The sequence below is a fragment of the Balaenoptera ricei genome, chromosome 21 (assembly GCF_028023285.1).
Source record: "Balaenoptera ricei isolate mBalRic1 chromosome 21, mBalRic1.hap2, whole genome shotgun sequence".
Lineage (NCBI taxonomy): Eukaryota > Metazoa > Chordata > Mammalia > Artiodactyla > Balaenopteridae > Balaenoptera > Balaenoptera ricei.
Genome location: NC_082659.1, coordinates 13,094,346 through 13,382,703, shown reverse-complemented (window position 1 = coordinate 13,382,703; position 288,358 = coordinate 13,094,346). Strand labels below are relative to the sequence as shown.

Sequence of the window (288,358 nt, the reverse complement as noted above, 5' to 3'; positions counted from 1 at the left end):
GGGGTGTAGAGCTTGTGGGGCACAGTAGCAGGAGATGGGGCTGGAAAAGAAGTTTGGTGCCAGATTATAATGGGCTTTTTATGTCTTGTCAAATAATATGGACTTTATTCTGAAGGCTGTGGAGAGATTTTTGAGGGGTGGAGTTTGGATTGGAATTGTGCTTCACCTGAAGTTGATTTTCTGCTTAACTTGGCTGTTAACCTGGATGAGCCCGAGTTAAGAAGCCCAGTTCTGAGGCCACTGCCATAGCTGAATAAAGGCGATGCAAAGGGGATGGAGGAGGGGCCAGGCCCAGAGAGATTTGGGGTCAGCATCAACAGGTCAGTAGGATACTACTGATTGGATGTGTGTTGGGGGGAAGGAAAACATTAAGGACTACTGGGTTTTTAACTTGGGCCCATGGGTGGTAAAGAGTGACAACTGTCCTACAGAGTTTGTATACAGTTACTCTAATCACCTATAATAGTCATTGCTTTATGAAATAAGAAAGTGACTGGCTGGGTCAAATAGTATTCTATGAGGGGATAAGAAATAATGGTGCATGGGAAATCTATTTTTGAGACCACGGCCACAAAACAGAAGCCTAAACCCTCAGCTGTCTCCTCACCAAAAGCATTGAGATACTTTTCTTTTTCCAGTCCATAGAACTCAATACTTCTGTGACAAAGAGGGTGTTGGAGCTATGTTTTTAGAAAAGTGTTTACATATATGTAGCTCTGGCCTCTCAGGAAGGGACTTTCTGTGTCGGGGAGAGAAGTTTGGGAGAAGGCCAATGAAACTGCATGTGGGGGAAGAAACAGGTATAACCAGGTGAGAATCTATACTTTAAAACAAGGGACCCCAAAAACGGCAGGTCCCAAGTGAACTGTATCAGTTTGAGCTAACACACCTTGAAGGTGACAGGTGCTGCCCCTGTATTCTTGCATTCTCTCACTCATCCCCATTTCAAGGCATTGAATACTGAGGCGTTAGGTTAAGCAACTTGACTGGAGATGCCCAGCTAGTAAGTTAAAGAGGCCAAATTTGAACCTAGCTGCATGTACTACAGTATAAAACCCCTCTCCTGGACCAGCCACATTAAGACATCTTTCAGGAAAATTAGCTCTCACCCTTGCCCATCTCATCCTGCAGGGAGGGAACTTCTGTTGCACACTCAGTCTGGGAGGACGCTGCTGGTGACTTACTAGGGGAAGGCCTTCCTTTTCGCCCCCAGACGGAGCTCCAGGCGGTGTCCCTGATGACAGCTGCCCTTCAAATGGTTACACACTCAGCTACTGATAAGGGTTCAAATAAAGTTAAGGATGCGTTACTTGGCCCAGTTATTGCACTAGTATCCAAGTAATGCTCCCTTGTCAGTTAATTGCTCCTCGTGTTCCTTGGAAGTGGGCAGTGTTACAAAGTGAATTTTTATTCACTCAGAAAACAGGCTCTAAACACCGCTGCCACCTGCCCCACCAACTGCATGGCAAGAGCTTTGCCTCCCCGACACGCCCTCTTCCTCCCTCCTTCCCTACCTTCAGGTGACCCTTAGGATGGAGAGTCAGGTAGGTACCTGCTGTCCCCTCCTACCGCCGCCAGCTTACGGCCGGAACCCAAGCTCGCGCCCAGTACCCCACCCCCCGGACCCCCACTCGAGTGTGAGCGCCCGGGTGTGCGAGCAGCAGACTCACGCGCAGCCGCTTGTTGCTCCCGCTGCCGCGACGTGGGGAAGTGAAAATGAAATTGACTTTTCTGAGAAATGATGAAAGCGGCGCTGCCTGCCAATGAACAGCGGCGGCGAACTTCCGCACCTCCAGGCCGGGCAGCTCGCGCCCTCCCTCCGCCTCCACCTCCCAGTTGCACAAGCTTGAAACAAACACTGGGGAGGAAGGGCGGAGGGAGGAGGGCGGAGGGGGGAGCGAGCGAGGGACGGAGGGAGGGAGGGAGGGAGCGAGGCACCAGGAGGGCGGGGGGTGGGGGGATTTCCAGCCTCAGCGCTTCGCAGTTTCCTCTCCTTGTTTTGCTTTCGATCTGGACTGTTCTCAGGCAAGCCGGGGAGTAACTTTTAGTTTTGTTCCTGCGATTATTCAACTGACGGGCTTTCATTTCCATTTCACACATCCTAGCAACACTTAAGCCTTGCGGAATTGTATTGATAGCGTGAAAAAGCACACTGAGAGGTAACATTTTTCAAATAATAGTTGTGACTGTGCGTGTGTGTTTTTCTCGAGGGCATGTTTATGAGGACTGGAGGGGATACGTGTGTGCGCGCGTCCTGATGGTTTGACACGATGTTTTGCAGACGGAAAATGCTGAGGTTCATAAATATTAATACTGATTTTTGGAGGAACAGTCGGCGCTGTTATGGATCATCTGATTTTAGGGGAAGCAGGTTCTGCTGCTGTTGCTGCTGCCACTGGGGCTGCTGAGGCTGCGAGGAGGAGGAGGAGGAGGAGGAGGAGGAGGAGGAGGAGGTTGGTGGAGGTTTAATTTCACTTTTGGATTTGCAGATGCGGAGAGGTGGCTCCGTGGACACAGACCTGCTCTGTGTGATTCTGCGCCCCAGGTGGTTGGGGGGGGGTGCAGGTCCGCTGGAGTCGGGCCTCCTTTTAAAACAAAATTCTCGCGTGCATGTGTGTGCGTGTGTATGTTTACGGAGGCCGTCGCCACCAGGTCCGAAGGAGGGGAGCGGGTCCTTCTCCTTGCCCGGCGGCGGTGCCTCTCTCCAGGCAGCCTCTGGCGTAAATAGGCAGGAACCCGCAGTCCACCCTCAGCCTGCGCCCCGCGCCCGGGCCGGGAGAGGAGCCTCCCGCCGCGGCCAAAGGAAACTTGATGGGGCGCCCGGCGGCGGTCCCGGGGCTCGCCCGCCCGCCGGGCTCGGGGAAGAGTCGCGGGCGTCGGGTGCCAGCGGCCGGGGCCGGCGGGCGGGCTCGGAGCGGGGCTGCGCGCGGGGCCTGGCCGGCGCGCCCGGCTTCCTGGGGGCTGGGCCGCTGCCGCCACCGCCCGGGAGGGACGCCGCGTCCTCCTTCCCGCCGGCCAGCGCCCGGCCTGGCCCTGGGGCTTTGTCACTGCACTTGTCCCGGCGCGCGGGGGGCTCGGGCGGCGCGTCTCGGGAGGGCGCCGCGCCCAGGGGTCAGCGGCCCGGCCGCGGCCTAGCGCCGGGCGCCTCCGGGTCCCCGCGGGCGCCCCCGGGCCGTACTCGCGCGCTGGGCCTGACCCGCCTTGGCTACGGAGCGGGCGAGGTGGGGGCGGGGAGCCTCCGGGGACCGAGCGGCGCCCTGCTGGCAGGCCCGGGGCCGGCGTCCCCTGAGGGTCCCGGGGCGCCGGCGGCGGCGGGGTGGGGACGGGAGTGCCCGCCCCGCGCCCTCCGACCCCGCTCGGGGCGCCGAGTGGCATTCGCCCGCCGGCCGAACGTGGTTGGTGCAAAGCCGCGGCAGCCACTTCCTTTCCGCCTCGCGGGCCGGGCTCGCCCACCGAGCGATGCCAGCCGTGGCCGATCGTGGCGCCCGCCCGCTCGGGGTGCTACGGCCTGGAAGCCGGCCCCGAGAGGGCTCGGGCAGCCTTCCCAAGTTCAGAGGGTTTCAGGATGCAGCTCATCCCCCCCCCTGGGACGCGCCGGCATCTCTGTTTGGGCCCCAGGTGTGGCTGCGTGGGCCGCCCTCACCCCCTTACCCCTTTAGAGGGGGAGAAGCGGGAAGGAGGCTGGCAGCCCGAGCCGGGCGCAGGAACAGCCTTCTGGGCACCAGGCGAGGCGCTGAGGTCAGTCGGTGTAGGCAGGACCGCTGGTCATCGCTGTGAATGTGACCCCTGGCACTAGCAGTCGAGGTTGCCACATGCGAGCGGCGCGGCTTTCAGTCGTTTTTGCCCCCAGAGTATAGTGTTTGGAACTTGGGGACATTTTACCTGCTCCCTCCCTCTGCAGCCTCCTGCCTGCAGTGTGGGCAACGGGTAGTGCGCCCTGTCCTTGGTTAAGAAAACGCAGAAGCTTCCTACTTGAGGAAAAGTGCTGGCATTTGCCTTCTGCCACCGGCCTCCCAGTTGCTGTGACTCGGTCTGCTTTTGATGAATGGCGAGGGAGGGTGGAGGATAGTTACATTTCCTGTTGTGGATTTTCAGGAATCACCAAGGTTGCTGTCAAGCCTGCATTCATTTATTAGTTTCAGACCGACTGCAGATAACATTGGGATTTAGCAGCCTGCGCTTTTTGGTGCTTAGGGGCAGGTGCAGACAGGGGCCTGGTGACAGACTGAATGGGAAAGGTGGATGGTCTTGATGTTAGGCAGATGCACGCTCCTTGCCACGACCTGGAGGGGGACGCCTGTTTAACTTCATGCGCACAGATTCAGGATTTTCTAGTTTTCTCACCCGCCCCCCCCCCCCATCATTCCTTCCTTGGAGAGGGAAAGGGTGAAATTCTGGAAAAACTTGTGTTTTCTAAGGAAAGTTCAGCAGATGGAATATTTAGGACTTAACCTGGTAATTTTAAGGGGTAACCTTGAAAAATCTATTGATTGATGGGGCAGAGTCCAGAATTTCACTGTAATTAGTGAATGATTATAATTTATAACTTAGCCTGTTGTGTAAGAAGTTAGATTTTGGCCTCTTAGATCCGGGTTCTTGTCTGTTATGATTCATAATTGAGTCTTAATATTAAACATTTACATACTTTATTCTCAATGAGTTGGGTTTTTTTTTCTTTTGACATTCAAAAGTTAGAGATAACTCTGCATATTTCAGACTTACTTACCTGTAAAAATGTCGTCATAATCAAAAGTAAGCGTTTGTGGTTAAATTGGAAGCCAATTATGGCAAACAAAAGTCCTGACAGCTCAGTGAACCATGACCGAACTTTTCTCTTCCTCTACTTTCCCGCTTTATTAGGCCAATATTTAGTATACCAAAGCTAGTTAAACATGTTTAAACCTAGTAGTGGAAAATTTGAAACTTTGGATGTTTAACATTTGGATGTTTGACATGCATCGATTTTCTCATGTTTCCAAGGACACTGTACTTTTATTCTTAGTATTATGGCGTATAAGCTTCCTTGTTTTTAGAGCATTTTTGCACAGTTTCCTTTTGATAGAGAACAGACCACTGAACTCTAAATGGGGTATCTGGGACATGGTTCTATTATGTTCTTTATACCAAAAAAGGCTTAAAGCAGATAAGGGAGTTTATTCATTTAATAACTATTCCTAGAACATTCACTATGCCCCAGACACAGTGCTACGTTCTGTGGGTTCAACTGGGAACAGGAAGACAGTTTCTTTACCCTCTGGGGAGATTGCATTCTAGTTGGTGAGCTGACAATACCCAGCTAAAAAATAAAGACAGTAATTACCTTTAGGGGTGAGTGCTACGGAAGGTGATAATACTTAACTGTATATCTGATAAGGTTGCTTTTGGGAACAAATGAGATACTGTTATGAAAGAAGGTTGCGTAAGTTATAGCAATCTACAAATGTGTAAGGCATTCACTTTCAGAATTTTATCAGGTTATTCTTAACTTGAAAAGCCAGGGAATCATGACTGTGGATTAAGCACTGACTTTCTCTTATAGAATTTTCAGCAAGGAGGGATTTTACTTGTTCTGAGAGAAAATAATAATGGTAAGAAATTAAACACAGCATAACTATTTTATGTAAAGCATTAAAGTATTTAACAGTGACATATGATATTGTCAGTGAGTTTTTTTTCTGTCAGAAGAGAAGTTAGATGGTGTCCATGGAGACCAAATGATATGGAAATAAAAATGATTGGACCAATGTATTTTCCCTCTTCATATCAAGAAAAAACCTTCCCAAGCTCACTTTGCTGTAGTCTGAATTTTCTTCATCATTGCTGAAGACTCTTCAGTTCATTATGTTATTAATTGTATGCCCTTAACTGATTTTAGTTTTTGCTGTAACATCTTTAAAGGGACTCAGTGAACTTGCATGTATTGAATGCTTACTATGTACCTAACACTATATATGTGAAAATGATAATGTGACAGCATATGTGAAAATAAATAGATAGTATTTATTTACAATAGATATAAAATACATAAAGTGGTATATAAAAATAACATAAATTGCTGTGAAATAGTCATTGTTAACAATAAAATCAGTTCTTCTTTTGGTCTGTATGGGACACAGTGTTCCTTCTCACACAGGGGTAGGAAGTCAGGGCTTTCTGTCCCTGTTGGCCCCATTCGCGCCCTACTTTTGGCCTGAGTGTGATCAGTATTTGGTTGTGATGTCTGCCCAAGGCAGGGTCAAGCAGTGGCCCTCACGGTGCAGGGGTGCTGGTGGGCTTGGGAGTGACGAGATTTGATTAAATGTTGATTTTTTTCAGCAAAGAATGGTAAGTTATCTATAGGGTCCAGATTTAAACCTGAAGTCAGTATTATATATATATGATACCAAGGGAAATACACAGGCAGGAAGTCACGTCCACAGGCACCTGAGGCTGGGCTCTGACCCGTCCAGAGGACCCACAGTCACCAGCGTTTTGCCTTGAGAGAGCCTTTTAAAATGATTTCCCCTCTCCCCAGCTCCATCTTTTGACAAATGGTCTCTGAAACAGATTGTGTGTAGTTAGGAAGACTTCATATGGCCATTTTTATTACTCAGAAACACGTTAGACTTGCAGTCAGAACTCCCGGTTGGCTTGAGAGAACCAGCATCAGCAAATCTAGTTGATCTAATTCCAGCCCAAAATAGAGAACCTCGACGTTGTCGGCAGCCTGGGCAGCCGTTTCTCAGATAAGCTGTTAGACCTGTCGGGCCTTCTGAGGTCCTAAAACTAGTTACGACCTACCCACTCCCATCAGTAACTTTGAGTTCTACTGGGGGTCCAGGGACCCCATGATATGAACCATTGCAGTAACTCAGGCGATTATTTTGTTCAATGAACGCAAACACTGAGTCCTTATTTCATTTATTTATTAAATATTTGTTGACAGACAAATATGTACAAGGCTCTGGGTAGTGGAAGGTGCATGAACTCAAGAGTCCAGAGGCCCAGAGTTGACTCAGCTCTTTCATTAACTCTCCAATCCCTTCTCCTTTCTGGACCTTAGTTTTCACATCTATAAAATGGGGCTGCATGGTTCTGTCATCTTCGAGGGACGGGACTTATGTGTGTATCAGAATCATGGAGAGGAGGGGGCTTTTAGAAACCACACAGAACCTTCAGACTTGAGACTGTCTGCAGCCCCCTCTTCTCTTTGTCTCTCCCGACCTTAGAACCCCTCCTCCCGCTCCATACTAAGCCTCTCACGTTCACCAGTGTATCCTGGATCCCTGTCACTCAGGTACGTGGGCCAGAGCAAAGGCAGAGAACCACTGAATCAAGGATCTCTTCCCAGGGCCAAACCTTTTCATTGTTTCATTGAGGCCAGGCTATGCAGGAAAGCAAGCAGATGGAACTTGTTACCCACCTTTTAGGCAGTGCTTTGATTAGGGAATCTGTGGTCCCTCCCTGTTGGCTCTGCCCATGTTGACCTTGCTTGTCATACAAAAATGGGATTCGTGGTACAGTTGTGATACTTTGAATTTTCCATTCTGAACAAGCAAGAAGGACTTTGTTTCACGAGTATGTCTCTCTCTAGGAAGGACACAGACAGAGTCATGGGTTTGTTTTTTGTTTGTTTCTGTTTTGGCTTATAGTCCCTTTTATCAATTTAGTATTCAGCTTCGATAAGCAAGAAAGAACCAGAGGCAAGCGAAAAATGTCTCCGTATGTCCCATGCCCTGTGTGCATGCCTTGTAGCCCCATGTTTATGAGAAACAGAAGGCTGTGCTGTTCTTTCTGGTGATGGATTCTAAGCATTTTTATATCAAGGGCAAGACCAATTTAGTTCAACAAAATATCTTACTTTAGGGTTTTGTGTGATAAAAGCCTATCCAGTTTTTTTTTTTCATGTCTTTATTGGAGTATAATTGCTTTAAAATGTTGTGTTAGTTTCTGCTGTACAACAAAGTGAATCAGCTATATGTATACATATATCTCCCTATCCCCTCCCTCTTGCATCTCCCTCCCACCCTCCCCATCCCACCCCTCTAGGTGGTCACAAAGCACCGAGCTGATCTCCCTGTGCTATGCCTTCCCACTAGCTATCTATTTTACATTTGGTAGTGTATATATGTCCATACCACTCTCTCACTTCGTCCCAGCTTCCCCTTCCTCTCCTGTGTCCTCAAGTCCGTTCTCTACGTCTGCATCTTTATTCCTGCCCTGCCACTAGGTTAATCGGTACCGTTTTTTTAGATTCCATATATATGCGTTAGCATATGATATTTGTTTTTCTCTTTCTGGCTTACTTCACTCTGTATGACAGACTCTATAGATCCATCCACCTCACTATAAATAACTCAATTTCGTTTCTCTTTATGGCTGAGTAATAGTCCATTGTCTATATGTGCCACATCTTCTTTATCCATTCGTCTGTCAATGGGCATTTAGGTTGCTTCCATGACCTGGCTATTGTAAATAGAGCTGCAATGAACATTGTGGTGCATGTGTCTTTTTGAATTACGGTTTTCTCAGGATATATGCCCAGTAGTGGGATTGCTGGGTCATATGGTAGTTCTATTTTTAGTTTTTTAAGGAACCTCCATACTGCTCTCCATAGTGGCTGTATCAGTTTACATTCCCACCAACAGTGCAGGAGGGTTCCCTTTTCTCCACACCCTCTCCAGCATTTATTGTTTGTAGATTTCTTGATGATGGCCATTCTGACTGGTGTGAGGTGATAGCTCATTGTAGTTTTCATTTGCATTTCTCTAATGATTAGTGATGTTGAGCATCCTTTCATGTGTTTGTTGGCAATCTGTGTGTCTTCTTTGGAGAAATGTCTATTTAGGTCTTCCGCCCATTTGATTAAACATTTTTGAGAGTTAACTACTTGCTCTGTCATTTTCATAAATAATTTCCTATCCAGCGTCCTTAGCAATCTGTTGCTATCTGTGTAAGAGCATTTGATACTCACACACCTAATGTGATCAAAGGAAAGATGAGCTTCCTGTTTAATTTGTTCTTTTTGAGCTTATGGATGTCAGGTTTTTGTAGGAGCCAAAGAAATACCTTCTAGATAGAAGACACTGTCCTGGCCCCGTAAGCTTAAAATCCAACTGATTTTCCCATCTCATGAGGTTGACATTTTGAGTGAGAAGAAAGTGCATACAAATAACTTTGTTTCAAGTAATATCTAACGTGTTATTTTTGAAGAGAGCTTTTCCTGTTCTCCTTACCCTACAATCTTTGAAGATGATGAGAAAAGTTACAGTGGTGGACCAGAGTGTCCTGGCACGTGGTTAGGATGTTAGTGGGTGTGTGGGGTGGTAGAATATGAGTGGGGAGGGTGTTGGAAGGTGACAGTTGGGAGAATGAGGTGATGAAAAAAGAGACTAAGGTGGAGAGTAGAATAATGCCTCCTGAATTCCTGAGTGGGAGACCCGAGGGAGTCAGGCAGGTAGACCCTGTGTCTGCCACAAATGTCATTGAAGGCGTCTTGAGGTAGAGGGGACAGATTGGTAGTTAATTGATAGTGACTGCAGGACAAGTTGAAATGAAATGCCGGAGGACCCTCCATTTCTGACTTTGAAGTTTGGCCCTTTTATCTGGGGGGGCAAATTGCTAGGCATCGGCCAACTTTAGACAAGTAAACAGGAGGCTGTGAGTGGTCACCACTTGGGCATGGTTGAAGCCACGTTAGAGGCAGTGTTGGAGCCGGAGAGGATGGAGGAATTGGTGCCCTGACCTGAGGCCTCAGACTCAGTCTAAATTGCCTTTGGAGGCAACCGTGGTCCCCTCGAGGAAGATGCATGTTGATGAAATGGATTAGCAATACTGTCATAGCTCTTAGGCTGTCCTCCCTCCCCCATGCTGGTCCTCCTTGCTGCTGTTTTATTTTTACCAGGCTGCAGGAGGTAAATAGGGAGTCAGGAAAATAGAATCGGCCGATACCGTGTTTCCCTAAAGGATAGAAGGCACAGGTTAAGACTGAACCATGGATGGCATCGCTGGTACTGCAGGCCACTGGGTTTTGAAACTAAGCGCTTCATACTGTAGTTGGGGCATTGTACTTTGAAATAAACTTTCTGGAATTCAGTTTGGCAGTGTTACACTTAATGTCTTAAAATGTTGAACTCTCTGCTCCCGTAATTCCACTTCTAGGAACCTACATATGTGAGCTAACGAGAGGTGGAGCGAAGATTTATGTACAAGGATGTTTACTGTTAGCTTCTGTAATAGTGAAAACTCGGAAACACCCTAAACACCCAACAGTAGGAGCACGTTTAAATGAGTTACGGCGCAGTCCACACACTGAGTATAGATAGCCGATGAAATTCCTGTGTTTGTATTTAATGGTGGGAAGATGTTTGTGGAATATGCTGAGTGGAAAGAAGAGGATGTTCAGTTGTGACCCTAATTTTATTTTTAAAACGTGTGTGTGTATCTGTATACACATCATTAAGAAAAAACTGGGAGGAAGCATTTCGATGGTGTGATTATGGATGTTTGGCTCTTTTTTTCCCCTTGAAACACTTGTATTTTCCAAATTTAATACAACAGCACAGTTACTTTTATAACCAGAAAAATATTCTCAAGACAGCTCTGCAGTGTTCCCTCTGACCTCACGCCTGGTAAACGTAGGCGGAGGACAAGTAAGTTGGATGTTGCTCAGGGGGATGGTGCGCGTGAACTTGGCGCTTCCTGGGCCCCTTGTGCCTTGATGTGCAGAGCCAGGCTCTAGAATCAGGGCTTTCCCAGCCAGTGCGGAGAGATGCCCTTGTCCCTGTTCATCTCTTACTACTTGAAGACACTGAGCTTGATGGCTCTGTGGTGAGACTGGGACACACTGTTTTCTCAAGAACTGTGGAGGGTCTGAGATGTTACCCCACTTCACAGATATGTCTTCTATGTATGTGAATACTGCAGACGCCCCAGGCATGGGGGTTGGAGGAAAGAGTTCTTTACTGAGCTTTACAACCGGGTCAGCGGCCAGAGAGATGTTGCAGTGTTGGTCCCCCATACCTAGTCCCTGAAGTGATAAGTGATGCCATGAAAGCTGATGGAATGTGGGTGTGGTAAGGTCAGAGCAACCATCCCCCTCCTCTGCCAAAGGAGGGGGCACGGGGTTGGGGGGAGGGGAGAGAGAGAGAGAGAGCGAGAGAGCGCACGAGCAAGCAAGCGCCTTTGCTCCTTTGAGTCAGGGTGGAAAGGATCCAGGGTTTTCATCCTAACCTTTCGGAAGGTCTGGGCTAAGGTCTGGGCTTCATCCCTTTTGAAATGTACATGCTTAGAGACATAGGTCTTCCTGGAACCCTGCAAACTTAACCCAGGGACCTAGTCAAGGCTGTAACCATTTGGCCCTCTTGAGGAGATAAGAGAAGTTTGATTATCCTTCTGGATCAGAGTAATTAATTTAGACAAATGGCTACACATCCAATTCTCATGGTAGGTGAAGAGTAAAATGTTTCCAGGGGAAGTGAATGCAAACATTCACTATCTTTTATTCACTATCTTTATGTTGTGTTCATTCCTGTGTCTCAGGTGGCTCAGCTGTTTTACAGGAGCACTGAGGAATCCAGGGAAGTTTTATTTTCCCCACACAGCAACCTTTACAAGTCCCCACGGGAGAATGACTTCGTGTGATTCAATCCGAGTGTGACTTCTGAGTTTCCATAACTGAAGAAGCTTACAAATCCTGAATTTGTGTCTGGAAAAAAATTTAGAATAGTTTTGATCCCTTTATAGATACGGGAGACGTTTTTTGCATTTATTATGAAACTAGGGTTGGGCGTAACCGTAAGGAGTTCAGAGGCAGAATGCCAAAGCACAGCGGAGAAGAATGAGTATTGATTAGGACAATACTGTCCAATACAAATAGAATGTGAGCCACAGGTATCATTTTTAATTTTCTAGTAGCCACGTTAGAAAAGTAAAAAGAAGTAGGTGAAGTTAATTTTAATACTATTTTATTTAGCCCAGTGTGTCCAAAATATTATCATTTCAACATAAAACGGCTGTAGAAGTATTAATGAGATTAGTTACGTTCTTTTTTTCATACTGAATCTGCAAAATCCAGTGTATCTTTTACACCTTCAACACATCTTAATTCAATCTGGTCACGTTTCAAGTGTGCAGTAGTCATGTGGCTCGTGGCTACCATATTGGATGGTGCAGGGTTAGGAAATGAAGCAAGCTGTGAAGAGAAATACAGGGAAACATTGTAATACAAGGCTAAACCTAAAAAAACCAGAGGAAAGCAGAGTTAGGTAGTTTGGTTATAACTGCATCTCACTGTGCCTCCCTCCACAAACCTTACCCGATCTCATCAGCTTGAAATAATAAGATGCTCTGAATCTCTTCAGAAGCAACACACTGTGTGTGCCATTCCTTTGGCGATTAGTCACAAACATCTTGAATCTTTTCCACCCTTTGAACTATTGTGAAAAAGGTCGATTCCTTGGATTTTCCCATTTGCAACACCTCCATGGGCAGGTTATCTGAGAGCTGGCATTGTGTCGTATTTCCTCGCATTCTCCACTAGTGCTTGATATACAGTAAGCACTAGATAAATATTTGTTGATTTGATTTTCAGCCCTAAAGCAAAGGTTAGCTTCAAAGGCTGAATTCCAGCTTGGGACCTATGGCCTAGATCTCCTTTGTGTTAGAAACCTAATGGTATATGTATTGAGCACATAAACATTGGGATTTGTCACTTTGCAATAGGATTTGTCACTTTGTATTAGGCGTTCAACATCCAGAAGGTGAAAAAATTGTTCGGTTTTCTCCTTTTTACCGAGGCCTTAACAAAAGTCTTATCAGTCTATTCCTTTGACATTTATGTCCCAATGCTGATAGTAATACCTTCCTGTACATGTAAATAAGCTGTATTTGCTGATAAACCGGAGGTATACATTTGGGAGCTGCTACTTTCTTGGTGGGTTAATTATTAACAATAACTTTGTTATTAACAAACACTCAGCCTATAACTTATGTGCAGGGAAGTTCTTTTGAAATCAAGCACCGGTATCTTACAGTTGCCTTCATTTGTTCTCTTTGACTGTAATTGTTGGGTAGAAGCAACAGACTTATCCACAGAGCCCAGGCAATTTATTTTTACTGAAGCCTACCTAAGAACTGCTTAGGTAGCTTTTCTGTATAAGATTAAATACGACCTTCACTGAATCATGTTAGCAGGGCCAGCAGCTAGAAAAATAAAGACTAAACCAAACCTTCAGCAAAGAAATTCCCAGCTGCTCAGCAGGTCAGAGCTTTCGTGATTGCTTTCTTCCAATGAAAACACTGTAGATTAGTTTTAAGTGAATTCTAGTAGGTTTGGGGATTTGCAACTGACAGAAGAACAGGAAAGTGTAATCTCACTTTAAAATCGTAATCCTGAAGGTAAATCTTTATTGACTCTTTGTGGGGATGTTGGGATTTTGTTTGTATGGGAAAACTTAACTCATGTGCACTGTTGAGCTGACCTGGAAAGTTAAGGTCCTCAGGGATGAGGGACAGAGAAGTGAGACAAGAAGCTGGTGCCCCCAGAGGGTGCCCTGGGCACGTGGGGTGCTCTAGTTGGCTCCGGAAGACCAACCCAGATGGTCCCCTTTCTTCTATCCATTACAAAAGCAAAGTCCAAAGGCCCCAGGAGGGAATGTGGATGAACTGCTATTTCCACTTTCGGGTGTGGCTCTGCTGGTGATTCAGGAAGTCTGGGTGAGTTAAAAATATTATAGGAGAGGATTTATTTATTTGCCTCTCTTACAGGTGCTTTGAATGCATCAAGACTTTTTTTTTTTTTTTTTTTTTTTTGCTTTTTGCTTTTTTTTTTTTCAAAGTCAGGGTGCAATTTGGGCTGCAGTCTGGGCCCTGAAAGGAAACAGTGGACAACTCTGGTCATTCATCCAGTCGTCGCTTACTTAACAGGTGTGTACTCAGCTCCATGTGGAGGGAGTAGGTCTAAAAAGGTAGCGAAGTCCTCAGCTTGGAATTGAGTGAGCTCGGTAGATGACCTGCGCTCCCCGCAGCGAGGAGCCTTCGTCTGGGCGGCTGAGACCTCAGTTCCGGCAGTGATTTGTGTCTGAGCATCCCTTTTAGAGGTCTTCTTCCACCCATCAATGGGCCGCACGGGGTTGTCTCAGATTGTAGGGGAGGTGACAGTGCTAACGTGGCACGTTTTTGGGCCAACTGTGTACATTTTATTTTCTAAGGGACAGAGTCTTCGTAAATCATGTAATAGGCATGAAACAGCATCTTGTTTTGTTGTTCTGGCTGTTTCTCTGCCGTTTCTCCCCCCCCCCCCCCTCAGTTTGGCATGTCGCATTCAGCTGGCTGGCTGTAGTCTGGTGTCTTTTGTCACGAAGTGGCTGATTCCTTGATAGTTATCTCCACTTTCTACTTCCCTTTCCCTGAGGGGAGATGGCAACTGGCAGCGCTGCTGATAACAGACGGCTCTGAAGCCCTCCCTGCAGGTTTGTGCTGGGAGAACCTCTCTCTTCACGTACCATCCAGGAGAGGCTTTTCCCTCACACGGCTTGAGATGGCATCACCATGAAGGGGAAGTGGGCCCTTATTTAATTTTGAAAATCCGTCCTCTCTCTCCCTCTGTCTCCCTCTCTCTCTGTGTGTGTCTGGAGGGGAGGGGTCAGTAAGTTACCTTCAAGTTACCTGGAAGTAAAGAATGACTTGTCCACGGTAGGACTCAAAGAAACAGTGACAGCAAGTAGTGAATTCATAAATGCGTGTTTGTCATTCTTTTTTTTATTATTATGGTAAAAGTTACCTAACAAAATTTGCTTTTATAATCATCTTATTTTATTTTATTTTATTTATTTATTTATTTATATTTTTGGCTGTGTTGGGCCTTCGTTTCTGTGCGAGGGCTTTCTCTAGTTGCGGCGAGCGGGGGCCACTCTTCATCGCGGTGCGCGGGCCTCTCACTATCGCGGCCTCTCTTGTTGCGGAGCACAGGCTCCAGACGCGCAGGCTCAGTAGTTGTGGCTCACGGGCCTAGTTGCTCCGCGGCATGTGGGATCTTCCCAGACCAGGGCTCGAACCCGTGTCCCCTGCATTGGCAGGCAGATTCTCAACCACTGCGCCACCAGGGAAGCCCCTAAAATCATCTTTAAGTATAAAGTCCAATGGCAAGAAGTTCATTTACAGTGTTTGCAGCTGTCAGCACTATCCTCTAGAAGTTTTTTTCATCGTCTCAAACAGAAACTCTGTACCCATTAAGCTAGAACCCCACCCCCCTCTGCCTGGGCCATTTTACTCTCTGTCTCTATGAACTTGACTCCTCTAGGTGCTTCATCTAAGTGGCAGCAGACAGTATTTGTCCTTTTGTGTCTGGCTTATTTCACTTAGCAGAGTGTTTTCCAGGTTCATCCCTGTTGGAGCATGTGTCAGAATGTCCTTCCTTTTAAAGACTAATATTCCTACATTTTGTTTCTCCATTCATCTGTTGATGGGCACTTAGGTTGTCATTACCATTGGCTATTGTGAATCTTGCTGGTTTGAACACTGCCGTAAAAGTATCTGTTTTGAGTCCCTGCTTTCAGTTCTTTCAATCCAGTGGATCATACGGCAATTCTTGGTTTAACCTTCTGAGAAACCATTTTCCACAGCGGTTGCGCCATTTTACATTACCATCAATAATGCACAAAGGTTTCAGTTTCTCCATATCCTTGCCAAAAATTCTTTTCTTTAATTTTTTTGTTTGTTTGTTTTGATAATAGCCATCCTAATTGGTGTGTGGTGGTCTCTCATTGTGGTTTTGATTTGCATTTCCCTAATGGTTGGTGATGTTGAGCATCTTTCCATGTGCTTCTTGGCCATTTGTATATCTCTTTGGAGAAATGTTTATTCCATTTCTTTGCGCATTTTTTTTTTAACATCTTTATTGGAGTATAATTGCTTTACGTTGTTAGGTTAGTTGCTGCTGTATAACAAAGTGAATCAGCTATACATATACATATATCCCCATATCCCCTCCCTCTTGCATCTCCCTCTCACCCTCCCTATGCGCATTTTTGAATTGGTTATTTGTTTTTTTCTTGTTGAGTTGTAGGATTGAGTCATTCTTTTTGTGGGTTCCAAAGTGACATACAAGTATGGTCTGAAAACTCAAAAGATTCTCCATCATTACTGTATGTGTAGCATGTGGCACAAAACCATTTTTCAAATTTTGAGATGTTATAGAGCTGATAAAGCACCTATTGAGGAATTAAATTATACTGAATAAAACACATCAGAGTGGAGTGGGAAATGGGGAATCAGCTAAAAGTACTTAACCTTCTCATAGAGTACTAGAATTGGAAGTTTTCCTAGGGATTATAGTCTGCTCCTTCATTTTTACAGCTGAAGAAATCAAGCAACCTGCCCAGGGTCATGTGGCTGGATTAAGTACTTAGTACATTTTGTTGAACTCTGTAGTAAAGAGTTAATTTTTTTCTGTTATATTTTGAATCATAAAATTTCTGGTGAGAGGAAAAACATAGCAGTGCTTGAATATGGTAGTGAATTAATCGTAGCAGCCTCTCATATGGTACCTTCAATACTTGGGGCTCATCAAAAACCCTAGTATTGCGGTATTTCAGGATAAAAGTGAGTAAAAGCAGCCTCCGGATAACATTTGGGGGCATGAGAATTTAAACATAATACATTCAGTAATGGTTCAATACTACTACTTGAGTGGATGAAAAAAAATATTGCTGTAATAACAGATCTCTTAGGAAAAATGAATAAAAGCATTTGTGTATTTATTGTGAGTAATCAACAGAATGAGAAGCCATTTATTTGTCCTTATAAGAGCTATAGTAGATGAAAAAATGCAGTGAAATATCAACTTTACAGTAGCAAATTTATTGTTGGTTTACTTTTATGCTCTGCTCAAATTTTTCACTTCACTCAATTCTTTTGAGAAGTTGGTCTTTATTGAATAAGGTAGCCTGACAAGATAACATACAGATTATACCTAGGAGTCAGTTGTAAATAATTGGGAAGCAGATAGATAACTGCAAAAATTTGTATTCCCTTCAGGCTTGGGGCCAAAGCTTTTATTTTATTTTTTAAAATAAATTTATTTATTTTTGGCTGCGTTGGGTCTTCGTTGCTGCGCACGGGCTTTCTCTAGTTGCAGAGAGCCGGGGCTACTCTTCATTTCGGTGCGCGGGCTTCTCATTGTGGTGGCTTCTCTTGTTGCGGAGCACGGGCTTTAGGCGCTTGGGCTTCAGCAGTTGTGGCGCAAAGGCTTAGTTGTTCCGTGGCATGTGGGATCTTCCTGGACCAGTGATCGAACCCGTGTCCCCTGCATTGGCAGGCGGATTCCTAACAACTGCGCCACCAGGGAAGTCCCCCAAGGCTTTTAAAAAGTCTGTAAAATTAGCCTCAAGTAATATGAAAAGAAATGTGATGATGAAGTTAAGTTGAAGATTCCTTTCAGCAAACAAGTATTTTAAATACAACTCTCAGAAGAGTTAATTCCTTCAAACAGATGTTTTTGGACTGCTGGTGTGACGCCTGGTGCGGGGAGATGCAAACTTGACAATTTCATGTTCTCACAGAGCTTATCATTTACTTAGAGAGACAGGCAGGGAAATAACCATCTATAGGAACAAAAAGAATGAAATATGTGCTTAATAGAAGCACAGCAGCAAAAGGCTACGGGAGGGAAGAGGAAGGAGCTCTATCTTTGACCAGGGATGAGCTTCACCATGAGCTCCCACCTGCGGTAGGAGGAGGGCAGGGTCAACCGGTGGCCCATGGGTGCTCAGGGCATCTTTGGTCGAAAGCGCAGTAAGAGCGAAACCATGAAGGGTTGGAGATTCCTTACACTCTTGGAGGATGGAGAGTTCTCTGGTCTGATGGGAACAGGCAGGTCAAGGGAGTGTCAGGGACCGTTCCTGGTGGCCACGAAAAGTTCCTTCAGTGCATGTGTTCCTGTGTTTTCTAGCAAGGAAAGGCTTTATTCTGAGCATAGAGCAAGCTTTTGGGAGGAAGGGTTATTGAGGATTTGGAACATCTACCTCCCTTACATTTTAGAAGATGGTAACGTAATGACTCTTGGCAGTTGGATGTGGCAGAGCTGTGAGCCTGCCACACTTAAGAGGAGCTATGAGAAGGTGTAAGAATGACGCATGCATTTCACTCATAGACACATGGGCATTGCAGGAAGGACCAGACTGTGCTCTTGATAATAACCAGACCTGTCTTTGAGATGCTTTCATACCTTTGTAAGCGGAAATGATACACAGGTACAAAAATATTTTTTGTACCCTCTTTTGTTTGTTTTGATTTAGTTTATAAAGAGAGGGAAGTTATTATGAATAGGTTTACAATACTTATGTGCGGGGGAGATAGAGTCGGCTGCCGTTAATACAGATGAGAAACCCAAGTTAGAGAACCAAGATGATGGCAAGGTGCCCCCAAACAACAGCTTCGCACAGCGGAAGTGTTTGGGACAAGGCATCCCTGTGGCTCCGAGAGTGATTAGATCTGGCTGTCATCTCAGCAGTGAGACTGGCATTTGCGGTAGGACATGCAGTGTGCTTGGCCATGTTCTCTGAGAGACACCGTGGAAGACCCTGGAAGGGCTGGCTCATGGAACCTTAGAGTCAAGCCTCAACTGCAGGGACTTAGGAAGCCTGGAGGGAGCCGGGAGTATTGGTACACCAGGTGGGGCTTCTTCCCATCTGCATCCCCACAGCATGACCAGGTGACAGTGGCACCACCATCCGGTATGAAGGCCATAACTTGGTTGATGGCTGCATTGATGGCATTTATTGGATATATGCTGGGCTCTTCACTTAGGTTTGAAGATTTTATTCAAAGTCCCAAGATATTTCTGTGTCATATTTCAATATATCATGCTCTACATTTATTATCAACGACTGCCTTGTTGACCTGATTATAAACTTTGGAGTGCCGTTATGTGAGGGCTCAGCAAAATGACTTGCATCTACCCGGTACTCAAGAAATGTTGGATGAATTAAATCGTAATGATTGACCTAGTTCTGCATTCGTAATTTCCTCTCCAGACAGACTCCTTGGTAGGACCTTAGAGCTAATGGGGCTCATGTGCTGGGTTTTCTAGTGAGAAAGGAGGACCAGACAGCAGGTGGGAGGCACCTTAGCCACGTGTGCATGTGCCCTGGGGTGTACCAGGGTGTTTCCCCTCATCAGTCGGCAGGGACCCTTGTTAAGGTGTAAGGACAAATGTCTCTCTGTTAACTAGCCAGGCTTAGTGAGCCTTCCAGCTGTTTCTCTACCATATCCGCCCAGTTTTCCTGGGGCACAGCTTTTCCGTATTGCTAATGGTTCAAACCTGCTATCACGCTTCCTCCCTCTTGCCTTTGTTGTTATTCTTCCTTTTGTTTGGAATGTTTTTCCTTCCTTTCCGCCTGAGAATCCCCTGCCTTTCCAGGCCCACTTCAGACGCCCCCTCTTCTTTGAAGCCTTCCAGTGTTCTCTCTTCCGGGCTTTGGCATAATATAGTAAAATTCCCCCAAAATGCCTTCCAAAAAACTCACCTATATAAAATGCAGGGTCCTTGGATTGGGAGGTTAATGAAATGACTTGGGTGAGTCCGATGCAGAGAATGAACCAAGAAACAGTTGTGTTGAAAGCTTGAGTTCAAGGATCGGGGTGAGGGGCTTCCCTGGTGGCGCGGTGGTTAAGAATCTGCCTGCCAATGCAGGGGACACGGGTTCGAGCCCTGGTCTGGGAAGAGCCCACATGCCGCGGAGCAACTAGGCCTGTGAGCCACAACTACTGAGCCTGCGCGTCTGGAGCCTGTGCTCCGCAACAAGAGAGGCCGCGATAGTGACAGGCCCATGCACCGCGATGAAGAGTGGCCCCCGCTTGCCGCAACTAGAGAAAGCCCTCGCACAGAAACGAAGACCCAACACAGCCAAAAATAAATTAATTAATTAATAAAAAAAAGAATCAGGGTGTATTGTAGCATCAGCCACATCCTGGAAAGTTTTATCATCTGTGGTTTGTTTCTCTAGTATCACCTTCAGGACATGGTGCCTAGTTTTCGAGCTGGTTGTTTATGTTCCAGCCTCCATCATTACCACGTAAACTTTTTGAGGACGGAGATCATGTCCCCGTCATCTGGGTAAGCTCCGTAAGGTTTTTTGAATGAAATGCTAAATAAATGTAATTCAAAAGTTGTTAACATACTTAACTCGATTCACCTGGAAAATGTCATAAAAATAGTGAAATTATTCTTCTTTGGGTTGCATGCTTTTTTATAGTCATTTTTCCCCTGCTGGTTTATTACTTGTTCATAGTGAGTTTTATCCATCACAACATGTAGTTCATGTCATCTGCCTTTTCCTCCCCATTCCCTGCCCCCAGAGGGTTCTCCAGGAGGGATTCATCCACTTTCTTATCAGTAAATAATTACTACATATCATTATATGCAAGGAGCTGTACCTGATATGTTGGGAGTTCTGAAGATGAGTAAGATGTGATTCCTGCTCACAAGGACTTTAGCCAGAGCTATGCCTATTTTCAAGTACATGAAGCTGTGAGCTTTGGTTGAGTTTGGAAGGTGGAGGAATTGGTGGGATAAGAAGTCAGAAAGGTGGGACGGGGCTGAGTTATGGTGGCTGCGAGTCCAGACTTTATTCAGTGGGCATTGTGGAGCCACTGAAGGGTTTTGAGTCAGGTGATAAGATGTTTGGGAAGATTGATCTGGCCAACACTGTGCAGGGTGGAGATGATGCTAATATTCCAGAACATGGACCCTGGGTACCCTCCTGCTTCTTGTGAGAGATTCTGGCTGGGTCCACTCTGCTATGAGGTGAGGCACTGGCTCTACTCTTCGGAATTTCTTTGGGGAAGTCCTAGCGGAGACTAAAGCAGTCATCCCGTACTTTTCCTTTTACTAGAAGCTGCCTTTTTATCTATTTCTTCCTCACAGTAGTTCTGCCAAGTTGCTATTATGGTCTGTGTTTATAGATGAAGAAACTAAGATTCGGAGAGGTTGCAGGTTGTGAGCGGTGAGGTTCCCGTCAGGTGTGCTTGACACCAAACCTGAGCCCTCTGCAAGCACCGTCTGCTTCTGCAAGGAGGGGGAAGGAAACCAGTGTGGTCCTGGGAGGGGTTGGCAGAGAGGGAGAAATGGTAACAATACAGTGGATGCCAAATCCAATTTTCAGGTACCATTTGGAACTTGTTTAGTGGCAGTAAGTATCTTTTAAAAATATTTGAAGACGTTTATGCAGCTTGTAGAGGAGAGGTGTGTTCTTGATTCAGAGGTCTTATTGTATTTAGGGTGGCTAGCCATGCCGGCTCTCATTTCCAGTTGGAATTCATTGGTGATCAGGATGCCTTATTGTAGGAATAGAATCATTAGTGTGTACGGTTATAGTTTGTGTGTTGGCTCTCAACCTGATTTGAACAAAAAGAGCTGATTGAATGGCTCTATAATATTATATAATAATAAGTAGTAGTACAAGTGTAATAACAAGTAGTAGTAGAAGAAGAAGAAGAAGAGGGAGAAGAAGGAGAAGAAGAAAGGGGAAGAGGAGAAGAAGGAGAAAAAGAAGAAGCAACAGTAGTAACCTTTACTGAGAGTTTACTGGCTGAGGGGACAACTCAGAGGAAATCCCCAGAGGAAAAGTGGCAGCAAGAAGGAAGCTGTCAGGGACCCTGTGGATGTGGAATGAGGGAGGGAGTCATTTACTCTTATCCAGGGGAAGAGATAGACATTGCCCTTCAGTGCCAACCTTTTTCAGAGCAAATTATTTTCAGGCAACTGTCTTAGGGGAAGCATCGGTTTTCAACATCATCGGCCAGTAATGGATTTGAAATCAGATGGTAGCAAATAATTTTGCCATTTTATGCAAATAGGTTTTCTTAGAAGTTTCCAGTATGCTGGCCTTTCTAAGAATCCCTGTTATTTGACTTTCCAAACTTAAGTAATGAAAGCATTGCCATCTCCTTTTTCCTCACGTCCCCTTGTCTTTCCTGTGTTCCCTGTGGGCCAAAACATTCCCATCGTAGGTCATAGAGAATCATCCGGCAGTGGCAGGTGGTATGCAGTGACTTGGGGGATATAAACAGCTCAGAGAATTTAGGTCCTGCCCATTTCCTGCCACGTTCCTCCTTCCCAAGCTACTTTGTGTGTCTCAACGATCCACTCTGTGGTCCATAGTTTTTTCACATGCACCATCTTATTTAACTTTTCCTGTACTTTCCCCGTGAACTTGAGGACCAAGATGTCTTTTCCAGGCTTTTGTATTGCTGGCTTAGCTGGATGGCTCCAGGTTCACCCATCTATTCATGGAAGGAGGGACAGTCTGAAATGATTCCCCACTTAACTGCCAAAAGGAGAAGTCGTGCCTTTCAGACTTTGCTTTACTGCAAAGGCAGTGCTCAGAGGACATGCTGATTAAGGGAAAAATAGGGTCGCTTCTTTTCCCATTTTCCATATGGAAAGAAGGTTTGAACATGCAGTATGAGCCTGAGTCCATATGCTTTGAAATCTGTCCATGATTCTTGCTTTGCTGAATTGCAGAATCTGATGCCATCTAGGTACTTGGGTCTGGGGCCAAACACACCCAATGGTCCCAGCATGATTTCAGATTTATGAAATATTTTTTAAAAATCAGTCTACCCTTTTAGGTCCTTACTGCCTTCCATGAGTTCTTCTAGAAAATATTCTTTTAAAAGGTGATGGATTTTTTAAAAATGCTCTTAGAGTTTCATAATTTAGTTGTATCTGGAAAGTAATTTATCTGTGTGACTTCACACAGCTTTCTCATCTTATTTTTTTTACAAGAAAGAATATTACATTTGTATATGTAACATACATATAGATTTAGATCATTGTAGTGTTTTTTTGTTTGTTTTTTTGTTTATTTTTTTAGAAAACATGTTTCACACATGGTTAAATCGCCTAGGAAACATTTGATCCATGGCTGGGTCAAAAGGTATCCTTTAAAATTTTTGATACCTATGGCCAAGCTACTGTCTGGAAAATTTGTACCTATTTGTACTCCAACCCATAGTACATATGAGATGTAAAGTACTATTCTAGATGTGTTACAGGGTTCCTTATCTAATCCTTGCAAAGCCCTTTGGGAACAGATAGGCTTGATAACCTGCCTAAGGTCACACAGCTAATAAGTGATAGAGCTGGGATTTAGAACCATGCTGGAGTTCACACTGTTGCCTTTTCTGCTCTGTTACTGCCATGGCAGCCCTTGTGAGGAAATTAACCAAGGGATGCTGTGAAGAGACTCTTTCTTCCTTCTGTGAGTCCCTGGGTGTGGAGAGAAGCTCTTCTTTAACCCTTATTCTGGATGCATCAGATAAGAGAGGTGCAGAATGATTTTCCTGAGGCAAAAACTTTGGTCTTTACATTCTTTCAGAAACTGTACGATTCAGACAGTGTTCTCAAAGAGAGATCTTTTGAAATCCAGCCCCTTTCCTCAGCTCTTTCTTGCTCCCTTGTTCTGCTGGCTGCAGGCTTAGACAGTCAGGAGACTGTTAAAATCTTACCCTTATGACCCTTTTTCCTGCCTCCTTCTCCCTCACGGAGGTGTTGGTAGGACCCATCATGGATGCCTGTTGGGAGGCTCGAGTGGTTGCCAGCATTCCCCGGGGGGCATGTCAAATAGAGGTGGGAAAGTTTTGCAGAGTTTTGCTCGGGGACTTCAGCTTTTAAACCCTTGCTTCTCTTTGCTGCTGGATCTGGTGAGACGGATCATGCGCGCGCACGTGTGCGCACACACACACACACACACACACACACACACACACAGTATTTTCACCAGTGCAGCCCTGGAGTCATACAAGGTCAAAAGACTTCCTCTTTTAGGAAAAGCCCCAGACAGCTCACTGTCTTCTTGTTCCATCCTTGTTTGTGGGTGATTTGTATTCTTAGTTGCTCTGCCCTCGGAACGGAGACCCAACAAAACAGAAAGTGTAGGGAAATGCCACCACGACTCGGCTCTGTGTTTTCTTTCTGGATCTGTAGGCCCGCAGGACTTAAACGCTCATGTTCCTGAAATGTTCCTGACGTGAGGAAGCAACTGTCAGAACTAGCATGGTGTCCAAGATAAGCTTGGGAAACACACCCGTTTTCTAGTGTGTATGTTTGAGAACCCAAAGGGCACGTGTAGATGAATCCTGTCCACTCAAGGCTGAAGCCTGTCTTGGACGCTGGGGTCTCATGATAAAGGAGCTCAGCGATGGAGAAGCGGCTTTGGCAGGGGTTAAGCCACAGCTGCCTCCTCTGAAAATGGAAATAATAATAGTACCTACCTCATAGGGTTATTGTGAGGGTTAAAGGGGATAATATAGAAAGAGCGTAGAGTTTAATACCAGGTACATATCATAGTCGTTGCCATCATCATGCCACCATCATCTTTACCTGCTGAGGAATCAGGAGAGCATTTTTTTGGAGGCAAGTTCGACTTTTTCAATGCATATATTTATAAGCAATTCAATTCAGTGCATGTAAATGTAATCTCTGGCGAGTGCCTTGGCCGTTTTGGTAGGAGGTCTCTGGGGCTCCTTCACCTTGACCGTCGTTAGCCTTGCTATGTTTTCTTTCTTCACACTGCCTGGAGGAAGTGTGTGTGCAAGGATCTCTGAATTGAATCTCTACCCAAGTCCCGCAGAACCGAAGCAGTTCAGCGTACATTAGACGTCTCACGTGGCAATGATATACCTGTGCTTTCATTCAAAATTATTTTAATTGTAAGAGTTAAACTTTCCAGACAATTCCTTGAGTGAATTTACATTTGTGCCACTTGGAGTATTTAGTCTTCTTGTTTCACATGATGGTTTCCACAGAGCAGTAGGGCTTATAAGAAGTGGGAGGGTGGTTCACGCACCGGTCTCAACAGATGATGCAGTTCTCACGCTGCATAAACTATAATGAACAGCAGCAAATAAACGTGATTTAACTTGATACCCATGAAAGTATTCTTTGTAATAAATCTAATTTTTGAAATGAAATATTTAAAATGTAGGAAGAGGAATGATGTCATTACAAACATTATTGTAAGGGAACCCTAGGGAGGATATTTTAAAGAAATTTTGAATCTTATTTAAAGCTTTTCTTATAAGTAAGTCTTTTTTGTATTAGATTGGTAAAGAAAAATGTATACATATTGCTAGGTAGAACTACTGTAAAGGCAGTAATAATTTTTAAATGGCTACCTCAGATGTCAAATTAAAAAAAATATTCAGCAAAAGTATTTCCTAACTTTTTAATATGCAAAAGCAGTTTGCATCAAAGTTTTCCATTTCAGGACTAAAAATGTGCCGTTATTCACTAACTCAAGCACAGTGCATGCCAGATTAATTTATAATGTAAGTACAATTTAAGGAAGAAGATGCTGATTTTCTTGTATAACATGGGAACAATAATATATTCCAAGGATAGAAATAACTTGAAATTAATTACAGATCCCAAATCCCTTCTTTGCGATCCAAAAAGCTCTGAAAACTGAAAGTTTTTATCATGACTCACTTGTCAGTGGAGTCTGCCTCGAATTGGCATGAAGCTATTTATAGCTTTTACTAATCCCAATCAGTGTGAATGCTCACGTTTTACTGCAGAAATATTACTGTGTTAGATTAAGGGGTTCTGCTCTGGAGATTGCTGGGGGTGTTATGTTCTATATGGTATCGGCACCATATTATCTCTCTAAAATCCCCAGGCTGCTGAATTCTGGAACATATCTGGTCCAAGGATTTTGAATAAAAGAGCAGTTATCTCCCGTGACTTGAACATCCCCTCATCCTGGTTTTTCCAGGGACAGTTTCTCTTTACATCTGTTTAGAGGAAAGGTATAATTATTAATAAGGCCCCATTCACGCTCAAAAGTGTTCCACTTTGGACAATAAATGATGGGTCACCATACTGACCATCTATGCATTCTGGGTAACGGAATGCTGATGGGCATCAATAAGTTTCTTGTGAATTTCCATATGTACAACTTTGAAATAAATAAGCTTCCAGATTATATCTTGAAAGCCTAAAATAATGTAAAGCAGTGTTTATAAGAAATAATTTTTAAAATGTAAAAATACATATCCACTGCTTTCTTAGACGAATTCTCCATAGTATTTATATATATACTTTTTTTTTTTTTAAGGGCAAATCATCGTTTTCCTTATCATAACTGCTTGTGTACCAGCCTTCTTTTTACTAGGCTGCAAGCCCCCTCTCTGTTCCCCTTCACATTACCTTTGATGCCTGGCATTCACCGTCAGGTCATAGTTTATTAACTTAGCATCAGTCTTTGCCATACTCTTAGGCCCTGGGAACAGAGTGGTGAGTAGACAGAATTGGTCTTGGGCCTTATGGAGATTCTTGTCTAGGAAGGCAGACAGATTTGAGGCCTGGCCTGGCCTGCCAGTGACGTGCTTTTGAAGCTAAGACTTGAACAGTGTGAGTCAGCCAGTGAAAGGGAATGCCCTTGAGGATGGCAGGTACAGAGGCCTTGGGCTGCCCTGCTGGCCGGAGGGTCAGGGAGTAAGGCCAGCAGAGGGAGGGGAAGCTGGAGCCAGTGTGGGTGACAACAGTGGGCTTTCAGCAGATCATGTTTATGCTTTTACGAGAGCATTCTGGCTTCCTGGCAGATTAGCAGACCGGGGTTGGGAGGTGGTGGGGGGCCGTCAGAACGGCTGCTTGGTGCCGGCTTTGCTGAAGGAAGGAATTGTTCTGGACCCGCTGGTTTCACTCTCTATTCTTACAGTGTTATAGTTACTCTCTTGGGAAACAGTAAATACGTGCTCTGCTTGTTACTTGGAGGCCAGAGCAGTTACTGAAATGATCAGCCAAGTGAGAGCAAGTAGAACTGCAGGTTATTCAGGCTTCCGTTTTCCCCAAGTTGAGGAAGAGTTGTAAATAAGAAACAAAAAGCAATAAAATAAAATTCAAAAATTCAAAAAACAAAACAAAACCAAAAAAAAGCATGTACCACAATACTCATTGCAGCACTATTTACAATAGCCAGGACATGGAAGCAACCTAAATGTCCATCGACAGATGATTGGATAAAGATGTGGTGCATATATACAATGGAGTATTACTCAGCCATAAAAAGAAACGAAATTGAGTTATTTGTAGTGAGGTGGATGGACCTCATACAGAGTGAAGTTAAGTCAGAAAGAGAAAAACCAATACTGTATGCTAACGCATATATATGGACTCTAAAAAAAAAATAAAAATGGTACTGATGAACCTAGTTGCAGGGCAGGAATAAAGATGTAGACATTGAGAATGGACTTGAGGACACGGGGTGGGAGGGGGAAGCTGGGGTGAAGTGAGAGTAGCATCGACATATATACACTACCGAATGTAAAATAGCTAGTGGGAAGCAGCAGCGTAACACAGGGAGATCAGCTCGGTGCTTTGCAATGACCTAGAGGGGTGGGATAGGGAGGATGAGAGGGAGGGGATATGGGGACATATGTATGCATATGGCTGATTCACTTTGTTGTACAACAGAAATTAACACAGTATTGTGAAGCAATTATATGCCAATAAAGATCTGTTAAAAAAAAAAAAAAGAAAGAAAGGAAAAAAAAAAAAAGAAACAAAAAGCAAAACCCTTACTCATGGTGGGCTTTTCTTGAGCCAAGTGGTGGAAAAGCTGTGGGATCCGGAACTATTGTCATGAAAGAAAATGAAACTATGCCAGGAATGCCAGCTTCGGGGGCTCTGGTGACAACTCAGACTGGCCTGAAATGCCCTACAGAGAATCCTGTGGCTGGGGCCTCTGAGGACTGAATATCTAAACTCTGCGTCACTGGCAGCCCAGGGACCGGTGCTTATGACTTCTTTCTTCCACTGCTAACTTAACCTACAAGGTGAAGCAGTGTCACTTGGAAGCCAACCTCATGTTTTAGAATCTAAATAACTTCATGTAAATATTAGTTCAGAAGTTTAACTGGAGGTAAATCTTTGATGCTGAAATCTGAGAGCCTTCTCTAAAATATGCAGGCGGGGGACTTCCCTGGTGGCGCAGTGGTTAAGGATCCGCCTGCCAATGCAGGGGACGCGGGTTTCAGCCCTGGTCCGGGAAGATCCCACATGCCGCGGGGCAACTAAGCCCGTGAGCCACAACTACTGAAGCCCGCGCACCTAGAGCCCGTGCTCCGCAACAAGAGAAGCCACCGCAATGAGAAGCCCGCGCACCGCAACGAAGAGTAGCCCCCGCTCGCAGCAACTAGAGAAAGCCCGCGCCCAGCAACAAAGACCCCATGCGGCCAAAAATAAATGATTTATTTTAAAAAGTAAAATAAAATATGCAGGTGGGCTTTTGGGTCATCTCACTTTTTGTTTTCTACACACCCGACACTTTAAATGACTTGTGGACCATCTTCCCCAGGAAATGAAGCTTCGAGGTTCCTTGTTCAGGTCATTGTCGTTTGATTGCACGGCCCCTTACGGATGGACGCATGAAGTGATTGATGCGTGTACTTAATACAGTCGCCGTGCCTGGATTAAGAAAAAACTATCAACAGTTTAATTTAAGCACCACAGGGGGAATTTGCTAGAGTTTGTCGTATTTGCAGAAATGCTGTCGTTTCTCCCTCCGGACTGTAAATCACTTGAATGCCTCACTATTGTCTTTTGTGCCAGGTCTTTTTCTTTGCAACTAGTTTAAGACTTCTACGAAAGTTGCAAAAATATTTGTAAAGAATTTTTTTTTTTGCTGAACCTCTGGAGAGTAACTCGCCAACCTGAAGTCCCATCACTCCTGAATCCTTGAGCGTGTCTGTCCTGCAGACAAGGGCACACTCCACGTGACCGTCAGAATCAGGCAATTGACATGAGGACCATCTAACCCACAGACCCCATTCAGGTTTGCCAGTTGTCTCAATAATGTCCCTCTTAGCAAAAAAAAAAATTCCATCCAGGCTGAGGTGTCGTGCCGTTGTCACCTTTCCTTAACGTCCATGAATTTGACATTTTTGATGATTATAAGCCAGTTATCTCATAGAATGTCTTTCAGTTTGAGTTTGTTGGTGGTTTCCTCATGGTTAGATTCAGATTATGCATTTTCTGCAAGGATATTTCAGACGTGATGCTCTGTTCTTTTTGTTGCCTCCTCTCAGGTGGTGTATTTCTTTGACTTGTTCCTCTATTGGTGATGTTCATTTGATCGTTTGAGTACAGAGGTATCTGTCAGGCTTCTCCGTTGTAAAGTTACTCTTTTCCCCTTTGTAATAAAAAATATTTTGTGGGAGGTGCTTTGAGACTATGTAGGTGTCCCCTTCTCATCAACGTTTTCACCCACTGGTTTTAACATCCGTGATGTTTCTTTTTTTTTTTTTTTTTTAAATAAATTTATTTATTTATTTTTGGCTGCGTTGGGTCTTCGTTGCTGCACGAGGGCTTTCCCTAGTTTCAGCGAGTGGGGGCTACTCTTGGTTGCGGTGTGCTGGCTTCTCATTGCAGTGGCTTCTCTTGTTGTGGGGCATGGGCTCGAGGCACGTGGGCTTCAGTAGTTGTGGCACACGGGCTCAGTAGTTGTGGCTCGCGGGCTCGAGAGCGCAGGTTCATTAGTTGTGGCGCACGGGCTTAGTTGCTCCGCGGCATGTGGGATCTTCCCGGACCAGGGCTCGAACCCGTGTCCCCTGCCTTGGCAGGCGGATTCTTAACCACTGAGCCACCAGGGAAGCCCCCCCCCCCCCCCCGTGATGTTTCTTAACTGAATAATTACTACTTGGATCGCTGCCAGGTGGTGATCTTCTAGTTCCAGCATCTTTCCATGGCAGGCACTGCACCTTGTGGAAAAGCTTCCTCTCCTCCCTATTTAGTTTTTCCGTAGATCCCTACTTCGTTCAATGGGCTATAACACAATTTTATCATTATTTCGATGCTCAGATTGTCTCACATTTGGCCAGTGGGAGCCCCTTCAGGTTGGCTGCTATGTTCTTTTGATGTGTTCCCAGGGTTCTTTGATCACTTCCTTACTTTCTGGCCCCCAAGATGCTTCAGGCTCATCTTTTGCTTTCCCTGCTCTAGCCCTGGAATCAGCCATTTTCCCAAGAAGCCCTGATTCCTTTCAGTGGAGAATGGTATTTAGAAACAAAGACTTGGGCATTACATGTGCTCATCACCATTGGTGTATTGCTGTCCCCAGACCCTGTTAATGGAGCGCGTGAGGGAATATTTGTACTGTTTATATGTATACTTACACATACACTTACTATTTACATCTATATTTATTTCTGTATTTATGGAGATATATGAAAAACCGTGAATTCAGTCCTATTCTAATGCAACACCCAGGGTTAGTCTCATTTTCTTTCTGTATTTGAACTTCCTTCTCCCATAGTGAGAAACCTGGGTCCCATTATCCTTAATGTATTAGTTGATCTACTCAACTGCCTGAATGTTTCTGATCTCATGTTCCCACGGCTGCCCCACCTCACTTCACTCTGTGGGTTCCTACACTTTGGGCTAGACTGCTGCCCTCCTGTACAGGAGACCCTTCCTTCTGCTTGGGCCCTGAACCCCGCTCTGGGCTGCTTCTCCCTCCTGCATCCATCCTCACCGCCACACGTGGGCTTCAGCCCCCCAGGCCTCCTCCCACCCACCTCTTTGTGCCAGTACTCCACACTGGGATGCTTCTGCCCTGCTTCCCTAGTGTCTGCCATATCAAGTCTGTTAGGGCAGCCATAAGTACCAACAAACTGGGTGGCTTAAACAACAGGAGTTTATTGTCTCACAGTTCTGTAGGCCAGAAGTCCTAAGACAAGGTGTCAGCAGGATTTGGTTCTTTCTGGGGCTCTAAGCACAAATCTGCTCCATGGGGAGAAGTTTCTCCTTGACTCTGGTGGTTGCTGGCAATCCTTGACTTGTAGACGCATCACTCCAATCTTCAATCAGTCCAATCTCTATCTCTGTCTTCATATCACTTCTCCTCTGTCTGTGGGCCTTTGTCCGAATTTCCCTCTTCTGGTAAGGACATCGGTCATATTGGATTTAGGGCCTGTCCTAAGGCAGTATGACCTCATTGTAACTTGATTACATCTACAGAGACCCTATTTCCAAATAAGGTCACATTCACAGTTTCCAGGTGGACATAAATTTGGGGGAACACCGTTCAATCCATTGCCTCTGCTTTGCTCAGTTCCATCTAATGTGCTTTTGGACTATATCGTTCATAAAGGGAGGGAGGGAGGAAAGAAGGGTAGAAGGAACTCTCTTAGTAGTTTCGAGAAGAATGTTCTCTGTTGCCATATTCTTATTTTCTAAGCTAAAATTAGGGTGCTCTGCTGACATCAGGACTCTTGGAAAATGCAGGACTTGGAGAGAGCACAGGATGGCACTCATTGTCATGTCGTGGGACTTTACAAGTCCCCACGGGGACTGCACCCCTCAAGATACCTTTGCTGGAAAGCATCGCAGCCTGTTACTCTAACTGTTCAGGAAACTTGATATGGTGCTGCCTGGGGTTGGGGTGCCCCCTCCCCGACCCCCCGTCCCCTAGCTGCCCAGTTCCAAACAACAGTGTCTTGGTGCCCCTTGTCAGTCCCGTAGTAGGCGGTGCTGCCAGCTGTCTCTGAAGAATCGCTGGAGCACTTGGGAAGGGTGAGCCCTGACTGTCATCAGCACTGGCCGAGAAGGGAGCACTGTCCGTGCTGGGACCCAGCAGCCTGGGGAAGCCACCACCGCCCAGCTTGCCCTAGAAGTTGACTGCCCCGATGCCTGAAAACCGACCCCACTCACTGCTTCTTTTCACTTATTACCTTGTATTATATTCTGAGCTATATTAACTTATATATTACTTGTATAGAATATATAAAAATACATACATAGAATATATAATTATGTTTATTAACTATATCAACATATATATTCTGAGCATTTTCCCATGCCAATGAAATATTCTTCCATAGTTACAATATTCCATTATTTGAGTCTACCACATTTTATTTAACCATCTTCCTACTGTCTGATATTTGGGTCAACTTAAAATTTTTGCTACTGTAAATAATGCTCCATCAAACATCCTTGACCTTAAATTTGTGTCTGCAGAAACTATTATTAAATACCCACTATTTTTTTTTAAACATCTTTATTGGAGTATAATTGCTTTACAATGGTGTGTTCGTTTCTGCTTTACAACAAAGTGAATCAGCTATACATATACATATATCCCCATATCTCCTCCCTCTTGCATCTCCATCCCTCCCACCCTCCCTATCCCAACCCTCTAGGTGGACACAAAGCACGGAGCTGATCTCCCTGTGCTATGCGGCTGCTTCCCACTAGCTATCTATTTTACATTTGGTAGTGTATATTAGTCCATGCCACTCTCTCACTTCATCCCAGCTTACCCTTCCCCCTCCCCGTGTCCTCAAGTCCATTCTCTACATCTGCGTCATTATTCCTGTCCTGCCCCTAGGACATAACCTTTTTTTTTTTTTTTAGATTCCATATATATGTGTTAGCATATACGGTATTTGTTTCTCTCTTTCTGACTTACTTCACTCTGTATGACAGACTCTAAGTCCATCCACCTCACTACAAATAACTCAATTTCGTTTCTTTTTATGGCTGAGTAATATTCCATTGTATATATGTGCCACATCTTCTTTATCCATTCATCCAGTGATGGACACTTAGATTGCTTCCATGTCCTGGCTATTGTAAATAGAGCTGCAATGAACATTGTGGTACATGACTCTTTTTGAATTATGGTTTTCTCAGGATATATGCCCAGTAGTAGGATTGCTGGGTCGTATGGTAGTTCTATTTCTAGTTTTTTAAGGAACCTCCATACTGTTCTCCATAGTGGCTGTATCAATTTACATTCCCACCAACAGTGCAAGAGGGTTCCCTTTTCTCCACACCCTCTCCAGCATTTATCGTTTGTAGATTTTTTGATGATGGCCATTCTGACTGGTGTGAGGTGATAGCTCATTGTAGTTTCGATTTGCATTTCTCTAATGATTAGTGATGTTGAGTATCCTTTCACGTGTTTGTTGGCAATCTGTATACCTTCTTTGGAGAAATGTCTATTTAGGTCTTCTGCCCATTTTTGGATTAGGTTGTTTGTTTTTTTGATATTGAGCTGCATGAGCTGCTTGTAAATTTTGGAGATTAGTCCTTTGTCAGTTGCTTCATTTGCAAATATTTTCTCCCATTCTGAGGGCGAGATAGTAGACTGGGCACTTTGCATGTCTTATTTAAGCATTGCCACAAACCCTAAGGCAATTATCCCCATTTTACAGATGAGAAAACCAAGGCATAAGGATCTTGGGTTCTGCTACCCTCTGCATTTGGTTCCTGAAGCATTGCCCTGGGGAGTGGCCTTAGTTACCAATGGAGATACTCCCAGACCTGGACGGCTCCTACAGGAGTGGAGATAGTGGCAGAGACTAAGGAATTTCTGAAGTTTTAGGGGAATAGCACATCGATTTCTCATTTAAGGGCACAACTACCCAGTCCTCGTCTCACATAAGGTATGGTGATAAAGCAGTGGCAGTAGCCACAGACTCACTCCTTGCCCAGCTGTGGTAGGCACAGGAGCTGCCGAGGTCATCCCTAGTCTCCACCTACCTGTGGATGACCTGCTGTCCCAGAGTCACAGTGGCAGTCAGACCTCCAATGATGTCCTGCATCTTGGCCACCAAGTTAAATAAGGACAGTGCTAGGCCCTGTGGAGATCTAATCACTTATTCAGAAGTTCCAGGTCAAATTAATTAGCTGAGTCAGACAAGATCGATTATCATTAATATGTAGATATTTCTTGGGGCTGTCATATCAGTGTGAACAAAATGATCCTTGTGGTAATAGTTGAATCTGCATTGGTCAGGGAAAGCTTTTTTGGAAGGGTAGATTTAAAACTGGCCCCTGAATTCCAAGAGAGAAGGGAGCTGGTATAGAGCGTGTAGGACACAGTGGCGCTGAGAGATTGAAGCTGGTTGGAGTGGAATTTGTGGACTGGGGGTTTGGCACTTTTCAGAGGTCCTGACACTAAAAATGAGGGAGAAGAAAAAGGCCTCACAGGCAAGCGATTGCTCTTCATACACACGGAAGGGTGTGGAAATTGACAAATACCCATAATGCCTAGCACTTTATTGGTTTTCAGTACCTTACAAGAGTGTTCCTGTGAAATTAACTCTGAGATGGTAGACCATGGCTTCCATGGGGTTTATTTGTGTTCCTGAAATACTTCTCCAGGTTAATCAGTAATAGGCAGAGCCGGGCAGGGTGCACTTTCCTCCTTGCCTGGTTTCATAAGACCCCTCTAGGACCCAGGTGGCCAGTGCTGGGGCCAGGTGACTCTGTTTTATGGCAGAGGCAGAGACTAAAATGAAACAACTGGAGAATACACCCAGTGACTCAAGTTTTAAAAAAAAAACTCTAATTCTTTCCTGTTGCTTCCTAAAGAGGGGATGGAGGTAAAGGGGTGGAGAGTGGAAAAATATTTTTATTTTGGAGTATGGGAGTAGAGAAATACTGTTTTCCTAGTACCAATTACAAAAATAAAGCTCCAGCTGGACAGGATATGCAGTGCGTCTTGCTGATTTCCACCAGCCAGGAAGGTACTAAAAGGGGCAGGAAGTGTGCATTGAAGGGGGTGGACTGGGTAACCAGGTTGGGACGCTGCTTTCTATTCTTTAGGCCCGGCGAGTGCAGCCTGAGCAGTGCTCCCGCCGGCAGGGCTCCTAGGGCGGGTGCCGGGTCAGACTGGGAGGCACTGGGCTCTCAATGCCCCTTTATGTGGTCCCCAGTTTGGCCTCAATAGTCCACAGGCTAAGTAAGGGCCTAAGACTCCTGTTTAAATCTGAGCTCTACCACCTTCTGTGAGCTTGGACAAGTTGCTTAGCTTTATGTGCCTCAGTTTCTTCATCTATCAAATGGGGATTTTAGTAGTACCTACCTTACAAGGTTGCTGTGAATCAAGTGAAGTAATACCCCTGACCAGCTTAGAACTTGCCTGACACTTCATCCTTGTTAGTGTCACTAGTGTTAGTGTCACGGTGGTGTGGCGTGGGATACTCTGGGCAATCCCTGTTTTCCAGGGCTCGCAGGTCTAGGCGGGAATAAGGATGTCTCACACAGAAGCTCCTCCACTTAACATCAGGCTGGCTTCCCAAAGTTAATTCAGCTTGCCGAGGGTGAGTCAGGCCTTTTCAAACTGGCCTGACTAAAAACTCAGAAGAGTGCAGTTTCAGGTGGGTAACTTGCCTTTTCAGGAACCCCACAGGGGTGTCTTCTGAAGATACTTTGTTTTTACCTAACACTGGACCACTCACTGTGATTTGGAAAGACTAGAACCGGCCTTGAAACTGTGTGTCTATCTTTGGGAACAAATGGTTCCCCATTCACACCAGCCACATCTCGGGTGTTGGGTAGCAGTGTGTGGCCAGTGGCTACCTTGCTGAGCTGTGTGCATACAGAACATGTCCAGTATCGCCGGATGGGGCTGGTCTGCATTTATTGGCTACCTGCTGGGTGCATAGTGCAAGGCTGACTAGTTCTACATGTTAACATATGTAGTAGCAATGTTAACAGGTTTGTTTCAGTGGAGAAAGGCACATAAAATTGCAGCAAGGAATATAAGGCAGCATAAGATGTATGTTAGAGGCAGTGTGTTTTTTTTTTTTTTTTTTTTTTTTTTTTTTTTTTTTTTTATAGCTAACATTTTTTTTTTTTTTAGTACATTTATTTTTATTTATTTATTTATTTTTGGCTGTGTTGGGTCTTCGTTTCTGTGCGAGGGCTTTCTCCAGTTGTGGCGAGCGGGGGCCACTCTTCATCGCGGTGCGCGGGCCTCTCACTGTCGTGGCCTCTCTTGTTGCGGAGCACAGGCTCCAGACGCGCAGGCTCAGCAGTTGTGGCTCACGGGCCTAGTTGCTCCGCGGCATGTGGGATCTTCCCAGACCAGGGCTCGAACCCGTGTCCCCTGCATTGGCAGGCGGACTCTCAACCACTGCGCCACCAGGGAAGCCCTGAGGCAGTGTGTTTTATGGATTCAAGGGCAGTTGTGAATTGGCCAGGGTGGGCTTTGTGGAAGAGATGGCATTTGAACAGTCTGTAAAGGGGTGCCTGACTATTTCCAGGCAAGACCTTTCTCCTGAGCTTCTGGCCTCAGATATCTAATTGCCCATCCAACGTCTCTTGGGCTATCCCAAAGACATCTCAAATTCAGAAGACCTGAAACCAATCTCAGTATTTCTCCTCTCTTTTTTTGAAAATTGAAGTATAGTTGGTTTACAATATCATGTTAGTTTCAGGTGTACAGCAAAGTGATTCAGCTTATATATATATATATATATACTTAAAAAAATTCTTTTCCATTATAGGTTATTACAAGATATTGAATATAGTTCCTTGTGCTATACAGGAAATCCTTGTTGTTTATCTGTTTTACATACAGCGGTGTGTATATGTTAATCCCAAACTCCCAATTTATCTCCCCTCACCCCACTATCCCTTTGGTAACCATAAGTTTCTTTTCTGTGTCTGTGAGTCTATTTATGATTTGTAAATAAGTTCATGTGTATCATTTTTTTAGATCCAATATAAGTGATATCATATGATATTTGTGTTTCTCTGTCTGACTTACTTCGCTCAGTATGAGCATCTCTAGGCCACTTGCAGCAACATGGATGGACCCAAAGATGATCATACAAAGTATTTCTCCTCTTAAACCTTCCACATTCCCTGTTGCGGAGTGGCCTGAAGAAGGGCAAAAGGAGGTCACAGATAAGTTTGAAGAAGGAAGGGAGTCAGACATTCAGAAAAAAGAGTGGTGGCCCACCTCTGTTTTTTTCTCTGGAGCTAGAGGCAAGATCATTTGCTGGGATTGATGAGTGTGGAAGTGAGGTTGGAAAAATCTGAAAAGTGCTCCCATGGGGAACAGGAAGCACTGATGAGAGAGAAGCAAAAAAAAAAAAAAAAAGACCTGCAGAGACTTTTTGAAAGCTCCGGTGAGGTGATAAACCGTAAATCTATAATGGTATTATTATTATTATGACTGGGTACTATTCAGCCCAGTCCAGAATTTTTGCCACCGGAGCAAACAAGAGGGAGAGACCCATATGTAGTAAAGTGGTTGGGCAGCTGTGTTTGGGAAGAGTGGGACCAGAGAGTGGACATACTAGGGAGAGGAAGCGGGGAAGTGGAGCCTGAAGGGCAGGGATGATCCTCTCTTGGAAAAGTGCACATGTGCACAGATGCAATGTGTGCCATATATTTCTAAGGCTTACTCCCTGGGTGGAGAACTTCTGTTCTCTTTAGGCTGCGTTGAGAACTGTTTTCTAGAATGACCGTTGGCTCACCTGCAGTACTGAAAGCCAGAGATATTTTGGTGTCTTTCGAGCACATGTGTGGAGGCCATAAGTCAATTTCTCTGTCAGCTTATGGTTGTGATTCAGAGTCTAAATCATACTCTTTCAGGTACCAGGGTAGATTGTGGTCAGAGGCAGGGAAATTTTTGTAAAGGAGCTATGGTAATGTCTTCTAAAAGGGTATAGAAAACATGCCTAATAAGAAAATTGTGGGTAGAATGGCAAATATGCAAAATCTATAGTTTGGATGATTCTCAGTATGGGAAACTGTTTCTTGGTATTTAGAAGTATTTAGACTTTTAATTTCGTATGCATTTATATTCCATTCATGATGAAATCTATTCCCCATTGGCCTCCCTGTTTTCCCATGACTCAACTGGAGATATTTATGAAACATACGAGACCTGGAAGGCCATTGGCTAATGGTACTAAATAGCAGCGATACCTACACTTAGCTGCATAACAATTATCCGAGGATAATAAAAAAATAACTGATTCTTAAGCCCTGGAGATTCTTATTCAGTAGTTCTAGGATGGGGCCAGGGAACCTTTTTTTTTTTTTTTTTTTTGATTCCCGAGGTAATAACGTTGCACAGGCAGTTTTGGGATGCTGGTATAGGTGGAAAGAAAGTATAGCAAAGTATGCTTATGATATACTGAGCCATACTGGGTTATGATGTATTGAGCTATTTATAGCAACCCTGCCACATCATTCAAGGTTGGATTCCTGAAAAATCTATATAATAGGAGAATTCATGGTTGAATTGCTTAAAACCTGAGAAACACTGGGCTAGAGACTAAAATACTTAAATGAATCTATGACATGTGTCTTTTTAACGTTCAATAAAGTAAAACAGTAAATGCATGAAATTATATCCGTGATAGAATGGATAGCATACAATTGATTTCCATTGCTTACTAGCTCTCCTGAAGTTTCACAAAACTTTAAAATTGGTTTTGCATTGGTGTGGATAATATTATGCTGAGAGGCAAGCTTTTTTCTGTGTCGAGCGCTCCATCCAAATGTTGAATGTCTTTCTGATTTCCTGACTGCTAATTGTTGACTTGGCCCTACGGTCCCACCAGAGTATGTAGAGTGATTTGAATATTGTAGGCAGAGAAGTATTAAGTATAGCCAAATGGGTAAGTCTCAAACCCCCTCCATAATGCACAGAGTCCTTTCACCTTAGCTCTGAACATGGTATTTTCTTGCCAAGCACATGCTGTTGAACTTCTCTTGTACATTTCACTTCTGTCTCCTGGGAGTCAGTTATCGCTGTAAGGGTTTGCCGCTGCTTCTCTTCTGTATCCTTCTCTTCCGTTTTCTACTTTCCACCATGACCTCTGCCTCCCCCACCATCCACATGCTCACACACATCTGTACACACAGCTGGGAACCAGTCTAGCACAGTACGATGCTTTTTATACTTTTTTGGGCACAGTACCAATATAATAATATAAAATTGAAACAAAAGTTTAATGAAACAATGCTTATGCTTATTTGGGGAGCTCTCATAGTTTCTATTCTGTATTCTCATACATTAAAGCTAAAGTGCTGATCTTCATTCTGTAATTCGGATCTTAATCCAATAAATTGATTTCCTGACCCTCTAATGGGTGGCTACTGGATGTTTGGAAAAAAAACTGTTTTAGAGGTTTCTGGCGTATTCTTCCAGTCAGGAAGATCTGGATTTGAATCTTAGCTTTACCACTTGACAGCTCTGCATCTTGGGAAGTAGCTTCATTTCCTCATCTGTAGAGGTGGAGATAAGATACTATACCTCATATAGATTGTTTGAAGATGGAATGAAATAATGCATGAAAAGCATTGGTATCTCATTCTTAGTAAGGGCCTGAGCCAATGTGACAGGGATAAAGAGAATGATGATGATAATGATAATGGTGGTGGTGGTGATATTCAGTTTTCAACTACAGCTTCCTCTCAATTCACATAATTTTGAACTGAAATTCTTATTTTTCCAAAAAGGTACACAAAAGTCAGTGTGGGGAGTGTAGGATGTTATGTAAGAGGAACTTATATTTTGGGAAGGATTACTGCATATTCAGGAAAAATCACCACTAAAAATTGCTATTATATTCCTACAAACGTTATTGCCACTTGTGTGTGTGTTTTTCTTTTCCTGTGTGTTCCCATAGCCACCATCCTGGACAGAGCTGTAGCTCTGGCTACTGGCTTCCTTGCCTCCACGTGTTCCTGTATAGAGTGCTGTTTGGTTCATGAGGAAACGAGGCCATTCAGAACTTTTTAGTAGCCCCTGTAAACAAGCTGAGTGTCTAGCTGGGCATTGGAGACCCTCCAGAAAGACCTGGGCTCAAATCTTGGTTCCCCATCTGGGGGCTTGTGTGACTTGGGCACTTTTTTCTTTTTTTTTTTCAAGTTAACCTTTTCAATCTATACTTTTCCTCATCTCTAGAATGAGGATAATAATATTTAACTGAGTAGGGCTGTTGTGAGGGTTAGTGATGATGTGTGTGAACTACCCAGTCCGTGCTTCTCACACGCTGGCTGGCTCTTATGAAGCTTCCCCCATGGTGGTACATACATCAGTTGCTCTGCCCACATCAGCAAAGACATCTTCCTCCGTTCTGCTTCGGCCATTAATACCAACCTTTACCTTGTCTGACTTGACTTGCAGCCTTTTCTCTGCCTAAGTGATTCCTCCCTACCTTATAAGCTCTTCCTTTACCGTAAAGCTTTCGCTTACGAACCCATCTCATAATGATTTATGAACGAGTTCACCTAGTTGGCAATTAATCATATACTGCCTTCGGATCTCTATTGCAGTCTTTTATTATTATAATTATAGTATTATTAGTTAGCTTTATATGATTTATGTCTCATGCCCCCAGGTAATTTATTAATTCCTTGAGGGTAGCGATCCTGTCTTACACGTCTTTGAATCCTCCACAGCACTTAGCACGGTTCCTTGAAATAACATGTATTTAATAAATATTTGTTGGTACACTGGATGACTGGATACTGCAGACAGCACATCCACAGGAGGATAGGGTCCAGTGGTTAGAGTTGTGAGAGAAGGTTTAATGGATGAAAATAGACTTGAGCTGGCTTTTGTTGGGAGGGTAACATTTATGTAGGTTGATAAGAGGGGTGGCGCATGGCTATGTGGGGAGAACTATTAGGGGACAGGAGCCTGCACAGGCATGTTTAAAACAAATGATGCAGCTGCAGAGGAGATGGCACTGAGCACTGCTCTGATTGGCTTCTGTGACACAGCCTCAAAGTTAGGCCCTGTGCTTAGCAACTTAGCTCCCATCCCTTTGCTTTCCCTCTTGCCCGGTTGTGGCTTAGCTCCTGTGACGCTGTAACTGGGAACTGGTGCGCTGTGGGGCTTCTGGTAGAAATTCTCTACGTTTTCCTCTGAGTGAAGATGCCTTTATTTCCTCTTTGTTCCCGAAGGAAATTTTCACTGTATATAACATTTTAAAATAGCAGTTATTTTTCTTTGGGTGCTTTAAAGGCATCTTTCCATTGTCTTCTGTTTTCCATTGTTTCTGTTGAGTAGTCACTGTAAGCCTTCTGGGTTTTGTGGTTTTTGGTTTTTGAAGGTCATGAGCCTGTTTTTCCTCTGGCTTTTTTAAAGATTTTTCTCTATATTTTTGGTTTTCATCAAGTGTACTACAGTATGCCTAGGTGTGGTTTTATTTATAGTTGTCAGTTTGGGGTCTGTAGTGAGTATTAAACCTGTGGTTAGATGGTCATTGATCACTGTCTCTTCAAATTTTGCTCCTGCCTCATTCTTTCTCTTGTCTTTGTGGAACTTCCAACTACCCATGTTTAGACCTTTTTAGGTCTAAAATCCAGTCTATGGATTTTATGGATTTTAGGTCTGTTTTTACATGTTCCACTTTTTTGCCTCAGTGCTTCATTCTGTCTGTTTCGTTCTGACCTGTCTTCTGGTTCACTATTTTTTCCCCTAGTGATATCTAATCTATTGGTAAACCCATCCATCGAGTTCTTAATTTTAATTATTTATACTTTAGTTGTAGAATTTATAGTTTATAAATTCTGTAGTTTCCAGTTCTCTGAAAAAATTTTCCATCTTGTCTTTTATTTCCTTGAATGTATTAGGTATAGCTGTTTTAAAGATTATGTCTGGAAACATTTGGTATGTGTATATTTGTTATATCTGTTTAAAATCTGTGTATGTATCCCTGTTGGTCCATTTCTATTGTTCATTACTTCCCTTGGTTTTCTATTTTGTTGTCTTTTAGCCTCGTATTCTTAGCTGTATTGATTGAATGCTGGCCATTGTATCTGAAAAACAGCAGAGAGAATATGAATCTTAGGATAATGTTATCTTTCCTCAAGATATGATTTAAATTAACTTCTGGTAGTTCCAGATCATTTTAATTTGGTCAAGGATTGAGATTAATCAAAGCTGGGCTTTAGTCTTTGAGGTTAGTCTATTTCCATTTAGTTTTATCCATTACAAAGCTTGCGTGTTTGGAAAGGGGGAGGTTTCCAGGACTCCCTTTTCCTAGCTGGGTCTTTATCTTAAATTCTTATCCCTCTAGTCACTGAGTGTGTCAACAGCTCTGCTCAGCTTTGATGCCCTAAAGCCTCCTCTTCTGGATTCAGCAGATTCCCCTAGGCTAGGAGAAGAGCTGCCCCAAACATCAGGCTTACCATCCTGGGTTTCTTTCTTCTCCCAGATCTTGCCCTCCTAATTCTTTACTACCATCTTAGTTCTCTGATGTTTCTAAACATATTTTTAAAAACACACTTTGTGGGACTTCCCTGGTGGCGCAGTGGTTAAGAATCCGCCTGCCAATGCAGGGGACACGGGTTCGATCCCTGGTCCAGGAAGATCCCACATGCCGCGGAGCAGCTAAGCCCATGTGCCACAACTACTGAGCCTGCGCTCTGGAGCCCACGAGCCGCAACTAATGAGCCCATGTGCCACAACTACTGAAGCCCACACACCTAGAGCCCGTGCTCTGCAACGAGAGAAGCCACCGCGAGGAGAAGCCCGCACACCACAGTGAAGAGTAGCCCCCGCTCGCCTCAACTAGACAAAGCCCACGCACAGCAACAAAGACCCAATGCAGCTAAAAAAAACAAAACAAAAAACACACACTTTGTTTAGGTTTCTTAGTTATTCACCAGGAGAGTTAGGTCTGAATTACCTACCATGCCATTACCAGAAGCAGCGCCCTGTCAGCCAAGGATTTTATTATCTAAAATCTAGCAGAGATGTTTAGAAGTCTGTAAGACAGAACACTAACATGATTTAAGTGGTATTTTAGGATGATTGATATGTCAGTGGTATGCAAAACAGAGAGGAGTTGGGAATATCTCCATAAGTAGAACAGTTAAAAGACCATCATAACTGAATACTTTCTGAAGTGAGAGGAAGGCAGGCATTATGGTTTCTGAGCCTGGGGATTGCAGACAGACCTGAACGAGAGTCTGGGCTCCCCTACTGACCAGCAGGTTGCCTTTGGGCAGTTCCCCAACCTATCCCCTCATTTGAAATGTGGGGTAATAAAGTCCCTACCTCCTAGGGTTAAAAGGGAAGTGAGAAACTCACAGAAAACCCTGGTTTTCATGCCTGGCATATAGGAAGTGCTCAGTAAGTAGTAGCCATTGCTGTTACTATTCCAAGACACAAACCTCAATTATCTAAGTTAGAATTCAAGATCACTGTTAATAACACTAATCAGGACCATAGTTAGCATTGTCAGCTTCATGGGGGATGCGATTTATGTCCTCTGTGTCACAGTGAACAGCTCGTGCCTTTATGCAGCAGCCCTGGTGCCAGTAATACTCTAAATACTTGCCATGTACTGAATTGATTTGTAGCCAATGCCATGGTTTTGAAGATGATCCCAACCCGAAATCTCAAAGATGTAAGGATAGCTGATTTTCCAAAGTCAGGCTTGAGGGTAGAAGCTTCATATTTTAGGTTTATAGAACCATAAATTTAAGCATTTCACTTTTAAAAACAGCACAGTGTACAAGAAATGACGCTTACAAAAAAGATAAATCAGATTATGAGCCTTCATATTACAAACGGATTCCTAGAATCACAGATAACCTCAGAAATTATCTTTGTGAAACCTCTCCTTTTTCTAGATGATCAAAGTATCCACCAGAGAGATTGAGTGACTGGCCCAAGGACACACAGTGGTAATGACAAAGCCAGGACTGGAACACGAGCGTCCCAATTTCTGGTGTATTTTGGTCCTCTTGGCAAAAATAGCACCTCTTTGTCTTCTCTACCGAGTTCCATGCCTTCTTCAGGTCTGTTCAGGCAACACTGGCCTGGGTGTTGCTGCCCATGGGAAACTTGCCTTAAAGAAGGAAGACCAGTCTATCATCTTGAATTTCACTGATAGAAGCTAGAAAACACATGCCACATAGGCATGAGTTTCTGGTGCTAGCTGCATGTAGAATTCTACCTTTCCTTTCTTTCACCAGAGGATGCATACTCGACCTCTGATAGTCATGAGAAATCTATGTCAAATGGCAACCTTTTTATTCTGGGTTGTGTGGCAAGACCACTGGTAATTCATTACCTGTTCAGTGTGTTTGTGGCAGGGGGTGGGGGAGCAGGCTATAAAATCAAGTAAGACAGAGGAAGTGCCTCCAGGTAAAAGGGTTACCTTTCATTGTGTGTCATCGGGGATGTCCTAGCTGTTAAAAACAGCAACACCATAGAACCTGAAATAAGTGAAGCCCTTGATAAAAGAATTTTCCCTACTTGGATCAGATATTTGCTATATTTGCTATATTTGCTTTTCCTAAAAATCTGCTTGTAATTAATGACAGCCCTGATGACTGACTTAGAACAGTTTTTACACGTGTGATTTCCATAGTGTTTTGGCTAGGTGAGCGATAAATGTTGAGGTTTGGCTGAGCTGCATCCTTGTTAGAAACACACAGGATGTAAATAGGGGCTGGGCCAACGGGTAGATGATGCAGCAGAACCTGCCACACTGAGACCAGTAGAGGAGGCCTGTCTGCCAGGATGACCAGACTTTGTAGCGAGTCGCGGAAGAGCCAGGTGAGTCTGGAGCCTTGCTCCGCAGTGTGGTCCAAGGACCTAGGAGCTTGTTAGAAATAGAGAATCCCAGGGCTCACCAAACCCTGCTGAACTGAGATTTGTATGTGCGTTAACGTTGGTGAAGCACTGGTCTAGGTTTTGTAATCAGCTCTTATCTTTGCTATTAACAACACTGATCATACAACACTGATCATTGGTATAAATCTCCAGTTTTCTCTTTAGTCTTGGGTTGATGACCAAAATCCTAGACATGGTTTCCCAGGCCTGCAGGGTCAGCCTGTCTCTGGCATCATCCCTATTGCTGGTTGCCTTCTGCAGCTGGTCCTCCTGCCCCAGGACCTTTGCACTGCCTACCCTCCTCACCTTCCTTTACCTGTAGATGGGGTAGGAGCCCTATTTTCTGACTCAGAGTATCTTACCTTCTATAGTGGTTTCCTAGGGCGGTCATAGCAAAGTACCGAAAACTGTGTGGCTTCAAACAACAGAAATGTATTTTCTAACAGTTCTGGAAGCTGGAAGCACCAAATTGAAGTATAGGGCTGTTCTCCCTCTCAGATCTCTAGGGGAGGATCGTTCCTTGCCTCTTCCAGCTTCTGGTGGTTTCAGGCAGTCCTTGGCTTGTGGCTGCATCACTCTGGTCTCTGCCTCTGTCTTCACATGGCCATCTGCCCTGTGTCTTTTGTCTGCATATGATGTTCTCTCTGTGTGTGTCTGTGTCCAAATTTCCCTCTTCTTCTAAAGACATTAGGCTCCTGTGAGCCTTTGGTCACAACATTTTCATCAACCCATTGCTACATAATCTTGTTTTATGTGTGTCTCTGTTTAAAGGCTCCATATTTAATACGTATTGTAGATTCAGTAACGTTGCACTCAAAGCCAACAAACCGGAACTCATGGCTGAAGGAAGTTTATCTCACAGACATATTTTCTCCATAAGGCACATCACAGCTTGGAATGCTAGATCGCGTTTCAGACGGACCACTCTCTGGGCCATTTTAAATGGCAAAATCACCAACAAACAGCAGGAAAATGTGAAAAATGTTGCACTAGATAGACTGTGAAAAGGATGCATATTTATAGTGTGAGAGCTGAAATAAGAAGGCAGAATGTCACCTGTTTGACCTTAATTGGGAGCGTGTGCATTGAATGACTCAAGTTTTTCACCTCTCTGTGCATGTCTGTGAAGGGCCAGGAAAACACCCTGAGGATTGATTTGGGTGTTATAAATATATTTAGTGAGTAGGTACATTTGCAAAGATGGAGTCCTCGAATAATGAAAATTGAGTGTATCTCCCCACATAGGCTTTAGTTTTAAAGACAGAAGGCTTTTTGAACTATTTCAGGCGACCGTTTTTTCCAAATGGGTTGTCTGTGGAAAACATAGGGGAGGGATATGTTATTATGATGACGGATCGGAAGCAGGCGTGTTTCCGTGTTGCTGAGCTTAGGCGGGGCCGCAGGGTCCTGAGCCACTGCGGTTCTGCTTGTCACCTTGTCCCCTCAGAGGCACGTGTCACTACGTACCTACTGTAACTTCTGCTCCTCCTTTACCCTCCTTACTGCCCTGACTTAGCTGCGCCCTTTCTGTGTCTTAAGATCTTCTCAAGAAGGAGGATCTGACCGGTTGACTGGGCAGGGCCCTTGCAGGGCTCACTCACCCAGTGGATCTAATGTGGACGGCCTTTCCTGATGTTCCCAGAACTCTCCATAACTCCTTATCATCCTGGGCACAGGATGCTCCGTGGGCTGTGGGAATTATCTGCTCCCCTGTCTCCCGCTAGACTGGGAGTCCCTAGACGGCAGGGACTGTCTTCTTTCTTCCTATTCCTGGAACATCGCTCTTGACATATGATCTTTGGGTGGATGAAAGAGTGAGTGAGTGGAACCACTTGAGACCCACTCAGAGCAGCTGTGTCGGGGGCTCCCTGTGGCCGTTCCATGTCCTTTTGGACTGTCCCTGCAGTTCCTGTCACTCCTGAAGCCACCAGATGAGTGCACGGGGCCAGCCTGCAGTGGTGACCGCACCTTGGCTGATCTTCAGAACTGGCCTGGTCCTTGTATTGCACGTCTCGCGGTGGGGGGACGGGACGGCCGCATTTAGGCTTTGTAGGATTATCCAGAGACCTAGAAGAGGTAGAGTTCCTACTCCCAGCGAATTTACACTTTGGTTAGGAAGAGAGGCTGAGCACAGCTGAAAAGTTTACATTTAAGATAAGAGCTGGATAAGAATAAAGACAACATTGGAATAGCTGCCCTGAAGCAATGTTTGACTTTCAAATGAGCAGTACAGGATCCGTGGGTATTGTGGGGCATGGAGGAGGGATTCCTTCAGCTGGAGCGTCTGGGGAGGCCTTGTGGTGGAGGAGGGCGGAGGCTGCGTCTTGGAGGACGGCTGGGGATTGGCAAGGCCCGGAAAGAGGAGGAGAGAGGCAGGAGCAGGCCGTGTCTGAGACGGCGAGTCGGTCAGAAGTGGGGGAGAGGTCCAAGGGAAAGGCAGGGGCTAGAATTTAGTTCTAGAATTGAATTAGGCTCTACAGGCAGAGGGCGGGGCCCCAGGTGACTCGCTAGTGGCACTTGCCCTCTGGTGCGAGCTGCAGGCAGCACGTAGAGGAGACGGGAAGGCCTCTGTGAGCTGGAGGAGAAGGTTACTGAGACTTTGACCATCTCAGCCTGAAGTCATCTGAGTAGAATATTCAGAGCTCGTTTTTGGAGGAGAAAATGGATAAAGGAAAGATGAGGCAGCCAGGGGTTGAAAAGAGGATCATGTCCCACTGTGCACGAAGTCCTGTGGAATGGATGCTTGGTCGCCATTGTCTCTGCTTTTGAGTCCTGCACCGAATTTAAACTTCCGTGTAAACAGGCTGAAGACGAGTGGTAGACAGCACTGTGTTAGTGATCCCGCTCTGGGTATATTTAGGTGGACAAGGGAAGGACTGTCTAGAAATGCAGCTGGAAGGAGGGGAGAGAGGTGTTATGTGGGCTGGTGGAGGAAAGGTGACCCCAGGTCGGAGGAGGCGGATGGCAGTGAGGCAAGACCCTTGAGGGAACCCTCCAAATAAGAGATGCTTTCACGTCAAAGCGATGCTGAAGCCAGAGCTAGAGGCTGGTGCACTCTGCAGGGAGACAGACCACATCAGGAGGGGTGGCCAGTGGGTGAAAGCCTTGGAACCGCGTGAATTGATTCCGTAAGCGCTTGGAAGTGCCCATGCCGGGGCTTCAACGCATGTCTGTAACCCAGATACCCTCAAGGAATGACTTGGTTACTCTGTCCACCCTTGGCTCTTGGAAGGATAATACCCAAAGGTATCTGTCAGACCCTGGTCCTCTGAAGGTACCTGCCGTAAACACAGCCTAGCGTTAGGTGTCCGGGCCCTGTGACTGGCTGAGTTTCTGCGTCATGGGACCCTCTCAGCTGAGAGCAGGGGTGACCTGCACCACCGCCCCACCGAGACGGCCCCTGGGGAATGAGCAGCGCACGCAAGCGGGGGCAGGGGGCTGTAGGGCAAAGCCCCTGATACGCTCTCAGAGCCCCCCAGCCCCCATGTACACATAAGCTGTGCGGTTTTGAGGAAGAGGAAAACAGAAGAGGGTCAGGCAGGGGTGTCAGACTTCACGGTGCAGACATGACAGTGAGTAGCAGAAATGCCTGATGTCGTGCTTCTCTTCTGCAGAAGGGCACCATGCCGGTGGAGAGGATGCGCATGCGCCCGTGGCTGGAAGAACAGATCAACTCAAACACGATACCAGGGCTAAAGTGGCTTAACAAGGTAAGTGCGTGTGTGCGCGTGTCTGCTTGTATGAGCATGCGTGTGTGTATCTGTGTGAGAGAGATCCTTACTAAGCCGGCGCCTGTGGATCACCGCAAGTGAAACTGTTCTTCGTGTTCAAAATATTATGCTTATTATTTACAAAAAACAACCAAGCAAAAAGGATCGTGAAAATATGAAATTACCATACAAAGAAGACTTATCATCCTCTCAGACTGTAGCCTCGACCCCGAGGTAAGGCTCTGGTCTCGTGGATGACTGTTGATGGGAAGCTTCTTGCTGTATTTCTGTTCAGTAATTCTCACCCTTTTCCTTCTCTAAATTTCTTTCTTGCTTCTGGTTTTCGAGGATTAGAGGACATGGAACCTATAGGGCTTTCTGTTGGGAATGGAGCATATTGATATTCTTTTCAGTATTCTTTATGTAAAGAAAAGTTTTGTTTTTGTCTTAAAAAATGGTTTTATTTTTATCATGAAATCCTGTTTGTGTGCCTACGTGTCCTAAAAAAGCAGTATTCCATCATTTACACCCCCTATCTATACATAAATACTTCCTTACTTTTATCAACCTGAAAACTCTCAGTTTAGTTGATCCTGCCTCTCATGGGGGGAATCAGGAAGACCTTGGATGTAAAATAAAGACCACCTGAAAACATTTAGTTATAATCTAGAAAAGCAACGAATACATCATGCTTTCTTTAAGATGGCCCAAGAGAGAGATTGCTCTCCCACTACCAGGAATATTGCAGTTCTTCTGAGCAAATGTCTTTTTCCTCTTCTACCTCCGCCCTGCCTTTTTAATCTTAAGGACACGATGAATAATTTAGCAGGTCAGCCTTTACCTTTGTATCACGTGCTCCAGAGCTTAGAGCCAGATTGTGGCCGTTCCTAACAAGTGTACAAAATATTGCAGCATAATTTTTTTTTACTAATATTACTCCTTGCTTCATTTTATTTTTTCAGATATCTCTCAAATCTTATTTCTTTTTGTTCTTTTCCCCTCATTTACCTATTTTTTCACTTATTTTAAGTGTAACAGTGTATTGTATTTGAACGTATCTGAGTCCCTTCTGAAACAAGATGGGGTAGAAGTAAACAGAAATACTTTTAAGTTAAGCATATGCTCACTTCACGTGACCTGTCATATATTTTAAGGTCTAATGGCAAACAATGTATTTTTCTAGGCTTGCAATGTCTATAGTGTTTTAGGTTTATATCCTGGAGGGGCTTTGTAATTAGCCTGTTCCAAAGAAACAAACAAGAAATCAGGTTGCCCCTTGTCCTGCTAGGTTAGCAGGGGTGCATGTAGAGGTGTCAGTAAAGGGGAGATGATAGTCAAAGGAGAGTTGAAGAGACATAGGGTCCTCAAGAACAAGAATAACGATAGTGATAATGATCATAATAAAACTAATTTATGAAGTGCAGGCACTCCTCTACACAAGGTCGTGCATTCACTCCCATAATCCCCACTATGGGGTAGATGCTGTTATTTTTTCCATTTTGCAGACAAGGAAACCAAGGCTTGTAGGTTTCGTAGGATTCTATTTTGAAGAACAAAGTAACTTTGCCTATTATTGATTTAGGGTGTGAAATTAAAGCAGATGTTGCTGATTTCTGAAGAGAAGTAGGTTTGGTTTTGCTTTTTCTTTTTTTAAAACTCACCCACCCGTTTTGGCTGGCTTGATGCAGTGGCGCACTTACAGTGTCACTGCATCTCCTGCACCAGGTGGGTGCTTGATGTGCTACAGTTTGTTGTTCTCTGTAGTAGGTTGAATGGTGGCCCCCTCAAAAGATAGGTCTACATCCCGACCCCCAGAACTTGTGGATGTGAACTTATTTGGAAAAAAGAGTCTTGGCAGGTGTAATTAATGTAAGGATTTGCAGATGAGATCATCCTGGATTATCCCGCTGGGCCAATCCAATGACAGGGGTCCTTACAAGACACAGAAGAGGAGACACACATCCACGGAAGAGGAGGCGGAGACTGGAGTGATGCAGCCACAAGCCAAGAACACCTGGAACCACCGGAAGCCGGAAGAGGCAAGGGAGGATTCTCCTCAGAGCCTCTGAAGGGACCGCAGCCCTGCTGACTTCTTGGTTTTGGATTGCTGGCCTCCAGAACTGTGATAGAATCCGTTTCCGTGGTGGTAAGCCACCCAGTGGGTGGCAGTTTGTTACGACGGCTGTAGGAAACTTACACATCCTCGCAGGGTAGCTTCCTCACGGGTACTCTCCACTGAGACACCTTTTCCTCCGGCCACTGTGCCCGTGTTTTTCGGATAGAGGACCAGAAAGTGAATGCATGCCTCTTGGTGCAAGTGAGCACTTGGCCCCTCTCCGGCGGCCCTTCCTGCTGAGCCTCACTCACCTGGCTCTTGGCTCGTGAGTTCCCTTCCCTGGTACAAAGGGACAGGAGAGCGTCCCCTTGTCCTCTGCTGGGCCGGTGTGGGCCAGGCTGAAGGAAGGAGGGTGCGCTGTGGCTACAGCACACGGCACCTCTCAGGACGGCGCTGTCCCAGGAGCTTGTGGGCTGCCTGAGCGCCCAATGCGGACAGAGCCGTCCCTGTCCCTGTAGACCTCAGCTGGCCTCAGGGCATTTCCTCTCCGTACCCACCCCTCCCCAGGGCATCTATTTATAGGTTTCTGCCAACTTAGGCTGGATGGCATTCGTCTGTCCACATAAATATTTCACTCAGACCCTACTGTTATTTCCTGCCCATTCATAAGCCTAAGAATCCCTGTTCGTATTTTGAGTGGTTTGAGGCCATTCCAAATTCTCTTCTCCCACTGAAGCCTATTATGACTCCTGGAACACCTGTGCTGTCTGCAGCGCTTTGTCATTCACTTGTGCCTTAGCTGTGTTCTGAGTGTCGGTCCTCACGGTGAGGCACTCCAGGCTGGCCATGCCAGAGGGCGGGCACCAGGGCTGTCTTGATTGTTGCCGCAAGCTCAGTGCCAGGCCTCGTGCCCGACACTCAGGAGGTAACGTCGTGCTGAGAGTGAATGGATGAATGATGGGCACTTGAAGGGGAGAAACATCAGTGACTCTGCTTTTGTTCTGTTAAGATAATTAGACTTAAGAACACTGGGTTGGCAGCTGTCACGTGTCTCTCAAATGGGGACACCGTCAAACCCAGTGCATTCTTAGTAAGAGACAAATAGGTGGTTAATTAATGCCTTAAATGTGTTTCCGCCTCCTCCTTTCAGTACATGAAGGGTGGAGGGTGATGGAACGGGTCCTCTGGGTTCCTCTGGAGGAGCGGTGAGGAAGTTTGGCAAAGCAATATTATAACTAGTTCTTGAAAGGGGTTGTGGCTTGGGCCAGTTACATTTTATTATGAATATTTGCAAATAGACATAGTGTGCTTGAACGATCTAATGACTAGGAAGAATAGCGCAGTAAATTCCCATCTAGATTTAAAACTCACATCTAGATTGAACAATCATTAACATTTAAAAAGGATCTGTGCGGTGTGTGGTAAAGCAGCTCCCTGACACTGTACATCTATAAGATCCAAGAACGTTTCTTATAGAGCCACAATACCACTATCAATTAGGTAATCGTAAATTAATCGTAAGTAATCGTCATTTAAAATGTCATTACTGCCCTGTTCATATTCAGAATGCCTTGAGTATTCCCCAGATATCTTTTTACAATTGATTTGTTCAATCAGAATCCAAAGAATGCCCACAGGTTGTGTTTGGTTCCTGACCATGAGCAGTACACGCTCCCTTTTTTCCGTCTCTCCATTGGCTTGTTGAAGAGACCAGGTCAGTTCTGGATTTGTCCTCATGCTTGCTTGTGGTTTCCCTGGGCTGTTTCTTGAGGAAGGAAGGAGGCGGCAGTATTCAGGTTCACCATTTTTCTCGTCGCTCCGATTGATTCCCACCCTGGGTTTTTTTGTCTTGTTTTGTTTTGTTTAATTTATTTATTTTTGGCTGCGTTGGGTCTTTGTTGCTGCACACGGGCTTTCTCTAGTTGCGGCGAGCAGGGGCTACTCTTCGTTGAGGTGCACGGGCTTCTCATTACGGTGGCTTCTCTTGTTGTGGAGCACAGGCTCTAAGCGCACAGGCTTCAGTAGTTGTGGTGTGTGGGCTTCAGTAGTTGTGGCACACGGACTCAGTAGTTGCAGCTCACGGGCTTAGTTGCTCCACAGCATGTGGGATCTTCCCGGACCAGGGCTGCATGTCCCCTGCATTGGCAGGTGGATTCTTAACCACTGTGCCACCAGTGAAGTCCCCCAACCTTGGTTATTGACGTTCTTATTTCTCACTGGAGATCTGCCTGGACCGGGCACCAAGGCCCCTCCCCAAGCCTGGGAGATCATCAGGTAGCTCCCGACCTTTTCCTGCTCTGCACTTTGAGAGCAGGCTTGTGCTTGTGTAAATATCAGGCCATTTCGGAACAAAGTAAGAAGTCCAAACAAAAATAGCAAACGACATTGGAACATCGTCTAAATATTGGAGGAGTGAAGAGGCACAGGGAGATAAGAGGACTAGTTTCCCTTTGGGGCCAAGGTATGTTTGCTCTGCTTTGCTCAAGATTATCTCGTCTTCTCAACTCGAGCTGGCCTTCTCTCTCCTGCCTGCAGGTGGGCAGAGGTCTCTATGTATCTAAACGTGAGTAGCTCCGCTACTGCATTTAGTCCTTCCGTACACGCTGTGTGTAGACACCACGGGTGGGGACCTGGCGCTTGGGATTCTGATGGCACATCCTGATGTCACAGAGTCTACACAGAGCAATGCCCTCCCTGTCCCATAGAACCAGAATGTTTACTGGTCAGAATCTCTTTCAGGTTTAAAATGAGTTTTGCCATCTTTATCTTTCAACATAGTTTTGCAACTTGAAAAACTAGTTAAAAGTTACATGTAGTTTTTTTTTTTAATTTACCATTTTAAAATGTGCAATTCAGTGGCATTCAGTACATTCACAATATTATGCAGCCATCACCACCAGAACTTTTTCATCACCTCAGAAGGAAGCGCTGTACCATGAAGTAGTCACGCCCCACTCTCCTTTCCCTGGTTCGTGGCCACCACCGGTCTGCCGTCTGTCTCTTTGGATTTGCCTTTTCTGGATATTTCATATAAATGGACTCATTCAACATGTGGCCTTTGGTGGAAGGCGTCTTTCCCTTAGCACAGTGCTTTAAAGGTTCATCCCTGTTGTAGCACGTATCAGACTGCGTTCCTTTTTGTGGCTGAATAATATTCCATTTTATGCATGTATAACACGTTCTTTATCTATTCTATCAGTGGGTGGACATTTGGGTTGTTTCAGTCTTTTGACTACTGTGAGTAGTGCTGCTATGAACATTCATGTATAAATGTTTGCATGGACAGCTGTTTGTAATTCTTTGAGTGAAATTACTGGATCATGTGGTAATTTGTGTTTAATTTTTTGAGGAACAGCCAAGCTGACTTCCAGAATGGCTGCGCCATTTTACATCCCCACCAGCAATGTGTGAGGGTTCCAGTTTCTCCACATCCTCACCAGCACTTACTATTTTCTGTTTATTTTTTTAAAAAATTCTAGCCATCCTAGAGGATATGAAATGGTTTCTTATTGCTGTTTTGACTTGCATTTGCCTGATGATTAGTGATGTTGAGCATCTTTTCATGTGCTCATTGGCCATTTATTTATCTTCTTTGGAAAAAGGTCTATTCACGTCCTTTGCCCATTTAAAGGGGATCCATGGTGGATAATTGCTAGGTTCAGTCATTACTTTTGTGGTTTCATGGTTTGAGCATGGTTTCTGGGAGACTAGTTTTGGGAGGTGTGTGTGTGTGTGTGTGCCTGCAAACACGCAAATGCTTGAAAAGATCTACTTATAAAATCAATTTTGTGTCTTAGGAGATAGATTTCAGATTGTGTCACCCCAAGTCTCCTTTGTCCTAGAACAATGTACAACAGCAGATTCTTTAAGGATCTATATCTTTAAGCATAAACCTTTAGATTCTGATTGTGTAGTTCAGGAAAAAAATCTTTCACCGAGATAAATTCATTTGCATGTTTTTCGCTTTCATGTCAATGTCAGAAACTGCATTAAGTGATTTTGCCCTCTTATTTTCATCTACAGTAAGAAATAAAGTTTCACTCAGCCCTCTTCTGACCACTGCCCTTTTTGAATCTGGCCAACCTGGAACCCTGCCCTCTCTCGGTGGATGATACAGCATGAACAAGGAGGGATTTATGAAAAATCTCTCGCTTTCAGTTCTTCTTTACTAAGTTTTAAATACATAGAATTTTCCCTTTTAACAGTTCTGGGGAGATCTCAAATGTTCTGACATATTTTTAGTTCAGGCTTTGCAATATGTTCTATGGGGAGGGCCAAGTCCCTTTTGGGTCGGTGGGGACCGTTTGTATCTTTCATTGTGTGAGACTAAAGTTGTGGAAAATCCCTACTGACATTTTCTTTCCTGCTCCAGTGTATTGTGCAGAGATCTGCATACCTAGAAATTATCAGACCTACCTTGAGAGCTTAAAAAAATACGGTTTTCCTGGGTTTTAATCTCCATGGAGTCCAAGTCACCAGATCTGTTGTAGGACAGGAAATCTAAATCTAAACCCTGGGAGACAATGGGTGTTATGAGTAAGTGACTGAATATGGGATTACACGACCTCGGTTTCGAATTTAGATACTTACTACTATAAGTTCCTTGGCTAGAAAATTTAATTCTGTTTCTCAGTTTCCTCAACTGTAAAGCGGAAAAAATAACATACACGCAGCTCGTTAGGGTGTTGCAAAAACCAAAACTGAGACCATGTGAACATGCCAAGTGAACCAAGTTTCACATAAGTAGTTTTACTGCAAGTGTGACTTTGTTTCCAAAGCACTGGTTTCTAATCATATGTTTGCCAGGATTGATTTAAGCAATTTTGAGTTACTTCTTGGGATATAAGAGAGATGGAGAGGGCCTGCTATAAGAAGAACTGTACTTGAGGGACTTTTCTCCAGAAAAGGAGTATCATCTTCATATAATTGGTACATCTTTGTTTGTATTTATTGCTATTTCATACAGGGTAGTAGACACATAGGGATTAGAACAAAATCTTTTATTTCTGTTGGCTGCGTGAGCAGATTGAGATAATTAGTCTCTGTGACAAATTAGTCTCTGTGATGGCCGCAGACACCCCCAACTTCCCTTTAGCAGCAAAATGAGTGTTCATTTGGAGAGTTGCCTAATTTTTAATTTACCTAAGGCAGAAGGAGTTCCTCTTTACCAAGTGATGGGAGTAGATCATAAGACTAAGCATTAGAAATTTCATTAAGTGGCCAGTTACCTGTGTTCCTATAAAGGAAAGGAGGCACATTGGCATTTCCCAGATCATCACCGTTGACCTTGGAATTTATTTTTATCCTACCAGACTCCACTTGCCTCTCAATCTCACCTGGTAGACTGTCAAGGTTTGGGGCCCAGTGGGGAAGTGGGTTTGGTTTACAGTAGATACTCAGCAAACCCAGTGATACTTAGCAGGGAATCTTACTAGCTAGAACTAGCTATAATCCTCTGCAATGGTGGCCTGAAACCCAGGGCTGCAGTGCTTATTTACTTTTTTTTTTTTTTCAGGAAAAGAAGATTTTTCAGATCCCCTGGATGCATGCAGCTAGACACGGGTGGGATGTGGAAAAAGATGCACCGCTCTTTAGAAACTGGGCCATCCATACAGGTATTAACCCCGCATTGTTTATAGAGCCCAGCACTGTTGCTTTTTTTGTGGTTGTTTTCATGCCTTTAGGTATAAGTGACAAATTAAATTGCAGAATATTTAAAGTGTACATTGTTTTTTGGTGACAATGTTTAAGTTCTACTCTCTTGGCAAATTTCAGTTATACAGTAGACTGTTAGCTATCGTTTATTTTTATTTTTACTACATATATAAAATCTCCTGGCTTATGACTTCATGAAAATAGCTCTGATAAACCTGGGACTTGTTCCCAGGCACATCTAGGACACGTGGGGTACAGCCTGCATCACTCAGAAGTGATGCTCGGGCTTCCCTGGTGGCACAGTGGTTAAGAATCCGCCTGCTAATGCAGGGGACACGGGTTCGAGCCCTGGTCCGGGAAGATCCCACACGCCGCGGAGCAGCTAAGCCCGTGCACCACAACTACTGAGCCTGCGCCCTAGAGCCCGTGAGCCACAACTACTGAAGCCTGCACGCCTAGAGCCCGTGCTCTGCAACAAGAGAAGACAGCGCAATGAGAAGCCTGTGCACCACTATGAAGAGTAGCCCCCGCTCGCCGCAACTAGAGAAAGCCCGCGCACAGCAACGAAGACCCAACGCAGCCATACATACATACATAAATAAATAAATAAATAAATAAATAAATAAATTTATTTTTAAAAAAAGGAGTGATGCTTAACCCATTCCATAGAAAATGTAGTCCTTAAATTTCCTGTAAATGTGGTTTTCTGATGAGGTTCCCCAGGTGTGTACCAGGGGAATATAGAACTTATTTGTTTTGCATCGTATAAACTTGGGTCAAATTTATCTCCCCCAAAGGTAGTCAAGATTATATTTATTTGTAACAAAATTTAACTAGCGAGCTATTTGCAGGAACGGACTTTTACTTAATGTTTGAGAATCAGATGAAAAAGAGACCTTCCAGTTGCCTGTGCTTGTCGGTCTACTGGCCTCCTAGCTTTGTCTTTTCCTTACCTTGATTGTCCGTTCTTCTACCATTATAATTTTCTCTCAAGCTATTTCATAGAGCCAGGGTGACCAGTTTGTCCCAGTTTGCCTGGAACTGTCGGGTTTTAAAACAAAAATTCCTGCATCCCAAGGACCTTCTCAGCCCCAAATAAACCAGGAGGTTTGCTCACTGTAGGTGTGGCCTAGAATTAAAAGGGTTCTCTGTACTATCTGCCAGCAATCCTGTTTCCAGAAATTTTTACTCTAGAAATAATTTTTCCCCTCTTTTTCTTAACCTTAATTCTTTCAACTATTTTGTTAGGAAAGCATCAACCAGGAGTAGATAAACCTGATCCAAAAACATGGAAGGCGAATTTTCGATGTGCCATGAACTCTTTGCCTGACATTGAAGAAGTCAAGGATAAAAGCATAAAGAAAGGAAACAATGCCTTCAGAGTCTACCGAATGTTGCCTTTATCTGAACGACCTTCTAAGAAAGGTAGATAAAGATATTTACTGACTAAAACAACGATCGCTTAATATACCTTATAGTACCTTTGTGATTTCTTTATTTCCACATCTGTAGTCACAGCAAGGATACAACCCTTGTTCCCACTGTGGATGATAATTCTGCCCTTACCTGGCTGGGGAAAATGACCCTCAGGGCCCCCAAAAGCAGTAAAAGAAGCATTTGGGATCTTGGCCATGTACAGATTAAAGCAATAAATTCATTGAGAGTTTCAGAAAGAATTTAACTTAGGGAAAATGTCTCTCTGTTCTTCATGAATTAATCCAGAACTATTTTTGTTGCCACAGGAAAGAAACCAAAGACAGAAAAAGAAGACAGAGTGAAGCACATCAAGGTAATCTTTGTTCGGAGAGGAGGCCAAAGTTGTGATCAGACTAATGATTCATATTCTGTCTCATAAAAATAAGTGATGTGATCTCTGTGAAGTATTTAATCTTGCTTCTTTTGCTGTTGTGTTTCATGTGCTTTACACGTCTCCTCTTTGGCATGTACCCACGTGTAGACTCAAGTACACACATCCCCTGCTTCATCCAACTTCCCTGAGCAATTTATGAATGAACTCACAAATCCATGCTGAGCTTGACAGTCTCAAGCCTCCATCTGGTCCCTGCAACTGTTGCCAGCATGTCACTTAGTTCCAGCTAAGCTCCAGCAACCAGCTACTATCTGATAATATTAAGTATATTTTCAGGCCATTAAATATTTTTAAAAGTATGTTAAATAGTATATACTTATATTAGAATGTATTACCTATATTTATGTATATGTATTGTGTTGGCCAACTTTTTGGCCAACCCAGTATGTATGTATGTATGTATGTATGTATGTATGTATGCAGATATTCCATGACAAGCCATTAGTTTGGGGACACAGATTTCTGTTCAAGCCCTCTATTCGTGTGGATCTCAATAGTTTTTTTCCTGCTCCACTATAGAACCAGCTTTCATAACTTCCAAAAGTTTTCCGTAGGGATGCGTTTGTGTGTGTGAGCTTTTCAGTGGGCTGTGTAGTCTGAAATCCACTACAGTGTGAGGGTCTTTGTGTGTAGATTAGGTGGCCCTTGTTCAATAGCCAGAGAACTGCCAAATATCCCATGCAAAATCGAGGGTGAGCTCTAGTTGCTAAGCAAAGAGCAGACACTACAGTCCAGACTGATAGACCATCAGAGAGAAGATTGTCTGTTTCACCGTGCCCTGTTTGCAGATGTAGAAACAGAGGCTCAAGAGAGTTGAGTGACATGGACCCAAGGGCAGTGGGACATGTGGCCAAGTTCACACAGTTATTTAGAACTGAACTTAAAAGAGATGCCAAGTATTCTGGTTTCTACTCTAGAATAACTCTTGAAGGAAAAACCAAATTGCCCAGACAGCACAATGTTTAAAAGCAAGCCACTTAGTCAAAATAATCGGAAAAAATACACTTCAGTTTGACTTGTGAAGGTAGAGGGAAAACTTAGGTAAATTGTTAAAGTTTCAGACACATTTACTCCTGCAATGGAAAATAAATTTTTTAGCTAGAGTGTTTTAGCAGTGAGACCTCCAGTTTCCACTTCCAGTATTTTTAGTTGGTGACTTATTTTAAATATAGCATAGTATAGGCCTCATTTTGTTATAACTTTTTATTATGGAAAAACTTGATACACAGGAAGGAGGCAAGTGAGTCAAACGTACTTCGTAGACCATCACCCCGATTTCAGCATTAATCAGCTCGTGGCCATTTTATTTCATTAGTACTTCCCTCCACTTCCATACATCTAATATGAAACTGCAGATGTTCAACCATTTTTGACTTACAAAAACAATTTCATATGGTTCAGCCCAAAATTTTAAAGCAGATTCCAAACATCTTATTTCTTTCATGACTATGTCAGTATATATCTTTAAAAGATAGACACTCTTTAGAAATAACACAGTATCGTTATTGCATCTGAAAAAATTAACAGTAGTTCCTCAAAAACATCAAATATCCACTCAGTGTTCAAATTTCCAATTTGTCTCATAAGTGTCATAATTTTGATACAGTCTGTTTACTTGAGTCAAGATCCGTATAAGGTCCACATGTTGTGATTTTTGGATATGTCTCAAGTTTTTGTAACCTATGGGTTTCCCCTAAATTACTTTAAAAAAATTTATTTTTTTCTTGCAATGAAAAAACCCTGTTATTTGTTGTATCAAGTTCCCCACAGTTTGGATTTTTTTAGGGTCTACATTCTGATTATTGTTGTTTAGTCAGAAAAGTGTAACTTCCACAAATATGTGATTTTGAAGAATCTGCTATAATCTTAAGTACAGCTATATCATATTTGCTACTAGTTTCACAGCATCTAGCTCAGTGTCTGGTACAGAACAGATAATTAATACATATTTGATCACTGAATAGATGAATGAGTATTTGTTGACTAAATAGATGCATAAATAAATGTAATATATGGGGAGGAGGGAGTGGGGGGGTTAGAATGCAGATTTAATTTCACAATCTCAGTTCATGGAGAAATGAAAATGGAGTAACAGATGTTCACTTTTCAGCCAGCTTTGCTCAAACATAACCACCAGACTTCACTGAATATCAGATGCCAGCGATTGGAAGATGCACCATTATTTTATGTTATCTGTAAGCAAGAAAAAACTGCTTGCAGTGAAATCATGACACAGAATTGATTAGAAGGCACATCCCATTTCAGGGGTGTGGAAATGTGAGGGACGTGCACCTTAGAATTGATGACACTTGGTGTTCTTGTAAGTAAAGGACATCTGCAGTCATATCACCAATGGCAGTGTCTTCCACATGGCCAGGCCCCGCACTGACCCAGGGAAGCAAGTGAGAGATTTCCTCTCAGGTGCCGCCACGTGGGTCCCAGCAGAGAGTACAGTGAGAAATCCTCCTGTGATGTAGATATGGTCAGTATCCGAAACATGGCCCTCATAGAGACATTGTTCCTTCAGCAGAAGGCAGGTGATTCGTCGGAAATAAGAGCAGCCTAACTTTTGAATTTAAACGTACTCGCATCTGTCCTATGACGAAGCCTCGGAACGTGGATAAGGCGAGTGGGATCCCCAAGTTCTGTGGTTCGTGACTGCATAGTGTGAATGTTTCTGTGGAGTGGTCCAAAGTTAATTCTCTAGGTTGTCTGGAATTATATATATACAGGACCTTATCCTTACTGAGCTATTAATACATTACTTTTTATTGTCTGTCAAACACCTAAGCTCTGAGTTTTCTGTTCTGTGTATATATATATATATATATATATATATATATATATATATATATATATGCAACTGGATAGACTAGGTTGGTTTCTTCCACAGAGAAAATTTGTCTTGTATGTAGTAACTAGGTATGAAAATTTGCTGTTAAAACAAGCTCTTCCCAATCTTCCTTTAATTCAAGTTGAATTTTTTTAAGATACCTGAAGAAATCCTAATCTTTTTTTTAATTAATTTTTTTTTATTGGAGTAGAGTTGATCAAGTTGAAGTTTTAACTAGCAAAGGACGTTTAGAGCATGCAGGCCCACTGTCAGAACATTTCTTGGGCTATTCAGGCAATTTATCTCCGTGCTCTTTGTTTCCTCCCTAAATAGCTTCCCTGAGACCCAAGGCTCATTGACCATGTAATATGTGCAGAAATGCTGCCCCTGTATCCCCTGATGTTCTCTTTGGGAGTATTTGCTGTGCACTCAGTGAGCCATCTTTTACTTGAACTAAGCCCTGCCTGCGTGGAGGTAACTGGCTATCTAAGGAAATAAGAGTAAGAAACACAGTAGTGAGCGGTACGAGATGGGACATCATCAGGGCATATTGGTGTTTCAGAAAATGTCACAAGGCTGAGATCAGTAAGGAAAGAGGTGGATAAAGCCGCGAGGTGGTAGCTGACATTTTGGAGCCCCTACCCAGTTCTCAGCTCTGATTATTATCTCATTTAGTTCTTCCTGTGATGGGCAGGTTTTCTCTCTTGCATATGTGGGAATGGAGGCACAAAGACTTTGAGTAATTTTCCCAGAGTTGCTCCACTTTTCCACTTTATGGAATTGGAATTTGATTCCAGGTTAGTCCAACCTCAGAACCTGTGCTCTTTCACGGCCCTCAGTGCCTCTCAGCCTCTCGGAAGCTGTGGGCTCTGATCCAGGCCTTGGGGGACTCTCCAGTATATTGGTGGGCATTTCCCAGCTCCAGATCATACTTGAAGCCCTGGAGATCAGAGCTGCTGTTTGGTCTTTGCTGGATGAGTCAGGACACCGGCTTCATTAGAGCCGGAGCCTGAGTGAGGGTACAAGGGGAAACAGAGGCATGTAGGTAGGGAGGATTCGGAATTAATACTTCCTGCCTCAGAGGATTGTTTGCAGAGGACATATGCATGCTTCGAAACTGTGAAGTGCTTCCAGATTAAAACATTGGTGTGATGATGGAAAACATAATCAGGGACTGTCTCTACTGTCACTTGGTAAAGACTAGGACTGGTCTGTATTAGTTCTGAGTGCAGGCCTCTGGGTGGAAGTTACAGAAAAGCAGGTATTGGCTGAGCAGAACTTTCTAATAGAGCTCTCACCGCCAACAGTGACTTGAGCTGGATACGAAACAATATGCTCCCTGCCACTGTCCAAAGACAGGCTGAATGACCGACCACCCGTCAGGGCCGATACTGGAGTGATCCTTCCATGGGTTGCAAGGGGTCTTCAGTTTTTCAGCCTCACGCCGGCAACCCACCTGAACTTTCAAGAGATGAAATCAGAGCTGCCCTGGAGGGGGCAGGTGAGGGGCCTGCCCTGCCCGCTCTGGTGGCTCCCTTGTCCTCCTGGTGGCTCTTGAGAGGACTGCTCAGAGCACAGTCTGCAAACTGGTTGGCTGAATAACCTCCGTGGATGCTTTTGTGAGATAAGGCACAGCTGAGCTCCCTGGGGAGGATCTGGAGCATGGAGGAGTTGATATTTAAGGGAGGCTTTTCTCACCGTGATGGGAAGCAGCAGATGGGGGGAGAGACTGCGGTAGAGAGTTTAGATGAAGATGGTGGCAGTTGGAATGGAGAGGAGGAGACATTTCTCTGGAAGAGGAGGTGGAGGAGGAAGCCAGGTGTGGATCCAAGAGGTGGCCCTGACTTCTCAAGCTTCCTGGAGGGGATGTTGGGAGCGGAGCATGTTTTGTGGAGAAGAGGGTGAGTTTCACTGTGGACTTGATGGGCTAGAAAGGGCAGAGGGCCCTCTAAAGCAGACACCAGGTGGACAGTTGGATCTGACAGGCACCGAGCTCGGGTGAGTGTTGGAGGCCAGGTGTGTGGTCATTTGCCCAAGAACGATGTTGGAGGCCGTGGGAACAGATGCCTTCTCCAAGAGGGAAGCTACATGAGATGAACACGGAGACCCAAGGAGAAGACGAGGAGAAAAGCCAGCCAAAGAAAGAAGTCTAAGGGGAAGTTGCAGTGGGAGCAGCGAGGAAGAGAATGAAGACGGCCTAGTTCCAAGGGAGGAAGGTGTTCCCAGGGCTAGGCAGGAGGCCGCAGCCTGCTTCAGTCGCACTCCTGCTCTTAGTGGCCTCGGGGCCTCCGAGGTATAGAGTGTGCAGTTCCCCGGGCCGACTTTGACTTTCATGAAGCCCAGCTGTCAGCCTGAGATTTTTGTTGGTAGAGAGACCTAGAGATGCCCTTAAATATTTGGCTTTGAGGAGACTGGCTTTGCACAGATGAAGTAGGGCATTTCTGGAGGTTGGGGATGGGAAATGGTCTCACGGCTATTATATTTGGCCTCAAAGGAGGGAACATCTAGACAAGGGCTGTGGCACAAGGATGAGACAGAATGAGTGGCCCTGGTTGTCCTCCGTTCGGCCCACCCCCAAACCCCTCCAGCAAGCATGGCTTTGAGACCAACCAGAGGAATGTTATTTTCTCGGTCTGAGGAAGGCCGCCCCTGCCTCCGCCCCTGAGCGCTCTCTGGTGCTGGTTTGCTTCCGCCTAAAGCCCCGTAAACTGTAGAACGAACCTTGGATTCTATCATGAGAAGAAGGGTTCTTGGGCATAAATATTTGGCGGAGTTAATAGATCATGGAGCGGTCCGAACCCAAGCACAATCTGTTTTTTGGTTTTCTTTGGGGCAAGGTGATTTACAGGAGAGCCTATATCTAAAGTAAGAAAGGGAACAGAAAGAGGAGGCTAGTTCAGGATTCACCAGGCCAGGTCATGGTACAGCCAGACAGGGGACAGGGCAGGAGTGTGCATCACAGAGGAGGAGGAGATGCTGTGGGCAAAAAGGCCGTGTGTGACCTGCAGGATCTCTGTACATGTTCCGTAGAGAAACGTTCACCCATTTTCTTAATTTGGGTTCCTTGCTTTTTTTAAAAAAAAATACATAGTTTAGGTTTCGATCTTCTTATTCTAGTCATTTCAAAAATTTCAGCGGAGTGTAGTGAAGATCCCTGTTTTCCTGCACCCTGGAGGGAGACCTTTCAGGGAGGTGGTGGCTGCATTTCACTATACAGTCTGCTGTATTGTCCTTCTGAGACCAGTGAGAAGGTTGGCACCGAAGACTTGGAGATCGGCAGGTTATTTTGGAAGTGGGGATGGGAGGAAGTAAAACAATGTTCAGAGTAGTCCAACCCAGTCTCCATTGGTAGAGTATTCTGTTTCGTTACAGAAGGAGCGCAAGAGGCAAGGTGGGGATCTGGGGAGTAGAACAATGTTGAAAATAGTTCAGTCTCAATCTCCATTGGAATTAGTACAGGATCCAGGGGTTTATTAAGACAGAAACTACTGGAATTGGACCATGTTGCCTGACCAAAGATGTGAGTTCAGTTCCTGTATCTCCTCAGAGTAAAAGCAGTGTGATCTTGGAAAACTGATTTCATCTGTGAGTCGTAGTTTTCTCAAGTGTAGTGTGATAGAAGTATCACTTGCCACTAATTACACTGTAGATCATGTGAAACTCTTTGAAGTCTCCAACTGAGAAATCAGAATAATTTAGGTTTTTAAATATATGCAAGTCTGACTGCCTCATTACCTTTATAAGAAGCCTAGAGGCAGAATGAGTGAATAATAACTTGGCAACAAAAGAAACCCATGAAAACGAGCAGTTCTTTCCATAATTCCTTAAAATGTTCTTAGTTCCTTTTGGGGAATTGAAGAGGTGGAAGGGGAAGAAGATGACACGTGGGGCATGATGGTGGGGAGGTGGGAAGGGGGCCATTGAGGAAGCCAGGGAGAAGGATGCCATCAGAAAGGTGGAGAAACAGATAGATTTTGTTGCCAAGGGGGGAGAGTACAGGCCTTCCTGTTGGATGTCAGAGTGTGGGGTTGAGGGAAAGAGACTTGCGGAAAGGTCACTGGATTTGGGATAGTAGAGTTTTATTGGTGACCTTAGATAATAGTGAGTGCTTATTTAATAATAGGTGCCAGGTGCATATTTATCTCATTTAATCTTCCCATTATCCCTATGACGTGGGTCCTATTACTGTCCTCAGTTTACAGCTGTCCACAGCATCCTAAGAGACCGCTAAAGAGGCTGAAGTCCTATAACTAGAGGAAGACTTGGACCCCAGGCTCATGTGATTCCAAAGCCAGGCTGTCTCACCACCCCTACCCCAGAAGCTGGGAGTTTGATTCCACAAGTGGAGTGGCAGCCAGACTGCAGGCTTCACGGTGGTGCAGTGAGGAGGTGATGGTGGGAAGGCAGGTGCACAGTCAGGAGTTTGCCTCTAAAGGAAGAGAAAAGTGGTGACTCAAGTCACAGGCAAGGGAGTTTCTTCCCAGAAAGGATAAACTCTTTGGAATTTGTAAAAGAGATGCTGCAGGAGAAAGGGATCAACATTCTGCCCAGTGGGGCTGTCCTGGGCCCTTCCTGGATTCAACCTTTGGTACATCTGGTCAACCCTGCCATGTGTGATTTTTTTGTTTGTTTGTTTGTTTTTTTGAGAACTGAGCTATACAGTGAGGTGATGTCTTTGAAGCCATGGTTATCATGGCAGGAATTTGCCAGGTGGGATTGGGAGGGAGGGGGTAGTTTCCCCCTCCTTCCCTAGGTGGCTTCCCTAAGATTTGGGGGGGGGGGTTCATCATTGGTTCCAAGCAGCACATAAATTGATAAGAACACCCTGCATGACTTGGAGCATCCACTCTAAATTGTTCAAAGCACAGCCATATCCACCTCACATGATCTTCGCTCCTGTCTTCTATTCTTCCCACCCCTCCACCCTCCTCTCCAGTTTGGTCTCCCCAGGAGTTGTCACGTGTGGCTTTTTTTGTCTGATTCTGTTGCTGTCATAGACGCCAGTGTAATCTCCCCTTGAGGAGAAGCTCTCTCATCAAAACGCTGGAAGTCAGTCTGTACTCCAGCGCTGGCTCTCCCAGAGCTGTTGGCGCGTTCAGAGGTTGGAGGGCTCTGGTGCACTTGAATAAAGCAGAATTGAGAGCCAAGCTTAGGGAGAGGAGTTTGTTCTCCTAGTTTCATTAATATGAATGTGTAGCCTCTTGGGCTGCATGGGCATTCGGAAGGCATGCCTGTGGAGCCGTGGGTGTGGGCTGTTTCACTGGACTCCACGGGATGGCAGAGGCTTTGGCTATGAGTCTGGCCCGTGTGACCGGCCACCTGCCCCCCGACCCTGGAGCAGGATGCTCAAGTGGCCAGAATCCAGAGCAAACCCTATCCAAGAAGAATTCATCCACCATGTCCTCTGGATTTCGTCCTTGGGCTGATAGTTGAGGCAGAGCTTTTCCTCTGAATTTATAAAAGAGGTGGCAGGATTCCTCCCTTAGAGAGAAAGCCAGGAGCTAGAGTCTTACACGCACCCCTCCCTCAGAGAAGGATGAGTTGGGATCTCGGCAGCAAAGTGCTTTACCTAGGTGGTAACACAGCTCCGCTTAACCCTAGGGCTACCTTGTGCAGGGGTAAGCATTTCAGGAGGGCAAGCCAGGTGCACGGATACCGTCTCCTCCAAGGAAAAGGAAAGAAAGGGAACCCTTGGCGAGACACTCTACGCAGAAATGTGCTTCTTAAGCTCCAGGCTGATTTAAAACACGTAGGGAATGCGTTTGGGAGACGAACATGACCTTGGCATTAAAGAAAGTGGACAGAGGGTAGAATTTAAGCTAAGCACAGGGAGGGAAAAGGAAGTGTTCTCAATTCTTTTTTCTTTTCTTCTTCCTAGCAAGAACCAGTTGAGTCATCTTTGGGGCTTAGTAATGGAGTAAGTGATCTTTCTCCTGAGTATGCGGCCCTGACTTCAGCTATAAAAAATGAAGTGGATAGTACGGTGAACATCATAGGTAAACTGTTTTGACATCTCATTTTTTTATACACACGAGTAGCTCCCTGGGGTCGAGAATTTGTAAAACGTGATTTGAAATAACATAGTCAGCGGGAGGAGGTCTTGGAACCATTTCAAAATGCAAGTTCAGGCCCCCAGATTTCAGGGCTGAAGAATAAAGGCCTTTGAGGATCAGATAAAGGAACTGAGGCAGGTCCGCCTCAAAAAAATAGGTAGATGAGATGGGGATGTTCCCCCCAGCGGCTAAGGATTAGCGGTTCTCAATCTTTCAATAATTGGTCACGTGGGCAAAAGTGTGACTTACTTAACCTGGGAACAAGGAGGGGGGGAGACTGTCCCCATGAGTCCTTTCAGCATCTGCTCCGTGATGGGCCTGCCACAGAGGTGGTGCTCATCTCACAGATGGGGAAACAGAGGCCCGTGGCCAGAGGGCACACTGTGATCCCACAAAGAGTGTTGAGTGCCTTCTGTATACCAGACGTAGCGCTGTGAGCCAGAAATAGGTTGGGGAGCAAGGCGGGCCCAATCCCTAGTTTCATGGAAGAAGACACATAATAAACAAATAAAAACTGCACGTAACAACAGCATTACCGTCTGTGATAAATGTGCCAGAGGAAAAGAGTGGAGAGATGAGACGCCGCCAGTGGGTGAGGACCTGCAGCGTGGGTCCCGACGCAAGAGCGCGCTTGGAGGACTAGAGGGAAGGCCAGTGCTCCTGGGGAGGGCGCGTGAGGCCCCTCGGAAGGGAGGCGGTGCGGGCTCACGGGGACCTTTGAAGACCCCGGGAAGGAGGTTGGGTTTTATCCCCAGACTGCTGGAGGGTGTGGGTTTTGTTTTGGTTTTTTTTTAAAGTTTTTAAAAATTGAAGTATAGCAGATAGTAAAGTGCCCAAATGTTTTACATACACACGCCATGGAAGCACCACCCCTGGAGGCTTTTCAGCAGGAGCAGGTGGGTGACAAGTGTGAATTACATCTCACTAAAGTCCCGCTGGGGTGCTGCCAGCACGGATGGTAGGGACTCTGCAAGAGTGGAGGAGGCCCAGGCCTGACCTTGTGTTCTGACTCCAGCCCTGGAATCCAGAACCTCAGTACCTTTTGGTTCATTACATTTTGTTCCATTTTGTAAACAATTAGGGCTTCTGATGCTGGTAAGAACAGGAAACATCCTGTTGCAAGAGCGGGCCTCACATCTGACGACCTCCGTGTGCGGGTTCTCAGCTGAGCAGGGACAGGAGGCCATGGCCGCTGCCCCTTCCCCTGGGCTTTGTCTGGAGTTTGGAAGTCGAATCACACGTGCAGGGTCTCCCTTGCACGTTGAGGTCTCCAGCAGCGTGCAGCGTGAAGAAGGAACGAAGCCTGGGTTGAGACTCAGCACGTGCTGTATCTCATGTCGGGATGGCCTTGCCTTCCTCGCTGGGCTCACGTCTGAATGGGGCACTTTTGCATAGAGACAGATGGCCCCACAGTCATCTTGAGCCGCGTGAACTCTCGGAGAGAGAGAGCATCTTTCTCACTTCCCCTCTGGAGTGAGGCCGCTCGCCTGACCGGAAGCCCAGCTCTCCTCCCTCCTGGGCCCTTTTTTCCACGGCTGAGAGCTGCTTCCCCAGCACTTGGGTTTTTTGTCATCCCTTTCTCAGCAGGCTGTCCTCAGAAAGCCTCTGCCCACTGAGCCCTTTTTAAAAAGGAAGATATTTGCCAATCTCCCAGGCACGCTTTCTTAAGATTCAGCTTATTTCGAGGCAGCTGGTTGGCTTTTGGAGCTCCCCTTCATTAAGGAGGTGAATTCAGCCTCAGATAAAGTGCCAAACAAAAGCCAGAATTGGACCAGTTTTCTTTACCTTTTTTTTTTTTTTTTTTTTTTAACATTTTGGTTGAGCCTTCAGTATGTAAATTCTCTGCCAGGTCAATTGTTCATTGCCCTTATGGTATGATTGGTGCTACACGGTGTTGGTACTAATTTAATGAGTCACTATCCTGGGGCAAAGACGAAGGCCAGGTTTGGTTAGAGAGTCACCTACTGGATTAAATGATTCTCTTCCTAACAATAAAATCATAATGGATGCCAGTAAAATGAGTTTGAATATCTCTTTGTAATTAGTCAGTGACCCTTGTGAAGGTATGTAATGATAAATGAAGTAGATCCATGCAAGTATTTTAAAGAAGTGGGTAATTTGTGATTATTGCTGACAGTAGCACTATCTCAGATTTTAAACCCTTCGCAGAGCTTTGTCTACACTCTCCCAAGTGACCAGTAATTAGCAATCCAAGCCTCTGCGATGTGTGGACCGAGATGAGAAGCACAGGGGTTCTGATTCCAAGGCCGCTGTGGCATTTGAGAGATTCTCTTTCGGGCTCTCTTTACTTTTTAAAAAATGCTTTATTTAAAAACGAAACCGTTTCTTGCTTTCCATTCATTTGTCTCTAAACCCAGAGTTCCGGCCAGTTTTGTATCCAGGCACCAACATGAAAACCTCAAGATGTTTTCATTCTACTCTTATAAGCCCATGTTTATAAGATTAAAAATGGGAGCTGAAACGAGTCCTTACTATGAGAGCATTTTTCTCGTTGTCAGTAGGCTCTGTCACTAGGGAGACAGATTGAAAATCAATATCTTAATCCCGTGGAGGCCAGCCACCTAGTACATTTTTATTCTGGAGGGAGGGGTGCTGTTTGGTAAGTGAATCCAGTAAGGGGGTAAAGCACGAAATGTACTGTTACCCTGACAGCTGAACTCCTGCTGGATTGCTGCTGTGTTTTACTTTTATTTCTGCGGCAGATCATGGCAGGAAAACACACACACACACGCACGAGTGTGCACACGCTCATGGTCAGTGGGCAGTGTCCTGCTCTTGCCTTCTTGTCCGGAACGGCTGAATGTACATCCAGATTTAGCAGTCTGTGCACTCCAAGCAGGAGGGCAGCATCTCACTACTTAAACCAGGTCTTTTCACGTTTCATCTCTCCCTCCTGTTTAAATGCACAGGTCAGCACCTCCAAAGATCTTTCCTGCTATCCCTTTAAGGGGAGGGAGAAAAAGACTCATTTTTATTTTTACTTTTCTTTCACATCGAATTATTTTGTGTGTGCGGCAACTTCTGTTTTTAGGAAGCGGAAGAAGCCAGCAACATGTTGGATGGTTCTGATAATACCCTGCTGGCCTCTTGCCCAGGTCAGCAGGGCCTCTGCTGAGCTGTACTGAAATCACCTCCAGGCCAGTGTGAGAAGTTAGCAGGTGCGGACATTCTTTCTCCCTGGCCTAGGCGGAGCTTCATAACTCCATTGTGTTTCTTGATAAAAGGTAACCCCACCCTTCAAGAAAACAAAGATTGCTGTGAAATGAGGGAGGCTATTCATGACCCTGAAGTAAATCAAGCTGGCCTTAGGTGACTAGACATAGACAATTAGGAAATAATGTAATTTGAATTCTGTCGATTTTGGTGGCCCAAAATGCACCTTCTAGGGTGTACCTTTTTTTGGTAGTTGCTTCCAAATTTGACCAACTTTATCTAAAGTAAACCTTGAGTAGCTTTTTTTCAGCCAAGCTTAGAAACTTGAATATCGACAGGAGCAGAACAACAACAAAAAAGTTAAAAAAAAAAAGGGGGGGGGGGCAAAACAGATTCACAACTAAGAGACCAAACTTAGGGTGCCCCCAGGGCCTCACGGTTATAACTCAAGCCTGGCAGCCTCTGGTACCAGAATTCATAATGACTTGAGGATGGCCAAAGGTGACGCCAGGCTGTAGAACTGTCTTCAACTTTTCCAGATCCTTTGTTCCCTGTTTTGTTTGTTTGCTTTTGTTTTTTGCCATTTTCTCTGGTGCTTAAGATATGAAAATTTCCATCTACAAGATAAAAAGTAGATTTGGGGTGGTTCTTTAGATGGAAGGCACCCCTCTTGAGAAGGAGCGAGTGAAGGCTTTCCATGCTGGTTCATCCCTCAGGAGCGGGGGCCAGCGACAAGGCATCCGGTTTTATCAGGACCCCTAGAAAACTCTTAGCAATAGGAAAGTCCGTGTGAGGTGTGAACCCAGGTCTCACAGTAAACCCAGACACAACCGATAATACATCTTGTTTTTCTTCAGTGAACTGGACCTTGGAAAAGCCAAGGTCACAGAGTTGAGGCTGCATGGGATGTGCCCTCGGTCACCACGTGCACCGGCAACCCAGGGCAGTGGACATGGAGGTTTTTTTCAACCTTTAGGGAGTTTTTATTTACCCAGGAAAGCTGCCGACTTTTTACGAGGCTGTATATATTTTTCCGCCTTGACACCTCCACCTTATTTATAATTAACTATCGAATCCTGGCTTCCCCCGTCCTATTCCTCAGATCCGTCCCCTTCTTTCTATTTCAGATGCGACTCCCAGTCCCCTTCGTGCTTGCCTCAGCTCTGCTTCCTTGCTGCCCCTTCTCCACACACAGTCATTTGTTAAAAAATGCCAGTCTTACCATGTCACCATTGCCCCCAACCCCCCAGAACAAAGACCCGCATGTCCCCAGGGTCCTGGTGACCTGGCCCCTGTCCACCTCTTTTATACTTGTTTTTGAACTCGAATTCCTCTGAACAGCTGGACTTCCATGTGCCTATCCAGCGAGAAAGAGAGGTTTGGGTTGTGGGTTTTGTTACTGTGGGGTGGACGCTATAGCTCTGTCAACCCAGCAGAGTAAGGAAGGGGCGTTAGGCGGGTCCATCGGGAAAGGTGTGCTGCCAGCCCATGAGGTCTTAGCCAGGTTTCTGCTGCCAGACCACTGACCCTTGAGACACGGTGATGAACTCAGCTGAGTTTTCACTAGAACATATTATTTGCCCCCCTTTACAGCAGGCAGCATGTGATGCGGTTTCCTCGCGGAAATGCAGAGTGTGTACCACACCCTGCGCCCATGTCGACCTGTCACTGCTGAGGCAGTCTGGCCCCTTCTCTGAAAGTACTAACCCCGTAGAGACTTGTGTCTCCCAGCGTCGCCCTTGGAGCCTAAACCGAATCATGGCCAGAGTTTATTAAAAAAAAGAAAACAAAAAGAGCACCAGATTAGAAGTTAAAAGACTGGGGTTCTAGACCTAGTTCTGCAGGTTTTTATTTATCACGTGATCCTAGGCAAACTCCGTCACCTCTGAGACTCAATTTCCTCGTTATCTAAAGTGGAAACGAGGGGACTTCCCTGGCGGTCCAGTGCTTGAGACTTAGCCTTCCAATGCAGGGGATGCAGTTTCAGTCCCCGGTCGGGGAGCTAGGATCCCGCATGCCTCACGGCCAAGGGACCAAGGCATAGAGCAGAAGCGGTGTGGTAACAAATTCATGAAAGACTTTGAAAATGGTCCACATCAATGGTCCATTTTTTTAAATTTTTTAAAAAATATTAAATACAGTGGAAATGATAAAACTGATCCCAGGATTGTTGTGAGGACCAAATGGGTGTAACAGAAAACTCACTGTGTGGTTAGAAGGTGGTAAAATTAATATTATGATTGTGGTATTATCAAATCATATTAAAATATAGTTGATTAAGAGACATTGCCTCCATCTGTGCTGCGTCATCAGGGGTGGTATTCACAGTTTAAATTCTCAAAGTTTCAGATCAGGGCAAGAAGAAATTTCTCTCCATGGCAGCATGCAGATGGCCGGCTTTTATACGCTTTTATCTTGACCCTGCAGCTGCCTGAGTGACCTTGGCAATTTACCCAACCTCCCTGGGTTTCAGCTTTTTTCAGCTGCAAAGTGATAGGACCAACCCACCTTCACAGAACCTTCCCGTTCCTAATAGTCTACTTTTAAGAACTTTCTCTGAGGCATGGGGGCAACTACTTTCTCAGGTGGAGCCCTGCGTTGTCAACAATTGTTAATAAGGTAAGAATGACCTTTTAAGGAATCAAACCGGTTCATCAGTAACCAGCCATGAATAATATTGTTGTAAGTCTCAGCACCGAGGCCCAGATAAAATTACATGCCTGCAGGGGACTCTTTTCCTGATGCGCTGACCTTCATAATCTGGAGAAGCTTAGTGGATTTCTAGTTCCCTAACCGTTCAGGAATTTCCTTGGCACCCAATATAGAACTGTTGAAAAGCAATTTCACTATTGGTTATGAGCCCAGAGTCTTATTAAGGTGAGATTTGAAAGGTTTTATCCTAAGAGGGGCTTAGAAAGCCCGGGAAACTCAGTTTGAACTTCCTAACTCTTTCTTTCAGGGAGACGGTGCTGTTGAGAGGGAAAGCTGAATTGCCTCCTGAGGCTGCCACTTTCCGGCTGTCTGACCTTGAATTAGTCATTGAACTCTTCGTTAGTTGTTTAACTCTCCACGATGCTTTTCCTCCTGTCTAAAATGGGGTGATAGCTGTGTCTTCCCCGTGGAGTTGTGAGGTCTGGCAGGTGATAGGTCAAGGTGAGAAAGACAAAGTTCAGGGCCCAGGAAATGCTAGGTTTTGTTATTATCGGTTATCAGTCATGATACTGTAGCACCTAGAGGGCTCCCACTTCTGACCTAATGTGCTGTAGCAGTTTGCTAAGCTTGCTATTCTTGTGACTTTTCATTTGTTAGGAGTCAGTGGCACTGTCTGTGTTGTCCCTTAGGGCAAAGTTTGGTGGTTCAGGGGAAATCAGCTCTCATCCATCTCCATAGATGGATAAAGAGAGAGATACGGATTAGGGCTGGTGCGTAAAGCCCTTCCACAGAGCATCTCACATGGATGGATTTCCCAGCTTCTCTCTTGGACTTGGCGACTTACGAGTTCAGAAGTTTCTAAAGTGCCCTCAGTCGTGTTCAGATGGAGAGCAGTGGTCGTCCCAGGCACAAAGCCACATACTCCTAGGGCAATGCCTGGCTTTAGAGACCATGTAATCTTATTAACTGGGTATCCAGATGTAGCCCAGAAAACTAAAACTTATTTTTCTATCCTGGTCACCAGCATTCAGGATACACTTAAAATTTGAATAGAGATGCTTATCTACTTTTTGTCTTAAGGCATGTGTGTTAAGTGAAATACCTTAAAACTAACCCCCTTTAGGCGTGCAGGTTTATGAATTTTGACAGACATCCTCAGTTGTGTGACTACCACTACATTTAAGACATAGGACATTTTCCTCACCCCCAAATGTTTCCTCTCCCTCCTTCCAGCCCCTGGCAGCTATGGCCTGCTATGTCTTTATCCCTTCACCTAGGTTTTAAAAAGCCCGCTTGCCAGGAGTCTTGAAATTTTCTAGAAAACATTCGTCGTTCCATTCGGTATTCACAAATGGTCCTGAACTCCTGCGGGCCTCTGGCTGCAGTCTGGGAGCCTTGCTCTGTTTATTCATCTCTTTACTCAGCAAATATTCACTGAGCTGCTCTCCGGTACAAGCCGTGAACGTGTGCTGTGACTCGAGACAAAAAGTTCTAATGCAGGGTCTCAACTCTCTCGGGAGCCACAGTGTGGCTGGGAGACGACACGTACAAATAAAAAGTTAAATAAAGGGACACTGCGTTAACTGGGCACGCGAGGCCGAAAGTGAAGGCACATCACAAGGTCGTGTCATGCTGTCGTTTTGGCCAAGCCATGGGGACAGCAAGCGAGGGCCCCGCAGGAAGGAGAGGGCAGTCTGTTCTGGGGGGTCAGGAAGAGGCCCCCCGAAAGCAGAGGCATCTGACTCCTGCCTGGCACTCACCCTCCCCTTCCGCCCAGCGCGCTGCCGCCTCACCGAAGCCTTTGATTTCCTGGAACTGGAAAAAAAAATATCCCACTTCCTGAACTTTCATCACGGGCCCTCCCCCCTCCCCCGTCCCCCCTTTTCCTTTTCACTACTGTCCTCAGTTTATTCTCTAGATCATTGTGGGCTGGCCTCCAGTCCTACTGGACTTCTTACCAACCAGATCCTGGACTAGATTACACTTCCTCTACCCTTCCTACCTGACAACAGTGCCTTGTACAAAGAGGATGCTCGAGAAATCTCTGTTAGTTGAATGGCTGAGTTGAGACTTATGGGGGAAAACACTGAGGGAGAGAATTCCTGGTCAGAACAAAGGGACATAATTAGGAAGATGCTGGAATGGCTGCCGTAGTTTATACTCCCAGGAATGACAGTGCAAGGGAGAAATGAATTTTGGAGGACTGGAAGTTAAAGGGGCCTTGATTTAAATCAAATCTATGTAAGATCGTAATTTTCTTAGTATGTAAGGTATCAGTTTTATCCACCCCCTCCTCAAACACACACACACGCGCGCGCGTACACACACACACACACACACACACACACACACACACACACACGTCCCGTTTGGTTTCTGTCTCCACCCACCAATTTGGGAAAGGACAGGACCCATCTTGTTTTCCTGCCGTCTTATTTTACTTGGGAGAGGAGGCAGAAGAAACTTGAGAGAGGTCAGTGTCAGCGCTCAGTCTGTGTCTGGTGAGCTGCATAATTGATGCTCTCGGGCTCAAGTAGTATAGTCCAAAGGATAAAATAAGAATTTGGGAGTCTGCCTGCCATATTTAGCCTGCCTTCCTTTTCTTTAATTTTATCCCCTCCAGGAAAACCCACACGGCATCCAGTTTCCCTTCCATTCTGTATGCTGTGGCTTTGTGGAGTCTTTTATCACATCCCCAAATCTCCTTTCCCAGCCTCTTCAGTGCTTTTCTTTTCTTTGCTAGAAAATCCATGAATTCTCACTGCCTTCTAAAACCTTACCTGAGTAGAAATCAGGTAATGTTCTCCCTGCCTTAATGCTTAGTCACTTCATCACCCCCCTTCAAGTAATTAAAACAGAAACCCACGTATAAGCAGAAATACTTGAGTAATCAAAATATTATACTTTGAGCAGTGAAAACAGGAACTGGCCCATGATGCTAACTTCTCAAGGAGACTGGAATGTGGCCGCCTTCCCGCCTAATCTGAACATTTTACAGGTGGCTGGGGACGTAGAGCACTGCCCATGATCCACGCTGTGTGACTTTGGACAAGCGACTGTACTCCTCTGTGCCTGACACTCTTCATTTATAACAGGATAATGATGCTTTCCCTGTCATTCTCATGTGTTGAAATGTTAAAATAACTTATACAGGCATGAGTAAAACATTGATTATGAGGGCAAAGTGCTTTGAGAGAGGCCCTTGGGAAAACATTGTTGGTCCCATTTGTTTATGGGTGCCAGTTTTCAGAGATATTCCATCCAATCAGTTGTCAACAGAAGTATAAGGTCAGCTCTGTTTGAAAGTAGGACAGGGCATTAGGGGCATTCAAATTAAAACAAAGATGAGGTATCACCACACATCTATCAGAATGACTTAAAGTCAAAAAGCAGTGACAACACCAAAAGCTGGCTAAAATGTGCATAAATTAGCTTGTCCATACATTGCTGGTAGGAATGTAATATGGTATAGCCACTCTGGACACTCGTTTAGCAGTTTCTTGTAAAACTAAACATATAATTACCATGTGATCCAGCAATTACACTCTTGGGCATTTGTCCCAGAGAAATGGAAACTTATGTTCAGATAAAACCTGTGCATGAATGTTCATAGCAGCCTTATTTGTAATAGCCAAAGAATGGAAAGGAACCTACAATTCCTTCAATGGGTGAATTGAATTGGGTTCCTCCAATTGAAGGAACCTACAGTTCCTACTGATACACACAAAAACTTGGGTGAATCTCCAGGGAATTCTGCTGAGCGAAAACAGCCCATCTCAAAGGGTTACTGTGAGTCCATTTATGAAGCATCCTTGAAATGACAAAAATTATAGAAATGGGAAACAGATGAGTGGTTGTCAGGGGTTAGAGACCAGGGGAGGAGGCTGCAGGAAGGTGGATACAGTTACAGAAGATGCTTGTGCTCATGAGACTGGTGTTTTGACTGCGGAGGTGGGTACGTGAAACCACGTATGTGATGAAATTGCACAGAACTAAGTACACGCACAAACACACACACACAAAGGAGTACAAGTGAAACGGAGGAAATCTGAACAAGATGCATCGATGGTCAATGTCAATATTCCTGATACTGTATGATAGTTTTGCACATGGGTAAAGGGCACGCGGGATCTGTGTATTATTTCTTACAACTGCGCATGAATCTACAATGATCTCAGACTGAAAAGTTTAATTAAAAAAAAGTTGAGTCAGGATTCAGAGGCAGGGTGGCCAGAATTCATATTATCAGCGTTTTGAGGAATTGATGCTCCGAAGGTGTGTTAGAATTGGGAAAGCCTTCTTTTGCATTGTTTTGATATGACATCCATTGTCTGCAGAGGAGGAGGAGGGCTGGGAGTATGAAAGGAGCATCCCACGGCTAGAAATGACACAATAGGGTGGATTTTGGTGGTCCTTCCTCATCATGAAGGTTTGGTGATGTCTCTCTGGACCCCAGGACCCAGAAACTAGCACAGCACCTTCCTTTAGAGCAAGAGCAGAGAACAGAAATGGGTCAGGTTCAAAGCGCTGTTTATCTCTCTGGCCCTGGGGCTAGGTCTGGATGCAGCTCTCGTCCTGCAGCCTTGGCTGTGGCCGGGTTGAGTTTGGGATGTTGCCACATGTAAGCACCATTGGCAGGCACACTGGAAATAGCCCTGGCGAGCCAGGTTATTGGCAAGTTGCTTCTCCAGGGACATTAGCCCAAAGCTAAGGCTTGTTCCTGTTTCGTGGCAGATGACATTTGGTGACCAGGAAACTGACCCTTGGCCTCTCTGGGGGGAGATTTCCTTTCTCGAGAGTGTGTGCTAGGATTGTGAAGGCAGGTGATGCTGGTGCATGATGGCGGTCTTTTCTTTGAAGTCGTAGGACAGTCTCATCTGGGCAGCAATATTGAGGATCAAGAGATTGTCACTAATCCACCAGACATCTGCCAAGTTGTGGAAGTGACCACCGAAAGTGATGAGCAGCCGGTCAGCATGAGCGAGCTCTACCCCCTGCAGATCTCCCCCGTGTCTTCCTACGCAGGTAAGCGGGGTGGGGGGGGGGGGGTCGGGAACTCTGGAACTGAGCAAGGAACCAGGGAGGGCGGTCCTTTAGTCTAGGGTCACTGGTTTCACCAACATAGCAGAGAACCTCTCCTGTGTCCTAAGGATTATTCTGTCTGGAACTAGTCTTGCTTTAATGTTCTCAACCAACAGCTTCTTGGATATTTTTGTTCTCAATTCAAAGACTCAGTCACAGCATTTTACTTCATCACCCATAACATGTTCGTGCATGACTAACGAATAAGAAGATTTCTTTGGGGAAGTAGTTCATCTGAGTCTATTTTATTTGCGCAAGTTATCAGAAATTCGGAAGGATGTTTTTAATGGAATCTGAGTTTGACCCAGCTGGATAGGACCGTAGGGATCACCTCTTCCGGTTCCTTCGTTGGAATAGAAGGGATTCCTCCAGGCCACACGGCCAGTAAGTGTTTGGGTCAGGACTCGAACTAAACCTTCAGACCCCAAGTTCCATTCTGTCGTTCACCAAGTTTACTTGGCACTTCCACGTATTTTCCTCTTCTTTTTCAATTTCATACAGCTTCTAGCTGGGCCAGGGACTGAGCCCACTGCAAATTCCCCAGGGAATGGCCACAGAATGGCAGGAATTGGCCCCGACAGTCACAGGCTTAGCACCAGGTTCAGTGGGTTCTTCCATCCTTACAGGATAAAGTGACGGCTCCTTTTCCCCACCAACATTAATTACATCACCTCATACACTCCTTCTGATGATCTCCACTTAACTTTTGGTGACTCAATTATAATTATGAAATATAAGTTCTGAGTCAGGGTTCTTGCTTGCAGATATTACAGATAAAAAGCAGAGGCCCTATCATGGGTAACCAGAGTCTCTCTAATAAGTAGTTCAGGAATTCTTGCCAGTGTCCTTTATGTGTTGCCAAATAGCGTGTCCTTCAGTCAGGACGCCACCCCAGTGAGTGGCACAGAGTCAGCGTTAGAATTAGGTTGATTCAAATGACAAGTTGTTTGTGAATTATCCGCCCCTAAATTAACCTCATATTTCCTGAACCCCAACTTTCTTTCATTTTAACTTATTTTTTTCAATTGTGGTAAAATATCCACAACATAACATTTACCACTTTTAGCCATTTTTAGGTGCACATTGCAGCAGCATTAAGTGACTTAACATCGCTGTGCAACTAGCACCACCCTCCGTCTCCAGAACTTTCTCATCTCGCACAACTGAAACTCTGTGCCCATTATACAATAACTCCCCCTCCCCCTCCCCCCAGCCCCTTGGCCAGCCCCCTTTTACTTTCTGTCTCTCTGAGTTTGGCTACTCTAGGTACCTCGTATAAGCGGAATCCTACAATATTCGTTCGTTTGTGACTGGCTTATTTTACTTCGCAGAATGTCCTCAAGGTCCTGACTTTCTTTCGTGCTGGGAACATAAAAGGAAAGTGAGAACGAACCTTGGCTACAAGAAGCCTATAATCTGTCAGACGGGATAAGCTTGTCATCAGTTATTTATTCATGAAACGTATTTTGAACTCCTCCGTGTGCCAGGCCCTCTTGGATATCTGCCAGTCCTCGTAATAATTACTATTTGTTGCGTGTTTGTTGTACCCAGGGTACCGTGCTAAGTGCTTGAAATCGATTGGCTTATTTGATTATCATGAGAATAATCCCGTCAGCCTGGGTACTGTCATTATTCTCTCTTTAAAAGTTAGGTATCTGAGGTCAGCGGGGTGAAGCAGCGTGTCCAGAAACGGACAACCCGTAGCACAGTCAGACCCACACGTGGTTGATGCCAAAGGCCTGCTCTTAGCCCTTGGACTGCGCCGCTGCCCCGCAGGACCGTATGGGGCTCTGCCGTTCAGAACAGCCCACCTCCCAGGATCTCAAGGACCAGCCAAAGGAGGCAGAGCAGGATGTTTATGCCCTAATTTTACAGTTGAGATAACTGAAACTTGCAACACTAAGCCACTGTGCTTACATTTCCCTGACGATGGCTGAAAATGTGTGACTTTCCTCTGTATCATGCTGCTGCAGGCATTATTACACCCCAAGTGTTTTGATTTTTTCTTTTTTCTTAAGGGCTTGGAGCTTTAGAATAGACTTTTCTATTTATCTATTGAGTTAGACTTTTCTGAAGTCTTCTTGAGGATTCTGGAAAGGCCTCTTCTTGCTGTTCTGCCAGCACTGGCATTTTGCTTTAGCAGAAGAATCCCAAGAACAGCTGATTCATGCAGAGAGAAATGAAAATTTCATTACCCTTTTCAGGACATTTGCAAGATTTGAAAAGAAGGATTTTAGTGCCAGGCTGGCAGGCAGTGCGGGTTTGGTTGGAGCCTGGTGTTTCAGCCTGGCCTTTAGTTCTTTCGATTGTTTTCACTGTCTGAATTTTCTAGAAACCTGTGGAGGGAAGCTTCCTGGATAGAGTCAAGACAAGTCATCGCTGCTACTTTTCTAGAGCCTATGACACATAAGAAACTTATCTGTTACTGACCATGGGTAGCTAAAATCTTTCAGTCAGGGATTCCATAGCTTGCTACCAGGAAAGGCAGCTCTTTGGTGGTGTTCACTTTCTAACTTTACGTTCCCCGCGAGAATAGGCTGTTTGCCTGTTTTTCATGACAGGGGCCCTTTGTGTGGACTACTGAACTGAATTTCAGCCTCCTCAAACCACTTCATTCACTTAGAAATCGGTATTTGGAAGCGGCTGTTGGCTATTTCCCCCCCACCACCACTGATCACTGAAATATAATCCCAGTAGTATTACAAAAACCACATTCATTTTTGCAAGTCTGTCTTCTCCATGGTCTAAATATTACGGTGAGCAAGAAAAGGGACAGTTCCTTTGAGTGGACGTACTTGCGTTGGATTGTTTTAAGACAACATGAAATTCTAGTTGGATTCATAAAACTATGTCCTGGGGAGGGATGTCCCAAAGCCCAACCTTGGGAAACTCTAGAGACGAGTCATTTTTATTTTTAAAGATCTACCGCAAAGTGGCCTCTTGCCTGCTGTGTGGCACCAGGATTTTATTAGGTTGTGGGTGGTTTAGTGAAAGAAAGCCACAGTAGTATTTTGGGGAAGGCTGAACGAGAGTATGGAGAAGAAAGTATAAGACGAAGGATTGATTGGTGATAACTGAGAGAAGGGAGATTTCCTTCTGACCAGTGACCAGCGGGAAAGACTTTGGGTCCTTCTGGAAACTGTAGCAGGCTTGCATTTTGTTGGGTGCGGCAAAGATAAAAGTGCTGTAAGAGGACTCTGATTTGAACCTCTTCATTGAGCCTTCTAGGGAAAGTAATTAAGGAAATGATTGAGGGAAAGGAATCCTTGTCAATCTTCTTAATAAAACTTGTTGAACAAGAGCCTTCCAGAAAATGTACCAGGATGTCGTAGCGCAAAAAGGCTGTGACAAAAGACGTCTCCCTCCCCGTCATGTTCCTGAGATGGTCTGACGATAAAAAACTGGGCTGAGTGGAGTGTGAACCTGAGACTAGCATCATTGCAAAACTGCAGCTCTGGAAGAAGCATCTTCGGGCTCCTCTAATCCAAACCTCTTCCTTCCCCCTCACCCCAGTCGCTTTCCGGGAAATGGAGATGAGAAAGATGAAACAAACTGCTTAGGTACCTGTTATTACTCTGTAAACACTTGCAACTTACTCAGACCGTGCTCGGGAAGCAACTCCAAAAAATTGTTTTTAATTCCATTCTACTCAAAGCAAAGACGAAACCAAATCCAAAGTATCAGAAGGAAAAATGAAACAACTAATGTTGCTGTGTCGGTGGTAACATTGATCTGGAAGCAGGAGCTGCCATGAATTCATTTGTTCTATAAGAACCGATCTTGAAAATGGCAATGGTGGAGTAAAACCAAGAAAACAAGAGGAAAATGGGCATGAGTGCCCCCGACAAAGCGCTCTGAGCCAGTGACCCAGGGGGAGCCGGGGGCACCACTGTTACTCTAGAGAGAAGCGTTTGGGGTCCTCAGGCTAGAGCTTCAAGCATCTCCTGCTCCTAGGCTGAAGGCGCTCAAGGCCATTCTTTTAAACAATGAAAATGAGAACTCCCAGTTTGCTAATATGGAGAGTCTTCAGAACTACTTCAGAGGCAGTTGATCTTCCTTTAGAAACGATGCTCTTCAGCTAACGTTTGTGTCAGCTGAAAACAGAAGTTCAGAGCGTGTGCACTTGTCTTGTCTCCGACTATCTCCCTGAAGTTGAAAACTGGGTGCTTACAGGCGATTAACATTCTGATTCTGTTCATGGTTCGTGCCAGGCCTTATTACCAAGGAGTCTTCCCCAGGGTCTGCCTTCCCACCCCTCCCGCAACTGTGACTCGGGCCGTGGAATCCCAGAACCTTGGTCTAACCTGCTCGTGTTTGCCTATTTCCAGCGCCCAGAGCAAGCCTGGTGGCATCTTGTTTTTATGTGAAGGGGAGAGGAACAGAAGATGATGGTGTTTATGGAGGGTCATTAGGAGTGGAGGGGCCTAGACCTACAGGAAGGGAAGAGGAACCTGGGCTTCAGAGCACTAAGAAAGCTAACCATAAAAATGGAAAGGGGATCTTGAAGTTTCACCAGAGGCTGGGGCAGCAGGAGAGCTTCAGCGCCCGGGGCCCTGGAATCAGAAGCTTGCTTTGTTTTCCCTCCTCTGTGCTGACTCAGTCCACGACGACTTTGGCTGGTTTCTCAACGTCTCTGTTCCGCATTTTTCTTGGGAGTGGCAGCACTGATTCCTGCCTTCTCGGGGTGCTGGGCTAGCCTGAAGTTTGAGTGAGGAGGGGCATTTTCCCTTGCTGTTGTGTATAATTCGTTTTTGTGTGGAAACCTCTCTTGTGCCCAGCGTTGCCAGTTTGCCCTGACAACTAGGATTGGGCCTTCTCCGGGCTTCTGCTGCCCCCGCTGGGGATGCCTCGGGAAGTCTGCTGAGTCTGAGGAGTGGACGGGCCCGCCTTCTAGTTGCTGGGGGTCAGCGCTCGGCAATCGCTTGTGCCCGGGTGAAGTCACTGGAGGAGAACAGTGGCCGAGAAACGTGCAAAGAGGCCCCAGGGTGGGCCCCGTGTAGTAACTTTCGGTTTCTTTGTTCGAGGAATGAATCTGTGCCTCAGTTTGTCCGTTTGTTCCTTAGCCTTTAATTCACGGAGGGCCTGGCCTGGGCCTGGTGCCCTGGGTGGTCAGAAGGACTCTATCTGGGCTGGGAGCCACCTGGCCACAGCTGTGCCACCAGCAAGACGTGAGGCTGGAGGCCAGTCCCTCTGTAGGTTTGGGGTGGAAGGGGTAGAAGGCACAAGAACACACAAGGTCTTCTGCACAATCAAGGGGTGACAGGACCTGCTCCCTGACTTAGGGTCCTTGAGAGACTGAACAAGACCTGCGTGCAGAGCACCGGCCCACGTGCCCCAAAAACGTTCACTAATACAGCTTCCCTTCAGGCCATGTCTGCGAAGTGAATGACCCAGACTCAGGGCTCTCTAAGGGTCCGTGTATTTTGGAAGTTCTACCCGCTGTGCTTTCATTTTCTCAATGCTCTGAACCCTGAAAAACTGCACACCATCAATTTTGTACTTAAAACAATTAACATTTTTCTACTTAAAAAAAAAAAATTAGTTTGCTTTTAAAAAAATCAAATTTTTTTTTACTTAAAAGAATCTTAAAAAAAAAAAAAGAATCTTGTATTCTATGTACAGGTGATGTGTAATCACTAGCTAGTGACTGTGACCCTGTCACCCTAGCGTGTGGTGCAGGTCCCCTGTTGAATGAGGCTCAGGACAAAGGCGCACCAACATTTACTGGGTGTGAGCTGTGTTCCAGGCCCCGTACTAGGCCTTTCCCTCACTCATTATGTAATCCTCTTTGGAAGGTGTTTATACTCCCATTTTACAGATAGGGAAACTGTGCCTCAGTGAAGTTAAGTAATTTGCTCTGTGTCTCACAGGCGGCAGGATGAATCAGGATGGTAAGTGAGTTATCTACTGCTGCGTGACCCTATAACCACAAACTTAGTGCCTTAAAACAACACACATTTATTATCCCACAGTTTCTGAGGGTCAGGAGAGCAGACATGGCTTGGCTGGGTCCTCTGCTCAGGACATTCTCTGCATAGACCAGCAGTCGAGGTCTGGTCCAGGGCTGCTGTTTCATTTGAGGATGGGATCGGGGAGGATCTGCTCCCAGGCTCACATGGTTTGGGGCAGAATGTAGTTCCTGGCAGGTTGTCAAACCGAGGGCCTCAGTTTCTTGTTGGGCTGTTGGCTGGAAGCGGTCCTTAGTTGTCTGTCATGTGAGCCTCCCCGCCATGGCTGCTGGCTTCCTCAAAGCCAGCAAGGGAGATGGTCTCCTCATTAGACAGGTTGCAGGCTTACATAACGTAATCACGTGCATCCCATCGCCTCCACTGCGTTCTGTTGGTTCAGAGCAAGTCACAGGCGCCGCCTGCCCTCCAGAGGATGGAACCCCACAAGAGGGTAAACGCCAGGAGCTGAGGCTCACGGGAGCCACCCTAGAATCTGTGCACCCACAGTAACCCAGGGGGAAGATGCCACTTCATTAATCCAGGATATAAGTACTGAAGGGCCGTGAGGGAAAGGAGGGATCTGAGGAGAATGGGGCTCATCTGGGGAGGCTGGGCTGGGACTTAAATGAACCAACTGCCGTGAATGGGAAAAGAAGACCAGCGAGCGGCTTGTGACGGAGCAGCTGTGAGGAAAGGGCCCGACGTGGAGCCAGCAGAGGGCCGGGGGGCAGGGGTGGGCAGAACGCAGATGGGCAGCCCGGGGCCCAGCACCGCATCCTGGGAAGAGAGGCCATAAATAAACACAGCCTGGCCCTGGGAAAACGAGCCACCGTTCAACTCTATAAATTCTGCCCTAGCATCTCCCAGGCACACGCGTTTGACCTGACACAAGGGGACGGAGGTTATGAGTTTAGTGATGCATTTCTCTTTTGAAGAAAGACGTGCTGATGTATTTTTTTAAACACTGCCTGAGCCTCGAAACAGTTTGAGTGGCAGGAATGATGGGCCTGTGTTTTTCTCTCTGTGAACAGAAAGCGAAACTACCGATAGTGTGCCCAGTGATGAAGAGAGCTCGGAGGTAAGCATGGTGGCACCGGGGCAAAGCCTTCCCAACTGGCACGTCGGTTTCCCTGCTGCTAGTGAAGTTTCTTTTCTTTTGATCATGAGTTTCACTTTTGGATTTTTTTTTGGTGGTGGTGGTAAAATATACATCACATAAAATTTACAGTGCTTTTGGATTTTGACTTACAAAATGAAGCTTTGGGAAGTAAACGGGAGGGAAGGGAGTAAGATGTTACTGTAAGAAAGGAGGCTAGGACGGCAGGAAAAGGCCAAGAAACACTGCTATGCTTACCGCCATAAACATCCTAATTCACAAGCAGAAACAGAAGGTCCAAGTGGCCCAAGGCAACGATAAGAAGTCAGTGTCAGAAAGTGCTAAGCAAAAGTAGCTCCCCAGATACTGGAGTGTCCCCTCCCCCCGGCCCGCCCTGTGATCCCTGCCCACGGGCCAGGTATGTGTTCAGTCCGGATTCCAGGGGCTTTGCTTCTGATCTCCCTCTTCTTGGCTGGGCTCAGACAATGGCAGGAAATGGCTGTAACTGTGAGGGGAAGCATTCCTGCGAAGCCTGCTTTGTGTCTGTGTTTGAGTGAGTGAGTGAGAGACAGACAGACAGACTGACTGACTAGTGGTTGTCTGAATTAGTCATTTCCCAATGTACTAAATACTTTAAAGGATAGTCCAGGAATTCTGAAAAGACAGTAGGTGTAGATGCGCACATACATTCGGAACCTGTTTCTTCAAGGTCAGAATTCTAGCTCCTTCTCTGAATGCTTCAAGGTCAGAATTCTAGCTCCTTCTCTGAATGACGCCACCCTTGAAGCCAGCTATTTGCAGGCACTCTGGAGCTCTAAGCTGTACCCGATTGAAAGCAATCCAGGGGCGTTCCCTGTCTTTTATTGGGTTCCTCGCTTCCCGCACTCTGAAAATGCAGCTTGACTCAAAGATCAGATCGGGCCATCTGTGAGGACTTAGTCGCCCTGACACACCAGCCATCTTGGCCCAAAGCTACCTAACCATGAGGCTGGGCAGCCGGAGTAGAGGGGAACCAGAAACCAAGTTGCTGCCTTGTTTTCCTGCCTTCATAGGACAGTCTTGGCTAGATTTCTGGAAGGTAGCCAATGGGCATGGATAAAAAGGGAAGAGAAACTGTGCTTGGGGCATGCATGGCTGGGAATGGATTTTAGTTCAGGGGTGTGGAGTCGCTAAGGTTCTCGTTTATTCCATGCCTCTTAAGAAATTCAGACACCAACACATGGGAAGAGTGGCACATTTTTTAAAAAGCCATTCAAGAGAAGGCAAAGGAAATGTATATCATAATTATTTTCTTTGAAAGGGCCGACCACACTGGCGGAAGAGGAACATTGAAGGCAAACAGTACCTCAGCAACATGGGGACCCGAAGCACGTACCTGCTACCCAGCATGGCGACCTTCGTCACTTCCAACAAGCCCGACCTCCAGGTCACCATCAAAGAGGAGAGCTGTCCCGTGCCTTACAACAGCTCCTGGCCCCCGTTCCCAGACCTCCCCCTCGCCCCCTCCGTGACCCCAGCGCCCAGCAGCAGCCGGCCAGACCGGGAGACCCGGGCCAGCGTCATCAAGAAGACCTCCGACATCACCCAGGCCCGCGTCAAGAGCTGTTAAGCCTTCGACTTCCCCTGGTGGTTGTTGGGATTTCTTGGCTTTGTTTTATTGTTTGTTTGTATTATATTTTTCTTTCTGACACCTATTTTAGACGAATCTTAAGGGAAAAAGCCTTGACAATAGAACTTTGATTGCTGTGTCCAACTCCAGTACTGGAGCTTCTTTTTAACTCAGGACTCCAGCCCCTTGGTAGACGCATATCTCTAGAGCCTGCTGGATCTCCCAGGGCTGCTCCCTCAAGTTCAAGGACGTCATAGGACCAACACCCACACGGGCGGTGAGGTGCTGCATTGCCTGCGGTCAAGGCCAGCAAGGTGGAACGGATGCCTCTGAATGGAGGAGAAAATGTGAACTAGCTGGAATTTTTTATTCTTGTGAATATGTACATAGGGCAGTACTAGCGACGTTGCAGTCTGCTTCTGCACCTTATCTTAAAGCACTTACAGATAGACCTTCTCGTGATCCTGCTCTGTTTCATAGCACAGTCAGCACCTCTCTTCCCTGCTCCCCTCCCCTCCCAGCCCCTCCCTTCCCATCTCCTCTCCCTTTGCATCCCCTCCCCTCCCAGCCCCTCCCTTCCCATCTCCTCTCCCTTTGCATCCCCTCCGCTCCCAGCCCCTCCCTTCCCATCTCCTCTCCCTTTGCATCCCCTCCCCTCCCAGCCCCTCCCTTCCCATCTCCTCTCCCTTTGCATCCCCTCCCCTCCCAGCCCCTCCCTTCCCATCTCCTCTCCCTTTGCATCCCCTCCCCTCCCAGCCCCTCCCTTCCCATCTCCTCTCCCTTTGCATCCCCTCCCCTCCCAGCCCCTCCCTTCCCATCTCCTCTCCCTTTGCATCCCCTCCCCTCCCACCCCTCCCCTCGCTTGCCTCCCCTTCATCCCACCCCCTCCCCTCCCCTGCCCTCCTATCCCCTTCATTTTCTTTCCTCCTTTTCCTCCCCTCAAAGGCTGTGTTCCACGTCCCTGAGGAGGAGAAGAAAATGAACTTCTCCACAGATGTCCCATTTTAAAAGACTGCTTTAAAAAACAAAACAAAAAAAAAAAAAAAGGAAAAAAATCTTTCTAATCTGCTATGCTTGAATGCCACGCGGTACAAAGGAAAACTATCATGGAGAGATTATGCAAATTCCCAGATTTGAAGAGAAAAATACTCTAATTCTAACCAGAGCAAGCTTTTTTATTTTTTATACCGGGGAATATTTTATTCAAGGTAAAATTCTAAAGAAAATATAATTGTTTTTTATCTTTTCTACAGCAAATTTATAATTTTAAGATTCCTTTTCTTGTTTATCGGCAGTTGTTATTACATCCTTGTGGCACATTTTTTTTTTTTTAATTTTGTAAAGGTGAAAAAGCTTTTATGAGCTCATGTAGCAATCAAATTATCCTGTGGATTGATAATAAATGAATATGATATATAGTTAAATTTTTAATGGGCATCATGCCTGGCTTTGTGTGTGTCCCTTAGAGCACAGTCACGGGATTGGACTGGTGCGATATCGTTTCTTCTGGTGGACCAGAACTTTCCCCCTTTCGACCCTGGAGGTTTCTGTTGTGAGATGGCTTCCTCTGTTAGGTGCTCGCCCGGAGCTGGACGTTGTGCTGCGTGTCTTACATGATGATTTCACTTGTTCACTCATCCAGGTTGTGCACAGGATAGAGATTTATCTCCGTTTCACAGGGAGGAGATGGAGACTTAAAAGGAAAATGCCTTTACTCAAGGTCACATAGGTAGTCAGAATCCAAGGCTGGTGTGACTCTGGAGGAGTCTTTTTCCACCCACATCTGTGTTTTTCTTGTTCTTAAACATAGGACTAAAATTCTGTGTTTATGTCACATACCAGGCTCACAGATAAGACCTTTTTGAGAACAGGAAACATTTGTTGGGTTCCTCGTCAGAGTCGGTCTTCTTTCTAAGACCTGGGGCCTCAGACCTAGGCCCTGCCCTCAGAACTTAAGGCATGTCTTTTCTAGTGACAAATGTGAATTCCAGAACCCCAGACTTCACCCACCACCCAGTCTCTGACCTTGGGAAAGAAGGCCGCGGCGCTCACCCCTCATGCTTCCACGATGTCCAAAAAATCAGCCTACGAAGACTTAGCCGCCACCCTACTACCTCTCGGGGGCTTCTGGAGGAGATTGCTAGGTTAATATTTGAAAAGGTTCCTTCAGTGAAAGGACAAAGGGCTAATTTTAATGCCTCTCTCTGTGGGTGGCTGCAGATATAATTAGTGGCCATAAAATTATCCAGCCCTGAACAAAAATTAACTGAAGCATTTTACTAGTTGCTGTGCTGTGGTTGAAATGCCAGGGTTGATGGTTGGCTGCTTCCGCGAGGAGCGCCCTGGTGACTCTGGGTCTCCCCGCGCTTCACGGAAAGCCTCGCTTTCTGTGCTCGTCACTGGAGACCTACCCTTCTCCCAGATCCTGAGTAAACAGGTCCAGTTCTTTGCGACTTGTATCTAAATGCTTCTACTGAATCATCCTGGTTTAGAATAAATTAGAAACCAATAACGGAAGGGGGCGCTCAATCACATGGCCTGGAGATCAAAGGGTTAAGGCCAGCTCCTGGTCCCTGTGCCCCTTCCCTCTTCCAAACGCAGAGGGAACCCGCAGCTCACTTCCTGACCCCTGTCAGCAGCTCTGCGGGGCCCAGACGCCACCTCACGTGCTTCCTCCTACACGGTTATGACCGGAAGTACAGCATCTTACCAGGTGAGAGAAGATGGGGGATCTGGAAATGCACCACTGAGGGACTAAAGGTGACCATCCATTGCCAAGCAGGCCACGGAAAACAGAATCATGTTTAAATTATTTCTGAGAAAGGCTGTTGTGTTTCTGTGTTACTTGCCAGGAGTGTAGGAAAGGACGCTAGTCAGCCCATGCCTAGGGTTGGCCTGAGGAAGAAAAACAAATGAGATGGGGCAACTCGGGGACTGCAGCCTCAGACCTCATTGCTCATTGTCCGTTACAGGAAGTGCTGGGGACACGTGCTGCTTTCGTCTGGCGTCTGTGTGAGCTGATATGCTTTTATGATGGGCGTGTGTGTGTGTGTGTGTGTGTGTGTGTGAGTGTGTGTGTGTCTGTGTTTGTGAGTGTGTGTGTGTCTGTGTGTGTGTGTGTGTGTGTGTGTGTGTGTGTAGCTAGCAAGCTCAGCGGCTTACTTTGCAGCCAGCACCTAGGTCACCCCTTGGTAAGAAGGAGCCGGTACAGATGTGAACTGTGAATCCAGTGACAGGAACTTCCGCCCACTCAGAAGGTTGAGAGAACCCAGCACATCCTGAACCACAAAGGGCTTCCAGAACGCCGTTTGCAAGTCTCCAAATAAATCCATGCTCAACCATAACATTTTTTCCATGTTTTGATGAAGTAACTGCCAAAGGAGGTGTTTAGTCTATTTAAATGTATTTATAGAGAACAAGAAATACACATGGAAAAGAAATGCACACAAATCCATTGGCCATCAGAACCCCAAAATAGTCTCCTTTTTTTTCCCCTCCCAAATCTAAAGTGTACTAAACTATCAGTAACCACTACTGAGATCAAAATTTTAGGAATGAGGAAGGTGCGCGATTGGGTTTCAGGGTTCTGAGTTTACAAATTTGAGCTTTTGGAAGTATTTTGCATGTGAATGAAAATGATGTTAAGCCCCAAATGGCCTCCTGCCCTAATGGAACATTAGACATTCCATTTGCTTGAGGCCATTCTTTGAAGATTGAATTCATTCGGTTTTAAAAGCCCCCCTGTTATTCTAGCTATGGACAAACAGACCCAGATAAAAGGTGAGAATAAGAAGCCCGCTATTCTGCCGAATCTCTACTGAGGCAAGACAGAAAAAGCACACTAGGAAGAAGTTTGCAAGCAGGTAGCCAAGATGGGTCCTGGCGTGCAGTGTCAGGTACCCTGCGTCTCAGTAGCAGTTTTGGTTTACGGAGAGAAAGGAGGCAGAAACTGGTTTTTACCTGATGGTGTTCAGCTACCTCATCTTGAAACGCCACACCCTGGCGCCTCCAGGGCCAGGATGGTCAGAGCCAGTGGGACCTGAACCTGAGCAGCCAAGGGGGCTGGGAACCAGCTCTCCATCTGTTCCCAGGCTGCAGTAGACCCCTCCCTGAGGGGACCCCAGTCCGTGGGACTGGGAGCTTCTCGAGGTTGTGTGCGAGTCACATTTGCATCCCACATGTGGAAGTTAGGCAGTCACCCCCGGGATCTCCTCCTCCTCCCCTGGGATCCACATACCAGTGTCAAAAGAACAGGGCCAGGCCCTTGGGCTGTCCCCCTTTGGAGCGTGGCCAGCCACAGACCTGGAGAGGAGCGCCCCAGGTTGTGCCAAACTTTGGGTCAGGGGACACAAGAAGATGGTGGGTGAGATGTTCGCTCCTGAGGCTGCCGGCCCTCTGGACCCTGGCACCATCCCCTGCCTTGGCTTGGGCAGCGCTGGCCCTGCTGGGTGGACAGACAAGGGTTTCTGAGGTTTCCTTCTGTGGCCACACTGACAACAGGTGCAGGGGCTCTGCTACCGAAAATAGTGCCTGGAAGGAAGGAAGTGGCCAGCCTAATAGCCGGTGTGAGCAAAAATGTGAAGTCTGTCCAAGAACTTGAGTCATACCGTGGAAGGATTGGAAGGATCGAGAAGTAGGACATGGCAGAGTTCACACAGTCAGAAAAGAGCATTTTCTGGAGTCCTTCAGGCAATTTCTTAAGAAGAAAAGCAGCATGGGTGCTTCGGCTCCTCTGAGCACGCTGCCCTTGGGAGACTTGGTCAGTTTCTCTGTATCTGCTTTGTAAACACGTTCAGACAGAGCTTGCTGGCTCTGAGGAATGCATTGTGCTGGATTGTGCAACTCTGGCTCCGTTAACCCCTCACACACACGGCCAGAGAAACGCCACCGTCATGTGCAACAGTTGATTTTAGTAACACAAATGTTTTTGCATGTGCAAAACAAACTCCAGGGTGATTGCATCACTAAGTTTTGGTTTTGGTTGAGAAGAATATTTTAAAATCTAAACATCCAAACATTCAACACCGTGAATCATCAGGGAAAAAGAATCTCCAAGATGATCCATCTACCGGAAGCTTGGGTCGTAGATCTGAAAATGCTCATATTCTCCAGTTCTCTCTAATGCACCAGATCAAAGACATTGTTTTCAATCCACAAATTATACTTGAATGCGCTGTCTGAAGTTTCAGGATAATGTTAGCGCTAGAGAGTGTGAGTTCTTTATGGTTCGTGATAGCTAAGCCTTTATTCATCCCTAGAATTAATGAGATTATAAACAGATTTCTCTTGCCTTCCCTGAAGGCTATAGCTTTTCTCTGGGAAGCTCCTGTATCATGTTTTTTAATTTAATTATGAAATATGCTATTAATTATATTTCACATGCTGAGCTGTAGCATATTCAACATATAGCCAAACAGGAATATTAGTAAAAGTGTAGAATGCAGGCCAAGGCCATTGCTCTGATTTCACCCTGAGGGCTTCAGGGATCATTTGCAAGACAGCTGTGACATGGGAAGGACGCCACAGGCTGGTTTAAAAGATTTGTGTTTGCAAACTTTATTTGCAAGATTGATTTAAAATAATATAATTCCAAATGCCTTTCTTTAGCATCTCATGAAGTTAACTAAGGAAACTAATTGTCTTCATCTGCCCAGGATTGATGGGGTTCCCAGGATGTGGGATTTTCGTGCTAAAACTGGGAAAGTCTCCGGCTAACCAGAAGGAGTTGGTCACCCTAAATTTAATGCTGAGGTCCAGAGAACGCATATCATTTTGTGTTCGTTGAGGATTTTCTGAACCCAGGTGAAAGCCTCATGAGGAAGCGTTATTGAGGGTATATTGTTGATGACTCTATTACTAACGTATTAATTTGGTAGTAGTGTTCTGTTAAGAAAAGTAGACTCATTCATTCAACACTATTTATTTATTCCCACTGTTTGTTAATAATGTTCTAAGTGTTAGAGGGCTGTACAGAAGTGAATAAAACAAAGTCTTTGTTTGAATAGAGATTAAATTCTAGTAGGGGTGTGCATCCAACCAATAAATAACCTTTCAGAGACAATAAATAGTCTGGAGAAAAATAAAGCTGGGTAAGGGAGACAGGGAGTGATGGAGATATTCAAAGCTCTTATTTTAGAGCTTAAAGGATCCATTGAAGGGTTGACAGTTGCAAAGGCCAGCAGTTAGTGGGAAAGATGGGGAACAGTGTGTATCCGCAGGGTTCAGTTGCAGGAAACAGAACCCACTCTGGCTCTTTTCAGCAGAGAGGCATTGGCCAGGGAGAAGCAGGTGTCTGCGTGGTTGGAAAGGCTGGAGGGGCCGACCTCAGGGCTGCCTCCCCCTCTGCCAACCGTGAAGGTCGGAAATCGGGAGGCTGGCACTGGAGGCACTGATCGTGAGGACGTGCTGCCTTAGCTGAGATCCGAGAGCCAGGAAGTCCCTGTCAGCCCCCCACCCCCCCAACTATCTCTCAACACCCGTTAAATTAGTGACTGAGCCTTGAGGATGCAGCTTTAGAAAGTACCAGTGTCGCACAGTGACTTTGGCCTGTGGTTACAGGTGAATCCGCGGGAAGGTGGCTTCTGCTTCCATCCTGACTCCTAGTCTCACGCAAGCGCAGATAACTAGGGGAACCTAATTCACAGTTAGAAGCCCCGGGCAAGAAAGACCAGGAAATGTGGCCCTCGATTTCCAGCTTTGGCCTTAGAGGAAGCCAGATGAGAAAAAGATGGGCATGGGGACTGCTGAGTGCCTATTTGGGACATGCATGCATCTCAAGGAATCCACTCTGCCAATAACAACAAAGGAAGTAAAAACTCCAAAGTAAGAACATCCAGAGAACAGAATCTTCATCCTGTACTCCCTAGTGTATATGGGAAGGCAACATGGTATAGTGGAAAGAGGTGAGGTTTTTTGTTGGTTTTTAAAAAATTTATTTATTTACTTATGGCTGTGTTGGGTCTTCGTTTCTGTGCGAGGGCTTTCTCTAGTTGCGGCGAGCGGGGGCCAGTCTTCATCGCGGTGCGCGGGCCTCTCACTGTCGCGCCCTCTCTTGTTGCGGAGCACAGGCTCCAGATGCGCAGGCTCAGTAGTTGTGGCTCACGGGCCCAGTTGCCCCGCGGCATGTGGGATCTTCCCAGACCAGGGCTCGAACCCATGTCCCCTGCATTGGCAGGCAGATTCTCAACCACTGCGCCACCAGGGAAGCCCAGAGATGAGGTTTTTGAAATCAGATGAACCTGGGTTTAGTTCTCACTTGCTGATGACTTTTGGGAAATCTCTTAATATCTATAAGAAGCAGGGGTTTTGTATATAAAATAGGGTATTAACATCTTATTTGCAAGAATACTGTAAGAAATAAGATCATGCTATTAGAGTCTGGGCTGTGTTGTATGCACTCAGTTTTATCAAGCATGTAATCTGGATATAAAATAGCTAGGATCCATATTATAGAGCGCTGCTTCCAAATTACCCAGCCACTCCCAGACTTACATTAATTCAAGAATTTATCACTGAGGATCTCAGAGCTCAGACATGTGACCCCAATTTCTTTCTTTTTTTAATGAGTTTTATTTTAATAAATTTATTTTAGTTATTTATTTTTGGCTGTGTTGGGTCTTCATTGCTGCATGCGGGCTTTCTCTAGTTGAGGCGAGCGGGGGCTACTCTTTGTTGCGGTGCGCGGGCTTCTCATTGCGGTGGCTTCTCTTGTTGCAGAGCACGGGCTCTAGGCTCCCGGGCTTCAGGAGTTGTAGCACGTGGGCTCAGTAGTTGACGCTGGCGGGCTCTAGAGCGCAGGCTCAGTAGTTGTGGTGCAGGGCCTTAGTTGCTCCGCGGCACGTGGGATCTTCCCGGACCAGGGCTCAAACCCTTGTCCCCTGCATTGGCAGGCAGATTCTTAACCACTGCGCCACCAGGAAAGTCCGACCCCAATTTCTATGTAGCTAAAATTAGTGGGTCTTTTTTTCACCCCTAGATCCTCGGCCATTCTTTATTGGGCAAAGCTAATTTTATTATTGAGTGGGCTTAGAAGGAGCTAAGAAAATATTCCTTCCTGGTAGAAGTTGAAGGAGAACAGAATCTGCTGGTAGTGACTTTTATTTTTAACAACATGGACTCAAACACATTTTTAAAATGCCTTCTAAAACCACCAGGTGGAATTTAATTAACTTTTGATTATCGAGGTGATCCTAATTTGCTTCGTTCTGGGTCAGCAATATAATTTTCATCATAGGCCAGCTGGCACGGTAATTCCCACCAGATTCATGGGATGCATGACATTTTGACTCAGCGATTTTGAAACTAGGTGCATTTCAACATACTTATAAATCAGACAAACAAACTATTAGGCGTTTGTGTTTCTTGTTATACTCCTACCCTATCCTAGAATGTTATTTTAGGTCATGCACAGGATGAGGGAGCTTGTGTGGCAGATGCTTTGATAGAGGCTAGACATAGACCAGATGTGAGGGCAGGAGAACTCCCTTCCAGGGCATGTGTTTGCCGCAATTGATTAACACTGGAGCTGAGAAGCCTCCTGGGAAAAGAGCAAGAAGAGTGTGTCAGACACTAGATTCAGGGAGGACAATCTAGCCTGAGGATGTGATCAGTAAGATGCCGAAGATGGTGGGCGCTGTTCTCAGTAGTGTTCTGACTGCTGCTTGAGCCCATCACCCTTGGAGTGTAAAGACACTCCATCACCCCTGAGGGGTGGGTAGCCTGAGGAGAGAATGGCTGAGGGTACGTAAGCTGTCATCTCAGGACCCACACCCCTTTTTACGCGGAGGTTTATTTCCTACTTCCCTAGCTCTTTCTTAGTGGTTGGATAGCAGTGGCCTTAGCCTGGGGAGCAGATCCAGTAGAATGATGGGAACCACCCTGGAGAGGGCAGAGGCAGGTCATCTGAAAAAATAAAGGTATAAGAAATAGCACACACTGCTGTATTTAAAATGGATAACCAACAAGGACCTTCTGTATAGCACAGGGAAACTCTGCTCAATATTATGTAACAACCTAAATGGGAAAATAATTTGAAAAAGAATAGATACATGTGTATGTATAACTGAATCACTTTGCTGTACACCTGAAATTAACACAGCATTGTTAATCAACTATACTCCAATATAAAATAAAAAATTTTAAAAAATTTTTAAAAAGAAATAGCAAAGAAAATGTGCCAAATAAAGAAGGAAATACAGTAAACATAACATGCAGTGATTATAACATAAAATAATATGACAGCCTTGAGACTAAACATGAGTCATATCAATAAATGGAACAGGCTTTACTGGTTTCTTCTCTTTTCTTGTTGTAGTGACAAATGAGCCAATTATCAAATTAACTTACAAGGCAATGTTATATTTAAGAGGCACACCTCAATCACAGTGATTCAAAAGACCAAAAATAAAGAAACAGGCAAAGTTATACCAGAAAAATAAAAACAATAAGAAAGAAGGGTGATGATTCTTATATTAGACAAAGTGAATTCAGGCCAAAAAGCTTTAAATGAGAGAAAAAAGGATGCTATTAATATATAAACCTGAAAAATCACAGTTCACAATGAAGATAAATTACAAACATCTATGCACCAAATAATACAGCAACCACCAGTATAAAGCAGAAATTATGTGAAATGAGAATAGCAATAGATGAAAACACATTAGTAAAAGGAGACTTCAACACACCACACTCAGCATGGCAGTTCTAGTGGAAAGAAAATAAAGATGTAAGTGTTTTAAACAATTTAATAAATAATGAGGTAGATCTTATGCATGTATATTCAACACTATGCCCTAATAATAAAGATTGTCTTCTTTTCAAATGCAATGAACATGGATCATTTTGAAAAATTGATCATATATTCCTTTTGTGGTCTCAGTAAATTAGCCCTCTGGGTGAGGGGGGCACCGAGCCCTCCCAAGGAGACCCTTTCTCCCAGAGCTTTGTGTAAATTCCTTCCAGGCACCTGCATCTTGGCCTGGTTTGACTTTGTCCTCCTGTACGTTCTTGTCACCTATTTCCAGACTGAGAGACTTATTCTTTCTTTTAAAGCTAAGAAGTTTTTCAGAGGCAATAAAGCAAAGCCCTTAATTGCTAAGCAGGAAGGGAGGGGATTTGCTGTGTGAGCGCTTGTAACCACCATGAAAAGTTTGTTTGCTTTATAACTTTATTAAAAAAAAAAGAATCAAAGAACACCCAAAGCAAAAATAACCACACACATGGACACGCAAAACTGCAAAATACTTTTATAGGAATTATTCTTAATTTCTATATCAGATAGGAGTTGGTCTTTCGCAATAGCCATGTGTTCGTACTCATTCAAATGACGCTGGAGGCGCTGGGAAAAGGAGGCTTCGTGTCTTAGCACAGCCATGAAAAGACACATTTGCTCATGAGCCCTCAGGAAATGAAGTCTGATAGAGAAGAAATTAGCCTAATGGTGGTTCAGGCAGGAAGCTTAAAATAAGCATAACCATTGTCTTCTTCCTTTTTAGATTGGTTTTCCCTCCACGCTGTGATCTGAACTCTGTGATCTCCAGGGTTGAGGCTGGAGGGGGAGTTGGGATGACAGAAAGGGTAGAGGTAGACACAACTTTTGAGCTGGTGGACATAGCTCCAGCTCTGAAGAATTCTCAAGGCCTTGTAATTTTTGGACACTGCCCTATTTTCTCCAGTTTAACACTCACTTTATTTTCCCATATGTTAACATTTATGAACTTAGGAGCTGTAACGCATGCCCTGTCAAAATGGTTTGCCTGCTGCTGGGCAGAGGAGTGAGGTGCCAACATGGTTGGCACTGCCTATGGCCACAAGCTTTGCCAGTGTAGAAGTATCTCTTCCTCCACTTTGCCACTTCTGTTTCATTATTTGCATTGGTGGCACCACACACTGTTAACTTTGATTTGTGTCCCTAACGGTCACAGAAAATGTCTTCACAAAGCTTACACTGCTTTACTGTACTGAAGCAAAAGCATTACAAATTGCCCCATCACACAGGGTAAATTATGAAAATTTTCAAAGCCAGGGAAAATTGGTGTGACCACTTCATGCATCATGAAAAAACTCTTATTTAGGCTTCAAAATCTTTCAAAAGTTCCTAGTGACTTTCAATAGAAGCTGCATAACGTTTAACTTTAAAAAAGGAAAAACAGAATTATGTTTAAACAAAGAGGAAATGCCAACAAACCCCTAGGGTTCTCTGTGATGCCTTCAAATTACATTGTCAACCTTGAGTGTGCCAAGCTCTTTAGCATGACTCAGGGCAGCGTCTCCTAAGGCTGTGAATAACTGTACGTGTCCAAAATGACTTGGAAAAATATTTAGTCTCTGATTATGAAATAAACTACAGCTAAACTCTGGTAATAAAATCAGCATATAATTGTGAAGGGTGGAAGGTGTGTATCTAGAATCTTTTTTTTTTTTTTTTTTGCATGTGCAGTTGTCCCAGTACCATTTGTTTAAAAGACTATCTTTTCTCCATTGTGTTTCCTTTGCTCCTTTGTCAAAGATCAGTTTGCTATATTTATTAGGGTGTGTTTCTGTGTTCTCTATTCTGTTCCATTGATCCATTTGTCTATTTTTTTGCCAATACCACACTGTCTTGATTATCATATCTTTGTAGTTAGTCTTGAAACTAGGTAGTGTCAGTCCTCCAACTTTGTTCTTCTTTTTCAATATTGTGTTGGCTATTCTGGATCGTTTGCCTGTCCATATAAACTTCAGAATCAGTTTATCAATATCCACAAAATAGCATGCTGGAATTTTTATTGGGATTGCACTGAATCTACAGATCAAGTTAGGAAGAACTGACATCTTGACAATATCGAGTCTTCCTATCAATGTGTTGTACATGGAATAATCTCTCCATTTATTTAGTTCTTCCCTGATATCTTTCATTGGAGTTTTGTAGTTTTCTTTGTATAAATCTTTACATATTTTGTTAGACTTATACCTAAGTAGTTCATTTTGGGGGATGCTAATGTAAACAATATTGTGTTTTTAATTTCAAATTCCACTGTTCATTGCTGGTGTATAGGAAAGCAATGGCAGCATATAATTGCATAGGTAAATGAATACTAAAGTTATTTAAGACTATGCATAGTAAATTCAGCCACTCTCTCTCTCTCTTTTCCCCTCCTTCTTTCTTTCTAACTTCTCTTATTTCTTTCTCCCACTGAAAGGCTTCTAGTCATTGATAGAGCATCTTACAATCAATGGCATCTTAGAATTGGGGAAATACGATGTCTTTTAGGCTGCTCAAGTGAACCATTAAGGGATGAAGGGCTAGGGATGATTTCAAACAAATGAGATTACTGGGTGTTCTTAGAGAAGATGCTGAAAAAAATGGAATCACCATAGAGAGTCAAGGGCAGATAAATATAAGCAAAGACTGGGTTCTTCCAACGTATTTGGAGTGGAAAGAGTGGGTTTGTGAGCACGGCAAGTCAGTCAGATGGGAAGATCAGCAAGTTGCAGTCTCAAAAGAAGGGAAGTCAGAGAAGTTTGACATTTAGAATCCAAGACTTGAGTGGAAGAGATCTTGGTCACATCCTTGATGGATGCTTTCATTTAACAGATAAGGAAAATGGGCTCATGTGGCAGAAAAAATCTGCAGAGCTGAGACTAGCTCCTAGGTGACCAAGACCCTGTTCCAGGGATTTTCTGTGGGATGAATAAATAAATAATGGATTCTGGCGTGATTGTCTGAATGCTTCATCTATGATTTCAAACCCTAACACAAACTATGTTCCAAGTAAAAACAGTTCCATGGGATGTGAATAGGCATTTATTTATTACTTGTTTGGCATTCATTTTGTGCCATATTTTTTCTCTTGTCCTCACTTAAAAAAATGGTTGCGATATAACTTACATGAAGCAGATGTATTCAGTTCTGTGAGTTTTGACAAATGCACAGCCACATAGCCATCACTACAATTAAAATATTTCCTTCATTCCAAAAACTTCCCTCTTGCCCTTTTGTAGTCATCGCCTCTCCTACTCCTAGACTTTGGCAGCCACCTATCAGCTTTCTGTTCTAGAAGTTTTACCTATTTCAGGATGTCATATGAATGACATGATACAACACGTAGCCTTCTGAGTCTGGCTTCTTTCCTTCACATAATGTATTTGCTATTCAACCATGTCCTTGCATGTTTCAGTAGTTCATTCTTCTTTGTTACAGAGTAGTATTCCATTGTACACATCACAGGTTGTTCATCTATTTAAGATATAGGGGAGGAAAAATCTTTTTCCTCTACCCTGTTAGGTTCATTGAGTGGAGCACTGAAAATTAAACAGACAAAAAAGATTAACAGGAAAAAAAAGGAGGAGAGGAAGTTGTATCCTTTCATCTCAACCCAGGGTCTTTATTTCCTGCCCCAGAAATGATCTCTTGCCAGAATGATTGGCAGCTGGAATGTTACAACCTTCAGGAGGACCGCACCTCCACCTGCAAGAGGATGGTCCGGCTACAACAAGATAATCATATAAAAAGTGATATCAATCTATTTTCCCAAGTTTGGTTTCAAAAAGGCTAAGGATACAGGTTCACTCATGGGCCTTTGATGGCAAATACTTAACAGAGATTTTAGTGAAGCAGTGCTTTAAATTATCAATGTGCCATCATTGTTGTCTCTCTTGACAGAACCATGTGGACTGAGCTAGAGGAAGGCAAGATGACAATGAGTTCTTAGACCTTACAGAAGCCTGTTAAAACAAGTTATCTTGGGTGCTGGAACAAGGGAGGTACCACTTCCTTCCTGTTTTAAAACCACCTCATGCATCCATGCCATGTGCAGCATCTCAAGTCACGCTTGGAGGATGGCCCTGCCTCTTTTAGCTGGGTCTCCACAGGACTGTGCAGAGTAGAGCTTTGCCTTTCTTTGCCAGTGTCAACTGGACACTACATGAGTGAGAAATAAATTTCATAAATACAATTTTATATTTCATATAAATAAATAATAGTATTTTGCCACTGACGTTTGGGGGTTTATGTGTGATAGCAACTAGCACTATCTTAACTAATACAAGATGCTTTATGATGGACTTTCCCTAGAATGTCAGCCCAGGTTTGCTGGAGATTTGGCTACGCGGTGACCAGGTACTTGAGGGTGTCTTGGTAGGTGATTACACTAAGACCAATGTACCTTAAACCAATATTCACTGCATGTGTACACCTTTCTGAACAAGAAGAAGGAAGGCTGATATTTAACATATAAGTCTGGATCCTTGAATGTTGAGTAGATTTCCAATACACAGTAAGTACCAGCTTATATAGAAGGAAACATCCATTTACTGCAGATTTTTTAAAGTTCTTTCTTGGATTTCTATATCCAAATGAACAGTTTTCGAATTACCTGTTCAGTAATTATTTATTGATGAATTAATTTAATTGGAGAAGAAAATACAAGAACTTTATATGCCCATCCAGGTTTGCGCAAAATTGTTCAGATATCTTAAACAAACAAATAGTCCAAATAATAATCACTTGAGTTCTTAAATGTCTTAACAATATCTATAGACGACTACTTAACCACCAAGATAATATTACAAAATCTACTGTGTTTTGTTTTTCATTTCAAGCCTTCCCCCTATAAGGAAGGATCCCATGTTAGGACAGCTCACTTTCACTTCAGTAACTGGTGGGGCTTAGTCTCCTTCCTTTATCAGTCTGTCACAGGGGCTTCTTGGACTGGGAAGTTTGCCAAGTTCCTCACATTTCAGCCACAGAAAGCAAAACTCACTGGAAGAATACACTTCCCTTCTCTTCCCAGCAATAACTGCTTTATCCAATCACCAGGAAGTCCTGTCCCCTGTCAGCAGTACAGTGTGTTTATGTGTGTGTGTGTATGTGTGTCTTACCCACAATGTGGCATTAAAAAGACATAAATATTGGGACTTCCTTGGTGGTGCAGTGGTTAAGAGTCTGCCTGCCAATGCAGGGGACACGGGTTCAAGCCCTGGTCCAGGAAGATCCCACATGCCGCGGAGCAACTAAGCCCGTGTGCCACAACTACTGAGCCTGCGCTCTAGAGCCCGCGAGCCACAACTCTGAGCCCACGTGCCACAACTACTGAAGCCTATGTGCCTGGAGCCCGTGCTCCACAACAAGAGAAGCCACTGCAATGAGAAGCCTGCGCACCGCAGCGAAGAGTAGCCCCCGCTCACCTCAACTAGAGAAAGCCTGCGTGCAGCAACGAAGACCCAACACAGGCAAAAATAAAACTAAAAAAAAAAAGATACAATATGTAAAAAAAGACATAAATATTAAGATGCAACAGAAAAGGGCTTTTCCCATGACTCCCTGGAAATCCCTAATCTGTCTGATAGGCTTCATTTGCTGCTTTCCTCCTGCAGGGACCACTCCTGCCTATGTTGGATGGTGATCTTTCCTATACCTGCCAGGCAGTTCACCCTGGGGGATCCTGGGGGGTGGGTGGGCAGTTGTGCCTATTTGCATTGGTCTCTAGGCACCCAAATTGTGCTCACTTTTCTCTTCTAGAAAAGTGATTTACTCCCCCCCAAATATTTCTTCTTTCTGATAACATATGGCTATAATGATAACTCTGATTCAGGAACATTCCTGGACAGTAAATTTAGTGAAAATATGTATACTGCTCATACCTGGTGCCCCAGTTACTGTTGCTGCATAAGAAATTATGCCTAAAATTCAGCAGCTTCAAACAACCAGCTCATGGATTCTATGGGTTTGGAATTTAGACAGCAGGGATGGCTTGCCTCTGTTCCATGATATCTGGGACTTAGACAGCTGGGGGTGTCACAGCCTTTGGGGGATAAAATCATCTGAAGACTCCTTCATTTGCACGTCTGGTGCCTGGCCTGGGAGCACTTGAAGATGAGCACTGTGGACTGGAGAACCCATCCAGTGCCTCTCCACGTGAATGCTTCCTCACAGCATGGCGGCCCCAGGGTAGCTGCACTTCTGGTGTGGAAGCTCAGGGCTCCAAGTGCAAGTGCCTCAGCAAGCAAGACAGAAGCTCCACGGCCTCTTATGACCTGGAAGTCACAGAGCATTATTTCCACTGGCTTCTACTGGTTACAGTCGAGTCGCAGCCTGCCCAGATTCAAAGGAATGGGAATTGGACCCTACATCTGGATAGTTAGTGGTAAGGTTCTAGAAGAGCCTGGATACTCTTGTAACCTTTCCAGCTTTGGAAAATACAATTAGCCGTGCCAGATTCTGCTTTTAGAGGTTGTAAGCGGATTTGTGTTGCAGAATTTGAAACCACACATGGTCGGTGCTTGTGCTTTGCAAACAAAGCGCTCTGGGGGTCCAGGAGGGGCAAAATCTTTCCTCACTGAGATGAATCTGGTTGCATTTGAGCTAAACCTGGCAAGATGGGGGAGGCAAGAGGGAACACTAGGCCGGAGGAGACTGCACTTTTAAATACAGGGAGGTAGGGAAGTATGGGGTAATGTGACTACATCATTGTACCTACAGAGTTGGAGGGGGTACGCCGGGGTGGAGGGAGAGAAGCTTGAAATGTACACGGAGCCAGAATTTGTGTGAGCATTTGACTGACAAAGCAAAAGCCCAGGAAAGCTGTTTATATCTGCCCCTCCTGCCTTCTCCCTCCCCCCCATTAGTCTATATACATTTAAAATATTTTATTGTGTCACTTGAAATAAAGTGAGCACTCCTTTGTTCTTCTGATACATTTAGGCATAAACATATTTTGCTGCCTTCTGGGCTCTCATTTTTATACCGTTAACTTCTTTGCACACCATCTTGGCCCCTCACGACCACTTCGATTTTCTGAGATCTTATTCAAAATGTAGAGAGAATGGACCCACTCGGACTCACTTTTCCCTGGCTGTCTCCTCCATTCCTTCCAGCTCTCTCCTTGCTCCGTCAAACTGCGCCTGATTCGGTCTCACACTTATTTTTACCTTTAGTTGTGTGTGTTATTCATGCCTGAAGCAGCCTGCCCCCTGGATACAGGCCAGTCATCCTGAACATTTTGCAAGGCAAATTTATTGGAAGTTGGGTCCATATTTAATCATCACTGTATCCCTAATGCCTAGCAAGAAGGTAAGGTACCGTGGTTGGCTCAGCCCAGCCCATACCTGGATGTTATTCAAAGTAGAATCAGGAAGGAAAGTTAATTTAAAAATACCCTCTGAGGATCAATTAGGAGTTTGGGATTAGCAGATACGAACAACTATATATAAAATAGATAAACAAGGTCCTACTGTATAGCACAGGGAACTATATTCAATATCTTATAATAACCTATCATGAAAAAGAACATACGTATAACCGAATCACTTTGCAGTACACCTGAAACTAACACAACGTTGTAACTCAACTATACTTCAATTTTTAAAAAGTGGTAAAAATACCCTCTGAGAATTTGAATCGGGCCATTGCTGTGGGGAATAAAAAGACAAAGAATCAATCCCTCCCTTCAATGAGTTTCCAATCTATTGGGGGTGCCAAAGCATGAACACATGGAAAGATAAATGACAGGGTGGTGGTAGAATAATGGGCCCCCTAAAATATCCACGTCCTAATCCTTGAAAACTGTGAATATGTTACTTTACGTGACAGAAAGAACTTTGCAGATGTGATTAAGTCAAAGCTCTGAGACGGGGAGATTATTCTGGATTATCTAGCTCAGCCCAATGTAATCACACGCGTCCTTGTAAGTGAAAGACAGAGGAAAGTCAGAGTTATACAATATGGGAATGACTTGACTGGCCATTGTTGGCTATGAGCCAAGACATGAAAACAGACTCTAGAAGCTGGAAAAGACAGAAAGGAACACAACCCTGCCTACGACCACCTTGATTTTAGTCCATTAAGACCCATTTTGGAATTCTGATCTGCAGATGGTAAGATAACAAATTGGTGTCGTGTTAAGCCATTATGCGCGTGGTAATTTATTACACCAGCAAAAGGAAACTAATAACAGCAAAGTTAAATGAGACAAAAATCCAGAAAATAGTGTCATAGGTCAATAAACCAGAAATTGCCACATACTGGGGTTTCTACTGAATGTCATATATGCATCATCTTTCCCCGCCCCCCAAAAAACCTGACTTCTAAACATTCAAGCATGAAAAATAATTGGGCTTATGGGAAAAGTAGGGTTGGGGCAGATCATTTAAACGTATGGAACTTACAACCAGAGCATTGATCAAAGTAATAACAGTGCTAATAAAAATATTAGTACAGTTCATCTCAGCTGGCATTGCATCTACCTCAGTGGGTCCATCCTTTGCAGCTTTATACCCTGGGCTTGTTGCTTTCTCCTTGAGAATGGAATGTTCAGAAGGACATTGGTTTCTGAGAGTGACTTGCTTCCTTCATTAAAATTAAAAATATTGTCCTGAGATAGGCTTCTTGATCAATTACTTCTTTTTAAACACAGGGAGAAATGTCTTTGCAAATCCTTCACCTTCACTTACAACTTCCCCAGATGTACGGGAAAGTCCCGTTTCTTGAAGTGATGAAACCGGCTCCTATTTGCATTAATGGAAGACGCTTCTGCAAGAGATTCAGATTTTTTGTCTAAGTTTTCATAGAGCGCTAAAACTTTCTCTTGAATTCTGAAAACGCTTGCTGCTCATATCTGCAAAATGTCGATCGGCTTGGAAAGACTGGGGAAGAGCAGACTGGAATTAGTAGAAGCAGTGAGTGCTGGAGTTCAAACAGTGGCAGTGGGTGGGAAAGGCCTCCTGCTGGCGGTGGTCTGGAGCTGAGCCTTGGGAATGACTAAGACTGTGGAGGGTACACACTACCTTCCAGGCGGCGGGAAGAACCATGGCAGCACCATCAATCTTGGCGTGTCCCTGGTGGGCTGCTTGGCTCGGGTACCTATGGCTGGCTCGGTGGCCAGAGGCTGGAGTCCTCCCATGCACGTGGCTGCTTCTCATGGTATTGGACGGTGGGCATTTAGAAGCTTCTCTCAAAGAGGCAGTGCCAGCCCTACGCTCATACCTTATGCTACGGTTTCCTCACATATCCTTCAAGCTGCCTCACCGCTGTAATTTCCCCTTCAAAACAGCGTCCTGTGATTCTGTGGCATTGGCACTCTTGGAGGAAATAAAAATATAGAAGAGAAAGTTCTAGACGTGCATACTTCCCCAACATTTCCAGCCAAGGTCCTTCAAATGATTGTAATGCCTCTGCCTATCACAGAACGCTTAGAGAAAAGGCCTCACCAACAAAGCAACTATAGGATAGCTGGGCCTTCAAAAGCGTATGCTGCCTCATGGATGTCAGGAGCGCCTGTGTATTAACGTGTACTAGGAACTTATACCCGCCTCTCGGCCTCGGAGCCACTCTTAACCGGTACCTATTCCTCCTCCTCCGTCCCGTGCAGTCTATTCTTTTCCCTCCCCTTCCCTCCTCCCTCCCCTCCCCCTGCTTCTCTCTCCGTGTCTCTTTGTTCCCTTTGCCCGTCAAATCCACCTCTGGATTTGAAGGTGACGCTCCTGGTGGGAAGGGGCTGTGAGCGTCTGTCCAGCCGGAGCTGCGAAGCCCCAGGCGTGGCCTCCAGGCCGCGTGCCCACGGGCAGCTCCCGGGGCCGCGCTCTGCCCTTGCCGTCTGCTGCCCTGTGTACGACGATCTTCCTCCTGGACTCAGGCTTGGCCTCGGCCTTTGTTCCAAAGGGGCCGCACGTTCGTCACGGCGTTTTCAGACTCTCGGCCGCTGCTCATCTGCCCGCCGAGCACTGAAGAGAAACTCAGGGCTGACCGGACGTGCCGGCTCAGGGCAGAAACACGACCTTAAGAGCGCTCCAAGGGGAGCCCCGGAGACGTCGGGGAAACCGAGGCCACACGACGCGGGGAAGAAGGCAGGTGCTGGAGAGCTTGCCAAGGAGGCTCTTCCACAGAGGAGGACTTTCCTTCCGCGCAGCAAGAAGACATAATCAGCATCCCTGGGAAGGAAGTGAGGCAGGAGCGGGGGGTACAAAGGGTGCTGAATCTGTCACCATCACGGAAAGCTCCAGAAAGAGGCCTGGGAATGAGATACGACATGGAACTTTCTTCACTCGCTTAATTCAAGAAATAATAGTGACGGAGGGACAAATTAGGGGTATGGGATTAAGAGACAGAAACTGCTATGTATGAAATAGACAAGCCACCGGGACACACTGTACAGCACAGGGAACTATAGCCATGATCTTGTAATAACCTATAGTGGAGTATAATCTGCAAAAATACTGAATCACTCTGCTGTACACCGGCAACTAACATAATATTGTAAATCAACTATACTCCAGTGAAAAAAATAGTAATGAAAAATGAGTTACACACAATGGATTAGTAAATACCGATAAGGCACAGATTGGATACCTAAGTGAAGTGGACTTAAATTACACAATAAGGAGCTCTGTCCGGGGCAATTATGAACCCTGCGCTGGAAGGCTTTAAAAAGAGGATCCATTAAACTTGGTTTAAACTGGGACTTATTAAGGGCAAGAGGAGGAAAGAGTTAGGTAGGTAACTTTCACTGTGCAGCCCCTGCCCAGGAAGCTGCACCTGCAAGTGTAAATATTTGTTCACCAGTTCGTTCAGCAAATCACTGTGCTGCCACACCCATTGGCTCCCAAGTTCTCTGATTTGAAGCTGGTACGGTGAGAAGGTGAGAGTCATGTTGGCCTTTGTGTTCTAAAGCAGGGACACGAAGTACTGTGGACCTTGACCTTCCGTTAACACCGCAGAGAAATGATCTCCATAATCCCCTGAATTCCCATCATCCCACTGCATTAGCAAAGCTATCAGGTGGTATTTTTCCATGGACCATATTCTAGTGCAATGCCCTGGAGAAAAGCTTGGGAAGTTGGCACTAGTACAATGTAGTACAGGATGGTGGGGATGGGAGGTGGAGAGGAAAGAAAAGGACTTATATGTTTTCGAAAATTGCTGCCAAAAGATAAGGTTGTTTTCTGCAACCTCCAACACGGATGGGGGCAGGGAAGACTCTGTGAAAACAGGACAGAAAGAACTTTAGTCAGCAAATAAATACACGATTCACACTAGCCAGTGGGTGGGGAAAAGGGCTGGGAAAGGACTGAGTCTGTAAATAGTCAGAGACTAATAATTTTTGAAGGCATATCTAGGGCTAGGTGTCTGATTTAATTTCAGTGGTATGGAGTGATGATTTTGAGTTAACATTCAGAAAAACAATTTATCTCATGGAGTACCAGACTACAAATAGAGGTCTCTTAATAGGCCCTGATCGCTGGATTCAAATCATGATGTCCCATGTCCCGGGGGCCAGATGGCTCTGCCACTGGCCTCACGCTGACCTCTGGGTAACAGAGCCTTGCCATGAGGGAAGAGGTGTTGGGCAGGCGTTGAGGCCAGCTGGGGGATTATGAAAGGAGTCAGTCACCTATATGAGTCCTGGCTGTTACCAGGAAGTGATTAAAAAAAAAAAAAGAAAAGAAAAGAAATATGCATATCAGAAGTTGGCACCGATCTTTTACTGAGAGGCTGTTTGGAGAAGTGCATTCACTCCAAGGTATTAAAACCCACGTTCTCTCTGGGTGGAAACACTGAAAGCTCCTCCTGGCTGCTTTGGGCTCTGAGTGTGACCAGATCATGCCTGGGGACCTCTTTCAGGTGGGGCAGGCTCCAGGGGAGGAATAAAAGCAGGGACTTTGATGAAAGTTTCTCAGTGACAAGCTCTTTCATCCATCATTTGTGTCCAGGAGGCAAGTTCCAAAATCCTCCTTAAGCAAAACTTGAAGAGATCCAAGGACGCTGTCTTAAAGCCTGGGGAATTCATCACAAGGCAGACAGACACGGCAGCAGCATAGGGGGTGTGGGTGTGGGACTCAAATCCAGCCACGGGCCAGGTTTTCTCAGCAGAGGGGAAAAAAACTGACTCTGCTGGGATACCTGTCCCAGGAAGATCCCGGCCCAGAGGAGACAGTCTGAGGCGTCTGAATATCCACGTGACTGTTCATGACATTGGGTGGGACACCATGAGACCTCAGATTAAGATTGAAATGTCGGCTGAATGCTTATGTGTGAATTTTATTTTTAAGTTGTGACTTCCTTCCTGTATCTGGTGGCCAATGCATGAGCGGGAGGAGGGAGAGTTGTTATCACTCTGCAAGAGATGTTTCCCCAATTTTCTGGGTGGATTCTTGAGTCAATAGAAACCTGACACTGCTGAGAAGTAATGTAGCCCCCTAATTACAGGCTCATGGGCCCAGAGACAGAATATCATGCATGTCCTTCCATCCATTTCTATTTGGAAACCCCAGAAGGGTGGGAGAAGGTAATTTCTGCAGCAGCGTTTGCTGTTTCACAGCTGAAAGAGGAACTAAAATTGAAGGCAGGAAAGCGACATTTTGAAAATGCCTATGGAATTCACTGAGCATTATAAAGCAATCTGCCTTTAAAACGTCTTAAGAAATCACCACTGGGGATATACTTTTTTCAGACACTTGGGATGATCTGTCTTGTAGTTGTTGTAAAATTGAAGAATTACCATTATTGCTTTTCTGGCCGCCTGCTAAAATATGGTGGACATGAAATTCCAAAAGCAACACCAAATTATTCACCGAGAGGAAACCCCTTGTTAGTTGCTTCCCAGTAATGGGTTTTCATAAAATGGTGTTTAAAACCATTTTTCTATAGATGATATTCACCTAGAATGGAAAATTAAGCTAAAATATTTTATGACCTCAGAACATCTCATTTTCTCTCTCTCTCTCTCTCTCTCTCCTCTCTGAGTTCTGTTTGGCTTAAATGTATAAAGCTTTGGACCATGGAGAGATATTTCACAGAACTAGGTTAGGAGGACAAAGTGTTGAGATAGAAGGAATTTTTAGCCAGCAATTTCCCAGTAGCGCACGATTTCCTTTTTTTTTTTTTCCTTGCTTCTTGTTCTTCTCCAGAGGAGAGCAGGGTGTGTGGGGTGAGGACCCGACTACAAGGCTGCCCAGGCAGGAAATACTGTCTTGTATCATCAGATTTTAAAAGGAAGAGATTTTAGAAAATGGTGTATATTTATGGTTTACTTCTTTCATTTTGTTCAACGCCACGGACTTCTTCATGCTTTGTAGTAGCTCAAAACGTGGCAAATCCCAAAGTGAGCCCATGAAATTAAGTTTAGTGGCCACTCTTTTCCTAAAATGCTGGGGAAATTTTTTTTTTAAAAAAAGCTTCGTGTGTTTTTTCAGTTGGTCAGAAGATATTTATAGACCTCCCCTGGGTGCAGAGTGATGTAATGGGTCCGTAGGGATAGCAACTAAAGAGTAGCCTTGGGCCCTGCCCAGCTGTATTTACAACCTTTTGAAAGAGGAGGCCTTGTGTGTAACGTGAGAAGCTGCCTCGTGGAGCCCAGCAGATTGGGGTGCAGACAGAGGGAGGGGCAACACGGGGGCCCACCGTGGGGGAGGTGAGAAGAAACATTTGGCTGGGACCCCAAATTCAAACTTATACTGGGTTCTGGAAAAAAAATAAAAGCAAGTGGCCCAGGCCTCTCTCAACCTCTGAGAGACACTGGCAGGGAAAAGGGGACACAAGGAGAAAGACAACTGTGACAAGTGGTGGCCGTCCCAGCGCCTCCACTGTTTCTACTCACTTCTGTCCGAACCAGTCATCTGGCTCTTGCAGCCCTTCTCCTGCTCTTTCAATGCTTACATCTTAACTCCCAAAGTAGATTGGGAGGCTGCTGGTGTCATGGAAATAATGTGATTCTGGAGTAAGTTGGACCTGGGTACGAATCCTCTATCTGTACACATTTACAATGTTAGACTTTACGTTCCCAGTCTGAAAAATGGGAGCGCCAATACCTAGCAGTCGGGGTACTTAGGAAGACTAAGGTGGATAATGTGTGCCAGCACACAGCATGGTGCCTGGCACAGGACAGAGGCTCAGTGAAGCTTACTCGTCCTCGGCCCCCTTAGGGGGAACCAGGCATCAGGATTCGCCCATATTGATGTGTGAGTGGACTAGATAGGGCATGGAAACTGGTTGTGCTGCCGACCTGATGTGAGGTCCCCCAGTTCCCCTGTTTCTAAAGAGGCTGGAATGATGCCACTGGTGTTTTGCAAAGTGGAGTGTGACACGCGAGTTTTCACCGGCATGTACATAGTCCCCGCTCACCCTAAGGAAGAAAGGAATAAATGGCCAGGAGGAAGAGCGGTTTGATCATCAGATGGTTAAATGTGGTGAGATAATGTTCTATTAGAGGTTTTAAAACATTCAACGTATGTTCTCTCTGCTTCCAATCGACCTGAGTAGAAAACATCTGGAGATACACACACATCTGTGTGAAATATCTGTGTATAAGTCGAGCCTGGGGCTGGTTCTATGTCTGTAGCCTCTCAGCTCCGTTCCCACTCTCCCTGCCCTTCTCCATGGAGGGCTGGAAGCCTGAAAACTACATTTCCCAGACTCCCCTGCCAGCTGGCTTCCAACTGGGCTCTACCAATGGGAGACACGGCTGCGAGACTGGACGGTAAGTGGAAAGGAGAAGCCAATTTTTAAAAAATTCTGCGGAAGTCTTTGGCAGCGGCGGCAGCAGTGGGTGATGTGGGTTTGTGCTCAGGTAGTGGAATTTCAGCAGGGGAGGCAGAGATGCCCCTGGAGCCTCCACAGCACAGGATTCCTGCACCCTGGCTCTGGCGGCAGCAGGATCAGTGATAGGCACCCGTGGGTGGGAGTTCAGCCTCCTGGGTTCCTGAAAGATGTTCCAACAGTAGCCGTGAAGTAGTGGATGTCCTGGCAACCTCAGCAGCAAAGCAATCGTGGATTCTGGATAACACCATTTTTTTTTTTTCCCTCAACACTATTTTTTCTCTGTTTGGTCAGCCCTAGGATGGTAGCAGCTTTCTGCAGTTACTAATCTCTGAGTGATCTCAGCTTCTCTCTCTCTCTCTCTTTTTTTTCCCCTCCAGCCCTTCAACACATTTGTAGCTGATTTCCTATGCTAACGCTCCTCCATTTGAAAGTCCTACAGTGGTTTCTGTTTTGCTGGCTGGACACTGACCCATACGCACACATATAAACTAAACACAAAAACTGAGGCGAATCAAATTAAAATTTCAATGTGCTTCATCTCCTTCTCCACTTGCATTTTGGAGCTTACAATAAGGAAGGGATAAACAAGACTTTATCCCCCAAATTTGACGACAAAACTCAGTTCCTTGTCATATGTCTTGCAGGGTCTACCAAGAAAAAGAGACAAGTTAACAAGACAAGTGTTGTAGAACAGGAGACTTTCCTTTGAGAGATGCCTCTCTATAAACCTTAGTCCATAACGACCTTAATAATAGATGCCCTTTCACCAGGTGTTTTTTTATATGTAAGGTCTTTCAAAGATGTTATTTCACTTAATTGCCATAATAACCCTAGAAATTAGGTATCGTTCTTATTTCACATATGAGGAAAATAAAATATTTTTAACGGCACTGGTTGATTGTTTAATGGCTACATAGCCCTCCTTTGCTAGAATGCATACTTTTCGCAACGTGGCCCAGCCACGCCTCTTATTCCAGCAGCACAGTCTGTTTCTTCACTCCCTAGAACTTGAGATGACTTTGTGACTTATTCTGGCCTGTAGAATGTGCCAGAAGAGACCTGCGAGTCCCAGAGCCCAGGCTCAAGAGGTCTGGCAGCTTCTGCCTTCCTTCGCTTGGAACATTGCCCTGTAATGTCCCTGAAGGCCGCAGGCTTTGCCTATCGGAGGATGAGAGACCCTGTGGAGAAGAAACATCAGAGCATTTAGAGTTATAGAAAGAAAACGTTAGGGACTTCCCTGGTGGTCCAGTGGTAAAGAATCCACCTTACAATGCAGGGGACTCAGGTTCGATCCCTGGTCAGGGAACTAAGATCCCACATGCATGCCGCAACTAAGCCTGCGTGCCGCCACAGCTAGAGAAGAGAAAACCTGCACGCCACAACTGGAGAGAAGCCCGCGTGCCGCAACTAAGACCTGACGCAGCCAAAAAAAAAAAAAAAAAAAGAAAATGTTAGAGTTCAGACTGATTACTTGAGGCCAAAACATCATTTCCTCAGGCTAATTCCACTGGTGACCCTGGGAAGGAATTGAGCTCTAACTTGGTCACCACCACCTGGTAAATAGGGTTGGTTCAAGGGCACAGGCAAGAGAAAAGAGGCTTCACTGTTGGATACAGGCAGATTCTGACCAAGACTCCAGGCCAGGGGAAAGAAAAGAGAGAGAGCTCTCTTAAGCCCAGAGCCCAGTTGAAGGCCTGGATCTCTTGTTTGAGTTCCGACTAGAAACAATAAAATGTCATAACAAAAGTGCTGTAAAGTCTTCAATTGACATAGGCAGTGTGATATCTGTCTCTATTTAATTGACACCTCAGGAGCAGGTAGTTAATATTGAAGGACCCTCCTCAGGAATGAATACGCCCTCCAGGGGAGGTTTGTGGGAGGATTATTAGGAAGGTCCTACTCTAGGGACAGCTATAGTCACTTCCCCTATCTTCATTCCCAATAAACACCAGCGGCTTGGATATTTAACACAATGGATCTTAGCAGTAATTTTCACTGGTGAAATAAGAGGTGTTTCAAATATGTGAGTTGGTTGAAAGTACTGTATCAGACATTCCTGCCCTTGCTTAAAAAGGGTATTGTCATCTAGAAAGCCTAACTGATAGTTTAGGGCCTTCCCAATGCAGTCTGTCTCTGGCTTAGGATTTGCAACGGGACCTGTATCCACAGCTTGTAGGAACATGGTCGCACCGGACGCTGACTAGATGTGTAGCTAAAGGTGGTGTTAGAATATTGTCACATCTGCCTTAAGTGAATCTGTTATACAAGGAATCTGTCAGAGAGCCAGGAGGATGGAGAACTGATACCTCATTGAGTTTGCAGAACTGGTTATGCAACTTTTTCGTGACTGCTGCCTTCCAAATGTTTATTTTATGGCAGAATTCAGTCTGAGACTTGCTTTCATTGCGATGTACCACCTGGTAATGAAGTTGAGGACAGGAGACCATAGCCCTCCCCTCCCGCTATTGCAGGCACACAGGCCCACCTGGTGCCCACATATGAAGGTTTATGTCCCTTAGTTTGAGAAAGTTCTCAGAAGCTCGAAGCCTGGAATAAAGCATGAATCCCTTGTTAAGGACCTTGGTTGCAGCAGCAGAAGCGTTCTTTATTTCTAGGACCCCTTATATTTCTACATATTGACTTTTCCACCATTAAACGCTTTATAGTAAGCTGCCTCAGTTCTTTTATTAGAAGGACTTATAAGATGAACGAAATGGTACTGAGCTAGGAGAATATTAAATAGGGCACCCTGCTGCTCCAGGAACCATTTTTTTAAATGTGTGTGTTTGTGTTTATAGGGTCAAAAGTTTCAGCTTTTGAAAGACACTTCAGGCAGGGCTGACATCCCTGTAGCCAACAAACCCCCCTAAGGCTACAATTTCTACCCCCTGGCTTGAGTCAAGTGCTCTTCTTAATTTCAAAGCCTCAGAAAACCTGTCCCACTCCAACTTATTTTTGCACTGAGCCAATTACTTTGTTTGTTCTCTTAGTATCTTTCAGTACCACCCCCGGAGGTGGTGTACTTCTTTTTTCTGTGCGGGGATCGCTCATCTCTGTACCACAAATACACCATTGAGTGACTCTTTACTTCTGTGTCAGCCGACTTTGGTTTTGGTAAGTGAGAAAATGCTTACTTTTTGCTACCTGTGGTGTGAAATTCCTTTTGGGAGCCCCACCAATAAAATAAATAAGACCATCAGGAGTCCTCAGACTCGCTAAAATTCCAGACTCTATAAAAACAATATTTCCTGTCTAATCTTAATGTTAACAAAATGATCAGTTGGGAGCCAAAGCGTGGTTGTGGGCTGAGCTATTTTGGACGTTAACTGCCTGATGTTTACAGTAGCCAAGTCACTGTCTGCATTAACTTGCCACCGTGAAACATTCATTTCTCTGATACGCATTTATAAATACCTCATGGTTGTGTATGTGTGTGATGCGTAAGTGTGCACCCCAAATCAGGAGAGAAAGCAGATCGTTTCATCACTACCATAAACATTCATGTTGAAAATCTGTCATCGATTTAACTTTTTTTCACTCTTGGCCTTGAACTGAGCTTTGTGACCACTCTGTGAAAACAAAAGCATCGTAAATGCAGAATCGTCATGGGTTAAATGATTCCACAGAGGTGAGACTGGACAGCAATCAACATTTTCGGAAAGGGCCTTTGCTCTTTGTTAGTGGCAAAAAAGCATGTTTCCTTAGGAGGACGGTTACCTCTTCTTTAAAGGCCAGAGGATGGGAACAGGGGAGAGTGGGATGACTGTCTGATTGGAATTTATGCCAGTGGAATGCAGGCGAGTTGTACTTATAAGGCCTTATGCTCACGCAGCTGGGCGCAGTCCTATTCAGGAAAGCCATGAGATTTTTTTGGATGCATCAAACTACAGTGATCATTCTTTCATAAAAGCTTGGGCTGTTTATCATTAGGTTTGATGTAGTAGAATGGTTCTTGGATGTTTAACCAGAATGGTTAAGGAACTAGGCAGGGGGCTTCTCAGCTCTTTTCCAGAATCCACCTCCTTTCTCCATTTGCCCTGTCATCCCATGAAAACAATTTCTCTGTCAACCCTGGATCCGCTAAACCTGGGTTTAGCAAACAAGTTTTGATTCAATGACTGTCAACCCCTCGCCTATCCACATATTCAATGACTCCAGCATTTGCTGTGTTCCTACTGTGTTCTACTGACTGAATTTTATAGGTGAGCGAATCGAAGCTCAGAGAATATATAACTTCCCTAGGGGCAATAGCTGCTAAAAAGCAGAGCTGGGATTTGAAAGCATTCTTAAAGTTCCTTAGACTTTAAGCCCTATGCTTTTTATTCATCTAATTTCAACATCTAGCAAAAAATTGAAAACTAGTGATAGTTCACCTGTAGTTACGGATCATTTCACTCTTTTTTTTTTTTTTAATTTTATTTATTTATTTATTTACTTATGGCTGCGTTGGGTCTTCGTTTCTGTGCGAGGGCTTTCTCTAGTTGCGGCAAGTGGGGGCCACTCTTCATCGCGGTGCGCGGGCCTCTCACTATCGCGGTCTCTCTTGTTGTGGAGCACAGGCTCCAGACGCGCAGGCTCAGTAGTTGTGGCTCACGGGCCTAGTTGCTCCGTGGCATGTGGGATCTTCCCAGACCAGGGCTCGAACCCGTGTTCCCTGCATTGGCAGGCAGATTCTCAACCACTGCGCCACCAGGGAAGCCCCATTTCACTCTTAAATGGACTTTTCCAGCTATTCTACCCAACTGGCTCTGGGTATTTTTAGTGTTACCTTCCTAAATATCTTTGGCTTTATCTTCTCTAGGTCAATATACAATCAATTCAGGAGGAGAAAAATAGGCTTGAGGTTGGTGATTGGGAATATTGGTTCAGAGTGGGCACAACCTTAATTGCAGGATCTCATATTTTTAATAACACTGTGGGGTAGGAAAAACTTTTCCTCTACCTTCCTACATTCAGTAGCTGAGGGTGCTGTGAATTATATTGACAAAAGACAGAGTAACAAGAGAAAAAAAACAGATTTAATTGATTCATTTTTGCCATATTTATTCAGGATTCTCTAAAAGGCCTCCCACCAGATAGTGCTGATTTGCCAACTGGGCTGATTCTCTTGGCATCCTGAGAAATCAGCCTTTTAATCCTGGAAATGTTGATTGGACTTGGTAGCCATGCTGCAGAGGTACGGAATGAGTGTCTCAGGAGGACGTATATGCCCAATTCACGTGGAAGAAATCACTGTTAAGTCATCTCACAGAAACTCCCGTGCATCCTCTGTGCTAGTTAATAACTGACTTTACATGATAATTTATAATAGGGCTTTTCACCGCCATTGTGTCATTCGATCCTCACATGGGCTAAGTAGAGCAGACAGGCAAGGGAAGTGAGCTGGAAGGAATTTCAGTTGCAAGGAAGGAGCTGAAACTCACATCTTCACCCATAAGCCCTGCCTCTTTCCTTCTTCTCTGATGAGTACTGTTTATCTTACACTGGGGAGTATGGCTTGAGAAGGAGGAGGACACAGGGCTTTGAATGCTTAGCTGAATTAGCTGATGAAAGTTCTTCAGAGGTAAGAAGCCAGTAGCCGATGCTGCCCTCCACTGATAGGAAAGCTTGGATACCCACCCAGTGTGGGCAGAATTGACGCTTCTAAGGGAACAGCAAGGGTCAGCTATCGTGCACATGCATCTCTAGGTCAAATAGCCAGGCACTCTCACTGGTAATGACCTTGCTGTGGGCTGAATATTAATGTTGTGGTCCACATGGGCACGCTTGATCTTCTTTGACATGCGTGGACTTTCCCACTGTGAATTATCGAGAAGTGGCCGGTCCTCGGACAGGAAACCAGAACTCAGAAGGTGGGCCTTCGTCAGGCAAGAGAAGGAATCCTGAGGTTTCTCTGAGTTTCACTTCTTGGGTCTGAAATTTAAGGAACTGAGAAATGCTTTAAAGGATTCTAAGCTTAGGAGGTAAGTATGACCCCAGGGTCTGGAAGGCAGTTTGGGAATCCTACACTGAAGACCAGAATGCTGTATTTTCTAAGCCAGGATATTCAGCATTCCCTGTGTGTTCATGGAGAGTTGCTACCCCATACGTTTAGAAATATTTCAGTTAAATGGCGCAATGTCGTATTAACTGTGTAGCGTGCGGAGGTAGGTTGGGTGAGCCAGTAGGAAGGGAGGATATTAGAAGAAGGGTCATACGCCCACCCTCGGACCATATTGGTAAATAAGGGAGAGGCGCTTCTCCCTACAGCCCACTCTGAATGTCAGTAGACCTCAGGGAGCAGGACCTATGACAGAGATCACCTGCCCTTTTCAGTCAGAGTTGGAGCGGACATGGGATTTCCCAAAGCTGGTATCTTTTTGTGGTTCCTTTAATATTTCCAAGTCAAGCAAGAGAGATACACTGTGCATCTATGCAAAGAGAAGTTAAATCGTTGCTTCTTCTTTCATGGTCTCTTTCACGCTCCGAGTTCGCCAGATGTTCCAGTGCTTTGGGGACCACTCTCTGCCCTGCCATCTTTAACTATCTGGGTCTGAAGTTTTAGTGTTTAGCTGTTATCATGCCCCACCTTGCAGTCTGTCCAAACACCAGAATAGATGATGTGATGTTAATAGGTGCCCAAATCTTAAGGTTTTTTTAAAAAATAATTTTATGGAAAACATTCAGGAAAACTGACCACTTAAATATCTCAAGCAGGTGTTTCCTGAAAGAGATTAAATTTCAGTTTGCCTTGGGGGTAGACTGTTCCCACTTGGCTGGGTCCTCACTGTTAGCCAGATGTAATTGTTTGTACTTGGCTAAGGCTCTGTCTTAGTCACTGTTTTGGTGGCACTGAGGGAAGGTGGCACAAAGGGGGCAGAAATGCTTCCTGGCTTCATACGGACTTAGAATGAGTTGTACCAAAGCCTGCTGTCCAGCCTAGACTGAACCCGGCTGGTTCTTCTCATTGTGAGGTTATGTTCTCTGAGCAGTTGTTCGTACAGGCTGGAAAGTTAAGAGCAGCCTTCCGCAGAAGGACAAGCAGATAGCTCCTCAGCCTGTACCCGCGGAATGAATGTCCCCAGGATGGGCTGTGGCCCAGCTCTCCCCACATCTGACCTCGGGGTCCACCGAGTGAGCACGATTCCACCCACTCAAGTGCCTGCAGGGGCCAGGCAAGTAAGATAAATGACAAAAAGAGACTGGGTGGGATTCAGGCAAATTGGAGAATAAGGCCCCATTTAGAGAGAAGAGCTGCTTCTGAGCTTGAGCTCCTTGCTGGCCGGCAGATATACGGGTGAAGGTTGCTATGTCTTCCCATTGCTCAAGAGAAGATGGAAATCTTGATTTTTTACAAATGTGGATACCTCAATTGGAATATTGATTAACAATTCATAGTTGTTGTTTTTTTAAAACTGCATTGCAAGTGTATTGCACAGAAGTTGAAAGTCTCTTGTCTCAACACACTGTTCTCTTACACTGTCTACAAATTCGTCCTTGACAACAGTAATAAAATTGATCTGTACAGCCCTGATTCTCTTTCTCCCTTCCTTTTACATCTCTCAGGGCTTAGAATACATGACTTTTGAATACATGACTTAGAATGAATTCTTTCAAATGTCCTGATAGGTGGGCGGGGTGAGACTTCAGCAGTTTCTACAGCAGAGAAGACTCCCAGGGCCCAGCGGGCTGGCTGGGTGTGCTGCTTCTCTTCGCTCCTACTCCGCGCCCCTCTGGGTACGGGGTAAACACCTTCCGTTGCTGAAATGCAACCCCTACTAGACTGAAGCAGGACACTGGGTTTCTCTTGCATCGATAATAACGCTGTTTAAAAGTCTAAGAGAGGAAGTAAGAGAAAAGCCCATTAAACCCCGTCCAGCCCAGCAGGGAAATTCCATGTCGTAGGTTCTGCCCATACAGGTGGCAGCCCTGATCTATGGTGACCCCCCGGCTCCGTGTCCCGCAGTGCCTCTGAAGCGCTGACAGAATGATGAACCATCGGGGTGGGCGCTGGGCTGACGGCACGTGCTGATGCAAATGTCAACACCAGCCCCATCGTAATGTCATAATCTGAAGGTCAGCACATGGGTCCCCTGGCATTTGGGGTCTGCAGGGGCAAATGGGCACCGTAACTCCCACAGTGCCCAGACCATGTCCATCCTATTGGCTTCCATGGGGCCTGGGGCCAGGCTGGGCCCTGGAGGCAGTTGGGGTTGGGGGACAGTGTTTGAGGACGCAGAAGCCCCACGGTTGGGTGCGGTGGCGGCCGGGCCTTCAGCGAGGTCTGCCTGGGTACTTTCCTCCCGTCCCCCAGAATGAGTTCTGTTCCCCCAGAATGAGTTCTCTGAGCCTGCTTTCCTTCTGATCTTGAGCACAGCATTCAGGGCAACTACACGTCCTCTGAGAGGTGATAAAAATAAGACCAAGACGACAGGACCAAGATGGGTGTTCTGACTTTGAGCAGAGCCCCTGTGTGTGTCCTGCAGCAGGGGGCCGGCCTCGGATCTGGGAGCCCCTCTTCTGCTTCTGTTTCCTTTGGGGAATGTGTGTCTGGGGCAGCCTCACTCCTTCGGGATCCTGTCTGCCCTCTGATTCCCCCTGTGGTCTTTATAGCTTTGCACGAGTTTGCTTTCCTCTAGCAGAGAAATATGAATGGAAACAGAAGCATCACACAGGTGCCCACAGGCTCCTTCCCTGTGTCACAGAACGACGTGCTCAGAGCCAGCGGTTTTGAGGAATGATGAAAAACATGTGGTTTTACCCCAACTTCCAAGAATTAGAGGCAGATTCTAGGAGAGTGGGGATTGTCTGGACTTAAAAATAGTAGACCAGCACATCCGGTGAGGAGCTATTGCTGCCCATTAAAAGGACAAAATAGGAGTTGGTCTGGGGGGCAGGGCATGTACCTTACAGGCTGTCCCCAGCCACGCCCAGCCCTAGGGATGCTTCCTGCCCTCGAGGTGGAGGGGTGACAACAATTCCCCCACACGCTTCTAATGTCCACAAAGAGCAGTGGGCATCCTGGTGGTGAGTCACACTCCCCTGTAATCGGCCCCCACTTTGCCAGAGAGAAATTTCTAGAACTCAAGCCTGACCAGGCATGTCACTCCCCTGTTTATATTGACTTCCTTTGGTTCCCAGACTCTGCAGGTTATACAAACCCCCTCACCATCAGGCTCCGGCTTCTCTTTATACCAAATTACTCACAGGTAATAGCCCATGTTCTCACTTGCTGTTGGGTTTTGTTTCTCCGTTTGTTCCACTTCTCTTTCTCTGCTTGACTAACTCATACTTCAACATTCAGGCATCAGGACATTTCCGGGGAGGCTGCCCACGTCTGCCCACCCCATCCATGTCTCTGACCTGACCTTAAGCATACACTTTGAATTGTCTTTTTCCTTCTCTGTGTTTTCCATCACATTCATTATCAGATCTTCAAGGGCAGGAACCACCTCTCCCCTTTGTTCTCGGGAGTACAAATGTTTCCTTCAGTAAATATGCATTGAGCTCTTATGCTAAGCTCTGTAAACACAATGGCAAAAGATACAAAAATAAAGCCATGATTGCTGCCTGTATTAGTTTGCTAGGGCTGCCCTAACAAAGCACCACAAACTGGGCAGCTTAAACAACAGAAGTTTATTGTCTTACAGGTATTGGCAACATTGATTCCTTCTGAGGGCTTTGGGGAAGAATCTGTTCCAGGCCTTTCCCCTGGCTTCTCCTGGTTTGCTGGCCATATTTGGTGTTCCTTGGTTTGTAGAAGCATCACCCCAATCTCTGCCTTCACATGGCCTTCTCCCTGTGTGTGTATGTGTCTCCAAATTTCCCTTCTTCTTTTTTTTTTTAACTTAAAAAAAGTTTTTTTTTATTGGAGTATAGTTGATTTACAATGTTGTGTTAGTTTCAGAAGTACAGCAAAGTGAAACAGTTATACATATATGTATATCCACTCTTTTTTAGATTCTTTTCCCATATAGGCCATTACAGAGTATTAAGTAGAGTTCCCTGTGCTACAGTAGGTCCTTATTAGTTATCTACTTCATGTATAGTAGTGTGTGTATGTCAATCCCAATCTTCCAATTTATCCCTCCCCCCCACCCCCTGGTAACCATGTTTGTTTTCTACATCTGTAACTCTGTTTCTGTTTTGTAGATAAGTTCATTTGTACCCTTGTTTTAGATTCCATATATAAGCAATATCATATGATATTTGTCTTTCTCTGTCTGACTTACTTCACTCAGTATGACAATCTCTAGATCCATCCATGTTGCTGCAGATGGCATTATTCCGTTCTTTTTTATGGCTGAGTAATATTCCATTGTATATATATACCACATCTTCTTTATCCATTCCTCTGTTGATGGGCATTTAGGTTGCTTCCATGTCCTGGCTATTGTAAATAGTGCTGCAATGAACACTGGGGTGCATGTGTCTTTTTGAATTATGGTTTTCTCTGGATATATGCCCAGGAATGGGATTGCTGGATCATATGGTAGCTCTATTTTTAGTTTTTGAAGGAAACTCCCAAATTTCCCCTTTTCATAAAGACATAGTTATGTTGGATTAGAGTCTACCTTAATGACCTCATTTCAACTTGGTTAGCTCTGTAAAGACTCTGTCTCCAAATGAGGTCACATTTTGAGGTAACGGAGGGTAGGTCTGCCACATATGAGTTTGGGGAGGGACACAGTTTGATGCGTACACCCACCCTCATGAAGGCTGTGATTTCACTGGGGCTGGAAGCAATGTGGTATGACCAGGACAGGCCCACACGTGGCGTGTGCTCATCCAGGAAGCCAGCCTAATTTTGACATGGTCCCTGGGAACAGGGACTGGCTCTGGAGGCCTGAGGGACCGTCGGAATTCATCAAATGAGGGGAAGAAGAAGAGGGGTTAGAATAGCTGTTGGCAGCAGAGGGAACATCATGGGGGAAGGTTCTGAGGCAACAGGGAATATGGCTCTTTGCAGAAGTGTAGAGAGCATGGAGCCAGAGGAGGGACTGGGGAGGTGAGGCTGAAACAGGAGAAAGGCCAAATTTCCATTCTAAGGAAACCGGGCCTTTGTCCCAAGGGCAGGACAGGGTCGTGGAGGGGTGTTAAGCAGGGGGGTGAGGTGACTAGGTCAGCCCTCCAGAACCCCACGGCCTCGTGGGAGAAACAGACCTGCTAAGCAATCAATCCCACCCCGATAATAACGGCCACGCTGGAAACGCGCAGGTGCAGAGGAAGCAGTAAAGCCAGAGGAATTCCTGCCCTAGGCAGGGGGCTCAGGAGAGAGGGACACAGGTGGTGGGGGGGCCCGTCAGGAAAAGCTGTGGAGTGGATATGGTTAAAGAACTTCTGCCCGAGCGGAGAGGCCCCAGGAAGCTGCCCCTGAAGGTCTTTGCACGCAGGAGTTGGGGGCTGTGTCTACACCTGCCCTGGGCGCACTCTTCGGCAGGTTTTGGTTGAAACAGTGGTGTAGTTGTTGTTGTCATGGGGGTGTGGACGGGGACCGAGCAGAGTTGTGTAATATCGTAATCATACAAGCCAGCCAGTGTTCTCTCGCGCGGGGTACCCCTAGGAGAGGGCGTTTGTTCCCAGACACCAGATTACAAAGTCAACATGTGACTAGAATTAATGGCGGGGTGTCTGAGGAAGGGAGATAGCTGTGGGGCAGCCCAGGAGCGTCACCCCGGGGGGGGGGGGAGGGGTGGGACCAGGTGAGGCCAGAGAGATGCTGAGGACATCTCATCCTTGAATTGATTGCACAGCCCTGAGAGTGAGGGCTCCCTCCCTGCCAGGGGACGGGCACGTTTGCTTTTCCCATCACCAGGTTGGGCTCGGGCGCCAGCTAGAGAAGGGAAGGATTCACCGCTGTGTGGTTGGGAACACCATTCAAAGCTCATTTTCTTACTTCATTTAACCTTCACAACTACTGTATGAGTGTCTGAGGAAGGTGCCTCTATTTGCCCATTTTTACAGACAGAAAAGTGAAGCTTACGTTAAGTAACTTACTCAAGGTCACGCAGTGATGAAGGGATTTGAGCCCAAGTATTTCAATTCAAAAGGATTCTTTTTTCTAATCCCCTGTTTAGCAAACTTTTTCAATGAAGAGCCAGATAGTAAATATTTTAGGTTTCGTGAGCCACACAGTCTCTCTCTCTCTCTCTTTTTTTTTAATTGACATTAGTTGATGTGCATATGATGTTAGTTTCCGGCATTCTACATAGTGACGTGACATTTGCATACAATACGAAATAATCACCACGACAAGTCTAGTAACCATCTGTCCCCATGCAAAGGTATTACAGTATTATTGACCATATTCCTTATGCTGTATATTAAACCCTTGTGGCTTGTTTATTTGATAACTGGAGGTTTGTACCACCATCTCTGTCCAGACTACTCAGCCCTGCTCTTGTACTGTGAAAGCAGCCATAGACGGTAGGTACACAACAGGAGTGACTCTGCACCAGGTGAACTGTATTCCCTTTCTCCAGCCTTGTGTGGTTTCCTCATAGGCAGGCTCTCATCAGTGTTCAGCCAAAGTCTCGAGAGTGAGCCTCTGCAGATCGCTGGTGCCCTGCCCTGCAGATGCTAACTGCCTGGTCCCAGGATCCCATCCCTGTCTGTGCCGTGCACGGTGACCACTGGGCTCGGCCAGGGCTCTCCTCCGTGGGCTGTGCCTCAGAAACTCTCTCCGGGGCAGTGAGCTGGGTCAATCACATGACTCCCTTCTCTCAGGTAGCACTAGCCTGTGATGCTTGATGGTCAATGTCTGAAAACCGTTGTACAAATTTTGTGCAGTTTTTTAGTTGTTTCAGGCAGAAGGGCAAATCTGGTTCCTGTTACTTCATCCTGGTCACAAGAGGATATCTTGGTACATTGATTTTTCAATCATTTTCCAGTTCCATCTCTAAGCTCCATATCTACGTGCTATAGTCTCTGAGTGCTTGCATATCTGCAGATCTCTCTCTTTCACCACAACAGGGAGTGATACCTTGGCTGCATCATTTCTTGGGTTGCAGTTCTTTTCTTTTGGCATTCTGTGATGTTTACCAGTATTCCTGTGATCCCTAGTGTTGCAGAAAAGAAGTAAAATGTCAGCTCATTCTTCCTTTTGTATGTAACTTGTTCTAAATGTCAAGAACTTTGTAATATATTTCTTTTTTGTCCTTGGAACTCAGAATTTTTTAAAACTAGGATATCCCTCTTTTGATCAATCCAGCCTGGAACGTATTAAACTCTTTCTAACTGTAGACTCAGCCTTTCTTTAAGCCAGGGACAATTTTCCTCTACTTCTGTAGTCATTACCTTTCCTTCATGTACACCCTTTTCCTGCTATTGGAAATCATAATATAGGGTCACAATCCCTTATCTAAAGTTTTAAGTTTTTGTTAATTTGTTTTCTAAAAAAATAAATTTCCAGCAAACACCTTTGGTGGAAAAACATAACCTAAACTAATGTGAGGCTATTTTTGGTCATTAAAAAATATTAGTATGAATATTCATATGTTTTGCTGCTGAAAATGTTTGATTTCAGAGTACTTCCCATATCTCCCTGGAGATATTATCGATATATAGTATATACTATAAATATGTAGATATATATAATGTAAAAATATGATATACATAAAATGAATGCATACATAAATAGATAATACATACATATATACATATATATAATATACAGTATTATCTCTAAAAGCTGAAACAATCTGAAGTTCACAATTCTTCTGGCTTCAGTGGTTTCAGATAAGAGATTGTAGATGTGTAATCACATCTTGCTCTCCCGGATCTATCTTCAGTGCTAACCTTTTCCTCATCCTTTGAGTTTTTCTCTAAATTTTCATCTCCTTCACCACTTGACCTTCTGAGCTACTCATCAGGCCTCCATACTTACCACCATCGACTTTAATTTATCTGTGCTTGTCTTAACGACTGAAAATCATGACTTATTTATGGTACAATTAAATCTCTTTTATGCTTTCTCTCTCCCTGTTTTTGATAAAGATGCATGCTTTCTCCAGGAGTTCTATTTTACTAGGAAGCAGTAATAGTAACAGTCCTGTAAAACAAGTTTTGGAATAAGCACTGTAGAAGTAGGGTTTGGTTTGACTGCAAATGACGGCTTCCTTTCCCTCCCGAATAAATAAAAACAGCTACTCAAACAAGATAGATGTTGATTTTCATATGTCGACTCCACAGTTATCAAGGAAACAAGTCTTTCTATTTTGTTGCTTCACCATCCTTAACACTTGGCTTCTGTCTTGTGGTTGGAAGTGGCCATCACATCTGTAATCCAGCCAATAGAATTGAGGTACAAAAAGGAGCCAGGGGCTTCCCTGGTGGTGCAGTGGTTGAGAATCCGCCTGCCAATGCAGGGGACACGGGTTCGGGCCCTGGTCTGGGAAGATCCCACATGCCACGGAGCAACTGGGCCCGTGAGCCACAACTACTGAGCCTGCGCGTCTGGAGCCTGTGCTCCGCAACGGGAGAGGCCGCAATAGTGAGAGGCCCGCGCACCGCGATGAAGAGTGACCCCTGCTCGCCGCAACTAGAGAAAGCCCTCGCACAGAAACGAAGACCCAACACAACCAAAAATAAATAAATAAATAAATAAATTTATTAAAAAAAAAAAAAAAAAAGGAGCCAGGCAGAGAGCTTCCCGCCAAGGACATTTCCTTGAGGTTGTATATGTCAATTCTGTTTCCGTTCCATCGGCCAGAACTTAGTCAATGATCACACCTACCTGCCAGGCTGTCTGAGAAACGTAGTCCATATTTGGGTGGTCATGCGTCCAGGTAAAAACCTTTATAGAATACAGGGAGAATGGACGTTTGGGAGACTCCTGGTGGTCTCTGCCTCTGTCTACTTGAGTGCGTTATTGTCTTTTCCCTACTCGTTAACTCCATTTACCTTTTGTGTTCAGATCAAGTTGTTGGCACAAGTTATATGACACTATACTTGACTGTCTCTTAAGACATACCTCTTCTTGGAAAATGGTAAAAAGAATGGAAGTGTAGTTTTGCCATCCATGGATACAATAACAGGAAAATATTTAAATACAAAGTTTAGGGACTTCCCTGGTGGTGCAGTGGTTAAGATTCTGTGCTCCCAATGCAGAGGGCTTGGGTTCAATCCCTGGTCTGGGAACTAGATCCCACAGGCATGCCACAACTAAGAGTTCGCATGACACAACTAAGGAGACTGCCTGCCACAACTAAGACCCAACGCAACCAACCAAATAAATAAATATTTTTTAAAAAATATAAAAAAACCCCCCAAAGTTTAGAAGCAACAGACTTGATTTAAATGAAAGCAGACTAAAATAGGAACACTGGTGATAATAATCTTCACTTGGCACTTTACAATTTTCATACATTTTTCCACGTTTTTAAAAAAATATTTATTTATTTGGCTGTGCTGGGTCTTAGTTGCAACACGCAGGATCTTTAGTTGTGGCATGTGGACTCTTAGTTGTGGCATGCATGAGGGATCTAGTTCCCTGACCAGGGATCGAACCCGGGCCCCCTGCACTGGGAGTGCAGAGCCTTAGCCACTGGACCACCAGGGAAGTCCCAAACATTTTTCCACATTTTGAATAAACACTATTGTGTTTGATAATGAAAATGACCACCATTTTTAGAAATCTGTCTTAGTTTCCTATTGCTGCTGTGACAAATTGCCACAAACTTAGTAGCTTAAAACAACACAAATTTATTAACTTACAGCTCCGGAGGTCAAAGCCAGAAATAAGTCTCATGGGACTAAAATCAAGGTGTTGGCAGGGTTGGTTCCTTCTGGAGACTCCAGGGGAGAATCCATTCCTTGCCTCTTTCAGCATCTAGAGGACACATCACTTCAGTCTTTGCTTTTGTGGTCACATTGCCTCTACTACTTGTTCTGATGTCCTACCTCTCTCATATAAGTGTCCTTGTAATTACACCAGGCCCACCTGGATAACCTCCTCATTTTAAGATTCTTGATGTGATTACACCTGCAGGTCCCTTTTGCCATACAAGGTAACATTCACAGGTTCCAGAGATGAGGATGTGGACATTTTGAGTGTTCATTATGCAGCCTGCCACAAAAGGCAACCGTATTCCACATACCATGCTCATTGCTTTCCATATACCACCTCGAATCCTCACAAGATCCTGTTAAGTGTGATATTCAATATAGATGTTGTATTCAGTTTGCCGATGAGAAATTTGAAGCTCACAGATTCTAAATAACTAGTAGGTGTCACACAATCTCTAAGGGCTAGAGACAGAATTCAAAGCCAAAACAGTCCAACTAAAGCTCGTTCTCCCTTAATAACTGTCAATAGTCCCATTTCACAGATCATGACCAACTATCATTGAAAACAGCCTTAAATAGGTCAGGGAGCATCAGTGACTTCATGAATTCTTCCCACCCCCCAGCCCATTTCCAAAATTCTTGAAATTAATCTAGAAATCTGGGCCAGTATGAATCATCCAGGTTCACTTCGTGAGTAACAGTGTCCCTCAAATGCTAAGAAAGTAAACACGATGATAGAAGATAGTGAAACTTATGGCAGAGAATCAGCTACAATGTTGAAGACGGGCCCTTTGGGCATATTTTTCTGTGTGGGGAGATATTGATGGAGTTGGGGATGGCTCCTCTCAGGGAGCGGAGATGCGTCTTGTGATTTCCTTGAAGGGCAGGGCTGTGTTTTTCTGCACGTTCTGCAGTCATTCCTGTCTTATAGTCTCAAGGACAAAGCACAGTCATTAGTTAACTACTGGAGCTACTGGCTCCCTTTTCTTTAGTAAACACTGCTGGGAGGTTCCTTCTGCTTCCTCCTCGCAACCATAGTAACCGTTGTTGGGTAATCCGTGGTTGCCAGACTCCTCAACTGAAGTGAGGGTTTTTAAAAAACCTAATGTCATATCCAGGACAAACAAGAAAAGTCCTTTTACTCATGTCAGACTCTTTTTATAGCTACGGTGTTTCCGAAGAATTTATACGTCCCCGTGTGCCCCTTTCTACTACTTTGGAAAGTGTAGTTTACATACAGAGATCTGTCTCTATTCTGAGAATAGATGGAGAAACTGTGATTAGAGATATTGCACAACAAATTCTCTTAGAGCCAGAATCCATAGGTGAACTAATTCAGTTAATCCTCACAACTGCCTTTAAAGCAGGCACTCATATGCTTCCCATTTAACAGATGAGAAAGTTGAGCCCTGTGTCAAAGCTGTGTGTCAGTCAGGGTGGAGCTGGGCTTTGAACCTGCCCTGAATGAATCCAGGCTAGAGTTTGTGTCCTAAAACAATCTTGTTAGTCTGCCTTCAGTTTAGTTTACATACTATCCGTTATGCATGTTTATTTCATTACCAACTAGCTTTCTAGTTCTAGAACCTATTCTTCCCCTTCGTATAGATAATAGACTTTCAAGAAACACGTAAAACCAAGGCAAACTTTCTCTAACTGGGAGAAAGGGAGGATTCCCTGCAAACGAGGGAAGTAAGGAGCTGCCACTGTGGCTCCAGCTTGATGTGGCAGCTGCAGGCTCCAGCCAGTGAGACAGCAGCGGCCGCCCTGGGGCTGCAGCTCTGCCCGCTTCCTGTGAGCTGGTGGGGGGGGGGGGGTAGTCCTGGCTCCTGTGAAGAGTGGCCAGGCATGGGGGACCTACAGTGACCTGGCATAAGTCACTGACCGAACCTTTAGAAGCGAACGGCTGGCATCTAATCACATTCAAGCATTCAAAATCCGCTGCTTTATCATGACACGCTGTCAGGACGCTTTATAAATTAGGAGACAATATGGAAACCAAAGGAAGACAGTTCTTATAAAATCTTTATTTGAGGGGCAGTAGTTCCCCAAGTGGATTTTCCCAGGGACCCTTTCCATGGCAGCATGTTACTACCCTGTAAGGAATTTCTATTATTATTAGGAATATTATTATCTATTATATTATATAATATACTTATGTATTATATTATATATTAATATACTAGGAATAATATATATATTTTTTAATTAATTAATTAATTTATTTATTTATGGCTGTGTTGGGTCTTCGTTTCTGTGCGAGGGCTTTCTCCAGTTGCGGCGAGCGGGGGCCACTCTTCATCGTGGTGCGCGGGCCTCTCACTATCGCGGCCTCTCCGGTTGTGGAGCACGGGCTCCAGACGCGCAGGCTCAGTAGTTGTGGCTCACGGGCCCAGCCGCTCCGCGGCATGTGGGATCTTCCCAGACCAGGGCTCGAACCCGTGTCCCCTGCATTGGCAGGCAGACTCTCAACCACTGCGCCACCAGGGCAGCCCCAGGAATAATATTTTTATTGAACTATCTGGACCTTATTGAACCCTCAGATGTAGGTTAACATTCTTAATGCGTATAAAGAGGTCTTATAGATTCATACAGAAATAAAGACAAAAAAACCCCACACAAAAATGGGAGAAATAAAGAAATAAGCCATTCACAACAAGGAAATATAAACTGCCCTAAATTATAAGAAAGTAGACAATCTTATTCTTAATGAAAACAATTTAAAATAAATGAGATGCTATATAATGAGTTACCCACCAGATTGTCAAAACAACAACAGATTTAAAAGTCAGTGCTGTAGAGAGTATGAAAAAATAGAGTTTATATAGTGAGAGTATACGTTTGGTTCAATTGCAGAAGAGCATTTTGGAAAAAATATAACCTTTAAAGAGATAGATAATAGACAGATACACACATACATATATACTTACAGAAATATAGATGTGCACATACACACACACATTGCATATCTTTTGACCCAGTAATTAAATTTTCAGGAATGTGACCTAAGAAGGCCAGTAAACTCGAAAAGATACTTAGTATTTTAGAAATCAGGGAAACGCAAGTAAAATACCATAAGATCCATTTTTAATCAGAGAGGCAACAATCCAAAATTTGATCATATAAAGCGTGGATGACGTGGCAGTGACACACATACCCTCATTTGTTCGCTGGTGGGAGCCTTCTTGTGCAGCCACTTTGCTGGGCAATTTAGCTCTTGAAATAAAAAATGTGCCTTCTCTATGACCCAGCAATTCTACTTCTCTGAATCTCACCAGAGAAGCATTTGCACATGTGCACAAGGAAAAGATCTAATCCAGCATCGTCTGTCTTAGCAAAAAACTAAAAAGAGCCCAAATACGCAGAAGTAGGGAACTAACTCAATAAACAGTGATTTGTCCTTATTATGGAATCCTACGCAACAGTTACAGAGAGGGTTCCAGATCTTCATGTGCAAACATGGAAACGTCTCCAAGACATGGTGCCTAGTGAATATATATAGCATGTGAGCATCTGTGCACCATTCCCAGACTCACAAATAAAAACTATCCAGCACTATATACTTTATTTAGATACATGAACATATATGTAAACACATTAAAAAAGAGAAGATATGCATTAACCAATAACAATAGTTATTTCTATTTGAATGACAGTGACTAGATTGAAGTTAGTCACTAATGGGAACTTTAGTCATATCTGTAATGTTTTAAGTTTTTACCAAGTGCATGTATTCATTTATTACATATGTATTTTAAAAATATTTGAAAGAATGATTGCAAAGCTTTTGCTACAGTAATACTTATGGAGGCATTATTTAGAGTAGTGAAAATCTGGAAATAACCTGAATGTCCAACAGCAAGAAATACTTTATGGGATATCACATGATGGATTACAACACAACCATCAAAATAATATTTACATGTCTACTGAATAACAGAAGGGAAATGTTCACAGTAATTGTCAAGGGGAGAAAGCAGATTAGCAAACAATGTGTACATTATTAAATACCTGTTAACTGATGGGTCCAAAGCAGAGATGTCAGATGACAAAATGTGAGAGTGCTAGCCAAAAGGATTTTTAAAAGCTTCACTAATACCAAAGTCAACAATATTGGTGACTGAAATGATGATCCCCACTAAGATGACAGCGTAACCAAGGGCTAGAGAAATTGAGGAGGAAAAAAGCTTGGCCAGGCAGCCGAGTGGAGGATGGAAGGGAAGTGCTAATGACGCCACCACCAAGGATGAATCCATCGCAACCTCTCCTTGTTCAGGACCCTTCTGGAGTCCAGGATCAAACTGGAGTCGGCCCAGCTCTACCTAGAAGATCTGCTTCTTCACTGGATATGATCATCCTGGAGGTGGTCTGGTTCCCTCCCTCCACCTGCTTCAGCAGGAACCTGGTCAGGCCAAGGACATATGTCTCCTCCTGCTGGGAGATCTTTTCAGAGTAGAGAGTGTGACACCCGCCCCCCGCCCCGCTTTGCTGGATAGTAACATGCATTCCACGTGCAACTCCATGGAGCACAGAGCCCCATGTCACTTTCTGAGGGCAAAGCTAGGTGGTTAACACCTACAAGCCCCTTTTCTGTGGCTCAGTAAGAAACCGCTCATATTCATCAAATCATGACAAATGTCACACAATACAGTGAGGGCCCCCTTGAAAGTCAAAAATGAATGTTAGAAAATTCCATAGAATTAGTCAGAGAGAAACCTTTCAATGGAATAGATTTTACATTATGGAAAAGGAACAGAAAGAAAGAAGAGAGAACAGAAAAAAAGGGTGGATGGGAAAGAGGAGAGAGAGAGAGAGAGAGACTATGAATCTGGAGGAGAAAAAGACCAGAGAGGTTTCCACATTCACAAATGACGATGCTCTTTATTTCTAACTGCCCAGCTCCAGCAGCACTGGATCTTGAGTGAACTCGTGCCCTCCCATTTGGAGGGTGGGAAGAGCAGCAAGGTAAGACAAGGGGAGGGGATAACGAGTCCAATTTGCAACTGCAGGTGGAAAATAATCTGGGTCCTAAGTGCTAGGCAACTGTGGTTAAAACAATTAAAATAAGCCACCAACCAAACAAACTAATCAAAATCTCAACATGAGTGTGGGAATAGAGAAGAGGAATAATAAGTGTGGGCATGGGGGAAACAAGGAAGACGCATTTCTGATGCAGGAGGTGAATTGCAGGTGCTTGGAATGATTCCAGAAACTGTGAGCTTGTAAGTTCAACTCACTCCTCTCATCGTTCATTTTTCCTCTGCTGTTTTTAAATCTTTTCCCTCTCTCCTACTTTCATACCTGCATGAAGTAGTTACCCTCCGTGAAGGGGACAAACAGTTCAAAGTGTCTCCTTGGTTTTATAACAAGTGGTCCCTTGCATGGAAAGGAAGCTCCCAGAAGGGGCAGATGTGGTGGGAAAGTAGCTGTTTGCCCATGGTCTGCAGACTTGCAGAACTGCAGACTTGCCTTGGTCAGGTGGGAGAACTGGTGAAACCTGCACGCCAGCTTCAGAGATCGGAATAACAATTTGCTTTGTTTCTGTGGTCAAGCTTACAAACATATTTAAAAGCTTTTCTGGGTGATTTGTCAATGGATTTACTTCAACAGTTTACATCCTGACTCTAAGAATAGGTCTGTGCTTTTGAGCAATACTGACACCCAGTGTTTGAATTTTTAGGACTGAGAGGGAGGAAGAAGAAGACATCCTAAATATAACATCTCTCGTTCACTGAACTTCATTGCACCAACTGAAGTTCAGAAGGGTGACGTGATGATGGGCTAGTTTGTCTTCTTGCTCTGCACAAGGCTGACTCCACTCAAAAACCAATGTGTGTGTCAGGGTAAATTTTGGGGGCTGAGGGGCCTTTTTTTGCAGAAAAGATTACTCAGGGACCGTTTGGTTTTAAAAATTAGTATTCAACTTATTGAAGGTTACAAAAATTTTAAAATAAGCGGTTTCTTCCTTAAGTGTTTAAGTTTAACTTCCAAATCCTATTATTTTATTTGTTAGTAAAGTACATTCTCAACAATCATATTGTCAAAGATTGAAAGAACAACGCACAGCATAAGACTTGTGAATTTCAGTTCTTATTCAGGGAACTTACTGAGGGCTATAGCCCCGGAAACAACCTCTCAGTAGCTCAGAGAAACTGATCTGAAGAGGTAGGGGAGGAACCAACACATATATAAATTGTTTTTGGCTGGAAAATACAGGTAGTCAAGCATGCATCTTGGTAAAAGATCACTGCTCATCACAAAGAACAGACATCTCTGGTTAATGATTTTAGTGCTTTTCTATGTTTGGGAAGATGCAAGAATCTGGAGTCATTAGAATTCTTCCTGAGATACGCATCTTAATTATCGGTGGATCCCTTTATCCAAAGCACAGAGGGCCTCATCCTGTTTTTTTCCATCCTGAATTCCCTCCAGGGAGCATTGTCAGTGGGCCACTGCAGTGAGTTGTGACTTAACCTTTTATAGAACTGGATATGAGTGACGCTGTTCTTCTTTTTGTTGTTGTTGTTCGTAATATCTACTGTTTGGGAAAGTCTGTCAGTAAGCAATTGAAATACTTAAAAAGAAATCTGAATATAAAAAGGTGGGACAATGCACTTAACATATTTAAGGGAGTCAGTGATGTTTGTCATGGGATTCCCTCAAACACTGTCATTTCATTTGCAAATTTATCACATTTACATATCTTTTGGAGCACATCTGACAGAAAAGCCTTTCCAAGTATCTTATGATAACACTTAAACATCAGATAAAGCAAAAACATGAATAAGACAGTTTGTTAAGTTACCGAAATGACTCAACAATTGGTTTCAAACTGAAAATAATTATCTTGTTCCTTTCCACTTAAAATTATAAGTGTGAACAATTGGTAGGGCAGCTTTTATCACAGTGTTCTTAGAGTTGTCAATAATATTGCTACTGACACAGTCACCCTTCACAAAATCTCATTTGCTGTGAAATAGTGCCCTGGGGGTGCTTCCCAATGTGTTTTTCATGTCATGGTGCACATGGCGAATGCTAACATTTACCCAACCACTGGGGCCCGTGGAGAGGCTTCTCCAGACTGGAAGTGACTGTCCAGCCAGCCCCGCCTGACCTTCTGAAAGCTGAGGGCCCCGTGACTGTCCCCTGTAGCCCATCAGCAGCCCAGTGAGGGGCTGCTTCGCTCTCACTCGTTGGGATCTAGCACTGGTTATGGGCCTGAGTGTGGACCAAAAGCAAAACCTTAAAATGAGAAATATCACAGGTCATGCTCTCACAAAAGGATAGTATAATTTCTGTCAATTAGAAGAAATGAGTAACCGGTCTTTCAAAACTAGTACTCAGATTCAACTCCAACATGGTCACAAAAACTACTCACCCTGTGCTCAGATAGGCACAGAAAAAGTGCTTCTCTCTGGCTCATCTGATTTTCCTTATGAGCCCACCCCCACTGGGTAACAGGAAGAACAAACTACACTCTGCTTAGAATGAGCTGGCGCACTTAGTCTGTTTGCAATAATATAAACTGTCCCAGTTTGAGGGAACTGCTCAGTCCCTTTAGCAGAAATGCTCAGGCTCTCAGTTTCTGTTGTCTTGCCTGGCTCTTCCTCAAGACGATGCCTGTATCCTGGATGGAGTAACCATTATAACTCATCCTCCAAAGGGGCCACTTTAAAACACACGCACACACACACAACTGGTACAACAAGCCATGCATATAAAATAGCACAACACTTTCCATATCCCCACCCACTGCCCGGGTAACCATTGTTAGCAGTACCTTTCCAAACATGTTCTCTGCAGATGTGCAAACACAAAGAAACCTGAGACATACAGGTGATTTTTTTTTTCTGATTAATAAATGGAATCACAATATGTACCTTATTCTATATTATTTATTCTATAACCACACATGCCAGATCAATTTGGGACATGTTTGAGATAGAAAGAGAGCACCATTAATAATTATTTCAGGACGACAGGTGGAATGAACTGGTGAAGTTGGTATACCTGGTAATGGAGGAGAGGCGTGGCTCTTGCAGCCTCATGGAAGAGGGGATGATTAGGTTCATTTCGTGTCCACTATTTACATGCCAGTTTGTGCAATGAAGTGGCTGGGTTGGGCTATCTCCTGCACAGGTCCTTCTGTGTGGGCTGCTGGCCTCATCTGGCCCTTTGGGGTGCTATACTGCAGTCCCCAGTGGAGTCTGGAGACCTGGCCATTTTCTCTGATCTTGATGTCTGGAATTACCAAGGCCTTTCTGAAGTGATCCAAGATCTCTGTTGGCGGATGGCATTCTTAGCATGGCTGTGTTCCCTTCCTGCGGCACCTAGGACTGTTGGACTCCAGCCACACACAGGCCCAGGGCATCCAGAAGCCCTGCCTTGGGTTTATCTGTCACCCACTTGCCATTACCTTGTGCCATTTTGGATATGGCGTTGAGCTGAAGGCTGGTGTTCCCCATGGACCTGAAACTTCCCCTTCCTCTGCCCAGAGACGTGGATTTCCAATCCTGAGGTTCCAGCCTTCCTTCAGCGATCTGGGTGTTTCTACAGCTCCTCTCTTCCTAAGAGCTGGTCCTGAGAGAAGAGGTAAACCAAAGCCCCAGAGTTTGTCCTCCTTTATCTCCTTCCCTTCCTCCTGTAACCCCTCAGTTCTAGAAGGGACAGGTTCTGGGCTTCCTGTTTCCTCCATGTGACAACATCCTTCTGCCTAAGGATTACAGCCTAACCAGCTTAGCTGTCACTGAAGGATGGGGGGATTTTCTCTGTGTGGAAAATGATCTGGGTCATCTAATTTGGTTTTTGACCTACTTAAAAAATTGAAAAAAATCTCTCTCCCAATAGGAATCTGCTTTCAAGCTGACTACCTCACTGCAGACACAAACAAAACCCCAGCCTGATGGTCAAATGTGGAGCAAAGATGTCATCGTTATGGTAGAGATCTGCCTTTCCCCCCCCCCACCCCGGCACTCAACCCATGCTGTTGAAGGGCAGGAAGCCTTGAGGAGTCACTACACAGGAATGGTAGCACCAGCCCAGGTGTTACCCTGACCTGACACACTCTTGGGGTGTATATGGGTGACTTACTGCCTCTGGGGTCAGGACAGGAAAGAAGGAAAGAAAAGTGAGAAAGGGGGCTCCCACCACCCACGTAATTGCTATTGTTCCAGCTCATCAAAACAAGAGTCTCAAACAGTTGCTGGAAAGTACCTTGAATGATCCCTTCACAGAAACAAGAGCAGAGAGGAAAAACTGTTCAGTAAATTTTGGGCACTAAGCAAACATTCCCCACTAACTGTCCTGCTTTGTCCTCCCTTTATCTTGCTTCTCCCAGCAGCTGAGTTATAGGTCTCATTTCCCCTGGATTCTACTCCTTCTCCCAATGTTTGTGAAAACCAAGTCCTGTTCCCAGAGGCTCCGGACAATGCTCCTGGCAACTCAAGGAGGGCACAGCGGGCAAGGGGCCAGGCAGAGGGTAGAAGAGGCGCAGGATTTGGGAGAAGGCAGACCCAGGTCTGAGTCCCAGGTCAGCGGATGTATGACCTCCAGCCATTTACTTAATCTGTAAAATGGGATTAATATTATCCACTTAATGGGCTGTTGTGGGAATTAACTACGCTCCCAGGTGTGGTGAAATCAGCTCTCTGTTGGAGAGACACGTTGCGTGAACAATCTAAGCTTTCCTCAAACTATGCAGTTGCCTGCAGGTGTCACAGCTGGGCTCTGGGGGACGTGGTGATGGCCTCTGTTGCTGATTTCTTTCCTGGCCACTGCTTGTAGAATTTCAGAAATAGAGTTTAAATTCATTCTTGGGAAGAACTGTTTTTACACTTAATTTCATGTGTGAGAGTTGATTAACACGTTCAAGTGCAAAAGGAGCTCAGGACCATGAGTTCAAAAGCCAGCTAAAATCCCCAACTAATATTATGACTTTGAGAAAATCACCCAACTTCCTGGAGGTGAGTTTCTTTATCTGCAAATGGAGGCTTAGGACCAGATGATCCCTGAGGTCCCTTCAGCTATGACATGCTTTGATTTCACATAACGTTGAAGAATGCAGCTGGCTGGTGTTTTCCCCTCCCGAATGTTCTCTGGCCAGCAGTTTGATCACTGATTCCTTCTCTACTGACATCAGACTCAGGTCCCAGTCCCATAGTCCCCTCCATATGCTGAATCCACCAACTTCCCTTTTCAGTTCAGGCCTGTAAGGGAAGTTATGCTAATGAGAGCAGGCAGATTCAGCTGAAAGAGGAGCCCAGGGGCTCCCCATTAGCTCAAGGCCCTTCCTTGCCTTTTCTCTTCCGCAGAAAACAATCTTTCACACCTGCCTGATGCTCCAGTGACATTTGAGAACTGTCCTAAACGGAGGCTCCTTGGATCTTCCAAGAAACCAATTCAAGACACTCTTTCAAACAGTAGCCAGATCCCCAATTCATTAACTATTCATACAGAGACATCCCAACCAGTGTCTCTCTGACAACACGTCTCTGTCTTAGAAAAGCCTCCACGTGGCACCATCTCCAACAGACTATCCATTGGCCAGAGAGCTCCAACTCCGGCTTCAAAGCTAAGAGGAGATGAAATCACAGGCCAACCAGGATTCCTTAGGTTGCCTGATTGTAAAATGACAAATGCAGTAATGAAAATAACTGTGATAACTCCACTTCAATGTTTCCAGGGGTATTAGAGAAAAAATGAGGTAATCTAAACCATGCTATTCAAAGTGAGGTCTAAGGATGAGTAGTATCCCTGGGTATCATCTGGGAGGTTAGTAGAAATGCAGCATCCCGGGCCCCACCCCAGAACTATTGAATCCAAATCTGCATTTAATAGGATCTGCAGATTTCCAATGCACATAGATGTTTGAAAAGCACTGATCTAAACTGCCTTGAGAAATTAGAGGAACTCTGTGTTGAAAGGTCAAGGATTTACATTGCTAGCTCTTTAAGGAAAACAGTATGTCCCGGGAAGATATTGTTACATGTGTGTTTAGATTCATATATGACAGACACAAGTATAGGAAGGCCCTCTCCTCTTTCTCCTCCCTTTCAGTGGTAATATGTAAAGCTGGAAAAATTGAAAAACTTAGTGCAGGCAAAGACAGAAACAGGAGGTTCCCTCAGGTGGAAAAGAATAGCTCACAAACTTGGGAAGAGATAAGGGTGAGAGAAAGATGAGAAATTCTGGCTGAGAAGCTTCTGGGATTAGTGAAATTTTGCTAAGGTGGGTGATGACTTTGCCCTCACTGCTTTTGGAGTTAGATTTATATTTCTTTTGGATGTAATACAGCAGGAAGATGGGTCATAAAGTGATAGAAAGAGTCCCAGAATTTTCCAGGACTCACATGTAATCTCTCCATAATTCTACTTCTTATGCTACCACTGTTTGCCCAGAATAGTGTTGGGAAAATATAAAAATATGAAATGTTCAAACATTATTTTAAAGTTTAAAGATACTTTGGATGTCATAACTCCGATAATCTCACATTACAGATGAACATCCTTGAGTCTAGAGATTCCAAGTACATGCCCAAGTTCACAAGGAAGAGCCTGGCTCAGATGCTGGGCTACACGCCCTTGACATTCATCACAAACTAAAGTAATGCCCCATCAAAACCTCAGGTCCCCAACTCTTCTTCTGAAAACTTGAAAGCAGTAGATATATCTGGTCTTGTGCACGGCTGGGGAGGAAACACTAAGCTATCTGGAAATTACCCAGCTCCCATGGAAACTCCCAGTTGACACCCCATCTGCAGATAACTGAAGTGGTTTGAAGGGCAGGCAGCTAAGACTGAAGATGCCAGCCTGGAGGAGTCGAGAGCCCTCTTCCTTCTCCGCCAGCGTCCTCTCCTTCCCCAGCGCGGGGCGCTGAGCCCTGCAGGGGCCGCTCCAACAGCACCACGGCGTGGCGGCCAGAGCTCCCAGCAACACCTCCCTTCTCTGCAGCACCCGGTTCTTGGGCTCTCGGAAGTAAGCTGCTTCCTCCCAATCCCCTTAATAGCTGCTCTGTAGGGTTTGAACGAGTATTGCTCAGATGGGCTAGTTCAGCGACCTGAACATCCATCTGGCCCAAACACTCTTCTATTTCATGCCCGAACCCAACTCAGGCCACTCCTACTTTTCCTCCCAGAAATGAGAAGTGGAAACCCAGGAGGTGTGGGAGAGGCAGGAGGCTGCGGGAAGCGGAGGCCAGGGAGAGTGGCTGCTAGGACCAGTGTCAGGGTAGGGGCCGAGGGGGCACCGGGAGGGGGCTGTGGATTAAGAGTGACAGTCACTGAGGGGCGGCTCTGCCTGCCCCGGCTGACTGGTGTCAAAGACAGACAAAGCTGGACACTAGTTAAAGTGGGAAGGATGGATTTTAATCAGTAATATACCACTGTCACAGGGAAAAGAGCCCATTGTGAACTGAACTCAACTTTGCTTTTACAGAAGTAACTGAGTGTTTTAAAGGGAGAATGAGGGAATATGCAGGGCGGTGAGCAGGGCTCAGTAGAGTCAGGGAAGTGAGAACTCACAGAAAGTGAGGGCGGGGCCGACTGGTCCACGTGAAACCCACCTGGGTTTGTCAACTGGCACTTCGTGAAGTTAGCCTCTCCCGCTCCCACAGAGGCTGGGAGCCAGGGGCCCTGCATTCAGGTGTTGGCTGGAACAGTCAATTCTTTGTCAGCCTTGAGTTTTCTCAAGCTGGCAGTTTAAGGGGGGCTTAGGGTCACCTAGGGATGCGGCTTTGAGCTGTGAGAAACTAGGTTAGTGTTTGTTCAAGTCTATATAGGACAAAGTTGAGGTATAGTTGAGAAGAGGGCTCAGAGGAGCCTGCCTGGAGTTCGGTCCAGGGGAGACTCTCCGTCACCGGCCTGAGGGGGTCCCCCTCATGTTGAGAACCTTCAACGGTGGTTTTTCAAGCGGGGCTCCCTCCGATTCTCAGGGCGGCCCCACTGAACACAGACAGCTGATGTTCGGGCTTGCCCTGTGCTGGGCACCCTGACCGCATGATTCCCGCTCGCTGAGAGAGCATTTGGGAGCGTGGTGGCCTGCTTTCCAGCCTGCCCCAGATGCTCAGTGTGGGGAGGATGCCAGCCAGCTCAGAGGAACCATGGAAACAGGCTGGCTTTGGCACTGGAACTTGGTCTGGATCCTGATTCTGCCACTCATTGTGTCTAAGCTTCCATTTCCTCATCTATAAACTGAGGGAAGGGCCTCTCTCCTTGGGCTACTGTAATAGATGGACGCATTCTGTACAATGGCGGCATACGACGAACATTCAGTGAACGGTCACTTCTTTCCTCCTCTTGCAGAAGAAAGTTCAGAAAGTGCCTGATTTAATAAACAGGCTAAAGACCAAAATTCCCCTTGTAAGTTAGTTGTTAGTAACTTAGAAACAAAATACATTATATTTAGATTCCCGGGACCACTCACAAACACTCATTTATGCTAAATATAGACGGTTTTGCTACATGCTTACAACAAAACATGCAGAAGCAAAAACCGTGGGGGTTTTTTGCCAGCAGTTTCAGTGTGCAAGATATTTACAAGGGGGGCATCTGTTCTCTGAAGCGAAGGCTCTTCCTGAGAGCGCAGAGCCCAAACACCTGTAACTCTTGTCACCTCACACCTGGAACTTTCTGTAAAAGTTAAGAGAACAAATTTTAGTGCCAAGCAGACTTGAGCCCACATCCGGACTCCTCTACTTAGTTAATTGTGGTGTGGGGCAAGCCATTTAACCCACCTAAGCCTCAGTTCCCTCATCTGGGAAACGGGCTAATAATGGAGGGTTCTTAGAAGGATCGAATGAGAAAACGCAGGAAAAGTGCTTGGTGGAGTGTCTGGTCAGCGCACCCTCAGGATGTTCATTTCTGAGCTGCCTCGTGCGCATCCACTGCTCAGGGAAGGTCTGGAAAACTGATCTAAAGGGAGAGGGAAAGGAGGAGGACTCACCCCGTCTTTACGACAGCAACACTTTTCGGGGACTGCGCTTCACGACAGCCATACTTTACGGCAGCCGCACTTTACGACAGCCGCTGATTGCGGCAGATCGTGGAGTCTCTGCTGGGCCATTTTTACAGACTGAATACGTGTGGAGCTGGAGGAACAGAGCTCTAGGTAACTTAATGGTCTTACAGGCATGTGTGCAATTTTCCAATTCTCTATAGAAACCCGTGCAGGAAGTCACATGAGCTCCAAGGGCTTCTTCAAGCTCTGAAGCATCCCAAGAGTCAAAGCTTTGGTCTTGGCTTGACTGAGAACTGGATGGTACCCAAAAATACAGATTCGGAAAGGGAATTTTTATTTCATCTCACTGAAGACTTGTTGGAGGAGGGGTGAGATTCTAGAAAACATTTACCGATTGTTTGTGCCCCTGTGAGGCATCAAGAAAGCAATAGTCTTTGGCCTGCAACGCTGGTGGGCGTTAGAAATGCGATGACGGTGACAGCGTCCCCGGGGCCCTTAGCTACCTCATTCATTCATTCATTCATTCATTCACCAAACAGTGCTCCCATTGTGTGCTTGGCACAGTTCTTGGTACTTTGGGCACAGCTGGGAACAAAGCAGAAAACCCCCTCCCGGCCCGCATGGGGCTGACATGCTGGCATGCACCTGTCTTCCAGGTATAATTTCAGAGTATGGGGGGGGCAGGAAGGAATCAAGCAAAAGCGCGGAAAAGGAAAATTAAAGAAGTAGAAAAGCAGGAGGGCAGAAGCAAAGAATGAAGAAGCTCATGTCAGGGCCTGGAAGAATCCACCACACTTCTGTAGGGTGCCTCTGGTTGTTACCATGGTTATCGGTCTCTGATGGTCATCCTTGAAGTTGAGAGCACGTTTCTATTATTTTTGTGACATTCATATGTGACAGTCACAAAGCCTCTGTGTGGGTTGACTAAAACCCACTAGTGAAATCCAGTACTGAGGAAATGACCCAGAAATTCTCAGCATTCAGTTTTCTTCTCAAGACTGGGCATATCTACAAAAATTTCAAATATCTTACACAAAGGGTGGCAGGGACTTCATTTGACCTTGTGGTGAATTTATCAGAATATGGTCACAAATCTAGAAAGCAGGACCTGTCTCCATAGAAAACATGGAATCCAGAGGCAGAGGGTTGAGGGTCTAGGAAGATCTGAAACATGGGCATTGTTAGGACAGGCCTAGGTGGGGTGCCGCAGTAAGGTGCTCAGGCTGGCGTGAAGCTTTGAGTCTGTGGCCACTGGATGCCCGAAGTTTGTGGGCAGGGCCTGGCTACATGTGACAGTGTTTAACTTTCTCACTTTACCATTTTCCCAGGGGGCATCTCTACCCACTTGACTTCCCAGAGGACTCTTCACGCCATGCACAGAGTACCAAGTGGACTCCCATCTCATCTCTCCCAACACGTTAAGTTGACTCCTGGAATTCTGTTGGATGGAGAGGCCCTCCCTGTTGCAGCATGTGAGAGCCAATCCTGTGGGAAGGAGCTCAACCCCGGCCCTTCCTGCCCACTGCCCTGCCCCAGATATGTTTTCTCCAGCTCCCCACCTGGGTGTGCCCCTTGTTCTCCCAGATCCTGCAGCCACCACGCCTGGCCTCATTGAGCACTTGGATCATCTGAGCTATCCCAGTGCAAATACTGGAAAAGAAAAGAATGCTTGTCCACTGATTTCAGTCAAGACAATCAAGAGTGTTTTATAAAGATTGTTCAATGGCACGAGAAGGAAAATGGTAACAGAATTCACAAGCTTAGAAGGGAGTGAGCATGGGTCTCTCTGACAAGCATCCGAATTCTCTTCCCAGGCTGACTTGGGCTCAGGTCGCAGGCCCCAGCTGTTGGAAACTATGCTAAGCTCTTCACCTTTTCAGGTAATTTTAGCTGGCACTAATTGGACGTCTTCTTCTTTTAGAATCTGCCTGGAAAGTTGGAGGAATGTGGTGGGACAGTCTTGGGGCTACACTGGAGTTTTGATCTTCCTCTGCTTTGGTTCTGCCCATTGGATAAGGACAGTCTTACCTTACCTGACCTGTCTTTCCTCCTCCTACCTCACCCAGAATGACTGGTAAATAGATAGATGGATGATAGGAGAAATGTTTGGTGTAGAACATTGCTTGTTCATTTAAAATTATAAAAATGGTGAGTTTAGTATCCACTTGGATCAGGGGTGGGCAAACTTTTTCTGTAAAAAGCCTGATAATAAATAGTTTTGGTTTTCACTGTAGTTTCCTATAATAAATATTCATGGGTAATGGTTATAAGCCAGTTGCCCTTGAAACTGTGAAAACAGACTTTTCAATATTACAGAAAAGCTCTTTGCCCTTCTTTATAAACAGCTATTCTGTTCAGCTTTATGATGACAAGATACAGAAAATAAGTATCGATTTACCTTGATTGATATGCTAAAAGTTTTGTACATATTCACCAAACATTACCCTATTGTAATTATAAGATGAAGGATAGGCTGCCTGATCTATCTTCTTAAACCACCTGTATATCAGCTAAGGCTGAATTAAGAAATAAGTTGCCTTTAATTCCCATTTCTCTATTGGTTATGAGTTCCAGTTGTGTCATCTTATTCCAACTGGGTCAGTTCTGGACCTAATTAAATACTAAGGGATCAACATATAAATATCCTGTCCTTCTTTTGGAACCTCAGCTTCACCTACCGAAGAGTCAGGGAACTGTAGCTCTTTGGAGAGACTCTCCCTGGCTATTTCATCTAAGTAGTTCTGCCTACTAATCTCTAAACCATCACCCTGTTCATTTTCTTCACAGCAATTATGCAATCATGTAAAACAAATCAGAGTATTTTCACTCACTGTCAAAATTTTCACTCACCTTTCCCAATTTTTGTAGATATTCAGGATTTTAGATAGAATTTTATTAGTAGTATACTACATTTTTCATTGTATAATTTTTCTTTCAAATATAATGGAGCATTTTATTTGCTTTCTATTTTGAAAATATATTTAACACAACTTTTTAGACTTATTTCTATGATTAAATTAAAACATTCCCATTCACTTTTTCTGTATCATAACTTCTCCATTCTTGAGTCACCCCTTGTTAGAGAGGAGTTGAGTAATTTTTTTGCAGGTAAAAACATGTGGATAGTGTATTTTCTTAGCCCTTGCGGATGTGTTCATATCTTTTTATTGTTTTCTCACATGAGTAACAGGGAGGGCTTTCTGTAGAATTGTTTTTTTTTTTTTTAAATAAATTTATTTATTTATTTATGGCTGCGTTGGGTCTTCGTTGCTGTGTGCAGGCTTTCTCTAGTTGCGGTGAGTGGGGGCTACTCTTCGTTGCGGTGCACGGGCTTCTCATTGTGGTGGCTTCTCTTGCTGCAGAGCATGGGCTCTAGGTGCCCGGGCTTCAGTAGTTGTAGCACGCAGGCTCAGTAGTTGTGGCGCACGGGCTTAGTTGCTCTGTGGCATGTGGGATCTTCCCGGATCAGGGATCGACCCTGTGTCCCCTGCATTGGCAGGCAGATTCTTAACCACTGCGCCACCAGGGAAGTCCTGTAGAATTGTTGAGTCGAACTTATTATGTTTCAAACCTCTAGATGTAGCTCCATTGACTTCTGGTAATTACTGTTATGGAGCAAAAGTCTAAGGCCATGCTGATTTTGCATTTTTCTCTCCAGATAACTTAAAAAAAATCTGATTACTTATTTTGTAAATTCAAGCATTTCTCAAGGAAATATCCAGATGTTGGACTGTAATTTTCCTTGGTAAAGAATGAGTTTTTACATTTTTAGACTTAGGTATTTTTCATTTCAGGACACTATTCTTTTTTATTCGATCATTGTTTTTACTCAGTTGCTTTGGTTCCTTCTTTAGAAATACCAAGTATCCAGAAAAGAGTTCTGTATTCTTTGTCATCTTTCTCATCTCTTAATCTCTGCTCTCTTTCGCTCTGCGTTGTGGGAGAGTCTCTCAAGTTTGCCCCTCACAGCCTACCTTCTATTTTCTGCCATTTCAGTTCTGTTCTTCAGTACCTGCAGCGTGGTTTTAGTTTTGCTGTTGCATTTTTAGTCTTTCTTACTGTTCTTTCGTATTCATCTGCGTTGTCAAGCCAGACACCTGAGTCATGCTTGATGCCTTTCTGCCCTTCCTGACCTCCTCTAGTCCAGCAGTAGTTACAATTGTTTCAACCTCCAGATATTTTTTTCAACTGTCAGTTCGTCTCCATCTTTACTGCCATCACCTCAGTTCAAGGCACCATCATCTCATCCCTGAATTAAGATCGTCTTTTTGCTTCCTTTATTGTCTCTTCTCGTGTGTTCTCTATACTGTAGCAATGAATAATGTATGCATATATTTAAATATATGTATATGCATGTATGTATGTGCACAAATAGATACAAATACACCCACATGCACAAACATACACATACACATTTGCAGTCAATTTCCTTTTGTACCTAAAATTTAAAGTGCTTTTCCTGGCTGTAAAGGTCCTAGATGACCTGACCACTGCTTATGTTTCCAAGTTCATCTTGGACCATTCGCCAGGCACATTGGTGTTTTGTCAGTTCCTCAAGCACGCAGAACACTTTTTTTCACCCTAAGACCTGCTGCTTTCTCTGCCAGTAATGCGCTTTACTTGCTCTTTCATAGCTGACTCAGATGAAATACCACCCCTGTACAGAAGCCTTCCCTGACGACTTTATCTAAGTAGGTACCCCCTGTTATTCCCTAAATAAGCACCCTGTTCATTTTCTTAATAGAAATTGTCACATTTTATTTATTTATTTATTTATTTTTGCCTGCAGCTCGTGGGATCTTGTTGAGGCACCTCGTGAGATCAGTAGTTGTGGCACACAGGCTTAGTTGCCCCGCGGCATGTGGGATCTTAGTTCCCTGACCAGGGATCGAACCCGCGTCCCCTGCATTGTAAGGCAGATTCTTTACCACTGGACCACATGGGAAGTCCCTCACATTTTAAATTATTTGTTTATTATTGTATTGTCCATGAACCCCACCTAAGTATAACCTACATCCAAAGTGGTATTATGTCTGTTTCACTCATCTCTGTATTCTCCACCCCTAGCACAGCGCTTGGCTCAAAATGGGTTCTTAATAAATACTTGTTGAAAGCATTAGTTTATCTCATATCACTCAATTTTCATCTTCACTTCTTCCTTTATGGTTTCTTGCCCTTGCTTAATAGAGGCTATATCTTTTTTTTTTTTTTAAGTTTTTAATTATTTATTTATTTATTTATTTTTGGCTGTGTTGGGTCTTCGTTTCTGTGCGAGGGCTTTCTCTAGTTGCAGCGAGCATCGCGGTGCGTGGACCTCTCACTGTTGCGGCCTCTCTTGTTGCAGAAAACAGCCTCCAGATGCGCAGGCTCAGTAGTTGTGGCTCACGGACCCAGCTGCTCTGCGGCATGTGGGATCCTCCCAGACCAGGGCCCGAACCCGTGTCCCCAGCATTGGCAGGCAGATTCTCAACCACTGCGAATAGAGGCTATATCATTTTATATCCTATAGAGGTTGCCAGTTCTTTGAATCTTCTGGATTCTGCTGTAGACTATTTTTAGAGAAACCATTCTTCTGGATCATCAAGATAAAATCCCTTTCCTATTTTTTGTAGCTTTTTAGAATTAGCTCCTTCCATAGGGTTGCCGCCTTTATTTGTTCATCCTTAAATGAAGTGACATCTGTGTAGAGCTAGTATTTGTAAAGAGACAGGGCGAGCTGATTATCCGTGGTCACGTCCCCTTGTATGGAATCTCATTCTTGGACCAATAGCCAGAGGGTAGGTGGACAATACAAGTTCCTGTTCTCAATTTCTGGCAAACTTTCACCTGTAGAAGCTCTGTTTTACCAGACTGCCAACTTCTCCTACCTTGTCTAATTGGTTCTCTGATACTGTATTCTGAGTCCAAGAAGTGCATGGAAAACTTAGGTTTCTAATATACTGTTAACCAGTATATTTCGTCCTCTTCTATTACTTAGAGAACTTGTGGGCACTGTTTTTCCTAAAATGTGATGAGCTAACCCCAGTTCCTTCTACTTTCTGCACAGGATTTTTGTTTTTTTAATTTTTTAAAAAATTATTTATTTATTTATTTACTTATTTATGGCTGTGTTGGGTCTTCGTTTCTGTGCTAGGGCTTTCTCCAGTTGCAGCAAGTGGGGGCCACTCTTCATTGCGGTGCGCGGGCCTCTCACCATCGCGGCCTCTCCCATTGCGGAGCACAGGCTCCAGACGCGCAGGCTCAGCAATTGTGGCTCACGGGCTTAGTTGCTCCGCGGCACGTGGGATCTTCCCAGACCGGGGCTCGAACCCGTGTCCCCTGCATCGGCAGGCAGACTCTCAACCACCGCGCCACCAGGGAAGCCCCAGGATTTTTGTTTTTTAAAGTTCTTCCTATCTCTGAATGAATATAGATTAAAAGGGGAATGGGCTAGGAGTGGAATCACAACGAAAGAGGAACTTCTGTGTGATTTTCTGGTTGTTTCAGGGCTCAGATCCTGGGTCCCGGAAGGAGAGGGCAGACTGCAGGGTTGGACAACATATCTTCCAACTTCTTTTATGTGGTCTCAGTTTCCTGAAGTGAAACCTGGATGTGCTTGAGGAGGAGACTGTGGGTAGGTGTTCCTTCCACTCAGTTCTGTCTGCTGTGCCATTAATGCAGTTTGTCTACATTTTCCATTAGATTATCTGTTAAGCCTAGATTTGGTGATGGTGTAAATTTTTGTTTTTGTTTTTCCCTGGGCAGCTGAGAGAAGTTGCATTTTAGGGTTGCTGATCAGATCTCATTACAAAACAAAAATGTATTATTTTTTTATGTGAGACAGTGACATGATTTTCCTCAAAGCAGCATAAATAATTATAAAATATTAAATACTTTTTCTCAGTCAGCTGTATGTTAGGAACTGGCACTAAAGGAAATTAGAAGAGAAGTTTCATATTTATATATTTGGTTGAGACTATTTAAAGCCTTTCTTCCTCATAGGTACAGTAGATTCTCTTATTTTCCTCTGTGCTTTCTGTCCTGATTAAGGGAAGATCAACAGCAAGTGCCTATTTCTCTTTGAATGAATCTCTCCCCCTTGCCTTTTCTATTTTCAACTATGTCTGAACAAATACGGGCTGGAGAAACATAGATTTTAAAAACCTTGAACAGGTCAATAAAAAGGCTATTCTGTTTTCCCAGGGTTTTTGGTGATTATTATGGGGAAAACAGAACCACTGGAGCCAGAAAGCATGTATTTATCACTCAACCACAGAGAGAACTTTAAACATACATTTTAAAATATTTTATTATATAAAATATATATTTAATATATGTAATATAGAATATATTCAACAGGTGTTTTATATATAATTGGAGTTACAAACTATGTATTTATCACTCAACAGCAGAAAGAGATTTAAATATGTAATATGTACAATTATATATAAAATGCAGTAGATAAATATACATTTAAATATGTACCCTATACATTTATACATAAAATAAATATATAAGTGTATTTTACATTTTACTTATGTAATATATATTAAATATATATTTTATGTTAGAATATATTTTAAATATATTTTTAAAATTCTCATTGTTGAGATAAACACGTTTTGTATCTCCCCTGGTTCTGTTTTCAATATATATGTGTATCTCCATTGTATTTACTTTTAAGACAATAATCTAGGGGCCGAAATGGAAAAAGTTCAGCTCATGGCGGCCTTACAGACTGTAGACTGCAGGTTGGCAAAAAAATCTGGTTGGGAGCCAGTGGGCTTGGTGAGCAAATCCTTGCAATAAGCCTTTGACATTGTCAGGCTAAGGCCATTTGAGTTGAAAGCCAGTTCAGAGCCAAAGGATTAAGATTTTATTTTGAAAATAGAGCTCCACCTAGTGGCCATTTGAAGGCTGACTTCTAAAGTTGAGTTCTAAGAACCCACCAGTTTGGGAAGCACCTCTCTGAACTTGTTTTCTTTCTGCTGTTATTTTCTACCCCTGTACTTGCACTAGATTTCGGCTTCCACTCGCCCCCTGGGTCGGGAACCCTTCCAAGTTCCTGTTCTCAATTTCTTATGTCTGGACAATGAGGGCAGACACTCCCCAGAGTGTCATCAGATGGAAGGACGAAGGGTCAGGGCTCACTTTGGTCGCTGCTTGATGGTTATTAGACGCCTCTAATATTGGAGGCTGGTGGTGGGAAGAACACTGGGCCGAGACTCCCAGGACACCCGGGTCTCTTCCTGGCTGTACCATTGACTGTATACTTGTTTCCCTCTTCAGGGCTCAGAGCTGTCATCTATGTAACTAGAGGCCTGAAGGATGAGTCTCTGAAGGGCACCATCCAGTTCTGAGATTCTGTGGTTCTAGAGAGTGTTCGGGAAGGAAGAGGGACTTTAGACCTTGGCATCTGCCGTTTCTCAGGGGCAGCTTATTCTACAAGCTCAGTTGCTCTGAGGTCGGATCATGGGGCTGGCCTGGGACCCAGTGAGAAAATGTCCAAGCACAAGCCTCCTTGGACAGCTCTGGTTACTCTAGGGAGGGGGTGGGTGCCCGTGTCCTCTTCACAGGGACCAGGGGCAGCAGATTTTGCTGACGGAAGGGTTCTTGGAAGTGGTACCTAAGGGGGAGGAAAGCCAATCTTTAAAACGGCCAAGCATGATGAGGGACTTATTTTAAATCTATCAAATTAACAAAGTTTTTTTTTTTTTTTTAATTATGCTTAGGCAAGGGTGTGGCGAGATGGGCAGATGGATGGGATTATAAACATGTTGACCTTTTGGGGGCAACTTGGTAACATCAAGAGCTTTGAAAATGATCATTACCCTTTTCTTGGAATTTCAATTATAGAGGCAGAAATATAGACAAAGATTACTGTACAAAGCTATTCATGCAATTTTCCATTATGTTAGAGAAAACTGGAAGCAACCTAAACGTTTAGCTTTAGGGAACAGGTTTAATATGGAGGTATCCAAATGTTATTTTTGTAGTTTTCCATGGAGGCTTTCTTCAATTGGAATATTAGGTGAAAGTCTAATGTGCAAATGGATTGACCGAAGTGGGGAAGGGGTTCTGTTCCGGCGCCTCACTGGACTGAGGACCCGGTCAGTCCCCACTCTCCACTGTGACGCCTCCTGAGGCATTTGCATGGAGAATTCAGGACTCCGTGGCGCAGCTCACAGCCACTAACTTGGTCAAGCTCCGGATACTGATAACAGCATTTCACTGTGACTGGTGGAATTCTGGATGATTCTTTCCTTGATTCTTTTACTTTTCTGTACTTGCCAAATTTTTCATCATGATAATATATATTTTTTTACTGCCACTGAATATTTATTTTAAGAAATTAAAAATAATGTTAGTTTATTATTTTAGAATTGGATGTATAATCGTCACACATATCTACCATCCAATTTGTGTCAGCTGGCCACCATGTTTTTTTCTTCTTGGCAGATCTCCAGGCTTGTGTGAGAGCCTGAATAAACAGAAAAGCAATATGAAGAAAAAAAAACCACTCAGAATCCCACCACCTAGAGAAAACTATTGATAGCATTTTAGTGTATTTCTTTACACTTTTTTTCCTAAGTGATATATATGTGTGTATACATAATATGTATGTATTATTAAAATATTACATGAAATAAATTTATTATGTATCTTACATATGACATTTTATTTATTATAAAGTTTTCATCCTATTTATTTTTGTAAACATTATATTGTATAGTCCCAAAATATGTTTTGAAAACATGATGTTTAATGGTTTATCAGTATTCAATTCTATTTATAAAATGTAATTTTATAACCACTATTTTTGCTATAATAGACAGCACTAATGTGAACATATCTATACCTAAATCTTTTCTCTATTTCTAATTATTTCCTTAGATTGGATTCCTAGAGAGAAAATGGCTGGGCCAAAGATGATGAATGTTTTCCAGGCTCAAGAAGCCTGTGGCTCAATTTCCCTCCCATCAGTGATTATAACACTTAAAAAGAAGTCCTCCCAAAAGTAAGTGACCAAGTGACTTTACTTTGGTAATCATTGATTGATTTAAGATTAGAAATATATGTAAAATGTGGCCTGTTCATTAGGAAACAAGTCTATTTGTTTAGACAGTAATTATAAACCTACTAAATGAACGTACATTTAAATGCTTTTTTAATTTGTTTCGAATGGAGCTATAATCTGTTGACTGCTAAAGAGTCTTTGCTTTTATCAGCATATAGTCCATTAATATTGTATAGTTAGTTAAAGAAAGTAACTGCTTTTCTGTTGCCTGTTACTAGCTGCAGTCAAGCCAAGACTGACAGCATTGTTTTGGACAGAGAATTAAGGCAAAGTGAGTAAGCAAGCAACCCCCGCAAACTTACTGAGCGCGATCTCTGGCTGCACAAAACTTTGTGTTACGCACTGTGTTTTCCGTCCACTCATTCTCAGAAGCTCGCCTCTGCCGTTGCTCCGTATTCACGAGCGTAGATCATACAGAAGGAAGCTGTCTTCCGTGGAGACGATGCTCCTCCCTCTTAGGTCTCCGCGCGTCTCCTTCTGGCTGGAGCGTTTCCCTTCACCGACTAGATTGTCCTAGAACCTGTGCAGAACACTGTTACGTTCGAGCACTCAGATTAGATGCTGACGGTGAGCAGTGGTTTACATAAAAATCCACATACTCATAGTTTTTAGAAAGTGACTTCCTCGGAACTTTTCAAGGACAGCAGTCCCCCGAGCCTAGCAGTGTCTGACACAGGATGTACTCAGTAAAGAATCATTGAATTGAAAACCGTCTGAGCATGTAAAGGTGGCTAACGGTATGGAAATATTTTGAACGTTATTCATCTTACTAAAATAATTGGAAAAAATAGATTGGAGGAAATTAAGCTTTTGTCTTGAATTTTGGAGAGGTTTTATTTTTTAAACCTCATCAAGTGTTCATATCTCTGTTCCGCCCGAATCATGAACAGGAAATTTCAAAACATAACAGAGACCCTGTTCTTGCTGCTCCCATGTGGCTTCGTGTGACTTTCAGCCGCAGCTCTGCTGGCTGTCCTTACTGAGGCCACTGCTTCTAAACATAAGTCAATTTAAATAGTGTAACAGTGATGGTGCCTTACGTTTGTAGTTTGCAAAGATTCCTCATGTATATTATTTCACTTAATTCTTTAGTAATTAATGAAAACAATTAATACTTAATGCAGTCATGTGCATTAAGTATTAGTGTCTTTGTTAGTAGCTCTGAGGCTGCAGGAGAGTCTCTTAATGTCTGTGAATCTTAATTTCCTTACTGCAGAATGGAAGTAATAGCACCCACCTTACAGGACTGTAAAGGATTAGAAATAGTGCATGCAAAGTGCTTCTTATATGTTTGGTACAAAATAGTTGCTCAATGAATAGTATTATTATTTTTCTTACTACCACTACTACTACTACTACTACTACTACTACTACTATTACTACTTCTAGTATGATTATTACTCCTCCTTTGTTGATGCTCTCTGTCTCACAATCCATGTTTTGGACACATTTCCATGACCTAAGGCTCTGGGGCTTTGATGATTTTGACCCTGTAATCTACCCTATAAGCTGAGGGCCGTTCCCCCACTTCCCATGCCCAGTCTTGGCTGGTGGCATGGTGACTGCAGTGAGGGGTCACCCGTGGTCACTCTGCTCATTTTCCAAGAGGGACCCTGATAAGTAGCAGTGGGCCTCAGGGAACAGCTGTGGGTTCTCAGGCCTGTCCCTTCCCAGAGCTCAGTGACCCAGGTGTGGGCACTGTACCCAAGTCAGGCCAATCAGACCCCTGTAGCTCTGGTCGCAGTGGCTGGTCCCGAGGGTCTACCCGTGTGAGCCAGGCCCATGAGAATCCCTCCCCGGACTTCGTTGACTTGCAGTGCAAGGAAGGAGTCAGTCCTGCTGATCGGGAATTAGAGGCTCCGGAGCTGACGGAGTAGGCCTGGTTCTCTAGGAGAGCCAGTGGGAGAGTCTGGAGCCAACGACAGTGATTTTTTTTTTTTTTTTTGGCTGCGTTGGGTCTTCGTTGCTGCGTGCGGGCTTTCTCTAGTTGTGGTGAGCAGGGTCTACTCTTCGTTGTGGTGTGCGGGCTTCTCATTGCGGTGGCTTCTCTTGTTGCAGAGCACAGGCGTTAGGTGCATGGGCTTCAGTAGTTGCAGCACGTGGGCTCAGTACTTGTGGTACACGGACTTAGTTGCTCCACGGCATGTGGGATCTTCCCGGACCAGGGATCGAACCTGTGTCCCCTGCGTTGGCAGGTGGATTCTTAACCACTGCGCCACCAGGGAAGTCCCAACAGAGTGATTAGACACAAGAGATTGTGGGAGAGACCTTCTAGGATGGTTGTCCCTGGGACCAGTTGCATCTGTCCCCTCTCGGGGTACACTGAGCTCTCCATGCTCCCCAAGTATAGTCTCACGCTGCACCTAAGTGAACTCAGGCCAGCTCTCCTTCTCTTGCAGCAGCAATGACAAAATTCCTGGTTAAGACTCCTGGAGTCTCCAATACCAGGAAGGGGAAATCAGATACTCCCTGCCCCCATTTAAGGACAGGCCTAGGGACTTCCCTGGTGGCACAGTGGTTAAGAATTGCCTGCCAGTGCAGGGGACATGGGTTCGAGCCCTGGTCCGGGAAGATCCCACATGCTGCGGAGCAACTAAGCCCGTGTGCCACAACTACTGAGCCCGCGTGCCACAACTACGGAAGCCCATGTGCCTAGAGCCCATGCTCCGCAACGAGAGAAGCCACCGCAATGAGAAGCCTGTGCACCACAAGGAAGAGTAGCTCCTGCTCGCCGCAACTAGAGAAAGCCCGCGTGCAGCAACAAAGACCCAACGTAGCCAAAAATAAATAAATACATAAATTTAAAAGAAAAGAAAAAAAAAAAAAGGACAGGCCTAACTCTTAATGGTTTATATCAAATGCTCAAGACAAGTGTATAGCTTAACCCATCAGCGCCCGTGCCCCAAGGAACCTGACTCTAGAAGGCTGTTGTGCTCTGGCTGGATCAGAAGTGACTGCGGTGACCTTCTTGCTTGACCCCTGAACTTCTGGATCTGAACTTCTAGAGGCCCGTGTGAATAACAGACTGAATATGCTGTTTTGCTCTGAAGTGGACACACAGTGTTTGATTCGAGGAGAACGCGCGCCCCCCACGGCCTCCCCCAAGCCTGTGGCAGACATTGCCAATCAATCACAGCACTCTGCAGTCGAGCATCCCTCTCATCACAGCTGTACTTGCTCTTCTTGGAGAAGTCACCAGGTTCGTCTTCACGATTGAGTGGGCTTCCATGTCTGAAGACCACACGGTGTAAAATGGCTATCTTGGATTCAGCTCTTAGTGAGTTCTTTGCAAATGGATAGTATACATTCCAAAAGGCTACTTCAGCTTCTGAAAGTCAAAGTTAATACCCAGGGAAGGTGAAAATCTACTTTAAAGTTGCCATTGAAGGCGGGCTGGGCAGTAGGAATAGAGCATTGGGCTTATGGAGCAGCCTGGGTTTCCATAGGAACAAGAGGCAGCTGAATCAAACCCATGAGTAAACTTATCCACACTGGTTTTGAGCCTGGAATGAAGCCGGAAAAGGGTATTTACTGACCACGCAGGCAGAGTGGGAATTTCGACGGTAAAGTCCTCCAGAAAGACTCAGCCAAAGTAAATGGCAGTGGCTCCCCACAGAAGTCACGTGGGAGGCCCAGCTACAGCCTTATGTGCACTGGCTTGTCATGTGCACGAAACTGTCCAGCTTGGAGAATGAAAGGTATTGTAACTCATTCTGGAAATGTATCACCCTTAGGAAACGCTTAGCCAGCACAGGGTAGTGATTTGGGGTCTGTGGGGTTTCGTGAAATACAGTATCCTGCTTTGCAGGTCCAAAACCTCCAGTTTATTGCAGACGGTTAAGAAGGCTGAAGATGTGCTGCTGCTGCTGTGGGCAGCTCAGCCTGAAGCCCCCTGTGAGTGGCAACTCGAGCCTGTTTCCCAGCACCCTGGCAGTGGCGGGGGCGCTTCTGTTCAAGCCTTCCCCCCCCCCCCGCCCCCGGCAGCGTGTGTGACCTTGTGAGACTGGTGACTGCCTTCCAGCTGGAGCGGGGGAAGCTGAGGGAAAGCACAGCCTTGAGCGCTTGAGCGGAGCAGGGGCCGTCTGGAACAACACCCGCTGTTTCCTCCCTTTTTTCTCCTGGGCCGGAAGGATTGGGCTCCCAGGTAAATGGCCAGAAAAGCCTTCCTTGTCTCACTTTGATGAACCCATCATGGAACAGATAGAGTTGCAGAAGCAGAAGTATCGCTGTTGTTACTTTGACTGCTTGAAAGGCTAAGGACTTGTAGATCCATAGACTCTGTAGAGCTCTAGGGGACCAATGAGGGTCTTTAATCCAGCCCTCTCATTCTACAAGAGAAGAAATAGATTTCACACGTGAATGTGCTTGCTGCCTGGCCAGGCTTGGGGAGAATGGCAAGACCAATCCCTCTCAAGATGGGGAGGAGCACTGAGTAACTACGCTATGGGGTCCATGTCCTTATATCTGAACTTGGTCAGATTTGAGTCTTCTGAGTCCATGGTGAGGCTTACTGGCAGGTCATTTCTGAACAGAGTAAATTCAGGGTCTGACAGTATTCTCTCTTTCCTCCGGGATAGCAGTTAGGGCATGTATTAGTTTCCTATTGCTGCTGTAACAAATTACTACAAATTTAGTGGCTTAAAACAATACAGATTTATTATCTTACAGTTCTGGATATCAGAAATCCAAAATGGGTCTCACAAGGCTGAAATCAAGATGCTGGCAGGGCTGCATTCGTTTCTGGAGACTCTTGGGGGGAGTCCGTTTCCTCGACCTTCCCAGCTTCTAGAGGCTGCCCACATTCCTCTGCCCGTGGCCCTCTTCCCTCCTCTTCAAAGCCAGCAGCAGTGGTTCAAGGTCTTCTAGTCCTCACAGCACATCCTGACCGCCTCTTCTACTTCCCTCTTCCCTTCTGATTTCAGTGGATGTACTCCAACAATCCAGGATAATCTCCCTAGCAATTTTATTTTATTTTATTTATTAAAAAAAAATTTTTTTTTATTTTTATTTTTTGGCTGCATTGGGTCTTCGTTGCTGTGCGCGGGCTTTTTCTGGTTGCGGCGAGTGGGGGCTACTCTTCGTTGTGGTGCACGGGCTTCTCACTGCCGTGGCTTCTCTTGTTGCGGAGCACGGGCTCTAGGTGCGCGGGCTTCAGTAGTTGTGGCACGTGGGCTCAGTAGTTGCGGCTCGCGGGCTCTAGAGCGCAGGCTCAGTAGTTGTGGCGCACAGGCTTAGTTGCTCCACGGCATGTGGGATCTTCCCGGACCAGGGCTCGAACCCTTGTCAATGCGTTTTCTTAACCACTGCGCCACCAGGGAAGCCCATTTTATTTTATTTTTAAAAAATTTTTATTGGAGTATAATTGATTTACAATATTGTGTTAGTTTCAGGTGTACAGCAAAGTAAATCAGTTATACATATATCCACTTTTTTTTTACTCTTCTTTTTTTTAGATTCTTTTCCCGTATAGGCCATTACAGAGTACTGAGTAGAGTTCCCTGTGCTGTCTCTAGCAATTTTAATTGCATCTTTGCCATGTAACCTGTACCCAGGTCCCAGGGCTTAGGCCATGGGCATCTATGGGGGCATCATTCTGCCTACCACGGAGCATCCCCAGTTTGTCACGAGCAGTCTCTGCAGCCAACCTGGACATCCATAGTCTTGGCTTCTGAAGATCTGAGGGTTCTTGGTTCCCGCTGTTTGGAAGTGACAAGCAGGGTTCATGACACATAAGCGTTTGCTCTTGGACCTCTACGCTTCCGTGCCAAAGCCAGCACGTCGCCAGCGAGTGTGTCTCGCCAGCCTCCCAGCGGCGACCCTGTGGTGCTCCTCTGTTGATCTCCTCTGATGGGGCTCAGGCACTTTCTCACAGTAACCCTTTGAAACTGGCATTATTCCTGACTTATAGTGAGGAAACTTACAAAACTACATGCTATAATGATGTTTCCAAATTCAAGGCTTGTTTGCATACTCCCCACCAGGATGAGTGGTTTTATGTTCTTAGGGGACACAGGCTCCTTTGTAGGCTTCTGAGGCTTTTTTAAAAAAAATCTTTGGCCACTAGAGGGAGACAGCTCTTTGAAGAACTGAGGCCATTTCTCATGTTTCTCTCATAGACAGATGAAATCCTGTTTGTGTTTTAAAATGGTATCCAGGGCAGACGTAACAGGTGGACGATGAAGGGGGCAAATCCCGCACTCACCCTCAATCCAGGCCTCAGCGAACAACTCCTCCATCACCCACGGTTCCCTCTTCCATAGTCACTCCTGCCACTCAAAGCGAAGGTCCTTTTTACTTAGCCGTTGGCAGCTTATCGTTAAAAAAAAAAAAAAAAAAATCTTCTCTTTCTCCCTGATGGTAAACTTTGTGCAGATAAAGCCCAACAAGTTGTTAGAACGGATTCTATATAAAAACATAGAATCCCAAAGATTTCAAGTGCTGTCACGTAGGGTCTAAAACACAGGCCACTGCTCCCCCAGACAAGCCCTGTGGCAACCATGTGTCCTCCGACAATATTGTCCTGAAATGGGAACCAGGGCGTGTTTTCTCTGTTAGAGAGTTCTGGGTTTCCCGACATAAGACTTGCTCCTGACATCTCCTGGTTTAAAAAATGCAACTTCCGTGTTAAAGAGATTGCTTTCCGTGAGGTAGAATGTCCAGCGTGGAGATCATGTGAGCGTAGTCGAAGCGACGTGGAGACAGATCAGCCACAGGGCTCCAGTGGCTGCAACCTGGGCCCAGTAGGAAGGAAGCCGAGTGACTTGAGCCTGCTGCCCTGTGTGGCGTATCTCAGAGGTGCGATGGCTTATTGGATGATAACACGCGCCCACCTCACCTCTGTCTCTTACACTCACGCAGAGATTCTGATTCAAACCTGGAAGAATTAGCGCAAAAAACGTGGTCACTAACAGGGATGTGCCATATTGCTCATGTGTTTCGAGGAGGTAAAAGGGTCTCCATTACGAAATCACTTGGCGTTTTAGTTGTTTTCAGCAGGCAGGTCAGTCTTGGTATTTAGTTCATCATATTTCTAGAAATGACATCCCCATCAGGCTCTTTAAAGGTTTTGTTGACTGTACTTCCTTTTTTTTTTTTTTTTTTAAAGTAAACACATTTGCTTTATTGGCAAATGGTGTCATCTTGATCAAGAGGCTACTCCAATTAACTGATAAGTTGGCTGAACTCCTCTATATAGATTTCTATAACCAGGTTTAAAATTAAACTTCAGTTGCAGGCAGCAAACATTGGCTTGGAATATACATTCTCTGTGATATGTACATTTAGCTCTTGTACAGCATAAGGTTAGAGTGCTGCACATATTTTGCATAATAACAGCACCTGGTGTTCAAAATTAGTCACTGTTTTCAGTAAGATAAACTGTCTCTGTAATGAATTCATACTTGCAAATTGCTTCAATCCGTGGATCTCTTCACTGAATAGACTCCAAGTAACTGGACGTTTGGGGTCAGCCCCTTGCAGTCATGGGAGATCTTGGGTCAAACCAAGACCAAACTCTTCTGCCTGGATGAACATAGGTCTAGAAGGTATCTTCCTAGGTGACCTGGGCCACTTCTGCTTCCGCCTGAACCAGTTAAGACAGATGCATCATTAACATTCGTTTCAATTTCTCAAGGAGGGGGACTGGAGACTTCTTTCTGGAACGCACCAGTGAGGCCCTGGGTAGAAAAGAGGTACTTTATGTGACTTGACAGCTACTGGTCTTACTGTTGGTTGTTGGTGCCAAGATCCATCTCCCTGAGACCCCCTTATGGAAATGGGGTTCACTGAAAGGATACCGTGGACTAGATATGGAGCTGGCAGGGACCCCAGGCAGCCGTGGGACTGGCTCCACCCCTCCCTTCCTGTCTTTCTAACCACGCTCTGCACAGACGTGACCCCACCACGCCCTGTAGACTAAGAGCAAAGTATATATCTTTACCTAATACATTTAGAGTTTTCTCCCAAACATAAAGCCTATGCCGTTATCCACAATTCTGGAATTCAAAAGGCTCTGAAAACGTAGAGATTTTGATAACTTACTTGAGGAAAATCCTTATCTTATCTGAACTCACTGGGTGGCATGCACTCACCTTGATGTAATGGGAGGCTACTTATGGTCTTTATTTAACCCACTTAGTGTGAACATGTATACATTGTTTCCATGGAAATATTAACAGATTTGGTTATCAGGTGATGCTTCTAAAGCTGCAGGTGTTTATATGATATATTCTACACGCACCATGTCACTTTTTCAAATCAGAAAAACGCTCAACTCCCAAACATAGCTGGCCCCACATAGGGTTTCAAATAAGGGATTGTGGACCATTACAAGCAGGAAATAAATATATTTCAGGCAGATAAACAATGAAAGGGAGTGGGGTGGGAAGAGAGGCAGAATAAATAAAGTTGAAATTTTAAAAAGCTTTAATATGGGAGATTATACCTACTCTGGACTCTGCCGTTGGTTACCTTTGCGATCCTTCAGGCAAGTGCTTATACTTATTTGACATGCAGGTTTCTCTTCTTCGAAATTAACAGATTACCACTAGATTATTTCTCCAATCACAACTCTATAATTCTGTGATTCTAGTTACTTTTTTCAAAGCAGTTCTTCCCATCTGGCAGCAACCAAGATGTGCCAATTCTTTATCAAGGTTTACATGCTACTGTATTTTCCCTTCATATTTCACGTATTTAATGTAAACTCAAACATATTCCTTTGACTAACCATTTTTTCAGTTTCCTTAAAAAGAAAAACATTGAGGAGTTTCTGTTGGTTTTACATGAGTTTTTACATTCAACTTTTATGTAATTATTAAATAATCCATTTTACTTTCCTCAGCATACATGATGATTTCTATTTATCCAGCAAAGATGTAAAGAGAGAACATTAGGTCATTTGTACAAGAGTATTTGAGCCAGGACTCAGAATTGCTCACTCTTGACGGCTCTGCTGAGATCACTTCCCTAGTTCTGTGCTGAAGATAAAGTTCCTTTGTTACCTTGGATCATGGTTTGAATTAGGTTAACTTCCCTCTTTTTTCTGATTTATATGATGAGGTGATTGCTTAAAGATGGCGATTCTCCTACAGCACTGATCTTGACAAATGTACTACTGCGTCATTGAAGGCAGAACCTTGGGAATCATCCAAGACCCTTTTCTCTCCCTTACCACCCACATGTTCAATTCATCACCAGGGCCTGCTGATTTTTTTTTAAAGTTATATTATGTTTCTGGACTGCATAAAATCCAAGAGCATAATATAAACAACATCCTTGTACCAACCCTCACGTTTGTGAAATTGTAGCCTTTTGTCATATATATACACTTCATGTTCTTGTTTTGTTTTGTTTTGTTTTGTTTTGGCCACGCTGAGGCTTGTGGAATCTTAGTTCCCCGACCAGGGATTGAACCCGGGCCCTCTGGGCAGTAAAATTGCAGAGTCCTAACCACTGGACCTCCAGGGAATTCCTTGTTTTGTTTCTTAAATGAATAGAACATTACAAAGTTGAAACCCCCAGTGTACCTCTCTCTGATTTCATTCTCCTCTCTCCTTTCCAGAGGAAACCTCAATCATGAGTTTGGTGTTTGTCATTTCTGTGGTGTTGGTACTATTATTATATAGAATATCGTGCTGCATGTTTTTATGTTAATATTCTATACTGCGTGTATCCATCTGCAACTTGTTTTTCTCACTCACCATTATTCTTGAGATCTTCAAGAACTAGACATTTATGTCTAGTTCATTCTTTTGGACGGCTGTATAGTGTTCTGTTCTATTCTATGAGTATTGATATCGCTTATTCATACTCTTGTTCATGAACCTTTAGATTATTTCTAATTTTTTTTGCCATTACTGACACTGCAACAGTAAATGTCCGTGTGTATATCTCCTTGTACAGTGTGACAGCTTCTGTCACACATGACAGCTTCTCTAGGGCACAGTGGAATGTCCGTGTATATATCTCCCTGTACAGGACGACAGCTTCTGTCACATACGACAGCTTCTCTAGGGCACAGTGGAATGTCCGTGTATATATCTCCCTGTACAGGACGACAGCTTCTGTCACACACGACAGCTTCTCTAGGGCACAGTGGAATGTCCGTGTATATATCTCCCTGTACAGGACGACAGCTTCTGTCACATACGACAGCTTCTCTAGGGCACAGTGGAATGTCCGTGTATATATCTCCCTGTACAGGACGACAGCTTCTGTCACATACGACAGCTTCTCTAGGGCACAGTGGAATGTCCGTGTATATATCTCCCTGTACAGGACGACAGCTTCTGTCACATACGACAGCTTCTCTAGGGCACAGTGGAATGTCCGTGTATATATCTCCCTGTACAGGACGACAGCTTCTGTCACACACGACAGCTTCTCTAGGGCACAGTGGAATGTCCGTGTATATATCTCCCTGTACAGGACGACAGCTTCTGTCACATACGACAGCTTCTCTAGGGCACAGTGGAATGTCCGTGTATATATCTCCCTGTACAGGACGACAGCTTCTGTCACATACGACAGCTTCTCTAGGGCACAGTGGAATGTCCGTGTATATATCTCCCTGTACAGGACGACAGCTTCTGTCACATACGACAGCTTCTCTAGGGCACAGTGGAATGTCCGTGTATATATCTCCCTGTACAGGACGACAGCTTCTGTCACATACGACAGCTTCTCTAGGGCACAGTGGAATGTCCGTGTATATATCTCCCTGTACAGGACGACAGCTTCTGTCACACACGACAGCTTCTCTAGGGCACAGTGGAATGTCCGTGTATATATCTCCCTGTACAGGACGACAGCTTCTGTCACATACGACAGCTTCTCTAGGGCACAGTGGAATGTCCGTGTATATATCTCCCTGTACAGGACGACAGCTTCTGTCACATACGACAGCTTCTCTAGGGCACAGTGGAATGTCCGTGTATATATCTCCCTGTACAGGACGACAGCTTCTGTCACATACGACAGCTTCTCTAGGGCACAGTGGAATGTCCGTGTATATATCTCCCTGTACAGGACGACAGCTTCTGTCACACACGACAGCTTCTCTAGGGCACAGTGGAGTAGCACAGCATCCACGATTTCCTTTAACAAACTTTTTTTTTCATGGTCACAGTGTTATAAGCTTTCTGTCATTGGAACCACTAGAACACATATTTTGATATACAGAAAATCTTTTGCCTCTTTCAGTAAGAAGGCTTAGAAGCTTTACCATGACAAGATGCAGAATAACTCAGATTTCATTCTCGTGGTGGTAGTATGTACAGTCCTCCCCTGGTATCCACAGGGGATTGTTTCCAGGACCCTCCCCTGTCCCCATGCCGAAGTCCGTGAATGCTCAAGTACTTTATATAAAATGCTGTAGTACTTGCATATAACCTGTGCACATCCTCCTGTACACTTTACATCATCTCTAGATTACTCGTATGTCTAATACAATGCCAATGTTATGTAAGTAGTCGTAAATACAATGTAAATATTAACATACGTATTTGCCAGTGAGTGGTAAAGTCAAGTTTTTTTCCCCTGTACTTATTTATTTATTTGGCCATGCCACGTGGCTTGCAGGATCTTAGTTGCCCGACCAGGGATCGAACCGGGCCCCCAGCAGTGGAAGCTCGGAGCCCTAACCACTGGACCTCCAGGGAATTCCCTTTTCTTTCTTTTTTTTTTTTTTAATTGAAGTATAGTTGATTTACAATGTTAGGTTAATTTCTGCTGTACAGCAAAGTGATTCAGTTATAAATATATATGCATTCTTTTTAATATTCTTTTCCATTATGGTTTATCTCAGGATATTGAATATAGTTCCCTGTGCTATACAGTAGGACCTTGTTGTTTATCTATTTTACATGTAATAGTTTGCATCTACTAACCCCAAGTCAAGTTTTTCTTTTTGGAACTTTCTGGAATTTTTTTTCTGAATATTTTCAATCCACAATTGGTTGAATCTAGGGCTGCAGAACCTGCCGATACGGAGGGCTGACTGTGTATATTTGAGATAACCTTCTCTCCTAGCTTCTAAACAAGGGCAATTGTTTCTCCATTGTTTTGTATTCTCAAAAACACTTTTGTCTTATTGATGCCAGGCTTCTGATTTCAATTTCAATTTTTTTTTTTAAAATAAATTTATTTATTTATTTATTTATTTTTGGCTGTGTTGGTTTTTCGTTTCTGTGCGAGGGCTTCCTCTACTTGCGGCAAGCGGGGGCCACTCTTCATTGCGGTGCGCGGGCCTCTCACTGTCGCAGCCTCTCTTGTTGCGGGGCACAGGCTCCAGACGCGCAGGCTCAGTAGTTGTGGCTCACGGGCCCAGTTGCTCTGCGGCATGTGGGATCTTCCCAGACCAGGGCTCGAACCCGTGTCCCCTGCATCGGCAGGCAGACTCTCAACCGCTGCGCCACTAGGGAAGCCTCAATGTCAATTTTTAAACTTTATTTTGGAAAAGTTTTGCACTCACTGAAAAATTGCAGAAATAAGGCAGAGTGTTCCCATAGCTCTTCACCCAACTTCCCCTGAGGTTAGCATCACACAGAAGCAGAGTACGATTATCAAAACTAAGACATTAACATTGGTGCAATACTAATAGCTAAGCAACTTTATTTGGATTTACTGATTTTTGCTTAATGTTTCTTTCTGTTCCAGAATCCTAGGCCACACTGCATATAGTTGTCATGTCTCCTCAGCTGCCTCTGGTTTGTGACAGTTTCTTGATCTTCTATTGTGTTTCACGACCTTGACATTCTTAAGGAGTCCTTGCCAGTTATCCTGTAGAATACCCCCCAGTCTGGGCTTGTTTGGTGTTTTCCTCATGATTAGACTGGGGTTTTGGAGTTTTGGAAAGAACACCACAGAGAAGTGCCAGTCTCATCTTGCTATATGAGGGGGTACATCAGGTCTGCATGACATCACTGGTGACATTAACCTCCATCACTTGGGTGATGTGTTTGCCAGATTTCTCCACTGCACAGTCACTGCTTTTCCCTTTTCCCTACTCTCTTCTTTGGAAGTGGGTCACTAGGTCTAGCCTACCCTTGATGGCGAGTAGGTAGGGGTTAAGTACTACCTCTTGCCGTGAGGGCATCAGCATATATTATCTAGAATTCTTTTGTAAGGAAGATTTGTCACTTCTTCCCTATTTATTTGCTTGTTCAATTATTTGTTTATACCAGTATGGACTTGTGTATTTATTTTATACTTTGGGTTAATATTCCAGTACTGCATCATTTATTTTATTCTGGTTTTGGCAATTGGGAGCTCTTTCAGGTTGGCTCCCGTGTCCCTTTGGTGTGCCCCATCCTTTTGCTTTTTGTACACTTCCTCGCTTTCTGGTTCTGCCACTAATTTTAGCATCCGTCAGTGGATGTTGCCTGTGACGGTTATTTCTGCAGTGTTCTAATGGTGGTTTTCTATTCCCCCCTCTCAGTTTAATCAAGATAAGCTAAAGATACTTAGGGTTTATTATTTTTTTCTTTTACACAGTCTTTGATTTTTCTTCCTAATTTCACAAATTGAATGTATTCCCCTAAAATATAAAGCTATAAAAGAGACCTGGGCTTGAATTTCAGTTCTGACACTTCAGGCTGTTTGACATTAGGCTTCCCTGAACCTTGATTTTCTTTGCATTTTCAGGGTGTAGATACTTACCTTACAAAATTATCAGACGATCTAAGTGAATTTTTGCATGTAAAGTTCTTAATATCAAGGAAGATGGATGTTATTATTCTTGCTTCCACCGGCACTGATGTTGCCTCCCCATGGCTTCCAGAGCCTGCTTTCTAAAATGCAGATCTGGGGCTTCCCTGGTGGCGCAGTGGTTGAGAATCTGCCTGCCAATGCAGGGGACACGGGTTCGAGCCCTGGTCTGGGAAGATCCCACATGCCGCGGAGCGACTAGGCCCGTGAGCCACAATTGCTGAGCCTGCGCGTCTGGAGCCTGTGCTCCGCAACAAGAGAGGCCGCGATAGTGAGAGGCCCGCGCACCGTGATGAAGAGTGGCCCCCGCTTGCCGCAACTAGAGAAAGCCCTCGCACAGAAACGAAGACCCAACACAGCCATAAATAAAAAAATAAAATAAAATAAAATAAAATGCAGATCTGATGATGACGTGACCTTGTTCGGGCTTGTCCATTGCTTGTCCACTGCTGTCATTGTCAGCAGTGGTCCCCAAGCCTAGCTTTTGATCAAAATTATATGAGGCGCCTCAGAAGATATATAATAGCCCAGTCCTGCAGACTAGAATTTTGGTGGGGTGAGTTCAGCCCTTGTCTGTACGCTGGAGGGGTGAGACCTAGGATTCGGAGGCCCCCTCTGCAGGCTGATCGTGGGTTCTCCCTCAGTGACCGCTGACAGTGATCAAGAGAGGGGCCCTGCTCCCCACCATGAAATGGCCAGCTAGGACCAGAGCATGGGATTAGGAGTCGGGCTCACAGTTCTTAGATAGACCGCGTAGTATCTGCGTAACTAATCTGTGTGATTAGTTAGCTGCCTTTTATATACGGAGTATGTTCTTGAAGACCGTTTAATTTAGAGTGTGCACAGATAAAACTACTTTCCTAGTAGGAACAAGTAGAATGATTATTGTGCGAATTTTCTTCAGTGCTGCCTTTTACTCTTTTTTACCTTTAATTCTAATACTTTGCAGAGTGTTCTTTCTCTCTTTTGTTTTGATTCACTACAGATATATATTATGAAAAGATTATCACAATAAGGTTAGTTAACATCTCCATCACCTCACATAATTACCTTTTTTTGTGGGGATAACATTTAAGATCTACTCTCTTAACAACCTCCAAGAATATAATAGAGAATTGTTAATTACAGTCACCATACTGTACATTAGATCCCTGGAACTTATTTATCTTATAACTATCTTATAACTGGGAGTCTGTACCCTTAAACCAGCATCTCCTTAATTCCCCCACCCCCAGCCCCTGGCAACCATCATGCTACTCTGTTTCTATGATTTTGGTTTTTTAGATTCCACATATAAGTGAGAACATACAGTATTTGTCTTTCTGTGACTTATTTCACTTAATGTGATGCCCTCGAGGTCTTTATATGTTGTTGCAAATGGCACGATTTCCTTCTTTTTATGGATAATATTCTATTGTATATACGTACCACATTTTCTTTATACTTTCACTCTTTAATAGACATTTAGGTTGTTTCCATGTCTTGGCTATTGTGAATAATGCTGCAGTGAACATGGGGGTGCAGATATCTCTTTGAGACAGTGATTTAATTTCGTTCAGATATATACCCAGAATGGGATTGCTGGGCCATATGGTAGTTCTATTTTTCATTTTTTGAGGAACCACCATACTGTTTTCCATAATATTTGTACCAATTTAACATTCCCACCAACAGTGCACAAGGGTCCCCTTTTCTCCACATCCTCACCAACACTTGTTATCGCTTGTCTTTTTGGTAATAGCCATTTGAACAGGTCTGAGGTGACATCTCGTGGTTTTGAGTTTCATTTCCTTGATGGTTAGTGACATCGAACATCTTTTCATGTACCTGTTGGCCATTTGTATGTCGTCTTTGGAAAAATGACTGTTCAGGCCCTTTGCCCATTTTTAAATTGGATTGTTTGTTTTTTTGCTATTGAAATGTTGAGTTCCTTATATATTGTGGATATTAACCCCTTATCAGATTGATGGTTTGTGAATATTTTCTCTCATTCCATAGGTTGCCTTTTCATTTGGTTGATTGGTTCTTTTGCTGTGCAGAAACTTTTTAGTTTGATGTAGTCCACTTGTTTATTTTTGCTTTTGCTGTTTGTGCTTTCAGTGTCGTATCCAAGAAATTAGCACCAACACCAGTGTCAAGAAGCTTTTCCCCTATATTTTCTTCTAGGAGTTTTATGGGTTTGGGTCTTACATTCAAGTCTTTAATCCACTTCAAGTGAATTATTGCGAGTGGTGTAAGACAGTGGTGCAGTTTTATTCTTTTGTATAGGAAGATACAGTTTTCCTATCATTAATTGAAGAGACTATTCTTTCCTCATTGAGTATTCTTGGCTCACTTGTCAAATATCAGTTGATTGCATAGTGTGGGTTAATTTCTGGGCTCTCAACTTTATTCCATTGGTCTGTGTGTCTGTTTTTATGCCACTACCATACTGTTTAGATTACTATAGCTTTCAAATAAAGTTTGAAATCAGGAAGTGTGATGCCTCTAGCTTTATTCTTCTTTCTCAGGATTGCTTTGGTTATTCAGGATCTTTTATGGTTCCATATGAATTTTAGAATTGTTTTTCCTATTTCTGTGAAAAATGCCATTGAAATTTTGTTAGGGGTTGCGTTGAATCTATAGCTAGCTTTGGATAGTATGGACATTTTAACAATATTAATTATTCTGATGTATGAACATAGTATATCATTCCATTTATTTGTGTCTTCAGTTTTTTTCATCAATGTGTTGTGATTTTCAGTGTATAGATTTTTCACCTCCTTAGTTAAATTTATTCCTAAATAATTTATTATTTTTGATGCTATTATTGTATAAACGGGATTGTTTTCTTTATTTCTTTCTCATATAATTCATTGCTAGTGTACAGAAAAGCAATTGGTTTTTGTATGTTAATTTTGTATTCTGCAATTTTACTGAATTCATTTACTAGTTCTTTTTTTTAACTTTTTGGGGGGGGGTTTTAGGATTTTATGTATGTGGTATCGTATCATCTGCATACAATTTTGCTTTTCCTTTCCAACTTGGATGCCTTTTACTTCTTTTTCTTGCCTGATTGCTCTGGCTGGGAGTTCTAGCATTATGTTAAACGGGAGTGGTGAGAGTGGCATCCTTGTCTTGTTCCTGATCTTAGTGGAAAAGCTTTCCCATTTCACTGTTGAGTATGATGTTAGCTGTGGGTTTGTCACATGCAGCCTTTATTATGTTGAGGTAGTTTACTTCTCTATTAGCTATGCCTCCTCGTAGTATTTTTTAGTGGTTGCTCTTGGCATTACAATATGTATCCTTGTTACAGTCTACTTAGAGTTACTATTTGATCACTTTAGATTTTATTCTTCACATCTGACTTTTCCCATTTCATAAATGAAAAAAAAAGTCACAACAATTTAATTCCATTTAAACATTCTACTCCTGTCTTTAAGCTACTGTTTTTTTATATCTTTTAATTCTTCATAAGTTATAAATTTATATATTCCATCATAGTGTTATTTTTTACTTTAAACAATTTTTTAGGACATTAAGAAAAGAAAAATATATACTCTTTTATGTTTATCCATATATTTACCAATACTAATACTCTTTATTCCCTTCCTGTAAATTTTAATTTTTATCTTGTATTATTTCCCTTCAACCTGAAGGACATTCTTTAGTATTTCTTGTAGTACAGGTATGTTGGGGACTAATTCTCTCAGCTTTCATTTATCTGAAAATGTCTTTATTTAATCTTAATTTTAGATGAATATTATCCTGAATCTAGAATACGTTCTGTAGGATTTCAACTTTTTAAAATGTATTAAGATTCTAATTCCAAGGCCTGACCAGAGAGAGGGCAGGTGGGACACTTGCCATGGTCAGGCTTTAGGGCAAGAACTTTGAGGATCTAAGACTGCTGATTTCTAGGGAAGGTAAGGGTTGACATGGGCCCACATGGGCTGGCAAAAATGTGATGGTTTAACAGGATCAGTGAAGGCTGATGTTGGCTAACATGGGCTGACTTGGGTCACAACTTTTGAATTCTCATTGATTCTGGGAAGGATCTTAAAGCCTCTGTCGCTTTTCAGGGGGGAAAATTAAAGCATGGAAAGGCAGCAACTCTCGCAGAATCACACAGTTGCAGAATGCCTGCCAGAACCCAGGCTCTAGAATCGTGTCTTCTTTCTCTAAGCCCAGGACTCCTTCCTTCCATCTCATCTGCGTCTCCATGGAGGCAGGACGCCAGAGTGCTGACCCATCTGGACAGCACATTCCTGAGAGCTCGTGCACGTCCCTAGCAAGACCTGGAGCAGCTTTCAGGACGAAGCTCCTTCCAAGTTCTGGAGGAAAGTTTTCATTTTTCTGCATTATCTGGGTTAAACTCCTGTGGGCAGCGACCTTTATAGCATTGTCAACCCTTGAAAAACAAGTGGCAAGGAGCACTTTTACATATTAGATGCTGATGACCACCCCCAACTGAGGACATCCAGGTAACAGACATACAAGGTCTTGGACCACAAGACTTTGGGCACTTAATAATAACCACATTTTCTAATCTGTTGTCTTTCCTTGTTGGCTTTTAGCTTTTCTTTCCAACCTTTTCTAGGCCACAGGGCAATATAAGACCAGGAGTCTGAGTGGAGGCAGTGCTGGGATTTCCTTGGTTTGAATTCCATCCCCTGTGTTTCTTTCTTCCTTCATATATTGGTATGTATATTAAATAGGCTTATTTACAGTAATTTATTGATCCAAAACTTTAGAGAAACTCTCTAAACCTTATCATAAAACAATATGTTCATCATAAAACAGTATAGTGCACAGCAGCAATGCCCACACCCAGACGCATCAAAGCACTATCCATGGAGCCGTGGGGTCCTCTGGGGATCTGTGGACACTCTAATTTGGAGCTTGTTAGTTAAGGATTCCCCACCTCAACAACTGGGTGAGACACTCAGGGAGCCGTATTTGGGGTTGGGCCTCCCGCTAGAGGCGGAGGAAAGTGGATGCCCCTTTTATGTTCATCTTTAACATTTGGAGTCCTTAACCTCTCCCCAAGGGAGCTCAGGGGCCACCCCCAAGGCAGTCCATGTGGGTTTGCGTTATTATGCCATCTCCATAGTCCCCTACGCTGGACATACTCAGGAACTGACAGCGCATCTAGCTTTATCTGCTGCCTCCTCAGGCCCTCCCTACCGGAGGAAATTCTTTCAGTGTGTGTGCGATGGTCACGGCCAGGGCAGCCCATTGGCGCGTCAGCTTCAGCACCTTTCCCTTTTCTTTACTCCTTCCTTCCTTCTTTCCTTCCATTTAGAATAACAGTACAGCATAACTCAAAGAGATAAGAATAACATTGTGTTTTCAAATTTAAAAAAATTAAGAATAAGCTGTCCTCTTTCTCTTGTTTTTTTAATTGTAAAAAGCATTACTTTTTTTTTTTTTAATTAAAAAAAAATTTTTTTTGGCAGTGTTGGGTCTTCGTTTCTGTACGAGGGCTTTCTCTAGTTGCGGCAAGTGGGGGCCACTCTTCATCGCGGTGCGCAGGCCTCTCATTATCGCGGCCTCTCTTGTTGCGGAGCACAGGCTCCAGACGCGCAGGCTCAGTAGTTGTGGCTCACGGGCCTAGTTGCTCCGTGGCATGTGGGATCTTCCCAGACCAGGGCTCGAACCCGTGTCCCCTGCATTGGCAGGCAGATTCTCAACCACTGCGCCACCAGGGAAGCCCCAAGCATTACTTTTATTGGGAAAATGAAGTCTGATCCTTGTCTCAGCCAGCTGAGATGGGAATGGTAATTTGGCCAAGGTGTTTTTTGTTTGTTTGTTTTTTCCCAGCACAGTGTAGAAAGTGACCAGTGGTCTCATGTGAGGGCTTGACTCTAAATGCAATAGAACAGGATAAGAAGACAAGGCACAGGCAGCGGGCGGAGGTAGGGTGACAGCCATTGTAGAATTGATTAAGATCAGAGCGGCTGGTGTCTGACCGCCCTCAGTCCCTGTGAAGCTTTGCCCAGGGCCTTGCACGTTTCACCAGGATCCAAGCAACGGTTATAATGCTAAAAATAGCATTTGTTAAGGGCTTGCTATGGGCCATGCACATTTTACAAGCCTTTATATTTAATTTTCTGCCAAATGAAAGACCCAGCCTAGGGAACCGCAGGCATCTGGACTTAGTGCTTTGTCTCCTGACCCACCTGTGTTTGCTGTCCTTCACCGACCTCCTGGTCAGCCTCCCGGTCCTTCCTCTGCCTGGTCCTTCTTGGCATGAAGCCTCATGGTTATCTCTGGCTGTGCTTGTCCATCTCAAACTCTCGTCCTCCAGCTCTCTGTCTGATTGCTGCCCTCTTGGGGCAATGCTACCTCAGACCAATCTGCCATGATGACCCCCACCTCTGTTGTTCACCTGTGGAACTTTCTGGCTCTATGCCTCTGCTGAAAGACATCTCCTCCTACAGCTGGGTTTAGACACGGGCAACTTGAAAAGTAAAACAATAAGCGCTGTATAGAGATGCATACGAAAAGAATAAGTGGCTGAGACATAGACAAATAATTTGTTTTTAAATGCTATGAAGATGGAGGCACTGCTGAAAAGTCCACAGATATGCCCAAGACGAATGTTATGGTCTCTTGTTTACATCCTGAGTTAAGAGGTTTGCCTTACGAAATTGTAAGCGAAAAAGTCAGTGAGAGAGTTTAAATCGGGCAGAGACGTGGGATGACAGCAAATTAAGAGATTACCCTTTCCCCTGGCTCCTCCCTGTGGTTAGCCCAGCTGCAGAGTTAGTGTTGACTTCTGTCATCTTCTAAAATTCCACCTCTCTGTGGGCGCTTGTATTTCTGGAACATTCGCCCCAAATAATAAGGTTGCACTCTCTCCCCTGGTGGTAATTCTGGGTTGTTTGGGAACCTGGCTTCTCCGAAGGGGTCGATCTCCGGGCTTTCTAGTAAAGGGTGAGCATAGATGTTTTTAAAAGGGGGTGCTGTACCTTTAAATTCTGAAAGTGAACTTGGCTCAGGAAGGCCAGCAGTCAAGGTCCAGCCCCTAGAAGAGAGAATAGCTACAGATTCTCCATCCTCAGTCTCTGCAAAGGGACGGCTGTGCCAGCCGTGCTCGGGCGGGCTCCTGGCAGCATGGCAGAGAAGCTCGGGGCCCTCCTGCTGGTCCTTGTTCTCAGCCTGGCACAGCCAGCCCCGGCGCGCCGGAAGCTCCTGGTGTTTCTGCTGGATGGTTTTCGCTCTGACTACATCAGTGATGAGGCCCTGGAGTCCTTGCCTGGTTTCAGGGAGATTGTGAGCAGGGGGGTAAAAGTGGATTACTTGACCCCAGACTTTCCCAGTCTCTCTTACCCCAATTACTACAGCCTAATGACTGGTGAGTACTGAGTCCTCCCCCGGGCGGGGAGGGGCGGGCTGGAGTCCAACGGTAGCAGTTAGCTCCTGGCATTCGAGTCTCATGTAAATGTTCAGGTTTCCCTCACCCTTTGGGACACCAGAGATAGACAGGAAGTGTGTGTTCTTGGCTGAGATTTTTTTTTTTTCATGGGTGTGTTGTTTTCCAAAAGTTATCCCCAGGACCTGTTTTGGATTCTCAGTGTGGAGAACAGAGAACTACATGAATAGATGATTGTTAAAGTGGTTATTTGTTTTACAAATAAAAAATTCTAGCCTACTCCGTATTTTCTAAGTTCAAATTTAAAAAGTCAGCAGGTCTTCATTTGTATCAGATTCCTTCTGTCCCTTTGCCCTGCAGTCATCTGTCATCCTGGAGCTGTTTTGGCTTGTTTGTCAATGTGCTAGATTATGAAAGTTACATGTGGGATTCCTGGATGACTCGGAGGGAATTTTCAGGTCATATCCTGAAGTATTACTTAGCAATGCTACTTGCTCCTTCTTTTGCCTTTTGGGGCCAGGTAAAATGACATGGAGAAGAAAAAATTGATGTGTAGTTCAGATTCCCACTTTTAACTTCTAGCATCTGTTAACAAAACAAAACCCAGCCCCCCAGCTAACCCAGACTGTGCCTAGGTTTGGAAAAGCTGACTTTTGCCTAAAAATGACCTTCATCTGGGATTGCCAGCACGCCAAATGTGATTCCACGAGTTTGATCCTCTATCTGTGCTCACACAGTGAGATTCCTAGCTTCCGGTTTGTTTATCAGCTAACCTTCGTGAGGGCCAGCAAGAGGCGCTCAGAAAGAATTTAGCAAGCTGTCTGGGGAGGCTGGTAAGAATGCGCTGCTCTTGATGCTTATGCAGGGCTTAGCTGTGTGCTCTGAGCACAGGGAAAACTATAAATTACGTTCACAGGAAGGGGATGAGAACTCTTGTATCTCATTGTGGATCTTCACAGGACAGCAAAGCCCAAGGATCCTGGGAAGACAAATTGCTATCTCTGACTTCATACATGGATACGGTATGCATGTGTACATAAAAATGCCATAAAATTAACGGGGAAAGAGATTTTGGAGAATTAGAAATAAAGGCATGGAGAGCAAAAAAAAAGTCCAGACGGCACACAGCAAGGAATTTATCTGCTCATTTTCAAAAATCTCCCCCAACAGACAAACAATCAGCATCTCTCAGATAAAGAAGATGAACAAAAGTCTCCTGGTCCTCCCTTGGCACAGATCTGCCCTTGCAGGGAAGCCGTTTGCGGGCCACACACAGAGGTTATTGTGTGTCACAGGCCGACTTCAGCTCTGTCCAGGGAGTTTCACACCTGCGGCCACCCCGACACCAGTTGTCTCTCAGAGCCCGGCTGCGAGGCTCGATTCACGAACTGCCACGTGCACTTTTCTCAATCTCAGTGGAAGAGGAACAAAATCCGTTTTAGCAAGTCAGACTCCAGCGAGCAAAAAGGGACCATTACAGTCTCCGCGGAGAAACACAGCCAGTGACTCGGCCCTTTGTCTGTCAGATCCACGTTCCTGATATCAGCACAAGGACTAATTTGCACAAAGCCTTAGTCACGCAGACACTTCTTGTCAGGCTGTGGGTATTTTCTCTGGTCTAGGCACGACAGAAGGGCCCTTCTCGTGGTGGGACAGTGCAGGTCCCATGAATGTTTGACAAAGATCTTACCTTTACTTTCAAACCGAGTCTAGCCCGAGAAAGCCACAGGCTCTCCATACGGCTTATGCCTTTAGAGTTTTTGATGGTAAAATGAATGATCTGACTTGAAAGCTTGCTTGGTACTTAAGTTGGCTTTTTCACTTTTATAGAAGCAATATTGTATGTAGGATGTGTCCAGCAAGACTCATGTTCATGTGCCAGTGTCTTTGGGTGTGACTTGTCTTGTACCTACTGAGTGGACATAAAGGCTTGGAGTGGGATTGTGGGCTGGGGTGGCCTGGCCATCAGGATGCTGCCATCTCCACTGCCCTGGGACTGACTCAGCGTGAAATCTAGACTATTTCCCCCAATATCTATGCTTCTTTTTCCACCTGATGTTGAAAAATTCCTCTGTTTTTCATATAAGGAAGGATCTATCCATTGGGAATAGTAGTTAAACATATGGTTTGAGCATATGAACATTTTATGAACCAACGGAAGAATCATGCTAGATCCTTTTGGTACTAAAAGATATGCTGTCTTAAGGTTCCTCAGAATTTATAAGACAGACTGTGATCTCACTTCCTTACATGAATTATTGCCCATAAGTCATAAAGCCCTTGGTGTTCTTCTCTTTGCATAATGAGGAATGATGGGATATTGGAAGGAACTTGGCCTGGGAGCTGGGAGAGCTTGGCTGGAGTCCTTGCAGGGTCGGGAAGACTGGGCAAACCGTCGCACTGCCCTGAACCTCAGTTTCCTCAGCTTCTGGGTCCTCATCCGGCCAGAATCTCAGCTGTTGCCAGAAGCAGACATGAAATTAGAAAAAGTTAGGACTGGCACCTCTTGGGAGGCCTACATATTAGAAGTTAAGCAAATGACTGATCTTTAGAGAGGAGAATTCCATGGGAAGCCACGTGGATGGTGATGGGAAACGAACAGTCACAGGACGTGTGAGGAACCGTGGAAATCATCCAGCCCAGTCATCGACATGAAGCCACCGTGACTGTTCTTTTTTTTCCTTCAAAATGTGTTTGCATCAGGACAAATGTGAACAGAATTCCAATAGTGATCAAGAAGATCCATCAAGGGAATTCCCTGGAGGTCCAGTGGTTAGGACTCCACGCTTTCACTGACCAGGGCCTGGGTTCAGTCCCTGGTCGGGGAACTAAGATCCCACAAGCTGTGCGGCCTGGTGCCCCCCCCACCCCCCCACCCCCACCCCTGACCCCGCCGCAAAAAAGAAGATCCATCAAACAATTGATTACTGGGAACGCATAGAATCTTAAAACAAGGCCATTCACCCAGGGAGCCTACATTCAAGTTGAGTAGGAGAGACACATCATGTACCTACTAATATCTCAAATGAGTAGCAAGGGCCGAACGGTGTCCCTCCAAAATTCATGTGTTGAAATCCCAACCCCCAGTACATCAGAATGTAACCATATTTAAGGACATGGTGTTTAAAGAGGTGATTAACTTAAATGAGGCTGTTAGAGTGGGGCCCTACTCCGCTATGCTCTCTTAAGAAGGGCTGATGCTCTTTTAAGAAGAGGAAGAGACGTCGGGGATGAACGTTCACAGAGAAGAGACCTCGTGAGGACAGTGAGAAGGCTGCCATCTGCAAGCCAAGGAGAGAGGTCTCACCAGAAAGCAGACCTGCCGACTCCTTGATCTCAGATTTCCAGCCTCCAGAACTGCAAGAGATCAATTTCTGTTGTTTGGCCGCTCAGTCGGTGGTACTTTGTTAGGGCAGCCCTAGCAGACTACTGCACAAAGGACCAACGGATAGTTTCCTAATATGCTATGCAAGACCAGAAGAGAGGAGAATTTTCTTCCAGTCGGAGTAGCGTGTGAAAGCATTTTGAAGGAGGTGAGCTCTGAGCTGGAATAAACAGCCCCAAGCATGGCGTTTATCATAATATCTTACTTTATGCGTAAGCTCTTTTTCTGAAGAGCTGTCTGTAGATCAACTTAATTTTAGTTAAAATATAACCACAGTGTAACTGCTATGGGGAAGCTTACTGTTTTAATCTTTAACTGTGGATCTTTTTGTAAAATTACTCTCTTTGAGGTAAATCCCCATTTGATTTAAGTAAAGTTTAACATAACATCCACGGACAAAAAGCAGTGATTTGTTCAATGAGATCACGCATAAAAGAAAACGTCAGGTGTGTTTTGAGGCAGCATAAGGTAGCATCATTTTGCCAAAGCCAATGGCAACATTTGTTTGTAACTCTTGAGCACTTCTGATTAAGTGTTTGGGGAAGGTGGCCCAGAAATGTCCTGAGTAGCAGGGAAGCTGGTCTAGAATTTAATCTTCCCGAACATAATCTGCCAGGAGATGAACATATCCTGAGATGTTTGCTATACAGTATGTTATTATCATGTTAACATTTAGAAACTGGTAAATAAAGTGCAGGGAGACTGGGTACTTCACTGCAGACACCTAAGAACCTCAGTAGCAGGGCTGAGATTGGAGGGCAGGCCTCAGAGGCCAGTTCTTATACAGCAACCAGCAGGGCCCCGACCCGAATCCTGGCGTGCCCAGAAGGTTTTGTATATGACCTGGGACCCAGGACAGAGGTCCCCTTATGACCAGTCCGGGAAGCAGCCAGAGCTTGGATAAAGGCACTTGATTAATCCTCTAGTGGAATCAAAGCAAAACCAAGGATGTTAACTGCTTAGAATTAATATCTGTGCCCATGCAGTTCTGACCACCCTCCTAGAAATGACACGTGAAGCAAATTCTTCCCAGATATCAAGGCCCCACATTCTGGAGTGAGGGATTGCCGGGTAAGGCAAGCTTTCCCTTGCCTTTAAGAAAATAGCCGATTTAAATTAAAACCGGCTGTCACTTGGACCAAAGGAAATCAGTGCAGAAAGTACTTGAGAAATCATGTTTTGAAAAAAAGCCCACATCCTCAGCCTTCTGGAGAATTCAGTTTCACTTGTGGCGGCCTCTGCACGCCCACGGCCCCAGCAGCATGGACACGGCCTCTCTCCGGGGCACCCTGGCCTCTCCTGCCCCTGGGTCAGCATCTGCTCGGGGCTCTTCAGCCCAGGGCTTGGCTTCCTTGGATTTAGATGCCTCTGTCTGGGGTGCCCGCTGCTCCCCGCTTACCCCCTCTCCTGCAGAACCCCGTCATGCTTTTGTTTTCAGCAGCGGCCTCCTGGTAATCAAGGGTCAGTCCTCCGCTTTGGTGGCCTCCTTCCAGATAGCGCCCTCAGTTCCAGGACGCCCTCCTCTCTCTGCTTCCTCCTATTTCACTGATTCCTCCTCGGTCCCTTCTGTTGGCTCCTCCTCATCTTCCTCACCACCTTTTCTCCCACAGCTGAGTCGGCTCCGCTTTCAGGATGGATCGCAAAGCCTCTGCTTCTCCTGCCTCCGTCCCTGGGGCCCTGCCCAGAGGGCGCACCCTCGGTAGCCTAGAGCTTCCCAACAGCTCCTGGTCCCCCACCCTCTCTGCCCTACTGTTTGTCTCACATGCGAACCAGACTAGTCCTCTTAAAACACATGCCCGATGGTGCCACTCCTCTGTTCAGACCCTCCAGTAGATTCAAGCTCTTACAGAACTGGCCCCAGGTCACCCAGCCCCTTTCCAGCCTCATTCCCCACCATTTCCTCCCTTTTTTCCTCACCTGTTCCAGGCAGGTGGCCATCCCAGGACACCTGAACTTGCTGTTCCTTCTGTCTGGAATGCTTTTCCCCAGAAAGACCCAAAGTTTGAGGAATCTTAGTTCCCTGACCAGGGATTGAACCCGCGCCCTCGGCAGTAAAAGCACCATGTCCTAACCACTGGACCGCCAGGGAATTCTCGCTCTGTTGCTTTTTTTTAGATCTCTTCCCCGAAGTCACTGCAGTGGATACGTCTTCCCTGGCCACCCTCCCTTCACTTGTCATGCTCTGTCTTCAAACAAAATTTATCCTAGTGAAGAAGCATTATAATAATGATTAAAGCGTTCAGAGTTTCAGGGAACTTGATTATTATTTTGATTTTAGATACTACTAAACTAGCAGGCAGAGGAAAAGACTGAAATTATGCTTTGCTTTATGAAAACAATGAACAGATATTTAGGTGAACCGATTACCATTTATGCCTAATAATCTTATATAACCTCAAAATATGTCTATCAGTTTTGTTTTACATTTTGACTATAAGGTCAGGGGCTGCAAGAGGGTTGAAAGGAGAGTCACCCATGAGGAGGGTGCTGGGCCTCAAAGGCCTGGGGTGTAGGGGGTGCAGCAAAACACTAGTCATCAGCGTAGCCCTAGACAGAGCCTAACTCCAGCCAAGACTGCCGAAGCCAAGAAGGCAGAGGCGTCAGTGAAGCATGAACAAGGCAAATGGTTCAGAACCGTGTGAACAGCTGTGAGAGGACAGCAAAGGCCACGTTTTGTGTGGTCCTGGCTGTCAGACCCAGGGATGGGTCTGGCGACTTAAAGGGTCAGGCCGTCTTGCGCTCTCAGTCTCCACTCCAGATTACTTAAGGCTCATGAGAGGCTCCTTAGATATTTGAAAACATGAAATGGTTTATGGGCTGAATCGTGTCCTCCTTGTCCAACACACAAATGTATATCTTGAAGTCCTATCCCCCAGTGCCTCAGAATGTGACTGCATTTGGAGATAGGGTCTTTAAAATGGCAATTAAGTTAAATGGAGCTGTTAGGGTGGGCTCTAATCCAACATAACTGGTGTCCTGTTAAGAAGAGGAGATGGGACACAGATGGGCGCCAAAGGAAGACCATATGCAGACACAGGGAGAAGGTGGCCATCTACAAGCCAAGGAGAGAGGGCTGTAGAAAAGACCAACCCTGATGACACCTTGATTTTGGACCTCTAGCCTCCAGAACTGTGAAAAATAAAGTTCTGTTGTTCAAGTCACCTGGTCTGTGGTACTTTGTTCCGACAGCTCTTGGAAACTAACACAGGCAGGATGGGGACACTGGGCAGCCAATGGAAGAATGAAGGCTTCTTTAGACACACCACTTCCACCCCCAAACCTACTTCCTGAGAATTTCTGATGGTTTATGCCCTGAAATTGAGGTGGTCACGGTGTTTGGTTTCCTAGGCTGCTGTAACAAATTACCACAAATGCGGTGACCTAAAATAATAGAAATTATTCCTTCATAGTTCTGGAAGCCGGTCATCTGAAATCAAGGTGCCAGCAGGGCCACGCTCCCTCCGAAGGCTCTAGGGGGGCATCTGTTCCATGCCTTTCTCTTAGCTTTCTTGTGTTGCCAGCAGTCATTGGTATTTTTGGTTTGTAGATAACATCGAAGTGTCACTCCAATCTCTGCTTCACTGTCATGGCGTTCTCCCTGTGTGTCCCTTCTTATAAGGACACCAGTCATACGGGATTAGGGCCCATCCTCGTGACCTCATCTTAACTTGATTACATCTGCAAAGACCTTGTGTCTAAATAAGGTCTCACTCACAGGTGCTGAGGGATAGAACTTCAGCATAACTCTTTAGAGAACACAGTTCAACCCACAGTACATGGTATAATGGAAAGAGCTGTGGATTTGCTGCCGAAGATCTAATTTCATCTGTTCTCTCACTTTCTGACTTGCAGGATTTGAACAAGTGCTTTTGAGTTTTAATATTATTTAGCAGTAGAATGGAGAAAGTAAAACTTACCCAATAGGCTTGTTGTGAGGACAGAATGAGAAACTTTGTGTAAAACCACCGTGATAAAAATTGTACATATTACCCACTTTACCAATAAGATTAGGCTAAATCATGTTGCAGTAACAAGCTCTATCAGAGGCTTACCACAACTAAGATTTTTTTTTCACTCGTGCACGGACTTTAAGGATTAACTGCCCCATTTCCTCTTCATTTTGAGACACAGGCTGAAAAAGCCACTTCTAAATGAGACGTGCTTCTCGCATGGCAGAGGGAAGAGGGAAAATGGCGAACAGTGTAATGATGCTAAAAGTTCTGCTCAGAGGTGGCACAAGTCACATCTACTCCCGTTTCATTGGCCAAAGCAAATCATATTGCCAAGCTTGACGCCAATAGTTCAGGATATATAATCCTCACATAGAGGTGGTGGGAATATATTTAACATTTATGCACTGAATGGATATTAGGTGCATTTTATAAGGAACTTGTAGGTCTTAATTTAAACGAATGTCATAGAGATTAAGTGTCTGCAACTCAGGGAGACAGGTCTTACTAGGAGTTGTAATGGTCTTGAACAGTTCCATGGAGAAGGTGGATCTAGGAATAAACATTGAAAGATGACTGGAAAGATTTTTAGTGGAGATAAGTTTTGGGCCAGATCTTAAAAAAAAATCTATAAAGACTCTGATGAGGGACATGGCACAAGTAAAGTCAGAGAAATAAAGTCAGAGACACATTAACAAGACAGAGGGAAGGGTGCTAAACCCATTCACCATCCTGGTATAGGGTAGTGGGTTAGAGAGAGAGAGGTGAATTTATTTTAAAAAAAAAGAAAAAAGACATGCAATTGATAGAAAGCTTTGAAAGCTAAATTGAAGATAATTCAGTAGGCTCCACCTTTCCTTTTTTTCTACTTCAAACGTTGGAGCATCTGTTCTTTCCGATGGGCTATAAGTGAAGAGTTGAATTTGAGGAGTGCCCTCGAGGCAGAACTTGCTGATTGGGTAGTGAGTGAATATGGAAGAGCTGAAAAGAAGGGAACCTGAATCAATTCCAAGCCTACAAGAAATTCAGAAGTCTGGGGCTCCTGTAAGCAAAGATGGGAAAGTTTGGATGGCTGTTTATTTGACAACGTAAATTTTCATCAGAATAGATTTCAGGTTGGATTAAGATATTCACCTGGAGTTGGCCCTTTAGGGGATCAGAGACAATCTCTTAAAGGAGAGTTCCAGAAACATGTAGAATAATCATGGGAATCAAGGAGAGAAATTGCTCCTGTGGGTTCCAGTGGACCCCAGTATCTGGACTTCTCATCTCTCTGCCAGCCCCACGGCTGGTAGAGGACATTTCTCACAAACACACAATTAAATCTGTCTTCTCATCTGCATGAACTCTTGTCTCAGTTTTGTCACTTACTTCCCAGAGACACCTAACATCATCTTTTCACGTTTCCACTTAAAGCTATGGTGTGTGTAATGGGTCCTGAGTAAGCCGCCTGCAGAAACCGGCTGGCCAGCTCAAGCCCGGAGAAAAAAGCGCGTTCCAAGAATTTACAAAAATAATCTCTCCCGGCACGTCATTATTTCAGCTCCCATCATCAGACCTCTCGACACTGAAGTGCCACTTTTCAAAAAGTATGTTTCTCTTGGCTTCCACTGTGATGCCAGGGTGTTCATTCGGCTGCTGGAAATGTACTCCCTGCAGGAGGGGACGGAGAGGCTGGCAGGCAGAGCTGTGGTGAAAGTCTTTGATTATAAGCACAGCAAACCCTCTCTTAGGAGGTTCCCTTCCTGGAGCCAGGTGGTCTCCGTACCAGGCTGGTCTCCTGTCTCACTCCCCCTCCCGTCTCCCCACTGCTGATTGATGGGACCACAGGCCTCCTGCCAAGGCTGCTCTCAGGACCTGCTTCCTCATCAGTGCTACGCCACAAACGGGTTAGAGAACATTTAGAATGGGTTCAGAGGGAACCTGGGTCAGCATGTTAACATTTATTTCAGAGACGCTTTAGACAACACCTACTGGGGTTTCGGAGTCCCCGTCCGTGAATAAGGCCATTGTGTCCACGGTCTCCCGGGCGAGGACCCAGGGCAGGTCTGGGGTTCCTCTGCGTCCTGTGTGTAGCATTTGGCTCGCGTCAGATCTTGTGCTTGATCATAACCTACTCCTGTCTTTGGCGCTTTCCGGAGCGAGGAGAGGAGCAAGGGCTTGACAAACAGGTCGCAGAGCCACGTGGGGCAGACTCATCTGGACGAAGGGCTGCCCAGGCTGAAATCACAGACAGGCTTGTGGTGAGGGGAGTGCCGAGCCTTCACCCCCTGATGAAGCAGCTTCCCCTGGGCGCCCGCCTTTAAGAGTGAGCGCTCCTGTGGTGCCAGGTCCAAGTCAGGAGGACAGGTGCGCTCATCGTGAGAACTCACGTAAGCGTCTGCAGCAGAGCGTCTGCACCTGTGTGCGTGGGCCGTGAGAGGGTTACAGGTGTGCTCGGGGGCCTGGTCCCCCGCCCCATCCCCTTGGGTAGAGCAGCCTTGTCTGTTCACCCCAGGTTGCCCAACAAAAACGTCTGACGGGCAGCAGGTTGGCAAGCCCTGGTGGGGCAGAAAGAGTGTGGGCAGGGAGTCAGGGGCTTCCCTCTGAGGGGGGACGAGAGACCGCCTACCGGACCCCACCTGGGTCCAGCCTCTGAAGGCCGCCCGCCTGCTGGAGCCCAGGCCATCCGTCTGGCAGTCTACCCTGCTGCTGGTCTACACTCACTCACAGTGAGTGTAGTGGAGCGTGGGCAGTCAAAGCATCTGGGCCCAGAGCTTGCTCAGAAGAGACAGTTGATTCGTGTCTGTTGCACTTCTTTGGTTCGGCGCCAGGAACTGGACTTGTGTTCGATCCCATGGTGGAAGCCTTATATTATTTATCTGTCTTCTAAGTCTCTGGAGTCCTGTTGCTGAACCTCATCTGCTGAGGTCCCACTATTTTCTAACAAACTGCTGTTTCGACCTCACTGGATTCTGGATTCCTCCAGCCATACTCTGCAGGCGTCTGAGTTCCCTCCTTCATCCTCGCGTGGGCTGTGCTTCTCCTTCCCATGTCCAAACGAGCCCCCCGCCACATTCAGCCTGTTGGCCTGGACCTCCCAGCACCCGAGGCTCTCCCGGTTTTGCTGGGCTCTGTGGGTGGATCTAATTCCAGGTTCTGGTTACTCCCAGTCTGGCCCATTCCCCCACAGCTTAGCCAGCTGGCCTCACCCCAAAACATGACACCCCTCCCTGTACGTTTCTGTGTGTGACTTTCATAGTCCATTTTAGTGTGCATTTGTCGGTGTAAAACAGAACACTAAAACTGTATGAATGAGCTTGGAACTATGTAACAAAACCCACTACGTCCCAATCCAAAATTTCCCCCAGAGACATTCAGAATTACAAAATGTGAAAAGCAGAAGATGCTTAGGAATGCTAGTGCATTTATTTTCTCATTGTGCAGAACAGAGACTGGGGCGTAAGATTCGGCTCCAGCAACTGTATAAGGGCAGAACCTCACCAAACGCAGGTCTCTGAGTCAGGCCGGAGTCTGGCCTCTCTCACATGTACAGGGATGGAAGCTGAGGAATCCTTTCCAATCCTTCCTGCCTGTTTATCCACGCTGGCCACTTTGCCTGTGCTCTCTGAGCGCTCCTCTCTTTCCTGGCTGGGCTTCCCTGCCTTGGGTTGCTTTTGCTTTTTTCTCACCCTCCTTAATGTCTCCCGAGATGTGTAAGCCGAAGTGGAGATGGGATTCGAAGAAGCTTTGTGTGTAGATTTCATCAAAGATCCGGTCAGGAAGGTGGTGGAAGCGCCTAGAAGATTGTGTGTGTTGGGGGTGGAGGGTGCTTGGACTCAGCTCAGCCATCCCCGCCCACCCCCACCCCCCCACTCCCCAGGCCTTGGCTGGTCATCGGAGGCTGGCTGCTGTGCTTCCAAGCCTTAAGTGACCTCACCAAGCTCTGATGGAACAGATAAGAAAGTCACAGCCCAAAGACTTCACTCTCAGACTGTGCTAACAGCTGCTAAAAGCTAAAATAATCAAATGGAAACAAAAATGCCTTTATTTACTCAATTCTCAACCACCTGCTTGACTAGCCTTTTGAACTGACCAGCCAGCTGTGTGGTGAATCTCACCTCAGGAGCTTTCGTCAGTGGAAACAGACTGATTCCTACCCTTCAAACACAGGGATCATCAGGGTTCTGCTGGCCAGTTGTGAACCCCCTGCGGGAGTGGAATTTGGGAGGATGACCTCTTGACCTCCCTGTTTTGGTTGGAGGCCTCTCTGGTAACGCCCACTCCTTCCCTCTGCTTACACTACTTATTACTTCTGGAAGCGCTCTACTCCCATCCTCCTTGGAACCCCCGAGCCTCCACCCCAGCCCGGACCCAGCTGCCCTCCACCCATCTTTCTCTTTGAAGCCAAAATAAGATGTCCCGCCTCTACAAGGCCTTGACCCACAGATAGTAACATCTCAGAGCTGGATGGCGCTCTGAGATCTCATTTTCATCCATTTGCTGGCTCCTTTACCACTTACTGTCTGAACCACAGAATTTGGTAATTACAACAGCATGTAATGTTGACGTATGTTCATAAAGTACATTTGTGTCTGATCATTCCCTATGCGGGGATATATGATCACGTCCTAGGCGAGAGGTGCTGTTCTGAAGGGACATGGCCTCTGTCTTGGATGAGCTTGCAGTTAAGCTGAGCAACTCAGTGTGTGCAGAAAGAAATAGTCATAGGCCAGGACAGAATAAGGACAGAGTAGGCACAGGGGATGCGGGGACCATTTCTAAGGGTGTGTGGTGAAGAGGGAAGGTTTGCAGAGGTGACGGTGTTTGAGTGAAGCCTGAAGGATTTGGGCAGGTTGAAACCTGGCAGAAGGGCCGAGAGGGTGAATGGCGTTGCTCAAGTCAAGGGGCAGAGGCGGGAACGATGGGGAGCGTTTGGAGAGCAGAAGTGGGCTTTGAGATGATTACTCTGACATTTCTGAGCAGTGTGGGTTTGGGAGAGGGCATCCAAATCCAAGGTGAGAATGAAGGAGCCTGGGAGTCAAGTCCCCAGAATTACGTGGCCCGTCCTGTTTTCCTGTCTTCCTTGCTTCCCTCAAGGCATATATGCCTTCCTTCCTCCCCTCCCCTTTAAAGTCATGTTCACCGTGTGTTTAAATGAGCTCAGTTTGAGATGATAAAAAGTCCCAAAGGAAGGAGCGTGTCCAGCAGGTAATATCAGCTCTCCAAAGACAAAAGGAACTGGAAACCTACTTGAAACATGATGGGAGGGAATATACTGGCTAATGTTTCAATAAAATACATCAATACAGTATCTAAGTCTCATACTTCGGGCACTTGCAAGACGCCTGGGTGGTGATTACTAGCCATGAAGGCTGGAGATACGGATTTCAGAGTTGTCCTCATAGAGGTGGAAATTATGTGAGTAGATGAGGCTCCTTGGGAGGATTGTGTCAAGAGAAGGGAAAGAGGTCAAGATGAAACCTTGGGGGACCTTCTTACGTTTAGGGAGCACGACATAGAAGAAGAGACAGGAAAGGAGACAAGGAAGAAGTAAAGACCTATCACAGAACATTCTAGCAAAGACCTCAAATGAAAATCAGGAGTCAAACAGGGTCAGAGTAATCAAGGAAAGGAAAAGTTTCTATAGGAGATGGACAGTATTATCAAACAGAAAAATTAAAATGAAGAAACAAAAAAGGGGCTTTGCATGTAGCAGCAGGGTTTGGAGACCAGTAGGGAGATGGGAAGTCTGGACAAGACTTTGTAGGTAAAGCCTGCATTTGGAGGACTTGGGGGCTGGCATTTGACTGTGTAGCTGGGAATCTGAGGAATGTAACTTAGTCTTGATATGCTAATGAGGTCCTATATGTGGATCTCTATAGTTGTGCTCTCAAGTGATCTTTTAAAATTATTAATAGATTTATTGAGGAATAATTTACATACCATAAAATCTATCCATCGTAAGTGTACAACTCAATGACTTTTAGTATGTTTACAGAGGTGTGCAACTATCACCACACTATAATTTTAGAATATTTCCATCATCCCAAAAGGAAAACTTGGGCTGGGTAGTTGCTCCCCATTTTCACCTCCAGCCCTAGGTAACCACTAATCTTTTCTTTCTCTAAAGATTTGCCTTTTCTGGACATTTCATATAAATGGAACCATGTGTTCTTTTGTATTTGGCTTCTTTCACTCAGCATAATGCTTCTGAGGTTCATCCATGTTGTATTAGTACATCATTCCTTTTCATTGGCAAAAAATATTCCATTGTATGGATAGGCCACACTTTGTTTATTCATTCACCAGCTGATGAACATTTGAGTCATTTCCACTTTTCAGCTATTATGAATAAGGCTGCTATGAACATTCATGTACAAGCCTTTGTGTGGACATATGTTGTCATTCCTCCTGGGTAGATACCTAGGCATGAAATTGCTGGGTCATATGGTAATTCTACATTTAACATGATAAATTGCCAAACTGTTTTTCAAAGTGGCTGTACCATTTTATATTCCCAATGTATGACGGTTCCCATTTTTCTACATCCTCAATAACACTTGTCATTGTCTTTCCTTTTTTACTATAGCCATTCGAGTGGGAGTGACAAGGTATTCCATTGTGGTTTTGATTTATATTTCCCTGAGAACCAAGATGCTTAATAACATCATGTGCTTATTGGCTATTTGATAACTTCTTTGGAAAAATGTCTACTCAAATTCTATTATCCATTTTTAAAAATTGGGTTGTCTTTTTATTATTAGTTTTGGGAGTTCTTCATATATTTTGGATATATATTTCTTATGGAATATATGATTTGAAAACATTTTTCTCCCAGGCTGTCGTCACTTTCCTGAAGTGTCTTGAGGTACAAAAGCATTTAATGTTGATGAAGTCCAATATCTCAGTCTTTTCTTTTTGTACTTTTTGTGTCATATCTAAGAAATAATTGACTGATCCAACATAATGAAGATTTACTCCTGTGTTTTCTTCTGCGAGTTTTATACTTTTAGTTCTTACATCTAGGTCTGCAATACATTTTGAGCTAATTTTTGTGTATGGTGTGAGGTAGTTGCTCTGGCACCATTTGTTGAAAAAACTATTCCTTTCTTGATATTTTTGTAGGAAATCAACTGACCATGAATGTTAAGAGTTTATTCCTGGGCTCTCAGTTTTACTTCCTATGTCCATCCTTATGCCAGGACCACACTATCACGATTGCTGTAGCTTTGTAGTGAGTTTTGAAATAAGGGTGTGTAAGTCTTCCCACTTCTTACTTCTTTTTGAAGATGGCTTTGGCTATTTTGAGTCACTTGTATTTCCAAATAAGTTTTAGGATGAGCTTTTCAACTTCTGGAAAAAAAATCCAGCTAGGATTTTGTTAGGTGTAGTGTTGAATCTATAGAACAATTTAGGAAATATTGCCAACTTAACAATATTAAGTCTTTTGATCCATAAACATGAGACGTCCACTTATTCAGGTTCCAAATTCTTTTCACACTGCTTTATAATTTTCAGTGCACAAGTCTTGCACTTCTTTTAAAATATTTCTAGGCATTTTATTTTTTGATGTTATTATGAATGGAATTATTTTCTTAATTTCATTTTTGTGGTGTATGAAAACTCAACTGATTTCTGGGTGTTGATCTTGCATCTTGCTACCTTGCTGGATTTGGTTAGTTCTGATAGAATTATGTGGAATTATGTGGAATTCTCCTGTTCCTTAGGATTCTCTGCATCACAAGAATCTACAAGATCATGTTTCCTGCAAATAAAAACAGTTACTTCTTCCTTTCTAATCTTGATACCTTCAGCCGATCTTTATAATCACCTTGGGAGTTACGTAAGGGCAAATGTGCAGACGAGAGAACTCAAGTCTGGGGAGCATATGCAGTTTGTGTGAGGTCACCCAGCCAGGAAGTGGATAAACCAGGACCAGAACGAGGACCTCTGCATTCCCCCAGCCCAGTCTCTCACTCAGCGTCTTCACCATGCAGCCTCTGGTTGGTGGAGTCAGAGTCTGTGAGGATGATGGAGGCCTCTGTCTCTGCAGCACTCCTATTGTCCTCCTTTGTTACAGCCGCCAGATTTAGTCAAGAGGGAACAGGATGTACATTTCCCAGAAGTCTGCCGGATTCCTACATCCATGTGTCTAAAGCGTCTAGACCCAGGTGCTTTCAAATAGTATTTCAGTCAGTCCTCAGAAAACCGTGTAAGGTGGGCGTAGTTATCCTGGTTTTATAGATGAGGAAACCGAGGCTGTGAGCTCTTTTTTTTTTTTAATTTTAATTTTTATTATTTATTTATTTATTTATTTATTTTTGGATGTCCTAATTTTTATTTTTATTTATTTATTTATTTTAACATCTTTATTGGAGTATAATTGCTTTACATTGTTGTGTTAGTTTCTGCTTTATAACAAAGTGAATCAGCTATACATATACATATATCCCCATATCCCCTCCCTCTTGCGGCTCCCTCCCTCCCACCCTCCCTATCCCACCCCTCTAGGTGGTCACAAAGCACCGAGCTGATCTCCCTGTGCTATGCAGCTGCTTCCCTCTAGCCATCTATTTTACATTTGGTAGTGTGTATATGTCCATGCCACTCTCTCACTTCGTCCCAGCTTACCCTTCCCCCTCCCCGTGTCCTCAAGTCCATTCTCTATGTCTGCGTCTTTATTCCTGTCCTACCCCTAGGTTTTTCAGAACTTTTTTTTTTTTTTTTTTAGATTCCATATATATGTATTAGCATACGGTATGTGTTTTTCTCTTTCTGACTTACTTCAGTCTGTATGACAGACTCTAGGTCCATCCACCTCACTACAAATAACTCAATTTCGTTTCTTTTTACGTGTGAGCTCTTAACTTACTCATTCAAGCTCACAGAGCCCCAGGATGGCAGAACTGTGAGTACAAAATCCTGTGCTCTTGTTAGGACTTCCTGCCTTCAAAGAAGTGGCTCTCAGAGCAGCACCGTCCTGTGTGGCCATCTAAGTGTCCGTCCCTCAGACAGTGACCTTGTAGCTGCGTTACGCACATGACACACGCCTGTACATGCAGACTCCACAGTGCATGTGTTACGGCCCCTCCAAGCTTCTTCCAGACTAGGCAGCCTCACGGACAACTCTGTTTTTAAACCCTCCTTTGTGTGTCTCAATGAACAATACGAACAATAAGCGCTTCTGGGGTTGAGTACAAAAGAGAGGATTCAACCTCAGACACTTAGCTACTTATCTCAAATGGCCACGGCTGAACAGTTGTGAGGAACGGTTTAAACAGGCTTCTTTTGAGAAGCCCCATCTGGGACACTGACCCAGGCCACCGAGGTGCTGCTCCGGACGAGCTGCGTGTAAGTACGCTTGGTTCTGGGGTCCTGGGAGGTCCCGGTGGTCCCGGTGAGGGCAGGACCCGCCCACTCAAGTGTCTCATCTACCCTCGCACTTAGCAGGAATTCTGTAAGTGTCTCTTTGTGTTTGTTTTAAAATTACTTGGAAGCTGCTTTATCCTAAATACTCAGCCAGTTTCCTTTTAAGCTATTCTCTGCCCCATCCTACCCCTCACTCCTTACAGAAGGGCAGTCCCTGCTGCTAGGTCATCAAGGGGGACCTTTTTAGTTTCACAGCAGATGAAAAATCCAGATGGACGTGGCAAAGATTGCCTCAGACATTGCCCTACGACTCTCTCTCCTCAGCCCCAATCCATACCCAACCCAGGACAGGTTTTAGGAATGCAAAGCAGAAATGGGTAGAATTAAGTATTTTGCAAACTCTGTCAAATATTTCAAGAGGCAAGTAGATACCCAATTTAAAACTCCTATGGTTTACCTTTTCACTAAATTCCAAATTGGTGAGTAATCCAGAGCTCTGGTGGCTTAAAGCAACTTCAGTCTTATTCCCAAGAGATTTCAGGTTTGGGAGTTTAAGCCATTTATAACTGCGAGTCTGGGACAGTTCTCCGAAACAGCAGTCCCCTCGGGCGACATGGTGTGAGGTAGAAGGTATCCTATTTGCCCAGCTTCCACCTCCAGGTGGTTTTGTGGTCAGCAGGAGAATATGAATTTCTTAATAACGTGAAATAAAAAGGCAATGCTTCTGCCCAAAGAAGATTACCTTGTATTTGACTTCGCCATATTTCATAGTTTTTCAGGTCACGGCCAGACGTAACCACTTCTCCCCTCACATGAGTCCCCTTCCTCTCTGTGTTCGTGTGCCGATCTGGGCTTGGCCTGGTCACTTCCTCCCTGTCTCTTGATGCTGTCTGCGTGAGAAGGGTCATGGATTAGAAGCAAGAGATGTTGGTTCAAGTCCGGCTATGGTGATTTCTAAACCCGCTGGCCTCAAAGTCCTTCTGGTTTCGAGTTGCTTTTCTGAAAAAAATGAAGGAGTTTAGGGCTCCGAGGAGTGAATTCAAGTGCTGTGGCAAGGTCCTCTTTCTTATCTGTCATCGTGACCACTTCTGCTCTGCTTCCCCCAAACCTTCTGACCTTGGCTCACGTCAAGGGGAAGGCAGTGTTGTTAGCTGATCCGTGCCCCTCTTCACCGCGTCGCTACTGAACCGAACGGGCACTGCGGCTGCGGTTAGCATTTGAAGCCAGACGACCATACATTTATTTTTCAAAGCAGGAATGTAGCTTTTGCCCCCCACGCCTCGCCCTGTTAAGATTCAGAGTTATGATTTAAAAAAGGGGGAAAATGGCCTGGCTTGAGGTAGGATTTGGGGGATTAGAAGCCTAGGCCAGAAATTTCTACTTAAAATCACATCCTTGACTACCAGTTTCCCTGAGGAACAAAGTTTAATTCTTTTTTGGGAAAAGCCTAATGGACTCCATCCCCCTCTGTTTCACTGGAATAACCCCCATGTAGAGCGGTGGCAGGGAAAGAAGGACGGCGAGGGAAGAATCCTCTGGTGTAGCCAGGGGGAACCGTTTACTGTACCAACTCCAATCCACTTTCCCCACTCAGGGCCTGCTGGCCCGCCAGACACACAGAGCTGCTGGGTTCCAAACCTCTGAAACAGCCTGACAGGCCGAGTGGCCGCCCTGGTGGGTCACAGATGGAAAATCCAGGAAATGAAGTTTTTTAAAAGAATGGCAAATACATTTGCTTGCTTAAGCACCTTACCTGTCATTTCGATTCCTATCAATCTTTCTAGATGGATTCAGTTTCAAGTCAAGTGTTAATAAGACCAGATGTTGACTTCTACATGGTATCAGTACCTATTCTATCACATACGGAAACAAATAAAATGCAAAAATGGCCCTGTCAGTGGGCCCAGTGGATTACCAATGAATCTCACAGTTGTGGTTTGATGTCTTTATTTTGAAAAGTCTCCACCATTTAATTGGTAATACATTCTCCTGAATCTTTTCTCATCAGAATTGCTTCTCCCTGAAGCTAAATTGTTCCTAAATTTTCCAACCTCTGGAGCTACTTGACATCACTTTTCACAGGTGGCTTCTCCTGAATTCCCTTTACATCTTACAAGAGATGCCCGTCTGTGCTCCCACGGAGGGGATTCCTAGCGACCACCAGCAAACATAGAGTGGTCAGGCCAAGGTGCGGCTTCAGGATGGAAGCTTCTCATCATGTGCCCACGATGACACAAATGGAACATAGGTTTCCAGAGCTTCAGATAATATTGGGAGGAGTAGAAACGGCAGTTGGTGAAGAAATGACCTTCTTTACTTGGAGCAAAAAACTTGAATGTTTGATTTTGTTAACTAGAATAGGGTTGGTATTTTAAGAAAATGTTTGCTTTGCGGAATCTCCCCACCGCAGCTGAGCTCAGTTAACGTTTTCACAAGGAGACACCACAGGGAAAGGCTTCAGGCACAATGAAAACCAATGCTTGACTTCTGGAATCGAAACGTAAGCGTGAGAATGAAAGCAAAGACCACTGGGCTTGTTCAACCCATGGCCATGTTACATTCTTTCCTGGGTTAGGCTCTTATGATAGCATGTGCCTTTAATGTTAGCTCAGAGAGACTTATGACAAGATACCTCTGCTTCCATAAATGATCTATTAGACTCTAGCATCCAATAATCGGTCTTTTATTTTAATTAAAGAATGTATACTCTGTGATAGTGGGGAGTCTTGTTCACTGCTGTATCCCCAGCTCCTGGAACAGTGCCTGACTCATTCATCCATTACATAAATATTCCCAGAGCACTTGCTATGTGGACATGAGAGGTGTTCATTTTTCATTTATCTTTTACTCAAAAAGCATCCAGTGCCTTTCGTGAGCCCAGAGGTACACTCTTCTAGGAACTGGAGATACACATGAACAAAACAGGGCAGAGTTTCCACCCTCATGGAACTTATATTCCTGTGAAGTGCCACAGACAAATAAACAAATAATGTCATGTAGTAAAAAATTCTATGGAAAAAGTGAAAAAGGTTAAGGGCTCCGAGAACGCTGAGAATGCCATTTTATACAGAGTGGTCTGCAAATGCCTCTCTGATAAGATAGAACTCAAGCAAAGACCTGAAGCGAGTAAGGGGGCTGCCACATAGATATGTGACAACAAAGAGTTCCAGACGAGGGGACAGCAAGGACGAAAGCTCAGAGGCAGGCACATGCTGGGGATCTTGGAGGGAGAGCCCAGAGCCAGGGTAGCCACAACAAAAGTGAGTGATGGGGAGAGTGGCAGGCGAGGCCTGGGACCTAACGAGTGGTGTGGCTGCCACAGAAATGCTCGGCTCTGATGTCCAGCTGCGGGGAGCCTGGTTAACCCACGGTCCCCCTGCTGCCCGCTGGGCCCACCACTGTGCTGGTGCCGAAGCCCCACTTCTCCCAGGCTGATCCTAACCAATGACCGAGCAGGGCCGGGGTCCTACCTTTGCCCATTCCTCTAATGGGTGACTTTGGCTGAAGGACCCCCATCAATCTGGCCAAACTTTCTTACATTTGCAGAGGTCCTTTCTTCCCAGTCCCTTCCTTCTCCATCTCCTTTCGCAAATGTCAGACCTTCACAAGTGGAGGATTCTCCCGCCTACTTCTGCTTCCTCCTCTTCATCTGTAACAGCTGCTTCCCTCAGTAAATTTCATGCATGTCTAATCTTCTCTCAGTGTCTCCTTCCCGAAGGGCCTGAGCTAACACAAGGCCACATCAGGTCCCTGGAGGTCATGCAGACTCTGGACCTTATTCTGAGTGCAGAGAAAGGCACTGGAGGGTTTTGAGTAGAGGAGTGGTGTGATATAACTTTCATCTTAGAAAAGCACTCTGGCTACTGGGGCAGAGAATAGGGACCAGCGAGGGTGAGGGTGGAAGCAGGGTCGGGCAGATGTATGAATGGCAGTCTAACTTTTGATGTCATCCTTCTACCATCACTGCTCTTCCTAAGTTCACCCAAGACCTTCTAATAGCAACATCCAATGCCATCTTTCAACCTCTCTCTGTGGAATTTTACCTTTTGACCATCCCTGCCTTCTACAGACTGTCTCTTTATTGGGTCCTAAGTTTCCATCCTCCTCTCAATCTCCCCTTCTAGTAACTTCCACTGACTTCTCTTTTGCCAACCCTTCACACTGAGGCCCCAAGAAGAGTTTGGTTCTTGTTCTCTGGTCTTTGCTTGTTCTCTTTTCTCATCTTGGTGGTCTCATTCCTCATGAGGTCTTATCCCTCATGCACATTTATTGGTATTTCTCATTTGTCACCACTTCTGCACTAGAGAACCACTAATCTACTTTATGTCTTTTTAACTTTGCCTTTCATGGATATTTCACATAAATGGAGTCATTCAATATGTGGTCCCTTGGGTCTTGCTTCTTTTACTGAGCATATTTTTGAGGCTCATTCACCTGGTGGCGTGTCCATAATTGTTCCTTTTTATTGCTGAGTAGTATTCCATCATATGGATATCTCCCAAGTTTTTATAATAAAAAAAAAAATCTTAAAGCTACAAAAACGCTGAAATAGTATTATGAGTATCTGTGTGCTGTGATTCTCTAATTGTTAACATTTGGCATGTTTGCTTTTATTCTCACTTGAGAAATACAGGTTTCTGTTTTATTTTGTTTTTTGTGCTTGCTGAACCAGTTGAAAGTCAATTGCTAACATCATGACACTTCATCTCCCCTGCTCCACAAATAATGCGGCATGTCTAGAATATTCTCACATGTGACCACAATTATTTTCAGATTTTCCCAATTGCCAACCAAATATCTTTTATAACCTTTTCTAAAATAAAAATCTAATCAAGTTTCAAGCAGTCCATTCAGTTGCCGCTCTCCATTAAGAGTGACATCCTTGCCTTTTTGTTTCATTTGGACTTCCACCATGTTGACATACTTGAAAAGCCCAGACAGTTATCTGGTAAACTGGCTGCATTTTAGATTTGTCTGATTTTTCTTCATGGTTAGATTCATTAAACTTTTTTTGGCAAGAATACTACATTTTTAAAAATCCAAATTAGGACAAGGGGTCATGCAAGTTAGGACAGGGTGACAGGTGTAAAAAGGTCTAAGGTGCCCGTGCAGCTCCAGAAGAGGGTCCCCGCAGCTCTCCCTCTGCTGCCCTGCACGGCTGCTGGCACCAGGTGGCTCTTGGTAGCCTTGGTTGGGTTGTTCCCACAGGCTTTTACCTAGAGGTTCACAGGGAGAATTTGTCACTTAGCTTTGTCATAGATGTTGTCCATGGGACAACATCCATGTTGCTCTCTTTGTCTCTATGGGGGGATTTGGTGACATTCAAAGTCTCTGCAAGTCAGGACACTTTTGAAAATGAAAAAGGAGCTAAGAATCAGGAACAACAGGTGTAAACCAGAACTGTCCTGGGAAAATACTACCCATGACCCAGTAATTCTACTCCCAGGTATGCACTGTGAAGAAGCAGATGTTCAGCATTCTCACTACAGTGTGTTTTGGTATGAATTTCGGTATTACAATTTAACCTGCTTTTTGATGTGTTGGATTACTTATCTAAGGATTTGTGTGTTTCATCAGTTTGGGAAAGTATCAGTTGTTATCTCTTATAATGTTGCCCTTCCTCCACTCTCCCTCTTCTTCCTTCTGCATCTCTTATTAGATGTAACATAGAACCTCTCATTCTAATTCTCCTTATCTCTTAGCCTTTGTCTTAGTTTCCCAGGGCTGCTATAACAAATTGCCACAAACTAGGTGGCTTAAAACAACAGAAATTTTTTCTCTCACAGTTCGAGAGGCCAAAAGTCCAAAATTAAGATGTTGGCAGGGTTGGTTCCTTCTAGAGCCTCTGCGGGAGAACATTCTGTGCTTCGCTCCCAACTTCTGGTGGTGCCGGAATTCCTCGGTGTTCTCGACTTGTAGATTCATCACTCTGATCTCTGCCTCCGTCTCCACACGGCCTTCTCCATTTTGTGTGTCTGGGTCTCCTCTTCTTATAAGGACACTTGGATAATCTAGGATGATCTCATCTCCAGATCCTTCGTTTCACTTGTAAAGAAGCTTTCCCCAAATACAGTCACATCCACAGGCTCTGAGTGGACGAATCTTTTGAGGAGCCACCATTCAGCCCGCTACAGTCTTTCTTTCATATTTTAATCTCTTTCCTCTGGGTCATTCATTTATGTCTTCCATTTCACTATCTTTTCAGCTGTGTTTATTCTGCTGTTTAGCTTACCACCAAATTTTAATTCAAATGATTATATTTTTAATGTCCAAAGTGCTGTTTGATTCCTTCTTAATCCTGCCTGGTTATTTCTGATAGTCTTTTGCCCCTCGATAATTTTGATTCTCTTTTGTTTCTTTAAACATGTCATAAGGCTTATTTCATATTCTAAATATGATAATTCCAAACTCTAAAGCCCTTGGTGCTAAATTTGTGGTTTCTTGTTTCTGCTGACTCTCACAATGACGGATTAGTTAAGGTAGAACCAACTCCTGCACACTTAAACTCCAAACTCGCAGTGCCTTGACACTCTGGATCTTTTTTTCTTACTCCCATAGCATCAAGCTGGTAGCTTGAGGTGGGACTTTGCTCTGTGCTGTCATTCCTGAAAGGTCCCTGGACCCTGACTGAGGAAGGCTCTGCCATATTCAGCACTTGGCCTCCAAGATCACCCTGAGCGCCAACATTCTGCTCGTGGACAGGGGAGCCTGTAGAGGATCCCAGAGCTCGTCTCTGTGGGCCAGGCCTGGAAATGCAATCTGCCACTTCTGCCTTCTTTCCGCTGACCAAAGCACGGGTCATGGCTCCACCTAGACGCAAGGGTGGATGGAAACTAGCATCGCTGGCCGGGCTGTTGCTTCCCAGCAATGATTTTTCACTAGGGAAGGAAGGCAGGGGACACTGGCTGAGAACTACTTGCCTGAGCCACACGATTTATTTCTCTGTGCGTTTGGCCTTTTTTAAAAAAAAATTCGTATTTGATTGAACTTAGTCTATGGGAAATCTGAGGGCTTAAATTGGAACTTTCCTTGAAAGAAGATATTGGTAAAAAATCTGGTTTAGTACTAATAGGAAGCAAAAAATCCCTCGGTGCAATAACATATACAAGCATGGCGTGCGCATAGTACACACCAACACCACACCACGTTTATGTAGCATCTTTCTTCCAAAAAGTTCTCAAACATTTTCATATTTATTGACTCTTGTATCCTTAGTTTTTCTTAATCTTGTCCAAAGAGGTGAGATTCTTTTAGTCCCACTTTAGAAATGAGAAAACTGAACCTCAGAAGGTTGTAGCTGAAGGCGGAGTCTCTCAAGGCCAAGGCCCAGATTCCTTCCTCTGGCCCACATGCTCCCCCGTCAGTGACAACCTTCAGGGCCTGGGCAGCAAAGGTGGTATGCAGATATCTGTTGCTCATGCTTGGATGCTTTCATAATCCTGTGCTAATTCTCATGATGAAATTTCCCACTGAGTCACTGTGAAAAAGGTTCAGTCAACTCTAACAGGGTTTTCCTTAGACCCCTCACCCCCAGCCTGAGAACATTCATCACTCATAGCTCATGCCCCCACCCAGTGGTGCCCAGAGCTCTGGTCCCCAGCACAGTCCTTCCTTCCTGCAGTTCAGGGCAGAGGGAGGTGTGCTCCCTGTGGCCCGGGGGACAGGCAGCGTGGCACGGCACTCAGGAGCTACACCCCAGGTCAGATAGCTGCACACACCTTCTCTCCCGGCCCCTCGGCACCTTGAATAAGCCACTTGAGTCCTCTGGGCTTCCATCTGCTCCCCTATGTGGAAAGAGGATGATGGTAGTATCTTCTTCACAGGGTCGATGTGAGGATTAAAAAAGAATTCTGGTGATGCCCCTAGTATCCTACTTGACTTAGACTCCGTATTTGGTACCTGCTGGCTGTGATGGTAAAGATGATGCTTGGCGAGGCCTTGGTCTATGGGCAAGGGCACTGGTCCTGGAGTCGGATTCCTGGCTCTACCCCTTACCAACTACATGACCTTGGGATACTCAGCCTCTCCTAGTCTCTGTTCAGTGGAGGTAACAATGGTACACGGCTCATGAGATGGTTTCGTACTGGCTTTTGTGGCCTGATACCTGTCCTCTCCTCCATCCCACCCACACACAACCTGCCACTTGTGTGGACATCTGACCTTGTGCCACTGGAGGGACAGTGGTGCTAGCGTGGCGTGATGGTTTATGGCAGGTCTGGCCCAGGTCTTCTAGTTCTCTTCTCACATATGCACTGGCCCTCTGCGGGCGGGAGTGCAGACCGGATTTGATGCAAGTGGGCTCCTACTTCTCAGTACTCCAGAATGAGAATTCAGCTCCAGCTTTGCAGTTGGTGGAGCTTCCATTTAGAAAGAGTGTCTAATTTTTGGCCCACAAGCTGATAACTTATAGATTCCCATTCTAGCACCGGCTTTGCTTTCTCCCAGTGGTGTGATAAAGTGCCCTCTTCTGCAGAGGTAGCCCCAAGCCTAGGGCTTTTCTGTCACTTACCCTTGGCATCAACTCAGTAGTGGTGTAGAAGGGAGAAAACAGGGCTGCTATGAAAATCACAGCTGCCTTTAACTCAGGAGTTATTTTTTAAATTCTTATTTGATATTGGAGTAGAGTTGATTAACAATGTTGGGTCCGTTTCAGGTTTACAGCAAAGTGATTCAGTTATACATATAGCTGTATCTATTCTTCTTCAAATTCTTTTCCTGTTTATGTTATTACAGAGTATTGAGCAGAGTTCCCTGTGCTATACAGTAGGTCCTTGTTGGTTATCTATTTTAAAAATAGCAGCTTGTACACGTCAATCCCAAACTCAACTCAGGGATTACTATGCGATTCTTTTACATGAATTCTCTCTCTATCATCCCTGTGAGAGGAAGAAAGGAACGGGTTGTTTATAGTCCTCGCTGATTGGGAAGGGGGGTGGGTTTTAGTTTGCTGAAGCAGGGAGATGGGTGTGGGTTTGCAGATTTGGAAACTGGGATGGAATGAGCTGAAGACCTTTGCCAAAGACAAAGGAGAGGGACTGAGAGGCCGAGGGGCCGAGGGGACAGATGTGGGTGGGAGGGAGTCAGGAACCAAAACTGAGCAGGGTGCGGGGTGAGAGAGAGTGGGGTCCTGGGAGCTGCGAGGCCGAGAAGAGAGACTTGGAAATTGTATCTCATGGGGGTTTCGGAGTAAGCACTGCGCACAGTGTATTGTTAGGAAACCCTCGGTAAAGGGTACATTGTTCACTGATGCTTTCATGGGAGTGGATTATTTCCAGTGTGTGCATAGACGTGACGATTTCTGCCTCAAAGTTGCTGTGGGGTGAAAACAAGAGACAAGAGCAGACAGAGTTAGCAGGTGCGTGGGTTACATTTCCTTCATTTTAAAGAGGAGGAAATTGGGAGGCCCCCAAGTCGACCAGCCAGGTGATCAATGGAACTGGGGTTCCACATGGACTCTGTGGACCCCAAGGCCTGAGTACTTGTGCAATACGCTGAGTGTCTGAAGTCACCACCTCTCCCCTTCCATGTCCCCTGGGAATTTCCCAGTGTATCTCAGATCAGGAGCAGTAAACTCAAGTGCATGTACCACATTTAAACATCATATTTTAAAATACTGTTGGGGTGCAAATTAAATACAGATTAGTTCCAATCCTGGCAGGGGAAACTTAGGTAACTTATTTCACCTATCTGAGCCTCAGTTCTCCCACCTGTAAAATATCTGCCACATAAGGCTAATGTGAAGATACGATGATATTGTTCTGGAAATCTCTCAGCACAGTGCTTGGCACATAGTAAAACCTTCTGTTCTCATGTGGTTCTCACTGGTTATTACTAAGCATGTTGCAGGCACATAGTACCTTGTATATTTCAGTAGCTTAGCCTAGGATTAAAGCATTAAGATCTATTATTTTGTAATTGATTGGTTGATTGATTGATATCCTATCTTATTTCAATAAAAGTACTTAGGGCCTCTTCTAAGAGCTTCCTCTCTCACTATCCAGTAGAGCTGGTTCTTTACGTCTTGCCCTTCCTGCTTCCTTTATTCTAATTTCTAACTCAGTTAAAATTCCACTAGACTCTGAGCCTCTGTCATCTCCTTTCTTCAGAGTTACAAGAATTATAAGTGTCCCTCAGAGTTGACCAACTGAAGGTTCCCTGGGTGGAGCGCCAAAACAGGTCTTCCTTCTTCAGACCCCACTGGGCTTTATACTTTCCTTTGGCATTTTTCACATCAGTGTTGGGTGACGTTTTTCATACTTGTCTTATGGTCCATATTGAATTGTAGGGCCCTTAAGGATGGAGATCAGGTCCTACTAATCTTGTGCTTGTCACAGTACCTGACATTGTGCCTTGAAAATAATAAATACTCCAGAAATGGGTATTTATACTAGAATGTCTCTTAAGACATTCTCTGGTGCCCTCTCTTTTTGAAACTAGATGGATCTTTGTGACAGCTTTAATCAATAGAGTACAACAGAAGTGATGCTATGTGACCTTTGGGTCTGGGTCATAAAAATGCCAAGTATTTTCTCCTTGCTCTCCTGGGTTGCTCACCCTTGGAAGACAGTCACCATGCTTCGAGAAAGACAAGCAGCCACGCGGAGGGGTCATGTGTAGTATAGCAACTGACAGCCCTGGCTCAGGTGCCAGCCAGAAGCCAGCATCAACTGCCTTCAGATAATTCCAGCCCCCAGGTGTTCATCACCCCCAGCCTTTGAGCTGCCCCTGCTGATGCCACATAGAGCAGAGAGGAGCTTTCCCTTCCAACCTCCGTTCAAACTACAGATTTGTGAGTGGGATAAGTGATTGTTGTTGTTTTAAGCCACTGAAGGTTTGAGGTTGTTTGTTACACAGCAGTAGATAACTGATACACCCACCCACTTCCATGCGAGGGACATTCAGGCAAAGAGAGAATCAAAAAAGAACGTGTTTTCAGAAAATAGTTTCACTTGGGAACCCTTATAAAAGGGATGGATGTAGGTGAGGATCATCAGTGGTTGCTAAAACCATTAGGTGAAGGTTGATGGGAAACTTTATAGTAAATGGATTAGCCTGACACCATCCAAACCCACAGATCAAGCTTAACAAAAAGCGAGACAACCAGATGTTCTGAGCACATGACATGGTGCAGGAGCAAGTACACAGCACCATCTGTAATGGATTCTTGCGTTAGAAAATTGAACCTGAATCTAATCAGACCTCTAGATCAAACTAGTAGTTGATAAGAAATACAAAAGCTGAAGGAACATGTCAGTAACACCACGATGCTCTAATTGGCCAAATCCAGAATATGAGACGTTTTCAGGACAAAAGACTCAGTTTCATCAATAAATAAATGGTGAATAAATAATAAATAAACAAAATAGAGGTGAATCCTTATAGATTAAAGGAGACCAAGAGTCATAACCAAATACACTATGTGCGTTTTGTTAGAACCCTGATTCAAAGAAACCAACTGCATGGAGGCATTTTTGAGATAATCAGGGAAAATTGACCGTGGACTGGGTACTAGATGATGTCAAAGAATTATCGTTCATTTTGTTGGGTATGAAACAAAAGTGTCATTTTTTTAAAAAAGTTCTTCAGTATGAGAGATAGGCACAGAAGTATTTAAGATTTAAGATATGATGTCTGGCATTTGCTTTAAAAATATTCCAGTAGGGGAAGGAAAACATACAAAAACCAGGGCAGAATGTTCTCTGTTGTTGTTTATCATACTGTTTTTGGACGTTTGAAAATTTCCATAATAGAGAACTTTTAAATTGTATCTAAGCTCTTCAGCAGGGGCGAGCCTAGACTTAGACCATGAGCACTTTTTTTTTTTAAAGATTTATTGATTGATTGATTGATTGATTGATTGCTATGTTGGGTCTTTGTTTCTGTGCTAGGGCTTTCTCTAGTTGTGGCGAGCGGGGGCCACTCTTCATCGCGGTGCGCGGGCCTCTCACTATCGCGGCCTCTCTTGTTGCGGAGCACAGGCTCCAGACGCACAGGCTCAGTAGTTGTGGCTCACGGGCCTAGTTGCTCCGCGGCATGTGGGATCTTCCCAGACCAGGGCTCGAACCCATGTCCCCTGCATTAGCAGGCAGATTCTCAACCACTGCGCCACCAGGGAAGCCCCCATGAGCACTTTTAAAGCAAACTGATGTGTGCGATTTGCCATGGGTGAGTAGGCTTTGGAGGAAGGAGCCCCGCGAGACTGCTAAGACCTGGTGCTCAGAGGCCACGCACCACCCAGGTCCAGGGCCTCCACCGAAAGTGGTTCTGAGTCAGCAGCCATGTCCGGGCGAGGCACTGTGAGTTCAGAGGGAAGAGGGCAAAGTGCCCAGAAAGGCCCACAGAGCCCGTGTGCCAGCTCCAGGGAGCTGAGTCCCGGAAAAGGTGAAGGATGCACGTGGTGGAAATCCAAGCCTGTGACTCTCGACAGAGAGAAGGTTCTGGAGTCCCTGCACCCAGCGGCACAGGGGGAGCTAGGAGCAGAGCTAAGGGCACAACCCTGCGGGGACTGTACCGCCACCTCGGCCTCCGCTGCTCCTTTCCTACAGCCCACATGGTCCACATTCGCCCCTACTGCAGCCTGGATTTCTCCCCCCAGGGAGCGTGTATTCACGCTGGGGGCACTTCTTCCCAGCTGGGTCTCCCAGCATGAGTGCGGGGCGCACAGCTCTGACCCAACCAGCCTGGATCCTAGAGCAACTGTCACTGTGGCCAGGGGTGGGCGCTCTAACTGGCACAGCTTGGGATGGATGCCCACTAACCCGCTGCTAGAGAGGTCGGTCTTGTAAGCTCCTGAAAGGACCACGCGTAGGGGGTGGAGGGAAGGAATTTCCCAAGGGGCAGTGGTAGCTGCTCCTAAAAGAACAAAGGGTGCTAGAGAAGTTAAATGTCCACTGCAGTGACCCTTACGGATTGGGGTAGGAAAAGATCACTGACCTTAACCGAAAGAGGAAAGAAGAGAAGCAGGGGGATAGGGGGCTGGGGTCAAGGATAATAAAATACCAAACAGGAGCAACAATCCCGAAAAGAAAAGTGAAATGAAACGAGGATTAGGATGGGGTGGAGTATGGGAATGAGGACGTGGAAACACAGCAGAGACCTAGAAGGAATCAAGTCCAGACCAGGGGATCCCGCCTCCTTCCGCAGGGTGCACGGTTCACGTCTGCTGCACTGACTTAAGGGGGCTGCCCTGGGGGTGTGGCCACCTGGCCCCGCTCGCCACGCTCTCTGCCTCGGCCTGAATTCTTAGCATATTTAGTATCTTCACAAGCAGCTCTAGAAATTCCGGGGTGCCTTTACATCGTGAGATGCAAGGACAAAACGCGAGGCTCTTAAAGGTGCGTGGCGCCCAGCAAGACCGTGGGTGAGGCTGCGGGTGGTGGAGATTATTGTGACGGCCAGTAGAGGGCAGTGTCAGGCCAGGCATTTCCCAGGCGCAGGGGAGACACTTTCTCAGCCATCCAGAGCCCCGTGGTTAGTTTCTGAATTTGGGATTCACTCCTTGCAAACCTTCCTGAGCAACGGTAATGAGTGGTAGTGCTTTTTTTTTTTTTTCCTTCAAGGGGATTTGAGAGTCTGCTTCAGGAGTTGGTATGTAAATACGAGACAGGGTTGCCCTTTACAGGGTGGGCCCCCAAATGCTGTCCGCTAGGCCACGTGCTTCTCATAGGTCCTCAGTTCCTGCCAGTTTCCATCCTTCCTGATGCTTCTATTTTTTTTTAAATTAATTAATTAATTAATTTATTTTTGGCTGTGTTGGGTCTTCCTTTCTGTGCGAGGGCTTTCTCTAGTTGTGGTAAGCGGAGGCCACTCTTCATCGCGGTGCGCGGGCCTCTCACTATTGCGGCCTCTCTTGTTGCGGAGCACAGGCTCCAGACGCGCAGGCTCAGTAGTTGTGGCTCATGGGCCTAGTTGCTCCGCGGCATGTGGGATCTTCCCAGACCAGGGCTCGAACCCATGTCCCCTGCATTAGCAGGCAGATTCTCAACCACTGCGCCACCAGGGAAGCCCTGATGCTTCTATTTTTAACTCAAAAAGCTCCTCTATTCCAAAGGTGTCTACTGTTTGGACTGGGAAATTATCAATATATCAAAAAGATACTTCTCACACCTAGCCAAGTGATTGGCTAGGGATTCCATCTTAAATGCAGTCATTAATTCAAGTGATGAATTGCTCATTTGAGTTACTGTTTCATCCCTAAGGCAAATTATCTTTCAACACATTTTATATATGTTAGGAGCACCCAAGGAGGATTATATACACAGATCATTAGGCCAGGTGCAGTGTCAGCTCCAAACACTGTCTGTTTATATGCTGATCGCTGGTGCTCGTTGATCAGGGCAGATAAGCTGTGGCTACAACCATGACCTGAACTGTTTTTTCCTCTCGTGACTTGGGAGACTGGTCTCACTATTCTGTGGTCACACCTGACCCAAGGCAATGAACTTGATGGGCCAGCATCATACTTCACACATAGGTTTTTGTTTGTTTGTTTAATGTAGATTGGTTGGTTCACACTAGATTGAGCCAACAAAGTTGCAGATTACCTCACACACCTGAATAGCTGAATTTGATCATTCTTTATCAATTCCTGACATTAATGGTTGATCCAATAATGTTTTGGTACCTGTCTTTGGAGCTCACGCATCAACCATTCCAGGTTCTACACCAATTGAAAAGATGGATTGGGGAACGTGGCTTGGATCCAAGACCAAAATGTGCCCCCCCTTTTTTTTACAGCATTGAACTCCCCATCCTTATCCCACCCCTGCCCCAGTCACAGGCGGGGCAGCTGGAGAACTAAAGAAACCCCCTGCCCTGGCGCAAGGAGGACTCCTGTCCTGGGTGAATTTACGGGGAGGGAATGAAAAAGGGGCCTTCTACCACCTGAAGGCAGACAGGATAGGAGGGGGCTGGAGCCTGTTTTATGCCAAAGTAACCACTCCCAGTAGCGTGAGGAATGTGGCCGACAGGATGTCACTGGGGAGGGGAGGGTGGCTGAATGGGTGGGGAGGAGATGGATGCTTTATGACTGGGGAGAGAGTGGAGAAGCTTGTGGATAGAGGTATTGGCTGGATCTCTCTCGTGTATGGAAGAATAAGGGCTGGGAATAAGGACTTTCCCCCTCCAAACACCTACCATCTTTAGAAGTCCCTAGAAACACTTAGTACAATGGGAGTGTGTTTCAAAAGGGATTCCATCTTAAATGCAGTCATTAATTCAAGCTCTTTTCCACCTCTGCACAGAGGTGAGGATAGATTAAATTGTCTGGAAATTTCTTTAAACTTTGATAAAAATTAGCTTTCCCCAATAAAAGAGTGTTTAAAACAAGAAGTCCCAAACTTACATTTTTGTCCTTATTCAGGAAAATAATTTTTGTTTCTGTCCCTGTATTCTAGTTGTTAAATAATTGCACCAAGCTAGTACACGCCAGAAAAATAAAACAATACATTCTTTTGAGTCCAGTGACCTCAAAACTATGAGCATGAATATCTCTAATCAAAAAATATCTCCCCTTTTAACATTTTGGGGTTATTTTTGTTGCAGTCCGTATACTTCACACTATAATCAAAACGTGTTATCTTGGTCTTGCAATATTTGTGACTCAGACTTGATCAGGACTGGGTCTGGCACATACATCAGTAGTTGCGTTTAAAAATGTGCAAATCGTGAACTTTTCTTTCAGCTTGATCTTGCATATTTCATATGAAACCACTTCTTTATAACATACCGAATTCTGTCTTTGAACAAGTTAAGAAGATAAGATATATTTCCCAGCACAGGTGATCCATAAAGCACATTTCGATTCGTAAGTTAGGTAGCTAACTTTGAGCAATGCACTGTTAATTCAAGTCTCTTGGGTATCAAGTAGTTATTTGAAAATTCACTAGTCTAAACAGGGTCTAAACTCATCTTTAGACCCTCCAAATGCTCAAGGAAAAGCTCAGAGAGGAGTCTAGTGGTGGGGAAGTCTGGCTTACATAATGTGTTCAGGCTGCCCGGCTCTGGATCCGGTGTGTAGTTACCTCTTGGCGTCATGTCAATTTGAGGTGAGGTATATACATACGTTCACTCTCTAAAACGCACCCATTAACTTGAGAGCTCCAGATTTCAGACCTTTGGGAGCCTCTCATTCCACAGCTGGACCCCGTCCAGAGGGAGACGGAGGGTAAGATCCCTGTCCGCTTTGTTCGTGTCCCTCATCTGGCAGCCTTCCCTCCTTCAGAGATATTTATGGTAAAGTCTGTGCATGATAATCCACTGCAAGAGGCAGCAGCATCTGGCTTTCTGGAGATCTGAGCACCTCCGTGTGGTTACCTTGGTGAGAGTCTTAGAGGCAGTCCTGGGTTGTGGGGCAATTTCTATTAAAATGACCAAGCCCTGGGGGGCTGGTGAGCGCCAGAAGGGAGCAGCTGCTGGGAGGAGCGCGGGCACTAAGTCAGTGAGACCTGGCTTTGAACTGGGGCTCTGTTCTCTTATTAGCTGCGTGGCGCTGGCCTCGCCACTCAGCCACTTTGAGCCTTAGCTCTCCCACCTGCAACATGAGGACAGTATTATCTACCTCTTAGGGTTGTGTTGAAGACTAAATGAGATGGAAGCGCAAAGCACCTAGTTTCAGATACATGGAAGGTGGCCAAGAGCTGGTAACTAGTCCTAAGCTGATCAGCAGACACCCGTCAAGTTGGCTCAGGCCTTCGGCCTTCAGGTTATGACCCCTCCTGAGTCTAACTTGGCCTCTAGCCCATCCATGCGGTGCCCCAGGTAAAGTGCTTCCTGAGTGGGCCGATCCCCGGAACCTGACACCTGGACTGAACGGTCCCCTGGAGTCAACCTGTCCTTGAGAGCAGAAGCTCTACAGATGGCATGAAAGCAAGCACAGACTGGCAGCAGCTCCCTCTCCGTGGGCTTATTAAGGCTGAGGATTGTGTCAGGTGCCAGGTCATACACTGGTGAACTAGTGTTAGTGGGTCGTAGTGGTTAAGAGCGAGGACTCTGTGTCCAGCCTCCCTCAGTTGAATCCTGGCTCCACTCTACCTACTGGTGTGAGAATTTAGGCGAGCTACCTCTCTGGGCCTCAGTTACTTTACCTGTAAAGTAGGACTACCAATAATACCTATCCCGTAGGGCAATCGTGAAGATTAAATGCGTTAGTTTCCTGAGGCTGCTTTAAATTCCACAAACTGGGTGCCTTAGAACAACACAGACGTATTGTCTCACTGTTCTGGAGGCCAGAAGTCAGAAATCAAGGTGTTGGCAGGGTCGTGGTCCCGCTGAAGGCTCTATGGGAGGGTCCTTCCTTACCTCTTGCTGCTTCTGGTGGCTCCTGGTGTTCCTTGGCTTGTAGATGGCCGTCTTCTCCCTGTGGCTTCACATCATCTTCCCTCTGTGCATGTCTGTCTCTGTGTCCAAATTTCCCCTTTTATAAGGACATCAGGGTCCACCCTCTGACCTCATTTTATTCAGTAACTTGATTATCTCTGTAAAGAGCCAATTTCCAAGTAAGGTCACATTTTGAGGTACTAGGGGTTAAGGACTCCAACATATCTTTTTTGGGAGGGTACAATTCAACCTGTAACAGATGAACTTAGAACAATCCTTGGAACATAGTAAACATTACACACGTGTTAACTATTTTTATCTTTAATACTCACCACAATCCAGCCAGGGAAGTAATGTTATTCCCATTTTAGAGATGGAAAAATGAGGCTCTGAGAGGTTAAAGATTAGCCTCAATTCGCACAACTAGAAAGGGGGAAGACCCCTTAACCCCAGCTCTGATCTGTCTGACCACATGTCCGTCCTCTCTCCATTGTACCCGTCACCTCCCAGAGATGGACAGGGTTACCCACAGCCTGTTCCGTGTGCCCGTCACACATGGTTGTAACCCAGACTTCCAGCGGGTGGCCCCAGAGGCCCGCCTGCAGCTGTGGACTCAGAACTCACCTGAGTGCTGCCTCTGGGTGAAAATGTATATGTTCTAAGGAAAGAATCATTTCCAAGGTCTGTATTAATATTTTGTAACCTGTATTTATATCTCTCTGTTTTGGCTAAATTGATGTGCCTAAAATATAACTTAATTTTTCACTTTTCACCCGGCTGTTTTGATATCTAGTAGACACAGCCATATTCATCTAATGGAAACACATGGACGTCAGAAAAACACAACGAATGGCTTTAATATTACTTTGTAAAGGTGATTATACACCAAGAATTAAGAAAGCCTTTTGTATAATAGAGAAATTCCTCACTGGCTGTGGAACCTGAGTGTTTAGTGATACCATTCGCTATGTTGTTGTTTTTCTGCATGTGTGTTTAGAGACATAAGTAAATGGTTTTAAAAAACAGCCAAGAGGTCTCATCTTGAAATCAGCATAGTTTTATGTTCCAGAATACAAATGTAACCGCTAAATCTATTGCAGCCATGAAAGGTGAAAGAGTGGTGATTCAAGTTCAAGTTGTTCGTGTTCTCTTTGCCCCTGCACCCCACATACCATTTATTAGCACTGGGGCAGTGAGCAAAATATTCAGCCCTTTTGCAGCTAATATATATAAAATGCAGAGAGTCATTCCTCGCTTCTGAGTTTACAGGTGGAGGGATAGACCAGCTGAGGGCCCTTCCATTTCTGAGATGTGTGTGGCATCATACACACTCATAAGACCCTCTGCCGGGGACCTCAGGCTCAGGTCATCTCCCATGTTTAATTAAGGACTCCTGCCCAAGAGGTCAACATGATTTTCTTGAGAAATCCACGTCTTATGATTTTCTCTGGCGGTTGTGCTGGATATTGTCTGTTTGCCTCTTTGCCCTACTCCCCCTTCCCTGGCCTGCCTGGAGCCCCAGGAGGTGGAGCGCCTCAGCTGGACAGCGGGAGGACAGCAGAGTCGGGGTATCGATCTCCCCCAGGCTCCCTGCTGGCCACACCCGCTGCCCTTGCTCTTCAAGCCTGGGGGGCAGGTGCAGGGTGGGTGGGAGTGGCTCTCTGCGACCACTAAGCCTGGGTTGCTTCACCATGTCTTCTTGGCTCCCCAGGACCCTGGCCACCCCTTTGCAAATCACCCCTTTAATGACCATCGATGTATTGTGCCAGGACCTTGGCTGAGTGAAGCTCTGACTCTCTTGAATTGTATTAGCTCAGCATATCATTAAGAGCATCTCGCCTTTCAAGGAAGGGGAACCCTGAGTGATGGAGAGCAAGATTCTACATTTTACCTGAATAAGAAATATCCACACCCCCCAATCCCATCATAATTTTGCACATGCCGTCACCTCTGTCTGCAGCGCTCTCTGTGCCCGGAAACGTCCTACTTAGCTCTCAACTCCCCGCTCCTCTAGAAGCTTCCTCTGATTCTTCCAGGCAGTCTCCGCCACTCCTCATTCTACGTTCCTTTTGGGCTCCGCCCACACCTCCTGATTCCACTTCTTTTCCTTTACTGTTACTGTGAAGTAGGAACAAATAAAGGATGCTTTCTCTAGAGTAGCCAGATAAAGTACAGGATATTCAGTTAGAATTTTAGATAAACAACAAATAATTGTTTCGCAGAGGTATGTTCCATGGACTATTTGGGACGTACTTACAGTAAAAAATTATTTATCTGAAACTCAAATTTAACTGGGAAGCTTCCAACGTTTTGTTGTTGTTGTTGTTTTGTTTTTTTTTTTTTGCTAAAAGAAACCTGCCAACTCTGACTAGAATGACCTTCTAAAGTCGGCGGTTCCTGTTCAAAGAAACACTTTCTTTTGTTTTTTTCCTTCCTTATTTTCTTCCTGCCCCCCCCCCCCCCGCCCCCATATTTTTTTAGCATTCTATAAGCTAATGAGCTATGCGAATTTAGGAGTTGAGCAGGAGCTCTGGGGGGCCTAATTGCTTTTGAGAAAACTTTGACGCCCGGAGAGAAATTTCGGAGGTGGGTGCTGTGGAACAGAGAATGGAGCAGAGATGAGTCAGTAAGATGCACACGGCGAGGATCTTCCCCGTACGGGGCCAAGGAGGGGCCCTGGAGGGGGTAGCCGGAAAGCCTTCTAAGAACTTGGATGTCTAACACTCAATCTGAAGTTCTTTGCACTGTTCTCAGTCTTCTCCTCCGCACCCCACTGAATCCCCAGTAAAGTTCACCCCCCTCATGACTGTGTCACGTGAGTGGGTTTCTTTGTGTGATGCCGTAAAGCACTGAGCCTCACTTCTGGGGAGCCATATGTTATGGGAGCAGGAGGCTAGAAGTAGAGATGCCTGCAAGTTAGTGAGTGTCACAGGGAAGTGCAAGAATCTGGTGGAAACAGGGTTGGGACAGATCACGTGGAGAGCTCAAAAGAAAGGAGGCTCCAGCTGATCTCCAGATTACATTTGTTTTGTGACTCTCTACCCTGATAATAATAAGTTAATTGTAACGGTTTTTACTGTGTGCTACGTAGTCATATATGTATTTACATGTGTACGTGTACACATGCACGGTCCTGCCTTTGTACTGTTTGGATAAGCACAAAATCCAGTTACTGCAGTTTAGCTAAATAATACCAGTTCTGCAACAACATGATTCAAATTTCAGTTACCATGGTATATTAACTAAAATAAATCTGGCAACCTTAATTGTAACTATTGCAGCATAAAATATAAACTTCATTCCTAGCTCATCAGTCCACAAATCACTGTGTAAATAACAAATGTGCATCATAATCAGTGACCAATCACATCACTTCTTTCAAGGTCTGTTGCTGATTGGTTGCTGCCCATCTGTTATTTAGTTCATGCACAGACAGCAAAGCATATAATTGTGTTGCCTCTTTGTCTTCCAGTGATAAATGCATATAATTTAATTTTTAATGAACTACTACTGTTGGATAATGCTCCAGGTCACCCTGATTCTCTTGGACACCTGAAGATTTGAACATTTTCTTTTTATGACAAAAACAATTTCAATAATCCAGCAAATAGACCATAGAGTTATTTCAATTTTTAAAGCCTATTATCTTAGATGGACTTTTGGACAGGCTATTGAGGCTACAGTGGGAGATCATGCAATTTCTTTAGCTGAATTTTGGAGGAAATATGACATAGAACATGCAACTGAAAACATTCAAGCATCATGGCAGAAAGTGACAGCAAGTAATATGTGTGTGGTGTGGCAGAAATTTTTGCATTTACTGTGCAAATAACTTCGCAGGATTTGAATCAAAAGGACTTGGAATCATAGAGGAAATAGTTGACCATGGGAATGTTGACACTGGCACTATTGGAGACTCACTATGCAGCCAGAGGAGCTTAGTGAAGGCGAACTTATCGACGAAGAAAGGGGTTGTGATGAAAAGGAGGAAGATGTCCTAGAGGAAGTGACACCAGCAAAACTACTTCACATTAAAACAAGTCTCAGACATATTTCATGACATTGAAAACACACAGGATAAAATGTTTGAAGATGATCCACACTTAGACAGGGTCTGAAAATTTGCCTCAGTATAGAAAAGATGCTCCCTTGTATTGTTTTATATCTTGGGAGGAAGTCAAGCACTGTTCACACCTTTCTTGATAAGGTTTTTCTTTTTAAGTAAGTAAAACTCTTTAACTCTCAATATTCCTAATGTTTTAAATTACAGTGTACTAATAAATATTAATTTCACTATTTTCTTTATAACTTACAGTAAGAGAGTTTTAAAATATTTTGACAAATAATTTTAAAGGTCATGGAACGGTTGTAATTTCCCCATTGATTATTAAGATAGCTTTGCATGGTTTCAGCTAGCATGGTCATTTCTATGGCCCCATACTGCCAGGCAGAGAGAGGACTGCTTATGTATATGTCTCATGGTAACTATTATTATGCCCGTTACTCAGATGAGGAAACTGAGGCTTCAGGGGGGTCTAAGCTACCTGTCCAAGGTCATGCAGATAGTGAATAGTAGAGCTTGGATTTGAACCTATGCACTCTGACACCAAGACCTGTCCCCTTAACCACTATTGTTGCCCCTACTGGGCTCTGAGCACTTCAAAGACAGGGACCACATCTTTTGATCTTTGTATACCTGGCATGTAAACATTGTTTGATAAATACATGTTGAGTGAATGAAAAAAAAAAGAATAAATGAAGTAAGAAACCATAAAGGGAATTAACGTTCAGTGTTTGAAAATAATGAGAAAAGATTAAGACTGATTGAAGACTAGCAGCAAACTTATTGATTCCCAGTTCCAGGTAAAATAGGCAGATCCTCAAGCATCTCATTTGATGTGAATGCCAGCCATTTTTGAGATGTTTGGATATGTTGAATATGGTGCAGAGGATTATGGGTACTTGCTAAGAAACTTCTGGTGATGGTCATTACATCAGAACACACCTGTCTAAGGCTTTGAGGAATAAAAAATGAAGGTGTCATATCCTGCTGCTTTCTTAACAGCAGTTCTAGGTATGGACGCTATTGCATCAGCTCCCACTGAGAGAGACAAACAGTGGCCCCGCCCTGGCCGCCGGCACGAGAGCCACTAGCAGCTCCCAGTCAAATGCAGGAGCTCTTGAGCTGAGGTGGGGTCTACAGATGGGTTAAGAGTCCACAGCTCCGTCAAGTATCGGGCTGACTGCCACTTTTTATATTAATAAGTCTATAAACTCTTAGGTCTTAGGGATAAGGGGGGGAAGGGAGAAAAATGTACATCTGTGTTTGGAAATGTTTGTACCAGGAGCTGCCTGCATTTTCACAGTGAGTACTGAGCCTCCTGGCACACATCTTAAAGACCCACCGAGCTGCATTTGGAGGAGGAAGAGGAGGGCGAGGAGCGGAAGTAGACCTTCCTTACCCTACACCCGAAAACCACCTGAGGTCTGTGGTTTGCGACGGTGTCAGGAAAGTTTCTACGGACGCCTTGAGCAGAGGGTCCAAATAATCAAACTACAGCAAGGTCTGCTTAGAAAGCCCAAAGCAGAGAAAAATCAAGAAACGTTGCAGATGCATAGAAATAGATACAGGTCAGGCAGAAATATGGAGACCAGAGCCTGTAGGCTGCAGAAGCCAGTACATCATGTTGTGTTGTGCTGTGTTCTTTCAGCCAAGCAATAAAAACCAAAGAGCAAGAGAGGGCCTGGGTAGGTAAGGAAACCAGCTTGAGGAAGAGCAGACTCATACTGTTAGGAACACAGACTACCAGCCTTAATATATTCATGGGAAGGAAAATCAGCTCAGCTGGGAGAGAAGATTTGAGCAGATGATGAGATGGAGAGCGGACGTCTCCTGCCGGCTTCCATGAAAGGCAGTGCTTCCCAGAACAAAGGGGTGCCCTTGGGGACTAGCACTGAATCTGTGATTAAGCCTTTGAAGAACACACCCTCTCACTTCAACTCAAGGCCCAATCCACTAAAAGAATAAAACCCACTTTCTAAACAGGGGTCTGAGATGACTTTCTTGTTGAAACAGCTCCCTCTACACTTGGAAACCCTTTAATCATATAAGGAAAACCACTGGTCCCAGGATCTTCTTCGGCACCATTCACTCACAGGAAGTGGGCAGGACCCTCCATGCTGGTGCCTCACGTCCAGCCTTTGGAGAGGGGTTGGGTCTCGGGGGAGTGGGAATGGATCACTTACCTCCGTGGGTCTGAGTTCCCCTTAGAATGGATGTGCCTCTCCGGGCCAGCCTGGGCCAGCCAGGATGCTGGGTGGGAGCAGGACAAAGCCGTCTCTGGAGGCCTTGTCTCAACGACGCTTCCCTGAAGAGTGCCGTAATTCAAGTCTTGGAAGCTCACCTGAGTCTACGGGCACCACAACCAATTGGTGTGAAAAGAAAATATGAAAGCTAATGCTACACCCTACCTAATGGTGAGGAGGGAAGACCCATTATGAAAAAAGCTAAGGGGCCAGAGATCCACAGGAAACAAGGCTTCATCATCCGAAATGTAAAAATATGGTAGAACTGTGTGTTAACTGCACACATAGATCCTACCTCTCCTCAATGAGGCCTTACGGGTGTTTAAAAAAAATAAGTGTAAGAGGTAGAGAATTTAGTTTAGCAGAAATTCTCTGGGAGAATATTCTTTCTGTCTCTGTCTCTCTGACACACACACACACACAAACACACACACACACCCCACCCCACAATCCAGTCATAATACAGCTCTACAATCTAAAGGGGGCCATAATATTTTACCCATGAGGAAAAGAGCGAAGGAGGATGAGAGAGCCTGCACCACACTTTGGGTCTAGAGTGTTGAACGTGAGTGTTGAAAAGAAGAGGGAAATTTTATCAAATGATATTGTGGGGTTCTGAGATATACAAGTAAAGGTTATAAGTGCTTAAAAAAATATTTTCAGTTGCTTCATGCTTCTCTGAATGTAGCACGTTTTGAAAACTGAATCACGTGAGGCCCCTGCTTAGATTTGGGTTTCACGCATTCCTTCTAGAATAGTTGAAACAGTTCCAGTTAAAAGTAGAGACTCCTGCACACACACACACCCACTTGGTACCTTCCCTTACTGTTCCCGTATCTGATATCTGTAGCCCTTCCGACGCTCTCCTGGCGATTCATTCAGAGGCTCCTTTTGGTCTGCTGACTTCAGTAACGCTTTTCATACCCCCTTCTAATTTTCACCCTTCCTGTGAGTTTGTACACACCAGCACCAGGTGAGATGCCCTCCCTGCCCTTGGGAGAGCGCTAGAGAGCAACTACAGAGAAAGACCCTAAAGGACACATTTCCCACGACTATCATCATGATTACCTTGCCTCGTGGAAAGGGTGAGTGAGCATCATTAGGATGATAGAAATTTTTAGATAAGGGATGCAGTATTTTGGGTTAAGGAAATAGATAAGAACTTTTACTCATGAGGCAGGTTCCCTTAATATTGTTAAACTCTGATACACCAAACAGGATAACATATATCCTGACCATGAACCAATAAGAAGGATGCCTCTACTTTTAATAGTAGGAATTATCCTCAGCACCCGAGCTGGTGAGAATCCTCATAATTCTCCAAGTGAGACGAAAACCTGGGCTTCCCTGGTGGCGCAGAGGTTAAGAATCTGCCTGCTAATGCCGGGGACACAGGTTCAAGCCCTGGTCCAGGAAGATCCCACATGCCGCGGAGCAACTAAATCCGTGTGCGATAACTGCAGAGCCTGCGCTCTGGAGCCTGCGAGCCACAACTACTGAAGCTCACACGCCACAACTACTGAAGCTCGCCTGCCCCAACTACTGAAGCCCGTGCGCCTAGAGCCCGTGCTTCGCAACAAGAGAAGCCACCGCAATGAGAAGCCCGCGCGCCACAATGAAGAATAGCTCCCGCTCGCCTCAACTAGAGAAAGCCTGTGTGCAGCAACGAAGACCCAACGCAGCCAAAAATAATTAAATAAAATAAATAAATTTATTAAAAAAAAAAAAGACTACAACGTGGTCCCCTTCTTAGCCCCTCCCAGGAGACCTGTCTCTTTTATGCAGAGGACACTTTGTTGAGTATTACATAACAATGCACTTGAGGATGGGGGCTACATTTATTCAGATTTGAGTCTCTACACTTATCACAATGTATAGTTCATAGGAGCATTTAATAAATGTTAGTTGAAGGAATAAATAAAACTAAGAAGTTCCTTAATCACTGGATCATTTTCTCAAAGTTTTTATTTTTTAATTTTATCAGTTTACATGTGAAAGCTTCAGTCAGGGTCAAAAAACTAACTCTACAGCTTTGGGTAAAAATCGTTTTGTTTGGCTGTCTGGACTTTAAGTTGAAAGCATCATTTGTGGAATGCGTGGATTTCTGTGATGAAATAAAAGGTTTTTCCTTTAAGATATTTTGGGTCTACAAATTTTCAAAATTTTATTTTACGGTTTCTCCTTTTTTTTGATTAAAAATAAAGTGTGGGTGTTGGGGGGCTTGCTGGCAAGAAGACAGAACAAGAGCAAACAAACAAGCAAACAAAAAAAGCCACTTTGATTAAGCACAGTCAGTGAGCTCTGTGAAGCGTGTTTCAGCCCGATGCCAAATGACGCTCACTAAAATTGCAGCAATTTTTGATGCACGTGCCAATGTTTGTGTTATTTTTACTTTAAAGATGTAACAGATTGCTCCAAAGTAAATAATTTAAGCCTAATGTTTCAAAAGATTCCAAGTGCTGTGTCTTTCACTTCTGTAACCAACAGAAGCAACCCTCCTCTCTATGTAACGCTCCTTTGGGAGGGTTGTTTTCTTGCTTTGTGTTTCAAAGTAGAATATTATTAAGTCACAAAAAACAATGACGTACTGATAGATATTACGACATGGATGAACCTTAAAAACATTATGCTAAATGCAAGAAGCCAGACATAAAAGGCCACATATTGTATTATTTCATTTATACAAAATATCCAGAATAGGCAAATTCATGGAGACAGAAAGTAGATGAATGGTTACCTGGGATTGCGAGCAGGAGGGAATGGAGAGTGGCTGCTAATTTGCATGAGGTTTCTTTTGGGGGTGATGAAAATGTTCTAGAATTAGACAGTAGTGATGGTTGCACAACTTTGTGAATACAATAAAAGCACTGGATGTATACTTTTAAAGGATGAATTTTATGGCAAGTGAATTATATCTCAATACAGCTGTTATAAAATAAAATTTAGTATCCCTCCAAAAAAAAAAAAAGTAGAATCTATTTTTCACCATCCTGTTCCAAATGTCATAGGTTCTATCATTGTTCAGTGCTGAAGTGATAACTCCTCTTATCCAGGAAAAAAGGGAACAAACTCCATAACATCTAGATTTGTGATCTGGTAGGAGGAGGGTGTGGAAAGGGTGCAGGGAGAGCTCTGGGTTGAGAATATAACCCACGTCCCAAGGGAATCTACAGTGTCCACACTGATTCTTCTTCAGACGTCAAACCACGAACAATGAGTCAGATTTTACACCTGATGCCCTCAGTTTAACTTAAAATAGCTTCAGACGTGGCAAATTAACTTCACTCAAAATGTCCCCATCCTCAATCAATATTGGACTTCTTACTGGATTGTTTGCCTTTCTGGTACAATCTAAGAGAGAAGAAACATCTATGATTTTTTTAAAAAAATCAAAAGTAACTATTTATGCTGTTCTGTGCTCCCTAAATGAGCCTGAATGGCTTTTAAATTCAGAAAATAAAGATGAAATGTAAAAATACCAGAGCAATAAACTGACAGCCTTGTGTTTTCATTAACGTAGGTCGCCACTGTGAGGTCCATCAGATGATCGGGAACTACATGTGGGACCCCGCCACCAACAAGTCATTTGACATAGGGGTCAACAGAGACAGCCTGATGCCTCTCTGGTGGAATGGATCAGAACCTCTGTGGATCACTCTGACCAAGGCCAAAAGGAAGGTCTACATGTACTACTGGCCAGGTGAGTGTGTTGACATCCAGGCCTGTCCAACCTTCCAAATCTCAAAGCACCATTGGAGTCTCTGAGAACAAAGCATGTAGACGTGTTTGGAGACCAAGCCAGGATTTAGAAAATGGGGTCTTTGTTCAAGAAATGTCTTGTGGACATGTTTCTTTAAATTTTGGTTCAAACTCTCTTACATCAGACCAGACGTAATGCCATTTCCTAATTCCCTTGGTTCAGCAATATTTCTGCAGTATATCATGCGTTTTCGTGGGTAAAATTTTGGATACACTGGAGAGATAAATTATAGGGTGCTTATTTGCTTTACAAAAGAATTTGGAGTACCATTTCTACAGATTTTGAGCTCCCCTACAATACTGAAAAGAGGATTCAAAGCTCTTACAACTTTTTGGTTGTGCATTAAATGAAGTCCCTTTATATTAATATTCCTCCTGTACATCCGAAATCAACGAGAAACTAAAGTACTTAACTTACTTCAGTGAGGGAGGTAAGCACTCATGCAGACTGCCCTGGCAGCTGTGAGGAGGCTTCAGGAGACTCGCATCTTGTCAGCCAAACTCTGTCATTAAGGATGACAGGACTCAGTGACAACAGAATACTCAACTCACCACTGACTTCCCATTGGTAGGATGTGTTCCTAGTGAGCGGACAATATAACTTTTCCATGCGCATGGCTGTAGACATGTTTTTCCTAATTCTTCATGGTGTAATACTGATGATTGTCATTGTGGAAGAAGAGATCAGGGAGGCCTAGAAGAAACGAAGGGATAAGTGGGGAGAAGCATCTGGAGGGATCTTGCTGGCCTGGGCTGGAGACAGCGGCAGCCTGATGGAATTGTGAGAGCGTGGCGGGTTCTGGGGGGCGGGGAAGTGTGGCGAGAAGGAGGAGTGAGTCCAGGCTGAGTCACGGGCGGCCCACACCGAGGACGTGGGCCTGGAGCGAGAGTTTGGAGGATGCTGGTTGGAGGTGGTCACATGGAGAGCTGCTCCAGGGGCTCAAGGCTGTGCCAGCTCTCGGAGGAGGAGCGTCAAGCAAGGACAGATGGAGAGCAGGGAAAGCAGACCCACAGCTGCGCTGTGCTGCGTGCCCTGAAAGGTGCCGCAGAGCAGAGACTGGCACCCACAGGTGAGCCCAGGCCGGCCAGGGCAGCTGCGTTACTTCAAAACCCGGCGGAAGAACAGACAGACAGGCTGGTTCTGCGGGCAGATGCAGTGTCGGGGGAGTGCTGGAGTTGCTTCAGAGGACGCCTGGGGTTCGGTCCATAGCGGCTACCTGGGCTGACATAAGAAGAAGCTTTCAAGCAAGGGAAGGGTTGAAGAGAACTCCACCTTAAATGGAGGCTCAACTTTTCACGGAGTTGGACGTAAGGTTAAGAAAGCAAGTGGGTGCCTCAGCCAAGCTAATCAGACTTGATAGAGGAGCCAAGCTCAGGTTCAGCCCAATGTGATGAGATCCAGAGCCAAAAGATGTTGCTGCACTTTGAGGTCATTCTCAGCAATCATCATCAGCAAACACAAGGGCCCACAGGCATAGGCCTAGGAGGAGCAGGAAGCGAACACGCGGTCTCAGGGACCACCTCAAAACGAACCTGAGGACCATCAAGACGAATATTGTCCCGATTCCATAAGGGCCATCTTCCAGGGTATCCGGTTAATTTAACTTTCTGTGTCTTGGAACTTGAGCTCTTCCTGCTCTGAAGAGCACCTCCCCTGGCTTCTCCTCCCAGCTCCCCACATGCCTCCTCCACATACACTCTCCTCTGATGGCCTTCTGGGTAGCCATGGATGCCAATGCTCGTGGAAAGGGGGGGAAGATCTTAAAGGAGACAGTTGCCATATTTCAGACTTCTCTCAGCTGTATTACAGAACATCACTCTTTACCTCATCCTGGAGAGTCTGGCTCCTTAATCATAATCAGCAATCTGAATTTATGTATCACTGAGTAGCTACAAAGTCTCAATGCTAACGTGAATGTAAAATATCTTGTCGCTCCTCCAAAATAGCTCCTGAAGGGCAAGAAATGGCCAATCGCTTTCTTTGATTCACAGTTCAACAGCTAATGTGATGTGACAAACACGCCTTGAGATCAGTTTATGGTGTTACCTATCAGGAGGGCAGAAGCTAAAACAGATAACCTCCTAGAATTTCCTCATTGATCTAAATGAAGATTAGCTAACCATCTGGCCGTGTTGAAGTCTTGATAGAAATTGGATGAAAAGTCTCTTGTTTCTTAGACACTGTCCAGTCCTTCTAAACTGGATCCACAAATAAAGGCTCCCTGAGAACCAGCTGTCTCTGAAGGCCCTGCCGCCCAGCCCAAGCCAGTCGTGCTCTGGCCCCTCCATTCTTGCTGGTTGACAGCTGAGGGATTAACCATCACTGCTGTCCTTTCTCCCTCCACCTTGGTCCCCTCCGGCCACAGCTCAGAGCCCAGTGAGTGTTCATTTGTCTCTGCAAGATTTAGTGAAGTGCAGTGGCATTTCTTCTAAACATGACTCGGTTTTATTTTTCTTCTCAAATCCTCCTCTTCCTTCTCCACTCCCCACCGGACATTGTACAGACCTCTTGATGAGGCCTGGAAAATCTTTATTGCTCCAGTGAGCTGTGTTATGACACTTTGAGTCTTGCCATTAAGTCAATATTTAGAAGTGCAATTTAGAAATGGCAGTAGTTCAAGTCTTCCTGTCAGGTAGATAAAGCAGCAGACTGAAAAATTGATCACTGGTAAAGAGTCCAAAAGACCCCACCTCAAGCCTTGAGAAATTTAATATCGTAAACAGACCCTTTATTACCCCACCCAATGGTGCCGTGGAACTGTGCAGAGGAAAATGTGCCTCAGGGAATGATCCCAGGCCCTAACTCAAATATCTGGGGGGGGGGAGGCTCCCCAAAATCAGCAAGGACCAGCGTCACCAGGACCTAGGGGTGCTCTGCAAAGGATGAGAGCTGAGTGTGTGTCATTCACTAATTTTATTCCCCTATTCCATCCCTCTGGTTTGAGGTCAAAGGAGTTTCATTGAAGTGGGGGGAAAGAAGAGGCTCCAATATTCACTTCATATCAAGAGCAACCCAAAGAGAAGGATGCCTTGGGGGAGGAGGTGAAGTGGGGGAATGTAGGAGGATAAATATAGATAAGATATTGCATGGAAGTAGAGCTTGAACTCCTTGGACATTCGATGCTCCATTACATAATGGCAGCAGTTTTTAAGTTTATTCTCGTGGCTATCATGAAATACAAAAAAAGGAACAAAAAACAGCAGCCTTTTAGGAGTCTGTAGTTTAAAAACTCTTTGGAGTAAGGGTCTGAAGACTCTCAGTTCTACATCTTCAGTCATGATTTTGCAGTATTAACTCCTTATGGCCAAGCAGTCAGGAGGAATTGGGGGCAACCATTCATATGGCCCCGGGAGGGTGTTGGGTGTGGGTCTGGGGTCTTCTGCTGGCCTCTTCCCGTCCTGTGCAGGTGTTGAGACAAATAAGACACCTTTTATGTGGGGAAAGACTCATTTCCAGCTGGCTTCTCCTCCCCTACTTCCCAGAGGTGGGCTGGCTGGGGAGTTAACAGGTGGGTATCTGACTCAGCTCCAGTCAAGTTTTGGTTGTTAAAATCAAGAGGATTTCCTCTGGATGCGTGAGGAGGCACGTACTGACTACGGATCAGGAATTGCGGTTGTTCACAGAATCTTCCTCTTCCCTGCTGTGCTGGGTCCCTGACAACCTTCCATTGGGCTGAACTTAGATTAATGCACTTAGGCTCAGAGGAGGTCAGGAGCCCAGCATCAATCATGCAAATGTGTGGGTTTACGTTACAGCCAAGGTCTTGGATTCTATCTACATGATTCCAAATATCTGCATAAAAACTGAATTTTTTTTTCAGGCAAATATTTAACAATCAAATACAGGGGGTCCAGATTTTCACTAAATTTTCCAACACTGCCACCAATTTGGCATTAAGCTTTAAGATGTATGTAATTTTAGGATCAGAAGAGGCTTTATTCTGTATGTAGTTTGCTGGTTCCTACACTTGTAAATCAAGACCTCCTTAGGATACTGATAAAAACTATGGATTTTTTTTTTTATTAGAAAAACAAACGCATACATACTATACGCACAATTCTGTGCTCATGTAAAACAAGAGACTACAATGATGAGGACTGCCCGGTGGCCTTTGACGTGGCAATACATACATATGTATAATATCTAGTTGATTTGATTTTTTTCAACGTGAGGGAAACGTCTTAGAAACTCACTAAAGTATCAGTGAAACCCAAACTCCTCTAGTTAATGTTGTCTGCCAAGAGTAGGCTTGGGTTAGAATTCTCTAAGACTCTCTGGGTGAAATTCACCTTGAGTCCTTTCCTTTGTTTGTTGGTAACTTGGGGAAGGTCTGCGTCATTGCTGTTGTCTGTCTGCGTCAGCAACAAGAAGATGACAAATTCACATTGCAAGTTAGAGGTTGTCTCAGAGAAGTGGTCTATCTTCAGAAGCATCCTGCAGGATTTCTAGGCGTCAACCATTTCTGCTGCAGAGAAGTTGAGGAGGTGGTGCCCTTCTGGACTGCTGCCTGCAGGGGCGACTCCCCCGGCACTCGAAAGTCTTCCGAGCTGTCCAGCCACATCCAGTCTCCTTTTGCAGGATGGTGTCTTGGCCAAAAGAGCCCACAGTTTCTCAGCAGCCTCCGTTACGGTAACTAGGAAGCCTTAAAGAGAAATCCAGGGACAAACTTCCATTCTTCACAAATCATGGCAAATCTGTTTCTTCATAAAACATCTTAAAAGGGTGTGACTCAAGGCCCTGTAATAAGCTCTCAGGAGACGACTGTGAGCCACACCAGATACAGACTCTCCCCACCCTACCCCCAGCCCCCCGGAGAACTTGCCATCCATTCAGTCAAGGGGACGCATGATAATCTAATATTTGCCCATAGAAATGAAAAGTCCACTTGTTTAAAGTGTAAGAGTGAAAAGTATATTGCCTTATGACCTCATCTAATAGGGGATCTGGTTTCACCCAGAGGGTGACGTGATTTAGCCCCTGAGGGGATGGTAGGGTAGGGGGTGGGAGCGGGGGAGCTGGCGGGAAGGAGCATCCAGACCGAGCGGACGGCATATGTTAAGGGATGGATGTGGCGTGGATGGGCTGGAGAGAAGCTGAGGCCAGGCCGGGCTCCGTGGGCCCGCTGAAGAATTTATTCTTCTCCTGAGAGGAGGAAGAAGTCACTGGAAGGCTTTAAGGAAGAAGGTGACAGTACCATATTTGAATTTGGCAAGATTTCTCTGGCAGCACCGTGGAGAAAGGAACATAGGCATCCAGAGGGTCTGGATGAGGGGCGACTAACCCGTCAGGAAGGTACTGCACAGACCCAGGAAAGAGGTGAGAATAGTGTGGATGAAGGTAAAGGAAGTGGGGAGAAGTGGGTGGGTTGGGGACATATTTAGGAATGAAAATTGCCAGGGCCTGGTGATGCACTGGATTTGGGATTAAGGGATCGAGCAGTGACGGGCGTGACACTTGGTTTCTGGCTTACAGGACTGTAAGGAGGGAAGGTATGTCTTTGCCTATCCTGGGAAATTGAAAGAGGAGTGGTTTGGAGGCAGAGGAACGTCTGCATTGACTCTGAGACATGTCACGTCGTGTGCCTGGAGCTCGAGGAGTGAGCTGGAGATACACAGATGTGTGGTTCTCGGGAGGGCCCGGGGCCGGTGAGGCTGTGGGCAGGAAGGTCAGCGGGGGGAGAGCCGACGTGAAGAGAGGAGATGGCCCCAGACACAGCCTGGAGGAAGTTCACGCTTAACGATCAGATGGGGCGAGTGAGTCTGCGGAGGAACCAAAGATGGACTTCCCCGGGAAGCAGGAGGAAAGCCAGAAGAGCTGGGAAAAGTACAAGGAGGGTGATGCCATCCTTTGAAGGCATCTGATGAGGGGCTTGATGTCACCTGAGAGGCAGGGGAGGCGCCACTGGAGAGTGACACCAGCTGAAATCTGTTGGCCCCTCTTGTTACAGAGACCAGAGGAACCAAATGGTTTCAAGAGGGGAGTGGCCATCCCCAGGCTCACTGTCCAGCGACACTGCGGGGCGGCAGAGACAGCATCTGGATTTATTATCTGGGGCATCGCTGGCAAGCTCTGAACTTTGTAGCTGTTAATTTCTTTAACATTTTTCAACTTAGTCTCAAGAAAGGTCCATTATAATAACCCCAGGGTAGCCTTTAGTTTCCCTCTATTGCTGGAGAGTCTGCTTGAATAGCGACAGTGATCATTGTACCTCATCTAACACTGGTTTTGAAGGACACAAAGTGTACAAAGAATAAAATTTGCCATGATTTTTTCCGCAAAGACGATTTTCAATTAAACAGGAAAAGTAACATAAAAAAAAAAAAAAAACCAAAACATCTTTTATTGTTCTGGTTAGTGAACCGTCTGACTCCCGCTGGGAGTTCGTATATTCTAGTGATGAACAAGCACGTCTCCTCAGGTCGGGAGGCCAGACAAGGAGTCAACAGTCACCATCCACCGTGGATGACGCTGGGACTGTAATAGACCTGGTAATGGATGCGCAGGTGGGACAGATCTCTAGGAGCATCTGAGGCAGAGGGAAGGAGCGTGTGCTAAGGTTCAAAGACGAGCAGGCAAGGGCATGTCGTGTTCCTGAAACTACAAAGAATACGACAAGGTTGCTGCTGAGTGACTAAGGCAGGAGTGAAGAGATCGGAAGCTGGAAATGGCCAGATCTTAAGAACCAGGGACTTAGGCTCTGGTATGTAAACGGACTTGCGTTGAAGGAACAAAGGTGTATTAGGTCATATCAGTTGCAGAAACAGATAAGCCCCAAAGTCTCAGTGGCTTAACCCAATGGAAGTTTATTTTTTGCTACAGAAAGTCTGAAACGGGTAATTGTGATCAGCAGTTGCCTCTCTGCATAAGGGTGCAGACACTGGTGGGGACTGAAACGTGCCCCCCAGATCCGTACCTTGGAGCCCTAGTCCCCATGTGGTGATGTCTGGGGGTGAGGCCTTGGGAAGTAATCCAGTTTGGACGAGGTCATGATCCTCTTTACTCCCACTGGGTCTTCCTTTCTTGCCGTTTAAGGGGCATCTCTGTCCTTGTTTCTCCCTCCTTAGGGCTGATTCTCCACCCTGGGTACGTTACGAATCCCCTGAAGCCACTGTGAAATATCAGAGCCCAGGCTGCATCCTCAGAGGCTCCGACGTCTCTGGTGTGGGGCGAGGGGCTGAGGACTACAGCGAGAGGCCCTCTGCAGTGGGCCCGGTGCACAGACCTGGCGTGCCTGCCCTGGGTGCCCACAGCCCTGGCATGGCTGCCAGCCCCACACTCCCATCTCTGCCGGTTGCACTGCCCCAAGAAGCCTCCTCCCGTCATTCTCGCCCCCCACCGCCCCAGTCCCCAGGGTCACCCTGTGTCGTTGGCGCTGGCCTGTGTGAAACCTGACATCAGCAGGGAAAGGAAAAGAGATGAGTAGTTAGAGCATCTGAAGTGAACTCAGCACTTCGCAGACATAATCTTACTCAATCCCCACAGCAGTCCTAAGACATGACTGCTGTCATCCCCACTTTACAGGCGGGGGCGTGGAAGTTCCCAGAACACAGAGCCGGGACACAGTAAGCCGCTGGGCTGCTGCCGGGGCTGCCTGCGTCCACGCCCCGCGCAGGGTCCCTCCCTGAGCTTGGCCGAGGCCGGGGAGGGTCTTCCCACGGGCCATCCCAGGTTCACCAGTTCAGCTCCCCCCCACTGCCCAGGGTGAGAGCGGAGGGATTCAGGGGGAGGGATCCTGACAAAGTGAAGAAAAAAGCCCAGAGTCGGGACTTCCTGTAGAAACTCAGTCCCCGGTAGAGAATGCTGGAGGCTTGGCTTTTGGTGGCCGAGGCAGGCCTACACCCACCCCCAGGTCTGCTCCACTTTCCCCCTCGGCACCAAACACGCCCTCGTTGTCAGCGGGCAGGGGGGCTCAGCCGCCTCTGCAGTGCTTTTCCCAGCTGGTGGGCTGCGGCTGTCAGAGGGATTCCTTAGGGGGGGACAGAGACGTGGCGCTTTCACCTCGCCAGAGCCCTTTGTGTGCAGAGAGCTCTGTCCCCTCCCGGCCTCTCCCCTCCTGTTCTCCCTGCTGTACTGGATGGAGCCCCTGAGGAACCTCAGGGGAACGTAAAGACCGGAGAGAAAACAGCTGAGACCAGTTCAGCCACTTCCTTGCTGTGGGACCTGGGGACAGTCACTTAATCTCTCTGTGCAGCGGTTTCCTTATCTGTCCCACAGGAATGACTACGTGTACCTCTCAGGCTTGCTGGGCATGTGAAATGAGATAGGATATACAGAGTATCTGACCAGAACATATGGTTAATAGCTATATAGTAACCCCACCCTTGCCCCCAGATTCTTAAAAGGGAGCTTCAGCCTGTGTCCTTCTAATGCGTCACATGGGGTACACGGGGGGAGGGGGAAGCTCTGGCCAGGTCACTCTTGGCCCAAGATAATGCTGCAAGGTCACATCAGGGATTCAAATACGCACTTGCAGCAAAGGCCACAGAGTGAAACACAATTCCTGTTTTAAATCGCCATGAGAATTCTGAGACAGGCCATCATGGCCAGTCAGGGACAGGAAAGGAGTTTCCCAGGAAAGGGGTGGATGGAGGGATCTGGCCACTGGGTCATCAGAGGAGGGAAAGAGGACAGAGTCTGGCTTTTTGATGTCTCAGGGCTGGGGGCCAGAAGCCACGGGCAGGGTGAGCCGTGCACTCAGGACTCTGCAGAGGCGCGCTGACAGCTGGGAGGTGTGGCCACGGGAGCGGCCCTCGGGCTGTTTGCCCAAGGTGTGCAGAGCATTGGCTTCTCAGGGCCACATGCAGCACTCACTCCTGCTCCCAGCCATTCCTGGAAGTGGTTCAGAACCACCTCAGAAGTTGGGGAGACCAAGGCTCCCCCAGATACATGGTGGGAGGAAAAGGGCAGTTTGTAAGACCTGGAGATCACAGGCTCGAATTGGAGGGCTGGGGGATGAGGAATCCCTGGGTCGGCGCTAGAGTTCTAGCAAAGCCGCTGGCAAGGCTGAGCCTGGGGTCAAGGGCTTGCCGGCATCCTGCGTCCCGAGGAGGCCCAGGCTTCTTGGATCCAAATACCAGGAAGCCACCTGCTCCGGGAGGAGGCTCTGTTGGGGACCACCACGTGTGTAGCAGTCGAGATGCCTTCCCCCTGGGGAGCATGACGTCACTGTAATCATGCACTCATTTGCAAGATTTAGATGACCTTGAGGCATGTGCCTCTGACCCAAAGATGCTGCTCGTGGCTGATATGAGGGGCACCAGGAGTCCCTCACTCCTCACCTGGGCCTGCTGGGGAGGAGTGCGGTCCCTGACCCTGGGACAGAGACTTTCCCATCTAAAGCTGACTCACAGAGGCAGAGATCGCATCTCACCTTTGGCCTCATGATGCCTTGCTAAGGTTTCACCACTGCCTTCCTAAAGCAGACACCCAGCCTGGGTTAGGCACATGCCCCTCTGCCCTCAGGTTCCTATTAGTCACCTTTTATGCCTAGAAAGTCCTGTTCAGTTGAGTTTCCAGAATCTGCTCTAATGGATGAGTGCTTCTCATCTCATCTGTCCGCTCCTGTGCACAAGGCCAGTCCGCATGGCATCGTGTGTTCAGGCCAACCCACCACCACCCTCCCCAGATCAGAAGAGACCTCCCAGCCCTGTGGGCCCGGCTGACCTGGGAAAGGGTCTCTGAGATCAAAGGCCACACTTTCCCCAAGGACTTGTCCCCATAAGCTCCTGTGCCTCAGATGTATCTTCCTGGAAAAGGTTACATGTTTCTAAGAGTTAATTGACTTTAGTTGTTTTAATAAGCTCTCTTGAGACACATATTCAACCAGCAGTACACCTGCCTCATATCCCATAAAAGGCAGCTCACAGGGGTTATTGTCACAAGGTGTGTGGAAGCTGGAAGCCGAGCGGCACTTGGAAGGCGGGACCTGTGTTCTAGGAAGTTTAGAGAAGTGCGATTTTCATGGGCTCAACTTCCTTGGAGAGAGTTGGCAGGAAGCAAGGATCAGTCAGGAAAGCAGCGGAAAAGTACCAGAGCCAGGAAGCTGATTACTAGGTGGCAAGGAGACCTTGGGACAGTCACTTCTCCCATCTCAGGCGTTTGTTTTCTCAGCTGCAAAATAAAAGGCACTGATGTAAGGCTGCCGTGAAGGGCCGTGAAAGCTGTTCGTTGTGCCCGGATGCTGCGTCCACGGGGGTGTGGCTCGCACTATAGTCGTCATAGATTTGCATATTTATTTTGACAATATGTTGGTCTGTGACAGTCATGTTGCCATGACAAAATAGATATAGTAAAATAAATGTCTAGCAGATGTAAGTTAAGTGTTTTGAAGAAGAAGTGACTTAAAATTTTTTTTGGCACAAAGATGCATGGGCTTAGTGGTGGTCCTCTTTGGTTGTCCTTTAAGAAGTTCCCTCTAACTCCGTATTTTCTGCTCAGGATATATTTATTAGGTTGCTGAGGTGGGACTATCCAGCAGGAAGGCAGACTCTAGACAGAGATAAGATGAGGACCTAAACAGTGAGCCCTAATTAAGGGCAATTGCCTTTCAAGTTCCCTGGGAGCAATGAGGAAATAAGATGGAGTGAAGCCAAAGCCTGCCCTTGAAGCACTGGTGAAACCAAAATCTTACTGCCAAGTTCCTGGTTGGTCTTTGAAACTGCAAAAGCCAGGCCACTGCCTTTGTTTCCCCACAGACCCCTGTGCAGAGATTCAGGAATCCCTGCTTTCCTCAGGCACGGTGGGCTGACCTGAAGGACCTCAGTTGACCAGATCCACACTCCCTGGGAGGCCATGAAAATGGCCTGGAGGCAACAGCCCAAGAGGCTGAGCAGTGCGCCTAGGTTCACAGACTGAGCCCACGGTGGGTCCAGAAAGGGGCCCACAGACTCCTGATTAGAGAAATAGCTTGTGGGATCCACACAGCACACCCCTTCCAGTCTGATGATTTCCATCAGGTAAAGACTAAGGAAAACAAAACGAAGCCCCCAGACTAATTCTTCCGGAATAATGAACCTTGCTCTCTCTAAATCTACCACTTTCACTAATTCCATGTTCCATTGCATCGTGGCATCTGTCATCGCTTGCTGGCTGTTTCCTTTGCCAGTCATTTTTATTCATTCTGGGTTTTAAGATTAGAGGTCTGGTGATGGTTTTTGCCTTTGGAGATTTCACCTGGGAGAGACCATTCAGGACAGAGAGCGCAGAATGATTGCACTTGCCTCAGTTTTTGTGAACTTGGGTACCGGTCTCTCCCTTCTCAGGGCCACATGAAGGTTTGTAGCTTCAATCCAAATTAATTGTGTCTGCAGCGTCAGGGCATCTCTGCTGGGTTGAGACACAATCTTTTCACTCCACTGTCTGGCTCTCTGCTTATCTGAAGAGTAAGCAGTAATGCTCCGTTTGCTCTGCAGTGAAGATTTTCCCTCTCTCTGCTCAGCTTATAGCGCTTCAGCTGGGGAACAACCCTGAGAATAAATGACAACTATCAGTCATATCTTACCTCCAACTGCCTGCACCACTCTAAGCCCTGCTGCTTTCTGAACTTTACAGTTCCCTTAGAGTAGCAGCACTAATGCCTAGTTTCCTGGTTCAGGGTCTTCAAACTGTAAGGATTTCCAAGAGCAAGATTAATTTTAAGGGAATCTGTTTTAAGATCAGCAACTTTCATATATATTGCAAAAATTGTCCTGATTAAAAACATGTCCTTTTCCTACTTTATATAAGAAAGGAGTACCCTAGGGGGCTTCCCTGGTGGCGCAGTGGTTGAGAGTCTGCCTGCCGGTGCAGGGGACACGGGTTCGAGCCCTGGTCTGGGAAGATCCCACATGCCGCGGAGCAGCTGGACCCGTGAGCCACAACTACTGAGCCTGCGCGTCTGGAGCCTGTGCTCCGCAACAAGAGAGGCCGCGACAGTGAGAGGCCCGCGCACCGCAATGAAGAGTGGCCCCCACTTGCCGCAACTAGAGAAAGCCCTCGCACAGAAACGAAGACCCAACACAGTCAAAAATAAAAATAAATAAATAAATAAATTAATTAATTAAAAAAAAAAAAAAGAAAGGAGTACCCCTCAGCAATCAAGAACCTTACTAAGGTGCATTGCCTCAGTATATAAAAGCCTCCAGGGCCAAACAAAGAAACAGTTCAAAATGTTAGTGTAGGTGTATAGAAAAGAATGCATCTAGTGACAAAATAACAAAACGTAAAAATAGTCAAGTATTTTCCAATGCTCTCTTTTAAATTATTTAAGAAAAACTTAATTGAGTTGTCAGCTGAAACACTATTTAAAAATTTATGATGATAGATCACTATGTGAATGTTGGCATTCAAAGAAGCCATTCAAAGAATTAAATGACAGACTACTTCTATTTCCATCTACTTATTTATGTAAACAACTTTCTTATCACTTAGATTTAACAAATAGGAATAGAATGGATTCTGAGCTTGTCTCATTCTAGAGATCAATCATATTCATCCATGGATATACAAACTGATTTTTAAAAGCATCCTATGCCTTTCATTATGAGATGCATTTCCAATAAAATGTAACTTTTTATTTAAAAAAATCACTTATTGAAATTTGGGGTTCCACTGGTACAACGACAGGCAAAGCTACTTTGAAACAACTCTTCTCACCAGCAACAACTGAAAATGCTGCTGGACTCTGTGTGTGTGTGTGTGTGTGCACGTGCATGTGCACACAGTGTGATAGATCAGAGACAGACTAAGACCTAGAGAACAAGGTGTATCTGGAAATTGGCACCATGTCTCCCCTGCATTTAAACACTGATCGCAGAAGCAGCAGCTGAGAGACTAAGAAACTGAACTGAGGTTCTGACAGAATCACAGGATGGGGGACATGACAAAAATTGGAGTTCACGGGCCACCAAGCGGAAGAGATCTAGTAAACATCCTAGACTTTCAGTTGGGACAATAAAGGACAATGCCCTTGGAGTAAGAAGGAGCTAGAAGTAAACTAGGGGTGAAACCCTCTGGAGGACTGAAGCCTTCATAAAGCCCAAGCTGAGCTTCGAGTCATCTTAATCCCTGAGTAAATCCACTCTGGGTTAAGATGGTCTGCCTATAGCCTAGGTGCCCTTCGTAAGCAAAAAGTCTGTGCTCTCTAGAAAAAGATAACAACATGTGGAGTGTCAAATGATATCTACAATTTTTCATATACAATATGCAGCATTCAGTTATAAAAAATAACCAGAATATGGGAAAACAAGTCCTGACTGGAAACTCAGGAGAAATAAACAGACAAGTCTTGACTGAAAAATCAAGAGAAAAACAGTAGACAATAGACTCAAACCCACTGGTCCAGATGCCGATATGACTTTAAAGAGAGCTATGATAAAAGAACTAAATGACAAAATGGAGACTTGCACTAGTAAACTAGAATCTTTTTTAAAAAGTGAACTCTAGCACTTCCCTGGTGATGCAGTGGTTGAGAATCTGCCTGCCAATGCTGGGGACACAGGTTCCAGCCCTGGTCTGGGAAGATCCCACATGCCGCGGAGCAACTGGGCCTGTGAGCCACAATTACTGAGCCTGCGCGTCTGGAGCCTGTGCTCCGCAACAAGAGAGGCCGCGATAGTGAGAGGCCCGCGCACTGCCATGAAGAGTGGCCCCTGCTTGCCACAACTAGAGAAAGCCCTTGCACAGAAACGAAGACCCAACGCAGCCAAAAATAAATAAATAAATAATCATTAAAAAAAAAAAAAAGTGAACTCTATAACTGAGGACAGCTCTCCAGCTTAAATAGGCAAAAAGATGAAAAAGGCAGAAAAGAATGTTCGAGACATATGGGACATAGTGAAAAGGCCACAGAAGGATTAGAGAGAGAGGATGAGACACAAGTAATATTTGAGAGATAAAGTTTGAGAACTTTCTGAAACAGACAAGAAATATCAAATCATAGACTCAAGAAGTGCTGTGAAACCCATGAATTTCAGAACTGCTGATACCACAGAAATGAGAAAAACTTAAAAGCAGCAATAGAAAATTGTTCAAAGAAGCAGTGATAAGACTGACAGCTGACTTTCCAACAGAAATACTGGAATCCAGAAAGACAATAGAATGATATCCCCAAATGATAAAAGAAAAATAATGATCAGTTCTATATCCAGTGAAAATATCCCTCAAAAATGAAGGCAAGGGACTTCCCAGGTGGTTCAGTGGTTAAGACTCCATGCTCCCAATGCAGGGGGCCCGGGTTCAATCCCTGGTCAGGGAAATAGATCCTGCGTGCCACAACTAAGACCCAGTGCAGCCAAATAAATAATTTTTTTTTTTAAAGGAAGGCAAAATAATGACTTTTTCTAGAGACAGCAAACTGAGAGAATTTATTGCCAGCACGTTTAGAGTGGAGGAAATGCTAAATTCTTAAGGTGGAAGGAAAATTGTCACAAATGGAAGCACAGAGATGGAGGAAGGGATGAAGAGCCACAGAAAGGGTAAATGTGTAGGAAAAACTAAATTAATAATAATAGTAGTAATAATAATTTTTAGATTAAAAACCTGTACGGAATGGAAATACATGACAACAGAAGCACAGAAGGTAGGAGAAATGTAAAATTCAAAGTTAAAGTGTTCAAATGTCTTTGCATTGCCTGGGAAGTTGTGGGAGTGCAAATTTATATTAGATTTCGATTGACCAATATTTCAATTTTTAAAAATCATCTCTAGGGCACTATTCCAGAAAGAGATTAATTAAAATATACAGATAGCAAGGTAATAGAGGAGAGGAAAAGGAACAATAATAATCATACATACATAATCCAAAAGGAATTAAGAAAGGAGAGAAAAACTGTCAAATGTGTAATGAATACAAGACATGTATTGAGGTGGCTGATGTAAACATAAAAATTTCCTTAAGTACATTGCAAGTAAACGTTTATTTTTTTTAACTAATATTTCATTAAATACTCCAATTAATCTGAATGAGTCTATTTATATAAAGCTCAAAAGCAGGTAAAACTAATCTACAGTGTTAGAATAGTGTTTACACTTGGCAGAGCAGTGACTAAAAGGGGGCATGAGGAGGTGCCTGTATGTGAAGGTTATGTTCTGGGTCCTGATCCGGGTGCTGGCTACACAGCTGCATTTACTTTGTCAGGATGAACAGCACACGTATCATTTATTCACCTTGTATGTATCTATGTTAAACTTTAATAGAAGTTTACATTAAAAACAACTATCAGACTGGATAAAAGCAAAAACTAATATATGCTGCTTATAAAAGACGTACGTTAAATGTAAGGATGCAGAAAAGTTGAAAGTAATAGCATTTTTAAAAGACATAGCACACACTCAGCAAAGGAGAGCTGGTGCAGCTATAACATCAGTCGGTGCAGACTCTAAGCTTAGACTATTTTTAAGACAAAGAAAGACAGTTCACGTTGATATAAAGTTCAGTCTACCAAGAAGTTGTAATAATTCTAAATTTTCATGCTCCTAATTACACAATCTCAAAATAAAGCAAATATTGATAAAACCAAAAGGAGAAATGGGTAAGTTCACAATGATAGTAAGTTTTAAGACATCTTTCTCAGTAACTGATAATATAAGAAAATAAAAAAACAGAAGAATACAGAAAATTTATGTAACATAATTAATGTATTTACCTAATTGATATTACTAGAACACTGTACCCAACTACCACTAAATACACATTATTCCCAAGTACACATGGAACATTTGTCAAAAATGACCATATTTTAGCCATAAAGCATTTCTCAACAAATTGGAACTGTATGAAATCATGCAGAATGTGTTCTCTGACTACAGTGTAATTAAAGTATAATCAATAATAAAAAGAAAAATTTTAATTCTATATATTTGTAAAATAACCAGAGACTTCTAAATAACCCATGGTTCAAAGAAGAAGTAACTATGGATATTTGGATTGTGGGATGCAAGTAAAGTCATTCTTAAATGGAAATTAATAGTTATACATCCAAGTGATGACAAGGGTGGAGTAACAAAGTCTCATATAGTGCCAGGAGGAGCAAATTAATATAGCAAATTTGAAAACCTATTTGGCATTATCTAGTAAAGGTGAACATACGCATACCCCAAATCTAGCAATTCTACTCCTACACATATTACAACAGAAATGCATACCTAAGTGCATCAAAGAACGTGTACAAGAATGTTTATATCAGCATTATTCATAATTTTTAAAAACTGGATATTCATACAATAGAACTTTTGTGTCCTAATGGGTATATTAGAAGGAAGTTGGAAGTTATCATTAAAAATATGTTTTTGGTTTCTTATTACAAAAATAACATATTTATTTTAGGAAAGTTAGTTCAATTCAATGAGCAATAATAAGAATATAAAAGTCAACTGTGATCCTTCTGTATCAGTTACGAACTATCTACTGCAAGTTTTAGAGAACCTAGCCAACAGTGACTCAACATATAGGAATTTATTTGTATCACATAAAAAGTATGTACTTTATGTAGTTCAGCTGTTTAACAATGTCATTTTAAAAACCTAGGCTCTTTCTATCCTTCTGCTCTATATTAGCATATTAACTTTTTACCTTCATGCTTGTTGACTCATGGTTTCAGAATGGTTGCTGCCAGTCCAGGGATCATGTCCTTACAACCTACATTCCAAACTGCAGAAGAAGAAAAGAGGTAGTGCTTAGCAACTCATGTTAATTTTTTCATATCAAAGCGCAGCCTCCCACTCTAAGCATCTCAGCAGATCTCAATGCCAGTAGTGAGTCACATGACCATTCCTACTCACAAGGGACCCTGGGCAGATGAGAAAGCTTTCCTCTTTCTTTAGTAAGGGATGGGAAGGAAGAAAGAAGTTCAGAATGGCTTCAGTTTAGCCAAAAAAAGTCTACCAAGCCAGCCACACAAATTTTGCCCTGTCTTATATTTTGTTATATTCACTTCCACTCTTTCTTAGACATAAATATGCTTTTTTAAAAAATAAATTTATTTATTTATTTATTTATTTTTGGCTGTGTTGGGTCTTCATTGCTGCACGCAGGCTTTCTCTAGTTGCAGTGAGCGGGGACTACTCTTCGTCGCGGTGTGTGGGCTTCTCATTGCGGTGGCTTCTCTTGCTGCGGAGCACCGGCTCTAGGCACGTGGGCTTCAGTAGTTGTGGCATGTGGGCTTCAGTAGTTGTGGCTCTCGGGCTCTTGAGTGTAGGCTCAGTAGTTGTGGCACATGGGCTTAGTTGCTCCGTGGCATGTGGGATCTTCCTGGACCAGGGCTCGAACCCATGTCCCCTGCATTGGCAGGCAGATTCTTAACCACTGCACCACCAGGGAAGCCCTAAATATGCTTTAAATATTTACAAAAATGAGATCATCCTTCACAAACTATTTACTAGCCTTTTTTCACTTAAAATAGTATGGCAGTAAATACAAATGGCATAATAATTTTATATGCCTGCATGGTATTTCATTATTTGGATGTGTGTAATTTAACCATACCTTTATTACCAAATGTTTAAATTGCTTCTTCACTTTATATTCTAAATAATATTGTAATAAAGGTGCTTGTATATACAAACTTATTTTCTTAGAATATGTTCTCTGAAGTGGTTTTCAAGGAAAAGCATGTATACAATAAAAATTATATAAATATTGCCGAACATTGCCACTCTGGAGCAGAGTGACCCAGAAATCCACTCCTGGTTGTGTGCCTCATATTGGTGTTTTTCAAACACTGGTCTTGATTCATAACGGACAGTGACATCAATTTGTGGATTGTTAACCAGTGTTTTAAAAACCCACATAAAACAGAATAGAATAGAATAAAGTATTAGCGTGCTTTGCTCATATTTTAGTGAAACTTCTGTTTCCTCTGTGAGAGTATGTGTTCTGTACTGTGTCATGAAGCAAAATGAGTATTTTGCCAAGGGTTACAGACAGAATTTTTAAAAAAATGTTCCCATAGAGGAACACTCATGCATGCCTCCTGATTTCCAGCACTCATTTTAAATTTCTGTTTTTTGTTAATTGCCTTGATAAGAAGTTCTATAACAGTAACAAATTATAGCGGTGATGACAGCGCTCCTGATTTGCTTTGGACCTAAATGAAAATGTGTCCCATGAAGTTTTTGTTTTTTTTTTTAAGATTTATTTATTATTTATTTATTAATTTTATTTATTTTTGGCTGCATATGGTCTTAGTTGCAGCACGCAGGATCTTCGTTGAGGCATGTGGGATCTTCTGTTGTGGTGCCCGGGCTTTTCTCTAGTTGTGGCGTGTGGGTTTCCTCTTCTCTAGTTGTGGCTCATGGACTCCAGGGCACGTGGGTTCTGTAGTTGTGGCGCGCGGGTTCTAGTTGAGGCGTGTGACCTCAGTAGTTGTGGCACGCGGGCTTAGTTGCCCCGCGACATGCGGGATCTTAGCTCCCTGACGGGGGATTGAACCTGCATCTCCTGCGCTGCAAGGCGGATTCTTTACCACTGGACCTCCAGGGAAGTCCCCCCATGAAGTTTTGAAATGTAGAATTTTCACTGTTAATAACTAGCCTGTCAGTGAAGTTTTCATTTCCTCTTTACATCGTTTCATAAAGGTTTTCTTTTTTATTTACAAGGAGTTGGATTTATTTTTAGTTAATTGTTATAATTAATTTATAGTTTTATTACGTGTGGTCAGATAATATGCATTGTGCTATATAATTTCTACTTTTTTGGAAGTTAATGAGAGTTTCTTTGTGGATGAGGATATGATCAGTTTTTCCAACTTTTGTGTTTTTATAACAATTCCATTCTTATAAGAATTATTTAATAATAATTATGTATATTTGTGTGTATTTATGATATATAAATACTCATTTACATTCTAAACTATTAATGTGGATTTGTAGCTGTTTCAGGCTTTTGAGACCATAATCAACTTTAATACTATTGATAGAGCTGATTTTTTTGGTTTACTTTTGGGGGAGTTTATTTGGTCTATTCTTTTATATCTAACCTTGCTGTGTCATTTTACTTAACCTGTAAATTTTAAAAATAGTTTATAGTTTCTTCATGTTGACATTCTTGTAGAGTGCAACCCATTCACATTTATTTTGAAATGAATATATTTGATTTTCTCTTTTATTATGCTTTCAATATTAGTGCTTCCTAGATATTTCCTTTTTTTTACTTTTCATGTACTTTGATATTTGATTAATTTTGTATGCTTCTTTTTCTTCCTTTAGTAATTTTGAAGTTATGCATACAACTTTCTTCTGTATATTCCAAACTTTTAAATCAATGTCTGAACACTAATCTATAGAATGAACACTATATATTGACCATCCCTTCCCTCCAACAACAATGAAAATGCTTTTCCTTTCATTTTTGTTAAAATAATTGGGAACTTTAGATCCAGGTCATTACATTAAACATTTTTTTAAAATATGCACCTTATTTTTCAATAAAATATTTTTACATAACTACATTAATATTACTAATACTTAACTATATTTTGTGATTTCATCGTTTACTGCTATTTATTTTAAGACCCTATCTTATTCATTCTTGGGTTCTTTTGTTTTGACTTATTTCTCGATAAGCTTGAGTAAATCTTAATAGTATGGAAAAATGTCTGTCTGTCCTTAATGTCCATAATGTCTGTCCTTGCACGTCTGAATTCGTCAGATACTGTTTTAAAAGAATACCTAAAGTTTTGGAGTCAGATAAAACTAGATTCAAATGTTAGCTCTTCCTCATTATTGCCCTGAGACAATGGGGAAGTCTCTTCACCTTTTCGACTCAGTTCCTCCTGTGTAAAATGAAGGCACCATCAGCTATTTTATAGGATTCATAAGGATCATACCAAGTGTAAGTGGGAATCATTTTCTCTGGGCTACAAGAAAGCTCACCATCTGGTCTCCAGACCCCCCTTGCCTGGGAACGTTACCGTGCTTGCTGTTCTACACACACACCTTATTGTTTCTCACTTTGAACTTTTGCTTCTGCTACTGTCTTTGCTTGGACGTCCCTTTCTTCCCAATTCTAACCCCAACGCATCGGCCAGACACAGTCTGTCAGACTGAGCCCAACACGGGGATTCGAGGAAAGCTTCCAGAAGGAAATAATATCTGAATTAAATGTGCCTTGTCTGAGTTCCCTCACCACCCAGTAAATGTGCACTTCACTTTAGACTTCAACTATTACACTGTTTGCACGGAATCCTCCTCCTACTAGGCTAGATTCTGGGATGCCGCAGGATGGAGACACTATGTCTGAACATAGTGACTAGTTCTTAGTAGGTGCCCACTAAATACACCCAACTAACAAACTGAGACTGGCACATTCCTCTCCTGCCCTATTTTCTGATAATGAGGTTGGATGTCACTTCCTCGGGGCAACCATTACAACTTGTTCAGGGGCCTGGGGCAGAAAAGCTGAGGCCACAGCAGCTCCTAACATCTGAATGCCTTTCATTCTTTTACTTCATTTTGGGAGAGGTAAGGGCATGGCTCAGGATCCTTGCCTTAACTCAGTGATTTTTAGACTTGCCCATCAGTGCAGTACTTCTGAGTCCAGTTAGACTAGTGAAGTCTTTAGTTTCTTATTCCCAGGCTAATCAGATATTACCTCATACTTGGTTCTAGAATAGGCAAAGATGCACTAGAAGAATTAGTAGTTAAAAAAAATCTATAGAAAAAAGTTTTAGTTGAGACATTCTGTGTACTAACTAATTTTTGTTATTGTTGTTTCAAATTGGGAAAGACAACCATTAACCAATTTTTGCTAGTCCCTGTCATGAGACACCAGTGCTGTATAGGAATGACATTTAAGAGCCTCTGCTCCAGTTAAACAAAATTAGAGTTAAATACACCACTTATCAATAATACATTCTTTTATTTCATGAAAAGGAACACAAATTTTTGTTTTGACTAATGGTATTTGCTTCCTAAAATAGGCTCATAACCCTACCTTGATTATTGAAGAAAGTAACCATTTACCATCTTTTTCCTTCTTAGGCTGTGAGGTTGAGATTCTTGGTGTCAGACCTACTTACTGCCTAGAATATAAAAATGTCCCAACGGATATCAATTTTGCCAATGCAGTCAGCGATGCTCTTGACTTCTTCAAGTAAGTGTCCCAAATCCTTAGCCATGCCACTGTTCTTCCTGTTTCCAGGACCAATAATGAATGCTAAAGTGGATTAAGAAGGCTTGGTATAGGTGAAATATGTCTCAAGAGAGGTAGTAAGCCTCTCACACGGTGATTGCTACCCTCTAGTAGAGAATGATTGTGCGTTGAGTAATTTTAGGTAGGGGCATTCTTTGGAAACGTTGAATTGAGAGCAAGGAAGTCCCCAGGGGTTTAGGACTTTCTTCTTTGTGTTGATGGAAAATAGAGAAGCAATGTGAATGTCAGCGTTTCTCTAATCATGATATAGTGAATGCCTGACTCTCCAAAGATATAAGTTTTTGACAAAAGAAGGAAGATCTTTGATGGAATAAATTTGGAAAAATTGCCTACTCTGCCATCTTCTTGGAAATGTACAAAGCCTATTAGCATATTAGAACATAGAACCTTTTTTTTTTTTCTCTTCCACATGGAACTATCACACCCAGTTTGAAAAATGCAGAGATCAGTAATGGTCTGAATAGCACACAAGAGTGTGTCAGGGAAACTGACTTATTTCTAAGTTTTCAATTTTTTTTAAAATGTATGTATGTATTTATTTTTTGCTGGGTTGGGTCTTCGTTGCTGCGTGCGGGCTTTCTCTAGTTGCGGCAAGAGGGGGCTACTCTTTGTTGCGGTGCACAGGCTTCTCATTGTGGTGGCTTCTCTTGTGAAGCACGGGCTCTAGGCGCGTGGGCTTCAGTAGTTGTGGCACACGGGCTCAGTGGTTGTGGCTCGTGGGCTCTAGATCGCAGCCTCAGTAGTTGTGGCACACAGGCTTAGTTGCTTTGCGGCATGTGGGATCTTCCCGGACCAGGGCTCAAACCCGTGTCCCCTGCATTGGCGGGCAGATTCTTAACCACTGTGCCCCCAAGGAAGTCCCTCAATTTTTTTTTAACACTCAGCAACTTCAACCATTCCTTTAAACTACTTCCATTTCTCTCTCCCTAATTCTCTCCAACCCACTTCAGTAAGGAAAATGGATGTGACGTTCTGAACTCTTTACATTGAAAAGAAATCTGGACAGGATCCTAAGGTGATGGGAGATCTGGGTGTCCCTGAAGTCCACGGTTGGGGGCCCCTTGCAGCTCTCAGGTAATTGGGCTGATGGCCACATGTCTTTCTGGCATGGTTCCTGGGCTGAAAGCTATAAATGGCCAATAACAGATCTGCAAGCGTTTCCACCCATCACTCCTCACCCAACCGCTCCATTACAAATGAGCTGACCAGTGATGGAGACCAGACCCATGTGGAAAACAGCTGGCCACCAAGAATTTGTCAGCTAAACTCCAACAGGCAAGAGCTCTTAGCCCTTGAAGACTCAGGTCCCTCATGAATCAACGAGCTCCAACATAGAAGTCTTTCACAAAAAGCATGTGTATAAATCCCCGAATCTCAAGCATCGCAATTCCAGTGTTCCTGGCATCTGGGGTTGACAGCTTCCTAACACAAAGCCATCAGGCAAGTCTGTGAGACTTCCTAGCTTTCTGATCACACGGAGATTTAAGGCAAATAGCCTTAAAGAAACCAGCCCAGTGGCTGCTGTATTAAGGTGAAGTGTCTAAAATGTAGTGACCTGAAAGCATTTCATTGAGCTTTAGTGCAACCAGTAAACCTTGTGAAATTTTTCCAACATACAAGCCCCACCCTGGAAGTGTACACACGTAAACATAGGATGTTCTGTGTGAACCAGCGCATCTGGGACGCTACAGGCACAAGTACAAAAGGCAGCTAAATGCGGAGACATATCCGAGGGCATGATTTTATGGAAAGTTCCATTATGTCACACGTGGTGGAGGAAATGCCATCAGTCCCTCAGTGTAATGAACATGGGCCTCAAAAGAGTTTAGGGATATGTATGAAAATGCCATTGCCAGGTTAGAACTTTTCCCTACCGCCTGCACACGTGTGGAACCCTTAGTGACTTTTTGTTCTCTGCTGTCTGTAGATGCAGGGGGCATTTGTATTAGTCATTCATAGAGTAGCGAGTATGAATGATGATAATATTATTTGTGAGAAACAACCAAATAATAACTTACCCCAATCCCCATTGTGGAGGAGGGTGGACATGGTATTTGTTAAAGAAGGGCCAGTCTGTTTTGTTCTAAAAAGAGAAAAGAACACTTGACTAGCAATTTCCCGTAACTGGAAACCAGTATATCCTCCAAACTGTGGATGAAGTACACCTCAGGGTACGAGAACATCACAGCATCATTAAAAGTTGTGCCCTCTTGGCAAGTATGACCATGGTGAAGGAAGACGCCAGGCTGAACATTCTCTGGAACCGATCCCCGTGCAGTGAATGGAGTCGGTGTGGACATTCAAAAGCCCGGGCTGGTGGAATCAAGGGTTCTGACCTTGGACGTGGGAAGTTCACATTTCCAGTCCTAGCCATGTCTCAGAGGTCTGTGAGGCCTACAGTCCTTTTTGGCCTATTTCCTCATCTGCAAAATCTGCAAATGCTTTTCTCTAGGGATGCTTTTCATCTCAGATCCAGAATTCAGAGGCACATGCAAGCCGCAGACATAGAGCTCATGCCGAGACATGAAAGTGACTCAGTCTCACTGCTGCCTTTGCCTTGTCTCACGCCCCACTTTCTTGGGGTTGGTGGGATTCTTATAGCAGAATAAGAACCATTTCCACATGGTCATTTGGGTTTAGCAGAATGTTTCCCCATTGGTGCGGGCTGTTGAGTTCTCTCAGAGTATTTGGGTCAGGGTGTTGGAGCTCCACCTGGGTCTCAGTGCTGGCTCCGCTTCTCACGAGCTGTGTGATGTGGGCGACAGTACTGAACTCCCTGTTTAATGTATTCCTGCCTGATAGGGTTGCTGTGAGGATGAATTAGGATCATGTATGAAAAGCCCTCAACATAGTGCCTGACCTAGAATAACTATCATTTATTGAGCACTTACTATTATTATACCTTCAAGTGACAGTTACAGAGCACCTACTGTATGCCAGATCCTAGGCTGAGCTGAGACGCAATGGAGAATGAATGCATCCCAGGGTGAAAAACCCTGCAATTTAGAGGGGAGGGAAGGACACATAAATGGGCAATTACAGCACAGTGTGAAAAATCACAACCCAGAGATGAACCAGGAAAGCCGTGGGAGTGCCCCGGAGGGCCACCCAGCTGAGCCCGGGCATCAGGGGTGCTTCCTGGAAGAAGCACTGTCTTCCTGAGACCGGAAGGATGGGCGGGGTTGTGCAAACCACGCTCTGGAGCTACTGTGAGGTTCTTTTTCCTCTTCTGTGCATCGCAAGGCCCAAGGCACCACAGGCGCTGAGGATACACGTTCTCTCAGTCCAAGTGTCGGGGGAGACCACACCAGGAGAGACCAGGCCGCCTCGCTTGTGTGTTTGTTTAAATAGAGTGTTTCAAGAGAAATAAGGCCGTCTGCCAAGAGGGTTAGTTATTAACCCTTAAAGTCCAGACGGAGGAGTTAGCCTTCATTCCTTTTCCACTGCTTCCTCTTGTGTCAGTTGCTGTTACTGCTACCCGCACCATCACCGTCGTCAGCGCCAGCGCTCTGTCCAGGTGCTCTGGGGGACGTTGTGGGCAGGGCAGTGGGAAGCTGTGCGCTGTGCGGAGGAGGGGGCACATCGCACGGTGTTCCCTCGCCTCCCCGACTCCCTCAGCCTCCTACTCCAGGTCTGTCACTAGTTCCCACTCAGCCTCAGCTTCGCACGGAGGGTTAAATAGCTGGATTTTTACCACCAGTACCCTGGCCGAGGGGGGCGTTTTTCTGGGATGCAGAAAGTGTGGTCAGTGCTAGAATTCACCCTGTGCCCACCCTGGAGCTGACCCTTCCTGGGTCCCCAGAGACGTCAGGCCCTGAACACAAACACAAACCTGTCTGCCTCCTGCAAGGTTGCCTGGTAAAGCTTGTTCTTATTCTTGCGGGTCAGTGAAACCTACAGTCTAGTGTTTTATTTAGAGGCTTCCTCGAAGACCAGCAATAATGGAGGAGACTTCTTTTTTTAACATCTTTATTGGAGCATAATTGCTTTACAATGGTGTGTTAGTTTCTGCTGTATAACAAAGTGAATCAGCTATATATATATACATATATCCCCATATCTCCTCCCTCCTGCGTCTCCCTCCCACCCGCCGTATCCGAGGAGACGTTTTTTGAATGATCGCTTCTCTTTTCTCTGATCTTCTGATGACAGCCGGTGGTGAGGAGAGTTATCAGAACTGTCCCCTGCCTGTTGCCACCTCTTCCGACTCCTGGGTCATGATGAGCTGAGAGGGGAGGTGACCCATAAGCATGCCCTCTGACTTTTGTCACCAGGGTGCTCGGGACTGGCACGTCTTGGTGCAGTATTCCTGTCTCTCCCTTGGAGAACCCCCTTGTTCTTTTTAAGGTATCAGCTGTGCCTGGACCACAGGGCAGGGGCGGGAGGACGCCCATGCCTCCGCCAGGACCGCCGGGCGGGAGGGGAGAAAGCTGGCAGGGCCTCTCTCAGCTCTCACCCTGCCCGCCCCCTCCGCAGGAGTGGCCAGGCGGACCTGGTAGCCATCTACTACGAGCGCATCGACGTGGAAGGCCACCACTACGGGCCCTCGTCGCCGCAGAGGAAGGAAGCCCTGAGGGCTGTGGACACCGTCCTGAAGTACATGACCAAGTGGATCCAGGTGACCGAAAACCAGGACCACGGGGCTAACCTTCCCTCTGTCGCTCTTCTTCTGTCTCCTTGACTGTCACACCCCTCGACATCTTCCTTCTTACTGCTGAGAGCTGACTGGGCCAGCTCAAGGGTCTGAGGGGTCTCTTTTCTTCACACGACGCCTCCCCAGGTACCACGAGCTCCCTTGTCTTACAGCCAGGCCAGTGGCACTGAGATGACCCAGATCTGCATTACCGCCTGGCTCAGCTGGCGAGGTGGCCCGATGCTTTACCAAACCATTCAGTCTGGTAACCAGATTGGTGTGGGTGTGGAACCCAGGCCTGGGTTCTCTCCCTGATCCTGCCATACCCTTAACTCAATGACTTTAAGCAAAGTATTATTTTTAAACTTTTTAAAATTTTATTTTTTATTGAAGTATAGTTGATTTGCAGTGTTGTGTTAGTGTGTTAGTTTCAGGTGTACAGCAAGTGATTCAGATATATAGATAGATAGATTATATATGGTTCTTTTCCATTCTAGGCTATTACAAGGTATTGAATATGGTTCCCTGTGCCATACAGTAGGTCCTTGTTGTTTATTTTATATAAGTAGTGTGTACATGTTAATCTCAAACTCCTAATTTATCCCTCTCCCGCCACTTTCCCTTCGGTAACCATAAGTTTGTTTTCTGTCTGTGAGTCTATTTCTGTTTTTTAAATAAATTCATTTGTATCATTTTTTTAGATTCCATATATAAGTGATATCATATGATATTTGTCTTTGTCTGACTTAAAATATTATTTTTTTAAACTTCGGTGGGGTTAATGTTTCACATGTGTAGAACGGGTGAGTGACAGTTGTCGTATTCCCACCCAAGCTGGTTGAGAGACCCAAAGAGGGTGAACACAGAAGGGCTGTCTTAAAAGGCTGGCGCCTCGTCTGCATTACGTGCGGCACTAATCGGCTGGGCACAGAGCTCTCCCGTCCCTTCCCCGCAGCACTTCTGCGATGCTTTTGAACCGTGTCTTATCAGGGCAGACAAGCAGACGATTAAATTCAGAACTGGGGAAGAAGGCTTCCTCCTATAACCTGTAGTTGAAAACACCTCTTTGGCAGACAGCCGGTGTAAGAGGCTCCGCCTCCGGGCGCCGTCCCGACTGTGCCTCTGTCTCCCCACAGGAGCGGGAGCTGCAGGACGACCTCAACGTCATCATCTTCTCAGATCACGGCATGACTGACATCTTCTGGATGGACAAAGTGATTGAGCTGGATAAGTACGTCAGCCTCCACGACCTGCAGCAGGTGAAGGACCGAGGGCCAGTTGTGAGCCTGTGGCCGGCGCCCGGGAAGCACTCTGAGGCAAGATGGGGGGAGAAGGGTTGGGGGGGGACGGGGGCAGAGCACACCCTCAAAGGCCGTGACTCTGCTGAGTCTTTGCGTGTAGCTTTAAGGCGGAAGCACAGAGCAGCCCCGGGAGCCGGGACTCTGGAGGCAGACGACCCACCTGCCCGCTTCCTCGCCGAGTGGCCTCTGGCCAGCGGTTCCTCCTCCTGCGTCTTCTCTTCTCTGAAACGGGCACTGAACGTTAGCGGACCCGAAACGAGACGAGGGCGTGCGGTGCTCAGCACGTTCAGGGCTTAGCCTCTTACAGGGCCGTTTCATTCTTGGCCAAAATGCAGCACTTCTCCTGCGCAGCTGGGACCGCGGAAGCCTGCACAGAAGGCCCTTCTCTGGAGGAAAGCCGCCGGTCTGATCTGTGCTCATCAGGGACTGGAGAGAAGAAGGTGACGAACGGACACAGGCTGAGGCCGCGTGCGCCGTGGGGCGGCTCCTCGGCTCGGAGCCACGCGGCCGGCCGGGGTCCAGACCCCAGCTCTCAGCAGCTGAGCGGCTCCCTAACCGGCCTCCTGCCGCTTCTCTGCTGTGTGTGCTGACGACGTTGTCGCTGCCCTCCCGGGCGGCCGTGAAGCACGGAGAAGCATGCCGGGCCCGCTGCAGGGACGACGTGTGCGTCACCTATGGCGATATCACCATCCGAGGGGGGCGTCCCCACGAGGGTGTGGCGGAGTTCCCACGGCGTGCAGATCACGTGGGGCAGGGCTTCCGGGGACTCGGCGCGCTCGGATGGCAAGGCGCCTACTTACCCCTCCCTCCGAACAGCCCTTCTCTCTGAGTGGCGGGTAAACCACGCTGAGAAGGTGACGGAGCAAGTGGCACCGCCGGCGGCCTGCTTTGCCCCGTGTGGCCTGGTCGTCTCCCAGCACAGGCTCTGGGCCTTCTCCGCGCCCGGAGAAAACCGCTCTCCTCCTTGGGGGAGGCCTCTACCGCTGCCAGGGGCGGTGCATCCGCAGGGAGCTAGGAATCAGCCTCGGCTGGGCCTGCTTCCCCACGGCAGAGACGTGGTTGGTATTGATGGAGCACTGGTGTAGGCTGGGGTCCGTCCCTTTTGGCCCAGAGAGAGACCTTGCTCCCAGCCCTGGCCGCTCCCTCCCACACGAGGGTCTGAGATCTGTCTGTCGGGGGTTGAGGAACTCGGTGTCCGCAGTGCGGCTTCTCCCCAGCCTTGTCTCCTTCCCCCGACGGGTGCCCCCTTTTCTCAGGCTCCACGGCCAGCAAGTGGAGGTGCTGAATATGTTTGCACAGGGTTCTCGTGAACTCCTTATATATGAAACTGGGAAGAATATTTTACACGTTGGCAGGTCCCACAGTAAATGGCTTCTTGCAAAGAAGTTCTGTTTTCCTGGCAAGGAACGTCATCCGTTATCTCCTATCTGGCACCTAGGGACATGGCGTCTCCAGGATGCTAGAGTATCAGCAGCTCACGAGCTGGGAAGAGCTTCTTTCCTCCAATGTGGTGTGTACATCAGGCAGTTGCAAGCTGCCTAAAGCAGTTGGTAGATTATTCAGAACTGGGGCTATGTTTGGGTGACAGTTTGTCACGTGATGGACACAACAGTTTGTGAGACCCGTTATGTGCCATCAGAGTTTTCACTTATCCAAAATCTTTCTAGTAATGCACCCTACTTTCCTTAAGAATTATGGATTTTCTTAAGTAGGAAATCATAACTCCTGGGGCCAGTAGAAACTCTCTACGAAACAGCCTAAAGACTAATTATTTTCCAGAGTTGAATTGATAAACTCAATTTTATATTCAGTTCTACCCAGGAATATATGCCTGCTTTGGCTAAGGGCCAACAAATCAACACCAGCCGGTTGATTTTAATTTTAGTCATAAAGACTTAAGCTGCTGCTAAATATTGGAAAGAGGTACAGGGTTTACATCTTCATCAGAAAATTAGCAGTGTAATTAATGGCAAACAGTCACTAGTATTTTAAAATCAGGCGTAGGGCTTCCCTGGTGGCGCAGTGGTTAAGAATCCGCCTGCCAATGCAGGGGACACGGGTTTGAGCCCTGGTCTGGGAAGATCCCACGTGCTGCGGAGCAACTAAGCCCGTGCGCTACAACTACTGAGCCTGCACTCTGGAGCCCGCGAGCCACAACTACTGAGCCCGCGTGCCACAACTACTGAAGCCCGCGCGCCTAGAGCCCGTGCTCCGCGACGAGAAGCCACCGCAATGAGAAGCCTGCACACCACAACGAAGAATAGCTCCCGCTCGCCGCAACTAGAGAAAGCCCACGCCCAGAAACAAAGACCCAACGCAGCCAAAAATAAATAAAAATAAAATAAATGAATTTATTTTAAAAAAAATCAGGTGTAGATAGGACATGCTCTAGGTCTAGTCAAAGAATAAATGCTTTTCTTTGATCTTGGTGGTATTTAACATCAGGAAGACCAATTTCTCATTCACCTTTTTATTTTACTATAGTATTTTTGACATAATTAAGTTTTTATAAAGTCCTCCCTCTCCCCCAGGTCCAATAAATATTCACATACATTTAAGAGAGAGAATGCAAACCTGGTCATTCTTGGTTATCTTTGCAGATATATGACAAATTGAGAACAGTGGAGCACATGACTGTCTACGAGAAGGAGGCCATCCCGAGCAGGTTCTATTACAAGAAAGGGAAATTTGTCTCTCCTTTGACCCTAGTGGCCGATGAAGGATGGTTCATAACTGAGGTAAATATAAAACATATGACAAGATATTCATTATACAAATTCTATCAAACAGCCAAAGGTAAATAATTATTCACCTTTTCCACCTGAAAAATTTCGTTTTTGCTTAAGTCTCATTTGTTGTATTATTTCCTTATTTAGAGAATCCAAAGGCTTGGTCAGGTGACTTTGTAGACGCAAACTGGAGACTCCGACCCAGAGCCATGGTTTAGACTTCATGGCTCCAGACTTGCTGTATTTTAACAAATGGGCCTTAACTCAATTACCCAGGCTTACAGTGTAACCTATTCAGTTTAAAGTGGAACAGTTACTGTGAACCAAAGCAATTGCTTTAGGGCAACGAAAAGCCAGGAGAGGCTCGGCTTTGCTTTCACCTTAAAGAGAAATGATTGGCAAACAAAAGTCCACAGGTCCAGGTCTCTGGTTTGCCCACTTGATTTTACAGAGCTTATCTTGCATTTTGGGCCCAAACCCTAATTGCCTGGTACCCGGATGATTTCAGCAGCTTCCTCCTTGCCCACCTGGACTCCAAGCTCACCAGGGGCTTGCGTCAGCTTCTGATACCCGGCCAGCTGGGAAGGCACCCCAGAGGGGAATCCGCAGACAGGGCCTGGGTCACTGTCGGTATGAGTATGAAGCTGGGTCACAAACCGATCAGACTACAGGGTGAAAGAGAGTAGCAGATGTTGGCACATGAGAGTTGTTGGTCAAGGCCAAAAACGTACAGTCAAATTCGAGGTTGCGCATCTGTAGAATTCAACCAACTCTGATCAGAAATATCCAGGGGAAAAAAAATTCCAGAAATTTCCAAAAAGCAAAACTTGAATTTGCTGGGTGTTGGCAACCATTTACATCACATTTTCATTGTATTCACAACTATTTACATAGCATTTCATTATATTAGGTATCATGAGTAATCCCGAGATGACTTAAAATATGCAGGAGGATGTGTGTAGTTATATGCAAATACTATGCTGTTTTGTATAAGGGACTCGAGCATCCACAGATTTTGGTATCCGAGGGGGTCCTGGAAACAACCCTGTGGATACCGCGGGACGACTGTATAAGGCCTAAGAGTGGTATTCAATCTGCCAGAGTGAGGGCAGGTGGCGATCAGCAGAAATACTGATCAGGCAAAATGAGTGGACATCTAGCGACCCAGGTGTGGAAAACGGGGATTCCCTGACATAAACCTCAGTCGTTCAGGCGGACTGAGTTGTTCCTGTGTGCTCTCAGACCAGAGAAGCAGCTGGTCGCTGAGGAAGCAAAGCAGAACTGGTCAGAAATGTCAGCTGCACTGTTCCGCGGCCAAGCTGGGTCCTTCTGGTCAGCAGACTTTGGCTTCCTATGCCATGTGATTTTGGAAGTTTCCAAGAAGGTCCCTCTGCCCCCTAACGCTCTCTCCTCTAAGCGCCCTAATGCTTCTGGTCACTTTATCACACTGTTTGAAGTTCACCTGGAGTGAGGTTATTCTAGGCTCACAGCATTTTCATCTACAGTGGTTTTCTTAGGACTTTGCACTGAACACACGTGCAGTCAAGTGGGTCACCTGACTGCAGGTGCCTCTTCAATTTTATTCCATAAAGCCAACTTCCCAAGCCGTACAGAAGGGCTTACGTTTTGCAACTTTTTCAATTTAGAATATTCTGGTAAAATTGTTTTAAGTTTTTAAAAGCAAATAGATGCTGAGGGTTAATCCACAGTTAACTGTCACTCATTTCTCTGTAGGACTATGTGCCTCTATTGTTTACTTTCTCATATTTAGCTGAAATCAACCACACTGAGAGGCTGGTCCATGGCAGGGAGGGAGATTATAAGAGTACAGAGGTGATTTGAGGTAATTTATGGAAAAACTGGCTTACATAGGGAGAGTGGCAAAGCCAGAGGGTGTCATGAAGACAGTGGACAACTCATGAGGAGCGATCTCAATTCCTCCAGGAGGGGTGGACAGTCACCAGGGAAGTTGCTCCAGCCGTAAGTGCTGTCAGAGAAGGTTCAGTCTGGAAGCATCTGAACTGTCAATACAGTATCTTGGCATTAGCACATCTAGCAAGACGATGCACGTTTTCCCAATGAGTGATTGAAACACAGTGATGGGGAAACTTGGGGTATCAGTCAAGATGCTCTTGGTTGTAAGTCATAGACCGCTTGAATAAATGGCTTAAATAATAAAGATTCATTATCTCACATAACTAGAAGTTTAGAGGTAAGAAGTTACAGGGTGGTTCATCCAGCAACTCGATATCAAGGCCCTGAGTCGGTTCTTCTGCAGTTCTTTTGGCTTTCCCTTCAGAGCACAAGATAACTGCTGTAGCTCCAAGCATCACATCCTTCAGTTCATCCCAAAGCAGGAAAGCAGGGATGTGGCTTCTTCTTGTACATCTCATACTTTTATTAGGGAGCAAAATATATATCCCAGAATCAGAGGCAGATAGAAGTTTTGTGGGACTCTCATGATTATAATAAAATTGGGGGGAGGAGGTCTCTCTTTAAGAAAATAATAATTATGAATATAACATTAGATACAGGGACTTGGAAGAAACCCATGCAAGTGAGACGTCCTGATGCTTAAGCTTCTGTAACTGCACCATAAATCCGCCTCAGCCCAGAACCCACCAGCGAGCTTCCCTTTAGGTCTCATCACTCAACTCACCAGTGTGGCTAGAAGACTCCCGCCTTGAGTCCGCTTTGGTCCTAAGATAGGGTACTGTGCTGAAATGCAGGCCAGGGGACCACAATCGCAAGACCAGTGTGATACAGCAGCTGGGAATCAGGCAGACAAGGTGGCTGAAACTTAGATCAGCAGAGAAAAGGAGGGGAGAGGAGAGCGAGGACAAACGGCACCGTCGCTAACGTTCTGACTGGTGGTGGCCGCTTAGCCCAGTGATGAATCTGACGATGCCGCCTCCTGCCCCGGCTCCACTTCCCTTGTACCCGCCCCGCCTCCCAACATCCACCTGCTGAGGTCCAAGTACCTGCTCCCCTGCAGGAAACTGGCATATTCCACTGTCTGTTGAGAGTGACGCGATATGGTAATTGTACACTATATATTATATATTATATCATATCATATCACATATATCATATATATCATATCATATCATATTATATTACTTTTGTATGTATCACACAAATACACACACGCACACATTTGTTTGTGTAAATCAGAACTAAGAGTCAACCAGTTAGCAAGGGCTACCTGGTATTTCATCCTATGGCTTAAGAAGCAGAGAGAAGCCATAAGAACGGAAAGGAAGAATGCCTAACTACCGACAATGACTTGAAGAGCTTTTTAAAAATATATAATTATTTCAAAAGGGAGATTTGAGGTAATTTTTAAATACTTGATGCAGAAATTTTTTTTAAAGAAAGAAATCAGAAGGAAGATAATAGGTTGAGAAAAAATAAAATTAGTTCTGAAGGACTAGTGTTAACCCCCTAAATGGAGAGACTGTCAATGTCACCTCACATAGCTCTAATTAGTAATAATGGGTATTATAAGACTAATCGTCCCTTATCATGCCTGGCTCATTACATACTATAGAATGACTCCTCCTCAGAGATCCAATGGAGTGAACGTAAAGTTATTCTGCCTTTTGCACATATAAAAATTCTGTCAAGAAAAATTTCTTCTTAAAATGTTGGTTGGCAACATCGGCAACAATAATAATAGCCATCTGGGATTAAGTATCTCCTAGTTACTATTTCTGTTTCTCTCCATGACTCTGCATTGTAGATATTGTTAGTCCTCAAAATCACTTACCATAACATAGAATGGAACACAAGGTGGTTCTGAGATTCCTAGCCGCCCACTCAAAGAAGAAAATGCAATCAGTTATATCAATGTAACTTACGGTGTCCGTAACATAAAAACACAAATGTTTCTTTAGAAAATCATGCCGGTCCCTGGTCCTGAGAGAAATTTAGGTATTTTTTAGTCCATCTTTTGTGGTACCTTAGTTTTCTAGACTGAATACCGTAATCATTTTAGTCCTGTCTTCAAATTTACGGATTTTTATTTTTAAGATTCATATATGAAAATTATAATTTCTGAGCCTACTTAGATTTAATATTGGGGTTTTATCTCTTTATCTTCTGAAAAATCCTAAAAACGAGTGCCCATTCTTTCCCTGCTGTCTTAGACATTTTTCTTTTACGTCTCTCTGTTGTTTATTATACCTACTTGACTATAGAGAATTGAGAACGCCGTTCTAGCTCCCTGTTCCTGCACTGTGCCAGGACTATTAATCTCCCACATCCTTATTTGCAAAATCTCTCCGCACACGGTAAAAGAACATTGTGTTTGCTCTGTAACCTGAACACCAGTGCACAGCCCGGGTGAGGACGGCCTGGATTGCACTTTGCATCTGCAGCAGGGCGAATTCTCAGCCCTGAAAGCAACTTCTCTGGGTTCAGGCTAGGATAGCAGAGGAGTCTTTTTTTTTTTTTTCTGGCTTTGACATGATTAGGAAAACAGCTGAGTTAGGACAAATCGATGCTGGTTGGGGCCAATAAAATAGAATCCCACCTCCCCTTCCTTTTTCCCTACAACCACCATCCCGTAAACATACAAGATTTGGCTTCCTTGGCAAAAATGCCATTCCCATATAAACACCAACTTTTTGCCACCGATTTAAGTTTTGCGGACTCTAAGGCAGCTACTCTAACAGGAAGACGCAACTGAGTTCTTTTTTCTTTTCTTAATGGTCACGTGGAGAGCTGTCACTGAAAAAGATAAAGAGAGGGAAACCTGTTGACTTTGTCACCTGGAATTGCACAAGTATCCGGCGTGACGGCTGGCATCATACAAGCAAGCTCCCTGCCCAGCGGCTCCCCCAGTTTGCTTCTCACTGTGCTCCTTAATATACAGACTAAATTTCCAACTACGGCCAGTCCCTTCTCTGGCCTCCCCCTCTGCAGGGGCAGAAACCTGAAGGTGTTCATCTTCCCAGAGGACTAACCATGAAGAGGCAAAAGACACAGGCCACCTGCCTAGGTTAGGCCCCAGCCTGTCACACCTGCCGAGCTCCTTTCTTCAAGGATGGAAACAGTGCTCCCTAAATGGAGGCCCCACCCCTCTGTCTCCCTGAGACCTGGTCCCCATCCTCTGTAGACCCTCTCTTTGCTTGTCCTTGCCAGGGGGCGAGGGTCACGCTCTTCACGGAAGCATCTGAGCCCAGCACGAGGTGGCCTCGCTCTCCCAGCCCATGTGGTTTTCTCACAGCCCTTTTCACTCACCCATGCTCTGCACCCATCCCTCCACCAGGGGGCACCTGGAAAGGGGCTGGGGCAGACTGTGGTGGTCACAATATCTAGGGTGGTCCACGGGCCCTCAGGAGGCCGGTCCAGTGATGCTAAGTGTCCTTGGCATATGGGATAGATAGGAACAATAGAGCAAAATGCAAAGTGGAGAAATTCTGTGGGTGGTTTCCGCCAAACTCAAGTACATTCTTCCAAAATCCACATACCTAAAAAAAAATCACTCATCTGCTAAATTCAACAGACATCTGCCGAGTGCCTGCTCCATGTAACCTACCGAAGTTCTGATCCAGTGAGAGTAAGGCGCCCCTGGGAGCTCCTGCCCTCATGGAGCTCACAGCCCAGGGAAGGAGCCAAATACGAAATAAGCACGCATGCCATACAAAGGAATAAGCGTGCAGTTACAACGTGCACTGTGTTACAATGGAGAAAGTGTTATGAAAGAGACGGTCTGGGAGGAGAGGAAGCCTGACTCAGATGAGGGGCAGAAGGTCTCTGACAAAGTGACCTCCAGGCTGGAACTTGAAGGATGAGTGGCCGTCGATGGGGCAGGGAGAAGGGGTTGCTTTCCTGGCCGACAGAGCGGGATGCTGGAGGAATCTGAGGCAGGAAAGGGCCTTGAGCATTAGAGGAACTGAAGGGACGGACCCAGCGGCACGTGTGGGGAGTGAGGAGAGGGACAGCGACACGTCTGAGGCTGCCCAGGGCGGCGGGGCCTGAGGAGGCCCAGCCACGGGCACGACTTCAAATCCCACCTTAAGTGCGAGGGAACACCATCGGGGATTTCAGCAAGGCGGGGGCGTGCTCCATAATCCTCGGGGTGCTGTAACGCACAGCTCACAAGAGGAACAGCGTTTGAGCATCTGAGGCCGTGAGCAGTCGCCCCCAGTTCTTATATTTCTTATGTCTACCCACTAAATACAGAGACCATCAGAGTTTTTGTTTTTTTTTTTAATTTTACACTTTATTTATTTATTTATTTATTTATTTATTTATTTATTTATTTATTTATTTATGGCTGTGTTGGGTCTTCGTTTCCGTGCTAGGGCTTTCTCTAGTTTCGGCAAGTGGGGGCCACTCTTCATCGCGGTGCACGGGCCTCTCACCATCGTGGCCTCTCTTGCTGCGGAGCACAGGCTCCAGACGCGCAGGCTCACTAATTGTGGCTCACGGGCCTAGTTGCTCCGCGGCATGTGGGATCCTCCCAGACCAGGGCTCGAACCCGTGTCCCCTGCATTGGCAGGCAGACTCTAAACCACTGCGCCACCAGGGAAGCCCTATCAGTGTTTTTTCATACACCTTTCCTTAGTGACAGCGAGCACTGTAAATTAATCTTTCTTTATCACGGATCGTTAGAACCTTTAGAATGTGCTCCCCACTACCGCCCCCCAGAAGTTTCAATGACACGTGCATCCAGTTGTTGTGCATTTTTCAGATAATAAATGTATCTAGAAAATTGTCTTTTAAAAATGTTGGTCAACAACAACAGCAGCAACAGTAATAATAGCTACCTTGAATGAAGTGTCCCCTGCTTACTGTTTCTGCATTCTGGATGTTATCCCAACTTTACTGAGTTAAGTGAGGCTCAGAGTTTTAAATGTCTTGACTAAGGTCACAGAGCTAGGAGTGACAAAGAATTACAACCCAGATGTTACCGTTAAGCACGAAGTCCATCCAGTTCTCCAAAGAGCCTTCAAATCTTCCACTAAAATATTCAAGGTATTTCTGATTTCGTGGATTGGAATTATGGACTCACCCTTCTGATTCCTAGTGGGGTCTGAAGATAAGTCTCAGCTCCTTCACAAAAGTTCTAACGTTGGCATTCATTTTTTTTCTTGCTTTTGTCACAATGTAAAAAACTCTTCCTAACCAGCCCTCTCCTTTCCTCTCACCAACATGCGAGATTTGCACATGCTTGAACCAGAATTTTCATATTTGTGAAAATGATTTTTCTAATGCAGGGCTCAAGCGTTGGGTGTCAAGTGGTTGGATCCCAACATACTTCATGCTCTCCTGACCTGCTCTCCACACCTGTACTCACTGGGTTCTGGTACCATCAATAGCCCAGTAAACCATCAGTAGAATCCAGAGTGCCTTCTCCTTCCTGACTCCTGCCTGTTTTTTAAGCCCAACTCAAATACCATCTCTTCCATGAAATACCCAACTCTTCCCTAATTTCCTCCCTTTTGGAATCTCACAAAACCCTGAATCACTCCCCAGGTGCTGCCTTTGTTTGTCTGCTTTTGAACTCTTCCTTCCTGGGGTGGAAGCTCCCTGAGGGCAGGTCTGTGGCATCTTGACCTTCGTTTTCCTCTGTGGAACCTAGTACACGGCAGAAACTCAGTACATGTTTGTTATATATGAATTAAGACATGAATTCATAAATATTGAGACAGTTGGTTCTCGATTACTTGTTGACAGGTTGTTTATTTTGTAGGTTAGTAAGTCAGTGACCAAGTAGACAGAGAGGAAAGCTGAGTCAGGCCTTTAACTTTGGCTAATTATTAGTAGCCCTAGAAGAGATTTCAACAGAAAAAAAGGTGTTGAAACCACTAATGGCAATTGTCCTAGCTTCAGTTAGCCCACAACTGGGGCCCAAGGGCGGGCAGATACATCAGCTCTCCCCAGTCCCTACTCAGCTCCAGGGGCTAATTCCTGCGGCCTCTCCTGAGCAGTGCCCACTTCATGCCACTGTGCTCAAAAAGGTAGCCAGGTGCAGCCAGAAGCTGGCGAAAGATTGTGAGACAGCGTGCTTCATTGTTGATCTTCTGGACTCTCGTCTCAGTGGAGGGAAATGCGGCAAATTCAGGCCCAAGCTTCCAAGGGAGGCCCGAATTTGTCTCCAGAGGAAAGATTTACTTTGAAAACTGGCAAAGGATATGAAATGCCGGGCTCAATTCTAAGGCCCGGGGTTGAATGGCAGTTAGGCCTGAACCCAAAATATTTGGGGAAATCAAGACAAGCTGGAGAATGCGGCCTCTGGGTTTTAGAGGCAGCTGGAGTGGTTTTGTCCAGGCCCAAGTAGTGGAGCTTCAGGAGGCTGGCGTTGGGGGCTGGAAGCTGCTTGCTTTCCGGGGTGACTAGGGTCATTGGTACGCATGTCGGAGAGCGCACGGACGCCCTCCTCGCTGTTGGCACGCTTCAGTAAACGTGGTCCGGGGGGAGAAAAGAATAAAAGAAAGCCCATCCGCTCGGTGCTCTCCTCCAACGCTTCCCTCCACTCCAAGGAATTCTGCCGCCCTTGGTCCCTGCTGATTTTGCTGTCTGGCATTTTCCATTTCCAGGATTAGGCTGCAGTGTGGCAGTGGGCTTGCCAGGGTCAGACCAGGGCCTGAGGCCTGAGCAATTAAATTCTGTTCTCGAAAGAGGCGGCCTTCTAAGACGGAGAAAGAGAAACTGTTGGGGGACAAGCCTTTGCGGTGGCGCATGGCAAACACGCATCTGAAGGTTCATGACCACCATTCCTGGGGGGCTCCAAGGAGTCGTCCCCACAGGAAGCCTCTCGGGAGGAGGGTTTAAAATGACGATGCCACAAAAGCAGAGACACAGCGCTTTGTGATAGACGCCTAGCTCGACCTTAACCCTAGCAGCAAAAGCCCAGAGCCAGCCAGACTGCGCTCCCTTCCACAAGAGTTCTAATCGAAGCCACTTCTGCTACATCACTGGGTGCCTTTTCCAGCCTGAGATGATGTGAGTTTATTGCAACGTGGAGGGCGTGGGAAGTCGCTATTATAACCCTGTCCTAGGGGAATAACATAGATTTCATTTGTATTAGGCCCCTCACACACCTTAGACGGGTGTTCACATTTTATTTATTGAGTTTAATCGGACCAGATTTCAACTTTGTTCCCCAGTGCCCTAGAGATGGGGTGAGAGGCCTCATCAAGAGAGGAGGAGGGGACCCTCGGGCCCCTGACCCTACTCCTCGACAGGAATTACACTTTTAGTGGCTGACCCGAGGGGTGATGGTCAAAATGTTTAACCAGCAGTGAACCTGGCGCCGGCCAGCGAGCCTGGATGGCAGGCGGGAAAAGCCGGTCGGCCGCCCAGGTTCCTCTTTGGAAAGCAGCCTGTGCGAGCGCTTCCGTGCTGGACTCCGCGCCTGCCGCGGGGAGGGCCCGTGCCCTCTCTGGGAGGGAGGCCCTGCGCTGCTGTGTGGGACCCCACGAAGGGGCCCGAGGCGCGGCCTCTGACCTCAGCGCGGTACCCCAGCGTAACGCGAAGCGTTCTCAGGAAACGATGGCTACTCGCTGAACACAGCGCAGGACAGGGCCAGGGGCCTGACTCCCAGCGGCTTCCGGGCCAGACGATGCATCCCGGTCACCTGGGGGACGATGAATAAATAGACAGAGTCCCTGCCTTACAGAGCTGCCGAATCCAAATAGCCAAGGTGGGAGCCGGGATACGCTCAGGGCACTGTGTGCACAGCCGGCTTGGGATCCAGCAGTGTAGACGGTGAGTTTCAAGGGGGAAGACGGGAGAGGAGGTCACCCAGATGGAGCAGGGGGACCCAGACAAGACCCCGAACGGCGCCTCCGGCCTGGGAGGGAACCCACGAAGAACGGATTACCACCTCCCTGGCCGCCCCAAGAGAAGTCATTTTGGGGTGCAAGGCAAGGCCGGGAGTCCAGATGTTTTCCTGGAGCTGGAAAGCATTTCCTGCCCCCTCAGGAGTATTCTTCTCTGTGGCTTAGTAACCGTTTTCTGATCTACGCCGAGGGGAAATCGGAAGGAGCCGGCGAGAAATATACGTGCTAATATATTCCCCAAATGCAACAGTACAAAGGGGGTAAATGACCAGACAGTTTATGGAAGCAAGTGCCTCGGCCACGTGCAGACAGACAGTAATGACTACAGACTGTTCAGGCCACCCTCTGCTTCTTGCCAGCCTTCCATCCCCGCTTCCACCCCGACCCTCGTGCCCAGTGCCACCCCCGTTTCTGACTGTGCTACCGAGACATCGCAGCTCAGCAGCAGAAAGGAATCCAAACATGGCAAGTCAAAGGGATAGGAGGTCCAGGCAACTGTTGAACAGACTTCGTTAACTGGTTTGCTGATTTGGGGGTAAACAGTGAAGGCTACTTTTTTTTTTTTTAATGCCAAGGATGAATGAGACAAAGATCTAGTCTAGAAACTACAACTCTGATCTCATAAGTAATCTCCTGGCTTTCCCAGTTCAGGAAGCTTCCGGTAGACATTTCATGGTGAGCTGGTAGTGGAGTGAGGCACTAAAATACAACGCAGGCACCAAATAAAAGAACCCACGTCTATAAACATAATAACAACCATTCCTCACGATGTTCCTCCTGTGAACTCTTTCTGCGTCCTTCCTGTTGGAAATGACGAACTAGTTTAGGGGCTCCTGAAGGGGGGCGTCCCGGCACTGCTGTCCTCCCAGGTACAGAGGAGGGGTCCCGGAAGGTACTGGAAGGTGCTGAACAAATGGACTTGGTGAGGATTTTATTTGAATTGACAAAGAGAGTGTTCATTACGGAGCGACCAACTTGCCCTGGTTCGCCTAGGCCTGTCCTGGCTTTAAAACAGGAAGTTTTGCATCCCTGGACCCCCTCAGTCCCCGACAAACCGGGACAGTCGGTCACCCTGTGGGACTGGCACAACCTCGGGTAGAAACCGCCTCACTGCTTCCGCCAGCCTCACGGTGCTTTCTTCTCACGCCCTCCCCACGTGCGGTCACTACACAAGGTCCCCCGGCCTCGCAGGGCCTCCTCTGTGCCAGCCCTTCCGCCACTCAGAGCTCCCTGGGGGCCACTACTGGGGAGCCGCAGGGCTGCCCGCGCTCTGCGCTAGAGCCTTCTGGTGGCCTCCTCATAGTGGCTCCTCTCTCTCTCTCTCTCACACACACACACACACACACACACAGACTCACGCTCGCACACTCACACTCACAGACTCACGCTCGCACACTCACACACACTCAGACTCATGCTCACACACACAGACTCACGCTCACACTCACACAGACTCACGCTCACACACAGACTCATGCTCACACACAGACTCACGCTCACACAGACTCACGCTCACACACATGCTCACACAGACGCTCACACACACGCTCACACACACTCATGCTCACACACACACAGATGCTCACACACGCTCACACACAGACTCACACACAGACTCACGCTCACACACTCACACACACACAGACTCATGCTCACACACACACACACGCTCACACACAGTCACACTCACACACACACAGACTCACGCTCACACACTCACGCTCACACACAGACCCCTCTACGCTCGCTCTCCTGGAGGGTTCGGGCACCTCCCCGGGATGTCACTAGGTGGCGCTGTGTGGCGGCCCCTGGGCCTGGTAGGGTCAGGAGGGGTGAGGCTCAGCCAGTAGCTTGAGGACCCCCAGCCTGGGGACTGTGCTCTGGAGCGGGGAGGTCTGGGGCGCCTCACCCGCAGGGCTGCCCCTGTGTGGTGTGTGTCACGGCTGCACAGGCCTGCGATGCTAATGTGGGGATACAGAACCCAGCGAAACGGTGCAAGCCACCAGGAGAGGACAAGGAAGGAGATCGTCCCTGCACCTTCTTGAGGTTAATTACAGAATGTAATTAGATTGTGTCATGTAATCCGTTCAATCACCTAGCTTCTCACATAACCAGCCAGTTTACTATTACTTTTTAAAATCAGTAAGAATAGTTGTTTCACTGGAGCAACCTGTCGTGTTAATAAGAACTAGTGGATTGACCTATGATCAGACAGACCCCCAGTGACCTTCAGGGCTGAGATTTGTTGTTGCTGTGTGTGTGTAACTGTGGAATTAAGCTGGAATTTTAAAATCAGGCCGTCAGTCCTCATCTCTCTTCCACCTGCCCCTTGGTCACGGGACACGTATGTCCCATGGGGTTCATGGTTAGTGACAGCACTAGTGATATGTTCTACCTAGTTCTTCAGGAATCACTAAAGACTGGGGGAGGGGGGGGCAGCATATGAAATTAGCAAACGAAGCTAAATTGGGATGTGTTGTGATCATCACCACAGACAAAGAACAAAAAACAGTATAAGTCAGAAATGCAGTAAGTTAATAAATATATTCCCATTGAAAAATACAAGCTACAGCTGGAGAAGGCGGGATAGGGGATGATGGCAATTCAGGAAACAGAGTCAATGAAACAGTGTGATTTGGAAAGCAGTAATGCCAGGGAGTGATTTATGGGGTGAGACTGGATGGGTGTGCAATGCGATATGACAGCTAAATAAGCAAAGGAGGGTTCAACCCTGCTGCACAGGACCCGAGCGCCTTGCCCCGCAGCCAGTGGCATCTGGTGGCCATCCCCAGCCATTTATCGAGCACCTACTGTGTTCCGGGCTTAGTGCACAGCCAGCTTATCCTCCAGAATCTCTGTGAGGCAGGTATTATCACATCCAGCAAGGAAGCTGCAGCTTGGAGAAGTCACGCAGCTTGCCCAGGATCACAGAGCTGGAAAGTGGCCAAGTGGAATTTAACCCACATCCTATTCCAAAATCTCATCTCCATACTCTGTAACTGGCCACCACTCAGTGAGTGAAGAGGCAAGGGACAGGGACAGCCCACTGTCCAGTGCTGGCAGGAGCCCTGCAGCGACCTCTGGCTATGGGGTCCTGGAAGGCGCACGAGGACCAGGAGACTGTCGACCTGGGTTCCAATCCCAGCCCTGCCTCTCAACAGCTGTGTGACTTTAAGAGTGTCACTTAACCTCTCTGTGCCAAGGTAGGAAAAATAATACCATCCACAGTGGGAGGTGGTGATGATTAAGTGGATGTTGGGGGAGGCTCTTGGTGAACCGTACAGCACACAAAATACACGTGTTGTTACGAGTCTTGTGAGCCAACCTGTAAATCCCTGGTCCTTGAGCTCTTCTGCTTCCACTCAGTCATCACGACCAGTCAGTTCTACCTCCTGCATTTGGAAAACTTGTAATATTAAACCCTGTGCTGAGCAAGAAGATGATTGGAATATCGGAAATGAAGGCTTAGTCTGCCAAGAAGGGCTCAGGTTGTGTCCAACTGGCTGCAGCCTCCTTAGGATTTGCAAAACCTTCTTTAAGCTTGTTGTCTCTCAAGTAAGCAGCTGCAGTCTAAGAAAATTTAGTTTTGCAGGAAAGAAGGGTGACAGGGCAGTGACAGTTCTGGAAGCCATCCTGAGTGAAGAATGGTCGAAGAAAGTGAAGATACACAAGGCCTGGAGCAGAGGAACACGGGTGCTATCTTCAAATGTTGACTAAATGGAGAGGAGGGGACTAATATGCTCCGAGTCCCCCCCCGGGGTGGAGCTGGAAGAAAGCAGGACGGGTGGTTCCTGCGATGGGCGCCCTGGGATTGTGGTGAGCCGGCTGCCTCGGGGCTTCCGTGCTGTACTAAAGAAACAAAGTGATTCGATTAGACGCTGTGTTTTCCAGCAACAATTCTCCCATAGCAATTGGGTGTCCTACCATTCGATTCAATTCTGACATCACCCCAAGTTAGAGCAGACACACACTTTAAGGGGTTCCGTCCCACAAGACTGCCTGCACATCTGAATTCTGGCCGCAAGTCCTGGGTCCTCAGGCTGCCCACTCTTGTGTCCGACTTGGCTGCGAATTTGAGGGTTCTCACAACCCCCCTTCAGGTTCGATAACTCACTGGGATGAATCACAGCACTCAGAAAGGTGCCATACTTACGATTACGATCTTATTACAAAGGATGCTACTCAGGGACAGGCAAGTGGAAGAGATGCACAGGGCAAGGTATGTGGGTGAGTGGTGCAGAGAACCCAGGCCCTCTCTGGGTGCGCCACCCTCCCGTCACAACCGTGTGTTCATTAATCCAGAAGCTCCCTGGACCACGCTGTCCCCGGGGTTTTATATGGGGTTCCACTGCGATGGCGTGTGGGTCATTAAGTCATGGCCACGTGACTGAACTCAATCTCAGAGGTCAGAGGATGTGGCTGAAAGCTCTAACCCTCTCCTCCTGTGGTTGGTTCCTCAGGTGAGCAGTCGCTAGCCTGAAGCTCCGTAGCTCCCTACCCCAGCGAGTCACCTCGTTAGCATAAGCTCAGGTATCGCAGCAAGGGGCTCACTTCCAATAACAAAACACTCCCGTCACTCAGGACATCCCAAGGGCTTAGGCATTCTGGGCCACGGAACCCGGGACAAAGGCCAACTATATTTTTTATTATACCACAGGTAGACTTTCACGTCCCTTCTGTCTCTGACCTGCTATATTTAGTGACTCTAAAACTGCTTACGAGGTACAGTCCAGCCCGATATAAGAAGATACCTTCAGAACTAGAGCTCTTTGGCAATTTAATGGGCCGTCTCCAAAGGTCTGAGCTACCTGGAGTAGGAAGTGATCCAGCTGAGGTCGGATGACCCTGACTGAGACCGCTGAGCAGGAAGTCCGCTGGGTGGTAGTTTGGACCGGATGCTCACTCATCCGGATGTCTAGACACAGGGCGATGTAAATGCCTGGCTTGATTTCAGAATCGAGAGACGCTTCCATTCTGGATGAACAGCACTGGCAAGAGGGAAGGCTGGCAGCGCGGATGGCACGGATACGACAACGAGCTCAGGGACATGAGGGGCATCTTCCTGGCCTTCGGACCCGGTAGGAAGACATGACCAAATTCTCTTAGTCATCCCTCCCTAAGGAAGCGTCAGCCAGCAGGGGCTGACGGCACTAGTAAAGCTGGAGTGATTTCTTTATGGACCCTCTTTATGAGCAAAGCTGAGCAAACCCAGCCGGTCTCCATGAAGTGTCTTTGGCTGGCTGGCTTTCAAATGCTTCTTGGTTTTGGCAAACGTGGCCAAATACTTTTCCTTGTAAGTTTTAAATCTCGAGCGCAGTGAAAAAAGTGTTCCACATGTTTATGATTCATTTTTTACTTAATTCATCAAAATGTTCTCTCACAGCCATCTGATGTCCAGGAAAGCTTATCAGGCACCAGGTTGCTGACAGTTGCGCGTCCTGAAGTTGACGCGATCGCTTCACAGGGTCTGACTCTTCCACAGTTCCTCCCTGGCTAGAGCACCCACCCCTGTGCAGGTCATTTGGTTTAGGGCCCACCAGAAGCTAGGATGTGCTCAAGGGCAGGCTAGGAAATGATTCTGTAACTGACTTTGAGAATGAGCCAGAATGACTCGGGATGTCTTGGATGAAAGCAAATTTACTGTGCCTTCCTTGACCTACATTCCCAGGGCAGGAAGAGAGGGGAGATGGAGAGAGCCTCTTTGGTTATTTGCTTTAATAAACACAGCACTGTAAATTCACATTTTAGAAAAGTTTATCAAACACTCTAAAGATCATACTACTATCTGAATACCCCCTTTAAAAACAATAGAGTAGAAAGCCATCAACAGCCATCAACAATCAGTGGACTGGCTCGTGAGCTACTAATCTTCCTTCCTGCTGTCCACACTCCTTACTAAACATAATAAGCTTACCCCAATATCCATATTCCAAGTTCCTTTTTCTGGATGTTGATCAAAATGTTTCGGCCCATGAAAGTCCATGCTTTCCTTTCAAATTACAGGTTAGAGATCACGCCTGGAAGCCCTGCCCTTCTCCTTGATGTAACAGGACAGAGAAATGTGTCAGCCCCCTTCATTCCATCCGCCTCAGGTCACTCTACCTACCACAAAATAGCTGCTGAGAACTACAAGGTGTCAGCTTCTGCACCCTCCTTGGGCGCCTCTGGGAGCCTGAGCTTAGGGAACATGTCGGTCCAAATCATTGCCCACGTGTCATCCAGGTTCCCATGTCCTTGAGTAAGCAGCAGCACCAGTAGCAGCAAACATTTATAGAGCACAACTGGGGTCATGACATTGGCCTAAGAGCGAGTTCAGAGGATGCCCCAGTATGACGCCATCAACCCATAACAGTTAACAGGCCCTCCCTGTTAGCCAAGCCCCGGGCTAGAGCTGCGCAGCTCAAAGGCCAAGTGAACTCAGGATGGAGCCTTGAGGATGTTGTTGAGGTGACAGCTGCTCCGTCAGGTTAGAGACATTCCAGGGCCACGGCCTTTATATGGGGGAACATTAGCCAGCAGGGCGCTCATTCAAAGACATTGCCTCCTCCTTCCCCAGAAGAGAGGGATCAGATCATGAATGCAAAACAGTTGTCAGTTGGAGTGTTTCTGAGTAAGCGTCTCGGGCAGATTTTAAAGCAGAAGCACATCTAGCGTCAAACCGAAAAATTTAAACAAAGTACCCAAAGCTGCAATAGCTTAAATTCAGTGGGGAGATTTTGTCCATTAGCAAAGGCCCCCATCATCCGTTCCTTTAAAACTAAAAGCCTAAGTCTTTTATAGACAGAAAGACGACCCCTGATGAAAATGGACTGGGCTAATTGCAAAAATGTTTGCAGGCAGATAGAGCCTCGAGAGCCTCCCGCAAACCATCACGTTTCTGGCTCTAATTCTCATGAAAGACTGAACAGCTTTACACACTGACTGTTTACTCAGAAGAAAATTTAAGAGCGAGGCCTTTCATAGCTATCTAGCTGCACTTTGAGATAAAGGTGCATCCCTCCTGATTAATTGTAGGTACTTCGCGCTCATGGAGGACGCTGAGCACCGCTGCGGCCGCCCAGATACAGCTTCAGAAGCCAGGAAGTCTGGTCCAGCTAAGAGAAAGGGAAGTAATTCTGAAAGATAGCCTCTCTCTGGTTCATCCCAGTTTCTAATTTGAACAACCTAATCTTGCCGTGGAGAACTCCACATTCGAGATAAGACAGCAGGAGTGTGATTCAGTGAGCTGCCAGCGAGCTAGCAAGCCTCACTTGGAAAGCAGCCCAAGGTGGTCAGGCACAGCGGGAGCCTCCAGAACCTTCTCTCTTTAGGAGAAACAGTTTAAATATCCAAAGAATGTAAACCCATGGAAATAACTTGGATTCCCATTCCAGGTTCAGACACCATCTTGAGCTAACAGAGCTTGGCTGGCCTCTCCCAATTGGATCAGGTATTGTTTTGCTGTTCAGAAATTTTCTAGAAGCTCTCATTCCAGTTTGGATCATCTCTGCATTGGGCCCAAAATCCCAGCCCTGCAGACCGGGAAGCCGTGAACCAGATGGAGTGGGAAAGAAACCCCAATCCTCCTTCCTGCTTACATGTACCGGATTTGATTTTGTACTTTCAACATAAAAAGATGATCTTTTCTAACATTTTTTTTTTTTTGTCAGTAGAGCTTGATCTCAAATTTTCTTGCCAAATGTTAAAGAAGGAGATGTTTGAAAGGCTGGGGACGGCTGTCTTGGATATGCTATTGTCTGCCACCCTCCCATGTGACAGGACATGGCCACCAGGTGATGTGGCAGGATGATCTCACATCCAGGTCCACGGCAGGTCAGAGGGAGAGGAGTCGCTCCCACGTCCCTGGGGCAACCTTGCCACCGATTTCTCAGCTGCAGCTGACTGTTCTCTGGGGAAGCGTTGCCGCCACCCTCTCTGATTGTAGTGTTGTCCTTGGTACTGGAAGGGTGGGCATTCCAGGTCAGCCTCTGCATTCTCCTTTCCAGGGAGGTCTGGATTTTGTAAAGTAAGTGTTTACCCTGAGGTGATGCTGACTCGTGCCCTCCCTGCCCTAAAAGTAAAGTGAACCCTGCAAATAACCTATAGGGTGACTGTTCTCAATCCGTACTTTCCCCTGCTGGGCGTTTATTCTATTACTAACAACAGCTCCCATTTACTGAGCACATACAGTGTGGCTGGAACTAGGATTTAGGCGCCATCTCCATGCCTGTCCCCTGAGGTTACCCAGCTAGTAAGTGGCTACAGGCTGGTTGTAGAGCCCGTGAACCTCTTTATACTGAATTCAACTTTAATTCTTCAAAATAAGCAAAACCCGCCACTTGGGAAGTTGCCCTGGGTCTAACATACACTGTGGCAGAGTTTTCAGTGTATAGCTAGCTTCCTTCTGTATTTATAGTTTCAGGGTTAATACAAGAGTAGAATTTGGTGTGGACACTACTGGGCTATGTTGCTGTTGGTGTTTGTTTGCTTTTTAAATCAAGTATATGTGATCATTTTAGCAGAGCAATTATAAAGATTATTTTCTAAGATAGAAAACTTGGCTTTACAGCCCCCAAACTACCTGTTTTAAAAAAAATTTTTTTAGAGGGACAAAAGTCACATGCATGGGCCTTTATTGATGGATAAAACTCCTTCCTGAATTCAGCTTCTTAAGTTTTGGGTACTTTGTTGGAAGCTCTGGTTGGGAACCTAGAAGTGAAGCTGCGTATGAATATTACTAAAGTCTCATACTCACTCTTTAAACAAACACTTGTCATTCAGCATCTTTTCTGCCTCCTGTGGAGAAAGAGAGGGTCCACCTTGGACTGAAGTCCCTCCTTCAGCACCCTTACTTGCTGAGCTGTGAATAGCCAGCCAGGCCCTCGGGGGCCTGTGTCCCCGTGGAGTCTGGCACAGCCCTGTCCCTCATGAGCTCCCTTGAGCCTTCACTCAGGTCTCTAACTCCACTACCAGTTTCTTTATTTTCCCCACAGCTAAGTTACTTTATCTGCCAGTGAAAGGCTCCCAAGGAATGTTCAACTGATCTTCCAAACATATTTAGGAGACCGTTGCTTTTGCTTGTGAATTAGGCACACTGAGGAAACTATATAATTTCAGGTTCCATCCAGTCCTGGGACCTCCATGTGGCAGGAAAATGGGAAACATTCTTGAACTGGGGAGCACCTAGGCTAACCAGTCCCTGCCAGATAGGTGTCCTGGAAGAAGAGTATGCAGCTGGATTGGGTTTGGGGAGCCCGGCAGGACAGTCAACCTTCTGTGACCACAGCGGCTCCGCAGTGCTTGCAGAAATGAGCAGCTTCAGACGGCCCTTGGGTCCCCAAGGAAAGCTCTGTTGTCACAAGGGAAGCACAGTTATGCACAGAGAGAGTTTGTTGTCTGATCTGTCTTTCAAAGAAACATCTCCACGAGCCATAGAAAGCAACCTCCTATCATAACTTAGAACCTTCCAGATCTCCTTGCAGGTTCACAATCCCTTGTCCAGGCCCCACGGACGAGGCGGATTTTCCAGTCCCAAGATGCCTGGATGCTGAATGTAATTCCTCCACATTGTGACTCCATCCCTGTCTCTGCCCTGCCCAGGAGTGACCGTGACAACTCCTTTGCTTGCCTTTCCCTTTCAGATTTCAAATCCAACTTCAGAGCCGCTCCCATCAGATCCGTGGATGTCTACAACGTCATGTGCAACGTGGCAGGTGTCGCCCCCCTGCCCAACAACGGGTCCTGGTCCCGGGTGACGTGCATGCTGAAGGACCCGGCCAGCTCGGCCCTGGCAGCGCGGCCGGGCGCCTGCACGTTGGCCTTGGTCCTGCTGGCGCTGCTGTCCTGAACTAGCGCAGTGTGTGCCCCGCGGGGAAGGCCTTGCCGTGTCCTGTTTCACTAATAGCTTCGTCAATTCAATCGAGGCCATACAATTGTAAATATATTAGTCTTGGATGGTTCTATACATAAAAGTCCCTATTTCTTAAAAAAACAAAAACAAAAACAAGAACACTTTGCTTTTTCCGGAGGTAAGGAAACTCCTAGCTTTTCATTTGTTCAACTATAGGTTATTTTCTTTCTTTCCATGTACTTAGATGAACTAAGCAGGGCCTACCCCTGTAGCGACCAGACCTTGGGCAGGTATTCCGTGGACTCCCGGCCCCTCTCTGTCCTGCTCTGCACAAAGCAGGCCCTTGTCTGTGCCCTGTCTAAACCCGGGAGCCACCCTCAGGGTCTACGGCCACCATCCCGTACTGCTCCTTCCGTCTGGGACAAAGGCCCATGTGAAGCAGTAGCTGCTATTTCTAACTCAGCTCGTGGGGTTTCTTCACCTTATACAAAGTCCCAGAAAGGGCATATCTTAGCTTGGCCCACCCAGCAATCAAAATCAATGGGAACTGCAGGATTCATGGAACAAAGTGAAAGATATGCGTTCCTTCCCAAAGTCTGAGTGCACAAAAGTTTCTCCCTGCCTTAAGGAGCAGAAAAGTTTACAATAGACACGGGCTTCTGTGAGCCTTCTCGTAGCGTATCATGCTGTGAACGTGCACACGGTCTGCCTGTGGGAAGGCTCACTCAGAGGCTGCCTCCCTTTGGATCCCCATACAGAGTGTAGACACTAGCGACCCCTGACATCATCACAGGCGGGGAAAGGGGTGTCTGGCTGATGATGGTGTGGACATACTTAAAGAAATCTCACTTCATTGCTTGAAATGGTGATGCAATTAAGCGTAAGTTTGACGCACCAGCGTCCTGGAGCACTGCTTATTCAACCACCACAGCAAAGTGGACCCCTGAGTGACCCAGAATTCCAAGGAAAATGGTGGGGCACGGGGAACGGAGGCAACGTGATGGAGTCAGATCCCAATCACTAAGCACTTAGCCCCTGGATTAGGAAACAGTTTGGTCAAAGTGCCACCTCAGAGACCTTAAGAAACCCCGGAGAAGAGGCACCGAGCCTGAGACGAAATGTTTTTAATTTAGTCTTCTAAGTTTGCTGTAGGAGCTCTTGTTGCAAAACAAGGGATAACTGCATTTCTGTATGATCAGAGTCATATACATATATCATCGCATTAAAAATGAGTTTGCACTAAATGAGGCACATCTGCAAATGAGGCTTTTTGTCAGGAAAAGGCAAAAGATCAGGTCTCGTCAGGACGATGAAGCCCTTATGTGTTGTTTACCTTGAAAAATTAAAATCTGTGCTCACCCTGATTCATGAAGGTTGGGAACCGTTCCTGGGCCTTGAATCATGAGAGCAAAGGATCACTGCTTAAAAATATCAATTTTATCTTCACAAAAGATTTCTAAGGATTTATGTAATGGGTTTTTAAAGTGCCAGCAGACCATCGAATCAATTGGAAAGGCAAATCAGCCTTTGTTCTCCGGCTGAAAGCCAATTAGTGCTTTCAGAACATTGGCGCCGGTTGTTGAAATAGGCATCTATTGTTCAAAGTTTTCTTTCTCCTTAAAGGACTGGGTTCTGATGAATCCAGTGCAGCCCACTGTGCTCCCTTGTGAAGGAAGGAGACCTAAAAGAAACCCAATGATTCAATTAAAAGTGGATCATCCAAGTCCAGAGGGGTACAAACAGATACACGGTCTTGGATTTGTCCTTCCTGCTCTGTTCTACCAATTTTTCCCCTCCCTCATCCTTAACATCTTCAAGTTACATAATAAAATTTCAGATATTTGTCTGACAAAGTGTAGTTACTCAATAAGTAGTCTTGCATAGATAAATGAGAATAAGATAGTTTTGGAATCATGACTATTGGTAAATAATAAAATTCAGACACTGAATGGAGAAAAAAACTTTTTACCTAAAGCAATGCATATATTTTAGTGGCTTAATTATTTGGCTAGAATTTTTCCTTTTGATTTTTGTTTTAAAGTTATGTCATTTTCCCAAGGAAAATTCTACTTTCTCTAAACGCATTTTGTTCCATTGGAATAATATCTGCTAGGACTATACACACACCTTTTCTCCTGGATGATTTTACTACTTCATCGCTAATTCCAGGAGGAAGATAATTGGACTGACCTGCAAATACCGAAGATAGATGAAAGGAATGATCTTTAAATTAAAGATAAGATGAATGGCTACTTTCCCTGCCCATAGGCCTAATCGCCAGAACCCAATTCAGTTAACTTCTGAAGACTTAAAATAAGAGCAGGCCCAGGAAATTCTTTCTAGCCTTCAAGAGCCCAGACTTGGGCTCAAGTCCCAACTCTCTTTACTTTTAAAGGGCTCTTGGAAATCCACAGCAGGTCTGAATTCAGCCACAGACAGCAGTTTGCAAACTTCCTGGTACTGCAGGCATGATGTGGTCTTCCAGAGATGCAGGTTCAGAGGATCTGGCGTGGACAACACTTTTAAGTCACATGACTCTAAGGTCTGGGTTTGCTCTCAGGAGAGATGGGTTCTGATTTGACCTTGGTAGACCTGAGTCTCCTGACAGCAACTTCATAACCTGCCATTTTTTTCAGGAGCCATCAGGCTGGCATTGGCTACTGATCCCAGCTGGGTCAGATTTCCGCCCTTCTTAAACCAAAGCGGCTCTGTAAGCCCCAGTGATGGAGAGGCTTCTCCACACTGAAGTCCATGTGAGTCTAAGATCCCCAACGGTGCTATCAGACAAACTCACTGTTCAAGACACACAGCTCTTTTATGAATTTTCTGTGAAAGTGTTTTACATTTCTGTAAATATCGAGAGATTTCCAAATGTGACAGTGTGTTTAATCTTTGTAAGCAATCTGTGATAGACCAAAGTCAGCTCTTGTAAACTACTTACTAGGAGGAAGAGAGATGGTAGCCTTGACAGCCTGGTTATAAAACATGGGAAACTTGGTCTCAGGGCTCTGCTATGGAAGTTATGCTTGTGTGTTGCTTTGAAATCATAAAATAGCACCTAGTGCAGTACCTCAAATGTTTCATAAATGTCCCATAAATATGTGTTGAATGAGAAAAAGAATGAATATCACTGAGGAGACTTGCTTACACAGCAGATATTCTCTCTCTTTGTCTGTAGTTCCTCAAATTAAACAAACCTTTCCTTTTTGGGTTGTTATTTTTTCTTATCACCCAGCTGACAATATAATTATACTTCATTTCATGGACTAAGCATATTCCATCTCAAGCTTATAAACTTGACAGATGGATGGAAGGAAGGAAGGAAGGAAGGAGATTAGATTTTAAATATACTAAGCATATTTACTTTTTAAAAATAAAACAGTTTTATCGAGATTCAATTCACATGCAGTCCTTCCCTCTAAAGTATCAGTTTAACAGCATCAGTAGAGCCACAGAGTTGTGCAACCATCACCACAATCAACTTTAGAACATTTTTATCACCCCAAAAAGAAACTCCATATCCACGAGCATGTTAGCACTCACTCCCCCTTTCCCCCCACCCGGCTCCCAGGCAACCTGTAAGCTGCACTTTGTCTCTACAGATTTGCCTATTTGGAATATTCCATGAAAATGCAATAACCACGATCCCTGTGGCATCCTGAGTCCAATCTGTAGCCAATGTTACCACTCAAATGTACTCAGTCTCTCCCAGAGCGTCCTTACGGCTTCACCCTGGAAACCAGTAACAGCCCACATGCCCCTTCTCACCGGCATCCCAGCCAGAAGCTCTGCGTATCATTGTGTGTGGGCTTCCTGACAGGCTTCCTTGAGATGCCTAGGGCTGGCTCCAGCTCGTTCTCCTCTCTTCCATTTGAGGGTCTCTCTCAAATGCAAGTCAGACCAGGTCACGTCCCTGCCCAAAGCCCGACATTGACTCCCCCCGTCTTAATCTCACACCTGTAGCTTCATCGGGGCTGGCACCATGTCCGCCCTTCTCTCTACCTGATCTCATGTCACTCTCCCTTTCACTCTGTAAGCTCTTCTTGCCTTAGGGCACTTCCCTCACATCACTTTCTCCTCCTTGATTAGTACCCCCATCCTCATCTAGTAAGTGTCCCCTTGCCTTAGAACTCGGGCTAAATGTTTCCTTACACTCCTCTTGACCAGGTTAGGCCCCCTGGCTGTACACTCTCTACACCAGCCGCATGCAACCCCACCCATCAAAATACTAGTAGCTGGAAGAGGCAAGTAAGGATCCTCCCCTAGAGCCTTTAGAGGGAGCACGGCACTGCTGACACCTTGATTTCAGACTTCTCGCTTCCAGAACCGTGTGAGAATCCATTTCTGTTGTTTTAAGCCACCCAATTTCTGGTAATTTGTTACAGGAAACTAATACACCCTTCAAATTGCTTTTGGAGTAGTCAATCTAGTTCATCAAAGATTTCTTGAGCTCCTCCTTCACACCAGGTACTGGGCTATGTTTTGGGGATGCACAGAGGAAAAAAGACCATTACTGTCCTCACAGAACTCACAATAGAGTCATTTCCTTTCTTCCATTTTTTTCCATTATGGTTTATTACAAGATATTGAATATAGTTCCATATGTCATTTCTTCCATTTTTGAACACAGTTGAATTCTCATTTCTGTAGAACAAAACGTTCCAGTTGCTATGGGCAATGCATGGAGAGAATTTCAGAGAAAACAGGAGTAACACCTGTTACTGAAAGAAGGCATCAGCTCTAGAGCAGAGGAGCTGGTGTCAGGAACCTCACCCACTGCCTCCTCTGGGATCTTGCTCTTGGCCATTTGATGTCCCCACGCCTGTCGGCTCTTTGCCTGGCCTGCGGGATTATCTGGCAGCAAAAGCAAGGCTGATCACATTACTGACCTGGTTAAAAAACCACCCTTGTCTCTCTTTCCTATGGAGTTAAATTCCAAATTCTGCTTCCCATCCTTTTCTACAGTTTGACTTCCCCCTACATCTCTCAATGCTGCATCTCAAATTTCTCAGCTTAGCCCCTGAATGTGCCATTGTCAACTCTCTTAACGTTGGCCCCATGTCTGGGATGGACTTTCCCACTCTCCATCTAGCAAACTTTCATTTATCCTTCAGAGCCTAGATTCTCTGTAAGGCTTTTGTGCTTTCACATTCTTTTCTTGTTTCGTTTATTGCAAAGCAAGTCACATTGCCTTGTAATAATTTGTTGTCAAGTGTTCTCCAACTAGGCTGTAAGCTAAGCAGAATGCCAGGATTGAATCTTCTTTTTTGGAGTCTCCAAACCAAATCTGCAGCACCAACAAAGTCTGGCACAAAATAGTTGATAATTGCCTGATGAAATGAATGAATTATGGAAGGAAGGAAGGAAGGAAGGAGGGGCAAAGGTTAGGACACTCTGGTCAGGTCACCTAAATTTGGACAGAGCTTTTCACAGTAGCAATGGGTTGGAAAAGCCAGAGTTAGGAAACATTTTGTAGAAAGTAGAAGGATTTGACAAATGACTAATGTGTGACACGGAATCCAGAGGGCAGGGGTTTCTTTTTCAACATTTCAACAGGCCCCCTCTTTAGCCATGAACACAAGGAAGTGCAGCAGATGGGAAGAAAGGAAGAAAAGATAAATGAGCCCTGTCTTCACCATGCTTAATTCGACTTTTCAACAAGATGCTAACACAAGCCTGTACTGTCATCTCCCTACGGCTTGGAAGAGACAGCAGAAGGGGGTTCAGAGCCTTGGACGCTCAAGACGTAGCATGTGGAGAAGGAGGAAGAGTCCCAGTCACCGGCTCCCTCCCTCCCATGCCTTCTGAGTCTGATCTGCCTTTGCTACTGAGAAGTGAGGAGTGGATGACAGGAGGAAGTGGAGAAAAGCCTTCAGAGGGAGGAAAGCGGTGTTTACAAAATCCCCTTCCTGGAATAGCTGTGTTTGCACCCCTGCCCTTCTGCTGCTTAGGAAAGTCTGGCTTCAGTATGGTGTCTGCAGGACAGGCAGGAGCTGAATTTCCACCATATTCCAGAACCAGGTGGTGTTCAGAAGGACCCCTCCACTCCCAGTGGAGGGCAGTCTATCCACTAGAAGCCCTTGAAACTGACCAGTTAGGTCTCAGTGCTGGGACAAGACCCTAAACTGAGGAGACGCTGCTGAAAGTTAAATCAAAATCCAGCAAGAAAGGGACAATAGAGATGAAAGAAAGAGAAGGTCCAGATAAGCATGTCAGAAAAAAAGAGAGCCAGGAATTTCTAGCCAGAAATGTCATATTTTTTAATACACATGAAAACAAAAGAAGAAGATACCATATAAAATCAGAAAGACTATCCTGAACCACATCTCCTTCTAAAGTTTAGAAAAACTGATTTCAAATAAAAATGTAAAAAGTATTGAAGTCAAAGTCCATATTAAGATACTATTTTTAAATGATAATAAGGAGCAGAATAAAAGTCCAACAATCAGTGAAATCATGCCAGAAAGACCTGATCACCAAGCAGACTGAAACCATGACTTACTATTTCAAGATGAGCCAAAATACATTAAGAAAACAATACGAAAGAACAACATAAATCAAATTATAAGAAGGCAGAAAGGGTTGAACTAAAGAAAGAGTAAGAGATAAAAATAATTTCAGAAATAAAATCTAAGCTAGATGGACCAGAGAGTTAATAATCACAACAGATAATGCTTTAGGAGGAATATAAGGTAAAAGGAAGGGTTAAAAAATCAAAATTAAGAGATTAAAAAAAAAGACTCAAGAGAAAGTGACAGATACTGAAGACAAGTAAAGAACGCTGAATATATAGTAACATGAATCCAAGAAGAAGAAAACCAAAGCAAAGGAATAGAATAAATATTAAAACTGTAATGCAAGGAAACTTTTTTGAAATTAAAAAGAGAAAAACTAACACTATATACTGAAAGAATACTTCACATATCTGAGACTGTCAACCAGAACCACGAATATCAAACCCACAAATTACTGGATTTTAAGACCAAGAAAAAATCCTTTGGGCATCTAAGCAAAAAGAGGAAGTGATTTATAATAAAAATGCCTTCTCCAACACAATAGGACAGAAGAAAATGGACTAATATATTTGAGATACTGATGAAAAGAAAATGCTAGTCAAGGATTTTTATATCCAGCAAAACTGACTTTCAAGTATGAAAGGTTCAAATTGTTATCAATAGGAAAGAATTTAGGAAATACTGTGCCCACGAGTCTTTTCTGATGAATCTATTAGAGAACAAGCTTCAGACAACCAAACTGACCAAGGACACATGGACATAAGGCTTAGTGATGAACATGAAATAAACAGTTACTACAGAACAAGGGAGAGAGGGCAGTGTGCAGTGTCTATGTGCTTTGGCAATGTAGATATGGTATAACTTTTTAAATGGAGGGGAGATAAATGGGGAGAGACTTTGCACAAAAAAAAATTAACTCTTGTCAGTAGTCTTATTGGTGGTGGGAATATCTGTACTCTTGTCCTGAAACTATTGTGTAAGTAATGTAGAGTAAAGCATGAGAGTTAATATGGGATATTCTAATTATATCATTCCTGTGTCATTGAGAACCAGGATTTGCAGAGTGGAAGAAAAGAGATGCAGACATAAACTGGAAGAGGGTAAATAAAACTCCTATGTCCTGAACTTGAATTAGAAATATCATTGTACAACATGGGGAATATATCCCATTTTTATAATAACTATAAATGGAGTATAACCTTTAAAAATTGTGAATCACTATATTGTACACCTGTAACATATAATCCTGTACACCAACTATACTTCAATTAAAAAAATTATAATTTTCAAAAAGTGATGTGGAAAGTAAAAAAAAAGAAATGTCAATAAAAACTCTTAGGGATTTTATCTTTAAATACATATTTTCTAGCTCTAACTGCTAAAAAGACTTAGAAACAATTATATATCCAGTAGTATTCCTAGTACCCATGTTGTGATTTTTTAAATACCACTTCCCACATGTCCTCTCAAATATGTACCCCCCCAAAAAAACAAAAGCCAGGAAAAAAACCTTAAAAAATTACACCAAAATAGTATAAGGTATTTCTTATTTCTGGGGGTGGTAGGATTATAGGTGATTTTGATTTTCCTCTTTATATTTTCTATATATTACAAATTTTCTATAATGAATTTGTAATTGAAAAAAATAGAGCTTTAAAATAAAAAGAACAAAATTATGCTATGAAAACACACATAAAAAAATAAATGTATTAAGGTATATGTTTTGAAAGAGGATTATCAGGCAGCCAAAAGAGAGCAATTTAAAAATCTTTTTTAAAGGACACCTTCTCCAGAGGTGGTTATACACACACATCTGTCTCTCTTGACAGAAAGATTCCTCAAGTCTACAGACAGAAACGGCCTTGGGGCCACATGAGGAAATGTGCACCCAGAGGTCCCTATGGGGGACTCGGGGCACCCAGGGAGCCCTGAATTAATCATATTCCGCCAGCTCTGCTGAGGAGCAAGAGGACGTAAGCACGGCAAGATACCACCCTTCATTTCAAATGCTTACCCCTTGGTTCCTGGGAATTGGGATCTAGAGATCATTCCTTTCCAAATAAATACAAAACAGAAGAACATACCTCCCACCTGAAGTCTCCCAACATAGACATAGAAGGATCCTCTCTCTTCACCCGAGGCAGGAAGTTGGCACACGTCCAGGAAGATGTTTCTATCGGAAGTGTTTCCAAATGGGTTTCCATGACCATGGCAGAGCTCAGTGGTCAGGGAAGGGAAGGCACACGGTGGCCACCAAAAAGAGAAGTGGTTTAACAAACCGTTTATACCGTAGACCCCAATTTTCTTCACACATCAACTCTCGAACGCCTCAATTTCCCTCCTGCCAGATAAAGACAATCTCACTAGTTATTTACTTTACAAGGGTGCCATGAAGATTAATGACAAGATGTTTATAAACATCCTGAAAGCCCCTGGGGACGGTGGTTGTATAAGCATAATGTGTTGCACATGCCCAGCTATGTTGGCACACACAAAAATAGAGGGTAGAAGTTCAAAAAGGAGAGTTGGAGTCTTAAAAATACATCCCAGAGATGTATCTCAGTTGTCGTGGGTGTTATACAGGTCTCCGGATGCAACTGGCTGAGAGCCGGGCCACGATAACCTGCAGGGCGGAAATTGACCGACAGCCTTCCCAGCAGGCGCCCTGGGCCTGGGACCAGTGTGATGTGAGTTGCCGCGTGAAGCCGAACAAAGGCCTGGATTAGTAGCAACCAGAAGTTCCTAGAGAAACCCCGTCATATGTTGTTCGAGGGTCTGTGGTTCTCAAAGTTCAGGGAGAATTAAAATCACCTGGTGATTTTGATGAGCGGTGATTTCCAGGCCTTACCTCCAGAAACCATCATCGATTGGCATGGAGTTCTGCCCAGTAATCTGAATTTAACTAAGCTGATTCTTCTGCAGCCCCAACTCTGAGAATCAGGGCTCTAAATTTTACAGGCTGCAGGTGAACTAACGCATAATTCTCTGAAGGCAGAGATGGGCTGGGCCTATCTGAATTATAACCCTTGTTCTAAATTCTGCTTCAGAATGGATAGTGGAGAGAACAGGGGAAGCAGAATTTTCTGGGGCCGACTCCACACCATTACTAAGTCACTAGTGTACCCAGCACAGCAAGTGGTAAGTGACTGAGGTTGTGTAGTTAGTTGGAGCAGAGAAATATTGTGTATTCATGCTGTGTAATCGGGTAGCCGCTAGCCACATGTGGCTACTGAGAACTTAAAATGTGGCTCGTCCGAACTGAGATTTAATATAAGAATAAAAGACACACCAGATTTCACAGATTTAATGCAAAAAAGTAGAAAAGATTTAATTAGTATTTTTACATTGGATAAATGCTAATTTATCCAATAACTGTGGAAATAGTAATGTTTTGGAAATACTTTGTGAACTAAAATATATTAAAATGAATTTCACTTGTTTCATTTTTCTTTTGTAAATAAGGTTACCAGAAAATTTTAATTTTCTTCTGTGACTCACATTATATTTCTATTGGACAGTATGGTTCTAGATCAGTGTACCATCTGGGTCTTAATTTACAGAAGTGCTTGATCTTGGTGTGTGCTCCTTCTGGCTAATTCTGGTGTGTCAAGAGCCCCGTTCTTCACTGTGATCTTAACAGGGTGATTAAATTGTAATGGCTCCTCAAGGGAGAAAAGAGGAGGAAAAAAAGGCCTGACCCAGCTCATTCATTAGCCCAAAAAGCCTGCCAGACATGAATACACCTCCAATATATAGAGGCAAAGGGTATAAATTAATTAACCACTGAAAAGATAATAAAAATAGCAGCGATGTCTGAAGCTGGTGGCCACTCCCGTGCTATAGAGCAGCTCTGTCTTCTGGTATCCTGCTCCAACCTACCCCTGTGGGGGAGGGAAGAACGGGAGGGATGCAGATGTGGGGTGAGGGAATTGGTACCCAGCTCTAGGGGGGACAAGAGCAAACGAGAGCCATCTCACTTTCTCCTGGAGTTCACTTTGTTGAACCTGAGACAAGCCTATCCAGTCCTATCTGCAGTGACTTGAAAATACTTTTTTGAAGAGTATTTCTTTAAAGTAAGTCATTACATTCTTATGCAGGTTCTCTTATCACTGGCCCAGATGCTAATAAATATACAATAAAGTATGAGCATAATTCTTTTCAAACGACAGAACAAGCAGAAAGAAATCCATAGGTTATTTGGGAGCATGACAAATTTTACACCTAGAGAAAAGTGTAAGAAAAAGAGATTCTCACCTTGTTAACTAAACTGGAACTGAAAATAAAGATTTGATGTGTTCCGACTTCCTGGCTGCTCTGGGTGTAAGAAGATCCTAACACTGTCACTGGCCTCCATCTTTCTGGTGAGCTCGTCTGAGCTCCTCTTCCATCCTAGAGGTTTGGGAGGTTTGACAAGCGCTCTGCTTGAACCCCAAGATCCTGGGAGCATCCATCCTTATGGCTTGAATCATGGCAAGTTCACTGAGTGACCCAAATGGTAGCTTCTTTATGTACAGGCAAGAGCTGCGATTTGTGGCCAAAGAAACCCCCCAAAACAAAAAACCCAAAACTCAGCTTTTCAAAATGCAGAGTCCGTAGCGTCTTGTCAGGCCTTTGCTTCAGGTGTGACCTCATTCATCCAGCAGAAGGAACTGTTTACCAGACTAGAAATTACATTAACTCATAGAGAGGGAAATTGTACTTTCCTTTGTTCTCATCAGCTATGTCGTGGGGTAGCATTCAGAAGGACCAGGGCAACTTCGTCTGCTTGCACTGAGTTACACTAAACTGACTGAGTTACACGTCAACCCGGCTGCAGCAGCGGTGTACAAGGGAAGTCACGCACGTGTTTCGTTGTCACCTCCTCCGTGTGGCAGTGAGGTTTTCCTCAGCCGTACAGGTCGCAGAGGTCAAAGAGTCTCCCGATTCCACCATTGTTGTTTTACTTATTGTGGATTTTCTGACAGGAAATGGAAATTTGGTTGATAATTACCAGGCATAGAGATAAGGTTTCCTCATTAAAGTCTCATAAAACCATGAAAATAAATCATTCCAAGTGGAGAGAGAAAGAAAATCTTCTGTTTAGACTTTTCCATGACCGTTTAGACCAATTCTTTCTCCTCTTCCAGCCTGGTGACTTTATTTCCAGCTAGCGCAGGGCCTGATAATCAGAGGAAAGAATGTAGAGGCCTCACAGACCTTTTCTGATTTCAAGTTAATGGCTTGGTATGTCAAGGATAGGCTGAGCCTGGCAGAATAAATTATGAAAGCGCAGCTGAAGAAACACAGTGTTGGAAACCCACATCATACACGTCTACAGAGATGATAGAGACATAAATAAATCCTACCATTTCAAGGAAATGGAAGGGGTCCATTTGGCCTGTCCTGGAGATCAAAGCTAGTAGAAGTCACAGGAGCAGCTGACAGTCCCAAAGGCGACTCCACGAGAAATGGGATCAGCCCACCCTCTCCTGCTCCCCTCTCCAGGAGCGTCCTTCCTGCTCCGAGCATTAGAGCCAGGCCTTAGGGACCCTGATGCAACTCAGTTTCTCCCAGGAACTCCTCTTCAGGAATCCCCCAACTCGCCCACAAGCCTGGGAGCTTTCCAATTTTTCTACCATAATTTTCTCTGGTCCCAAGTCCCAGCTTTTGGGGCATTTTGCTTTCTGCAGAGTTAGTGTGACCAGCCGATGAGAGCAATGGTGTTACTGGATCACTAGATGGTAGCAATGGCCTTTCTGGTTTCCTGACAAATACCTGACCTTGGTATGTTAAGGTGGTTCCCAGCGGAGCTGTGGCTGCAGCCCGCTCCGTCATTAGAACGCCCTACGGGAGCAGGCAGAGAGACCCACTCTAAGGTCAGTTAGTAATTTCAGACTAAAAAGAATCCAGATTATTCATAAACCAGGTGCTTAAAATGAAGATATGCAGGGCAGATTACTGGGTGGCAGGGTGACCAGCTGTCTGGGTTTGCCAGGGACAGAGGTGGGCTCACAGTGATGAAACCTGACAAACCCAGATAAGCCGGTCCCCCTACCGGGTGGACCAGAGACATTAACCGAAAGCCACCACAGTGCTCATTTCACCCTCTCCAAGGAGACTGAAACATGTCTTGGGCAGTGACTGCAAAGTACCCCAATGTAAGGTTTTGACTTAAGTCTCTGAGCCTAGTTCCTCACCTCCGGTGGCGAGTACGGCATAGTCCTGAAGCTCCAGCTGAAAGGCTCCATCTGCCTCTAATGTCTTAGTCTGCTTGGGCTGCCACAACAAAATACCAGGCCGGGTGGCTTAAACAACAGACATTGGCCAGAAGTCCAAGACGAAGTTTCTAGCCAGTTCAGTTTCCGGTGAGGGCTTTCTTCCTGGCTTGCACATGGCCACCTTCCTACTGTGACCTCATGTGGCCTTTCCTCGGCGTGTCTGTACCGGAAGAGAGAGAAAAAGCAAGCTCTCAGATGACTCTTACTACAAGGGCACTAATCCTACTGGATCAGGGCCTCACCTTTATGATCTCATTTGACCTTAGTTCCTTCCTCAGAGGCTACATTTCATTCCAGTCACGTTAGGGGGTTAGGGCTTCAACATATGAATTCGGGGCAGATACCAAACATTCAGTTCGTAACAGTTACGTCACTCAGAGGAACTGACCAATTTTAAATCCCCATTCTTAAAGATCTATTGAGAAAATGGATATGACAGCCATTGGAGACCAGAATGCCCTGTACAAGTTAATCATACTGTGATGATCAGGGTGGTGATAATCAGCCATCAGGTTGGTGTTTTTTGTCTTCCTCTCGACCACCTTTCTAAGTGTGTTTACTATTCAATGGCTTTTGTCTGCTGCTCGTCACCTGTCACCTGTGCCTTCAAATGAGCCCTAGAATGACCTCCCCCAAGACACCAACTACCCAGCCTAGCTGCCAGACATCCTCTTCCTCCACATACTCTGCCCTCCCTCCCCTCTCCCCCCGCTCCCATGCTCTGGTGCTGTAGCCAAAGCGTGGGCCAGTGGAGTGATGTGCTGCATTTGAAGCTCCTGGCCCAGAAAGTTATTTTCCACATAATTGTGCAAAGTCTCCAATTACACAGTTAACTTTATTCAATTCCCTCTCAGTCTTATTTGATAAGGAGGGGTGCCTACTGTCCTCTCTTTTCAGAAGTTTTTATGAATGGCAAGTACTAAGTTCCAGTTTTTCACCAAAGAACTCTGGAGGTATCACCAAGTATAGTGAAGGGGACCTTGGGCATAATCTCTCCACCATCCAAATCGACCTTGTTACCCTTTATCTCTAACTGTAAACATCCAGGCAAAGGTTTATTCCTAAATCTCAGTGTCAAGAGCCTTGAGTTAGTCCCTCATTACTTGAATTTTCATGGAAACAACAGCATGACTATTTTCATAGGTTTTGCAGCTATACTTTTGGGCTTTCCATTATACACCATGTATTAAATGGATTCCCTCGCTTTGTTAAGCATTGTTTGTGACACTGCAGAAGGACAATCCCTGTTTGTCACAGGGAGCTTAATTATCCAGATGAAGTGCCCTTGCTGAATGTCGGGCCCATTGTAAGAACGTTTGTTGAATGACTACATGAACTTTGACTCTGTTATTTGCTCCTGCATTCCTGCTTTTGCTCATACTGGCTGTGATTCCATGACTGATAAAACGGGGAAGAGTTTTAAATAAGTATTCAAGCAGAGAAGAACTGCTGGCTGTTCCCAGGAAGTGTCCAGCGTTCCAGCAGAAACTTTGGTTCTCCTGTCAATGTGGTTCGTTCCCCGTGTTCAGCACCGCAGCTGCAGTTTGGGGCACACACAACCTCTGAATATGTTTGCCTCCATTTGGACCATTGCACTACAGAACAGACAGCAAGGCCACGCAAACCTTCAAGGCTGTGTCTACACAAAGCATCCACTTGGTTACATAAGCAGCGCAATCTAGTCACGGGTGTAAGATTTTTTGAAATTTAAAAGTCAGGAAGGGATGGACAAAGAGTAACTTTACAGTGGAGAAACCTGACAAACACTGCTTTAGCGAGGTGACCAACGTCAAGATCAACAGTCATAAATTATGTTGATCTGTACCCTTAATATGATGTGACGAAAATGGCACTTTACATCTGTGACCTTCCTTTCAAAAACCTGTAACACCAGTCTCATAGTGAGAAAAACATCAGACAAATCCCAGTAACGGGGTATCCTATGATAAACCTGACCAGTCCTCCTTGAAACTGCCAAGGTCCTCAAAAACGAGGAGAGTCTGAGAAACTGTCCCAGCTACAAGGAGTCTAAGGAGACATGACATCTCTATGTAATGTGGCATCCTGGATGGGATCCTAGAACAGAAGAAGGACATTAGGTAAAAGCTAAGGAGATCTGAATAAACTATGGATTTTAATAATGATGTATTGATACTGGCTCATTAATTGTACAATTAACTGTACAATTAATTAACATTAATTAACTGTACAATTAACTGTAAGATGTTAACGATAAGGGAAATTGTGTGAAGGGCGTAGGGTAGTATATTCCTATACACTCTCTGTACTAACTCTCTGTACTATCTGCTTAATTTTCCTGTGAATCTAAAACTGTTCTAAAAATAAAGTATATTAATAATAATAATAATAATAATAGTAATAAAATACATATAAGGCAGTGGTGCTAGTTTGCCCAGGCAGAGGGTTGCATCAAGGATAAAGGAAATATTTGTTTATTTTTTGGACCTCAATAGACCTTGATGGCATTATGTTAAGGGAAATAAGCCAGATAAAGACAAATACTGAATGATCTCATTTATGTGTGGCATCTTAAAAAAAAATGAACTCACAGATGTGGAGAAGAGATTGGGGGTTGCTAGAGGTGGGGAGTGGGGGATGGGTGAAGGGGTCAAAAGGAACAAACTTCCAGTTATAAGACAAATTAGTCCTGGGGATGTAAAGTACAGCATGGTTTAAAAAAAAAAAAAAAGGGACTTCCCTGGTGGCACAGTGGTTGAGAATCCACCTGCCAATGCAGGGACACGGGTTCGAGCCCTGGTCCGGGAAGATACCACATGCCGCGGAGCAACTTACCCCTGCACCACAAATACTGAGCCTGTGCTCTAGAGCCCGCGAGTCACAACTACTGAGCCCGCGTGCCACAACTACTGAAGTCTGCACGCCTAGAGCCCGTGCTCCACAACAAGAGAAGCCACTGCAATGAGAAGCACACGCACCACAACGAAGAGTAGCCCCCGCTCACTGCAACTAGACAAAGCCCGCACGTAGCAACGAAGACCCAACGCAGCCAAAAACAAACAAACAAATAAATAAATAAATAAATAAATTTATTTATTTAAAAAGAATAAATAAAATACCACCACAGCCTTGAACATGAAAGTCTACTAAGGAGTGAACACAATAATCCTACTAAGTTTAATGTTTTCTACTTTATCTACTTCTTAAAGTAGAAAACGGTGCTTTAAAATAATTAACGAAAAAGTCAGGCACAAAGATCACATATTGTGTGATTCCATTCATATGAAATATCAAATATAGGTAAATCCATAGGGACAGAAATCAGATTAATAGTTGCCAGAGGCCAAGGAGAAGAAGGAAGGGGAGAGGGGGACTGCCAGTGGGTATGGGGGCTCCTTTGGGGCTGATGAAAATGGTTTGGAATCCATAGAGGTGATGGTCGCACAACATTGTGATTGTACCAAATGCCACTGAGTCGCTCCCTTGAAAATGGTTAAATTTATGTTAAGCAAATTTTACACCAATCAAAACTAATTAATGATAATAATGTAATAATTTTAAAATAATTTTTAAAGAAATAGTTTAAGTATGATAATAAAATAATTAGTGATAAAAATAATAAGAACATAAATGCTGTGCTTTTGGTTTATCTGCTATTTTGTTTCTTTGTCAGAATTCTGAATGTTAATTTAGCATTATTGTAAAAACTATAAATGACCAAATAAAATAAAAGCCCTTGTCATTTGGAAGAAGAAAGGGAGCAGTTATATGACAAAAAGGGGGTGTGGCCAGGGGACCACATTTCGGCTGGTAGATGTGGTCTGTTGATGCGGTAGCAGGAGGATGGGCCGGAGTTCCCATCCCGGCTCCGTCCTTCAGGGAATAACTTGAATTCTGTGGTTCTCACTGTCTCTCTAAATCGAGAGGAGAAAGCCAGGGTGAACATTAGAAGACCTTCCCAGGAAGAAAAATCCAAGGGTTCTCCTGCAAAGTTTTAGACCATCGGTGTGTGTGGATGTCAGCAGGGGTGAGGGACAGGGGGAAAGGGGCCTTGCGCCAGCGGCCCGCTGACTGAGGGCACAGGTGATGGCCTTCCCTGAACTGACCGGTTGTCCTGGCCTTGTGCAAACCCAGTGGCGGAGCCAGGCCACGCGCTGTGGGCGGTTCCACCTGCGACAGGGCCTCTGTCTCACCAGTTTCTTGCGGCCCTTCGGCCATGCATCAAGGTCCTGGGATCCGGTGGTTTTCAGAAGGACGAGCTGGGAGCGGTTGAATCTTGTGCCTGGTTTTAGGGTTCCCCTTCCCTTTCCATCAGCCTCTCGGGCAACCACAGATCAGGGCGTGCACGCTGCCGCAGGGGAGAAGCAAGGGGGCCCGGCCTGTTCTTCCCTGTGTTGGGCACAACCAAGGAAGCCCTCCACGGGTGAAGGGCTTAGGGTGCGGACCAGGGGGCTCAAGAGACTGCTACTTCCCCTCCCTCTGCACCACAACGTCCTTTTCTGGATGGGCGACGCCGGTGAGGACGCATTCACCACCACTGGCAAGGGGACCTACCGCCTGGGAGGTCCGGGCGTTACGCTGGAGGCGGGGGCTCTGGGGTCTCTCTCCCCATGCTGGCAGTCGCCTCCTCCACACCCAGGACGGTCCTCCGGCCAGGAGCTCAACACCGATGGATCCTTGCTCCCTCGCAGATTCGTTTCCATCCTCAAGAGTTACTGAGCCGTCCATCATCCGGGCCTAGAGCAAGGAGAAGCTTCCCCAAAGGTGGGCCACGATTACCTAACTTGGAGCTCCCTCTTCTGTCACTCCAAGTGTCAGAATTAGAACTGCGAGGAGAAAGCCATCATTTTCAGATTCAGGTCAAAAAGACAAGGTTTAAACCTTTAGTGCCTTCAATAACCGTAAAAGATAGCAGAAAGCAGACACCTGTTTAAGACACGGAGCAAGGGGCATTTATAAGTAATTCACCTTCTGAAATGTGCCATCAGGAAGTTCCCCAAACAGGCACAGTGAAAAGCTGCTAGATACTATTTTAGGCTGAAGTTGTCAATAAGTTATAGCCAGAGGTAATGGAAAGAAGAAAACTTCAACCCTTTGAAGTAACCATGATAAAAAAAAAGAATCTCAAACACTTAGCACACCTTTCTTCTAATGCAAGACAGCGTAATAATAGGGAGGCATCTTCTAGATGTGGTCATTCGGACACGTGTTCATTCATTTGTTGAACAAACATGTGTCAAATGTTTAGGATGGGCAAATTAAGGAGGCAGTGGGAATATAGGGGTAGGATCTCCATGCTGCCCAGAGTGACTTCATCAGTGAACACAGGAAGTAGATAATTAGCAGACAGGAAGTACTCTACTATGATACATATCCAGGATGCTATGAGAGGGAAAAGACTCATGTCTTCAGTTTCGGGTTAGGGAACATTCCCAGGAGAAGTGACACCCACCACTGAGCCTAGAAAGACCTAACCAGGCACAAGGCGGTAAGTTGAGGCAAGGGAGTCAGCAACATGGGAACCGAATGAGGGCCCCAGAGACATTCCGGGAAACTCGGGTAGTTCTGTGGGCTAGCCCTGCAGACTTGAGTCTTCAGTGTCTCGAGAGCAGTGTGCCTCTCAGATGGTAGAGTGAGACCCGGGTTCAAATCCCACCCCTGCCACTTATTAGCTGTGTAAGAAGCTTTTCCCCACCCCATGCACCCTTGACCCCATACATGCACACACATCTTGGTGTAACTGCTCAAGAGTGTTTTCACCTCTAGGGACTGCCCTGGCGGTCCAGTAGTTAGGACTTCATGCTTCCAATTCAGGGGATGTGGGTTCAATCCCTGGTCAGGGAGTTCAAGATCCCACAAGCCGTGCGGCGTGGCCAAAAAAAGAGTGCTCCTGCCTCTTAACTTAGAATCAAGAGGTCTACTAACAACCTAAGCCTAAAATCTCAAAGGCTTAACACAAAAGCAAACCTATTTCTTACTCATATTACACGTCCAACAATGGTCAACTTGGGTCTACTCCACATGGACACTCGGGGACCCAGGCTGATGGAGATGCCACCATATTGTAGCTGAACCTTCTAAATAAGTGGCCTCTGGAGACACCACGAAACATGAAGAGAGAACTGGAGAGCCAGGTAGGGGCTGTCGAGGCCAAGCCTTGAAATGACAAACCTTATTTCTACCCACATCTCTTCAGGCAGAACTGAGCCACCTGGGCCCAGTCTAACAGCGAGAGAGGCTGAGAGACGCAGGGGAGCATGAGGATTTGCAGTAAAAGCGAATCGTTTCTGCCCTACGCAGATCGCAATGAGAAAGGTGCATCCATCAAGTAAATAAGGTCAAGACTGCAAAGCATTTTGATTTCCAGGGTCAAGTGTTAGCACATTACCCTGGAGGCATCAAAGAGGCACCAAAGAGGCACAAGGAAAAGGCCAACGTTCAAAGTGTTGCTTTAGAAAATTAAAACTAATCCCAGGATAAAGGATGGGTTAGAAGAAGGCCCAAGAGTGAGGGAGACCAGTCTAGAGGATGTTGTCACAGTCTTGGCATTTGGTAATAGAGATGTCTTAGCACGATAGAAGGAGAGAGGAAAGTGGAGTGAACAGTGCATTTTCTGTAGAAGATTGATGACATGGACTGTTGAAATTGGAAATCCAGATTTTGGAGTCAAGAGGTGATATTTGAAACCATGAGAGCCTGCAGGGGAGGGAGGAGAGGGGTCCACCCAGAGCTTCGCTGTCCCTTGGCAAATAGGGGCTGGTGCAGGGACAGTGAAAAGTCAGTTCCCTCAAGGGCAGCAAGTGTTGAGAAGGCAAGATCTAGATTTGGGCTTTCTATCTTTTTGGAAATTTTTTATTTGAGCTTCGGAGGAACAATCAAGAGACCAAGAATGAAAGTCAAGATTTTAGGACTTCCCTGGTGGTACAGTGGTTAAGAATCCGCCTGCCAATGCAGGGGACATGGGTTCGAGCCGTGGTCCGGGAAGATCCCACATGCCGCGGAGCAACTAACCCGTGCGCCACAACTACTGAGCCTGCGTTCTAGAGCCCGCGAGCCACAACTGCTGAAGCCTGCACGCCTAGAGCCTGTGCTCTGCAACAAAGAGAAGCCACCGTAATGAGAAGCCCGCGCACCACAACGAAGAGTAGCCCCTGCTTGCCGCAAGTAGAGAAAGCCCGCGCACAGCAACGAAGACCCAACGCAGCCAAAAATAAAATATAAATAAATAAATAAATTTATATATATATAAAAAAAGACCCAACGCAGCCAAAAAAAACAACAAAATAAAATGAAGGTATGTTACCTTTGTAATAAGATTATAAAGTAAGGTTTTTAGTATAAAGAAGAAAAGAAAACTGTCGAATTAAAAGCAAATTTCCATCTCCATTAACTGTAAAACCAATAATTCTTCCCTGAGAATCATATGCATTTTAGTCCTGTGACCCCTCCCCCCAATCCTGACACACGTTTCCTGGACCCCAACACCCACGGGAACTGGCTGGGAAGATTTTGTCTTGGTGAACACAACATAACACACACACACAGCCCTGTTATGGGCAACTAGGTGGTCTCTCTGTCCATCTTTATCCAATCATTCCCTGACCTATCAATTGGTGAAGTAGACTTACTGTTTGGAATAGAAAATATCACATTCACTGGATGCGAAGAGAAAATCCCCTTTCTAGTCTTTCCCTACTCTCCCCTTAGGCTACCCACCTCCGTTCTTTATTTCAGGAAGCTCCTCTTTAAATGCCAGGCATTGCAACACGTAAGCTGTTGGGCACAAGACAAGTGAAATCCACTCAGAATATAGATGAATAAGCAAAATTCTACTGTTTTTAAGAAAAAAAAATGAAAGCTCAACGTGTGTGTTGTATGCACAGAGTTGAGCCTTATCTTCATACATGAAGGGTGACATCCTATTAAAAACACAAAGTGTTTTGCTTTCGTGTTTGACACTCTCAATCCATGGTGTCTCTAGGAGACTCCTATATCAATACCCATGATAAGCATAAATGACAAAAATAGACCACAGAATAGCCCAACACAGTGGTTAAAAATACTGGCTTTGTATTTAATCGTATTCGGATGCAGAACCTGGCTCTATCCCTCCCCTCGTGACCGACTCTGGGCGAGTCCCCGGGCCCTCCGTGCCTGCTTCCTCGCCTGTGGGGTGCCAGCCGTGACCCCGCTGCACAGCGCTGCTGCAGCTACAGGAAGAGACAAGCGTGGAAAGCGCTCAGCCTTGTGCCTCGCGCACAGGGAGCCCCTACCGACGAGGGGCCCTCTTCAAAAAACTGCCGTACGATGAGAAAGTGAAGCCCCAACATTTCAGTGACAGGACAGGGCTCGGCACAGGCCAAGCCACCCTCCTAGGACCCTGATCCCCTGAAGCTCCTGACACTTACTGGTAAATTCGCTCTTTTATGCAGTGAGGAGCGGGACCCACTCAGGTGCCCTCGGTCTCAGACATCTGGGCTGGGGAGGGCACCCGCGGTGGCACCACAGCCAGACTGCATCCAGTCCTGGCAGGGAAGCTAAAGGCAACACACTTCTAGAGATGCCGTCCTCAGTCCCTTTGGTGGGATCTGCCCTTGGCTCTCCACGCTACAGCTCTGTCGTTCTGGAGATCCAGGCTTTCCAAGGCCATGCCTGAATAACCAACTCTCCTTCCTGCTTCTACTCACCCAGGGCTTCCACTGCCTAGAGGCTCTGCTCGCTGCCTTTCTCTGCTCCTCTGAACTCCCCAGAAGGGGCTATAGACATGGTAGGCGCCAAAGGCATCTTCTATGTATCTAAAGCACATTGGATAAATTAAACATAGAACTACCATATGATTTGGCAATTCCACTTCTGGGTATAGAGCCAAAGGAAAGGAAATCATTATCACGAAGAAGTTTCTGTTCTTCTGTGTTCCTAGTGGCATTATTCACACAGCCAAAAGATGGAAACAGCATAAGTGTGTGTCAATAGAGGAATGGATAAAGTAAATGTGAGATACATATATATATAAATATAATGTATATATAAGTGAATTATATATATATATATTCTTAGAAAAAGGAAGGAAATCCTATCATTTGCAATAACGTGGATGAACCTAGAGGTTATTACGCTAAGTGAAATAAGCCAGACAGAGAAAGACAAATACCACATGGTATCACTTATATGTGGAATCTTCAAAAAAAAAAGTTGAACTCATAGAAACAGAGAGTAGAAAAGTGGTTTCCAGGGGTTGGGGGGGTGGGGAAAATAGGGAACAGACGTTCAGCTATAAGATGAATAATTTCTGAGAACCCAATGTATAGTACAGTGACTACAATTGATAACAGTTTTATAATTGAAATTTGCTAAGAGAGTAGAACTTAAATGTTCTCACACACACAAGAGAAATTTAAATATGGGGGGTGATGGATGCCTTAATTGACTCATTGGGGAGAATCCTTGCATAACGTATGCACATGACAAATCACCACATTGTCCACTTTATCTTACAATTCTATTTGTCAATTATACTTCAGTAAAGCTGGAAAAAAATTCAGATCCTTATATATTCCTCTATTTGAGAACATTAATTTGGGACCTTCTGAAGTTGGCCACTGATTTCTCTTATCTATGGCCATCAACTCTACATGCGGGTAATCAGAAAAGGAATAGCTCATCTATTTCAAATTTTGTCCAAAATGCACCATTCACTGATTTTTTTTCACAGTGAGAAATGTGATGGACTGGAAATTTTTCCGTAATATAAAATAATCGTAATTATATGATTCCATGAAGTAAGCAATGCGACTTAGGAAATTGGAAACAGTTTTCCATTCTACTCATCTTCACCGGGCTCTGATTTCCTTTGAATACCTCCGAAAGAGACATTGGATGTTTTCAGTTTCAATGATATATGCCCAGTAAACTTTCATTCACTAAACTGAGTTTGAAACTCTCTCTAATCCAATTAAACTGAATATGGGGCAATCTCAGAAGGCAGGGACTAGGATATGATTTAATAAAGAGACAGAAAATCAACTGTATGGTGCCTTGATTGGAGAAAGATTAGGAGCCAAAGCCTGGCAGGCAAGCGCTCAATAAACTTTTTCATGTGCACAGCTTGGCCAGTGGGTGAATATACATCCAGAACTTGGAAACAGAGGAAAGGCCAAATAACCAGGGATTGATAAGATTGATGAGGCACAACCCATGCGGACAAGCAGGGAATTGATGGACACAGATGGAGTCAGAAGAGGTGGCCAGGCTGCTGTCTTCAGGCACAAGTAACAGGTCACTCCCGCGCCTGGATGCAGCCTTTCCTGAAACAGTTCACTTCCCTTGCCTCTGAATCCTTTACTCACCAGGCAATCTACTGATCGCTTATTTAAATTCTCAGGCGAAATTCAAACTGGGAAAGGGGTAGAGACCTGAGCATTCTGATGCCCGGAAAGGGATAAATATTTGGGAAGCACTGAAAAATGTTGACTGTGAAACAACTTCAGAATCGGTACCCAGAAATCTCTATTTCCCATGGTTGATTCTTCTCCTACTCCGTCCAGAACTCCGATGGATTTCAAATCCAGCCGTGAGCTTTGGGAAGCAATTTGTAAGAAGATGAACAACAACAAATCTGATTCTAAGCTCCAAACTCTTCTCCTTGAAACACTGCGCATCTGATTTCT

At 45.1% G+C, this 288,358-nt stretch overlaps 2 protein-coding genes and 1 long non-coding RNA gene across 19 annotated transcripts in view; 2 read left to right on the top strand and 1 right to left on the bottom strand.

Moving 5' to 3' along the window:
- The window catches only part of LOC132356698 (uncharacterized), an 18,789-nt gene extending 17,026 nt beyond the window's left edge, over window positions 1-1,763 (bottom strand). For 6 of the 11 annotated variants that reach the window (XR_009500006.1, XR_009499995.1, XR_009500003.1 and 3 more), the window contains exon 1: window positions 1,671-1,753. This is a non-coding gene — a long non-coding RNA (uncharacterized LOC132356698). The other 5 variants (XR_009499999.1, XR_009500002.1, XR_009499998.1 and 2 more) reach the window with 5 other exon arrangements.
- A 217-nt stretch (window positions 1,764-1,980) lies between these two features.
- Window positions 1,981-87,544, top strand: IRF2 (interferon regulatory factor 2). 4 transcript variants are annotated; one of them, XM_059909743.1, is made up of 9 exons: window positions 1,981-2,159; window positions 47,990-48,085; window positions 55,657-55,756; window positions 57,045-57,221; window positions 57,539-57,585; window positions 66,378-66,495; window positions 77,239-77,403; window positions 84,440-84,486; window positions 85,805-87,544. In XM_059909743.1, exons 2-9 carry the CDS (start codon window positions 47,999-48,001, stop codon window positions 86,111-86,113), a joined length of 1,050 nt encoding a protein of 349 aa, XP_059765726.1. In that variant the 5' UTR covers window positions 1,981-2,159; window positions 47,990-47,998; the 3' UTR covers window positions 86,114-87,544. The 4 variants fall into 4 exon arrangements, with proteins under 4 accessions (XP_059765726.1, XP_059765727.1, XP_059765728.1 ...); XM_059909744.1 differs by lacking the exon at window positions 1,981-2,159 and adding an exon at window positions 2,504-2,545; XM_059909745.1 differs by lacking the exon at window positions 1,981-2,159 and adding an exon at window positions 13,675-13,695.
- Window positions 87,545-150,251: 62,707 nt separating this feature from the next.
- On the top strand, window positions 150,252-266,884 carry ENPP6 (ectonucleotide pyrophosphatase/phosphodiesterase 6). Of its 4 annotated transcripts, none has more exons than XM_059909250.1 (8): window positions 150,252-150,335; window positions 215,288-215,467; window positions 236,483-236,594; window positions 241,131-241,272; window positions 242,424-242,603; window positions 245,189-245,326; window positions 260,066-260,189; window positions 264,732-266,884. In XM_059909250.1, exons 2-8 carry the CDS (start codon window positions 215,311-215,313, stop codon window positions 264,935-264,937), a joined length of 1,059 nt encoding a protein of 352 aa, XP_059765233.1. In that variant the 5' UTR covers window positions 150,252-150,335; window positions 215,288-215,310; the 3' UTR covers window positions 264,938-266,884. The 4 variants fall into 4 exon arrangements, with proteins under 4 accessions (XP_059765233.1, XP_059765230.1, XP_059765232.1 ...); XM_059909247.1 differs by lacking the exon at window positions 150,252-150,335 and adding an exon at window positions 171,125-171,441; XM_059909249.1 differs by lacking the exons at window positions 150,252-150,335; window positions 264,732-266,884 and adding exons at window positions 171,125-171,441; window positions 262,485-262,561.
- The last annotated feature ends 21,474 nt before the right edge of the window (window positions 266,885-288,358 follow it).

Coding starts and splice junctions, on each gene's coding strand:
- ENPP6 (XM_059909247.1), top strand. CDS start 171,201: ATGGCAGAGAAGCTCGGGGCCCTCCTGCTGGTCCTTGTTCTCAGCCTG. Junction 242,604..245,188: donor CGCCCGGGAAGCACTCTGAG/GCAAGATGGGGG, acceptor TTATCTTTGCAG/ATATATGACAAATTGAGAAC. Junction 260,190..264,731: donor CTTCCTGGCCTTCGGACCCG/GTAGGAAGACAT, acceptor TTTCCCTTTCAG/ATTTCAAATCCAACTTCAGA.
- IRF2 (XM_059909743.1), top strand. CDS start 47,999: ATGCCGGTGGAGAGGATGCGCATGCGCCCGTGGCTGGAAGAACAGATC. Junction 48,086..55,656: donor GGCTAAAGTGGCTTAACAAG/GTAAGTGCGTGT, acceptor TTTTTTTTTCAG/GAAAAGAAGATTTTTCAGAT. Junction 57,222..57,538: donor TGAACGACCTTCTAAGAAAG/GTAGATAAAGAT, acceptor TTGTTGCCACAG/GAAAGAAACCAAAGACAGAA.